Here is a 288,358-nt window from a genome sequence, read left to right as displayed (position 1 = left end):
CTAGCCTAACTCCTGCAACACATTTCCATTGTGAAACGCGTTTCTCTTCATTTTTCGTATGCGTGTGATACTGCTCACATAAATAGCCAATCTCGTGTGTCATATACATCCTATGTCATTATTGGATTACAATTTAATATCTCCAAGTGCATATTCATCAATAATTCAACTTACGATATATGTAGGAGTGTATTAACAAGGTTATAGTGACTGGGCGATAATCAAAATAGTCCGACCCACCCCCTCTAGAAGGAGTAGAAGAATACACTTGCGAAACGGCAATACAACAATCTAAACAACACATATTAATTTATTCATTCACACACCTATAGCACTTCAATGTAGGTTTTGAAAATCGATCCAGGCGGAACCACTATAACTCCAGTGACCAGTGGAAGCAGGAGTATAATGTTATAAGTAATGGTTATGACAGTACATTGTGTTATAACGCAATTTAAGAATAATCAAGAAACACTTTGATCGCGTCAATCGTATCAGCGGTAGGATTATGCAACAAACAGGGAACACTGGTAGGAAAAGGTGTTTGAGGCGTACAAGACTGCGGAAAATCTTCTGACGTGGACACATGGTTAAAGAACATTGAAAAATCAAGTGATCCGCATCTCCATCTCTGTCACCACATGAATAGTTAGGCAAATTAGCCAGATGAAAACGGAATTTGTACTGGGGAGTAACAGCATGATTAAAGTGCAAATTAATGATATTTGTGATATGTCGTCGTGAGTATGACTCTCTCGTGAACCAGGATTTCCGTGGTTGTAATTGATAATAAAAGTGACCCTTGACTTGAGCAGTATGTTGCCATTCCTCTTGCCAATCATTATAGGCAGTATCTTTTATCATGGGAATGCAATTTTTGGGGGAAGTCACTACATTAATATTGGAGAAGTCGAAAGCCGAGCAGCGTGTTTTGCTAAATAGTCGGCCTTTTCATTACCCGGTATACCACCATGTCCAGGCACCCAAACCAATGTTAAATAAACTCCTGACTCTTCCAGTATGTAAATGAGGTGTTTTACATTATATAGATACCAATTTGATGACAGGGAGAATGAAGACAAAGCTTGCAATATACTCAGGACATTCGTATACAGAGTAATTTTATTATAAGCGTGTTTTTTTTATAAAAAGGAGGGCCTGTCGTATGGCAAATATTTCAGCAGTAAGTATAGAAATTTCGGTTGGTAGGGTAATCTAAATTGTTCAGTAACATTTTAAGGTTGGAGCAAAATAGGCCGCTCCAGCTCCAAATTCAGTCTTTGAGCCATTCGTATATATATCGACTAGCTGATGTACCCGTGCTTCGCTACGGGATTCTCAGAAAGATTGACTTTGTGGTTTTCCTAACTTAAGTCAACATAGGTCAGTACGAAAGCGTCACTAGGAATGTAGCGAATAAAAGCAATGTTACCATATAAAATACTCGATCATATGAAAAACAGCACATTTTCTCACTTTATCGAACAGTACTAAGGTGACGATCTAACAGTCCAAAGTTCCAGAGCTGCAATGACCAGGCCAGAGACACCCGTGAACACTCATCTGCCATTATTCCGTTAAATATGCACACTTCTCATTCCAATCAGTGCCTCAGAGCAGGGATTGAATAGTTCGAATGCTATGATGCACCAGTGTGTTACGTACCAGTAGTATCGGAAAATTTATGAAACTGAGGAATGGCATGCTAAAGAAGAAAGTTATCTAACTCCCCAGCTAATTTTGGCAGTACAACAACTTAAACTTAAGAAGAAAAGAACTACCGCTATATCCCTGAAAGCATTTGGTGAACTGACATCCGAAGCTGATTCATCAGTGAACGTAGAAGTGCACTCGACGATCAGTGACTTTCATTTCAATATGGAATGTATAGTACTATCTAGGATAACTGGCAATATCCCTGCATCAAACATCGACCTCAAGGAATGGAATATCCCAAAGGATGTCATCCTCGCTGATCCAGATTTCTACCTCCCTCAGGGTACTCACTTATTAATCGGAGCTCAGTTCTTTTTGCATCTCATGAAGGAGGGGAGGAAATTTCTCTCAGGATATCCAACACTGAAGAACACTCAGCTAGGATGAATTCTAAGCGGGGAGTATCCACAGCAAATGAATGGAGGAAAAGACAATGGGCAAAGATCTAATTCATTCTTCATTAGGTCTGACCTCAGCCTTAAGAATCAAATACAACGATTCTGGTCCATAGAGGAAATAAGTCGTGAAATTCGTTCACCAGAGCATGCGGAATGTGAGAAAAAATTCATCGATACTACCTTAAGGGATGAGAGTGGAAGATATGTAGTAGAACTACCCATGTGAAAGAAATTAACCTATGAAGCTCAAAGGAGATTGCAAGACAACGCTTTCATTTCCTGGAAAGAAAATTGCAAGTGCAGAGCAACCTTCGTTAAGATTATATCGAGTTCATGAGAGAATATGAAGCACTTGGACACATGGTCGAACTGCAATCAAATTCCTCACTAAGGCAAACAGAATATTACATTCCTCATCACGCGGTTCACAAGTATTCGAGCAGTACTATCAGGACAAGGGTGGTTTTCGATGCCTCTACAAGAACCGACAATGGCGTGGCACTAAATGACATTTTAATGGTAGGGCCAACAGTACAAGACGACTTATGCTCACTGGTTATGAGGTTTCGTATGCATAGAGTAGCCTTTACAGCTGACGTAGGTAAAATTTACCGACAAGTAAGAGTGCATCCAAAACATCAACCCCTGCAATGCGTATTATGGCGAGAAAGCCCTCAGGACGAACTAAAACCCTACGCCCTCACTACCGTCACATATGGCACATCATCAGCAGCTTACTTAGCTACAAGATGCCTGGTACAGCTGGCTACGGATGAAGCAGCCAGATTCCCTCGAGCGGCTTCAGTCCTCCGCCACGATATTTATGTGGATGATTGCATCTCAGGAACAGAGACTTTGGATGATGCTTTAAGACTGCGAATCGAACTTCAAGACCTTCTTCAGCTTGGAGGATTTACGTTGAGAAAGTGGTGCACAAATAGCCCAAAACTCCTTGAATCAATCCCAGAGAACTTACGAGAATATAAACATTCATTGACTGACGGTGAGAGTAGCGTAGTAAAATCGTTGGGTTTAACTTGGCACCCTTCAACGGACCAATTTCAAATCAACTGTAGCCTGAAGCCACATCAATCGATCTCAAGGGAATCCAATTGCTCAAAACGTATGGTGCTGCCCATAATATCATTTATATTCGACCCACTATGGCTGATAACTCCCGTAGTTGTTCTCTTCAAAGTCTTCATGCAATGCCTGTGGCAAGAAGTTTCAGGATGGGATGATCAACTGCTCGGGAATTTGCTCGATACCTGGACTGACCTATGTCAACAAATATCACTAATTAATAATTTCAAAATTCCAAGACTGGCCCTCAGTGAAGGAATAGTGAAGAATATCGAGATACATGGCTTCTGCGATGCTTCAAAGACTGCTTACGGAGCTGCCGTGTACATAAGATCTGTCAATCACAAAGCCGAGGTTTTCACGAAACTTCTTTGTGCAAAATCATGGGTTACACCTCTAAAACAGATTTCAATCCCCCGTCTCGAATTATGTGGTGCCTTAATTTTGGCTCGCCTCATCAAGAAAACGCTTGAAACTCTACGCACTTCCCCCGATAGTGTACTACTTTGGACTGATTCAACAATCGTATTAGCTTGGTTACACGCATGTCCTACAGAACGGAAAACATTCGTGGCAAACAGGGTGGCAGAAATTCAAGACACTGTATCAGCCTCCCATTGGCGTCATGTTGGATCACTGGACAATCCTGCAGATCTTGCATCACGAGGAGTACAGCCACTGCTTCTTTAAGACAGTGCACTATGGTGGGAAGGCTCCAGCTGGCTGCGTCTAGACCCTGCATCATGGCCATCACAATCAGGATGCGACACCTCGAAGATCCCTGACCAAAGAATTATAACATCACTTCTTGTCATAAAACACGATGATACATTCCTGAATACATTTTCATCCTTAAACAGATTACTCAGAACAGTTGGTTAGTGTCTCAGATTCTCTTCCAACTACAAGAAAACTCGCAGTGAGCGCGATACATCACCACTGAAACCACAAGAGGTAAATAAGGCCTTTAGGGTCTGTATCAAAATCGTACAATCGGTCTCTTATCAACGAGAAATACTCTGCCTCAAACAAGATAAAGCTGTTGATACGTTCTATCAGCAAGTTGTGTATATTACCAGAAACGAGCTGGGACTGATCATCAAACTACAAATCGCTTGAACATTATCGACGTTATAAAAATCATGTTTGCCCTATTTTTGACTAGTGCATTTTTGTGTGCATATGTTTCATTTTATTATTTTTCTGCAAAAGGCTAATGCCTTTTGGTGGGGCGGTATGTTAGGTAAATTTAATCCCTATAGTAGTCTTTGTATTGTAGGTTGGCATGTGTATAAAATGTGTACATTATTAAAAATACAAGATGTCGGAAAGCTTAGTTCACATTTATTTCAATAATTATTTGGGAATTACGTTTTAGGCCTTCCCCTAAACTACCATTTCGGTCAGCGTGAATAAAATTATTTATGGCCTAGATTATCGCGAATTTGCATACCGATTATCAATAAATTATCTTCAGCCGTTTTCTCGTGATGCGTGGACAGACAGACAGACAGACAGACAGACAGACAGACAGACAGACAGACAGTACGGAAAAGTAAAAAGTGCACATCCTTGTTACTGTGGGCTCGACTGATACAGAAATACCATCCTTTTTAAATTCCGAACAATGTGCAGATAAAACTCTTATTATATATATTGTAACAGTAAATTTGGTACTTCGGTAGAGATGAGACGCAGGGCGTGTACCAGTCGCTGAAGTGCATACAGAGGGAGAGGGTTTGTTTAAAAGAAATCCGAAAAACCTTTTTTTCAGAGTTTATTAAAAAATTGAAATTAATATCACCTCTGTACAGCGTATACAGTCGAAAATGTTCCTCGTCCTATGGCTGGCGATGTCCTTGGATTCCGGCAGCTCCATTTTCCATAGCAGCGGACCACCATTCGTCCCCCGATGGAAGTTCTAGAAGATCTATTCGGTGTCTTGAAAATCCATGGCGTTGAGGTAGTCCTTGTAAATGGTGAACATGAATGAACATCGTTAAGCTCTGGGGCGAGTTAATGCAAAGGCTGCTTCTGCACAGATGAGAGAGTGTTTATAAATGCTTTTAACAAAGTCCAAACACAAATGTCTCGGTGAAATGTCACTTAATTTTGTCACGTGTCGAGTGAAGGAAATATTCATAAAATAAAGTCCACTCGGAACTGATTATCGAGTTTTACAGAATTACTTAAAGTTCGTTGCACCTAGTACAACGTAAATAATGTCACATGACTTAGTTCATTGAAGCACTGTTCAATATAATTTAAATGAAATAAAGATGTTCCGCTCGTGAATCAGAACTCATTCACGTATTGAAAATAACATGAAACCAAAGACGAAATTAATTGGGTACTGACAGTCCTTGGTTCGACTGTTCGTAAACTAAATGTTCGCAGAATTGAAATACACTGCTTATTAGAATAGAAATGCACTGTTCACACATGCACAGTTCACAGTTTATGACCTAAAATGTCGACACAGTTTATGGATTGGTAAATTAAATTTGGATTCAAACACAGTTTTATAACTCAAAGTATTTAGTATTCGGCAAGGAGCAATCAGTTCTAAGTCCTGTCCATAAAATTTCAATTTTGAGCACTCGAAAACGTTTGTGGGTCGTAGACACTCGTATAGGGTAACAGTCAATAGATAATGTCCAGACGATACACAATTCACCTCACGTCCTATCGGAGTAAAAGTTGTCACAATAGAAATCTGCGTAAGTCCATATCCAACACAATTAAGTTAAAGTCCACGAACTTGAAACTTAATCGCGGCTTCACGCTCGATCACGGTACCCGCGAACTGACTGTGCGAATACTACAGTCTAGTGTGCACATAGAAATTCCGGCCACACACTGGTATTACACTCAGGCAACATACTGTAACCTGCTGGAATAGACACTGATCTGCTGAGCGAAACAGTACGTATTTATATCTGGTCCGTCGAAACTCGTAGAACATTCTACATCGGTCCAGGCTCCGTAGTGCGGCGAGGCATGCTGTGACGTCACCCGCTCACTACGTCACGCGCGCACAGCTGTTGCTCGCTGTCGAGTCAGTCCTTCGTAAGCGGTCCGGAGCATAACACGTAAGTTTAAGATTTTTATGACGGGGACTTAGTTTGTACCGCCGTTACCGGTACATCTCCCCCTCCTCCTGGGGAAAAGAAAATTCGATAGGATTTTCTTTTAATGATATTCTCTCCTGAAATATTTCTTTAGGTTGGCTGCATTGTAAATGCCCTCGATGCTTCCATCCAGTTTATTAATTTTGTATGCTCCGTTCTCGAGAACCTCTGCAATTCTATATGGTCCTACATAAAGTGGGCAAAACTTTGCAGAAATGCGAAGTTCAGGATGTGAAACAGCTGGTTTTCTTATCAAAACATAATCATTGACCCTAAGTGGTTGTCGAAACGCGCGGTTTCGGTATCGGTTCTCTCTAATTCTAGCAGCGTGTCTGAGTTTCTCCCTCGTTGCGATTTTTTTTAATCTCATCGGACAATTGATTCTCAAGAGCTCTGATGAAAACTGCCCCTGAATTCTTGATCCCGAAAGGGAGACAGTTGAATGCATATGTAATGTTTTCGAAAATGAAGCCTGTAAATTTCCTGCTATCCTCTGCCAATAAGATGTGAAAGTAAGATGACGTCATGTCCATAGTAGAGAAGAGTTTCATGCCTCTAAATTTCCGTATGACATCCCTGAGTGAAGGTGGGTGGTCATGTTCCAATACAAGTCTGTCATTGAGCATGCGCGCGTCTAGGCACAAACGCAGACTGCCATTCGGTTTTTTACAATGGCCAGGGGGTTTAGATACGGAGTGACACATTTAGAAATGATACCATTATTTTCCATTTCCTTTATCACAGTCCTGGCTTCCTCTCGGTACTTCTCAGGAACTGGATAGGGCCGTTTTTTATAAGGAGAGGTGTCCTTAACATTCAATTGGTATTCAAAATCTCTAATAACGCCGGGTTTGTCATCAAAAACTTCAGGGAATTTCTCAAATATTTGTCGAGTTGCTTCTGCCACGCGGGAATCGAACTCTGGGCTTTCAGCCGCACTGGTGAGAAATATGAAGTGATCACGACCTTCGTCGAACACATCCTCAACAATGGGCACTTCCTGGCCCTCGACGGGTCCCTCTTGACCGGGTCTACCCTCTTCGCAATCTATTTCATCGGCAGGCAAAGCATCGCTCATCTTGCCTCCGGCTTCTATGAATGGGGTACCCAGACCTTGGCACTTCAAATTATTACAGTCTACCAGCTGCAACTCTACAGAGTCGATATTAAAAAATCGTATGACGTTGGCAGGATAATCAATGATTCCCCCATACTTGGCTAGGAAATCTGACCCTAGAATGACGTTGAATTTCATCGGCGAAATGACTAGGAATATATGCTCGAACTGAACACCTTCAATGTCAAATGTAACAAAAGCTTGAAATTTACATTTGATATGCTTGTCCGGTACTATCCCTTTAATTTTAATCTGTGCGACTGGTATCAATAATATGTCTTCTCCCCCCTTCAACATTTCAACTAACCTCTCAGACATTAATGAAGCCTGAGCTCCAGAATCGATTAAGGCAGTTACATAAAGGGTATCCAAAGTAATATTAATAACTGGAAGACTTCGCTGGACCTTCGGTGTTGTAGGAGTGGGATCTTCATACAAGAGATCTGAGTCATCCAAGTACCAGTAATTAATATTAGTGACACAAATTATTTCCCCTCTACTACGGTTTTCAGGCAATCTTATTGTTGTGTTGTTGAAGTTTTTTTTAATTGCGCCTGTCGATTCAAGGTTGGTCGCAGGCGTCGTGTTCTGTCTTCTGGCATGCTCTTGATATTCTAAAGAGGTAGCGCCAGGTAATCCTTCATCCCGGTTTCGATTCTGGATATATTCGCGAGTTTCTCTCCATCTTTTTTCGATCTCGGCTCTCGGCGAATCTCCATCTCGAGTAAGCGACTCGATAGGTTTCTTCCATGTTTGATTACGTCTGTAAGGCGTACTTTGCCTGTACGGACGTCTCCTAACTCGTCGGAAATGAGATAATGGATCTCTCCGTGATTCTACTTCCTCACGGGGTTCGGGATTCGATCTCGGCGGGTTGTTAACTTCGACATGGTTGGTTGCAACCTCTTTCGTCTTAGTAACCCTGGATGGATTTTGTGTATGGGCAGTGTCAAGTTTCCTTAATAAATCATCAAGTTGTTCTAGGTCTTGAACATTGGCTGCCACAAGAATTTCTTGTACATGCGCCGGAAATTGTAAAGTTACTACCTGTATTAACTCCTGTTCTGGCAAAGGAGGATCAAAGAATTGCATCTTCTTTAATTGGGAAATGAGAAAATCGGAATATCGTGAAGAATTAATAGCTGTGTTGTATCTCCTAGAGTACAACTGTAACTTAATCAAATGTTGAATTTCCGAATTCCAAAACCTCTTCAACAAGGCTTCCTTGAACTCATCATAGGTTTTAATGTTAAATTTAAATGCTGTGTACCAATTTAGTGCTTTCCCTTCCAATAATCTAGAAGCTATCCTCAATTGATGATCGGATCGTACTTTATTCTCTTGAAAGTACTCTTCAATATTAAGAAGAAATTCTTTCGCAGTGTACTCTTCCTTTCCGGAAAATTTTGCAGGTTTATCGTCTGATAATTTTAAGATAGTGGACATACTAGAAGTATCTCCGCTAGACCCTTGACACTGGTGTGTAGACACCTCCTTCTCCACCTGAGAGATTCTATTATCAATCGTCTCTATTTTTCCTTGCAATTCGACCTTGATAGTCTTAACTTGCCCACGGATGGAGTTTTCCACGCTCTGGACTTCCTTTTCGAGGTCCTGCTTCACTTCATTTACATCGCGGCCTATGCGAATGATTTGAGTATGTGCGCTATCTAATTGGTTTTTTACATGCTTATCTGTTTCCTCCTGCCTTGTTTTAAGTAAATTGACCTCATTACTTATTTTCTGAAAGTTAGTCTTAAAGGATTCATGGATGTTATCCTGAATAGAGGCTATTTTTGCTTGTGCCTGTGATAACTGACCATGAGATTCTTTAAATTCTGCCTTTAAGCTTTCAACTTCCTTAATCAATTGATGTGAGGTGGGAAATGAAGCTTTTAAGTCTTCAACTATTTGTAGTTTAAGGTCCTGTTTTACTGTTTCTAAGTCACGGGTGAGGCGTTCGTTTATTTCCGTAAACTTAGAATTAATCTTCGCATTCGTTTCTGAGAATCGTTTTTCAATCTCAGAACCAGCTTTAGTAAGCCTATTTTCCAAATTAGCATTAACTTCGGTAAACTTGGTATTAATTACTTTAGTTACTTGTGTGATACGACTTTCTAGGTTGGCTGTAGTTGCGGTACTGGTCTCATTGATACGAGTGTTAATCTCATTAATACGAGTGTTAATCTCAGTAATACGAGATTCTAAAGTAGTACCTAATTGAGCAGTTACGGCATTAGCCTCGTTAATACGAGCTTGTAAATCAGCACCTACTTGAGCAGTTGCGGCATTAGCCTCGGTAATACGAGCTTGTAAATCAGCACCTACTTGAGCATGCGATTTGGCGATACGTTCATTTAAGCTAATCTTAAGAGCTTCAATAGCAGCTAAAATATTTTCCATTTTGATGGTAATGTATTTAAACCAAGCCACAAGAAAATCATAAATCACTTGAAAAGAATTCAGGTATCACCATTATTGTCCAATGGTTAAAAGTTCATGTTCAAAGTCATTCAAAGAGAAAAATTTCCAAGACATTTAACACACAAAAATTATCCCATATCATTAATAACACTTCTTATAATAGAGAAGTTAAATCTTGTTAGAAAGTTCACTGTAATGTCAATAGTTATTCCACATAAAGCACTGGGAATGCATCTGAATTAAATTACTAAGTCACACGATTTTAGTGCGTTTCTATCTATTACTGCACTTCTAAATTTATTACCAGTACTTCAACATTGAGCCTAGAATGGTTAAGTGTCAATTTAATGTCTACTGCATTCATAATTAAGTTCTGATATTACTGAAGCACTAATTTCTAATTTTACTGCACTCCAAATTGGCCCTGACACGACTGGGGCGCAATTTCTCCCCCTCTCTTCTGTAACAGTAAATTTGGTACTTCGGTAGAGATGAGACGCAGGGCGTGTACCAGTCGCTGAAGTGCATACAGAGGGAGAGGGTTTGTTTAAAAGAAATCCGAAAAACCTTTTTTTCAGAGTTTATTAAAAAATTGAAATTAATATCACCTCTGTACAGCGTATACAGTCGAAAATGTTCCTCGTCCTATGGCTGGCGATGTCCTTGGATTCCGGCAGCTCCATTTTCCATAGCAGCGGACCACCATTCGTCCCCCGATGGAAGTTCTAGAAGATCTATTCGGTGTCTTGAAAATCCATGGCGTTGAGGTAGTCCTTGTAAATGGTGAACATGAATGAACATCGTTAAGCTCTGGGGCGAGTTAATGCAAAGGCTGCTTCTGCACAGATGAGAGAGTGTTTATAAATGCTTTTAACAAAGTCCAAACACAAATGTCTCGGTGAAATGTCACTTAATTTTGTCACGTGTCGAGTGAAGGAAATATTCATAAAATAAAGTCCACTCGGAACTGATTATCGAGTTTTACAGAATTACTTAAAGTTCGTTGCACCTAGTACAACGTAAATAATGTCACATGACTTAGTTCATTGAAGCACTGTTCAATATAATTTAAATGAAATAAAGATGTTCCGCTCGTGAATCAGAACTCATTCACGTATTGAAAATAACATGAAACCAAAGACGAAATTAATTGGGTACTGACAGTCCTTGGTTCGACTGTTCGTAAACTAAATGTTCGCAGAATTGAAATACACTGCTTATTAGAATAGAAATGCACTGTTCACACATGCACAGTTCACAGTTTATGACCTAAAATGTCGACACAGTTTATGGATTGGTAAATTAAATTTGGATTCAAACACAGTTTTATAACTCAGAGTATTTAGTATTCGGCAAGGAGCAATCAGTTCTAAGTCCTGTCCATAAAATTTCAATTTTGAGCACTCGAAAACGTTTGTGGGTCGTAGACACTCGTATAGGGTAACAGTCAATAGATAATGTCCAGACGATACACAATTCACCTCACGTCCTATCGGAGTAAAAGTTGTCACAATAGAAATCTGCGTAAGTCCATATCCAACAAAATTAAGTTAAAGTCCACGAACTTGAAACTTAATCGCGGCTTCACGCTCGATCACGGTACCCGCGAACTGACTGTGCGAATACTACAGTCTAGTGTGCACATAGAAATTCCGGCCACACACTGGTATTACACTCAGGCAACATACTGTAACCTGCTGGAATAGACACTGATCTGCTGAGCGAAACAGTACGTATTTATATCTGGTCCGTCGAAACTCGTAGAACATTCTACATCGGTCCAGGCTCCGTAGTGCGGCGAGGCATGCTGTGACGTCACCCGCTCACTACGTCACGCGCGCACAGCTGTTGCTCGCTGTCGAGTCAGTCCTTCGTAAGCGGTCCGGAGCATAACACGTAAGTTTAAGATTTTTATGACGGGGACTTAGTTTGTACCGCCGTTACCGGTACAATATATTAGATGCTATCTTTAGAAACGGCAAGCTTCAGCTTTTTTGAAGTCATCTGAGGGTGGTCTTGAGCACTTATTGCCCTGCTATAGTTACTGGTAGTCGGGATAATAATATGAGGCTTGTAAAATAAGATGGGATATTAAAAGTTATAGGGAGATACAGTTAGGCTTCAGTCCCGATACGAATTTAGTGCTTCATAAGCATAATACAGTATATCGCAGGCATTCAGCGGGTTGGAAGATTTCGTGTGGAGTGAAATTCATAGAGGAGTTGTAACTTACTGTAGATACCAGAGGGTGGCCAGCGAGTGCGAATTTTTAAATCAAATATTGTTTGGCAAGCATTTGGCGTCGGATAGTCATGGGAGGCTCACCGGATTCGACGAGTAGAGCGTGTGTGGGAGTGGTTTTAGGAGCGCCCAGACAAATACGTACGGTAAGGCTTGATACTGGCAGGTGTTGAGTTGCACCGGATTAGTACCGGAAGCGATATCAAATAAATGAGCTCCGTAGTCCAGATACGCCCGTATTGTAGACCTGTTCAACGATATAGCCACACACGGGTCTGCTCCCCAATGCCTACGAGTAACTGTTTTTAATACTTGAGTATAGACGTCGCCCTTTTTCCGAATGTATTGGAAGTGTTTCTTCCAATTGAGTTTGTTGTCTAAGATGAGCCCCAAATATTTATGTTGATTACCAATTGGTATTTCATAAGTGAGGCGTCCATTTCCAAAGGGTTCCTTGTCCAAGAAGTGAAATTGTTGAGAAAACGGAAAAATGTTTTTCAGACATACTGCTTATTGTATGCTCATAATATTTTGCACATCTTTTACTCTTGATAATGGAAGACTTTTGGAGGGATCACAGCTTATAGAACCCAACGATTCTTCGTAAAATAAAAAATATAACTTGGACAAGGTGCCATTTGGAACTGCAAGATGGACAAGGGCCATATTGGAACAGTATGAAGTGGACAAGGGAGACTTTGTTTCTGTATGAATTAAAATTACTGCTTTAACGATAAGAATAACAAATATTCTTGATGTAATGTTAGGTAATTTATTCATAAAACTTGAAAATAGATTATATTGCTGTTTAGAAACCAACATATCCACAATTATTCAGCTGAATCAACAACATCCTTCATCCGTCCTAGAGTGGAGTGGAGATCGTTGCGGTCCTTGTGTTGGCAATCTGGTAATTTCGGGAGGCACTTTGAAGAGTAAAGAGTTCTTTTATGCACATTCTTCTTCCATAACATTGGATTTCGTTCTTTTTTTCTGGCCTTTCCTTTAGGACACGGTGTCACTGTTCCTTCTCGCCTAACCTCATTTTCACTGCGTCTTGATTCTTGCATCTTGTCTGCAATTGATATTGACTTACATTGTAAAACCAGAATTCTCATTATTAACCCAATAAAGTACACTAAATAATGAATGAAGTATAAAACACATAAGCACATTGCAATTACTCACCTAATTCGAACCAATAATTCACAAAAACATTACAGGCTTCCTGTTCGTTGAAAATAGAATGATTTTATTTTATTTATCTACGAAAGCAATGCTGCCAACTGGAAAACACGTATTATTCATTGAAATAAAGCAAATAGTTAATAATTCCATTTATAATAAAGTATGGTAACAGGATATCAAACACATGGACAAGGGTCACTTTGGAACTCACTAGTGCAGCTTGCCTACCCTCGCAATGGGACAAGTGTAACCGTTTGTTACTGTATATTATTATGTCTGCCATATTGGATTTCTGGCATTGGACAAAGGTCACCTTGGAACTGCATATGATATTCAAATGCAATTTTCGAGGGTTTTGGGCCGTTTTGGTTCCGTAAGACAAGTATCAATCAGTAGATGATGCATAGACGAAACCATTAATACCATAACATGAATTTTTCATATAGGTGGACAAGGAACCCTTTGGAAATGGATGCCTCATAGTGTCAAATGAAATGGGGCAGCGGTTATAATTTCGGTGCTGGGTAAAAATCATGGCCTAAAATGGAAATTTGAAGGGCATAGGCATCCAGCCATAAAAGTGCTTCGCGAAGTTCCCATGATAAATTTAATATTTTTGTCACCGATTTTCTATTGGTGACGTATAGAAAATAAAGTATGATAGCTATTTTTCTTGATATCAAACGTGCATACAACTCTGTCCCGCAGCACATGCTCTGGGAAAAGCTTTCTTTGAAACATATTCCCGAAGGATTTATACGTATTCTACAGCAATTACTTACGCACTGTACGCTAATAGTTAAAACGACAAAACACTGCATACCAACCAACAAACGTCACACGGTTTACCCCAAGGAGATATGTTTAGTGGTATCCTGTTTGCACTATATATGAGTTCGAACAAGTCATTTTAAGTTCAGTGCGGTTACTTGCATATGTGGACGATTTCGTTCTGTATTATTCACATGATAAATTAGCCACCTGCAGACACGGCATTTGTAACACCACAAAGAAAGTACTATGCGGGTCACCTATCTCACAGGTGCTACTTCCAATTTACACCCATATTCTGAAATGTCCTCCCTCACTTATTGCATTTTCCTAATTTCTCACCCGGGCTCCTCTTACTTAGGATTTCTCTTATTTATATTGACTTTCATTTTCCGATGTTTCTTGCTTTTCTTCCAAGTCCTCACGTCTCCATTTGCAGTTTGCCATGACACCTTCCACGTGTCTCCGCTTGTCACATTCTATCTTGGACATTCGCTCTTCACACATATATTACACTAGCATGTAGGCCCTACCCGCGTTTATTAATTCAACTGTTTTATATAATAAAAAACTATTTTTTTCCTTATAGAGCTTCCGGTTTAACTATATTGGTGTCCTTCCAAATGGAGCTAAGATATAGTGCGTTTGCCTTTCCAACTCTTGAACAAACCACGTACAGTTGACAATGGGAGAAACAGCATTTTCGAAGATGAAGTCTTACAACTTTTTGGAGTCACCTGGAGTACCCTCGGACGAATGTGGCACCGAATATCCTTCTTAAGAATAAGAATCCTGCCCTCTGCAATGGACACGACTCTGAAAGTGATGACTAATTTCATTGAAGCCATTCTCATGACTGGGCATGCCGCGAGCGAAGTAATATTCATTCTTCGGATTCGAATAATTTCTTCAGATATGCAGTTTAAGTTTAGATGCCTGCAGTTCCCTGTTTGTTTCAGTTTTGCTATGAACATCAACAAGGCACAAGAACAATCTCTTTTTATAGTCTTTCAACCGCTCTGCCGTGTGGTCGATATACTTGTAACTTTGTAGAATATCGGGTAATTCTCGTAAAAGTTGCTTGCTGATGACGCTGACAGATTCACTTCTTGGAGCAAGAATTGCTCTTTGACATAGCCATGCGTTATTGGTGAAATGCTGTGGCCACGAATGTTAAAAAATTCAGATCTGTGCGTGTTTATTATAATTTAATCTTCTTTAATATAGCCTATGTTTTCTCTAAATTAAGTAATAAAACAAGACTGAGTTGTCTGTCTGTTAGGTCATCAGCCCAGAGGCTAGTTGGATCCTCAAATAGCACCACCAAAGGTTATGCAGTTATTAGGAAACCCCAAAAACCAATGGCAGTACCAAAATGAGGCGTACTAGGCAAGATGAGGAGTGAGGTAGTTTGCCATTGCTTTCCTCACTGGGTCAGAAAGTACTATTGCAGCATGACTTACCCTATAAGCAGCACCTTTCATAACACTCAGATGCACTATTCATGCTCTGAATGTCATTACTCAGCACTACCCATACTTCAGCAACTTCCACATTGTCACAGCCATGGATGTTGACTGGGACTTCGATGGAAGCTACACTTTACTCTGGCCTGTGCCAAAAGATGGATGCAAAAGTACCGTGAGACTGAGTTAGCTGAAAGAAACCATGGTAATCAGATAATTCTTGTGAGTGTTGCTTATTGATGATGCTGACAGCTTCTTGTCTTGGTGCAAGAACTGCTCTTAGACACAGCCATGCATCTTAAATATTTCCTCTAATTATACATGTCCAACTCTTGTCCCCTTTCTCTACGCGGTTTGGGTATGAAGTGAGATGAATCTTCGTAGCGAGTTTTTATGACTGGATATTTTTCATGACGTCAACCTAATCAGATGAGTTATTGATATGAAATGAATGACATTATATATGATAGTAAGAATGAAGAGGATGAAACCCGGCGCCGGCATATAGCCCACTCCTCTCGAATAGCTCAAGACTTTATGTCCCCATCCGACGGACGAATCACCATCAACAGCGTCATATGCCCTCACGCCATATAAAACCAAAAATGGCTTTTTACGCCATGGACGTAAAACGGCTCCTTGAATTGTGTTCTCTACCTACCTTATGTACGTTGCCTAGCGACAGTGACTCTATTCATATACGGTAATCTTGGGGACAGCACGTTGGGTTGTCATATTCCAATACACGTTTTCCGATGGTTTTTTGTTCATAACTCACCAACGAAAGCGAAAATGAAAATTCCGGCTTCGAGGTGCATTCGGACCCTCTTCCATCTACCTATGTTAAAAATTTCAGATCTCTGTGTGCTGTAGATTTTACTGGTCACCGCGCACAGACAGACAGACAGACAGACAGACAGACAGACAGACAGACAGACAGACAGACAGACAGACAGACAGACACACTTCCTTTTATTATTATAGATTATCTTCTTCCACTCGGTAAAATTTATTCTTCCTCCAGGATTCGAACTCCATTTCTCACAGTCTCTACACCAGCACCATATACGCTAGTGTACGGTATAAATAAAGGTATACAGTGAAAATAAACATGAATTAATGAGACACTTCCAGGCATCTTAGAAACTTAAAACTTGGTCCCAGAGAAACTTATTACCCCAGGATCACTAGAAAAATCGAAAATTCACAAAATTCCCTGAAGGGGCCATGTTTAGGGGGTTCAAAATTGAGGCTCAGCATAAGAATGCATATATTTATAGGTTTCATGGGCTTAAAAATCCAAGTCCTAATTTTTACTCTCCCTCCAAAACAAGATGCCGGCACAATCTGCCAGATGAGCTAGGAAATTGAAATTTGGCAAAATGATAGCTTTTAGCCTGTAACCGATGGAAAAATTCCAGGATGTTTACATTTTTCACTTTATAACCCCCAAAAATATCAAAATATGGAGGCAATTTTAATGATGGTGCAAACCTTAGTTTTGACGTATTTGGTGGCTAAACGGTAAGTCGTATCACAAAACGGATGGCACAATCTGAGTTCAATTTGGAATGGTCTACAACTTTGGTCCTATGACTTTTTGTCGTATCTCTATCCCTTATAGGTTAGATTTTGCAATATTTCTTCATTGTACTTAAATTTTGTACCTTTCACACGTATAATCAATAATTTTTCACACGTATAGCAAAGAATAATCAAATTCGGCATGTACATTGGCCCATCCAGTGGCCATATGTGAGCCAGATTCTATGTTTCTAGCTGTCACATTAGTATCCAAAAAGTAATGCACTGTGTGAAAAAATACCCAAATTTCGCCCTATTCAACATTACTAATTGAATCTAACTCATGATAGAGGAGATACGAGTAAATGCCTTAGGATCAGCCATTTAGACCGCTAAACGATGCGTCTTATGGGGCAGTCCAATTGTCGATATGACGTATCGTATAGCAGCAATTCATCTGTAAATAAAGACCCACAATATTGTAATGTGCATAATATATTTTCGTAAGATGATCAATATATATTCATTGAAGTCGATTTGTAGTGATCTAGAAATGGGTTATCTGGCATTATAAATAATACTTTACAAATCGATAGTGACTGTCAGTAGGAGGGCGTTTGCTATTTTAATCAATACTCCCCACATCGACTTTGACTAGCAGCAGGAATGGGGGCCTTCTCCACATCCTGTGTAACTGGCATTAGTACAGAGGACCTACCATTGTGATGAATAATTCCCTTCTTGATTTGATTGGCAGAAGGCAAGGGTGCATGCAATTTTTTTCAAAATTCCCCTATTCTATTGTGTCTGGCAGTAGGCAAGGGTGCCTGCCATTATAAACAAATTTACCCATCTAAAATGTGACTGGAATTAGGCAAAGTGGCCTGCTATTCTAATCGAAACTCACCAACTTGAGTGTAACTGGCAGTAAGTTAACTGGCATTAAGAAAAGGGGCCTGTCATTATAATATCAGCAAAACTTAATTTTGACTGGCAGTAGGGAAGGTGCCTGCCATTATAATAAAAACTCTTCAACTGGAATGTGTCCGGAAGTAGGAAAGAGGGCCTGCCATTGTAATGAAAATTCCTCAAACCAATTGTTACCATGAAGTAGGCAATGGGTCCTGCCATTGTAATGAATTCTTCCCAACTCAATTGTGAATACAGTAGGCAAATGAGCCTGCCGTTAACACTGCAACTCCGCAACTCGCACTTTACATGGGAAACAACGTATGGGGTCCTCCCCATGCTGTTTCTTGGATAACACTAGGGGAGATGCAATTTAAAAATTCTTATTCATTATGTGTACTGTTTCTTTGATATCCGTATACAATATAGAATATCGTAGCGAAGCAGGGGTACATTTGTTAGTTCAAACTAAAACCATTATAGAGAGCTTGTTTACGAATAAACGAAACTTCTTTTTCTCGCTCAGTTTTAAAAAGGGTGATCTTAAAAGCCCTATTGATGAAACTATAATAGGCAGATCTTTTTTGTTGCCTCTGGGTGCAGGGAAGTTTTTTAATAGTAGTTAGCGCGAAGGTAGGTTTTCTGTATATCTTATAAGGAGAAGCAATCTTTCTCTCACTTTATTATAATGTCTAAGAAGTTTAAGGAACCCTCTTTTTCGTTCTCCAAAGTGAATTTTATCTTAGGGTCTTAAGTGTTTAAGATATTTAGGATGTTGTTACTGTCATTATGTATATTCTTGCATAAATATCATCAACGTAGTATGTCCACAGATCTAATGCCTCTATTTTGCTGAAAATTTGAGTGTACTCGAGATGATCTCTATAAATGCCAGCCAAAATGTCTGAGGTTGGGGTTCCCATGGGAAGGTCTTTTTGACAATAAAATTTATTATTAAAAAATGTTCGAGTAGAAACTTGAGAATATTTATGAAGTCTTCAATTTCTAGTATACTAATTCAGTTATGTTCCATTAGATTCTTTTTGATGCTATTACTTGTCTCTTCTATAGGAATGTTGGTGTATATATCTTTTATATAAAAAAGAACATGTGGTGTGCAAAGGGGTTATTTTGTTATTTTACGAAAGTCTACAGAGTTCCTAATCAGTGTTTTGTTGTGAAATACATAGTTATGAGGCAAAAATCTATGTATAAACTGAGATGTTTTATCAATTGTGGTTCTATCTCAAAATATTTCACTGAAGCTCAACTTGTAGGATTCCAGCAAGATATAGCAGACATCCTGGATTCAGGAGGTCAAATGGACTGTATCATGATTGACCTATCTAAGGCATTTGATAAGGTAGATCATGGGAGACTACTGGCAAAAATGAGTGCAATTGGACCAGACAAAAGAGTGACTGAATGGGTGGCTATATTTCTAGAATATAGAACTCAGAGAATTAGAATAGGCAAATCTTTATCTGGTCCTGTAATAATTAAGAGGGTAATTCCTCAAGGCAGTATTATTGAACCTTTATGTTTTCTTATATATATAAATGATATGAGTAAAGAAGTGGAATTAGAGATAAGGCTTTTTTCAGTTGTAATCGAGCTAGCGAAGCGAGAGGTTGTATTGTGCAGTGAGTGCTGAGTGAGAAGTATGAATATTGCTTTAGAGCAATATCGCGCGGCCATAGGTCGATGGCACGGGCGAGTGAAGTGTGTGTGTACGCCAAGTGATAAGGTGCATTTAAGAAAATCTGGGCTTGAGGGAACTATGATGGTAGCAGCAGTGGTGGCAATTCTTCTGATAATAGGAGGCATAGAAATGAACCCTGGACCAACGGGTTCATTGAGCTGGGAGGACATAGATAAGATTAGGGAAATAGTCAGAGATGCTTGCCAGTTTGAGCAAACGAGGGAGTTAATTCGCGAGCTGAGAAATGACATGACAGAAATGAAAGACTGCATAAAAGAAGAGAGAAGAATTATGACAGAAAAGGTGGTGGAAAACTCTAGGGAAATAGAATTATTGAAGTCGAATATGAAGGAGATTGAAGGAGAAACTGATAAATTAAAGTGGCAACTGAAAATGACTATCCAGGACGCAAAGAGGAAAAATATTTTCATATACGGCATTCCAGAGAAGGAAAAGGAGGATTCGAATGATCTAACGAATAAAGTGTTGGATATTATAAATAACCATATCAAGATAAATTGTAAAGAAGAAGATATTGATGAAATATATAGGCTGGGGAGAGTCAAAGGGAAAAGACCTATTAAGGTTAAGTTGATTTCTGCTTTGAAGGCGAACAAAATTATCCTCAATGGGAAGAACTTGAAAGGAGAAAGGATTTGGGTAAGAAGAGATATGGATAAAGAGACAATCATGGAACAGAGAGTCTTGCGATTTCACCTAGTAAAAGCTAGGAACTATGGACTAAAAGCATACATAAGAGGCAAACGTCTTATAGTAGGTGACAGTAACTGGTCGCGTATCTGGTCAATTGCACAGCTACGAGAAATGGATAGACAGTTGAGTTCATCACACCAAGAAGTGCAACGGCCTGTAGAGGAAGGAATGTGGCAGTCAGCTGCCTGCACAGTGGCTGATAACGTACAATCTGATGACAACAGCGATCTGCATACTCTACAGAGGAACAGAAGACGGCAGAGGGACGAACACCTAGTGGAGGAGGATGGACAAACAGCTGACTGTCGAGTCGACACGAATCCAGGAAGTAGCGGCACACCTGATGACAGAACCAAGACTCTGGCTGGGAAAGATCTTCCAGCGGAGTTAAATAACAGTGGGAGGAACGACGAGGCGAGCCGGATGTCAACAGCGGCGCCGCGTGGAGGAGCTGAGGATACTTCCAGGCGTAGGTCAGTGAGTCTAAAAGACTTTTTTCAGAAGAAGGGGATGGGTTCAGGGAGTACCGGTAGATTAAAACTCACAGAAGAACTATCTGAGAAGGACGTTATTTGCTCTCCGGAGGGAAGTATAATGGAAGTGGAAAGAGCTAGAATAACTAGAAGTAAGTCAGGGAGTTTAGAACATAGAGGTAAAAAATAACTAGAGTTAAAGGTATCATGTGTTAACATTGAAGGAGTATGGAGCAAAATAGGTAACGAAGACTTTAAAGAGCTACTGGAAGAAATGGACATCCTTGGGCTTGTAGAAACTTGGGCTGATTACAAGAAAGACGTAAAGATAGAAGGGTGTATCGTAAGGAGTCAATATGGATCAAGGAGATCCAATAGAGGAAGGATATCGGGCTGAATTTCAGTGGTTATCAAAAACAACTTAAAAGTAGAATACAGCGGTTAGAATCTGAGTTTAAGGAATTAATCTGGATAAGAATATTAGATAGGGTTAATTGGAGGAATGAAATATGTATAGCTTTTATATATAATCCACCTTTGAGCTCTCTATTTGCGCAGAATGATTTTTTTGAGAATTTAGCGACAGAAATTAGACGAATGAGAAGTACGTATGATCAGGCAAGCATTATTATTATGGGCGATCTTAACGCGAGGATAGGGGACAAGAAACCAGTTTATAGTCAACTTGAGGACGGGGTATTACTAGTTCATAGAAATAGCCAGGATAAAGAATGTAACAGAAATGGAGAAAAACTACTAGAGTTATGTGCGGTAGAGGAGCTTTATATATTGAATGGGTGGTGGTTTGGAGATGAGAGTGGGAAAACTAACCTATATAGTAGAAAATGGGGGCAGTACAGTTGACCTAGTTGTATGCTGTAGGGATAGTTTGCAAATTATCAAAGAGATAAGCATTAAGGATTGGGCAGAGGCAAATCATATGCCAGTATCTATAAAATTAATTATTCAAGAGATAGGAGCGCAAGAGATCGTTTACGATAGCGTACAGGAGAGGAAAATAGCTAGGTATCGTTGGAGAGAAGAATTAGGAAATGAATTCAGAGAGTACTTCAATGGAGAAAATTTTGAGATTTGGAAAACAGGTATTGTAAAATTGATAAAAGAGAATAGAGTGGAGGAAGCCCTAACCAGGATAGAAAATTTAATAGGAATGGCAGGAAAAGGTATGAGGCAAAATCTAAGTAAAACGCAGATAAGAGGTGGATGGTATAATACAGAATGTGTAAAGAAAAAGTCACAAGTTATGAAGGCACTTAGGATATACAGGGTGGATGGTGGTCAAGTAGCTAGAAACGAATTTTGTAAAAAAAGGAAAGAATACAGAGAATTGTTAAGAAAAACGAAGTTGGAATGACAACAAAAGTTGGCTGCAGATATAAATAAAAAGTGCAAGGATAATGACAGTAGGAAAGTATGGGATAAAATAAATCAAATAACCAAGAAGAAGTCGGGCTCTGGGAGGACCAATATAAGTTATAGTACATGGGTCCAGTATTTCGAGAAATTATTGAATAAAGATGACACATGGAGAGCTCAGCATGAGGGGATTACTGTTTTGAGGGGTTTGAGTGTCACTCTGCCTGAATTAGATGAGGCTATTTCGACTCATGAAATAAGGAATCTGTTACAACGAGCCAAAAAGGGAAAATCAGGAGCAATTTCAGGTATCACATATGAATTTTGGAAAGAGGTAGGAGAACGAAGCGGCATGTTGGAAATTTTGACAAAGATATTCAATAAAATATTCGAGAAAGGGATATTTCCAAAAGCTTGGAAAGAGGGGATTATATGCCCTATATACAAAAATAAAGGGGATAGATTAAATCCAGGAAACTATAGGGGAATTACCTTATTAGACACATTGGGGAAAGTATATATGGGTATACTAGCAAATAGACTAAGGAACTGGGCAGAGAGACATTCAATCCTCTCGAAATTTCAAAGTGGCTTCAGAAGAGGGAGAACAACACCAGATAATGTTTTTATTGTGAGAACTCTTATTGACAAATATGTAAAGAAAAAACGTGGAAAGCTCTATATTACATCAATAAATTTAGAAAAAGCATTCGATACTGTGAACAGGGGGGCAGTCGTTACTAGATTGAGACAAGTAGGAGTGTCATGTAAAATGATAAGGGCTATAGAAAAGATATATGCTGAAGTAAAGTGTACTGTGAGAGTCAAAGAAGGAGTAGTAGTAGGAGATATTATTTCTAAAATGGGTTTGAAACAGGGATGTAAATTGTCACCGATTTTATTTTTATTGTTCATTAACGATATACTAGAATTTGAAGTTGAGGAAAGATTAGCACTGCCGTGTTTAGAAAATCAGGATATTCCTGGTCTTGTCTTTGCTGACGACATACTCCTGTTCACACTAACGCCAGTTGCAATGCAAAAAAGTATTGATGGTATCGAGAAGTACTGTAAAGAGTGGAATATGAAAATTAACGCACAGAAAACTAGAGTAATGGTGTGCAAAACGGGAACAAATTAGCAAAAAAGGAAAAATGGTATCTTGAAGGAGTAAATCTGGAAGTAGTTAATAAGTTAGAATATTTAGGAATTATCATATCAGGAAATGGAAATTGGTCTGAACACGTCAAGAGAGCAATTTCTCTAATTTCTTCTTTCTTGTGAAAGGGACCAGTGTCATCTTGCTCGGGTTGTCTGCGAGTTGTTCTTCCTGATAACAGTTCTCCACAAGGTTAAATGACCTTTGCATGAGGTCCTGGATGACACTCATCACATTACCTCACCTCTTACCACAATTAACCAGATCATCTGCATATCCTTGTGTATAAAATCCCTATTCATTGAGCATGACTATGATTTTGTTCACCACTAGGTTCCACAGAAGAGGATGATGATGATGATGATGATGATGATGATGATGATGATGCTTGTTGTTTAAAGGGGCCTAACATCTAGGTCATTGGCCTTTAATGGTACGAAATGAGACGAAATGTTATGACAATTTAAAAATCCATAAGCCTCCACTGACCAGAATTCGAAAACGTGAGGATGAAGAATGAACGGATGGATATGAAGTTAAAACAATTAGTGGATCCGACTTGCAATGCTCCACATTCCCAGAAACTAGCATTAAACAATAGTATTACTGACCAAGGGACTGGTTCTAAAACAATACTGAATCGATGATGCTTGTAGTCGAAACAGGTCCAAAATCCAGGTCATTGGCCCCTCATAATGGTACTTATCACTAGGAAAATAGAACCATGCTATTTGTCATGTTGCGGTACTAATCAAAAGTAGTGTAGACTTGCGGTATTCCACACATTATGGTACTACTCACAGGTAATGAAATTCGCACATGTAACACAGACCTATGGTGTTTCACACATTGTGGTGCTATTTACAGGCAACACAAATCTATACAGGCAACGCAAACCTATGGCGTTCCTCACAGAAGTGGACTAACCACAGGGACCTGCATTATCCCGTGGTGTTCCTCACATAGTGGGTACTAAGCATAGGCAAGGCAGAACCAAGGTGTTGCTCATGAATCACAGGTACTGTAAAATGCATCCTGAGCCATACACTGTTGCTAATAATCACAAACCTATTTTGTACTTAACATAGTGGTGCTACGCGCAAGTAAAAGCGACCCATGGTGTTCCCTGCATGACCGTACTAATTACATGTAGTCTCATGGTTCTAATTTGATCATCCCTTGGTCACCCCTTTTAGTCACCTCTTACAACAGGCAGGGGATACCATGGGTGTATTCTTTGTCTGCTTCCCCCAACCACAGCGGGTTGTGTGTTTGGTCTGTAAGAGGTGTTTTATTTCCCTCAAATCAGCCGGCTAGTTAGGACCCCCCCATCCGCCACCTGGGACGTGTCACGTGGGAGTATCACCTCTCTCCCCCTGCTACGCCAGCGTAGTATGTTCGTGGCACACAAGAGGAGAAAGGACTCCTCCTTGTGCACAACCTCAGATGGCTCTAACTATAGTATTAGCATCTCTTCAAACAGAGTTGCTTTTATTTTCCTCCAGTCTAACATGGATCTAATCCATTTTACATCAGTCTTGCTCACCCTACTCTATTCAACAACTTTAATCATTGATTTGTAGATTGTATTACTGAAGGTCCCTTCTATGTCTAAAAATGTGCCAGAGCTATTTCTTTGTATTCTAGGCTTTCCTCTAGTTTGCAAACCAAATGATGAAGTACTGTCTCGGTGGGTCAGCCAGGTCTGTATGCAAACTGATTTTCATGTAGGGTTGCGTTCAGTTGCACCATTTTCTGGATGTATTTATCCAGTATCTTCTCCATTGATTTTAGCATGAAGAAGTTTAAACATAGTGGTCTATAGGCTTTGGCTTGGGCATAGTTTGCCCTTCCAGGCTTTGGTATCAATACCGCTTTAGCCTTAGACCATGATTTTGGCAAGTACCCCAGAGTTAAACTTGCTCTAGAAAGGTCTGTCAGGGCCTTGATGATTATCTCCCGTCCTTCCTACAGGAGTATTGGGAGTATCTCATCTGGCCCCGGAGCCTTTATGGGCTGAAATGTGTTAATTGCCCACCTCACATGGTTAGGCTTAATTAATCTGTTGGCACAGTTCCAATCCACTCTTCATTGTCTGGTCTCTGTTTCAACCATATCATCCCCTTCTACTGCCTCAGCTTCAGGAAAATGACAAGCTAGCAACAGCTTCAGCATCTCCTTTCCTGTCTGAGTGTATGTTCCATCGGGTGTTTCCAGTGTTCCCACTTGATGTATATGTACCTTTTTAAGAACCTTCTGGAGCCTTGCTGCTTCAGTGTTTAATTCCACTTTCTCGCAGAACAGTCTCCAAGAGTTTCCTTTTGCTCTCCATATCTCTAGGTTATCCTCAGTGAGTTTCCTATGATATACGTCCCACATGCCATCTCTTGATGAATTTTTATACAATGTTCTAACCTCTTTCTCCATTTTGGTTAGGTTGTTATTCCATCACCTAACATTTTTGGTGGTTTTCTTTTCTCTAAGGAAACAGTTGTCATGGTACGAGGCTAAAATGGCCTCTTCTAATTGTTCCACTGCCTCATCCAATTCCCTCCGTCCCCTTACATTCTTTTGGATCTTTTGTACAGCCTGCCCTAGAACTTCCCTGTATTCATCTTAGTTCATTCTTTTAGGATCTCTGTACAATTCGATATCACATTGCCTTGCATCTATCACAAATTCGATATGCTGGTGGTCTGCCAAGGATGGCTCCTCCAGCACCTTCCGATCCTTAACGAAGTTTGTTATGTGCGTGGTGCTCAATGTGATATCTATTACCTCTCGACGATTCTTATTATCAAATCTGATCTAATAATAAACTCTAGTAAAGACTCACCTCTTGCATTGCAGTTGGTACTGCCCCATGCAGTGTGATGTGTATTTGCATTTGCTCTGAGTACTAGGTGTTCACCTTTTCTCTTTGCTTTGCAAATCAATTCTTCACTGTCTTCCGATGGAGATGGATCCGTTAAGTCTATTGTTATTTCTCTGGGATCTTCCCAATTTCCAAGTTTTATCTTGGCCGTCACTAAATCCCTTGAACAATGTTCCTAAAACAGAAGACATTTTAATTTTCTGCTCACAAGTAAACATGTTTTGGGCATATTTGATTTAGTATCATACATTAGCTTACCTCCAGATTCTGCCAGTCCTGCTACTCTGCCCTTAACTACCCATGGCTCTTGTATAAGAGCCATGTCTACAGCTTCGGACATGAACTTCCTGACGAAATTGGCAACAGCTCCTTTTTTATGTTGAAGGTTGGCCTGAAGAACTTTCAGCACCAACCTTGCCAATGCTGGGTTTTGTTTTTCCCTTGATTACTGTACTTGAAATTTGATCTGCCCAAGTCCAAGCTTGGCCTTAAGGCCTCTCTTCTTGAGCTCTTCAAAATCTCTTTCATTAAGGGCCTAAACAATTTTCCTCCCTGTGTCATCGGTAGTTGTCGCATTTAGCACTCTCCACTGTTTTGTTGGAAGTTTGGTGTCATGGTGATGTACTCTGACAAGAACATATTCAACCTTCATCTTGTCAAAAGGAGGTGGAAACTTGGTGATGACCTTCGTAATATTCAGCACCTTCTTGGCTTCTGCCACCTCTAAATTCTCCCCTTTCCAAGGATTGCAATTGGCTACTGTCTGTTCCAGCCAACTTATGGTTTCTGGATTTACACAGATCATTACTATTGCTCCACTTTCCAGCCTTGGAGACTCAAGGAAGCCTGGAAGACATCCGTCTGACAGCGGTTTCATCTACACTATCAGAACAGATGAGAGCTCTTTCACGCCCTCCTCTTCCAGTTTCCTATCTGGAAAGGTTTCAGGTATTATATCTACCTTGATTGAAGTAAATCTTTCCAAAAAGTACAGGACTGTTTCTTCTTTCTGTTTCTTGGTGGGTGGTTTTGTAGCCGAACTTGATGGTGTGCTATCCTCTGACCTTAGCCTTTTGAGTGTTGTCGGAGGGATAGCCTCTCGCTGATCCCTGTTCCTTGGCTTCTTCTCCGTCCAAGTTCCGGCAGCTATTTTGGCTTCTTCCATCACTCTCTTCCTTTCCTTATAGTATGCGCTGTTGCAAGGTGGTCTGTCGATATGTAATCTGTTGAATTTTGATGCAGAAATCTTCAGTTCTGTCTCTACGGATGTTTCTGATTTGCTTATGGTAGCAGTCTGCTCTACTGGAGCTTCTGTTGCCATTTCTTGATTTGTTTTGGTGACAGCCTGTCCTATTGGGACTTCTGTTACCATTTTTCTATCTTGGGCTTGCTCCTGAATCTACTCTACTGGACCTTCCGTGGCTTCCCTTGATGTCTGAGTTTTTGAAATTGGTTCTTTTTGAGCATCCATGTTTCAATCAATCATAGGGTTTTTGCCCCTTCTAGGGTCCTGAGCCTCGTTCTCACCATCTGCAATGAGGTATACAGTCAGACATTGTCCTCCTGCAACTCAGGCTCTCCGTAGCAGAATCCACGCTCTTCAGTCGTCCATCCAGCGGTCCGCCCCTGGCCCAAATCTGGCCAGGTTTGTTCCCCCTTCAGTAGACCTATTCACGTGGTTTCTACTTGGCATTCCCATGTCTGAGTTCACAGCCATGAGTTTCCCCCTAGGTTGGGTTTGCCCCTTTCCCAACCTGCGACTCGTCCAGGCTACGTAGAACAAAGTGATGCGTTGGTTCCAGCACCTCGCAGTGAGCCTTCAACTCAATCACCAGCACCACTTCACCTGAACCACCGCATCACCCATGTGGAGGAACCATGGATGCTTCTCTAGCATGTTTGGGCAAGGCTTTCACTTCCAAGCCTTGGGTTGGCCTAGTAACAATCATAATGCCTCAAGACATTTTCTGGCAATACCTGTTTTTGGTCCATGAGAGGGTATTTTATTTCTCTCAGACCCTCCAGACAAGTCCGGAGGGCCCCCTATCCACCATCTAGAATGCACCCGATAGGGGAACAGGTAAGAAAACCTCCACGGGATATATTAGGTTTAATAGAATTAAGTTGCAAATGATAAAGGAGAGAATAACATTCACATGTGTTTTGTTTTTATCCTAGTAAGAGACTATTCCTTTCATCTGATCCAGTATGTTCTAATATCAAGTTAGAAACAGTTTGTTCTTACAGTTTTTAATGCTGTTAGTTTACTTTCAGAAATGTCATATTCATTTGCTCATTCACAAGTAAGACTTCACACAAGCTACAGTAGGATTTTGTTACAAAAGACTTCCTAGGTTATAAGCATTCCTCTTACATATGTGAATGTTATTCTCTCCTTTATCACTTGAAACTTAATTCTATTAAACCTAATATATACAGTATCATTATTCACTGAATCTACTTACCAGTTAAATATAGCAAGGACTTACTGGCAGTTACATAATACTAGACTATTTAGATGTGTACTAGTCAATATCAGATCATTTCTTGCAGCAGTGCACAGAGTGATCATTCAAAATGTATGTGTGCCAATGCAAAGAAATTAAATATGACAGTGCAGAGTAATAATAACTGGGAAGCAGTTACAAAATTCTTGTAGGGGAGAAAAAGATCAAATAGTCACAATTTAGCTAGTTTAATTTATGTCTAATGGATCAGAACTCATATTTAACAGGGCACAGCTGATTTTTCTAAACCTCTTGCATACTATTTTATATAATGTTCTCAGTAATGAGGAACATTTTCCTACTTTGAGGTTGAAAGCACCACATACTCTACATATGCAATATTAGCAGCTAGTGTTGAAACCTCGATCATAGGAGAATGATGGAAAGTTTACCTTTGGGTAGAGTGACACCAGCCTTTGAAAAGGAAGATAGGAGTACGGTAGTCATCATCAGAATTCAAAAACTGACGAAAACAGACTTACGACCTGCACAATGAGCAGCAAATGAAAAACCAGTAATTGCACTGATCATGAATCCCTTCCTTCAGAGTTGTAAACTACACGGGATGATACTATTTATACAGCATGGTGATTCAATGTGTGTTCTTCAAGAGTACAACCTTCATAACAACTGAGCAGTCTAGATGTTGTACCACTGTTCTTATAAACACAATTTAATGCTTCCCAAGTTTTATTAACAAAAATGCTCTACATAAATTTTGTTTACATTTGTATATAGTAGATATCATATACAATATTTTTTATTTTGTACAACTTTGGAAGTGCACTTCTTTCTCCAAGTCTTCATTTATATATATATATACACACAGACGTACACACATATAAAAGGAACTCCAGTTTCAGTAAAGGAAGAAACATTATCATTCAAATATATGATTATGTAAATAAATCATTTATATAAAAAATTAAAGCTTGGTTTTTCTTTCTCAATGTTTTGTAAAGAATGTCAACAAAACACAAACGTAAACAGCACTAATTCCATGATAATTTCATTCTTCTTAATTGATGTGAACCATTACCAGTCACTGATGATACTTCTGAAAGTAAAGTGAGTAAATAAGCATTATATTTTTAGAAATGTTAGGTGAATGAACTAGAATGCTAACTGTAACATTTAAAGGTTGTGCAACCAGGGTTATAATATTATAACATTCTTTACTTGTACAGAACTGTACTCTAAAAATAGACAACAACATTAAAGGAATTCTTCTGTGCTCCCAAAATCTGTCACTAATTCTAATTGAATATATTTTAATGTCTGTAGGGAGTAAGGTCAGGTCAGGATCATCCTGGTACCATATGTAACAGTAGACGATACTACCTGTGACTGTCTGGCTAAGGGTCAAGGGGCCATTACCAAACTTAACACCCAAAGGGGGGACCAATGGCTACGGGTGGAGGAGCCCTCCCTTTGAAGGCCAGGTGAAGCCTTTGTGAAAGAAATGACACAAAAATTCTCCGGAACGGATAACATGGTCAACGTTTTAGATGGTGGAAGAGGACCCCATTCTTAGCTGCAGATAAAACGGAAGAACTTTCTCCTGTCAGCAATGTCTGTACTTCAGTGAAGCGGTTGCAAAAGACTTGCAAACGACATCTGTACTTTTGAGGGGTGGTCTGAAGTTACACTTGGCAGTAGGTAGAAAATCCCTGGGAGTGGTGGCCCCATCGTCCCTGGAAAGGCAAAGTATCATAAGCGACATTTTTTGTCAAAATTGAGGTTATCGATGTTTATACATCAATCGGACTCCACTGCATATACTGGCAAAGTATCACAAGTGTCAAATGAATCTAAAGGGTAAAAACAATGTAAACAAAGAAATTATCATAACCACCATAAGTAATATACAGAACACCAGGTTATCGTAAGCGCCAGTCATTACATCTTAAGCACCCGAGTTAGAATCTTGTAATTTGCGTACAGATTATCGTAAGCAACAAGTTTTAATTTTGGAGGGACCGTGAGATGTATCAGTTTCATTGTTCGTGACTGTTGTCGGTCATTGTTGTAGTACACATTTTATAACTGCCTCAAATCAATTTGACACTTGAAACATAAGGCAAAGCCTGCTGGTGGACCTATTGCATGTTGATTGACAGCTAGTATATTAGTGAAAGGGAAGAGAAGGATCTGCTTCTTGTGACAGAATTGACTTTACTGAGCAAATATGGTCAGTAGCTAAATAAATTGGTTCATTGTCAGTACATATTCCCACCGTTCGTGCATGAAATGAATTATGCCACTGAAAATTCTAAATCAAAGTTTGCGACAACAAGGGAACAAATGCAAGAGATTTTTCAGTGTTCGTAGTTTTATGAATAAGGAAGCTGAAGGCAGAAAGATTAAAACACAAGAACAGTACAGAAAGGAATTGTTGAAAGTACAACAAAATATAGCAGATGCAACAAGCTTGCATTTGGGAGGTAATGGGTTCGAATCCCACTGTCGGCAACCCTGAAGATGATTTTCTGTGGTTTACAATTTTCACACCAGGCAAAAGCTGGGGCTGTACCTTAATTAAGGCCATGGCCGCTACCTTCCCAATCCTAGCCCTTTTCCACCCCTACGTTGCCTAAAACCTTCAATGTATTAGTGTGACATTAAACAAGCTGCAAAAACAAAATAGTATAACAGAGACAGCATGAGACCGAAGAAATTTCATTTGGTAGTCTACAGCAGGAAAAACATGGAAATGGAAAAAAGCATGTAACACACTTTTAAGATTTCGATGAACAATCCATGAATTCTTCAGAAAACAACTCCATCAATATCTAAATTACGACCTGTGTCCGGAGAGAGGATTGGTTTCCAAGGAGGTTGTATCAGTTTGAGAAGTATTATAAAAGAGTTAGGCTTCAACTGGAAGAAGATAGAAATAATAAAAGGGTTTCAATTGAGGTCGCCTATACGGCAAAAGACCTGCACCAGGCCTCTCTGGAGGCCACATGCCAACACATGACAGTAGTTATCTGTTACATAAATTTGTGAGTTGCTGCAGAAACTGAGTGTACTTCTTATGACTGATGGGTGATATCCAATGAGGACATAAACAGGCGACACAAGACGAGTATCGAAACTTTACTTACGACTCCAAACACAGTGATCTATTACCACAAACAGATGAGGAGGACTGGCAGAAATGTTTTCTAAATATTGTACTGCAATCAATGTAATTTCCATTTTGATCCTCTTATTGTAGTGTAATAAGTTAATTTTCCTATTTTTACCTACATTTTAAAATACGATCATTTAAGAAAATCTCTCATTTTTCTCATGCCTTACACTCCTTCAAACCAATCCCTCCAAAATATCATATGCACTACAAAAGCTATCGTAAGAAGATCACTTTGTTAAACAATGCACTCGACAACTACCGGCAAGCAATTGTAAGCGGCATTCATAAGTTTAAAGCAAGTTCCTTTTCACTACAATTGAATAAATATGAAACCTATTATGACAATAAGGTGAAAAATTCATTTCTGGAGTAGGATAAACACCAAAACTGCCTAAAAAAGTATTAGACTCGCTAATAGTTTTTATCATCTCCTGTAAAATTAATATTTTGTCACTTACGATACTTTGCCCTTCCAGGGACGATATGATATAGTACTTCTGACTTTGCCTTGGAAAAGTTTAGGGCGTACCCTTTCCCAAGTGACACACAGTTCCTTGGGCACTGGGGGAGAATGTGAAAAATGGGCTACCAGTAGTCAACATCATCAACCTTATGACCCTGACGGGAAAGGCAGAAGAAGTGGTTGATTTTACGGACAAAGAGGGTATAGAAATGATGGGGTTGAGCAAAGTTAAATGAACAGAGAAAGGAAAGAAGAGAATGAAGAAAGGATATACACTATATGGGGAGGTGGCAGATATTGGAATTAATAATTTTTCTTGTGTATTTAGTGTCATTAAAAATTTGACATGATGAGAAAAATAGTTCATAGTGCGTGTAATATTTTCGTATCTATGGTAGTGTTTTTTTTATTATTCAATTGTTTTATCCAGAGATTGTGTCGGCAACCTTCTCACACCGAAACCGCGCAAAATTTATATTTACTCTATGACTAAAACTGTGATTTTTTTTTTTTTTTTTTTTTTGTGCTGGGTAATGGTGCAATGTGTTGTTGAGTGTACTGTAGAGTTGAGTTGAGACAGAAAGTTTTAATAAATTTTTCTCATCATCATCATCATCATCATCATCATCATTTCCCAACTCCAGTTTCTCGGGTGTGGTGTACAAGCGCTCGCCATCTCCTTCTGTCTTCATACATCTTCTGATCCAGTACATCCTCCCATTTGTATCCTCTTTCCTCCACATCTGATCTTACTGTCTCTATCCAACGTTTTCTTGGTCTTCCCTGTGGTCTTCTTCCTATGAGATTAAGGTCGAAATATTTTCTGGCAGGTCTTTCCCTGTTCATTCTCATTTTGTGCCCATACCACTGAGTCTGTGTTTCTTTATGACACTGATAATAGGAACCTCAATACCAGCTACTTTCCTATTCACTTCATTTCTGATCTTGTCCTTTCTGGTTGTTTGGTTCATGGTTCTAATGAATCTCATTTCAGTTGCTTGGATTCTACTGAAGTCTTTGTTTAGTATGGTACATGTCTCTAAACCGTATGTGAGGATTGGTATGAAGTAAGCGTGGTATATGATTGTTTTTGCTTTCTGTGGTATTTTGCAGTCCCAGAGAAGATGTCTGACTTGACTGTAGAATTTTGATGCTCTCTGTGTCCTGCTGAGTTGTGAGAGTTGTGCCCGAATTTATTTCTGATAGGTTATGGGCCCAGTGCATCAGTAAGTCGTGAGTAAAAATGGCATCAGTTGCGGATACGCCGAAGATTGAGAGACTTGGACCGAAAAAAACTAAGTGGTGTGGTGCAAGCGAGTGAAGGCTTTCCTAATAAGAAAGAAATGCTGAGCTGCTATCGATCCCGGTTACAATGATGATGAATATTTAACTGCAGACGAAGAGGACCTAAATGCCACTGCATTTAGTTACTTGACGGAGTTGGTAGAGGACTGTTACTTGAATGATGTAACTAGACATGAACAAGCAAAGCATGCCTGGAACAGACTTAAGGCAATCCATTTCAAGATTTCTCCTTTTCAATTTGTGAGTACCATGGACGAATTGGCAAGCTGCATCAAGAAACATGATGAACCCGTTTTGGAATATCTGAATCGAGTTGAACAATTAGTGGAAAAACTGAGAAATCATGGATCCAACATCAATGATCAAGACCCGGCGGCCTACATGCTGAGAGGTTTGAAGCAAGAAAATTACAAACACATTGCCCATGTGATGGAGTTAAATGAAGAAAAACTATCGTAAAAAAATGTGAAGAGTAAATTGCTGCTTGAAGAAGATAGACTAGAGAGAGAGAAGGATGAACGTGAGAAGAAAAATCAAGAATTGAGAAGCTATGTTATGAAGAACAAAGGAAAATTCCATGGTTTGAGAAGAAACACAATTTTTCTGTTGAAAAATTCAGCTCTTCTGATAGATCCTGTCACTGTTGTGGTCAACTTGGGCATTTTGCAAGAGAGTGTCCAAAAGTAAGAGAAGCCAAGTCAAGAGGAAATGTGATTTGTTACTCTTGTGGCATGGAGGGACATCCTTCGTTTAAGTGTAGAAACTCTGAAGCTAGTACAAGTGGCAATAGGGGCTCAGACGGAAATGCCCATGACAACAATAAGCCACAGAGAGAATTCAAGAATAAAGTTTCCACTTATGAAGAGAAGAAAGAACCGGAGACAGAAGAAAAGAAGATTGGAAATAGCACTGTGAAAGTGAAATATGCTGTGCATTTGATGAGAGGACCTGAAGAATGTAAACAGGACAAAAAGTCAAGTGTTGCAAACACTTGGATTGTGGACAATGGTTGTAACCATCATATTACACCTCACTGTGAGTTGTTGAACAACTTTACAAGAAATGTGTCAGGTTCAGTGCAGGTGGGAAAGAAAAGTGTCGTATGTGATGTGAAAGGCAGTGGGTCCATAGTACTGAAAATAAGTGATCAGTGTGGTGGATGGACTTTGAAACTAACCAAAGTGCTGTGGGTTCCAGATGTATCTGATAATATTTTGTCGGTGAGGCAACTTCAGAAAACTAATGTGCGTTTTGAGATAGACAATGGAAAGCTGACTACTTATGACAAAGGGAATGGAGATGAAGAATTGTTCAGTGCCTATGCAAGAGAAGAAGATGACATGTACATCATCAAATGTGATTGGTATGAACTAAAGAAATGTGACTGTCAAGATAGTGATGGTGAACAGAAATCTGTGTGTGCAGTTGCTTGCAAGATGGTAACAAGAGAAATATGGCATAGCCGTTTTGGGCATGCTTAAAATTTGCCTGACAGTGATTCGATTAGCAAGCAAAAAGGTAGTGAGAAGTGTGAAGTGTGCACGAAAGGCAAAGCTAAAAGGGCTCCTTTCCCAGATAGACTAGTGAAATCACCAGCTCCCTTAGAACTTGTTTACTCTGACATTTGTTATGTAAAGCCTGAAACCTTGGGGAGGGAGGAAATATTTCCTAACCTTGACAGATGAGTATTCCAGATACAGTGAAGTGAGTGTGTTGAAATGGCGTATGGCTTTTAGTGCCGGGTGTGTCCGAGGACATGTTCGACTCGCCAGGTGCAGGTCTTTCGATTTGACACCCGTAGGTGACCTGCGTGTCATGATGAGGATGAAATGATGATGAAGACGACACATACACCCAGCCCCAGTGCCCAGTGAAATTAACCAATGATGGTTAAAATTCCCGACCCTGCCAGGAATCGAACCCGGGACCCCTGTGACCAAAGACCAGCATGCTAACCATTTAGGCATGGAGCCGGACAGCGAGTGTGTTAAAGCACAAAAATGAGGCTTGTGAAAAAATAATTACATTCAAGAAAAAAGCTGAGAATATTCAAGATAAAAAAACTGAAAAGTGTTCAAACAGATAGGAGGGGAATATTGTAATAATGACTCAAAACAGTTCTTTGTTGACAATGGTAGTGTTCACAGGCTGTCTTTACCAGGGGAACACCAGCAAATGGGAGTGGGAGAGAGGCTGAATCAACAGCTTCTGACTTTAGTTCAGTGCATGCTATTGAATGCAGGTATGCCTTTGAATTTTTGGGGTGAGGCGATCTATACCGGCTGTTACATTAAGAATAGGTGTAAAGCATCTGCTATTGAAAACAGTGTACCCTATGAGTTATGGTTTAACAAAAAATTGTCTGATGAGGAAATTTGTAGAATGAGAGTATTTGGATGTCGTGCCTGGGCATATGAGGAACATAACAAAGCTGAGAAATTAGAGTCTAGAGCAAAGGAATGTGTCCTTTTGGGCTATCCTGACAACAGAAGAGGTTATAGGCTGTGGGACTTGGAAAACAAGTGTGTTGTTTTGTCCAGAAATGTAGTATTTGAGGAGAGAGTGTTTCCCATGAAAACTAAGGAAGGACCTGCTACTGTGTTACCTGTTAAGTTGTGAGAAACCATTGGTCATAGATTTAAGTTTGTTTAACTCTGATAATGAATCTGACTTGGTGTGCAGAACTGATGAGCAAGTAATAGATGAGCCAGAGATAGGTCCTGAAATCAGTGTGAATAACATCAATGCTGAAGTGCAGGATGAACCCATAATTCCTGAACTACATAGGTCACAAAGAATCAGAAACAGACGAAAGTGTGTGGGTTGCACCGGAAGAAATTTGCATGTTGTGTGCTGTAACTGACAGTTTACCAAAGAGTGCCAAGGAAGCTTTGACTGGTCCTGAATGTGAAAAATGGAAATTAGCAATGGAGAAGGAGCTAAGTAATTTTGAAAAAAATGAGTGTTGGGAATTAGTAGAGGGAAAGAAAGGGAAAGAATATTATTGGAACAAAATGGGTGTTCAGCATCAAAGAAGGACTTGATTGTAATAAGAACATTTACAGGGCTAGGCTTGTAGCTTTAGGTTATAAGCAGGTAGAAGGTGTTGATTATAATGATACTTATAGTCCTGTTTTGAGGCGTCAGACTGTCAGAATCTTGATTGCTCTTGCGGTTGTCAAAGGTTGGAATATTCAACATTATGATGTAGATGCGGCATTTCTAAAGAGTAACATTAAGGAGGAAGTGTTTGTGGAGCAACCAAGTGGTTTTGAAAGAAAGCCCAACTGTGTCTACAACTTAAAGAAAAGCATGTATGGTTTACACCAAAGTTCAAAGGACTGGAACATTTGTTTTGATGGTGTCTTGAAGTCAATCGGTCTTAAAAGATCTGTTTGTGAACCATGTGTGTACTTCAGTAAAAATATGCTAGTTGGAGTGTATGTTGATGGTATGGTAGCTATTGGTATTGTTGAAGTTTTGGAGTGGTTGTGTCGCTATCTAGACTTCAAGGATCTTGGGCAAATTAAGAGTTTTTAATCGATGTCTATGACTGTAACCAAAGATGCGATGTATGTTCATCAGTGCAAATACATTGATAATCTGATACATGAGCATAACTTAGAAAATGCCAAAGGATGTGTTGCTCCATTGGATGTAGGGGACAAGAGAATTTCAGGGGAGGCCGATACTTGTAATCAGACTTTGTATCAAAAAGCTGTAGGCAATCTACTTTATATAGCCAACCAGACATATCCTTTGCGGTCTGCAAGCTGAGCCAGTACTCTCAGAACCCTAGCGTAAAAGATTGGCAAAGAATAAAGAAGGTGTTTAGATATCTGAAGAAAACAAGAGGTGTGAAGTTATGCTACAAAGCTAGTGATGATTCAGTGAGTGTTTATTGTGATGCTGATTATGCTTACTCTGAGGACAGGAAATCTATTTCTGGGTATGTGTGCAAATTTAATAATACCGTAATAATAATAATGTTATTTGTTTTACGTCCCACTAACTACTCTTTTACGGTTTTCGGAGACGCCGAGGTGCCGGAATTTAGTCCCGCAGGAGTTCTTTTACGTGCCAGTAAATCTACCGACACGAGGCTGACGTATTTGAGCACCTTCTAATACCACCGGACTGAGCCAGGATCGAATCTGCCAGGTTGGGGTCAGAAGGCCAGCGCCTTAACCGTCTGAGCCACTCAGCCCGGCGTGTGCAAATTTGCTGGTTGTCCGGTTATATGGTCTAGTAAGAAACAACAGATTGTTGCTACTTCAACTGTGGAGGCTGAGTTTGTATCAGTGGTGGTGTGCACAAAGGAAATGTTGTGGTTGCACAATTTTTTCAATGAATTTGATGACTGTAATTACGTTAAAGTGCCAATTCAAATTCTTTGTGATAATCAAGGTGCTATTCATCTGAGCTCAACTCATGTTGTGTTTGAGAAAACTAAACATATGGGTGTTCGCTATTTGTTTGTAAAGGACATTGTGGCCAAGGGATTGGTAAAGTTTGTGTATGTACCATCAGATGAAAACGTTTTCACAAACGTATTGTCAGGGGAGGGAACTTCTAAATTTAGGAACTTGTTAGGACTTGCTGATTAGGGTGCACATATTTATCTACGTGTGTTGCTTTTTTTTTTTTTTAATTTTTTTTTATTACCGGGCGAGTTGGCCGTGCGCGTAGAGGCGCGCAGCTGTGAGCTTGCATCCGGGAGATCATGGGTTCGAGCCCCACTGTCGGCAGCCCTGAAGATGGTTTTCCGTGGTTTCCCATTTTCACACCAGGCAAATGCTGGGGCTGTACCTTAATTAAGGCCACGGCCGCTTCCTTCCAACTCCTAGGCCTTTCCCATCCCATCGTCGCCACAAGACCTATCTGTGTCGGTGCGACGTAAAGCAACTAGCAAAAAAAAAAAAAAAAAAAAATTATTATTTGTGTTTGTGGTCAAATTTTTATGACAAGGGAAGGTATTGGAATTAATAATTTTTCTTGTGTATTTAGTGTCATTAAAAATTTGACATAATGAGAAAAATAGATCGTACTGTGTGTAATATTTTCATATCTATGGTAGTGTTTTTTTGATTATTCAATTGTTTTATCCAGAGATTCCGTGGTGTAGGGGTAGCGTGCCTGCCTCTCACCCGGAGGCCCCGGGTTCGATTCCCGGCCAGGACAGGGATTTTTACCTGGACCTGAGGGCTGGTTCGAGGTCCACTCAGCCTACGTGATTAGAATTGAGGAGCTATCTGACGGTGAGATAGCGGCCCCGGTCTAGAAAGCCAAGAATAACGACCGAGAGGGTTCGTCGTGCTGACCACACGACACCTCGTAATCTGCAGGCCTCCGGGTTGAGCAGCGGTCGCTTGGTAGGCCAAGGCCCTTCAAGGGCTGTAGTGCCATGGGGTTTGGTTTTTTTTTTTTTTTTAATCCAGAGATTGTGTCGCCATCCTTCTCATACTGAAACCGTGCAAAATTTATATTTACTCTATGACTAAAACTGTTTTTTTTTTTTTTTTCTTCTTCTTTTTTTTTTTTCTGCTGAGTAATGGCGCAATGTGTTGTTGAGTTTAGAGTTGAGTTGAGACAGAAAGTTTTAATAAACTTTTCTAATCAATTATATTATTGAGAGTTGTGCCCGAATTTATTTCTGATAGCAGTGAGGCAAAAAATGGAGTGGGCTTGACAATTTCAAAACAGCTGGAAGAGTATGTGGATATGGTAGAGCACATCAGTGACAGGATAATGGAAAGTAGAATGATGAACAAAGTAAAGGACTTCATACAAATGTATTCTCCACAGACATGGAACAAAAAGGAGGATATTTAGAAATTACTGGAGAAAACAGAAACTAGAAAAGGAGATAACTGATGTGGAAGCGATTATAATGGGAGACTTAAATGCACAGGTCGGGAAAAGAAAGACAATGAAAAGAAGAAGTGATCGGACCATATGGATATGGGACAAGGAATGAAGGAGAGAAACTAGTTGAGTGATATGAGAGGAATGAAATGATAGTGGGTTTGGAAGAAAAACAGCAGGAAAATTACAAGATATGTCTGGGGTGACAGAAGAATAAAATCAGTAATCTATTACTTTCTGGTGGAAAGGACAAATTGTAGATAGTTGAGGAAAGCAACAGCTTTACCAGGAGAAGCACTTGATAGGATCATAGAATTGTGATAGCAAAAATGAGAGTACGGAAAATGAAAAAATTAAAAAAAAAAAAGTAAAATAAAAGTGGGGAAATTAAAAGATAAGATTGTGCAGGAAGAATTTCTGGAGAGATTGAAACAACAAATTCTACTTACTGAAGTAGGAACTGTAGAAGATGTCCAACTTCAAAAGGGCATTTGTAAGAGGGGCAGGGCATGCCTATGGTAGAACAATGATGAAAGTGAAAGAAAAGGAGACACTGTAATGGAATAAGGTGAGAGAAGCAGTGAAAGAAAAGCAGAAAGCATGGTAAGAATGGAATAGAGATAAAAAAGAAGAAAGCAGAAGGAAGTATCTTGATAATAAAAGAAAATGTTAGAAATTGGTAGAGAAGAATTTACACAGAAGATGGAAACAGATGGAACTGGCAGTAAGAGAATGCTGTATGGAATTATATGAAGTAATAGGAAAGAAAGAGTTTAAATAAAGCTGATAAAAGAGGGAGGTGAAGATTTGATACCACATACAGAAGAAATAAAGAGAAGATGGAAGGAGTATTTTGATAAACTGCTGAATGTGAGAAATTGTGCAGAGGAGACTGTAGTAATACGGTGTGATGACTCAACAGCAGAAGATAATGTAACCATATCAGAGGTGCAATTAGCAGTCCATAAAATGAAAATCACCAGGGATGGATGAAAGTAGTATGGAGATGGTAAAGGCTGCTGGACCTGTTGGTCTACAATGGGTGTACAGATTGTTAAAATGCATATGAAAACAGAAACATGTAGTATGTGATAACTATCGAGGAATCATACTCTTATCACAAGTGGCAAAAATTCTGGAAAGAATATTAGATGGACAATGAGAAGAAAGGTACTAGGAAAGTTGCAAGATAAACAGTATGGTTTGAGAAGTGGTGGATATACAGTGGACCCAATCTTGAGTAAGAAAAAACAAAAATTATACATAGAAAAAATCTGGTTATTTGACTTTTTTTTTTTTTTTTTTCAATATAGGTACAATGTCTCTTGAGACATTTCTCCCATTGTGACACCAAGTTGAATACTCATCGTATATAGAACTCCATTCCCCCGTGGTATAGTCATCTGCACATGACCGATTTCACTTCTTCATCTGAATTGAAGTGTTGACCTGCTAGGAATTTCTTTAGTGGTCCAAAGAGGCGAAACCCAGATGATGCAAGTTGTGAACTGTATGGATTTTAACTTTCATTGGTTAATTCCAGTGGCTTGGGGGCTGGGCGTGTGTGTGCTGTCCCCAACATCCCTGCAACTTACACACCACACATAACACTATCCTCCACCACAATAACACGCAGTAGCCTACACATGGCAGATGCCGCCCTCCCTCATCCGAGGGTCTGCCTTACAAGGTCTGAACCTGGCTAGAAATAGCCACACGAAATTATTATTATTATTATTATTATATTATTATTATTATTATTATTATTATTATTATTATTATTATTATTATTATTACATGAAGAGAAGCTGCAACTAGGGAATGACCACTGTCTCCTCTTTCAAACACTGAAAAAATTCTTAGGAGGTCAACGCTTTGGTTAAAATGAAGAAGTTAAATTGGTCATGCACAGGTGCCTTTATTTCCAAAGAATGGAGTTCTATAAACAAGGTATATTCAACTTGGTATCATGATAGAAGATGTGTCTTGAGAGACTTGATACATATGTTGAAAGTCAGGCAAAATGTATATTTTTGTCATGCATATTTTTTTTTTCTTACTCATTAAATATTTAGTAAAAGTGTGTTGTGTTCCTTTTCAATCCACCCTTGTACCATTGAGAACTGTTTTAAAATCTTTAGAATAATAAATTACCAACAATCCCCTTTGCTGACATTTTTTGTCTTACAAAATTCCATTGTATTAATAATTTCAAATTAAATAGTCCAATAATTTGGAGAAAGTTGCCAACTTTCATAGTGCAAAATGTACGCTAATGATTAGACCACAATTGTTGGTTAGATATTCATGGTTTGCAGAGAACAAGAGACAGCTAAGAGGAAAAGCTGTTGGTTTTTTTCATGAGACACAGAGTTAAGGGTCTATGTTATCAACTATGATTCAAGGATTTGATAGGTATTATGTTCAAGGATACTTGCTGAAGTTAATTGTGTATACAGTAAATGTATGAATACAAAGTAATAAAACAAGAAAAAATATGAACACCAGTAACTTACTTCTTAGTGCCACTCTCACAGGTTGTAGTTGATACATCCCGTGTATATCTGTTCAAAATACTTAATTTCTCAGGTGATAGCCGTGGAACAGTTGATTTACTGGAAGTGAGAGGTTTTATTTTACCTTCTGCTATATAAAGTCTGAGGAGTCGTTCACGGCTTAAAGCTTTCAGCATCTTCTTTTCCTTTTCCAATTTCTTTACCCTCTCCAGTGCTTGAAGCAACTCGTGTTCCTGTGGGAAGACCAAAATTACCTTTTATACTTTGACAACACAGAAGAATTTTTCTAAATAGTTTTCAGCACATAAAGGTGGTTGCTTTTCCCGAGTTCTATAAAACCACAACAGAACCATTAAAGTCTCCAAAATAAAGTAAAATCTATGTTAAATATTAGTGTTGACCATTAATTAAATAAAAATAACATTATCTCTCTTGTATTCTGCATGTCACCTAATTGTCCTTAATTATAAATGCAAACTTCAGAGTTACTGGTTATAATGTCTTTGTTTAGATATTGTACCCAGAACCATGTTTAGGTATGGCATTATAGACCCGGGACCAATGCAACAAAAATTAAAAGTTCTAATAGTTTGAAAATGAGTTTTTAGAATTTGCGCACTTTTGTAGTATTCAAAAGTGGAAGCTCCCGCATGATAACAGAATTTTTGTCCTGCTTATTTGAAAGCTGTCGGTAATTATAATATGGTAATAATACTGCCACAATGTTGAAACACAGCCTCTTCAGTTCTGTACGATGGGTATCAAGATGACTTCGGGTTGCAACTTAGTCAAATGGGTGGTGAATCAGCGCTGCCTGGAGACAATTGCTTGGTGTTGAGTGAATTGAGAAGGCTGCTAATTTCCCATAATACCAAGAGTTCTAGAGAAGTCTGTGAAAATGAAATCCATTTTTTATTCATTTTGTGAGAGCTTTATTATGCATGTTTTGTGTTATGTAGTACTCAATATGGATAGTTGAAAACAATTATGGTAAGTGGTGCAAATTAGGGCAAATTAGCACAAGAGGAGAAAGGAGGGAAAATGAACTGTAGTCTCAAACACCAAAATTAGACTTGTTTTTCCACAGGATCAAAACTGTGGCGGTGAAAAGGCAGCATTTTGAATGAAATGGGAATGTTCATTTATTTGGCTGTATGAAATTTCATTGTATAATTTGACAGGATAGAAAATTCATTTGTTGATATGCTATAAAAAGTTTATTCATTTGGATCGGACTTTTAGACATCCAGAACATTTAAAATAGACTGTTTACATAATTCTTATTCATTTGATTGTACAACAAAAATTAATTTTGATCTTGTAAATTATCTGTTGCTTCGGACCTTTTGGAATGTACTGTAGTTCGCCAAGAGTTGCTTCTGATTTCGTAAGCCAGGACCTCCAGAATATTTTAATTATAACAGCATTAGCAAGAAAGAAGAACAGTGTGATTGGTTAGAATAAAGCAAAATTATAATTGGTGAATGTTAGATCCAAGAGTGAATTCTGTCTTTTGATTGGTTTCCTTTTGTAATTGCACTATTTCCTGTTTCTAGAACTTGCCAGCTCTATCTGTGAGAGAGGCGAAGCGTCCATGTCTTTATCGTCTGACCAGGTTAGCGAGCAGTTGCGCTTGCGCCGAGCTCTCTCCTTCATGGATCCCGACTACCTCAGGGTAAGCACTGTTCATTCCTTCATGTTTGATTAATGCAGTTTAAATTTAAATGTAAAATTTTCTTCAACTATGCAGGAATTCACCCTTGGATCTAGCATTCATTGCTAATTTTATATCACAATGACTTAGCTGTTCAGCTAAGATCATTCTCATCTTGTTGGAGGCAAACATTTTAAAAATCCTTTTTGCTTGTGTTAATTTAATTTATTCATCTGGTTTGCCATCTTGTAATTCCATTTAACTTAACTCAAGTAATAGTTTCTTTGAGTCATCGACATTAAGTGTTTTAGCGATGACCCAGGTTTCATTTGCCACTGAGTTGGTGTAAAAATTCATTATAATTTTGGTTTGTGCAGAATGGGACTAGCCCTCAATGTCTTGGATGAGTGTCGTTAAAATAGGGGTTGACATTTTGAGTGCTGAGGCACATGTAACTTTAATTCTTCTCTTAATGCACTCCACACATGTTAAAGTGTTACCAACTTTTATTTCATTCTTTTAATTATGTTACCTGAATTGTTAAACCTCTTAAAATTTTGAATATGTTATTTATCTTAGAATAAATTTATTGTGAGACCCTAGGGAAAAAATTACCATCTTCAAATCTTTGGTATCTAATGTGTTAACCTGCCTGTACAAAGTTACAATAGGCATGGGTTACAATGTTTATTTATTTATTTATTTATTTATTTATTGTGCTTCAGACAGGTACAAACCTAATGATGTGAAACACATATACATATAATATTACATTAGATAAAAACAAATATTAAATAAAAATTATAATACCTCTTATGAAAGTCCTTGTAAAATAAAGTCATAAATGAAATAAAAAATACACTTTTCTTCAGTAACATAGTATTACAAATATTCAGTTACATACGCACATATTATAACAAGGTATTTAAAATATTACAATTAAAATGATTTACGAACTGCTTTAAAGCTGCATTAGTACTGTAATTATACATGATGGTAGTGATGTTATCGAAGATAATAATGATGTTCAGTGAGCGGTATTGATCACATTGATTTCTTAGGAATAGGTACAAAGTGTGATGGGATATATCTGGTGTTATACACCTCACAAACCAGACCAAATAGGGTTTTCTTCACATTGTCTCCAATGGCCTTTATCAACTCTGCAGATAAATCATCAATCCCAGATGCCTTTCTGCTTTTCAGATTTTCCAGTTGATTAAATTCATCAGGGAGTTTTTCATTTCCTCCTCCTCTTCTTCTTCTTCTTTTTCTACTAATTCTTCATTCTCTATTATTTCACAATGTATGTGCTTTCCTCCCTATAAACTTTCACTGTATTCTTTCCATTTCGTGGCAATCTCAGGATCTTTGTACAGCACTTCTCCATCATCTGCTTTCAGTCTGTTGCATCTAATCCTCCTGTCACCACAGAATCTTTTGACTAATTTATATGCTGTCTCAAATTTCCGATTGTTAACGATTTCTTCCACTTCCATGCATTGAGATCCCAGAAATATCTTTCTTATTGCCTTTGCTTTTCTATTTATTTCATTTCTCAATTTCCAACCGACCGACCGACCACTACTGATCTGCATTTAGGGCAGTTGCCGAGGTGGCAGATCCCCTATCTGTTGTTTTCCTAGCCTTTTCTTAAATGATCGCAAAGAAATTGGAAATTTATTGAACATCTCCTGTGGTAAGTTATTCCAGTGCCTAACTACCCTACCTATAAATGAAACTGTTGTTGTCCCAGTCGATTGGAAGCAGACGTGTGTACAGGAGTGCTGATTGATTGTTGCATAAGCGAAATGGGCATAGGCTTAGAACTCTACCAAGTGGTCATCAGCCGATGGAACAACTGCATAAATTACCAGATATGTGGTCTAAAATGTGATGTGAAGTACTTTGAAATGGTGTTGGCAGGGACAGTGATTGTGGTGCTATAAGTAATTGGAGGAGTGGAAAGCAATCATGGGCCACTGAATTGGAAGGATATTGAAAAGATAAAGGTAGTGATAAAAGAGGTCAACCAAATAGACAGAACGAGGGAGCTCATCATGGCGCAGATTAAGGACATTAAGGATATGAAAGATAGCCTAAGGGGTGACTTGGCAGGTATAAAAGAATCCCGGATAAATACCAGGAGGATGTGGAAATTGCAAAGGAACATCGCTTGGTGTTGGAGCAGCGCACACGGGAGCTGGAGAGGCAGGTCCGGAGGTCAATGCTTGCCCAACGTAGCAGATGCCTGTTCATATATGGGATTAAAGAGAATAGGAGTGAGGATAAATTGGCATTACTATCTTCTGTGTTGGAAGTGCTCACGGCAGGAGTAAAAGTAAATTGTATGGAATGTGATGTGGATTACGTGCAGAGAATGGAAAGGGCCCAAGGGAATAGGCCGATTAAGGTACAATTGGTATCCGGGATGAAAGCCTATTAAATCCTCCGAAATGTGCCAAGAATTAAAAAAGGGATGGAAGTTTGGATCCAGAGACCTAGGAATTGAAGAAAGGAGATAAGAGTTCTTCGATTCCACCTGGGGAGAGCAAGAAGAGAGGGCCTTACAGCATTCATAAGAGGCAAGATACTTTTCATCATAGGCAATGGTTGGAGAAAGGACTACTCGTCACTCCAGCTGGAAGCCTTGGTGCAAGAAGGAAGTGCAGTACCAGCACAACACGGAAGTAGGAAAGATGACACGCAAGAAACAGGAACGGAGCATGTGCCGGCGAGTTTACTGACAGCTAGTGAGAATGAAGGCACGTTCACCAGTGCCGAGGGGTGACCTGTGAGTAAATGCTTAACACCTGATGCTGAATCAGTGGCTAACACCTGTAGTACACGGGTAGCTGTAAAAAGCAGTAGCAAAATAGAAGATCATAAGAAAAAGAAACAAGGACAGAACTTGAAAGACATATGGGCTAAGAAGGGGGATCTCGCAGATGGAAAAGGAAATAAATGGGAAGGAAAGATGTTAGGGGGAATTTATAGCTCTCCTCATGGAAGTATAGTCCGAATTGATAAAACAATAAATGCACAAAGTAAAACAGGAAGTGTTACTGATAACAGAAAAGTTAAATAACTAATATTGAGAATTGGCTTTGTTATTATAGAAGGCTTATTAAGCAAACTGGGGAATGATGGGAGTGTTTGAGCTTGTGGAAACTTTTGAGATATTTGCCTTTTTAGAAACATGGATGCCCGAAGACAATATCCAATCGTGGAAGAGGTATGTTATGAGAAGGGTAATGAAAATAAAGAGAAGGGCACGAGGGAGAACTCCTGGAGGGATATCACTTTTGATAAAGGAGGAAATTATTAATCAGATAGAAGAATTACCTAACAATATGGAAGATGTAGTTTGGATAAGGCTCAAACTGGAAGGTAGTAGAGAAAAAAGGAATGGAGCCAATGAGAGGTAGCAGAAATAGTCGGGATAAAGAACGTAATGTATATGGGGATAAACTCTTAGAACTATGTGCCACAGTAAATCTATATATTCTAAATGGATGGTGGCGGGAGAGATGAAACAGGAAAGCTAACATATATCACAATGCACGGAGGCAGTGTAATTGATTTGGTTGTGTGTACAGGAGATATTTTAAAATGGCAAAGAAAATGGAGATAAAAGATGCGAGAATACCCCAAAAAGAATAGAGTCATATTTAAGAGGAGAAGAATTTCAGATAATTAAAAGTGGAAGAGAGGTAGTGTTATTGAATAGTAATGTGGGCCTAGTGATAGAACTAGTAGAGAAACCCTTCAAGACTATAGCTCACGTGAAAAGAAAGCAGAATAATAATAAAGATAAGGGAAAAGAATGGTATAGTGAAATGTGTAAAACTAAGAAATAGGAGGTGATTACAGCCCTAAAGGCATTCAGGAAAGAGGATGAGCCTAAGGTTCATGCACAGTATTGTAAACTAAGAAAGGAATACAAAGTGTTATTAGTAGAAGAAAAGAGGATATGGCAAGAGGAGCAGACGAAATTCATAAACATAGATTGTAAAAATCATAGTGATAAGGTATGGAATAGAATTAACAAAATAAGTAGAGGTGATAGAGGTTATGCTAATGTTAAATTGCTAATGGAGTTTTTATTCATTCATGCATGCATGACAGTTCAGACATGCAATCATTCATTAATCAATTAATTAATTCATTCATGTAGCCATTCAGTTATTTGGTCCATGCATAGTGTCTGTTGAATGTGGAGGAGAACTCTGAACAGGCTTATGATAGATACATACATACATACATACATACATACATACATACATACATACATACATACATACATACATACATACATACATACATACATACATACATACATACATACATACATACATACATACATACATACATACATACATACATACATACATACATACATACATACATACATACATACATACATACATACATAAATAAATAAATAAATAAATAAATAAATAAATAAATAAATAAATAAATAAATAAATAAATAAATAAATATTGTTGTTGTCATCTTTTTCTGGTAGGTTTAAAAAAATTCTTTCTCATGTTCATTTTCTCAATAAGTTCTTTAGTTATCCAGGTTTTCCTGTTCTGCACTTCCTGTTTTCTGCACAACATCTGCTGCTATTAGAACATTTCCCTTTCAAGCATTCCACTTATCCTCCATGTTAATTCTGTTGATGGTATTTCCACCAAAAGTTCAGTCTTCTTAAAATCTGTACCTAGGTTTTGTTCTTTGAGAGCTTCAATTTTCTACATGTGGCAATTCTTCTCTTTTATTATTATTATTATTATTATTATTATTATTATTATTATTATTATTATTATTATTATTATTATTGCACCAGAGGTACACCTACCCCATGCATTTAAAACTAGCGCCTTGTAGAAGGCCATCTAGAACAGGAAATCTGAAACTCATTTTGGAAATAGCTTGAACATTTCTCGACAGATATCGCTACTATCAACCTATGTTGTGTGCTCTGGGGTGAAGATGAACTATTAATTTTCAAAGTAATTTTGTATGTTAAGGTTTCCTAAACTGAATTGTTTATGGTTTGTTTTTGGTGTTCAAAAGTTATCAACACTTCTCTCTCTTCCCGCCAACTTAACACGTTGGCCAATTAGAAATTTTATACATTATACATTTATTAAATTAAGCAATAGGAATTGTCGGTGTGTCAGGGTTTCGACCCAGAGAAATCTGGTACCTTCCTCTTCGCTATAAAAGCTGGCACATTTCGGGCCATGTTGTCTTTGTGATCACTCCAGTCTAGAGTGTGTTCGTAACGGAGGCAGAGGCTGCCTTGTCATCTTTGGGAGTTCCACCAGCTCAAGGTAATGGCAGATTCTGCTTAACAATGTGATAGACTTTGAAAGCTAGCTCGAGAGGAAGGTTTTAAATTTTCAGTAATGTAACTTTTATTTTCTCAAATGTAAATTTCAAACTTTAAATGCAAATTTCAAACAAGTCTAAAGAACATAACCAAATTTAGGGAATAAAAAGTGTGGAAGCCTCTTGTACTCCCTCTCAACTTTATATTGAGGCGACTATGATTTTGTAACCTTTAAATCTCTTAATTTTGTAAACTTTCGCTCCATCTAGTCACCTCCGTAGTATTAGCTTATCCTCTGTAACGTCGGCCCATAAGCCCAAATAGGGTTTTAGTATTTTCATGGGAATTTCAAGGAGTGCAAGTGTTCGCCTCCTAACATGTTGATCTTTGGCCAGTAAATTTAACCTTTTCTTTTTACCAAAGGCCATATAGAATGGGTACTTGTTACCCCTGTTAAACTCAATTTCATTCATTTCATTTTGAGGAGATTTGACTGTTCAGCCATAAGGCAGTGGATACTGTTTGTTTTGTTAAATATAGGTTGTGCCTTTAATAGGGCTGGAACTTAAAAAATTGGAGAACAGTCTCTTAAAGTGTAAATTTGTAGAGCAAAGATGCTCCTCCTACTAATGTAAAAATTGGGAGTTTCGTCTCCTTGACGGTTGGTTGAAAGGAACAGTAGTGCTCATGTAAAATCTGTAATTAGGGAGCTTCAAGCTCATATTGTTAAATTATTATTACCTGATTATTCTACATTTTTATAATATTGTTGCCCAAGCTCATGAGCTAGATTGTGTACCTGATTTTGTTATTTGCTTAGCAAAGTGTAAAGTTTAAAAAAAAAAAAAAGAAATATAGCTCAAATTTTAAAGTTTTAATTACTCTTTTAACTTGTATATCCATCCATTCATGCCTGCAGCAATAATAATAATAATAATAATAATAATAATAATAATAATAATAATAATAATAATAATAATAATAATAATAATAATTTTTATTTATTATTTATTTACGGAGTTTACACCCACATTGGAGCACTTAAATCAGACTACAAAAAATTTGTCTTCCCTTTCTTCTCCCAAAAGGTCTTGAGTCTGGTTGACCTGGCTGCCCTCTCCGCATCCGTTATAACATATTGTTTCCTCTGTATAGTGGTCAGAGGAAGCCTGATGCATTTATTCTTCAAAATACTTTTCTCGCCTCTGTTTTCTATGGTTTGCATGGTAATATTCAACTCCTCCAAATCACTTTGGACTTCTTTAAACCAATTGTTTTTTGATTTACTATTCCAAAAGTAATTAAATAATTGTTTTAAAACTCTGTTATCACTTAGCCAAAATATATGACAAAAAAAGGCAATTCTTTTTCTCATCGTGTCTGTGATGGACTCACTTTCCCAATAGATAACCTCATTCGGCAACAATCTCCACTGTCCATCCACCTGATGTTTCTTGTTTATGATCGTCCTGAGTATCCTTCGATCAACTCGTTGTAAGCGTTCTGTTGTTGATCTAGTATTGAATTTAAATAATGTTTCACAAGCATAAGTTGCTCCTGGTTTAATAACAGAGTTATAATGCCTAAATTTAGCATTAATCGAAAGACATTTCTTTTTGTATGTAGGCCAAGTTATCTGTTGTGCCTGCTTCAGTTAATAATAATAATAATAATAATAATAATAATAATAATAATAATAATAATAATAATAAACAGTCTTATCAGCACACTATTTCATTCCGTAACTGGTTTTCGGACTGATGTGCTAATTTCAAACCTGGTTTGACTTTCGTCCTATCATGTATAGTTTCCTTTTTTTTTTTTTTTTTCATAATTTCCGCTTTGTTTATTTTCATGCGGCTGACTGCAAGACTTCCCTGCACCAATAGAGGACTTTTTTCAATGTATTCAAGATATTTTAACAGGAAGCATTAAGGGAACATTTTAACACGATGCAACACATCTAAGGATTTTAGAGCCTCATTTTAATTTAATCATATTTTAAGTGTTGTGCACCTAGTTCATTCCAGATGCTTTTAATACCTTTTAATGAATTTGTGTATATTTGTACATTTGTTTTTAGTCACTAGATGTGTTAGTATAGTTTTGTGTTATGGCTGAAACTAGTCCCTAAATTAAAAATGGAATGTAAACCTTGCATAATTATCATCGTCATAATAATTTCTTTGCTTCAGCAAGCCAGGTGCGGTTGTGTACGAGACTCCTTCAGTTTGTCTTATCTATCCACAGATGCTACTCATATATGAGACGCCAGTTCACATCTCTAATTTCAAGCTCCTTCAATACCTGTTTTTCCCAAACATCACAAGGTCTTCCTCTTGGTCTCTTCCCAGGAACGCTGTGGTCAAAGTACGTTCGAGGAGTCTGTGAGGGTCCATTCTTTTCATGTGACCATACCATTGCAATCTCTTCACTCCTAGAATCTCCAGCAAGCTTATTTCCAATCCAAGCTGTTGCCAGATATCCACATTCCTTATTTTATCTTTTTTTTTTAGACAAGAACAGAGGAACATCATTTCTGTTGCCTCAAGATGACTCTTTGTTGGTCCAGTAAGTGTTGCTGTTTCCAGGCCATACGTCAATGTAGGTACTAGACATATTTTGTACAAGCTGATCTTGGAAACTAACGGAAATGTTTCATCCCAAAGTGTTTGACGTATAGCGTGACAGAATTTGGAAACTTTCTGTATTCTGTTACTAATCTCATGATGTATGGTATTGTCCGATGACAGAACACTACCTAAATATGGGAAGTTGTCTACAATATCCATCTCCTCATCAGCAATTCTTAGAAGAACAGTTGGAGAGTTTCTACTCATCACCAAGCCAACAGTCTTCATTTTGCTGATTTTGAGACCCAAGGTTGTAAAAGGTTCATGGCAGAGATCTAGTCTAGATTGTACTTCTGCTTCTGTCTCACCCCTTACCATTACATCATCAGCAAAAACCAGGGCATTAGTTGTTGAATCCTTTTTTTTAACTGCTTTTAAAACATCCATTATGATTATGAAGACAAGTGGTAAAAGACAACTTCCTTGCTGGACTCTTCATTTTGAACCAACCTGACCTTCTATCCTGGACCTGGACATAACCTTGCATAATATAGTATTGAAAAGGTGGACCATGCATTTCACTCACAGGGAGCAGCCAAACACAGTTTGTTTCATGATAGTAAGGTGCAGTTTGGTCTGTTTAATACATTTACATAAAAATATAAAAATGGACGAAAAGTAACTTAGTTCCTTTCTTCACCGACCAATTCAGTCATAAGAAACAATAGTATTCTTCTGCTGTACAATAAAATGCCAATGTTACTAACCTACATACCACAATCACACAACCTATCATACATCAATCACACAAAACAATCAGCGATATTCATCAGGTAATCTCTTAAATTTTGATGTTGTCTTAAGAGTTCCTGACAGCAGCAGGTAGTGAATTCTAAAGTCGTGACCCAGCCACAATGAAGGATCTGTTATACATTGAAGAGTGGTTGATGGGAATGGTGAGGGAAGTGCCAGATCTAGTGTTACAATTATGAAATGAGGAGAGTAAATGGAATTTTGAAGAAATGTATTTGGGTACTTTTTCATTCAGAGTTTGATATATTAACATAAATAAGTATATGAAATTTCAGTGCTGGGCTGATTGGCTGAGGCGCTGACCTTCTGACCCCGAATTGGCAGGTTCGATTCTGACTCAGTCCAGTAATATTTGAAGGTGCTCAAATACGTCAGTATCATGTTGGTAGATTTACTGGCATGTAAGATAACTCCTGTGGGACTAAATTCCGGCACCTCAGCATCTTTGAAAACCGTAAAAGTAGTTAGTGGGACGTAAAGCAAATAACATTTAATATTAGTGAAACTTCCATCACATATCAGGTTTCAGCCAGGAAAGAGCTGTGTAGTTAAGGGTTGTGTGAGCATCCTAACTCAAGTTAAAAGTGAAACGAAGATCAGAGTTCAATGCTCATTGAAGTTTCGTAGTTTGTTCGTATCAACGAGGACAATGTTGCAATAGTCAAGTATTGGTAGTATCAAAGTTTGGGGTTGTGACAAAATGTCCTTATGTTGTTTTAGAGGGTGTAGCATCGCGTACATCTTTCTACATGTATTTCTTACATGTTCAGACCAATCAAGAGTTTCACTCAGGGTTGTACCTGGGTTCTTCACTTCCTTACTGAAGGGAATTATGGTTGCATTTAATGTCACTGGAGGAATAGTATAATTTTTATACATGGCATCTAATTATTTCTGAGAACCAATTATAATTGTTCAAGGAGAAAAGAGTTTTCATTGGCATACACACCGAGTTGTTGAACGTCGGAGTTCATATCTCTTATTGCGTTTTATATGTCTTTTATATTTACATGGCAGTAAATTTGGAGGTCATTGGCAAAAAGATGTATCTATTATACTGTATTTTAGAGGAGATATCATTAACACATTAAGGTCTTGCTCACTTTCATCCATTTTAATCCTCCAGACAAGCCATTTTTCACTAACTTCAAATTTTTAAATTAAGTACTAGTTTTGAACTTAGGTAATTTTTTTTATTACACTATATTTGAATTCATACTTTCTACTTCATATCTGAAAAACCGTAATATAGCTGACAAACCCCTTATCATTGAAATAGGGGATTGAAATGCATAAAATAATAAAATATGGCTGATATTGAGTTTATTTGGTATTTAGGCCATTCAGATTTGTTTGTATAAGAGATACACCTACATAAAAATTAGTACATGAATGTTATGTGTGATCTGTTAGGTCTGTTCAGTTGGTATAAATCACTGTTATTCAATCTATCTTCACACGTAGCCGCGATTACGTGCACATTGCTGTCGAGTTGACACAGCTCTGAAATGATTTAAAAGGAGTATGACTTGTAGAACTGTAGTTTCCTGCCATCTGTAATTTTTTTGAGAACTACACTGCTGTTTGGAGAAAGTGAAACACCAAGACCGAAAGCTGTGATCACAATGCAATTTATTCCACAGATTAGGGACATGACAAGACACAAATAAATACATTTACAGACCTGTACACGCACAGTGACTGTGGAACTTCAGTACGGTGCAGCGCCTCCACGCACTGCAAGCAGAGCCGCTAGACATCGTGGCATGGAAGAGCGTGTGAATATGCTGCTGGGAATACTTCGCTACGCAGTTTGTAGGCGCGTCCACAAATCATCAATAGTGGCTCCAGCAGTACTTGAATGAACAAGTTGTTGACCGACCATATCCCAGATATGTTTGATGGGCGACATGTCAGGCGAACGGGCAGACCAGGGAAGCAGTGGCACCCGTCGTTCTTTGAAGAAGGCTTGCACATTCCTCACCACATTTAGCCGGACAATGTCCTGCTGGAATATGGTGTGTGGAACGGCCTGCCGGAGGGGCAGTGCCTTGGGCTGTAAAACCTTTCTGATGTAGCAGTAGCTGCTCAGATTGCCCTCAAGGCGTAGGAGGCGAGATTGCATGTTACAAGCAATGGCACCCCAAACCATCACATCTAGCGTTTGTCCGCTATACCACTCAACAATACAGTCTGCCCGCTTGCATTCACCACAGCGGCGTCTAATGCGTATGTGGCCATCACTAGGACAAGTTGAAGCAGGACAAGTCTGAAATCACTAAATTTTGCCACTCAGCATGCCAGTGTTGGTGTTCACGTGCCCACTGCAGTCTACGGCGTTGGTGGTTGCTGCTCACTGGAAGCCGATGTAATGGCATGCATGCTACCAGTCCAGCCCTCAGAAGATGGCGCTGTACCGTCGATGCAGACATGTCCACACCCATTGCAGTGCTCCAAAGTAGAGCCAACACTGTGGATGGAGCTGTTCTGTCCGTTACGGCCAAGCGGACAAGATGGCGGTCATCTCGCACTGTGGTCACACTGTGTCGTCCAGTACACTGTTGGCGATGTGTACAGCCCTCTTATCTCCACTGGTTCCACATACGCCTCACTGTTGAAGCAGCGTGCCCTGTACGAGACACATTGTCACGAAACAACAGACTCTCCTCCCGGAGTCCAATCATTCTGCCCTGTTTGAACGCACTCACTTGCTGACATTCCAGCCTGTGATGGCAGCGAGGGATAGTGGCACTTGGGTACACGTTTCCACTTCGTATGGCAACTTCTCACCGACTGAGCATTGCGTAACACTGACCTGGCCGGTCACACACAGGTGGGCACTGCTGGGCCTATGTGAACGCCATCTCTCTACAATTTAAATCACTTATTATGGGTCCAATGTTCTACACGTCCTCTGATTTTGACGTGTTTCAGACCATTGCTTCTGACTGTTTCACTTTCTCCAAACAGCAGTGTATATGAACCAAATCTTATAATGCAGTGCCAATCAATGCACATAGTATGTTTGTTTTTTAGTAAGAATGATGAAAACCAGAGAATGTACACTGTGCAAGCTTCGTTCTCCGCAATAAATGGCACAGCTCATATGGCATACGGCCTTTGACCTCAATGTGTTAATATGGAGTACAAACAGGAGAGGACCACGGATAGAACCCTGTGGAGCTCCTGTCTTCCTAAGCCGCCACTGTGAAGTGATATCATGAGCTATGACACGCTGCTTACGATCTGTAAGGTAAGAGCAGAAAAATGTTGAAGCTTCAGTACCAAAAAATGATTCAAGTTTTTTTTAACAATATCTGGATACTGATTGTGTCAAAAGCACTGCTGAATTCGATGAGTGTCTTTCGGCCATTGCTTGTCTGATGTCGTCAATCAGTTTCAGTAAAGAAGTTGCATTATTATGGCCCTTCTTGCAGCCAGACTGCAGTGGATCCAGAAGGAAGTGAGAGTGTAGGTATTCCTGTATTTGAACATGTACCAACCATTCTAGTGCTTTAGAGAGGGCAGGGAGGATAGAAATTTGACAGTAGATAGAAGTTTCAAACCTGGATTTTTAGGAAGTGGGATTACATTAGCTAACTTCCAAATTGTTTGTAGTGTGCAATTCTTCAGACAATAATTGAAAATATGGTTGAGTGCTAGGAATATCATTAACCCTACTTGCCCTGGATTTAATAGAATACAGGACTTCCTTAACTTCATTAGTACTGACTGTACAAAAGGTAAAGCAGGGGCAATTTTGAGGGAGAAGTGAAGGGCCGTTATCTACATTCATCTATTAAGCGGATTAGACTGAATCCTGTCTTCCATGAAATACGTGTTCAGCTCATCAAGTGGAATGTTGAGTACCTGTTTCTCTTCTCTCGTTGTACCTATCCCCATAACTTGGAGATGCTTCCAAGCACTAGCTGTATTTAAGTTATTTATACTGATACATGAACACATTTAAATTTAAGATCATGTATCATTATGGGTATGTTGACATTAGTGAGAGCATATTGTTAATAACAATACATGTCCGACTCGTTGGCTGAACGGTCAGCATACTGGCCTTCGGTTTGTTGAGGGTCCTGGGTTCGATTCCCAGCCAGGTCGGGGATTTTAACCTTAAGTGGTTAATTCCAATGGCACGGGGGCTCGGTGTGCATGTTGTCTTCATCATCATTTCATCCTCATCACAACACGCAGGTCGCCTACAGGCATCAAATAGAAAGACCTGCACCTGGCGAGCCGAACCCGTCCTGGGATATCCCGGCACTAAAAGCCATACGACATTTCATTTCATAACAATACATAATAATAAAAGAATAAGAAGAATAAAACAAATGAGATAAAATAAAAGGAAAAAACAAATCAACAGTTACAACAATCTCAAGGTTCTGAGACACGAGTAGCTTGAAGTAAAAACAAACAGGTTGACCAAACACGACAGCTAGTGAAGGACATAGGATCCCGAAGAGAGTGGATGATTACTTGATGTTGTGAGGAAAGAAACATAGATGGCGATCATCCATGAATTCTACATTTACTAACAAAATGAAAATAAAGAGCTGAACAACATGAAAACAAATGGAATTATGAAATAAATTAATTTACAATGAGAATGAGTTGGCAGGTATGTGATACCAGCAAAAGTAATTTCGAAGTACATATTAAAAAAAATGAAAATTATACTTAAAGGCGTAAATACAAGCACCAAAGAAATTAAATTACAAGATGAAAATTGAAGGGGCTTATAGGTTTGTGTACTACATTATCAAATTAAGAAAAAAATGATAAAACTCGATGCGGTGCTAAGTTAACTTGCTTCCATACCAAAAACACTTCTAGTATGACACAGAGGATAAATTAGCATACTGGTACATCGAGGGATACATATCTACGGGAGGCAATCCTGGAGGAAATTTAAATTTACATGTTTCTTACAAAAACTTAGACCAAGAAAAGGAAGTACTAAATTTTAATTTTAATTACAATATTCTTGAACAAACAAAAAGGGAATTGCCTCCAAAAATAGAATGCCTATGACTAGTTGAAAAACTAAGTCATTTAGACAAACAAATTGGCAAATATGGGTACCGAGGGTAAAGTCCGCCACACTAAGTAAAATTTACATTTAAAGTCCAGAAACAGAAATAGCGCTTAACCCAGAGGCTGGCATCCCCATGACGGGACAGACAAAGAGCGTGTCTGCTTCCTAGGCTGGTCAGAAGTTAAAGATGCAGAAAACATGCTTTGATCTCACAACGGAGCCAGAAGCCGGAAATGGTCCGATCACCAGGTGACCAATGGGGCAATCGCATTACTCCTGACATCCACATTTACCAATTAAAACATTTTTTATCCCGACCAATAAGATCTCTTCATTCTTGATGAGGTATGTTCTTTATAAGTTCGAGAACATTTCTTCATGTAACACTTAGTCACAAAAAAAAAAAAAAAAAAAAGACACGTGGCAGTACACGCTTCCTCAAAACTTATATACAAGTTACAACAAAATTTCACATAATAATATTTCAATATAAATTGTTCATTAATGTTCATGATTTCTTTTCCTCACAGGTTCAAAATGGTTTTACAATAAAACAATAAATCAATAGTTTACAACTCCAAAATTAAATGAAGTATTACATAAATTTTTCAAAATACTGTACAATGACGAGATTTCGATGACTTCCCCTCTTGCTGTCCCAACTGGTCACAGCAACAGTGTGCTATGCATTGCTTTTTCATAGATCCTGCACTCTTTATGTATTCTTTTCACTGTCATGTCGTGACACTGGTATTTTCATGACGTGAAGTGATGTTAAGTCAGATTGCTCCCCGAGCAGTATGGGAGTTTAATTCTAAGGGCCTGGGAGATCCGCTACATGTGAAGAGAACTGAAGTCCACAGCTTCCCTTATACCACTTTTAATTGCAGACAGATGAGTTTATATACAGTATTTACAAGCTCCTCCACAACCTCGAATGATAATGAGATCGAAGACTTGGCGTGGTCGACTCTCAGTGGTATAATTTCTAAGTCCTAGCTTAGACATTATTATTATTATTATTATTATTATTATTATTATTATTATTATATTATTATTATTATTATTATTATTATTATTATTATTATTATTATTATTATTATTATTATTATTATTATTATTATTATCGAAGACCTGACTGACAGAGCTTCCGCTCGCAACTCCCGGTAGAAATGATAAAAAATAAAACCCTCCAGGGTGTAACCCCCTGGTTTTATACACTCTCCTCATCATGCCCGTATTTCTGGAACAGTATCTAAGTACTTTTTCCAATGGCAACTGACTTCAGCCAATCAGAACGAAAACTCCCCTTTTCGTTCAACATCTTTTCGCCTTTTCTAGAAAAGGGGTGCAGTTTCCTGCTGCATGACTAACCACTCCTCGACCATGCCATTTCTTCTGATTGCACAACTTGCTACCTTTCTATACTCAGTATGCTTTCATATTCCAAGACCCCTTTGTTTCTATTTACATTGAATCTTTTCCCTAATATTATTTTGGCTTCACTGCCATCACATAGATATAAATATATATTCATATTCTCCCCTTTAATTGTAGCTCACGTCTCTGTGACACCATCCTTCCTACGTTCCCGATCACAGGTTCGATCCTCGAAAGATTGATAGTCCTGAGCTCAAGACTGGGGCGGACACGACAGTCATTCATACGTAATTAATCTGTGTGAGGATTGTTTTAGGTTAAAAGTGTATTCTTTTAATGTGTGTCACTTTGAAGGAATTATGTCTTCAATGGCTATGACTCCCAGGAAGCATAGTGCAATTGCAGCATTATCTCTGAATACGTCCATGACACAAAGTAAGTTAGCTACTAAGTTTGATGTCTGTGCAGGCACTATAAATAGAATTATTCAACGGCACAGACCAGCTCAATTTCACAAAAGAAAAAGGGAAACTGTGGCAGGAAAAACAAAACAATGCCAACTAATGAAAGTTTTCAACTCAGAAGCAGCAAATCAAACCCCAGGCCTACTGCTGCAGACCTGGATCGTGAACTGGGGGAAAGGGGAATGAAATGTACACGTTTCTAATATTCATTGTAGAATACTAGCAGCTGGAAGGAAAGCCTGCAAAACCTGTAAAGAAATATCTTTTAGCAGGAGAAATGTGCAGGAAATGTCACTTGTGGGCACATAGTCATCAGGATTGTACTGTACAATGGAACACTGGAAGACAGTTCTTTACTCTCAAGAGACATGAGAGTCACTCTGAAGTGCAGGGGCAGAGGTTTCAATATATGTACTGAACAAAGAATGAGCCAACTTTAGCACATTTGCAACCAATTGTAAAACATCCTGTGAAGTTGTTTTGCAGGTGTTTCATGAATGAAGAACTGGGACGCTTGGTACCAGTTGACAGGTGATGAATTCTGACCAGTATATCCAAATACTGGAAAAAGAGAGTTGTTGGTGAGCTGTAGAAGAGGTTTCCAGATGGTGATGGAATTTTTCAGCAAGATTTGTCTCCTTGTCATACTTCAAAGAAAATAAATTCTTCAGAGAGAAAAATATTTATGTCTTAAAGTGACCAGGGAACTCCCCTGACATTAATCCAATAGAAAACATGTGGACTATTTGCAAAACTTGACTGTTCCAAAAAAAATAAGCATGATAGAGTTACAGCATGGTTTTATGATGATGAACTATGGCAAAGAATGTAAAGCAACTTATAAAACAGAAAGTAGGACATTAGCAATTAGCATATTCCAATTAACACACACACACACACACACACACACACACACACACACACACACACACACACACACACACACACACACACACACACACACACACACACACACACACACACACACACACACACACACACACACACACACACACACACACACACACACACACACACACACACACACACACACACACACACACACACACAAAAAAAAAAAAAAATCGCTATATATCAGTTATCGAGAGCTGGGCTGAGTGGCTCAGATGGTTGAGGCGCTGGCCTTTTGACCCCAACTTGGCAGGTTCGATCCTGGCTCAGTCCGCTGGTAGTTAAAGGTGCTCAAATACGTCAGCCTCATGCCGCTACATTTACTCGGACATTAAAGAACTCCTGTGGGACTAAATTCCGGCACCTCAGCGTCTCCAAAAACCATAACAGTAATTAGTAGGATGTAAAGCCAATAACATTAAATTATTATTCAATTATCAAGAGTACTAAAAAGGCTGTTCTATCACTGTCAAAAAACAATCCATAAACAGAATTTTCCATAAATGGATTAACATTGAAACTATAATAAATCTACTTGATAACCAGATATTTAAACTACTGTAAATAACTCAACTTCAAGGTCATCATTCAAAAGCATTCTATATGACTATACTGAGTGGAAGCCAGTTCACTTACAGAGACAATGCCACTTCCTTCAGAACATAATCTCTTGAGCACCAGAGACTCTTCATCTGTCTGAACTGTCTTGTCCTTCATTTTTTTCAGTGCCTGTATCAGGGTTGCACGGTGTTTCTTCCGAAGATTCTTAACTTCAGTACTCAACTCATTGATCTGATGAAGTAAAACAAATTTACTCAACCACAAAAGTTTATACCAGTACCTAATATATTGAACCTACTACAGTAAATTTTAAAGTATTTGCTAAGCCATTATATTTTCAAATATGATTCATATCATTATATAATGAGTGGTGGTGGTGGTGGTGGTGGTGGTGGTGATTATTGCTTTAAGAGGAAGTGAAACTGGGTAACCATCCTCTCTTATTACTAATCAGAAGGGATAAAAGGTTGAAACCTGACCCTGCGAAGAATGAAGGTATTGATAAAAGAAAGAGAAGGGTCACTAAGGGTGTGAAAATGGGAAGACTTATCCTTAGGCTACACAAACCTAATACCATCGGAGTTTGGGTAAGAAAGATGAAAGTGAGGATCCTGACACAAATAGATGGAAACAATGTCAGATTCAGCTAGGGGACCCATGGTCACCAACACATGCTCCCAAACCAAGAATCCCTGGTCCCCATTTTAGTCACATTTTATGACAAGCAGGGGTTAACATGGATGTATTATATTGCCACCACCAATGGGGGTATTTAACCAATAACTTGGTCCACTATCTTTCCAGTAGACTCACGCAAAGTGGAATGACGAAAGATTCATGAGTTATCAGGTAAGTTTGTTTTTTCTTTTCTTCCCAAATCTTTTGTGAATGAACTCATAAGAATGTTTATAGTGGTTTATCTGACTTTGTGTAGCTGTTCTCTACAAGATATGTATATTCATGGTAAGTTAATCTAGTTTACTGTAGCTGTCATCATTTACTGCAACACTCATGTATCAATACGGACATACGATTTAATGCATTGTGACTGGAGGAGTGGCACAGAAATAACTAGCTCCAACCCTATGTGCTCCAGCTAACAAGCTTACTGTAGTTTGATCAGGGTCTATTGAACAGGGTCATCTGTGGAAAAACCATGCTAATCCACTTGGGCAGCATTTCTCAACCTGTGGTTCGAAGCCAGACTTAAACATTTCATTCTAATCAAATTAACATTATCCAAGCAAAACAAAATCAAATTAAAGTGAGTAAAAATAAATGAAATAGAATGAAAATAGAGACTGCAAAAATCCAAACATTCTAAAATCCATGAAGATTTCAATGACTAGACAAAAATCAGGTATTTTTCCAAGTATGAGGGTATAACTGCATTGTCACTAATATGAGAGATTTATACAGTATAACCTTTATGCTTTCCAGTCTGTCAAAACTAATCCAAGATTACAAAATACCAGAAAATACCTGGAAAAGAAATATAATACTGTAGGCTACATAAGACTGTGAAGACTTTATGGTCTCAATGTTTGAACGATTCATTTGGTTTCTTCACTTATATTCGACTGGTTTGTAGTTTAGATTATATTTAAAAAATTATTTTTGCTGCTGAGTGTTGCTTTACAGTGTAATATGGTCATTTATTTGGAGGTATTGTCTTTCACTTGGTGCTTATGATCTTTGTTTATGGACTGATGAGCAAGAAAACATAATCTTATAAGAAGCTTTCTGTAACAGTACTTTTGATCAGTTTTTGTGTTTATTCATTGTTATTAAGCTAAGTTCCAAAGTGTTTACAGTATGTTCTGCTTTTTTAAAAATCTGTGACAGTGAAGTGCCAATACCTTTTTATAGTAACACCTTAAGGTTAGGGAATGCACATGGTCTCTACGCCTGATGGTTGTTTTACATAAATCTGTGCATAGTAACATCTATTTATTAATCTCCATTATCTCCGTAACATTGTATAGATTTGACAGTTAATAATTTATAAGAACATAACCTGATATGGAAAATCATAACCAAAAAATTGCTTTCCAGTCTGTCAAAAATAATCTAAGATTACAAAACATCACATCACATGTTATGATATGAGGATAGAATCTGTGAAAGCCAATAAAGAAACAGCAGACTTTTACAAGTGCTGTACTGTATGTCATATTGCAAGGAATAGCTTCGAGAATAACTCAAGTTCGAATGGAAAAACACAAATACTCTATGCCCACTGTGGCAAGCACTAAGTAAAACTCAATATGCAAATAAGCCGATCTCATTCTTGATATCCATTGCAAATTAACTGTACAAAGACAGTTTACCCCCAGACTATTCTTCCACTTTGCAAGATGACAAAACCTATGAAAATGATGAATTTATCTCTCAAAATGAGAATAGAAAACTGGTTTTAATTTACATCATGTCAGAAGCAAAGTTACATTATAAAGATGTACAAAAAATGTCTATAGGAAATAAATAAAAATAAATTGTGCACCAAAGGTTCATACTGTGGTGCACCAGAAATTAGCAACTTCGAGTACTTTCCTTGTTGCCTCAAGCAGCTCTTTCTCAGTACATGTGGCAGGACAAAGATGACAATCTAGTTGATGGGCTGTAGTCTGCACTTCACCACAGTCACACAAAACAGAATCCACACAATATCCCCACATGTGCAGATTGGTTTTGCACCTAGTAACACATGAGCGCAGCCTATTTAGAGATCTCCAAGTCATCCAGTACTCCATATGTCCAGCTGGTAATTCTTCACAAGGTGTTCTCCATCGCCTAAGATGGTCAACCCTAGGTTGCCACAAAGCGAGTCTTGCATGCTGTTGTGTTCCTTCAAGTTTCTGTGCGGTCTTCAAGAAACTTTTGTGTGATCTTAACCATGATGGTGCTGGTTGGAGTCCATACAGGGGATGAGCTTGGGATTTTAATGATGTGGTCTTCTCCTTATGGGCTGCTACCTCACGTCAGATATCAAGAGGTGCAATGCCAGCAAGATACTACAATTTTTCTCGCAGTGTAGGTCTTAGATAGCCTGTGATGATGCAACATGTTTCATTGATTGTCATGTCCACTTCTTTGGTATGGCAAGATCTGTACCATACTGGGCAAGCATACTCTGCTGCTGAGTAACATAATGCTAGTGCTGAGGCTCTCACTGTGTCTGGCTGTGCTCCCCAGGTTGTTCCAGTCAGCTTCCATACCACATTATTCCTGGCAGCCACTTTGTTTTTGGTGTTCATACAATGGTTTTCTATAAGAAAGTGTGAGATCCACAGTAACCCCAAGATATTTTGGGGTTTCACAATGTGCCAGCTTGAAGCAAAGAAGTTTTCATTATGAGAAAACAGGTGGGATCAATTTATGAATTAAAAAAAACTTGTATCAGTGGAACTGTAAGTTTTCTTATGAAATGAGTACATGAGTTTGACTAGTTTGTCAGTGTACACAACCAGCAAAGAAAAGCCATCAGGAATGCTCTGAATGATCAAAGGACTCAAAGTGTAAGGCTGGCATCGGGGATACTGAGGATAATTAGCAAATGTGCTATGTAAGACTAAATGTTTGACATAACAGTGCACAAAGATGAGGTAATCCTAGTTATGAAAAAAAGAAAAAAAAAAGCAGGCTGTGGATACATCAGCTGGACGCAAAAGAATTCTAGTCAGAGCTATTAATAATATGGCATCAACTATCATAGCAAAAATTGCTACAATAATGTTAAAGACCGGATATGTTACACCATTGTTCACACAGGCAGGCATTGTTTTTTGTTACCTAAAAATGGACATCTTATAAAATTGTCAGACTGAAGGCCAGTTACCGTATGTTCTGTCCTTTGTTGTATCACTGAGAAGGTCTTTGACACAAGATTAAGGAATTACATCAAGTTTAGTGAAAATCGAAATGGATTCAACAAATCACCTGGCACCATCATAAACACCACTTTATTCAGATCTGTATTAAACTTAGCTAAACACAATAAACAAAACATTACTCTGGTCTTCCTAGACATAAAGCCAGGCTTTCAACAATGTGGGCTACTCATACTTAAGAAAAACTTTAGCTATGTCAAATGCACTAAGTAAGCTGAGCAATATAATTTGTAGGCTTCAGGAGAATAATACAACTCAAATTCAGGCCAATTTAAAGAAAACTAAGTCCATTTAACTACACGTTGGTGTAATGCAAGGATTGTCACAAACTTTATACAATCTCACAACAGAACACATTTTTTTTTTGAGAAATCAGCGAAAGGGAACTATGCGACATGCATGATTATTCTTTTGCAAACACACTTCAACCTCTAACAATATCAGGCTTTGCAGATGACACAGTTACTGCAGGAAAAAAAATCAAAATTCAGCAGTAGAATTGACTAAACTACCTTTACAAAGATTTTATGAACTCAGTCTAACAGTAAACCCAGAAAAATCGGAAGTTATGTCAATAAAAGAGAAATAAACAAAGGGCTCAATACAGTCAAAGAAGGTACAGTGATTAAATGTATTTCATGGAACAAATGCCTCAAATATTTAGGGGTAAATTATGCAGATATGATGTTATGATTCTAAGAAAACAATGGCACTCCTTCAGCAGAAACTCGCCTCATTATCATCCTGCCCCTGGCTTCATTTGGATTAAAAAGTTTCAGTTCTAAATTATTCAGTTTGCCCTACATTGACTAACCAGTTCAAATGCATACCTACAGGAAAAATACCGTGGTGGTTCTGGGAAGATGCTAATAACTTGTTAACACTACATTGAAGATGACATCAAGAAACTCAGAATAAAATTATGAGAAGCTAAATTTGACAAATAGTGCCATTTGAGAAACAGAGGTAAGGGAGTATGTCTGTCAAGGAGTTCCCTTTCCTGCAAACTGCTAGGTTAGAAAACATGATGATCTTTCTAGCATGGAATGGAGAGACATGCTGAAAATGGCATGTAACATTGCACCTGTGAGAGCTGTACTGGGAAGGTCTCTTGATGGTAACCACTGCAGAAGTTTCTCACACATCTTGGGTTCTTGTGCCTTAAGTGAAGTTCTTCAAAACACAGACATCCCAACATCAGCTAGTCCATTGCGCAGTTGCTCCATGAGAAAGAATTTCAAGTTCATGGTGTCATAGCAAACAGCAGCAGGAGAAGGATAGACATGATCACTATTAAAGGGGAAAATGGATATATAATAGACCCCACAGTAAGATCTGAAACACACAGTGATCAACCAGAAAAGATAGACAGAGAACAGAAGTCCATCTATCTGGCTACAATGCTGTATTATAAGAAAAAAAAGAAAAAATGAGCTGGACGACATAGAATTGAGGGGCCTCATGATTGGTGTGAGAGGAACAGACCCTAAGAAGACCACATACCAAGAAGTACCATGGAGTTCATCGACTGGGGGCTGAAAATGGTCATGGGTTCTCTTCTGATCCTCAGACATTACTTGTATTCTCCAGACTGAGATCATGGACTTTTAATTTACTTTTAATTCTTTGTAATAAAATTGTTTTAGTGTATTCTTTGTCTCACGAGGAGGATCTTGAAAATAAAAAAAATAACATAAATAACATTTAAAAATTGAATTTATTTGAATTTATAAGAACATAACAAAAATATTTAACGAAATCTGCTTAGGTTCTTTCAGGAATGAAACATGATATTCAGGTATTAATTAAATATCTCCTTTTCCAGGTATTTCTAGTATTAATCTTTCAATCATTCTGTCAGACTGGAAAATCTAAATGTTATATTATATTTATTAACTACATCAAAACTGAATAGAAATTGGCTTCCACTTTATCATATTTAACAAAATAACTTCAGAGCGACAGTGTTTTGCAACAATAACAATTAATAGCTGCAGAAGAATGGATAATAAAAGAGGGGTGAAGTGTACAACAAAATGATTAATTATACTACTCATGCTATCCTTTGCTATTTTATTAGACTTCAAGTAAACATACACTGGCAGGATGTTTTATCTAAACACCATGAAATAAGGAATGTAGAATATGGAAATTTTGGTAATATATTTGTTGAAGTAACATATTTAATTGATTAAAGGTACACAACTGTAGGTTAATATCCGCGCAAGAAAAGCCATTGCAAATGTGCCAGACAGATCCATTAATAACCGGTGTAATCGCCTGACTGTTGAATGCAGGCATGCAAATATGCATGCATTGTGTCATACTGGTGCCAGATGTCAGCTTGTGGAATGGAGTTCCATGCCTCTTGCACTTGGTCGGTCAATACAGGGACGGTTAATGCCGGTTGTGGATGATGCTGGAGTTGTCGTCCAATGATGTCCCGTATGTGCTCGATTGGGGACAGATTGGAGGATCGAGCAGGCCAAGGCAACAAGTCAACACACTGTAGAGCACGTTGGATTACAACAGCGGCGTGCATTATCCTGTTGGAATGCTGTTCATGAATGGCAGCACAACAGGTTGAATCATCAGACGATCGTACACATCTGCAGTCAGGGTGCATGGGATAACCACAAGAGTGCTCCTGCTGTCATAGGAAATTGCTCCCCATACCAGAACTCCTGGTGTAGGTCCAGTGTGTCGACACAGCAGAAAGGAGGAATGCAGCGCTCCCCTGGCCTCCTCCTAACCAACACACGGCCATCACTGGCACCAAGTAAGAACCAGCTTTCATCAGAAAACATAACAGACCTCCACTACATCCTCCAATAAGCTCTCGCTTAACACCATTGAAGCCGCAGATGGAGGTGGTTTGGGGTAAGTGGAATGCACGCCGCAGAGCGTCTAGCTCAGAGCTGCCCTTCAAGTAACCGATTTTGAACAGTTCATTGCATCCCTGTGGTGCTAACTGGCGCTCGAATTGCTGCTGCAGATGCAGTCTGCTGCACCACAGCCATACACCGAATATGGCGGTCCTCCCTCTCGGTGATGCCACGGGGACGTCCGGAGCCCGGTCTTCTTGGAAGCAGACCTCCTCGTGACTACTACTGCTAGCATGCATGCACAGTGGAGACATTCCTGCCAAGTTGTTCTGCAATAGCGTGGAAGGAAAATCCACCTTTACATAGCCCTATTATAAGGCCTCGTTCAACCGCCGTGAGCTGTTGATACTGGCCTCTTTGTCGTCGTGAAGGCATTCTTGACCCACTCACAGTCACTCCGTCCAGTCTCACAGATAACTAATGGTTTCGCACAGTACAGACTATATTTAAAGCAAACCTGATGTGCAAAGTCATGGGACTGCTATTAGTGCCACGCTAATGTGATTTTTGGGAAATTTGAATCAATGTCATCTTTCAAATGTATAAACATGCCTATCAACTTTCGTTAATCTAGCATAACCCCTTCTTGGTGTTTGGATACTTTTTTCCACCAGTGTATGTTACCTACACTTCAAGCTGGTTACTGTTTGTGAGTTAACTCCTCTTTTAATATATTTTTAAAGCATTTTTAATGATGGAAAAATGATTTTGGAACAGGGACTTCAAAAAACAAAGAAAAGGATAAATCTATAACTGTGATAAGCATGTTGTAATGGCATATAAGTTGAAGAAGAAAGTATAGTTCAAAGATAATCTACAAAAGATAATAATAATAATAATAATAATAATAATAATAATAATAATAATAATAATAATAATAATGACACCACAATAGTATACATCTATATGCCTACCAGTTCAGCAGATGATGAATAAATCAAAAGAAAACATGAAGAGAGAGAGAGACGATATGTAAAAGGAGACGAGAATTTAATTTTAATGGGAAAATGGAATGCAGCGGTAGGCCAAGAAAGAGAAGGTGATGTAAAAGGAGAATTTGGACTTGGACAAAGGAATGAAAGAGAAAGTCAGCCGGTATAATTCTGCACTGCATAATTTAGTCCTTGCTAATACTTGGTTTAAATACCACAAACGGCTGCTGTATACATGGACAAGACCTGGAGATACTCAAACAGACTTCATTATGATTAAAAAGAGATTCAGAAAACAAGACCTTCCCAGGAACAGACGTGGACTCAGACCGCAACTTAGTGGTCAAGAAGTGTTGTATGAAACTGAAGAAAGGAAGGAATGTAAGGAGATGGGATCCAAACAAATTGAAGGAAAAGAGTGAGAGAGGGATTGTTTCAAGGAACAACTTGCACAAGGACTAAATGAAAAGACTGAAAGAAATATGATAGATGAAGAATGAGATCAGTAGGGCTACTGACGAAGGTTAGACCAAGTAAGAATCAATGGATAACTAGGGAGATATTAGACGGGATTAAAGAACAATGAAAATACAAGAATGCAAAAAGTGAGCAAGGCAGAAAAGAATGAGGGGCTGTTAAAGAATGAAGTAGAAAATGCAGACAGCTAAAGAAGAATGGCTGAAAGAGAAGTGCACGGACATTGAAGGCTGTATGGTTATAGGAATGGTAGATGCTGTATACAGGAAAACCAAGGAAACCTTTGGAGGAAGGAAAACTAGGTATAAGAATACTAAGAGCTCAGATGGATGGCCACTTCTAGGGAAAGAAGACAAGGCAGAAAGATGGCAGGAACATAGCCAACAACTGTATCAAGGAAAAGAATTTGATAAGGTTCTGAAACAAGAAGAAGCTGTTGATGATGATGAAATGAGAAACCTAAATAGGCATAATGAACTGGGAATTAATGACATACCCTCAAAATAATTCACTGCTTTAGGAGAAACCAGCATGGCAAGGTTATTCCATTTAGTATGTAAGATTTATGATTCAGGAGAAGTGCCATCCATTAGACAGAATGTTGTTGTTATTTATTCTAAAGAAAGCAAGTGCTGCTGACCAAGTCTGAAAACAACTGCACCATTAATTTTGTATCTCATGCTTGCAAAATTTTAACATGTATTATTTACAGAAGAATGAAAAGACAAGTTGAAGCTAAGTTGGGAGATGATCAGTTCAGCTTCAGAAGAAATGTAGGAACACATGAAGCAATCCTGACTTTGATATGATCCTAGAGGATTGAATTCAGAAGGACAAGAAAAGATCTAGAAAAGGTATTCAATAACACTGATTGGACCAAGCTGTTTGGGATTCTGAAGGTGATCGGGATCAGATACTGAGAAAGAAGAATCTGTAATCTGTACAAAAGTCAGTCTGCAGAGATAAGAAGCAAGGCCTATGAAAAAGAAGCAACAATCCATAAATGAGTAAGCAAGGCTGTTATTTGTTCCCTCTCCTTTTCAATGTTTATATAGAACAGGCAGTAAAGGAAATAAAAAGGAATTTGGAAAGGGAATTACAATCCAAGAAGAGGAAATCAAAACTTGGAGAGATATGCCGATGATATTTTTCTGAGTCTGCAGAAGATCTGGAGAGATTGCTGAATGGTATGGGCATTCTTGGAGAAGGAGTACAAGATGAATATAAATAAATTTAAAACAAAAGTAATGGACTGCAGTCGAACAAAGTCAGGTGATGCAGGCAATATTGGATTAGGAAATGAAGCCTAAAAGGAAGGAGATTAATATTGTTACTTGGGTAGCAGAATAACTAATGATGGCAGAAGAAAGGAGGACATAAAATCAAACTGCCACAAGCAAGGATGGTCTTTCTTAGGAAAATAAACTTGCTCACTTCGAGCATTGATATAGGAATTAGAAAGAAATCAAAATTTGTTTTCAGATTTGTCAGCAGCACCTGCTTTCTTTAGAATAAGTATAACAACATTCTGTCTAAGGGATGGCACTTCTCCTGTATCATAAATCTTACATACTAAATGGAATAACCTTGCCATGCTGGTTTCTCCTAAAGCAGTGAATTATTTTGAGGGTATGTCATTAATTCCCAGTTCATTATGCTTATTTAGGTTTCTCATTTCATCATCATCAACAGCTTCTTTTTGTTTCAACACTATTGGTGCAGAAGTGAACAAGAGTTGATCAAATATCAGATAGGTGAGGGGCTGGATATTAATAAGTGGAAGCAACGACAGAAGATATCTCTAGTTTAGCAACATACTGCAGCATTGTATGGAAGTGAAACATGGACAATAACTCAGAAAAAAGGAGAATACAAGATTTTGAAATGTGGTGTTGCAGGGGAATGCTGAAGGCAAAATGGGTAGATTGAATCATGAATGAAGAAATACGAATGAAGAAGCGATTAGGCAAAATTTGACCGAAAGAAGAGATAGAATTGTAGGACACATTTTAAGACACCCAGGACTTGTTCAGTTAGTTTTTGAGTACGGAAGTAAGAAGAGTAGAGGCAGAGCAAGGCACGAGTATGACAAACAGACTGGAGTAGATGTAGTAGGATGTAATAGTTACATAGAAATGAAAAAGTTAGCACATGATAGGGTGGCATGGAAAGTTGCATCAAACATGTGTATGGACTGATGACCCAAACAACAAGAATAATAATAATAATAATAATAACAATAATGTTTTTGATTTAACATCCCACTAACTATTTTTATAGTTTATGGAGGCACCAAGGTGTTGGTATTTTGGCCTGCAGAAGTTCGTTAACATACTGATAAATTTACTGACAAAAGATTGACCTATCTGAGCACCTTCAAAATCCACTGGACTGAGCCAGGACTGAACCTGCCAACTTGAGCTCAGATTGTAATGGTGATTATTGTTTTCAGAGGAAGTACAACCATCCTCTCTTAACACTAATCCAGATTTTTAAAAAATGGATGAGGTTTGGACGTTTGAAAAATGAAGGTACTGGTAAAAGAAAGGGAAGGTTCACAAATGGTGTGAAAATGAAAGATACACTAGACCTTGTAACCTAACACTATTGGTGCAGAAGAGAACAAGAGTTGATCAAATATCAGATAGGTGAGGGGCTGGATATTAATAAGTGGAAGCAACGACAGAAGATATCTCTAGTTGAGCAACATACTGAAGCAAGGAAAGACAATACTAAGCATTACTGATATGGAATTTGGAACACAAGATCTGGCAGGGGAAGTAACAGGGCTTCCCAGATCATCGTCCAGTAAACTCCCTGCAATAAGAAAGAGGACATGAAGGAAGGAGTCATGAAAATAGGGACATGGAATGTAAGATCCTTTATGTAAGGAGGAAAACTGGAAGAGGATAAAGTGCAAATGCACATCATTTTAGGGTCCGGCCCCATTGCTAAATGGTTAGCGTGCTGGACTTTGGTCACAGTAGTCCCAGGTTTGATTCCCGGCAGGATGTATGAGTCGTCTTCATCATCATTTCATCTTCATCATGATGCGCAGGTCGCCTATGGGAGTCAAATCAAAGGACCTGCATCTGGTGAGCCGAACTTGTCCTCGGACACTCCCAGAACTAAAAGCCATACGCCATTTCATTTGATCACCTTAGGGATATGTGAAATTTGATGGCAGTCAAATTATACCCAAAGTGGGAAAAGCAACTACAGTATATGGCTCATATACAGTGAATGACAGACGGATGATCATGAAAAATAATAGCATCCCTAATGACCTGATGATCATACAGACCTAATCCCCAACATTCAGCTCAAGAAAAGATGAAGTAGAAGAACTGTATGAGCAAACTGAATAGTTATTACAGCTGAACAAAAACAAAAACATTGCAATGATACTGGGAGATTTTAATGCAATAGTAGGTTCTCAAATGCAAAAGTAGATGGAATATTTTGGTTTGAAAGAGACAAATGAAAGAGAAGAACAGCTGATTGAATTCTGTGAGCAGCAGGGAATGTAATCAAGTACTTTGTTCAAAGTACCTTTTATACATTTCCATTTATTTAGGAACAACCTCCCATATGGATACACTGGGAGGCATTTGGGGGAAAAAAGGAGATCCCAAATTGTTATATTATAGCTAAACAACAGTTTAAAAATAAAATTTTGTCTAGCCATACTACCCAGGTTCTGACCTAGATAGTGATCATAAATTAATCCTGGCAATGTGTTATATTAAGTATTAAATTTAAGAGGGTGGAAAGAAATATGAAGAAAAGATGGAATATGGAATGCTTGAAGGATGAAGAAAGGAAGAAGCTGTTAAAGATCAAACGTGGTTAAAGAAGAGGGGGCGGGGAATTGGGATGACAGGAAGTGAAAAAATAGAGGATGTAGCTAGTTAAGTACTAGGAATGTGAAAACCAGGAAATCATGGATGACCAAAGAAATTCTAAACCTAATAGGAACTAGGAACAAACCATGAACAAGAAGAGATATGGAAGTGAAATCAGATGGCAAAGAAAAGGAGAATTCTACAGTGGCCATCAAAACCCAAAGTGGGAAAAGCAAGTAGAGAAACCAGATAGAAGAATAGTACAGTAGAAGAAAGATGGCCAAAAGCATGTATGAAAGAAATAGATTATACAAAAGTGGGAAGACAAGACCAAGTGTATTGTAAAATCAAAACCTTGAAATATCAGGCAATAGCAAAGTCTATGGTGATAAAGGGCAAAAGTGAAAAAGTGTTAATAGATACTCTATCCATTGACACAATACACTACAAGTATGGTGAAATTTCATAACAAGCATCGTGTTACTTGGTGCCATCTTATTAAATCTCTCTCAGAATTGTTCTGTCACCCTTTTCAAATTTGTTCGCCTCTGAATGTTCTATCACCTCCACTTGGTCCAAAGCGGATCCTGCGTCATGAGATTTGACCTAAGTTTTTTCGAAAACCAAAGTGTATTGACCCAAACCCTTATACACAAGTTACTGTCGTGTATTCCCCAAAAGGTACACTGAAGATCACTGAAACTGGTTGGACACAGAGTCTTGCCTTTCCTTGTAAGATGCTTGTTTCTCCTCATCTTTATAGTTGTTCCCAGGTATTCTGTAGCTGTTTGTACTACAGCAAGTTTGTATGACAACCATTCTCTTTCCACATCTTCAACCTGCTTAATGCTTACTGTTTGGAACTTTTTACTAATCATATCAATGTACTTCTAATTTACTCGTCCTGGAGATTTTCTACCCTTATTCATCTGCAGACAAATTTCACTTACTCTATCCTAGGCCTAGAGGTACTTAGTTCACTAGAGATCAGATAGTGCTATCCTAGAAAAATCCCTGGAATACCTGCACATTCCTAAGAGATTTCCTGAATTCGAAGTTCATTATGATATGGTCTATTATTGATCTGATGTAGCCTTAGACTTGGTGAATGTATTCCTATTGCTAATCCCATACTAGCACAGACGTCCTATCAGCTTCCATATCTTCTGCACATTTACCCATTGACTTTTTGCAACCTTCAGTTCTATTTCCCACTCTCCCACTGAAATTGCCCATTAGCACTATCCTGTCCTTGCTGTTGACCCAGACTACGATGTAATTCAGTGCTTCATAAAACTTGTCAACTTCAACCTCATCTGCACCCTCATGTGTTGACTGCAAACAGAAGTATTGTTACAAATTTGAATTCATCTAGTACCCAAGACATTTATGGTCTCTCCAACAATACAATCAAAGAAGTTATTGACATGATATTAATCCCATTGACATTTTTAATAAATTTAATGCTTAGACAAGGTGTTTTTCCTGAGTGTTTAAAGATGTCTAAAGTGATACCTATCTTTAAAAAGGGGGATAGAATGTGCCCATCAAATTACCGCCGTATAACAGTAGTACCCATTCCGAGCAAAATTATTGAATCCTGTATATTTATACAACTCGATGAGTACTTTTTCAAAAATAATTTGCGTTACAACAAACCGTTTGGATTTAGAAAGGGTCATTCAACGATAAAAGCAGTTGAATGTGTCATCAAAGACATATTAAATAATTTTGAGAATAAAACAGTCACAGGTGCCACATTAATTGACCTGACAAAAGCTTTTGATTGTGTCTCGCATGAAATCTTAATTCATAAACTCAGTTATTATGGAGTAAGGGGTCATGAACTGAAATTAATGGCATCCTATCTTCATCAAAGGAAACAGATGGTGGTAATAAGTGGTAAAATATCTGGTATGGAAACTGTTAAAGCAGGTGTCCCACAAGGGTCTGTTTTGGGACCTTTCCTATTTTTGGTCTATATCAATTACCTACCATGTTATTTTCCCTGCACATCAGTTCTATATGCTGATGATACAACTTTCCTAAATAGTAATGTTGATATCACAACACTACAAAACCAAGTCAACACATCTGTTAAAATTGCTGAAAACTGGTTTCATCACAATAAATTGACTATTAATGTCACTAAAACAGAAAATATCCTATTTACCTTGGATCACACTGTAAATAATGGCTGCCGTAATTCTGTTAAATTATTAGGCCTACATGTAGATACAAGACTTACCTGGGAAATACATAAATCAGAACTCTTAAGAGATTAGCCAGGGTGTGGTTTCTGTTGAGGAGATTGAAAACCTGCATCAGTCGAGATATGCTACTTGCATCATATCATGCTTTCTTTCAACCTCATATACTGTATGGGAGCAGGTTATGGGGCAATTGTCTTACATCAAATAATGTATTTATTTGGCAGAAAAAGGCTGGATTAGAATTTAGAGACTCCTGTAAAACTTCCTTTGTGAGCCTAAAAATTATGACAGTTCCCTGTTTATATATTCTTACAAATACTATGCATGTGAAAGAGAATCTTTCCGAATTTAAAGAAAGATCTACAGTTCATATGCATGATACAAGATACAAGAATGATCTGGATACTCCTCACTTCAGACTTAGTAAAAGCACAAACAGCCACTGTTATCAACAGCTTAAGATGTACAATAAGCTTCCACTACCAATTTGAACATTAGACAATAGTGCATTTATCAGGGTACTGCCACAATTTTTGGCATTTTATAGTGCAGAAGAGTATCTAGAATGTGGTATTTCAAAAACTGACCTAATATAGGTAGCTAAAATAATTTTTCTAATGACTCAGGCATTATGGCTGAGATATTAACTATAGATTATTTTTATTAATACTGACAATACCTAGTGTACATTTCCTGTATTTGATGGTGGAAGCAATAAACTATCTAAACTATCCTAATTCCACCAACAGCTAAATCTACCCACATTATTAACTCATTTATGTGCCTAGCAGAAACTATGTGGCATGCAATAGCATTCCTGATGAACGGTCTTACCCCACACTCTGCCATTCCCTTTTTCACAATTGCTAAGAACACTTTATAATCTCCTGTCTCTTCCTTGTTATCTCCTCTCACATGAAATTCATTAACTCCTAACACAAGCAGACGCATCTTCTTTGGTGACACAGACAGTTCTACTCTCTTTCTTCCATAAGCCCCATTAATACTAATAGTGCACCATCAAATTCAACAACAACAACAACAACAACAACAACAACAACAATTGTACCGGGAGGTAAACCCCATCGCCGCGCATTCAAATTCAGCGCCTAAATGAACTCCTTTATTAGTAAAAAAGGTGAAACTGAAACTACACCAATTTAGAACTTTACTCAGAAGATGTCACCACAGAAAAATGATGTAATTTTATTATTGTGCAGTTGCCTAAACTGAGTGAATTTCTCCTTGTTTTGTTTGCCATTCATCAAGAAGTTTGGACATTTTTCACAGATGACACCACTAAAAACTATGTTCATGCACCCTGGTGTGAAGTGAAAGAACTTTGTATTTCTAGGTTTTTGTAACTGAATGATGTTCATTTATTTTTGGGTTGGCAATATTTCCTTTTTATTTCCGCCAGTTTTGAATCTAGCCAATCCCAAATTTCTGTAATTAATTTTCAGCCTATCACAGGCTTCTTTCTCGATTATGAGTGTCACTTTTGTGTTTAACCAATAAAATCAAGAGGGCGTGTCCTGATTCATCTTGAATGATCTCGTACCTTCACTGAGGGTTTATAAACTGCGGCTTTTCTCATTTCTTGGCCAATTGATCATCATCAATCTTTGTGTGTGTGTGTGTGTGTGTGTGTGTGTGTGTGTGTGTTAAGCAGGAGGCGGGCGGCCTCTTTCTCCGGTCAGCAGAACATCTACAAGGTAATGGCCACATAACTTATTTCTTTCTTGCTACCTCCGCAGTTTAACTCGAGGGAAAGATCCAAATCTTTAACTATGTAACCAACTTTTCTAAAATGTAAATCTTCTTTCGGCTAATGTAAAAACTTTGTGAAATCTTTAACTGTAAATCGGGGATAGAGAGTGAATTACCCTCTTGAGCTCCCCTTCATCTTGGTTTGAGGTGACTACGTCTTTATAACTGTTTTCCGTTCTGTAATGTGGTAAAGTAATTTCTATATGAGTCACCTCAGTAGTTTGGGACTAGCACCTGTTTCATCAGCCTAGAGCCCCTTAGGTTGTTTTAGTGTTCATATCTACGAGTGCTAGTATACGCCTCCATTCACATTCAGTTTGTGTTTTGAGCCATTTACTTAACCTGTTCTTTTCCGCAAAGGCCCAGTAGGTTGGATACTAGATACACCTGTATAACATTATCCTTCAATCTGTAAGTTGTGCCTTGATGGGCAAGCGATTGTAATTTTCTGATATTGCCTTGAATAGGCTAGAAGATATTGAGAGCCTGTCTGCTCTTTTCCAAAGTTTTGTAAGATTAAAGAATGCCTCTGGAAGTCTAGATATTGTAATTTTGAGAGCAAATGCTCTTGATTTGGAAGTATTAAGGTTCTGAATCTTGGATTTTTCCCAATCTTGTTTAATGATTGCTAATTGCACCTGTAATATTGTCATTGAACAAATTGTTAAGTTTGAAGTTCTGAAAATATAACCTTCAGTTTTTTTAAATTCAATTCTTGACATTGTAGTTAGACCCATTCACCCCAGCACCTTCTTTCACCTCTGCATTCCACGTAAACCCCGGAATAATAATAATAATAATAATAATAATAATAATAATAATAATAATAATAATAATAATAATAATAATAATAATAATAATAATAATAATAACAACAACAACAACGACAACAACAACAGACTAAATATCCAAATTTTAGTTCAAGAAAATCACTTCGAGTTGGGCAACTACAAAATATACAAAGGTAAACCAGCAATTCCAGTCCGTAACACACCATTGCAATTTGGCACCGAGTTTGCAGTAAGAAAGAATATCATAAATTCAGTTAGGGGTTTCACATCTCCGTCTGAAAAAATTTCAGTGCTCGCAATCAAATCAGGAAACAAAGTCCATTCACTAATCAGTGCTCATGCACCTACAAATAATCACAACCAAAGATTCAGAAAAGGTGGAAGTATTCTGGGAACTTCTATAAGAAACAGTAATCCAAATTCCTGAACATCATGCACAAATAGGCAAAGACAAGAAGTACAAAGCCACTGTAGGACTCTATCTGCCCATAAACGTATCAATAAAAATGGAGAAAGATCAACTTCCATGAGACCTTTGATCTGAAACTAATGTCAACTCATTTTTTAGCACGCCCGCAGAAGAAAACAACCTGTAGGTCCCCGTACATCCATTTAGGAGAATTTCAGGTAGACCCATGTGGCTATTACAAAGAGAAACCAAAAGGAGATCATGAATGTAAAAGTCAAGAAGGGTATCAACTCTGGTCACCACATATTTCCAATTAAAGTGAAGTTTCAACCTAACAGACACAAATATAGATCACGGTAAAACCCTCAAATCAACCCAGAGATTCTGAAGCAAAACTCAAGCTCTTTCCTGGCTAATATCTCCGGGCAAAATGCTACTAGTTGGTCATAACTTAAAGACGAACATGTAAAAGCAGCCAAGTGCACTAACATTCCACCGAGGAAACGTAAACATAAGTGGTGGAATGATACCTGTTATAAGGCATTAGAACTCTGCATAAAAACATGACAAGACAGGAATTCACAGAAAACCACACAGAAGTGGCATGCCTTCATTAAAATCCATAAGAAGACATCAAAGATTACAAGATTCCAAAAACGTCACTACGGTCAGATCAGACTGGCAGAAATCTAGCAAGAGTTCAAGAAAAGCAATACTAGGAACTTGTACAGAACTTTTAAAGAAGAACTGATGGGTTATAGGGCACCCACTCTCCATTTTAAATGACCAGGTGGGACTTAAAGAAACAAATAAAGAAGAAAACTGTATACTTTTGGCAGATTATTTCAAAGATCTTCTAAATTGTAAACCTCCTACTGACCAACTCACTTTTGAAACATTAGAACCAAATCCAGATTCAGAGCCTCCAACACAAAAGAAGTTGAACAAATAATACAAGAGTTAAAACACAACAAAGCTCCCAGGAAAGATGGTAAAATTGCCAAAATGTGGAAACTAGTTGGCAGAAATCTTGCTTAGAAAATCCATAAAAATTTTACAGATATCTGGACCAGTGAAACAATTCCTGAAGACTGGAAGTGTGCAATAATTCACCCATTATGTAAGAAAGGGTATAAAACTGACATAAATAACGGCAGAGGTATTTCTCTACTAGCAGTCACCTACAAAATTATTTCAAAACTCCTACTCAAGAGACGTGAAATCAAAAATGATCATTTGATTAGAGAATATCAGGCAGGGACATGAAAAGCAGGTCATGCACAGAAAATATTTATAACCTTAAGACCATCCTACAAATTCGTAAAAGCAGGCAAACAGTGGTTACTTTCGTGGTCTTCAAAAAGCATATGACTCTATAGACAGACTGACACTTTTCCGTGTACTGGAAGAATTCAAAGTAGACAGGAAAACAAGAGAATTATTTATGCAAACACTAACAGACACCACTTCCAAAGTTAAATTCTTAGGGAAATTTTCTGACCCATTTAATGTTAAAACAGGAGTCCGCGAAGGAAATGGGTTGTCCCCGTTATTGTTTAATCTTGTTTTGAAAAAAGTGATTAGGACTTGGGTAAAATAAGTTTCAAGAATAACCCTTGGCAGATCATGTGAAAACAAAATTAATTTACAGCGTTTGGCCTTTGCTGAAGACTTAGCAGTGTTGGCTAATAACAGACAGGAAGCAATTGCATCCATTGAAAAACTCCATGAAATTGCATCCAGAACAGGACTCCAGATCTCATATCAGAAAATTCACTACATGGCGGAATTTCTTTGGTACCTAGATGGACAACCAACGAAAACCTAATACCGCAAAATAGCCCAAGTGTACAAAATTAAATACCTGGGAGAAATCATCCAATCTTCAGGACTGAATTGTGAGGCAAACAAATAAAGGGTCCCTAAAACTACAAAGAGCATTCAGACTCACTTGGAGCAGATATAATAAAAAAATCTATATCCTGAAATGCAAAATTAAGATATTATAACACTGTAATCAAGCCTGAAGCACTATATGCATCTGAAAAACTGATCATTGGGGCAGATAATTGATTAAAGATGTAGAAAAACACGAAAGAAAAATTTTAAGGAAAAGTTTTGGACCATCTGTACAGGGGGAATCTGGATGATATGGAAATCTCATGACCTGTACCAAAACTCAGAGAAAATCTCAGATACATTTAGGAAAAGATGTTTGAAATTTTATGGACATATTCTCAAAATGAGTAATGAGAGATTGACCAAAAAATTCTGAACTTTGCCCTATCAGTGAAAGTAAAAAACAACTGACTGCTCAAAAGATCTTCAGGAAATAGGCATCACAGATGACATTGTGTTAGACAGATCTAAGTTCAGAAAATTAGTCAACAATCACCGCTTTACACATCATCCAAGATCGCAAGAAAAGCCACAACGAGAAGATGAAGAGATTTTGGGAGAGGTAAAAGGCAACGGCATCAGCTAAATAAGTTCAATCGCACTCCATAGTTGGGTATAACGAAGAAAGAATAATAATACGGTTACATTTACCATTTTCATTTGACGCTATTTAGACTACCTGCAAGTCAATTTTGATGATCCATTTAACTCTACCAAATGGCAAAGAAATGGATATCTGTAGGGTAATCTATGGCTGAGATAGATGTTTCCTGTTAAGACAAGGAGCTACAGAGCAGAAAGCTACCTCCATAAAGTTGTGCACTCAGAAGATTACAAGAGACTGTGAATTTGAATTTATTGATTTACATGTCACTGAGGCTGAAAAGCCCCTTTATGAAGCATCTTCATAGGATACAATACAGGTTATTGAACACACTAACTACATTATTATAATATTAAAATATTAAATTAAACATTAAACTTCAGAAAATTAAAATACAGATACCAAATCCAATACAATTAAAACAAATTATATAAGAAGTAAGAAAGTATATCATTAAGCCTATTTATTATTTTAGACTACATGAATCTGAAGAATATAAAGCTAAAACAGAAAAAACAATTTTTTTAGAAATATACATATTTCTGATTGTTAGACACAAGAATGCCTGATCTCAGCCCCTTGTGTACTCCCCCAGGAAGATAGATATTAAGGACTGCTTTAGTTGGGTATAGTTAGTGTTATCTGCAAAACCAATCAATCAAGTAACAAGTAACTAATCTCATTTTGTTCCGTATTGAAGATACAATAAGTAAAACACTTTCAAGATTAAAATTATTGAAAAGGTGGACACAATAATTTTAATCTTGTAAGTGTTTCACCAACCGACCGACCGACCGACCGACCGACCGACCGACCGACCGACCGACCGATCGACCGACCAACCGATCACTACTGATCTGCATTTAGGGCAGTCACCCAGGTGGCAGATTCCCTATCTGTTAGTGATGTGCGCGAGTGATGCCTGGAATCGCGGAATCTTTCGAGTCCAGGCTCGGGCTCGTTTCGCTTGCGAAGACTCGATGACAGCATGACGTCACACGTTCGCTCTCTCGCCCGCTCTTGGATGGATGGAGCATTTGTACAAGTGGTCGCCGAGGTTTTATGGGATTGCGATGGACCGGTACGATATAAATATTCTTAACGAGTGAGCAAAATACATAATCTGAATTTGATGATGATTTGCGAAAGATAATACTACAACTATATACGCATAATAAAGTATGAAAATATCCATTCACGGCGTCTATCACCCACTCCACTGAATATGCCCTATATTCTAATAATGATAGCATAGCTTCTCTGGCCTTCAGCCCAACTTGGCATGTTCGATACTGGTTTAGTCCGGTGGTATTTGAAGGTACTCAGATACGTCAGCCTCGTGTCAGTAGAACTGCTGGCACATGAAAGAACTCCTGGATGACTAAATTCCGTCACCTCGGAATCTCCGAAAACCATACAAATTTACGTAGTTGGACGTAAAAGTGGTGGTGATGGTGATTACTGTTTAAAGAGGAAGTACAACTAGGCAACCATCCTCTATATAACACTAATCAGAGAGAAAAAAGGAAGGAATCCAACTCATAACATTATTATTATTATTATTATTATTATTATTATTATTATTATTATTATTATTATTATTATTATTATTATTTAAAATCACTGTCACAGTGTCCGGCTCCATAACTAAATGGTTGGAGTGTTGGATATGATCACAGGGGTCCTGGTTCGATTCCCGGCAGGGTCAGGAATTTTAACCATCATTGGTTAATTTCCCTGGCACGGGGGCTGGGTGTATGTGTTGCTTCATCATCATTTCATCCTCAGCACGACGCGCAGGTCACCTATGGATGTCAAATCAAACCTGTCTTGGGATCTCCCGGCACTAAAAGCCATACGCCATTTCATTTTCTTACTGTCACGGTATGCCTAAAATCGTCCGAGGGGACAGGTGAATAGTTTATACTTACATCATACTTTCGGCAGATATAATGTAGGGTATTAAGATTAGGCGCCCGGAATGTGATGTATGTACACGAAGCAAATCATCAGACAGAACGTCATTCTGTTCTAGCTAAACAATGAACACAATGAACAACATACACCCCCCGTTTTGAAATTTATAAATGCAACACATGACTGTGCAAAGGAACAAAACCGAGTGTAGTCTTTAGAAGTTGAGCGAAGGTCGAAGAATAGCGGCGGGATGTAAACAGTGCTTTTTTTTTTCTTTTGCTATTTGCTTTAAGTCGCACCGACACACCATCTTACGGCGACGATGATAGGAAATTCACAATGAAGTATTTATTTATTTTCCACCTAGTCGATACAATGATTGCTTAAGGCAATTTTTAATGGTCAAAAGTGGTACATGTTTCGTATATTATCAACATCTTCAGCCACATAACACTGTTTAGATGAAAAATATATAAAATTGACAAAGTAATGCTTTAGAGGAAGTGTCCTTGAAATTAACATAAGATTGACAAGATTAAAACAAACAAATAACTCAAGAGAAAATATATAAATTATTTCTACAATAGAAAGCAGTCGTCAAGGAAACACTTGTACAATATTCCATAGAGAAATTGTCCTAATAAATATTCTTTTCTTAATAATTCATGAAAAAAGATCAATTTATAAATTAAAAATTATACAATTTACAAGTAATTATCGAAATGAAGAAATCCTGATATCACAGTGCGGCTCTTATTATTAATGTAGATGAAAATATAACTAATTCCTAGTTGTCAAATCTTATTAAGCCTGCTTTCCTTTGGAACAGTAACCCCTGTCATTCTTTCACAGTTTTGCGCCGGGTGTAATATTGATGATGCGTTCTTCCTTGTTCTTGCACCTGAGGAGGTGGAGGAGCGGGGGATATAGGTGTGTCAAGAACTTCCTTGCTGTCACCTATAGCTTCAACTGAGGAGGAATAAGTTGTAGGGCTATCTGTAGGTGGAGAAATTCCAATTCTTTTTTCTTGATCCTTCTCAAGCATTTTCAAATATACTAGAATTTGACAATATAATGGATTCTTATATTCTACAGTCTCATTAAGGTTATCATTTTTCTTTACAAGTTGGTCTAGATGAATGTACAGGTCTTCATATGTGTTCATTAAGCTGCCCTTTTTTAACTTTTTTATGATGGTCAGGTCTTGTTCTATCACCACAGAAACACGCAGTTCGGTTAGGGGCGCACGGCTGTGAGCTTGCATCCGGGAGATAGTGGATTTGAATCCCACTGTCGGCAGCCCTGAAGATGGCTTTCCGTGAGTTCCCATTTGCACACCAGGCAAATGCCGGGGCTATACCTTAATTAAGGCCACAGCCACTCCACATAGAACAAGACCTGACCATCATAAAAAAGTTAAAAAAGGGCAGCTTAATGAACACATATGAAGACCTGTACATTCATCTAGACCAACTTGTAAAGAAAAATGATAACCTTAATGAGACTGTAGAATATAAGAATCCATTATATTGTCAAATTCTAGTATATTTGAAAATGCTTGAGAAGGATCAAGAAAAAAGAATTGGAATTTCTCCACCTACAGATAGCCCTACAACTTATTCCTCCTCAGTTGAAGCTATAGGTGACAGCAAGGAAGTTCTTGACACACCTATATCCCCCGCTCCTCCACCTCCTCAGGTGCAAGAACAAGGAAGAACGCATCATCAATATTACACCCGGCGCAAAACTGTGAAAGAATGACAGGGGTTACTGTTCCAAAGGAAAGCAGGCTTAATAAGATTTGACAACTAGGAATTAGTTATATTTTCATCTACATTAATAATAAGAGCCGCACTGTGATATCAGGATTTCTTCATTTCGATAATTACTTATAAATTGTATAATTTTTAATTTATAAATTGATCTTTTTTCATGAATTATTAAGAAAAGAATATTTATTAGGACAATTTCTCTATGGAATATTGTACAAGTGTTTCCTTGACGACTGCTTTCTATTGTAGAAATAATTTATATATTTTCTCTTGAGTTATTTGTTTGTTTTAATCTTGTCAATCTTATGTTAATTTCAAGGACACTTCCTCTAAAGCATTACTTTGTCAATTTTATATATTTTTCATCTAAACAGTGTTATGTGGCTGAAGATGTTGATAATATACGAAACATGTACCACTTTTGACCATTAAAAATTGCCTTAAGCAATCATTGTATCGACTAGGTGGAAAATAAATAAATACTTCATTGTGAATCTATTGAAGTGCGATACGGACCATGAAGCTGATTTTATGTAATGATGATAGGAAAGGCGTAGGAAGTGGAAGGGAGTGGCTGTGGCCTTAATTAAGGTATAGCCCCGGCATTTGCCTGGTGTGCAAATGGGAACTCACGGAAAGCCATCTTCAGGGCTGCCGACAGTGGGATTCAAATCCACTATCTCCCGGATGCAAGCTCACAGCCGTGCGCCCCTAACCAAACTGCGTGTTTCTGTGGTGATTTGTAGTGTAGTGTGTTGTGTGAATATGAAGAGCAGAGTGTTGGGACGGACACAAACATCAAGTCCCCGAGCCAGGAGAATTAATCAGAAGCGATTAAAACCCCCGAACCGGCCGGGAATCGAACCTGGGACCCTCTGATCCGAAGGCTAGTACTCTGACCATTCAGCCAACGAGTTGGACAATAACAATAAGTGATACTACAGCACATGTATGTTTCTGAACGCCCTACACATGTATCTTTGCAATAAATTACCTGGCAGTAATATTGTCATTATTTCGCGCAATATTATTACACGTTTTCCTACAAGGACGTCGTGGGAATAATATTTCATAGCTATCAACAAATCCCTGGTGGCTACTTCCAAGCTGCACAGTAATAAAGGTAGTAGTAGTAATAATAATAATAATAATAATAATAATAATAATAATAATAATAATAATAATAATAATAATAATAATAGGACGCTGCCGTTATCGACATTAGAAAAGGTCCCCACCACACGCTCATCTTTGGTCCTACGTGTCTATCTTTCAAGTTGACGGATTGTTAGTAAGTCATAAATATTTTGCCTATATTGATAATTATCGTAACAATCAAATTATTGACGACCGATGACTCAATGAAACCAATCATCAGCAGCAAACATATTGCAATCCACATCACAAAAATATTCTGAGAGTGACCCTGAATCCAGTACAGTAGATTATAGTTCTAAGACATGTTCACAGATAGCGACACTAGTAGCTTGGACTCGAGTCTGGAGTCGACGAGTATACCGATTCTAAGAGCACATTACTTGATTCTACTCGATTCCGTCGCTAGCCCATCACTACTATCTGTTGTTTTTCTAGCCTTTTCTTAAATGATTGCAAAGAAATTGGAAATTTATTGAACATCTCCCTTGGTAAGTTATTCCAATCCCTAACTCCCCTTCCTATAAAGGAGTATTTGCACCAGTTTGTCCTCTTGAATTCTAACTTTATCTTCATATTGTGATCTTTCCTACTTTTAAAGACACCACTCAAACTTATTCATCTACTGATGTCCTCCCACGCCATCTCTCCACTGACAGCTTGGAACATACCACTTAATGGAAAATTCTAAATTCCCATGGAGGGAATTAGATATTTTTCACCAATAGAGCATGTCAGAAATGTCAAAAACATATCAGATGTAAGGCTTTTCAGGCATTTGCTCTATTAACCACTGTTTTGTCTTAGGTCTGACACTAGACTCATCAGAGCAAACACCTGAAAAGCCTTACATCTGATATGTTTTTGACATTTTGACATGCTCTACTGGTGAAAATATCTAATTCCCTCCATGGGAATTTAGAATTTTCCATTCGGAATTGCTAGGCAGGCAATAATTCAATTGTGGAGATTTATCTCCCGTATGCAGTTATCAGACTGTGCCTCTTATAAGGGCTTCTGATAAGTTCACCTGCAAACACACCAGCGTCAGTGGGTAGGGTCTGAAACATCCCACTCTGATGAGTCTAGTGTCAGAACTAAGACGAAACGCTGGTTAATAGAGCAAACGCCTGAAAAGCCTTACATCTGATATGTTTTTGACATACTACTTAGTCGAGCAGCTCGTCTCCTTTCTCCCAAGTCTTCCCAGCCCAAACTTTGCAACATTTTTGTAACGCTACTCTTTCGTTGGAAATCACCCAGAACAAATCAAGCTGCTTTTCTTTGGATTTTTTCCAGTTCCTAAATCAAGTAATCCTGGTAAGGGTCCCATATACTGGAACCATACTCTAGTTGGGGTCTCACCAGAGACAAATATGCTCTCTCCTTTACATCCTTACTACAACCCCTAAATACTCTCATAACCGTGTACAGAGATCTGTACCGTTTATTTACAATTCCATTTATGTGATTACCCCAATGAAGATCTTTCCTTATATTAATACCTAGGTATTTACAATGATCCCCAAAGGGAACTTTCACCCCATCAACACAGTAATTAAAACTGAGAGGACTTTTCCTATTTGTGAAACTCATAACCTGACTTTTATCCCCGTTTATCATCATACCGTTACCTACTGTCCATCTCACAACATTATCGAGGTCATCTCACAATCTTGTAACTTATTTATTACACTGTACAGAATAACATCATCTGCGAAAAGCCTTATCTCTGATTCAACTTCTTTACACATATAATTGATGTATATAAGAAAACATAAAGGTCCAATAATACTGCCTTGAGAAATTCCCCTCTTAATTTTTACAGGGACAGATAAGACAGATAAAGCTTCACCTACTCTAATTCTCTGAGTTCTATTTTCTAGAAACAAAGCCACCCATTCAGTCACTCTTCTGTCAAGTCCAATTGCACTCATTTTGCCAGTAGTCACCCATGATCTCATCATCATCATCATCATCCTAAACCATCTCCAGTTTCCCGGGTGTGGTATATGAGCCTCCTCCATCTCATCCTGTCCTTGTACCATTCTTCCTCCACCAACTTGTCCTAATCATGACCTCTCAGCAGTACATCGCTCTTAACTAAATCTATCCATTTCCTTCGTGGCCTTCCCACGGGTCGTCTTCCTTCTACCTTTCTGTCAAATTCCTTCCTTGCAGTTCTGTTTACTGGTATCCTCTTCATGTGACCAAACCACTTCAGTCTTGATATCTGAATCTTATTGAGGAGAGAATCATCTATTCCTACTTCTTCTCTAATTTTCTCATTCCTAATCTTGTCTTTCCTGGTTTTCTGGATCATAGTGCATAGGAATTTCATTTCAGCTGCCTGAAGTTTGGAATTATCTCTATTGGTCAGTGTTGTGGTTTCGAGACTGTATGTAAGAACTGGTGTATAATAGCACTTGTACAATGTCATTTTTGTTTTCAAGGGTATTTGCTCATCCCACAGCAGGTGTCTTACCTGGTGGTAAAATTGTGTTGCCTTATTGATTCGATTGTTCACCTCATGTTTTGCTAGGTTGTCATTTGATATAACGCTACCCAAGTATTTGAAAACTGGAACGCTGTCCAGTTGAGCTTCATTTAACATGACTATTGGTTCTGCTCCTTCCCCATACACTTTCATCACCACCGTCTTGGTCTTGCTGATGTTTAAACCATATTTCTTAAACTCCTCATTCCAGCTTTGTATTCTCTCTCCCAATTCCTCTTCTGAGTCACTCCAGATAGCAACATCATCTGCAAATGTGAAGGCTTTGATATCTCCATGTTCTTTCCTTTTAATAGATTTCATTACTACATCCATTACAATAATAAATAGAAGTGGTGACAATGAGCTGCCCTGCTGCACTCCTCTCTTTGTTTCAAACCAGTCCGACAAACCACATCCTACTTGAATACAGCTTCTGTTCCCACTATACAACATTTTCACTTTGTCTATGAGGCTGTTTCGCACTTGAAGTTCTTTCATGCATTGCCAAATTCTTTCCCTTCGTACACTATCATATGCTTTCTCAATGTCCAAAAATATTAGAAATAAAGGCTTGTTCTTCTCCCAGTATTTTTTCCATTAGCATCCTAATTGCAAATATAAGGTCTGTAGTTGACCTTCCTGGTCTGAAACCATACTGCTCTTCTTCCAAAATTGGTTCAATAATATCTCTGATTCTGGTCTCTATTATTTTTTCCAATATTTTCAGAACATGAGACAATACTGTGATACCACGGTAATTATACATTTTCGTCGGCTTCCTTTCTTGAACTGAGGTACAATGATGCCCATCTTCCAGTCCTCAGGAATAGTATTTTCCTCCCATATCTTGTTGAGCAGTATATAGAGCCATTGCATTCCTGCAACTCCCGCTGCTTTCAGCATATCTGCACTTAGTTCATCTATGCCCACTGCCTTTCCTTTCTTCATGCTCTTGAGCGCATTTTCAACCTCAAGCCATGTAATTGGTGGTTCAGTTGTGGTTCCTCGACTTGGCTCTCCTCTATCCTTTGTTATGTTTTCTGTATCTGTGAGCTTGCATCCGGGAGATAGTAGGTTCGAATCCCACTATCGGCAGCCCTGAAAATGGTTTTCCGTGGTTTCCCATTTTCACACCAGGTAAATGCTGGGGCTGTACCTTAATTAAGGCCACGGCTGCTTCCTTCCAACTCCCAAGACTTTCCTATCCCATCGTCGCCATAAGACCTATCTGTGTCGGTGCGACGTAAAGCCCCTAGCAAAAAAAAAAAAAAAGTATCTCCATTCAGCAGCTTTTCGAAATAGATCTTGAGTTCTTGTTTAATTTCTCCCTCTTCTTGTGCCAGAGTTCCATCATCACGTTCTATTGCTTTTATGGTCTCTTGATCCCTTCGCTTGTTTTTCACTACTCTGTATAGCAATTTCAGATTTCCTCTACTGTCCTCTTCCAGTTTGTCTGCAAACTTATTCCATTTCTTCTCTTTTTCTTCCCTTACAATGTTCTTTACAGCAAGTTTCTTGTTCCTGTATACTCGTTGAAGTCTTTGTATTTCTTGTTCATTTCGTTCTTGTCCCTGTTTTTGTTTTTCCTTGTCCAGTGCCTTCTTTATTTGGTTTCTTTCTTTCACCGCTGTTTTCACTCTATCATTCCACCATGGTGTCTCCTTTTTTCTTTTGATAGAACTTGTAACTCCACATACGTTTTTGGCTTCTCCCACAAAGGTGTTTTTGAAGGCCTTCCATTCTTCATTAACGCTGGTTACTTCACACTTCGGCAAACTCTGTTGAATCCTTAGTTTGTATTCTTCCTTTATTTGGACTTCTTGCAACTTCCAAGTTTTAACCCTTGTTTTTTTCATAATAAGTTTCTGAGTTTCATTTGCTTTATGTTTGAAGTCTACTACCAACAATCTGTGGTCACTGTCCATGCTTTCACTAGGGATGACCTTTACATCTGTGATGTACCTGCCACCATCTTTATTTGTGATTATGTAGTCAATCAGTGTTCTATACTGGCCTTCCCAACTGTACCTTGTTATTCTGTGACTGTCTCTTTTTTTGAAGAATGTATTTTTGATAAGATCATTTCTTCTGCACAGATCTAATAGTTGTTCTCCTTCTGGTTTCCTTTGTCCAAATCCATGTGGACCAATGATGTTCTCATACCCAAGTCTGTCTACCCCAACTTGCGCATTTAGATCTCCAATAATAATTACATTTTCCTCATTAACTGTATCTTCCAGGTCTTGCCAAAATTTCTCTTTGTCTTCCTCACTGCAGCCTGCCTGTGGGGCATACACTTGTATGATGGTGTACTTAGTGTTCTCCAGTTTCATGAACATTTTAATGATTCTATCACTTTTGCAGATAACTTCAGCTGTAGCATCAGTCCTTTCGATAATTAAGAATCCAACACCATTTTTCGCTAATTTCTCCTGTCCACTCCAGTATAATTTATAACCTCCATGAAGTGTCTTACTTCCAATCCCTTTCCATTTGGTCTCACTTAATCCCAATATTGATATTTTTCTTCTATCCATCATGTCTAGGAGTTCTTCTAACTTTCCAGTTAATGATAGAATGTTCATAGTTTCAATTCGGTATTTGGGTCTCTTTTTTATTTGGGGTTTCCTTTCAGAACATTGTATATCATCAGCCTTACAGTCATCATACTTTACAATTGTCTGAGAGGATGTGTCAGTCCGGTCTATAATAATCTTTCCGAGGCTCTTTTTCTTATTGAAAGCAACTGTACTCAGTACTCTCCTGCTGACTTGCTAGGCCTAACGCATAAGAGGATTTTCTTTCAGGGTTTACTCCCTTAGCCTATGAGGATGCCTTGCTCGTCCTACAAGGCAGTAGGTTCCATCTGTACACCCCAGAAGGATGGGTTGCCTCTTCCGTCATCTCCGCCGTACCGAAGTCCATCTTCTCCGCTGTAGATGCCGTTGAGGTCTTCACCCTTAACCCAGGGCAAGGGCCCTCCATATTTATGACCCCTGGAGAGAGGGTGTCCCAGTATTTTAAAACCCCCAGGAATTGGGCTACCTGTTGGTCCGCGGGTTGTATTGGTTATTTCAACCAGCCCTACATGCTGTAGGGGCCTCCTATCCGCCACCTGGGGACGCGCTCTGTAGGGGTCAGGTTCCCCTGGTTACTTATTGGAAGTTAACCCCACCCACAAGGAGTAATGTTATTTGCACCCATGATCTACCCTATCAAATGCCTTAGTCAGGTCAATCGCGATACAGTCCAACTGACCTCCTGAATCCAGGATGTCTGCTATATCATGCTGGAATTATACAAGTTAGGCTTCAGTGGAATAACCTTTCCTAAACCCAAACTGCCTTCTATCAAACCAGTTATTAATTTAGCAAAGATGTCTAATATAATCAGAAAGAATGCTTTCCCAAAGTTTACATACAATGCATGTCAAACTGACTGGCCTGTAATTTTCACCTTTATGTCTATCACTCTTTCCTTTATATGCAGGGGCTACTATAGCAACTCTCCATTCTTTTGGTAAAGTTCTTTCATGCAAACAATAATCAAACAAGTACTTCAGATATGGTACTATATCCCAGCCCAATGTCTTTAGTATATCCCCAGAAACCTTATCAATTCCAGCTGCTTTTCTAGTTTTCAACTTTTGTATCTTACTGTAAATGTCATTGCTGTCATAGGAAAATTTTAATACTTCTTTAGTATTAGTCACCTCCTCTATCTGGACATTATCCTTGTAACCAACAATCTTTACATACTGCTGGCTGAATACTTCTGCCGTCTGAAGATCCTTGCATACACACTCCCTTTGTTCATTAATGATTCCTGGAATGTCCTTCTTGGAACCTGTTTCAGCCTTAAAGTACCTATACATACTCTTCCATTTTTCACTAAAATTAGTATGGCCACCAATTATGCTTGCCATTATGTTATCCTTAGCTGACTTCTTTGCTAGATTCAATTTCCTAGTAAGTTCCTTCAATTTCTCCTTACTTCCCCAGCCATTTCTAACTCTATTTCTTTCCAACCTGCACATCCTTGTTAGTCTCTTTACTTCCCTGTTATAATATAGTGGATCTTTACCATTCCTTACCACCTTTAAAGGTATAAACCTATTTTCACATTCCTCAACAATTGCTTTGAAGATTAAAGACGTTACAGATAAGGGATGCAGTGCAAACAAATGATTTGTTAAATTTAATGGTACGATGAAGGGGAATTTGAAGGGTAGTTTTTGTAAACCTATTATCTCTGATATGTACTGACTCCATAGGTTTAAATGAATTATAAAGGTTGGATGGGGTCTTCAGTTTGAGAATTTTTTGCATAGCAATGGCTACTGAGATGTCATGTCATTCATGGGGTTTCAACCATTGCAGCTGTATGTAATAGGGTGTTGTGTGTTCATCACGCCTGGCATTTGTCACATAACGAACACATGCGTTCTGTACCCTCTGTAGTTTTATGTTCAGAGTTTCAGATAAGTCATTGTATACGACTGATCCATAGTCAATTATTGGGAATATAAGACTTTGAACAATTAGTTTTCGCATGAAAGGTGGTGTGTATGACACGTTACATTTCAAAATATGCATGGATGAAACAACTTTTCTGATCACATTTGACGTATGATCAGACCAGGGTAGGGTTCTGTCGAAAATTAGTCCTAGATTGTTAACGGTGTCACTATAATGGATATCTGTATCTAGAATTTTTACTGCTGGGAGGCATTTGAGATCAAAAGTTTTCAGAAGTTTTGTGTAATCTACGAAAATAAGCTGGGTCTTAGCCACATTTAATTTGCGCTCCATTTGATCAATCGAGAGATGTCTTGGTTAAAACGCATTAAGCAAGAAGGTGCATTAGTGGAAGTAAGCTTGTAAGTCATCAGCATAAATGTGAAATGTACTGCTTTTAAAGACTTCAGAGATGTCATTAATATAAATAGAAAACTGTGCTGAGTGTTGAAGAGAGAAAACAAAGAAAGGCAAAGAGCAAAATTCTTTTCTCCAAAATCAGTTCAATAAAACTGGAACTTCATGGATGTGATCACTTCGAGACATGCTGCATTGAGAGTATACTCGTATAAAGAGCATACCAATGCATTTCCAGCATTCCAGTATTTTATTTAGTATGTGGTTAGTATTAAAACATTTAGGCTTATGAATATGTAGCAGTGCTCCCATACTTTCCCAGCAAAATGAAGTAGGGTTATACAACCAACTTATTCAACTGCCAAGATTTAATAAATTAAATCAACATAACTTAGTGAACCACAGAACTCTTTCAGACTTTTTTTTTTTTTTTTGCTAGGGGCTTTACATCGCACCGACGATGGGATAGGAAAGGCCTAGGAGTTGGAAGGAAGCGGCCGTGGCCTTAATTAAGGTACAGCCCCAGCATTTACCTGGTGTGAAAATGGGAAACCACGTAAAACCATCTTCAGGGCTGCCGATAATGGGATCAGACATTTTAATGATCCTTGGGTTTTAAAAAGGTTCAGGAATATTGCACTAGGGAATTCAATGAGCAGATAGAAAGCTCTCATAAATACAGTCACCCATCATCTGCAGTTGATGAGTAAGGCCTAAAAACTTGATACAAGGGTGTCATAGGCACCGAACAAAAGATTAACTCCAGTCTGCCACTCTGCCATTAGTTTGCATGTTCAACACTAGATAACTTGTGGACACAGACACACATTTCTGAATAGCAACATTTCAGATGATGAAAACTAGTATGTGTACACCAAGGTGAAGCAAAGGAAGAATGAGAAACTCTCAACATGTGACCAACACCATGAGTGAAGCCTGAGCTACAACGTATAAGACCATGATCAATGTTTAGTGCAAGAAGGGATGTATAATCCAGTATGAAATGCTAGAAAACAGTAACACAATCGTTTCAGTGTAGAATTTTACATTCAGTAAATGGACTGGCTTAACCAGGCAATTCAGGAGAAAACATTCAACCAGCAACAAAGCGCAATTCTGTAATGTTTGTTTGTTTAATAGTGTGTATTTTGATCCCCTGTTCAATAATGTTGTAGTCTAATGTTTATATTTACCTATGTATTCGACAGACTAAAGAGCTTTTAAGTTACATTCTGCAACACAATAATGCTTTTTCCAATGTCATTTGCCTGACCAAAAGTACTATTCAGGCACTCAGTTCAGAAATCCTTCTGCATCTACCTTATTCTTCTGACCTAACACCTCCTGCTTTTTAGTTTCTTCAGTCACTTATCAAACAGTTTTTGAGGTGTTTTATTCAATATTGTCATGTAGCTGAAAACATAGCTCAATGAATTCTTTCTGCCATGAACCAGTGATTTCTCCTACTGAGCCTTGACAAGCAAGTTGAACATTAACAGGTATAATAGTAACTCTCTTTTCCCTTCTTCCAGTAACAATATACTTCTCCCTTAGTTACAAGATTTACTGAGTTACAATGAGTTATGAGTGCAGTTACCTGTGATCTGGCCTCTTCAAGACACTTCTCTAAATTTTTGGATTCTGTTCCATTCATCAGTTCTCCACAGTCAACTTTATGCTTGCATATACTGGTTCTGATGTCTGAATCATCCATTTCAGAACCTGGATGATGTATATCATTTTCAATGAACTTGTACCTCTTATACTCAGCTAGAAGATATAACACAAAATTAAAGAAATACAAGAAAGAAAGAAAGAAAGAAAGAAAGAAAGAAAGAAAGAAAGAAAGAATAAATGAAAGACAAATTGAAATAAGCAAAATAAAAATAAAAACTTTTTTCACAACTGAATATATGATTGCTTCCAACTTATAATTTTAAAAAATTTGCTTTACGTCACACCAACACAGGTGACGATGGGCTAGGAGTGGGAAGGAATCAAACATAACCTTGGTTAACAGCCAGCCCCAGCATTTTCCTTGTGTGAAAATAGGAAGCAACGGAAAACCATCTTCATGGCTGCCAACAATGGGGTTCAAACCCACCATCTCCTGAATTCAAGCTGATAGTTACATGACCCAAATCACGCAGCCACTTGCTAGATTGAAAACTTGTAATTTAAAGCTGTTTTCAAGGGTTTACTTACATAAAAGGCACATTTAGATATAATTTTTCGCATGGAATACAAGCATTAAACACATGAAAAATTGTGAAAAAGATAACTGATATAACATATTTTATTCAAGGAATGTTTGCAAAAAGTAAACAATGATTTTTGATTCAATTGCCTTCATCTTAAGACATACCCAGACTCTCTCTCTCTCTCTCTCTCTCTCTATCTATATATATATATATATTTAATTACTCATACTTTATTTTTCAGTAACCTATTAAAAAAAAAAAAAAAAAAAAGGTATTCTTATAAACATCCTTAACATGACAATATTCGTTTCAAATGCCAGAGCAATGAATACATAATGAATGTTCCCTTCTTCATCTTTCACCTTGATGCATTTTTGAACACATTTCCAGAAGGTGGAATAGTTTTCTTCCTAAAATGATTAATGGTTTGAAAACCTGTTCCATGGTTTTTTCTTTTACATCAAATAATTTGAATCTGATTCTTTTCCTTCATAATTCAGGTTCATTTATATTGCTTTGGGAGTTTTTAAAAGGTATTTCAAAATTATAACTTTCAATTAAAAAATAATTCTAAAATAAAATATAAGGAATGTTTTTAAATGTATGTATTAAACCTGATGTATGCCCAACCCTTGTCCTGTTCCTCTACAGGGGTCGGGAATGAAGTGAGATGAATCTTCATAGGAAGTTTGTATGACCGGATGCCCTTCCTGATATTAACCTCATCAGAGGAGTTAATGAGATGAGATGAAATGAATGGTGTGATATATGATAGTAGGCAGGAAGAGGGTGAAACTCAGTGCCGGAACATAGTCTACTCCTGTCGAATAGCATCAAGGGGGTCTACTCAAAGCTTTATGTCCCTATCCTATGGACGAATCATCATCAACAGTGTCATATGCCCTCACACCATATGAGCACTGCGGAGAGTTTTGGAATTTAATCCAGGCTTTTGGCATGCAGTCTGTGATTAGAAATTGTATACCACCACCTCCCCTACCCTGCCAGCCAACATTCTGATGGTGAAAATTTTTTCAACCAATGGGACTTGAACTGGCTAACCACTGTGTCAGACCATATAGACTTTAACACCTTAATGATCAGGGCCACCAGGCAGGCTACGTATTATACCTAACATTTATTTATTGTTTCATTTTAAAAGCTATGGCCAATATAGCCATGCGTATATTGAATGTGTGTACATGCACTATCAGATCAGAAGTATCCAGATACTGACATGAAACACTAAGCATTCCTTGGATATACTGCTGAGTTATGGAGAGGCAGAAACTGTCTGAGATTCAAAGTAAAACAGTGAATTGCTCTCAGACACAAAATATATCAATATTACTATGTTTTCAGACATGCCAATCACGAAAGAAACAGTTTTTTCATATCACCTAACATTGTTGAGATATTTGTAACTCACCCTACAGAGGGACTGTTACACTCTTTGGGAGCAGAAGGTGCTATTGTCTCCCTGTCTGGGTAACTTTCTTATTATATCTCTTGGTTTTATTACTCCAAAGGAAAGTTACCACCCCCCCCCAGTTGCCTATTCCCTTAATATGAAAGAAACATGTGGTAGTATGGAAACAATTCTTAAGGCTTTGAACTATAGAGAACACAGGTGGCAAATTTGTGCAGATCTAAAAGTATTAGGTATACCAACAGGAATGCAGCCGGGATTCACAAAAATTCCGTTGTTTCCTCTGTGAGTGGGACAGTCGAGATAAGCATAATCATTATGAGATTAGAGTGTGGTCATCAAGAGAAAGTGTAGTATTAGGACAAAAATGTGTTAAAACTTGCCACTTGTTGATGTCACCAAAATAACTTTTCCCCCTTTGCATATAAACTGGGCTCGAGGTCTTGAGATTTCTCGGGATTTCTCGAAACTAGCGCAGGCACTATTTCTCGCAAGAAATTTCGAGAGATCTCGAGGGCGTTGTCCCCGCATTGCACTGCGAGCAGCGTGTCGTAGGCCTACAGGTAGTCGGAGCTGAATGTTGTTTGTGCCGAGTATGCGAATAGCCAACCATGGGCCTTCTCCATTTCGTAAATACGTGTGAACCAGGCCGTTCATTTCTACCAAGGTCTATTTTGAAGCAGTATAACATAATTATAAAGGATACCCATTCTGGCATTGTATGCACTGGTACCGGTAGGTACACGAATGAGTGGTATATGTACAGAACCTGACGGCTACTGTAGGTACACCTACCTGGATACTAGAGGCGTGCATTATTCAAACTCGAGATGAGCCTTGCTGCATATGCAACCCCTATTATGCATGAGTGGAATGTGTAATCTAAAATGCTTCAGTTTGCTCCAATTCTTTTGACAGTCAGTTGTACATCGTTATCAGACCCCACATTCAATATCATATTATGACCACTGCTTGTGTTTACCGATATTTTGGTGACGAAGGAAATAATTCCTTTCATTGTTAGAGTGTTCGCGTCATATGTAAAGTTAGCATAATTACCCAACAACAACAACAACAACAACAACAACAAGAGTACAACAAGCAATTTCATGGAAAGGAAATATTACAAGAAGTACTACTAATTTAACATTCTAAATCCAGCATCATCATACACAAATTCAGTATTTCCAGTGCTTAACACTACTGCTTACAATACTATAGGTTGAGATTTCTACTAGCTTAACATTACAAGTGAAAATAAAGTGAAATTAAACAATCATTATCCTACAACTATAACGACAAACAACAACGAAAAAAATATGACAAGAAATGCTACTACGGTAGTTTAACTTTCTAAATCCAGCATCATTATACACAAATTCACACACAACTCAAGTATTTTCATTACTTAACACTATGGCTTACAATACTATAGGTTGAACTTACTACTAGCTTAACACTACAAGTGATATTAAAGTTAAAACGTAACTACCCAACAACTACTGTACAACAACAAGTGTACAACAAGCAATTCCATGGAGAGAAAATATTAGAAGAAATACTACTAGTTCAACATTCTAAATCCAGCAGAAAATCACAAATTCAGTGTCCGTAGTCTTTAGCTTTTACTTTTCACTTTACACTAGCATTAATCACCTTCTTAAACGATGTGATACCGGAAAAGAATCTATCAAAGACCACTGCAGGTAATTTAATCCAATCCCTTGTGGTCCTGTTTACGAAGGAAAACTTGGCCACATCAGTATGCTGGTTATTATTACACTAGTGTAAGTGACCATTGCCACTGGGATATTTCCCATTTGTGATGTATTTGTTAATAATATTAATAATTAGGTACTTCGGTATATGGCAGTGCAATGTGTAATTGTGTCTAACGTAGTTGTACGCGACAATTTGAAGACGATGTCCGAAATGCAACGTAAGTCGTGGATGTCGGTTATTTTGAAAAGATGTTGCATAGCACAGCCTGCTGTGTTGTTTATTCAAAAGAAGTAAAATACGTCAGCAAATACTTCTGTGATGATCCGACACTTAAAAGAGGAATAATCACAGAACACCTCCAGCCCGGTCTTGATCACAAGAAGCTACCCTGCCGACAACGATTGTGAGACATCCAGGTAGGTTTACATCCTAATAACAGTTACTAACAAATTATACGGGTTATTCAGCTAATTTATTAACAAATTATACGGGTTATTCAACTAAGAAGTCCACCTGAAATAACTCATGAACAGTTTAATATACTGGCATTCTATCTTCACTTTTGTTAATGGTATTAAGGAGCTACAGGTTCAACATGCAGGCTTTTGACAAAATTTATCATCACACACGTTTCCATATAAGAGCTTCTGATGCTAAGTATCAAGCTTACACTTGTAGTTACTGGGATGTCGCACAGCTCGCAGCACACGAGAATTGGTCTCGAGAGCGATGCCGATCATCCCTGCTGAAAGAACTGGAGCAAAGTCGGGCATTTGAGATTACATGTTCCACTCATGTGTAATGGGGGTTGCATATGTAGCAAAGCACATCTTCCCCGTCTCGAGTTCAAATAATGCACGCCCCTAGTATCCAAGTAGGTGTACATCCTATCTAGAGTTATTCACAAATTATGCAGGGTTATTCAGCTAAGATGTCCACCCCAAATAAGTCATGAACAGTTTAAGATATTGAAATTCTGTTTTCACGTTCGTTAATGGTATTAAGGGGTTCATAGTTGAACATGCAGTACTTTTCCAGGCTTTTGACAAAATGTATTGGCTCACATGTTTTCATGAGAAAATTATTTCACACAATAACTGCCAATGGTATACTATCAAGTTTACAGTCGTAGTTACTGGTACATCGCACAGCTTGCACTACAGGAGGATTGGTCTCGAGGGTCTCGAGATTCTCGCGAGAGTCTCGAGATCTACGACGTCAGTCTCGAGAGTCCCGAGCGAGAGCTTTGCCCACCACTAGGGCTTAATGAACAACTTTTGTTAAGGCGATAGACATATAAGGAAGAGCATTCCAATATTTAAGGGGAAAATTTCAAAGGTTGAGTGAGGCAAAACTAAAGGAAGGTATCTTTATAGAGCTACAAATATGCAATCTCTTTCAAGATTCTGTATTCGAGGGGACTCTCATTCCTGTTGAGAAAAAGAAATAACACAGCCTAGCTTACTTTTAAATCGGTTTTTGTGAATTTTCTGGGGAACTATAGAGCAGATAATTGCAGTTTGTGTGAATTTTCTGGGAAACTATAGAGCAGATGATTACAAAGACATGGTGGAAGATTTGTTGAGGGCTTACAAGACACTGGGATGCAACATATCCCTTAAGATTCACTTCGTTCATTCACACTTGAATTCTTTCCACTGAACCTTGGTGAGGTCAGCGATGAGCATGAGGAAAGGCTCCATCAGGACTTATTAGAAATGAAAAGGTGATACAAAGAGAAATCAGTGTCCAACATGCTTGCTGATTACTGCTGGCAAATTATTACATATGTTTCTGAGCCATCTATCGGTGCAAGTCTTCAAAGAAAAGGTTTTAAGAAAGTAAGAAATTATACTGTACAAAGTTTTAATTGCAACATAAATACAATTTTAGAATACTTAATATACTTCTGTTGTTGTGTATTTTGGATTATATATGCTTTGGGTTGAAATTTACACAAATACACAGTTAAAAAAATTGGGGGAACATGTTTTTGAACGTATGCCATGCTCCACAAAACAATACACCACACCCAGGTATATTACCAACTAAACCTTTATTCTTTACCGTTCAAGTATACAAAAGAACATCGATGGATTTGCGTATATTTTCAGAACACAAAAGGAAATGTCCAAATAGGGGTGAAAACAAAGTGATAACAGTCCTCCAGAGTGGATTTTTATCAAAGTTGGAGTACTTCAGTATGGTGTATGTCCTTCAGGAGCATTTATCATAGCTTGGCACCTACGTGGCATGCTCCATATAAGTTGACGGAGGTCATGTTGCGGTATCAGGTCCCATTCTTCAATGAGAGCCTGTTTGAGGCCTTGGAGAGTGTGTGGTGGGACAGGACGCCCACGAACACTTCTGTCAAGCCTTTCCCACACACGCTCGACGGGATGTCCATTTCTCGCAAGACAGCTCTGGGGATGCGCGCTACATGAGACCTGGCATTGTCGTGCACGAGTACAAATTGAGGGCCAACACTGTATGCAGCAACTGACACATGCTGTAGCAGTATCTGCTCGATATACCCCGCAACGGTAAGGTTACCATGCACGACGACAAGATCCGTACGGTCATCAATGCTGATGCCACCCCACACCATCACAGAACCTTGTCCAAATCAATCACCTTCTTGGACAACATTTGGCATGTACTGCTCACCATAGCATCTCCATACATGTTGACGTCCATCACGCTGTGTCAGGGAAAATCTGGACTTGCCTGTGAACAACACAGGTCTCCACTGGCGAAGTTGCTAGTTGATGTGGGTGCGGGTAAACAGAAAGCCAGCTGCGCGATGTTGTTGCGTTAAACAGGGCACTCGAACAGGATCTCTGGGTCATAAGGACACTTCTCTTAACCTGTTCCTTACTGTCTGGTCAGATACCGTGACTCCAGTGACCCTCCTGAGGTCTTACTGCAGTTCTCTGGCAGTTGCTGAATGAAGCCACAACGCACAGATGGTCAGATATTGGTCATCCTGTGGGGTTGTCATGCGTCTACGACCTTGTCCAACCCTCCTTGTGAACTGGCCTGTCTCATTATAGTGATTCCACAAGCCTTGAATAACTGACGGAAAGACATTGAGATACAAAGCAACAAGAATAAAAGTCCATCCTTCCTGGATCAAAGTGACGACACTTGCAACTTGATTCTTTTTAAGATGTCTCACGGAATGTGCTGATTTACGTACAACATGCTCAAATGACCGCAGTAGTTTGTGTACCTCACGACAACACATGGAAGCACCGCTATTTGCTTTGTTTTGAGGGGTCACTCGAGAGTTTAATGCATGGCTACGCCTACAGATGGAGTATAAATTCAATTTGACTTACCCTGAGTAGCTAAGGTCTCAAGGTATGCTGTATGACCATTGAAACCCAATCTACCAAGTTAATGTTCACATATCAAATGTTACAACACATGTTCCCCTAATTTTTTTGAACTGTGTTTAATAATAGGAAATAATAGAAACCCGTAAATGAACAACAGTGAACTATATAGCCTGCGCAGTATATGTTACATACTATCCACTTCATATCCGTATCGACTATAAGATCCAATTAATTGAAGGAATAAGAATCCACCTGATCGATACTTTCACTTTTATTTAGCCTTAGGCTATTTCAATAGACATTAAATTAAAAGTTCAGAACATGTTTCAGATGCGTTGCATTCATCATCAGCTGCTTACATTTGGCAAAAGTAAAAATTAGCTAAAAACAGTCTCACAATTTTCTTAAAACCTTAAAAACAAGTGTTAGTAGTGCGTGTGTGAATGGAAGGGGGGGGGGGGGGGGCGAATGCACTGAAGGCGATTGTTAAAAACTATGACTTATTATAAAAAATCTTAATGTTAAAAACACTGATGGACTGAAATATAGTTCACTATAAGTCTTGTGAATTTTCCATAAGTTCGTTGATTGCTGAAGAACTTGTATGCACTATGTGAAGTATTTCTGTTGAGCTATTAGTAAAGAGTTTCCTTAAGAAGGCATCCGGTGTTTTCACGTCTCTTATCTCCTGTTGAATGGAGAGGTGTGGCTTGTTTCGAATATGAAGTTTGCTAATTTGTAGTTTGTATGAAAACAGTTGGATCGTTTGTATCACGATCTGTAACTGGCAGGAAAAATGCGGTTATTAGTTGGAGTTTGAAAAACGTAACGGGTAATAAGTCTTTGAGTGTAAGAAAGTATAAAAGTATGAACTTACCCTTGTCTTGCGTGTTAGTTTAACTTCCCGTACTACGGGAGTGGGTTTAATCCGGCTGCCTTCAACCTTGTATTGTAACTGTGTGCTGTAGTTCGTGAGTTAGCCTGGTTAGGAGGGAGAGAAAATGCGGATGCGTCGTCATTTGCTATATCGGGCGGGGAAGAGGTTTCTGCTTGTGACGTGTCGGCCTTGTGATTGCTTGAAGTGTGCGCTGGGCGTGTTTGCTTCCTTCGTAATAACTCAATATATCTCAATATGCATTCAAATAAGGGGTTTCTCTGTTCGTTTACTTCATTCAAATTCTTGTCCTTATTAAATGATTTGTCTAGAAGGATATGAATATTTTCTAGACTGTTCATTAACCTTCCCTTGTTTAGCCTATTGAGAATTACTAGGTCTTGTTTAATGTCTGTGAATCTATGGCCTGTTTCACTCATGTGTACTCCCATTGCTGAGAATCTTTTATGTTTCTCCGCATTGACGTGTTCTAAGTACCTTATTGTGAAGTTACGTCCAGATTGCCCTATGTATGTGGCCTTGCACTGATTGCATGTCAGTTTATAAACACCTGAATCCTGGAACCGCTCCTCGCTATTTTGATTGACCATATTGTGGTTGAAAATTTTTTGTCTTGTATTGTTATTCGTCGAGAACGCTATTTTGATGTCATGCTTCTTGAATAAATTGGTAATTGCATAAATGTTGGGATTGTTAAAGGTGAACCTTACGTACTTTTTTGTTTGCTCTGATTGTTTTGTTAAGTTTGTTTGTAGTTTATGCTTGCGTTTGGCAATTAATCCGTTAATGGTTTTTAAATTAAAACCATTAATAAGGGCCTGCTGTCGAATGAAGGCTAATTCTTTATTTCTCTCTTTGTTGTTTAACGGGATTTCAAAAGCTCTGTTGATAAAACTGTGGTACGCTGATTTTTTGTGTGAATCGGGGTGTAGGGAGTTACTATGAATGGTTGTTGGGGTGAATGTAGGTTTTCTATAAATACTAAAGTGAAATTGGTTGTCTTTTTTAGTTGTGGTCACGTCTAAAAAATTAATCGAACCATTTTCTTCTTCTTCAACCGTAAACTGTATATTGGGGTCTAAGGTGTTCAACATGTGTAAAATGCTAGAACTGTCATTATGATCCTTGTCAATTATGGCGTACGTATCATCAACGTAGCGTACCCATAAATCAAGTCCTTTGATATGGTCTATAATGTAGGAATGTTCCAAGTAATCCAAGTAAATGTTTGCTAGTATGCCCGAGGCTGGAGCGCCCATGGGGAGGCCATCCTGCCGATAAATCTTACCGTTAAACATAAAATAATGCTAAGTACGAATTCAAGGATAACCATAAATTCTTCTATTTCGGGTATGCTTACCTTTTTATGTTCTAAAAGGTTGGTTTTTATGATTTTAATAGCCTTCTCTATGGGGATATTGGTGTACATATCTTTTATATCGAAGGAACATACTGTGTGAGAGGATTTGAGTTTGAAGTCCTTAATTCTCTTGCAGAAATCGCTAGAATTTTTTTACGGCTGTGTTGGCATAGTAGACGTAATTTTGTGTTAAGAATCTATGAATGTATTGCGATGTTTTATATGTAGGGCTCTTACGAAAGTTGATTATCAGTCTAATAGGTATGTCTTTTTATGCAATTTGGGCAAAGCTCTTGCAGTAGGGAGTCCTGGGTTCATATTAATCAGCTTTTGTGATTCCTGCTCACTAAGAAGAAAGGTACTTTGTTTGAGTATACTTTTCAAATTTCAGAATTATTTTATGTTTAACGGTAAGATTTATCGGCAGGATGGCCTCCCCATGGGCGCTCCAGCCTCGGGCATACTAGCAAACATTTACTTGGATTACTTGGAACATTCCTACATTATAGACCATATCAAAGGACTTGATTTATGGGTACGCTACGTTGATGATATGTACGCCATAATTGACAAGGATCATAATGACAGTTCTAGCATTTTACACATGTTGAACACCTTAGACCCCAATATACAGTTTACGGTTGAAGAAGAAGAAAATGGTTCGATTAATTTTTTAGACGTGACCACAACTAAAAAAGACAACCAATTTCACTTTAGTATTTATAGAAAACCTACATTCACCCCAACAACCATTCATGGTAACTCCCTACACCCCGATTCACACAAAAAATCAGCGTACCAGAGAGAAATAAAGAATTAGCCTTCATTCGACAGCAGGCCCTTATTAATGGTTTTAATTTAAAAACCATTAACGGATTAATTGCCAAACGCAAGCATAAACTACAAACAAACTTAACAAAACAATCAGAGCAAACAAAAAAGTACGTAAGGTTCACCTTTAACAATCCCAACATTTATGCAATTACCAATTTATTCAAGAAGCATGACATCAAAATAGCGTTCTCGACGAATAACAATACAAGACAAAAAATTTTCAACCACAATATGGTCAATCAAAATAGCGAGGAGCGGTTCCAGGATTCAGGTGTTTATAAACTGACATGCAATCAGTGCAAGGCCACATACATAGGGCAATCTGGACGTAACTTCACAATAAGGTACTTAGAACACGTCAATGCGGAGAAACATAAAAGATTCTCAGCAATGGGAGTACACATGAGTGAAACAGGCCATAGATTCACAGACATTAAACAAGACCTAGTAATTCTCAATAGGCTAAACAAGGGAAGGTTAATGAACAGTCTAGAAAATATTCATATCCTTCTAGACAAGTCATTTAATAAGGACAAGAATTTGAATGAAGTAAACGAACAGAGAAACCCCTTATTTGAATGCATATTGAGATATATTGAGTTATTACGAAGGAAGCAAACACGCCCAGCGCACACTTCAAGCAATCACAAGGCCGACACGTCACAAGCAGAAACCTCCTCCCCGCCCGATATAGCAAATGACGACGGGTCCGCATTTCCCCTCCTTCCTAACCAGGCTAACTCACGAACTACAGCACACAGTTACAATACAAGGTTGAAGGCAGCCGGATTAAACCCACTCCCGTAGTACGGGAAGTTAAACTAACACGCAAGACAAGGGTAAGTTCATACTTTTATACTTTCTTACACTCAAAGACTTATTACCCGTTACGTTTTTCAAACTCCAACTAATAACCGCATTTTTCCTGCCAGTTACAGATCGTGATACAAACGATCCAACTGTTTTCATACAAACTACAAATTAGCAAACTTCATATTCGAAACAAGCCACACCTCTCCATTCAACAGGAGATAAGAGACGTGAAAACACCGGATGCCTTCTTAAGGAAACTCTTTACTAATAGCTCAACAGAAATACTTCACATAGTGCATACAAGTTCTTCAGCAATCAACGAACTTATGGAAAATTCACAAGACTTATAGTGAACTATATTTCAGTCCATCAGTGTTTTTAACATTAAGATTTTTTATAATAAGTCATAGTTTTTAACAATCGCCTTCAATGCATTCGCCCCCCCCCCCCCCCCCCCCTTCCATTCACACACGCACTACTAACACTTGTTTTTAAGGTTTTAAGAAAATTGTGAGACTGTTTTTAGCTAATTTTTACTTTTGCCAAATGTAAGCAGCTGATGATGAATGCAACGCATTTGAAACATGTTCTGAACTTTTAATTTAATGTCTATTGAAATAGCCTAAGGCTAAATAAAAGTGAAAGTATCGATCAGGTGGATTCTTGTTCCTTCAATTAATTGGGTGAGCAGTATATTGCGGGAAGGTCATGTTCTCTCAATTAACTGTTAGGTGATAGAGAAAAATGAGCTTTAGATTCAAAATCAGCATATGCAAATGAACTAAAATTGTATATTTTCATTTCTGAGAGCAAAAAGAAATTTAAATTTGTTGTATTGTGTTATCGGAGCATTTCTGGAGAAATGACAGACCATTCTTCCTGCAGTGCTGTAGCAATAGTAGTTAGTGACGTGAATTTCAGGGGTCTGGATCTCACCAAGGGAGAAAAGTCAATCCCTTCTCTTTGTATAGAAGGGGATTTATTGGCGACAACAGATATCGGTAAAGCAGAAGCATTAAATAAGCACTACAGAAAAGTTTTTAATCTGGCAGCACAGTTATTAAGGGACAATTTTCCGAAAACTAATGATTTCCAAATTAAAGCTTCATTATTGTGTAAAGGTCTTTCTAAACTCACAAAAAATATATCTTTTGGGCCAGATTCTATTTCCGAAGAGGCACTTAAACTCGGGGGTGAAGCGATTCTACCATACTTAATAAGAATCTTTAATCTATCACTGAACAATATGAAGGTTCCAGAAGATTGGAAATCGGCCATTGTAGTTCCTATTCACAAAGGGGGTGACAAGAGTTACTTGAATAACCACAGACCGATAAGTTTGACGTCAATCGTATGCAAACAAATGGAGCAATTGATAGTAGATTATTTAAGGTTAAAAGGGGACTCTTCTGAAGTTATATTTAAGGGGCAGTATGGTTTTAGGGAAGGCTTCTCCTGCGAAAGCCAGCTCTGTTCCGTATGTCAAGATATATCGGATAAGCTCGACAATGGGTCAAGAACTGATGCTGTAGTAAATGATTTTGCTAAGGCATTCGATCTTGTGCCACATGACATCCTCCTTAACATGCTAGCGCGTACGGACATTGACATCAGAGTTGTGAAATGGATACGAGAACTCCTCAGTGGAAGAACTCAGAGGGTGAGCGTGGGAGAAACGCTACCTTCTCCAATAAATGTTACGTCTGGTGTGGCTCAGGGTAACATTATTGGTCCAATTCTTTTCATACTTTTCATGAATGATATGTCTGATTCGATCAAATCAGAAGTGTGCCTCTTTGCTGATGTTAGCATCATATACCGGGGGATAAAGACAGAGGACAGACTATTGCTTCAGCAGGATGATGATGATGATGATGATGATGATGATGATGATGATTGTTGTTTAAAGGGGCCGAACATCGAGGTCATCGGCCCCTAATGGTACGAAATGAAATAACAAAAAATTCAAATTCATCCACTGACCAAAATAAAACAAAAAGTGTCATGAAGAATGAATGGATGGACATGAACCCTACAAAAAAAGCAAAAACAAACAAACAAACAAACAAACAAACAAAAACAGTGGATCAGACTCAAAAAGAAGGTAGTTAGAGTATTACTGACCAAGGGACCATTTATAAAGCACAATGATGCTTGATGTCTGAAGGGGGGCTTCAGTAGGATTTAGATATGATTGAAAAATGGATGCATAAAAATCAAATTAAAATCCACAGCAGAAAAAGCAAGAAATTGTGTCTCAGAAAAAAAAAAAAGGACAGCAAAAAAAACGATTATAAACTTGGAGGGGAAAGTGTTGTTGAAGTTGATAATGGTGGTGTTATTAGAAAAGACAAACGGGTCAGAGCAAGCGGAAAATGTAGTTAAGAAATCCTGGAGATCGTTACATTTTATTATGCGGAACCTCAAGAAAGCTAATTCTGGTGCCAAAAGTAAAGCTTATAAATGTTAAGACAGATTTTTGAATATAGATCAGCATGATGGAATCCATACAGGATAGGTTTAATAAATTCCCTAGAAAAAGTTCAAAGAAGAGTGATGCGTTTTGTAACCGGGAATAGGAGGAATACCATTAATTGGAAAAGTCTTGAACCTAGAAGAACTAGAGCTCACCTGTGTGGTCTTTTTAAGAGCTATATGGGAAGGACTGCCCGGAGAAGTATTAGGAATAGGTTGGAACCTCCCTAGTACTTATCGAGAAATGATCACAAGCATAAAATTAGGGCCAGAAACCAGCAAACCGTTATAGGCAAGTTTCTCTTAGTAAACACGACCATAAGGGATTGGAATAAATTGCCTCCAGCAGTCTTTGATACATTCCCTTCTGGTATCAAGTCATTTAAGAAGATCATTAGTGCTAGTGTAAAGTGAAAAATAAAAGTTGTAAATTAAGGACACTGGATTTGTGATTTTCTGCTTGATTTAGAATGTTAAACCAGTAGTATTTCTGGTAGTTTTCTCTCTCTGGGGAATTGTTTGTTGTACTCATGTAGTAGTAGTAGTATTAGTAGTAGTAGTAGTAGTAGTTGTTGTTGTTGGGTAATTACCTATGTTTTTAATTTGACTTTATCATCACTTGTAATGTTAAGCTAGTAGTAAGCTCACCGGGCGAGTTGGCCGTGTGGTTAGGGGCGCGCAGCTATGAGCTTGCATCCAGGAGAGAGCGAGTTCAAACCCCACTGTCGACAGCCCTGAAGATTATTTTCTGTGGTTTCCCATTTTCACACCAGGAAAATGCTGGGGCTGTACCATAATTAATGCCACGGCCACTTCCTTTCCATCCCTAGGCCTTTCCTATCCCACCGTCGCCGTAAAACCTATCTGTGTCGATGCAACAGTAAGAAAAATAAATTTTTTAAAAAATAGTGAGCTCAACCTATAATATTGTAAGCCGTAGTGTTAAGACCTGGAAACACTTAAGTTGTGTGTGAATTTGTTTATGATGTTACTGGATTTAGACTGTTAAACTAGTACTGTTTCTTGTTATATGTTCTTTCCATTGATTTGCTTGTTGTTGTTGGGTAATTATGTTTTTAACTTTTCTTTATTATCATTGTAATGTTAAGCTAGTTGTAAGATCAACGTATAGTATTGTAAGCCGTAGTGTTAAGCACTGGAAATACTTAAGTTGTCTGTTGTATTTTCTTTCCATGGAATTGCTTGTTGTACTCTAATTGTAGTGGTGTTGTTGGGTAGTTATTGTTTAAATTTACTTCATTTTCACTTGTAATGTCAAGCTAGTAGTAAGCTCAACCTACAGTATTGTAAGCCATAATGTTAAGCACTGGATATACTTAAGAATGTAAAACTAGTAATAACTTCTTGTAATATTTTCTTTCCATGGAATTAGTCCGACTCGTTGGCTGAATGGTCAGCGTACTGGCCTTCGGTTCAGAGAGTCCCGGGTTCGATTCCTGGCTGGGTCAGGGATTTTAACCTTCATTGGTTAATTCCAATGGCTCGGGGGCTGGGTGTTTGTGCTGTCCCCAACATTCCAGCAACTCACATACCACACATAACACTATCCTCCACCACAATAACACGCAGTTACCTACACATGGCAGATGCCGCCCACCCTCATCAGAGGGTCTGCCTTACAAGGGCTGCACCCGGCTAGAAATAGCCACACAAAATTATTATTATTATCCATGGAATTGCTTGTTGTACTTTTTGTTGTTGTTGGGTGATTATCTTTTAACTTTACCTTATTATCACACTATTGTAAGTGACCATTGCCACTGCGATATTTCCCAATTGCAATGTATTTGTTAATAATAAAAAATAAAAATTTCTAGTTCATCCCAGGGGTGTTCGATAGGATCAAGGTCAGGGCTCTGGACTGGCCACACATTTCCAGAACCTTATTGTCCACAAAACACTCAAGAACAGACCTTGCTTTATGGCAAGGAGCATTATCATGCTGAAACAGACAGTGATGGTCTATGGACAGTTCTTCTACTGTAGACCATACACAGCGAGTCAAAATGTCCTTATACTGTACTGTATTCTTCTGCCTTAAATGTGTTCTTTAGTATTATGAGAAGATCATGATCCATTCACGAAAAACATTCTCACACTGTCACCCCACCTATGACATATTTCACTATGGGCACTGTATTATTTGCCTGGGAGTTATCACACCCAAATACTCCCCCAATCCGTCTACCACGCAGTATAGCATGATTTATCATCAGAAATCACACATTTTCAGATGTCCATGGACTAGTAGCAGTGCTCTTTACGCAACCAAATATGGCACTTAGCTTTCCCTGGTCAAAAGTGCAGTTTATGGCTGGGTACCTGAGCCTCAGTACTCACATTTCCTGGTGTACAGGTCATGGTTCTTCTTTTGCTAGTAGTTCAACGTTGCATTAACACATTGAAGGTTTCAGTGATGCAAGGATGGGAAAGTGGTAGGACTGGGAAGGAAGCGGCTGTGGCCTTAAGGTACAGACCAAGCACTTGCCTGGTGTGAAAATGGTTCATGGTTCTAGCGGCACAATTAGTAGCACTGTAGAGTTCACAGGTGATGGTATTACACAATGTCATGCGATTCTTCAATATAACCTTTTCAATGCTTGTCGGTCCACATTAGTGAACACGTGTGGCCTACCTACTATTGTTTTGTTGTGGTTGTCTCTTCCTGTTTCAACTTCACAATCATGCCCTCAACAGTTGACTTTGATCACCTTGAGGAAGGGCAGAAATGGCACCGACTAATTGCTTATTGATACGGTAACAAAAGACCATTCTATGTTCAAAGTCACTAAGCTCCCTTGTTCCATCTATTCTGCAGGTACTCATAGCAATGAACAACAAGTTCTCAGCTGCCTTTTATAGCAGCAGCAGCAGCAGCAATTGTAGTGACATCTAGGCTCTAGTTTATGCGTACAGAGGGTTATCTGCATACTTTTGATCAGATAGCATGTATGTATATTAGTGTGGTCCTTATTTTTCAACTTTCAAATTTCTTTGCGCACACTCCCTATTTTCTTTCCTTTGGTTATAAGAAGAATTTTAATACCTATTTTTTTGAAACTGAAGCGGAGGAACCCGTGCCGCAGTGGGCGGGAAATTGCGTCATGTTCGCTTATTCTCGCATATGCGTGTGCTCAACTACTATCTATGTTTAGTTGTGTGTCGGTTTCTATCCAGTAATGTTGTGAATATTTATTAACATCACGGCAAATATTTTAAGAAGTAGCGACACAGTTATTTACTTAGTTGGTGAAGTTAAACACCAGATCAGTGGACATAAATTACCATCTAATCGACAGGTTTTGTCAGTCTTGTTTTATAACATATGCAAAGTGAAACTGACTATCAGTGAAAGTGCTAATTTAGTTGCACATGAATATGTAATATTTTGGGAGAAGACTAGGTTTCCCACAAGAGTTTTAGCTCACTGTACAAGAACAAATATAGATTTGCATTCAGAGTGGCATAATCTGCAAAAAAGTGCATGTAGGACAAATACTCATAAAGAAGAAGAGCATAAGTTTGTTGTAAATGTAAATAATCTTTTGGATATTGCCCATGCTACTGCTTTGAACACGATAAAAACAGAAGAGAATAAACTTTTTCTTATTACCTCAAAGATGTTATCACAGAAGTTCTCAGAGGGGTTGATTGGAAGTTAGCAGTGAAAGAGGAAATAACAAGATTTAGAGTTATGACTTCTTTTTTTTTGCTAGTGGCTTTACGTTGCACCGACACAGATAGGTCTTAGGGCGATGATGGGATAGTGTAAAAATGGGAAACCATGGAAAACCATCTTCAGGGCTGGGATTTGAACCCACTATCTCCCGGATGCAAGCTCAGAGCCGTGCGTCCCAAACTGCACGGCCAACTTGCCGTTGAGTTATGAAAGAAGAGTAGATGAAGGGTGATAACATTTCACAGTTTCTGGAGAATACTTATGATCCATCTGATGAAACAACTGAAGTGAGTGACTCTGATGGTAATCCCAATTTTACAGGACCCTCCAAGAGCTCAGTTTCAATTTCAATGGAAGGAAGGCAAATTCAGAAAAAGAGGACCAAAGTGCCTTATGACATCAAAACTAGTAGCCATTTTAGACAGGTGTCAGTTACGTCCAAGATACTGTGTTCATCCTTGAAGCTACAGCTGAGCCCTTAGGGCATGATGTTGATAAAATAGCATTTAATCGTAGTTCAATTCGAAGATATTAAGAACAATTCAGAGAGAAACATGCAGAAAATGTTAAATGTTCATTTGAAAAGAATCCAACTTTTGTGACTGTCCACTGGGATGGTAAGCTAGTACCAGTGTTGAATGTCGGGGATTCAAGAACTGAAAAACTACCCAACATTATAACTTATGAAAATCAAGAACAATTAATTGGTGTACCAGCATTACCAAATTCTAGTTTGAAAGAACAATCACGGGCAGTTTAAACTGCCATAAAAATTTGGGGACTGGACAAGAAAGTTCAAATCGTTTGTTGCGACACTACTGCATCCAACACAGGTTGTTTCAGTGGAGCTGTTACTTTGGTGGAACAGTTAGTAGGAAGAGAGATGTTATTCACTTGCCCTCATCACATGTACGAGCTAGTGTTATGGAGTGTATTTGAAAATGAGTTACTCCAAGTGGCAGCCAGTCCCAACATAACATTTTTCAAAAAAACTTAGAGAAAAGTTCAATCTCATGGAAAAAGCAAATTATGAGCATGAACATTTACAGGACGCTTTAAGTGGTGTTGAAATTAAAGAAGTATTTGTCTTTCTCCAAAAACTACTAAAAGAAGAACACCTGAAAACTGATAACTTGAATCTAAATGTAAAGCCACCTGAGGCTTGCATCATGCAAGACAGATAGCCAAAAGAATTTATTCTTAAGATGTTCCTCATTCGTTCTCAGTTGTCCCTCAGTTCAGTGAAATGGATGGCCTAAAGAACATTTGTTTGTTTGTTTGTGGTAAAACTATATGCAAAGTGGTGGTCTCTGAGTTCATCAGCAATTGGATTACCTTACAATGGCTTGTGCTGGTTGAAAGAGTTAAAACAGTATGAAAAAGTAAATGCAAGTGTATCTTCAAGTATTCTAAAGAAATTATGTCAGCACCTATGGTATTTAAACAAAGAGGTTTGTATAGCGTCACTGTTTGAAAACAAGGTTAGCAATGACACAAAAACAGATGTATAGTAAGAAATATAAAGCAGGAAACCTATGGAACCAAAAGGAGGTACACTTTTCTACCTGGTGCAGTTACAGGACTTTTGGGCAAGGTTATCATGTAGATAATTCTATACATTTAAATTTAGCAGTTTTGCACCAGCTATTCAGAATATATCAAAATCTATACTAATAGATTTTAAATCATTTATACAAGCAAGGGAAATGACTAGCTCATTTCAGTCAAGAGTCTGGACATTTTGAAGAAGTTAAGCATAGATTTAGATTTCTTAAATATAGATCCTACTTCTAGCCATGAAAAGATTTTCTACATTAATGTCAAAAAGACTATGAAAAATCTTTAGGTGTAAATGATACGGCAGAGAGAGATAGAGGAGTTAAGTTAATGCAAGATTTCATGGACTCTTAAGAGCCAACGAAGAATAAAGATAATTTATTTTGCGATGTGCACAATAACACCGGAGACAATACTCTGGTTGTAGAAAATACACACTGTAAAGAATATTTTACTAAAATTGGTATTTATGGTGCATTAACACGTTTTGTATTATTCTATTATATAGAAATACATTATTTACGTATATTTGCAAAATATATGTTAATTACAATTGTTTATGAGAATAGAAGAATACACACAATTTTTCAGTAGACCCTACTTTTGTCTTATTTAAATATTTAGGTCCAGTGCAGCAAGGGTTAACTAACTGTAATGAAATTTGGTGCATTATTAAAACATGCCAAAAGTAAAAGAAATAGGGAGTGTGCATTGAAATCACTGTACATTTTTGTGTAACCCCTATATAATGACCATCCTAATATATATATGTCCGAATCCTTGGCTTAAGGGTCAGTGTTGAGGCTATCAGTTCAGAGGGTCCCGGGTTCACTTCCAAGCTGGGTCGGAGATTTTAATTGCATTTGAATAAGTCTTCTGGCTCGGGGATTGGGTATTTGTGTTTTCCCCAACACTCTCCTCTTCATATTCACACAACACACCACACTACCAATCACTAAAAAAACACATACTAGTGATTACATCCCTTAACATAGGGTTGGCGTCAGGAAGGGCATCGGCCGTGAAACAAGGCCAAATTTACATATGCGACACGGTTCGCACTCATGACCTCATAGATAGATTGGTGGCGAAGTTAGGGCTCAAGGCCCTCTCTTACACTTAACCACTAGATGAGTATACATTTACGTAACTTATAATTTCGGATACAAATAAAACAAATAATAATAATAATAATAATAATAATAATAATAATAATAATAATAATAATAATAATAATAATAATAATAATAATAATAATAATAATAATAATAATAATAATAATATCCTGAACCTCAAAACCATCATCACTTACAAAAACCTAAGCGCCTCACCTTACGTGGCAACATTTGTTGACTTTCAGAAGGCCTACGACTCAGTAGATAGAGAGTAACTCTTCCAGGCACTTGCTGAACTGGGACTAGATAAGAAAACCTTGAATCTAGTGAAAGCAACTCTTACCAACACTACAGCCAGAATCAAATTCAGAGGGGAACTGTCCCAGAGCTTCAAGATCAAAACAGGTGTTAGACAAGGGGATGGCCTATCTCCAATCCTCTTTAACTTCCTACTTGAAAAAGTCATTCGTGAGTGGACGAAAATGCTAAAGGATGACTGTGGATTGAGAATAGGCTACAAGAAAGACAAGTTAACAGTCAAATGTTTAGCCTTTGCAGACGACCTTACACTCCTGGCATCCAATGTGGAGGAAGCTTTCCATCAACTATCCTCTCTCGACCACATAGGAGCTAAAGTAGGGTTGAAGATCGCCATCAACAAAACACAGTTAATGAGTCTATGAGGAAGAGGAGATTGAACTTCTACGGTCATGTCATGAGAATGGACAATCATAGGCTCACCTCCAGAATCTTCCACACCATCTCTAGAGGGAAAGCGACTAATGCCAAGTGGGCAAGACTCGTCAGAAAAGACCTTCAAGAATTGGACATTGCTCCTAGTGAAATTTATGACAGGAATAGGTACAGAACGTTGATCAGAACATCAAACTCTCTCCAGTCACTAACAGAAAAAACAGTACGTCCGGGAGGAGGTGTGAAATGGACTCAGGAGCGAAAAGACATTCACAGTGCAAGAATGAAGGAGTACTGGTCAAAGAAGAAAGCTGCTAGAGATAAGAACCATGTGGTCCATAGCAGGCCCAAATGGAACTAAATAATAATAATAATAATAATAATAATAATAATAATAATAATAATAATAATAATAATAATAATAATAATAATAATAATAATCATAATTTTTTGCTAGGGGCTTTACGTCGCACCGACACAGATAGGTCTTATGGCGACAAGACAATAATAATAATAATAATAATAATAATAATAATAATAATAATAATAATAATAATAATAATAATAATAATCATGAAAGAATCTTTAACTTTAAAATACACAAAATAAAGAACACTTAAATGATGTAACTACAGTAATCCATTCATTCATCTCATTCAATTCCTTCATTCGCTCAACAATTATCCAGCAAGTCAGCGGGATCTACCCAACAAATGCTCGCGGCAAGCCACTTTAAACTTGCGATGAGAAGGATTGTCTCTAATGTTCGCAGGTAGCGAATTACATGACCTAGACACAGACATTATGGAGGAGTGGTTGTACACAGCTGTGCGGTTTACAGGTATGGCAAGAGAGGAGCCAAATCTTCTATTGTATTCATGATAGGACAAGAGGTAAGAAAAATATGAAGATAGATAGTCGGGAGTATTAGTGGAAAGTACTTTGTGCAGAAGTGATAGCATGTGAAGTTCACGGCGCTAGTGCACACGAAGCCACGACAGCTCCTTATAATAAGGTGATATATGAGTATCATATCACAGATTAAAGATATATATTACACAGTTGTTCCAGCACCAGTCCAGTTTCTTGTTACTGTCGCAGGTTATCTCAGTGTCACAGTAGTCAAATACAGGTAATATCAGAGAGCGAATTATTTGTACTTTAAGTTGAACAGAGAATACCTTAGCGAACCGTTTCAGGGGATGTAAGCATTTATGTACTTTATTACAATGTGCTTATCACCTGCTGAGTCCAATTTAGGGTCTCAGTCATAATAATTCCTAAGTTAGTCACTGAAGTAGAGTAGGGTATGATTATATTGTTTAAAATTATTGGAGAGATGTCCTTTTGCTCATAGGTGTGGGAAAAGCAGAAAAAGAAGATATATAAAATCATTTACACCAAAAGATTTTTGCACCACAAACAAATTTTGCGAGTACAATGAAGGTTGCCTCATAGTTTCATCACAGGTCAACATGTGTTCCATATGTATTTAATGCTGACTGCTTGCGTGGAAGTGCCACTAAAGGGGTGTACATGTACCTCTCTTATTCAAAGATGCATGGCATTGGATAAGGCCTAAGTACCAGTGTGTGCCCCTGAACTAAATTTAGAAAACAAGCAGCATGCCTCAACGGCACATTCAATAAACCTTTGATCAATTACATGAGTTTGAAGAATGTCGCACCATTAGACTAAGAGAGACAGATTGGTTTCGTCGCACTGCTTGCCACTTAAACCATTCTGAATACAATGTGCATCGGTGTTGGATCCAGTAGGAATGTGAAAGTACCTACACGTCAGGAAGGCTGGGGTCAACTCTGGCATACCACCAGCAAGGAGAATCATTTCATTATGCGGCTGGCAGCATTTCACTTTGAAAGCCCTGTAAGTGTTGCCTGCTACAATGTCAGTAGTACCCAATTGTTGTCGCTGACTTTTGAACGAGACCAGCTTATTTATGCTTCAGAACATCAGACATGACATTTGGTGCAATTTGACGTGCTATGGACTGCTGCAAGTGGAAGGAGGAGGAGGGGAGTATGGAGTGCAAAGAAGGGAGTAGACATGAAATTGGTCTGCCAGTTATGTATTAGAGGTTAAATGTGACCTGTTGTATGCTTATGCTGTTACAAAATGAAAACAGTTGTGGTCATTATTAGTGGATTTCTTCAGTATTTCAGAGGAAAAGCCAACTATGGTAGATTGCATAGTTTTCAAAGGGATAAGAAAACAGCTACTTGATGAAGACGTTCTTGTTGAAGAGGATAGAACTCTTACGATAGATGAAGAAGTCACCAAAGAAGATGATACTGAAAGTGATTTTGGGAATGATCCAGCAATACAGTTAGAAAATGGGACGACTTCAGAGAGTGGCCCAGCTTTATGTGGCAGTGACTAGAGCAGTGGTTCATCGTATTATCCATCACCAAAGGTTAAGTTATGAGTAGGTTCCCACCTTCCAATACTTACCAATTTCTGTATAATAGGTTAATTAATTACATAATATAAACCATATAATCTCTAGTACATGTTTCGTTCTGATTATGGAACATCTTCAGCTAAAATTTGACAAAATGGCAAGACAATTAAAACACATTGATGTTATGATGATACAAAAGCTAAAAGATATGATAAAATGCTAAAAGATATGATAAAATGCTAAAAGATATGATAAAATGCCATCAATGTGTTTTAATTGTCTTGCCATTTTGTCAAATTTTAGCTGAAGATGTTCCATAATCGGAACGAAACATGTACTAGAGATTATATGGTTTATATTATGTAATTAATAAACCTATTATACAGAAATTGATAAGTATTGGAAGGTGGGAACCTACCTTAGTTGTGCTGAGCCAATACGGGATAAATATGAGATTTATAAGCTGTTATCCATCACCACCAAAGAAGAATAAAACAAATTTGCTGAAGGTTACTTGGCTGATGCTTACAAAATCTGGAACAAGCAGCCAAGAGGAAATGATCCTCCATAATGGTGTCCTCCTGGAGTAACCTTAGATATGTCTCCTAGAGTCAAATTCACTACCTAATGGCACAAAAAAAAAGACAAATAAAAAACAAGACAGTTTTGCAAAACTTAAAAAAAAAAAAAAAAAATGCCAAAATGACATGGCAGAAACAGAAAGGGGCTACATGAAATAACGAGGTACATGATCAATTCATTGCAATGTGAAAACAAAATGGAATTATACATGACTGAGTGCTATGAATCTGGGCGATGTCTTTTAAAGCACAAATTGATCCTTGATCCAAACAACACTTTAACATTCAAAGCTTCCAAATCACGGCTGCAGCGGTTCAAGAAAAAAACAAGATTATTTCTCACGAGATCACGCATAAAGATGGCAGTATATTTGTTGGCGATATCGCTGATATAGAAGAGAAAGCTGATGAGTTTGTTATGGAAGTAAGGCATGTCATTGAGTATAATTTTACACCAGAGCTGATAATTAATGCAGACAGTTAAGATTTTGTATTTGTAAAGAGTAACGTTCTGGGAGAACTCTTGCTGTTAAGGAAGCGAAGAGGCCTTTCTTATCCCATTGTCGCCATAAGACCAATCTGTGTCGGTGCGACGTAAATCAATTTTTTAAAAAACGGGGAGCAAAGGTGATTTATGGTACCATGGGTTCATTTGCAGCAACCATCCATTCATACATGATAATGCCTGTTATTGTAATTGATGGCACCCTTCTACCACACATGTATGTTCATTATACGACGTAATATATAAAGAATTATATTTAATAATGTTTCTTAAAGATTGTTATTAATAAGTTTTTTAACGACAAATCATATATACAAATTCTACATCAGTCACCAAGTACTGAATATAAGCTATAAATTTCATTTTTGTTCCATATTAAAGTGCAATGGAGCCTCCGTGGCTCAGATGGCAGTGCATTGGCCTCTCACCACTGGATATCGTGGTTCAAATCCCGGTCACTCCATGCGAGATTTGTGCTGGACAAAGCGAAGGCGGGACAGGTTTTTCTCGGGGTACTCCGGTTTTCCCTGTCATCATTCATTCCAGCAACACTCTCCATTCTCATTTCATTGCATCTATCAGTCATTAATAAATTACTTTGGGAGTGGCGACCCCATCGTACTAATAGCCTATATCTGCTTCATTCATTCCATCCCTGACCCGGTCAATGACTGGAAAACAGGTTGTAGGTTTTCATTTTTCATTGAAGTGCAGTTATAAGAAATAAATTGATTTCAATACAATATATCAAGTAAATAATATTACATCAGTCTCTGGACTAGTTTCAGCCACTTAGTAGCTATCTTCAGCCAAATAAAAATTGCACATTATGTGATAACTAAAACATATGTACACCAGAGAAAACAATGTTGCAACAATAATTATAACATTAAAATACATATAATAACAAAAATGATGGTTATAATCTTCTTGTCATAATATGTCATTAGCCTCTCAGTGTGGGAGGACTTTCACTACCTGGCTACCCTGTTCTGTGGGAGGAGTGTAGCACTAAGCATGCTATGAATGCAGGCTTTCAGTTAATTGAGCATAACTGAAAAACGGTTCAATGAATTTAATCAAAATTTTCAGTTTGTTGTTAATGCATAAACACACATACAGAGTAAGTTACCAGAATTATCTAAGGTCAGTGCAGTGGAAAAATCTTGTAATGCTTTCAAATCAAACAAGGAATATGGCTGAACCAAATATAGGAGTAGCTAATACCCAACCCAGTTTTTTGAGAAATAAGATCTCAATATAGGATTCTGTATTATTTTTTAAAATATATTTTTTATATTTAAAAATGCTATTTGTTCAGGGTGTCAACCTAGAAAGATCTTTTGCCCCTACTTGCACCATATGTTAGGAACCTGCATGTACTTGGAAATTGCGGAAGTGTAAAGTGTTGAATGTGAGGAAAGGAATGTTAAGGACAACACAAACACCCAGTCCCCAGGCTGGGATATTAATCATTTACAATTAAAAACTCCTGACCCGGCCAGGAATCGAACCCGGGGCCGCCGGGTGACAGGCGGACGCGTTGCCCCCTACACCGCGGGGACGGACTGTATTATGCTTGTATGTTGGGTAATCAGCCCGAAGGCTGGTTTGATCCTCTGCAGCTTCGCCAACAGCTGTCATAAATAGCCTAGGCGTCACTGAAGAGGCGTACTAGGGGAACGAGGAGTGAGGTAGTTTCCCGTTGCTTTCCTCACCGAGCCAGCAGTTGCTCTTACATATCAGTCTGCCAAGCCCACTGAAATGTATGCACCAACTGACCCTATGAGCGATATTTTCACACCATTCATAACAGGGACTGGCTGCATAAGGAATGGTATTACTAGCATCACTCATACCTCAGTCACTTTCATATTGTCAAAGCCAAGGATGAGACTTTGACAGGTCAATGAAAGTAACAAATTTGATATAGCCCATACCAGAAGACATAGTGCACTGTAAACACTACATCTCGCCAGCAAAGGCACGTATTATGCTTATTAACATATAAACTGTCCGCCTCTGTTGTGTAGTGGTTAGTGTGATTAGCTGCAACCCCCGGAGGCCCAGGTTCGATTCCTGGCTCTGCCACAAAATTTGAAAAGTGGTATGAGGGCTGGAACGGGGTCCACTCAGCTTCGGGAGGACAACTGAGTAGAGGTGGGTTCGATTCCCACCTCAGCCATCCTGGAAGTGGTTTCCCACTTCTCCTCCAGGCAAATGCTGGGATAGTACCTCATTTAAGGCCATGGCCGCTTCCTTCCCTCTTCCTTGTCTATCTCTTCCAATCTTCCCATCCCCCCCGCTAGGCCCCTGTTCAGCATAGCAGGTGAGGCTGCCTGGGTGATAAGATTTCTGGGGATATACTAAAGGTTATGCATTGGGATATAGTACCTTATATGTATATATTTGATTACTGTTTGCAAGAAGAAACTATGCCAAATGAATGGAAAATTGCTATAGTAGCCCCAATGTACAAAGGACAGGGTAATTACAGGCCAAACAGCTTGGCGTGTTGCTTGGGAAAGAAATTCTTTCTGATTATGTTAGACATATGTGGTAAATCGTCTGGTGTTGATGTAAGGTAGGTGTGAGCCAAATATGTCTTTAAGGAGGCAAAGAAGACAGTATCAACAGCTTACTGAGTTTGAATGAGGCCATGTAATAGGGCTACGAGAACGTGGATGCTCTTTCCTTGATACTGCAGAAAGAGTTTTGCTGGTATCATCTACAGTGTATTGGTGTTGGGAACAATGATCACAGGAAGGCACTGTCTCAAGAAGACCTGGGTTGGGCCACTACAGAGAAGGAAGACCGTCATATTGGTGGATAAAACTGCATCTGCAGAAGGCATTAGAGCTTCAACTGTACAAATCAATTACTTAAGGGACAGCTCCAAGCCAGAGGTCTTGTAGTGTTCTTGCCACAAACCCCAAATCACTGCCATCTGTGACTTCAGTGGTGTCAATCTAGAGCTTATTGGAAGGCAGAATGGCGATCTGTTGTATTCTCAAATGACAGCTATTTCTGTCTTGGTGCCAGTGCTGGCCGTAGGTGTGTAAGGGGGAGGCCAGGTGAGCGCTTGGAACCAAACTGTCTGCGGCATCAACACACTGGACCTACACCAAGAGTTATGGTCTGGGGAGCGACTTCCTTTGACAGCAAGAGCACTCTCGTCATTATCCCAAGAAACTTGACTGCAGATTTGTACGTGTGATTGGTGATTGGACAGGTTGTGCTGCCATTCATTCGCAGTATTCAAGCGGGTGTTTTCCAACAGGATAACGCTCATCCTCATATCCCTGCTATCACCCAACATGCTCTAAAGAGGGTCAACCAATTGCCTCGGCCTGCGAGATCACCAGACCTTTTGACCATTGAGCACATATCAGACATTATGAGACGACAAATCCAGCATCAACCAATACCAACATTAAATGTCGCTGATTTGACTGACTAAGTGCAACAGGTTTGGAACTCCATTCCACAAAATGACTGGCACCTGTATGAAACAATGCATGCATGTTTGCATTCTTGCATTCAAAACTGTGGTGACTACAGTGGTTATTAATGTACCACATCACATGTTTTCTCGTGTATGCTTGAACTTGAGACCTGGATACTTTAATCAAATAAATATGTTACCTAGACAATTGCTTAACCTAAATTACATTCCCCTAAAGTAATGTTTTCTTAGTGTTGGGATTTCATTTTTCACAGAGAGAGAGAGAGAGAGAGAGAGAGAGAGAGAGAGAGAGAGAGAGAGAAGGAAAACATAATAGGGCAAACACAATGGCAGGTCAGTGTGAGAAGAGGTGGCGACAGAAATAGGAGACTAGGACAAATATGGAAACACAAAAGGGCAGGAGGACAATCTCTATATCTTTGTACACTGCCGTCTTTAAATAGGCTCTCTCCTCATCAATCTCAATTCTTCTGCATCCATCTCTTCTCAGTCCCCGATGAGATTGTTTCTGCTTCCCAGCTTTATCAACTACCAATGGGAAATGAGAGTGCACGTCTCGAGAATCGGAAGAACTTATCAACGCTTTTCTCACAAAAGCGACAATGTTCGACAAGACTCTTGGGAACATAAGGATGCTTCTCATGTCACAGTTAGGCGGCACACTGGGTTTGGCCATTAAAATTTTTGTCGCAAGGGACCTTGAAAGATGTTTGTAATTTTTACAATTTTTACAAGAACAACGGGCTTTGACATCTTGCTCAACAGGACAACAGGCTGAGTCATGAATGGAAGTCTGCCTTTCTTGGACAAGCTAGCAGAAAGTCTGCAACATCACACTCAACCCACAAAGAAAAATCTGTCATTTTATTTAAGCCTAATCATTTAACTAGTGTGAATGCAATACAGCATTTTTAGTGTATATTGATGGCTACGAAGAGGAAATCATTGGCCTGGGAATATTTCACAAATGTCCCAGAAAATAAATTACAATGTTGCTTTTGTTCCCTTTGTCATTTTGTCGTTTCTGCAAATACGCTGTCATATGCACGTTAAATGTAAAGTTAAAAAATTATTTGTCTTTCTCTTTCTTTTTTTCCAGCTAAGTAGTTATAATTGTACATACTAAGTTTGTAAGAAAGACAAAATAAATCATAGGCTATTCAAAGGGAAGAGCAACAGATTATTTTTATTCAATGGAAAACAATAAAAGTATTTGTTGTTGTTGCTGTGCCAAATATATAAACACTCTGACATAGAATGATTTAGCATTGTGTTAATGCCCAGTGTCAAAATGATGCCAGTTTAAAGAACTGGAAGTGTAAGTTTTTTACATAAATCAAGTGATTACTTTCATATTTTCAAGACAAAGTGTTCAAAAGTTGTAAGTTTATGTTACTTTTATTATTATTTATTATCGTTCCGGCCATCTATGGACCACATTTTACTGTCTTTACATTATTTTTCACCAGTCCTGACTTCACATTCTGCCAGTACTTCTTCATCCTTGCACTGACTTCTTTCTTCTGTTCTTCTGTGTAGGTTCTCTTCTTCTTCTTCTTCTTCTTCTTCTTCTTCTTCTTCTTCTTCTTCTTCTTCTTCTTCTTCTTCTTCTTCTTCTTCTTCTTCTTCACAAGTTCTTCCCCAGTCTCCTGGAAACCCTTGAACTCCTTCACTTTTTGTCTAAATTTGTTTCTGTCCAGTACGTCCTCTTTTTCTACTCCTATCCTGGCCAGGTCGGTCCTTACTTCCCGAAACCATTTTGGTTCCGTTTTCCTTAGGCTGAAGAAGCTGAAAATCCTTTTTGTCAGTCTGTTGGTGTCCATTCTCTGTAGATGTCCATAAAATTGAAGCCTTCGCTTTTTCATCAATACGACGACTTCCTGTCTTCTGGTATAGCTCTTTGTTGGGTCTAAGTCTCCTCTCCCCACCTTTCATTTTCGGGCCCAAGATCTTCCGGAGCATTTTCCTCTCTTTTATTATGTAATGTATTTAAAAATACATTATTAACAATCTAAAAGTTTGATTCCAGTAGTCACTTATATAATACCTCAAAGTTCAATGACAGCAAGATCAGGTTACCCATAGTTACCCATAGTTTACTGTAGATATGTGTATAAATCTGCAAAATGTATTAGTTTCCATAAATGGGGGATAGTGGGAATCTGTGCGAGTGCGGAGTGGATATTAGAGTCTGTGACTTCTGCGCCAAAAACACACTATGCAATTCCCATTACATATGTACTACACATACGCACATCCTTAAAAATAATGTTTCAATATTCCACGGCCGAAGAACTACTTTGTTTAGCTGATGGCCCACCTAGTCCTCTACGAGGGTTAGGAATTAAATAATTGTTTGATTTGATTTTTATTGTGATTTTTTTTAAAGCAATCTAAAGTAAGTTTTGTTCTATGTCATTCGTTTCTGTAAATAAGCAATTGTGTTCATATGAACTTAAGGTCAAAGCAAGTATTCCGTATGTTCCATGGCAGATCAATAAAAAATGACGTCGTCTGAAATAACCCGAATGCCGTGCTTTGAGCAAGAAGTTCTAACACTAACATTTCATTGTAATTAGCAAACGCACTCAAGGGAGTGCAGCACTATTCACTTTCTTTCGAGATGCTTTACGAGATTCTTGAGATTTTGTCTGTTTGTCTCGAGACTCTTGAGCGAGGGAAATTTCCATCCCTAACATCGACACTCACTGAGCGGTCATCTTCACAGATCTTCATTCATGATGTGGGAAGTGTAGGATAAGAAGAAAGCCAGATAAGTACAGGGAAATGGAAGAAACTAAGACAAAGATAAATACAGGTGGTAAAAGTATTCACTGACCTGCCATTGTTCATCCTATTATGTGTTCTTGCCTTGTTCCTCCCTCTCATATACGTACTGTATATATATATATATATATACACTAGCTGATGTGCCCATGCTTTGCTACGGAACTCTACATTGCATACAGAATTAGAATTCTAGGTTACGTAGTGTACACGTTGCGAGTAAGATTGTTAACGTTCTTAACGTTACTCCATACATGCAACGCAGAAGCACCATACATCTTTTCTCATGTCAAGATTGGGTTAGGGAATTTTCCTTGTAATGGTAGGCCCTCTTGATTTCCATCGGTCACAATCAAGTTGGTAGTTTTTATTATAATGACTGACACTCTCCACCTGCCTTTTTATATCCTCAGAAAGACTGTCTCAGTCGTTTTCCCAACTGAAATCAACATAGGTCATTACAATGATGTCAGTAGAAATGTCATGATTGAAAGCAATGCCATCATATGAAGTACTCAATCAAATGAAAAACCACACATTTTCTCACTTTTAACGAATAGTACTACTCTGCCGATGTAACAGTCTAAAGTTTCAGAGCTGGAATGAACAGACCGCAGACAGCCGAGATGAATGACACTACCACCACTACTACTACTACTACTAAATGTTTTCATTCCTCCTGGCCATTATTTCATTAAGTGTGCACACCGCTCATTCCAATCGACGCCTCACAGCAGGGATCAGCAACTAGAATACTGTGATGAACCAGTGTGTTACGTACCAGCAGTATCAGAAAATGTATGAACCAGAGGAATGGCATGCTAAAGAAGAAAGTTATCTAATTCCCCAGCCTTTTCCTGCCAATATTTAGGCAGGTTGTTATACTCGGTACGCAGCAGTAATCCTATCTATCGGAGATTTAGTGGCACCATAAGACACAAAGCATGGCCGTGCACAAAGAACATCACAACAAACAACAGTCAATGTAATGTTATTGTTGATGAATTTTATCAGCTTTCCATATTGTAGGCCTTCACATTTAGTTTTATTCTGACTCTGAAATACCACTCTTATCATAGTCGGTACAGTAAAACTGAATAAAACATAAATGATTGGAAATTGTATTCTCCACAGCTTTGTACTTTTTGGTAGGACCAATAACATAGGTATTAATAAATGAAATTTTAGGCGCCTTCCCCTAAACTACCTTTTATTCCCAGGTGAATAAAATTAATTATAGCCCAGGCTATAGTTTCTTATTCCCCAACTCTACATACCGATTTTCATAAAATTTTGTTTACCCATTTTCTTGCGGCTTGGCATTGGTAGCAACAAAAATACAAATTTATGAATATCTCTGTTATCATAGCCGATATGGTAAAAATGTATAAGACATAAACAATAAGAAATTTATCAATAGCACCACTAATAACGAATATTTGAGAATTCAATTTTAGGTTTTCCCCTAAACTACCATTTCTCTCAGCGTGAATTAAATGATTTATAAGGTAGATTGTAGTGGCTCATTCCCCGACTTTACATACTGATTTTTATTAAATTCTCTTCAGCCATTTTCTCGTGATGCGTGTATGTACGTACGTACATACAGATTGACAAATGACAGAAAATTAAAAAGTGCATTTCCTTGTTACTGTGGACATGGCCGATACAGGAATAACACTATTTTTAAATTCTGAGCAATGTACAGACAAAACTCTTTATTTTACATGTAAGTATGTATGTTGTGTATGTTGGTATTCAGCCCGAAGGCTGGTTGGATCCTCAACAGGTTCACCATTAGCTGTCACAGATGGTCTAGGTGTCACTGCAGAGGCATACTAGGGAAATGAGGAGTGAGGTAGTTTCCCGTTGCTTTCCTCACTGAGCCAGAAGTTGCTATTGCACATCAGTCTGCCAAGCCCATTGAAATGTGTGCACCAACCGACCCTATGAGTGACATTTTCACACCATTCATAGCATGGACTGGCTGCATAAGGAATGGCATTACTAGCGTCACTCATACCTCAGCCACTTTCATATTGTCAAAGCCAAGTGTAAGACTGAGACAGGTCAATGGAAGTAACAATTTTATTCTAGCCCATACCAGAAGACACAGTGCACTGTAAACACTACATCTTGCCAACAAAGGCCTTTATTTTACATACATAGATAAAATGACTTGATTTGACAATGTTTGTTCATTTCGTATACTTAGAATTGTAAATAAAGTTTACAGATCTTGTCACAGGGTTATGAGGTTATTTAGTGGCTGTAGGGGCTACCTGGCCGAGGCGGTAAAGGCGTGCTCGGTTTGCCCGGAAGGACGTGGATTCGAATCCCCGTCAGGAAGTCGTAAAATTTAAGAAACGAGATTTCCACTTCCGGAGGTGCACATGGCCCTAAGGTTCACTCAGCCTACACCAAAAATGAGTACCAGGTTAATTCCTGGGGGCAAAGGCGGCCGGGCGTAGAGCTAACCACTCTACCACATCAGGTGCCGAGGTTACAAATAGTGGAAGCCTTTACCTTCCACCCCTCCAAGGGCCTTCATGGCCTGTACGGAGATGACTTTGCTTTGCTTTGCTAGTAATGATGTAAAGAAGAGGGTGTGCAAGCCATTAGTAAGACTTCAATTAGAGTATGGTTCTAGTATATGAGACCCTCACCAGGATTACTTGATTTCAGAAAAGATTCAAAGAAAAGCAGCACAATTTGTTCGGGTGATTTCTGACAAAAGAGTAGTATTACAAAAATGTTGGAAACTTTAGGCTGGGAAGACGTGGGAGTAAGGAGAAAAACAGCTCAACTAAACAGAATGTTCTGAGCTGTCAGTGGAGAGATGGCTTGGAGTGATATTAGTAAAGCTTGAGTTGAGTTTTTAAAAGTAGGGAAGATCATAATATGAAGACAGAGATGGTATTCAAGAGGACAAATTGGGACAAATACTCATTTATAGGAAGAGGAATTAGAGATTTGATAAATTTCCAACTTCTCTGATATTATTTAAGAAAACACTATGTAAACAATCGATAGGGAAATTGCCATGTGGGCAATAGCCCTAAATGCCAATCAGTGGTGAATGATTTGATTGATGAAGTACCACAAAATGAGTCTCATCTGCAAGGCATTGAGAAGTTATCCTGGGTTTCCTGAGACATGTGATCTCGCTTCCAATCCCTACTTAACAGTTATAACACTCCCTGACCAAGAAAGGATATGCATTATGTAAACCATTCTACTTTACATGAATGAAATTGCCACAAAGAAGTTTCTTCATTTTCTATAGAAACAGCTATCCCATATGAGGGGCATTTAATTTCCCTATTGTAAGATGCAACAATTTCATAATACCAAGCAAAATATATGCCTAGAAAATAAGACTAACCCATGTCACCTGAAGTGCATACCATCTACAAAAAAAGATTTTAATCTTAACAATGTAGATGTCAGGACGGTAAATTTATTTCTCACAGGAGTTCTCTTCAGTTATGGAAACAAATGTCATGGTGTTGTCAGACCCACTTAAATGCAATGATCTTAGCTGGGCCCTATTCCATAAAAGTTACAATTTTACAAGTGACAGGAAATTGTTAGATTGTTAGCATATTGACAATTTTCTGTTTCATATAAACTTACAACTTTACAAAATTTTAATCACAATTTTTCAGATTTGTATGACCATTTTGTACATTTCATAAAACTTTTGAACTAACAGGCAAAAGGCTGAAAAATTTGTGAAATCTTAGGCTACCTATAGTGTTATGAACAATTTGAAATTGACAGCCTGTAATGTGCGTATAATTTGACAGTTTATTTTTTGTGAATATTTTAGTAATTTCAATGCCCATGTGGATAACGAGCACTAGTAGCAGCATTTAGTGAGATTAATTAAGAAATAGAAACAAGACCTCACTGTATTTCTTTTTTTTAAAACAACAGATTAAACTAACCTTCAATTTCAGTGACTTTGTATTCAAAGAGGAACAGTGGAATGAATTTATAAATTCAACAGGATATAATAACAAGGCTCTGAAAGCATTTGCTTTCTCTCAAAAGAAAATCCACAAAAAGCACATCCATCTGCTCTTGAATCAGTTAAATGCACTCTTATCAAAACTACTTGACATTCTTCCAGAGTGAATAAAATTATGTACCGCAGGCTGAATTTCAGTCAGTCAGTCATAGTCATTTGTGTAACGCATTCAATGATCTGATATTGCACTTCAGAGCCATCTGGTGTGTAATATGGTACACTTTAGGTTTAATATAGAATTGCTGCATATATAAAAATGGTTCTTTGACTACTTCCAATATTTTGTCTGTCTCTTAAGGGAAACTTGTAACATTTATGAAACAGAAAATTGTTATGACATATTGACATTTTTGTTAGATTTGATACAATTGTTGAATATGTCATATCTTTATAATTTAAATCACACATATATACCATCAGCCTATTCAATACTTGAATAAGTAAAACAATAAATATGACAAGGCTGATGGTAAATGTATGTGTGATTTTAATAACATTGCAGTCTGTACAGACCAATTATAAATAATAAATATTTATGATGATGATGATGATGATCGTGATGATGCTTGTTTAAAGGGGCCTAACATTCTAGGTCATCGGCCCCAATAAATAATTAACCAACATGGTTAAGATAATAAACTTTGTCACAGGTGTCAAAGTTTCATGTAATAAGCCCCAGAGGAATAGAAGAACAGTGTACCGAGAATGGTGACCACACGGTTTCATTCACATAGCTGTGAGCTTGCATTTGGGAGATGGTGCATTAGAACCCAACTGTTAAAAGCCCTGAAGATGGTTTTTCGTGGTTTCCCATTTTCACACCAGGTAAATGCTTGGAATGTACCTTAATTAAGTCCATGGTTGCTTCTTTTCCAATCGTAATGCTTTCCTATCCCATCATCATAAGACCTGTCTGTGTTGGTGCGACGTAAAACAAATGACAATAAAACAGAGCAGCAGCTAAGCAACTCACTAAAGGTGGTCTTCAAGCCAAAAACTAATACAAAAACTTTTGATTTACTTAGAAAATGCAATATGAATAATATTTTTCATTTTAAATAGGAATCTTATGGATTCTTTATGGGTGTAAAACAGGTAATCATTACTCTACAATAGTTCTTGCAGTATGAGTTTCTGCCCATGTATTACAATGAGAAACAAAGCAAATAATTATTACACAACATGCTCTACCAAATTTCTGTTCATACAAGCAAGTACATACCTGCTTCATCTGTGTTGACTGCTACTGATACTAATGTATTTGAAGGCTTGTAGATATTTTTCATCATACCATTATTTGCAAAACAGTGCATTTGATTCTGCAGATTACGCATTTCAATCTGGATCTGACGATATTTAGTCTCATATTCACTTTTTGTTTTATCCAAATCAGTAGCAAGATTAAAGGCTCCTTCATTCTCAAAGTTCTTCTGTTTCAGCTCCATTTTCAGATCCAAAACTTCTTCCTCTAGTTCCTTGACACGAAGTTGTACAACTTTAACATCAGGCAGCATTGGTGGAGCACAATAGATTAGCAATTTGCCATCCCACTTATATCCAAGCTGAGTTAAATATCGCTCTGTAATTTGCAGTTTTTCTGAATAATGGTTTATTTTTCTCAAAAGGTTAATCTTATCTCCCTCAAGTTGATCAATAGCATTAGTTTTTTCTCTGAGCCTCATTTCCAAGGCTTTTTTGCACTCTTCCAAGCAGTCAACTTTATCTTCCAAATCTAAGCAAATGTTCTTAATCTTATCTAAATCTCTGACTTGTCGTTTAAGTCTGTTATACATTGTCTGAGTATTCTTTTCTATATTTGTATTGCTATCTTGCTTTTGAGATTTATTGCTATTTATTTTTTCACTAATTATATTGATTACTGATTCAAAATCACTATGAGAAGAATCTATTTCTGGAATGGATGCAAATAACTCCTTCATTTTCTTTTCTGCTGTTTCTAATTCTTTTAAATGTTGTACATTACATTTCAGTTTTCCATTCTCTACCTTGAGGCTTTCAATTTCATAATCATGCATTTCTCTTTCTCTTATTAATTTCTCAATTTCTTTTTTCATACGCGTTACTTCTTCCCTAAATTTCTCTCTGTCTGTCAACATGTTTTCACATTCCTTTTTCATTTGCAAATATTGTAACTCTAAATCTTTTCTCTCTTTTAAAACTTTTTCAATTTCCTGCCTTTGCTGTTCAATTGTTTCTTTAACTTCCTTCTGTTTCACTATGAAACTTTTAGACCTTTTCTTTAAACACTGCACTTCCAATTCAAATTTTTTCCTACCAGACTGAAGTATTTCAATTTCTTTGTCTTTCTGTCCCATTTGTAACTCAAGTTTCCTCCGATCAGCTATAACATTTTCAATTTCTTTTCTCATGAACTGTACCTGGTGCTGAAGGCGATTATTATTTGCTTGAAGAGTTGGGATTGTGTCATTCATTTCTTTAGCACCCTGTGGTATCTTGGAAGAAATATCATTTTCATGCCTGTTCATACTATGAACAGGTTTTGTTACCTTTTGATTCTTGCACTTCTTATCAGAAGTATGGCATTGAACATTATTTTCTCTGGCTTCAGCATTTTCAATGAGCATATTGTCAAGACTGGTAACATCACCATTAATATCTGTACGTGAAATTGAAGATATATTCCTAGCTGGACCATATATTACTTCCACACTTCCTGCTTTATTTGTTAAACCATTTTTGGAATCATTTAGTTCACTTTGTAAAACTTTAATTTGCTCTTCCATCACATGCATACAGTGTTGATTCTCAACTATCTGAAGTACATGCTTATCTTTTATACTTTGCAGATTATTGTTGATATTAGCTAGCTCTTTAATTTTAGTGTTCTTTTCCTGTATCTCCTGCTCCAAACATTTAATATGGTTCTTTAGTTTTTCACATTGAATTTCACTTTCTTTTAAATTATCTTTATATTGTATTGTATCTTCAGCAAGTATTTCAGCATGACCTATTTTCTGAATAAGCAGGTGAACAGTAGTCACTAAATCACAGTCTGGACTAACATTCCATTCAAGAGCAGAAGTGATAAGCTGTTGAATCTCAACATTGATAATTTCTAGTTTTTCTAATTGCTGTGACTTAGTTAGCAATTCATCCCTCAGATCTTTAATATCCATCTGATTAGATTTTGCTACATTCAGCTCTTGCCTCAATATTTCCAAACACTGAGTTTGATTTTTAATATTAAGCAATAGAGATTCTTTATCATTCTGAAGGGCTCTTAATGATTCTTTCATTTCATTGTTGTCATATGTCTTTCTTTGTATATCTAATTCTAAATTTTCAATCTCATTCTTCATTTTATAACATTCCTCTTTCAGCTCTGTTAGTTGCTCCTTGAAAATAACATTCTTTTCACTAATTTTTTGAAATGCACTAAGTTTTTGCTTTATTAATGGAATAACTGTTAATAAGCTACTGTCTTGGTGGGACTCTAATTCTGGTATAAAAATGGATAATTGCTTTATTTCTCCAATTATTAATTCTAGTTTCTCCAATCGTAGTGACTTACTATTAAAAGATTCTGCTTCTTCTTTCAGCTGCTTTGCTAGTGTTAGTTCTCCATGCACTAACTGAACTTCTTGTTCTAACCTTTCCACAGTTCTAACTTTCTCATTAAACTTTATTGTTAGCACTTCTTTATCATTCTGGAGTTTCTTAATATTGCACACAAATTCTTTGTTTTCTTCTTCTTTTTCTTGTAGATCCATTTCTAAACATTCAATGTGTTTTCTCAGAGAATTATTTTTCTGATTTAATTCATCATAGTTGTTTTTCAGCACTAACATCTCCTCATTTAATGTTTTGGCAAGATTAACTTTCTCTATTATTGTGTTTATTATGGTAGTTAAATCACTTTCAGAATCCAGTTCAGGAATCATATTAAACAGATGTTGAATTTCTGTGCTGAAAGTTTCAATTTTTCCCAGCTCTTCTATTTTAGCAGTCAGAAAATTAGCTTCTTCCTTAATTAGTTTCTTTTGTAGTTGTGCACTTCCCAGTTCTTCAGTATGAGTCCGATTTTCACCACTAACTAATTTCTCATTATCTGTTTGAAAGTTAATGACAGTATCTGTGAGAGATTTAATTTCTTTGTCTTTATCATGAATCTTCTTTTCTAAAACTTGTATGAGCTGAGTCATATTACTGTTATCATACGCCAATTCTTCGCATCGACTTTGGAGATCACTGAACACTTCTTCTTCTTTCTTCATGATACATTCATTGAAAGCACCTAATAGTTCCATTAACTCACATTCCTGCAATGACTGTTGATCACGACTAGGATCTAAATCAATAACTTCATTCACCAGACACTTGCGATAAGATCTTATCTCATCTAGGCTATCTTTGAGGGCTATATTTTGCTGTTTTAGGAGCTCTAAGCATACATCATACACTGAGAGAGAAGAATTATTGTTATTGGTTAACTGCAATTTCTGGAGTTCATTTCGAAGGGATTTAACTTCAGTGTTCATTTTCTCTCTTTCATCCATTGTTTGAGATAACTGCAATTGTTTCTTACGTATTTCAGTCAAGATTTGTAATAGAAGACTTTTAAGATAGCAATTTTCAGACTTTAAGCAGGTTTCCACTTCTGTATCAAATAAATGTTGCCTTGTACTCTCATGACTTTCGTTATATACATGTGCATTAATAGGTCCTTCCTCCAAAATCTTTTCAAGACCATCTGCATGAGCAATTTCTTTTGATAAGACTGTACACATCGTTCTATTGTTGGGAAACAATTCGTAAACCGAATCAAACTCCTCAGTCTTCTTCTTCAGTTCAAAAATGCGTTTCTGCATATTTCCAATTGCCTGCTCGATATCTGAAATGTTCAAATACCAAGAATGTTCACCTAGCTGGGGATTAAATCTTCTTCTTTCAATATTTTCACAACACTCCTCCAATGATAAATCATCTGTTACATGTTTCTCTGGTGAAACTGGTAAACATTTTTCTGAACAACTGGTATCCTCTTCAGGTGCATCCGTTTTAGCTTTATTCCCGAGTTCTTGAGCCATTGACATAATTGCTTCCATTGCAATCACCTTTTCAGCTAAATCTTGGATTCTGATATCTTTTTCTGAGTTGAGCTTTTGGTATTGCTGTAATTGTTCCTCTCCAGATGATAACAGATCTGCCAATTCTAATATTCTATTATTCTTCTCATCTATATCAGCAGCATTTTTACATAGTTTCTCTTTTAGTTCTTGTATTCTGTTATCCTTTTCTCTTAGATGAATGACATATCTGGACAGTTCCTCTTCCAGTACTTCTATTTTATTATCTTTTCCAGTAATATCACTAGCATATTTAGATAGTTCTTCTGTTAGTTTGTGTATTCTCTTATCCTTCTCAACTACATCAACAGAATATCTTGACAGTTGTTCTTCCAGTACCTGCATTCTGTTATCTTTTTCTCTTAGATGTGCAACATATCTGGACAGTTCCTCTTCCAGTACTTCTATTTTATTATTTTTTCCAGTAATATCACTATCATATTTAGACAGTTCTTCTGTTAGTTCTTGTATTCTATTATCCTTCTCATCTACATGAACAGCATATCTTGACAGTTGCTCTTCCAGAACTTTTATTCTATTATTTTTCCCCTCAATACTGTTTAGGCATTCACTGTGTAGTTCTTGAAAAGTAAGACATTTTTCATTTACATTATCAATTATATTATTTTTCTGTGAAAGACTCTCCAAAAGTTTACAGTTTGTCTCCAGAAGTGCTTGAAGTGCCTCCTTTGCTTGCCAAAGCTCAGAATGATTTGCTTGAAGTCTACACAACTGTTCCTGCAGATCAGTTATTAGTGCATTCTTTTTTGTAACTTCTTCCCTCAAATGAGTATTTTCTTCCATAATGATATTCGGCAGGGTCAGGTGCTGGTGTTGATCCTGAAATACAAAAATATATAATGATCACTACTTTCACTACATACTGGTGATTAGAGTAGCAAGAAACATTTTTCCTAAATATAGAGAGCGGAAAAATATTCATACAGATTTGAACCCAGTCAACAGAGAGAGCATTCACTATTGAGCCCAGAAGCATATACATTTTATTAACACTCAATTAGATGATGCAATATAAATGACCATTTGCTTTATGTGTTAAAATATAAACTTTTGTTGGGAAGGTATTCGACTTATCAGCATGCATTATTAATTGCATGGTATATTAGACAGACAGACAGACAGACAGACAGACAGACAGACAGACAGACAGACAGACAGACAGACAGACAGACAGACAGACAGACAGACAGACAGACATGGTTTGACTGCATGGCCCCTCAAGAAGTAAGCAGTATGACAGTGGAATGAAACTGCTTGAGATGTGCTGCTACAATGGACTTTGCATACCTAACACTTATTTCCAATGCAAAGACATCCACTAAGTATCATGGATACATCCTCGCTACCATTTGGCATCAGCTTGATCTTGTTCTCACTAGATGAACTGATCTGAGGAATGTCCTGTTGACTTGCAGCAATCGTGGTGCAAACTTCGACAAAGACCACTCCCTTGCGATTAACAACTGAGAAAATGCATGAGTACATTTACAACATCCAAAGTGCACTAGTGAATATAGCACAAGTTAATACGAACATTGGTCAAAAATTCATGCCATCTACAGCTCAGCCACTGCCACCTATGGGAAGAACGATAACAGAAATAGAGACTGATATGAAGTCAATACTGAGGAGGTAGAACAAGTAATAGTAAGTGAAAAACCCATCTTGCAAGCACAGCTGAGAAAAAAACTGCTTGGTGCTGAGGTAATAACTTCTGGCTGAACATTTGTAAGAGCATACAGCAGGCTGTGGAAACTGAAGATGTTCAAACCATATATGAGGGTATTAAGAAACCCGTAGACCCTGCAGCCAGTAAGGTTGCTCCTTTGCATACAAAGACAGGTGAGATCATCACAGAAATTGTCAAACAGCTGTAATGCCAGGTTGAACACTACCTAGAACTGCATGCAACCAAGAATGAAATAACTGCTACTGTGCTTGATGCTGCCACAGAAATATCAGTCATGAAAGAACTTGATGAACAACATATCACGTAAGATCTGAGTACAGCAACAGACTTTCTTGCCAGTGGTAAAGCTCTACGTAAAGATGGTATCCCTGCTGAGGTCCTAAAGAGTGGAGAGACCATTCTACTTTTTCATGAGCTCCTCTGCCTCTGCTGGGAGGAATGGTACTAAATTCTACAAGATGTGCACGACTCCTCCATTGTAACATTATGCAAGAAGAAAGGTGAGAGGAGTATCTGAAACAATGATTGTGGTATCTCACTGCTCAGCATAAGAAGAAAAGCCTTCACACAAGTTGTCCTAGTCTGCTTGCAAGGACTCGCCACTTGAATCTACCCAGTATCACAGTGCAGTTTCAGAGATGGTCAAACCACCAGCGATATAATTTTTTCACTACAGCAGTTGCAGGAGAAATGCCAGGGGCAGCATTTGCCAGTTTTTACTGCCTTCATTGATATGACAAAAACCTTTGACTTTGTCAGCTGAAACTGATTCTTTTAAGGTGCTTCACAAGATTGGCTGTCCATCCAGGCTACTCAAAACTATATCATTTTATCAGAATATAAAAGGATTTATTTGTTTCAGTAAATAGCGGGATGAAGCAAGGTTGTGTTCTCACTCTCATACTCTTTGTTGTTTTCTTCTCCCTACTTTTGCAGTACACTCTTGGTAATTATACTGACGGAATATACCTATGTAGTCAAGACAATGGAAACCTTTTCAGCATTCCCAGATTAAGATGAAAGACAAAAACCAGTAAACTACTCATCAGATAACAGCAATATGCTGATGATATAGCCTTGATTTCCCATACCGAAGCTCAGCTGCAATATAATATTGACAGTCTGTCTCAAGCTTGTAAAGAACTCTGGGTCACATGAAAAAGACAAATATTATGGTTCAAGGGAACAGACACTGTCATCAATGGGAATTTGAGGTGGTTGACAGATTCACTTACCTTAGATCCACGTGCAAGCAGAAGATACAAACTCAGAGTTAAGAGGTGGGTAGTTCAATAAACGGAACATGCTTGCACCGAGCTAGTAACTACTGGCTGAACCTTTGTAAGAGCATACAATAGGCTGCAGAGACCGGAGATGTTGAAACCCTGTATGAGGGCATTAAGAAAGCTATAGGGCCTACAGCCAGCAAGGTTACTCCTTTGCATCGATGAATAGCTGCAGTACTGGGTTGAATACTACCTAGAACTGTATGCAACTCAAAATGAAATAACTGCAACTGCAGTCGATGTTGTTACGCACTGTCATTGGATGCCAAAATTTCAGGCAGAATAGCCAAAGCAGCAGCTGTCATGGCACAACTGAAAATGAGCAAAGAACAATGGAAAAATGACAGGAAAAAGAAAACATTTATATCAGGCATGCGTCCTTAGCACGATACTCTATGGCACTGAAGCCTGGGCAATATATGCTAAGGATGAAAACTGCTGTGAACAGTTTTCATCTCTGTTATCTCAGGAGGATCTGTTTAGATCTCTTGGAAAGAAAGAGTTCCAAACATGATGGTTCTAGTACATGCAGGCAAACCCAGTGTTCATACTCCTCAGCCAAAGGTGGCTCAGATGGCTGGCTCATGTCAGGAGAATGGAAAGTAGTCTGATCCCCAAAGCTCTGATTATGGGAAACTAAGCAAAGTCTCAAAATTATTAGGTACACCTAAACAGAGTTTCAAGGAAATCTGAAGAAAGGATCTGAGGCAGGCTGCAATCAACATCAATGATTGTGAAAGCACTGCAACTGACAGATATGCCTAGAAGATAGCAGTTAAACATGGTGTCAAGACAGCAGAGAAGATCCGAAACAATGCACATCTCTCAAAAATAACTGGGCGGAAGCTCAGAGCAGCTTCTGGTTAGGGTCCCTCCTCCTTCACATGTCAAAACCTTGCCAAGCACTGTCACTCTAAAGTAAGACTTTTCAGTCATTCCTGATATTGTAAATGAACCAGGGTGTGACACCATCATCCTATGAGAATGGATGGCTGCCTACAAATATATTAGAGATACAGGAGCGTAGATACAAATAATGTATTAGATTTTAGTATTAAGAAAATAAAGCAAATATAGTTTGCAGGTAGTGATTGTGAGTTTCAGAAGATAAGCCTGCAATCACTGAGGCAGTGACAAGTTCAGCAGCAACAAGCGAAAGGAATGGAATGGAGAATAGTTAATAAGGAATGTGTTACTTTTATGCTACTCACGTATCAGTAAACAAAGGTTATTAAATGATAAGTCGCATTACACTTACAACAGATATTTATTCAATCTATGTGAACAACACATCACCACAGCAACATAAACATAGGAAGCCATAACTTACTCTCCAGCATCATGATGCGGCTTGGCCACTGCTGCCAACCCTGTGCATCCACACTTCTCCCACCATAGCATATTTTACATTGAAACAACACAACATCCTCCCACCTTGATTTGGTTGTTAACAAATAAAAGAAAAGTAATTTTTTAAATATACACACAAGTCAGAATACATAAAAAAAAATGAGGGATATATACAATACAATGAAAAATTACTGAACAATAAGATCAATTACAAATCTAATCTTTCAGACACCTTTATCTGCCTGCCACTCCTGGTAGTCCTTGGTATTCCTTCACTCTTAGAAAGATCCTGGGATTCATCAGTTTTATCTGATGTCCTAACTTCCTCTACCCAGTCAGACAAAGTTTCTAGAGGGGATACCCTTTGAATGGGCCTAAGTAAGACAGATGTTGCAGTCTGCAACCGAACTAAACGAGTGACATTATCTTTACCCAGCAAAATTCCAATAACTCGTCCCAAGCGCCAATCTATATGCTTGACATTATCACTCCCTACAAGGACTATGTCTCCTAGTTTGATTTTGCTCTCTTCTTTCTCCTAGCCTCAGGATTAAGAGATTGAAGTACTCTGATCTAAATCTTTTACGTAGATCTGCCTGTATTTTCTGTCGATATTTCAGCCTTCTGTTGAGAGACGTTTCTTCAATATAATCACAATCCGACATTTGAGTTTCTTTAACATCCTGCAAAAACAATGAGGGAAGAAGTTCACCAACATTCCCAGAAATATATGTTAGAAGTCTAGAATTCACAAGCAATTCTGTGTCGCAGAGAACCATAGACATTTCTTCATAAGAAAGCAGGGCTCTACTTAGGACTTTTCGGAGAATCTGTTTCATAACACCAATCAACTGCTCCCAAAATCCCCCCAACACCAGGTGGATGCAGGAGGAATAAACTTCCACTCAATTTTCCTAACACTAATGTACTGCACAATTCTATTCCAATCAACTGCCTTGAGCTAATTCGAAGTTCCAGTAAAGTTACGACCGTTATCGGAGTACATTACTGCGGATCTCCTTCGGTGTGCAATGAATCGTCTGAACCCCTCCATAAAGTTCTCTGTTGACAATGCAGACAATAATTCAACTTATTGAACATGCAGGCAAACCCAGTGTTCATGGACTCCTCAGCCAAAGGTGGCTCAGATGGCTGGGTCATGTCAGAAGATTGGAAAGTAGTCTGATCCCCATTCACAGACAACCAATTCCTTTAAAGTAGTGAGGCATTTGTCATCCTCCGAGATGAATGACTTTTTGTTTCAGATGTACTACTACTTTTTCCGCCATACAGATCTCTTCACATGATAATTTTCCCCTCCTCATTGTTCCTGATTTCTGTGAGTTATGGATGAACCTCCTCATCCATGCAATCATTCGTACAATTCTATCGTAGCTTGAAAAATATCTATAGTACCTACAGTGCATTAATTGTTGTGTGTCTCCTTGGGTGTATGACACCATTCACAGACAACCGATTCCTTCATAAGATAGCTCACCACCTGTGTCGACTCGTCTATTTCTTGACAAATCACCTGCTCGTTCGCAACTATCTCTCCCGAAGGCCAATTTCATGGAGGTTCTTCCAGCTAATCTGGTCCCTTCCACCATTTCAAACTTAACACTTTGTCTGCCCGGCACCCTCTCGAGACAAGATCTGCGGGATTCTGATGACCAGGCACGTTTCCAGGATTCGGGAAGAGTCAGACTTCGTATTTCCTGAACTTGGTTGTTTACGAACACTATCCAATTGTCTTGTTTTTGGATCCAGGTCAAAACCGTGGAAGAATCTGTCCAGAAATAAAAGTAAATATCCTCCAATGTTAGCTCATCTCGCAAAGATTTACATAATCTGACTCCTACCTCCACAGTAATCAACTCCAATCCAGGAACGGAGACAGCTTTAATAGGGGCTACTTGTGCTTTGGCACCTTCACTTCTTCATTACTCTGTAATCATATAAATACAACCACTCCGTAGGCTAGCCCACTGGCATCACAGAAGGTGTGGATACTTACTTTACTGTCCCTTTTTACATAAAAGAACCAACGTGGTATCTTTAACACGTTGAGTGCCAAGTGACCCCATATGGGTACGCGAGAGTAGTCAAGTTCTTGAATTTCATGTCCCCATATGGGATCGTACGTTCGTTCTAAATCGAGAACTGTGCGAACCCATTTGGGTGTGCATTAAGCATGCGTTTCGAAGCTATATAAAGTCTTTTCCCGCCATCTGCTGGTCGTCTATTTAAGTACACGCATAGTTCACCTTCCATTCCTCAATTCCTGTTCTGGTGCAACCCCATATGGGTTCGTCAAGTGTGTTTTGTAGGGTGACAAAGTCATTGTCTATCTCGTGCACGGATTGTTTATGTAAGTGTGCATGCTGTGAGTTTCCTTTTCTTTTTTAAGTCGTTACGATTAAATCTAGCAGCAAAAGACTTAGCGCAGGTAGTCTGGACGACATATTGAATAAGCCGGACAATAATGTTGTAGACGAAGTATATAGTTACAATGATTTTGAACCCAGTAAAGAGCAAATAGCGATCTCGCATGTTCATCCACATTGATGAATTACAGTCTTCAGCATACACTTCCCCACTGTACTTTGGGTTTCCAAGCCAGCTGTTGCAACAATTATGACCGTCTTCAACGATACAGACACTGGTTTCCCATGTTGCACAATCATCGCTGCTAGGTTATCTTACTCAAATTAAAAGTTATACAAACAAAATTACATACTTATTCAATGTTCTGTAACTACTAATTCTTCTTAAAATATTATTCTGTTACATTCTAATTACCATATTAACATGATTTTCACTACTTTATATAACTACATTTTATACGAAAATTTCCTAACCTAAAATCGGAAGATTGTCATTTACAAACATTTCCTGATCTAAAATTGGGGATCGTAGTTTTTACGGCTCCAGTATGAACAAGCTAACACATCTCTCATAATCAACAGCATATAACGCGTCCCTACAAAGGAAAATGTAAGTATGACCGAGCGTCGGGACAGTAACTACTGTATAAGTACGAACCCATATGGGGGTGCATGTATGTGTACAGTTTGTAATGACCAATATGACCCCATATGGGGTCGCAATATTTTACCTAATATACATAATAAGTACACCTAATACATCATAAATACATCCTCATTTCATCGATAATTTGCTTAGTTAAGCCTGTAAACATTTTGGCACCAGGGAGTAACTCGATGTTATTAGCTCACGGCACTAGACGGCAATCCTATGAAATTCGGTCTGGCACTCAACGTTTTAAATTCCTAAGAAGTGAAAGATGTTGGTACCATGTCAAAAATTCTATTCGAGTACCAGCATCGGTCTCCTCGTCCCATGGCAACCCATTCCTCCAAAGTTTCAGCTACCATAGCCTAGGAATTAGCAATACAGGACTAGCTATACCAACTGGGTCAAAGATCTTTTGAGCAACAGAAAGGATAGTACGTTTTGTCACCTCACCTACAACAAAATTTTTCATCCATTCTAAATTTAAAATCAGAGTATATGAAACAGTGTCTCAAAACATTCCTAACACCCCAACTTTTACAGTGGAATCAAAACAGTAGTGATTAAATTAAATTTCCCAAGTTTCATAGTATCACTGGCCTCACTGATGAACTGCTTTAATTTATACTCACATTCAACACTAGTGACCACATTGTCAACATACAAGCTTTGTTTCAGTTTCAACATGATTGCATTCTTGAAGTGAGGGCTTCACATTGTTTCATTAATGTGATAATTGAGAACCGCTCCCAAGAAGAATGGGCTACATCTTAATCCAAACACTGCCTGTTTGTGTTGAAAAACTAACCTTTTCTCGGCCTTCTTTATCCCACCAGAAGAAGCAGACATTATCTCTATCTTCTTTTCTAATACTAATTTGCATGAAAGCTTTTTCTATATCTGCTGTTACACCAAACTTTCTTTCTCAAAATTTGAGCAAGACAGAGGGAATGAGTTCAATGAGATTAGGTCCACTTTCTAAATACTGATTGAGGGAGGGCGAGGTTCCCTTTCTGGCAGAGGTATCAAATACAGGACACACCCTAGGGGTGCTGTTTTCCTTCACGCCAGCTCGGTGTGGCAAGTAGTGCTCATAAACCATAGATACCTGAGGAGGAACTTCTTCGATTATCTCAAGCTGTTCCCACTCACTTATGATATCATCGTAGGAATTAAATAAATCATGGTCATGCAGTTTTCGAGTTGTGGACTCAAGTCTCTTCAATGCCAAATCTCGGTTATTTGGAAGAGGTAAATGCTCCTCCTTCCAAAGCAAAGGTACGTTATAGTGTCCGTCGTCAGTTTTGTCAATGCACGTTTGAAACCTTGTTCGGATCTCAAATTCTCTCTCTTTGGACTTCTGAATGGCTGAATCTGAGACACTGATTGTTTCCAACTTCCAGAGATCCCTGACGTCATTGATAAGCAGCGAAGTAACCTCTACTGCTAAGTTGTTCACCGACTGGCATGGTACTTTACCCATCACCGTCCATCCTAATTTGGTTTTCATAGCCACTAGTCCTGAGTCTAACATTTAGAGTCTCTCTGTCATTAATTTACCTGCTACATTTGCTCCGATTAGTAAGTCAACAGGTCTATCCCTACCTTCCACATCAGTTAAAGAAATATTAGCTTCTGAAATCTGTCAACCAAGGCCCTTCTTTGGCTGAAGGAATACCATCACATATGACAGACTGATCCAGAGCTTCAAAATTACATTGAAATTCACCCTGCAAATTTTGTAATTCTACTTTATAACATAAATGTTCTTTCACGTTAGCTTTTACACCCCCAAAGAGGCTGTGTTTAATAGTTTCATTCCTGAGTGGTGTGTAACCCAATTTTTCCAAAATCTTTCCTGACATAGGATCTCTGTGATCCTGAATCAAACAGAGCTCATGCTGAGACAGAAAATCTAGGACCCTTAATAATTACAACTAAGGTCTGCAAAAGAACCTGGCGGTTTGTGGTACTGCTTAGGGAGGTTGTTTTCGATTGATCTTTATGTTTGTGGTCTGAACTATTTTTAAAATCTTTCTTTCCGTTACTAGGTACATCAGGGCACATTAGAACATTGTGATTCTTGCTACAAACCAAACATCTTACAGCAATTTTACATCTTTGTATGCAATGACCCTTCTTAAAACAATGAAAGCACCCACCCTTGTCTTTCAGTACCCTTTGTTTATCTGGTAGGCTGAGCTTCTGGGCCTTAAAACAATTTGAAGCCTCATGCCAACCATCACAAAAAATGCAACGCTGTCTTTTATCTTCTACCCTGTCCGGCTCCATGGCTAAATGGTTAGTGTGCTGGCGTTTGGCCACAGGGGTCCCGGGTTCGATTCCCGGCAGGGTCAGGAATTTTAACCATGATTGGTTAATTTCGCTGGCACGGGGGCTGGGTGTATGTGTCATTTTCATCATCATTTCATCCTCATCATGACGCGCAGGTCGCCTACAGGAGTCAAATCAAAAGACTTGCACCTGGCGAGCCGAACATGTCCTTAGACACTCCCGGCATTAAAAGCCCTACGCCATTTCATTCATTTTTCATCTTTTACCCTACTGTTTATTAGCAACTCAGTAGCAGTGGCAGGATTATTACATGACAATACCGTCTGAGTATTATTGTAACCATTATTATGAATACCAAAACCTGTTACTGCTAACCTGATTATTTCTTCAGATTCAACTTCGAGTTTCAGAAATTTCATAATGTTTTCTAACCTATCCTTACCATCACCAGTGACTACAAACGTGCTGCTTCTTTAGCATACCCTCAGCAGTTCCTCAGGTAAGCATGATTCAACCAGAGGATATAGCATAGCAGCACACTTATCAGAAACGACACGCAAAGTCTCAAGTGACTTAATTTGTGATTCTATACTGTCATAGAGACTACAAAATGAAGTGGAATCATCTACAGAGGAAGCATTCATCAAAACTAAAATCAACAATTCTCTAACATACACTTCTACAAGGAGATCATCTCTACCAAATCTATTTCTCAAGCTTTCTACAGCTTTAATATAATTTTCACCGGTAGGTGGAAAACTCTCCACCACTTCCCCTAGCACGAGAACCTTCAACAGTAGCTTGCACTAGATACTGGAATTTATCCTGTGGTACAATGTCTGGGGCCTTATCTATCTTTTCAAATTGTCCCCAGAACTGTAACCATTGTTTCACATCACCATTAAATTTCTGTAATTCCAGCTTTGGGAGTTTAAATTTTTGCCTACTTGCAATATCAGTACCACTGTTGATACACAAATCATCAAGTGTGTTCACCGGGCGAGTTAATATTTCATTCACACTTACCTCGGCGTCAAGTAACAGTCACTGGTAGTCATCGGCCACACGGCATTTATCTTCCAAGCCTTCATCACCTGCCTCCATCTTCAAACTTAAGATCTTACCCTTCAGCAAGAGAAGAACTTCATTCTTCTTTTGAAGCAAGGAAAAGGAGATTCTGACTTTCCTCCTTTCTTTGTGATCCAATTCTTTGTCGTTCAGTTCATCTTTGAGAGAATGTTCAATTGCTGTGTAAACCCTGAACGTTTCACCTTCCTCATTGTAATAGAGGATTCGAGAGTCATATTTCACAATGTTTTCCTTCCGTTCTGAATGCAATATTTAAATATCAGCACCAGTAAATCCTGTCACGGTTGCCACAATGTTACTTGTGTGCTACCCATGTATCAGTAAATGAAGATTATTTAATGATGTCGCATTGCACTTACAACAGATACACCACATCACCATAGCAACATAAACATAGGAAGCAATTACTCACTCTCCAGCATCATGATGCGGGTTGGCGCCTGCTGCCAAACCCATGCATCCACACTTCTCCCACCATAGCATATTTTACATTGAAAACACAACAGAAAGTGTTCACATTGCAAGTGGAAAATATGTTGTGTAGTTAGTTCTGAAGTTTATGTTACAGAAATGACATCTTCAAGCATCATATCCCGTCTACTTCTGGATAGTTTCTTCACTCGAAGATTGATGCTGACCAACAGGAATAGGAAAAGCATATTTGCTATAAATATCAAAATACCTTGTCTAGGAGAATTTCACTATCTGAACATCCAATTGAAATCAAATTCTGAACATTTCCGGCAGTATTTTACAATGAGTGTTACATTTTATTACATTTTTAATCACAGTGAATTATGTATACTGAAAATAAATACGAACTACATGAAATAAATCTTATTTAAAGTGAACTTGCTTGCTGAATTACATTCCATAGCAACTTCACACAGTTTTGAAGTTATGTCTATTACAATAATGATTATTCTTACTGCAGTCACATCCCTATGGCTTGGATTTCACCTTTAGAAAAAGGAGTTCCTGTGGTTATGATCTTGATATCAATAGCCAAGTAAAACCTACAAGATTGTTAGCTTCTTTTAATTCAATATAGTCAGACGAGAACTCACTAAATCAAAGAACATTTCTGTGTATGTGTCTATTACAGCCTGCCTCAGGTCCTTTCTTCAGATGTCCTTGAAACTCTGTTTAGGTGTACCTAACAATTTTGAGACTTTGCTTAGTTCTCCATAATCAAAGCTTTGGGTATTAGACTACTTTCCATTCTTCCGACATGACCCAGCTATCTGAGCCACCTTTGGCTGAGCAGTGCATGAAAACTGGGTTTGCCTGCATGTTCTAGAACTTAAAGATGAATTGAAATTCAGTGGTATTTCAAATGTACTGAAGTGGGGGAAAAAAAAAAGTGTTTGAGCTTTGGATGCCTCCTTGATTTGTATGGGCTCACTTTGGCAAGCAATGCCAACAGCTCCATCCAAATGTGTTGCCTTATGCCACTCCCATGAGTTGGCTCAGCTTAGCCCCAGGGATCAGGTGTGACAGTGCTTCCATTATTATTATTATTATTATGAGGGTTTGGTCTCCAGGATTTATCCATACACCTAAGTTTCATTTCCAGTTATCATGGAATCGAGCCCTAAAGATTCCTGCTGTTGGCAGTCTCTGTCTTTGCATGACCTTGAGGTAGAGTTTTGCATGACCTTAAGGTAGAGTTTGTTCCTATGAAATCACCCCATCTCGCGACTGAAAGGTAAAGAAAGTTTACCTAACTTAAAGGATGAGGGTATCAGGTACAGAAAAAAAAATGAAAGATTCCCTAGGTCTTAGAAACCCATTATTGTTGTGGTTGAAAGAGAGCAAGAGATGACCATAAAATGTTGAACAGGGAAATACAAAAGAAAGGAGTATGGTATAAGTAAGAGAATTGAATGTCATACTCAATGGGAGACCTGTAATTACTGTGCCCATCTACAAAGCTATGAGCTGGGTGGAGAGAAGAAGAGTAGCTATTCAAACTGTATACCTGAATATTAATAAGAGGGTAGAGGGGGAAAAAGTAAGGCAAACAGAAATGGCTATCTGACATTAAGGCAGGTGCCTTCCAGGACATCAGTAATAGCTGATTTTCTTGGAAAACGTCAAAGCTAAAGAGTGCAAGGATGGTAATAATAATACCAGTTTAAGATCTTCACTAAAACAGTCCTCAGATATGGTTTGATAGAACAGATGGAGATGGGAATAGTCAGATCCTTTCTTTTTGAAAATGGTGAAGTTATGGCCTCTATTAAGTTTAACTCCAAGTGATACAGTAAGATAATTTAAAATTGTACATCTCACAAGAACTCTCAGAATTGGCTACTCGCTCAATAACATCCGACGAGTCTTTAGAAAACCAGAAAACAAAGAAAAGGCCACCGTAGAAAACAATGGGAGGGAAGACCTGACCCGCCCGAAAACGGCGATACTTCCATACATTAGAAACACTACAGACAGCATCGGCAAGATACTGGATAAATACGACATAAAAACCATCTATAAACCACACTGGAAACTAGCTTGTTATCTATCATTAGTAAAAGACATAATAGAACTACAGGCTGTGCAGTACACCACATTGAATGTAGCTGCAGAACGTGCTATGTTGGTGAAACAATATGTCTGATCTCTACCCGCCTAAAAGAACACATCTGTCACGCCAAGAATCAAAACACAGATATTTCAGCTGAAGCCAAGCATTCCTACGAAACAAGACATGGAATCTCATTTGACAAGACCAAGATCCTAGCAGCTATCCCTTGGAATCTGGAAAGGAAAATCTGCGAGGCTATCAAATCAAGAAACACACAAACAATATGTATTTAGGAGAAGGATATAAAATCAGCAATTCTTGGATGCCTATCATACATAGATTAAGACATACAGACCACAACATGAACACGCAGGATGAACCTCTAATTACGTAACAGCGCGGCCAAGTCCCACTACCTGGCTGTGACACATACTTTCCAGAATTCTCACAAGACAGCCAGGGGGCTTACATCAGCCAGAAAGGGTAGGATATATAAGACCAAGGTCAGGAATCACTCTCTTAGTGTGATTGCTGCCTGGGAGACTGATTACCTCGGATCGAGTAGGGGTATTTCAGTCGCCTTAACAAAGAATACTGCAATGTATTCAAAACGTCGGCATACTGTACATAATGTACAGAAAATGATAACATGGTTCAACCTGGAAAAAGAACCATATAATTTTATCACGTATATTTGACAATGACCGGCAGGGAATTCGAAAGTCTGCAACTCTTCACAAGAAACTGACCGTTACACCTAGATGTACAATGGACACAGAAATAGTGAGACAGGAACAAGATTGTGTAATGTGTTATAGAAGCATTGAAGGAATTTCAAAGTAGAGAAAATATAAGGTGGAATGCCTCCGTCCGTAATCAACATACAGATATCAAAATATGACAATTGCAGCATATTTTCAACATCATTTAGGCGATTGCTTTATAGCAGGGGAAAATATTAGCACCATCGTGCAGGTTATCATTGAATCTGATAAAACAGTTCAGTGCTCAATGAAGTTTCAAGATTTACCCTTTTATCACATCCACAAGGATTAAGTCACAGTAGACAAGGACAGGACTATACAAGTCTGCTCTTCACACCAGTTTATAAAATTTTCCTATTTTATTCAAAGCTGTGTTTATGAAACAACTTGCTTCTAATAATAATAATAATAATAATAATAATAATAATAATAATAATAATAATAATAATAATAATAATAATAATGTTATTTGCTTAACGTCCCACTAACTACTTTTTCGGTCTTCGGAGATGCCGAGGTGCTGGAATTTAGTCCCGCGCGAGTTCTTTTATGTGCCAGTAAATCTACCGACACGAGGCCGACATATTTGAGCACCTTTAAATACCACCGGACTGAACAACTTACTTCTACTAGTGCTTTAACGTGTTAGTAGCTATAGGGTTTTCTGTATAAAACTTAACTGCTTGCACACGGCTGAGTCAAGGGTGGCCACACCTGCAGCGCACCTGGCCACAGCCAGCCTGGACTCTATCTCTGGTTCTTAAATCTGTAAATTTGCAAATACAGTATAAGAAAATAAACTAAATTTTGGTAGTGATTTTCATGGTGAATGTTGAAGTTTTGTGCCAATTTCATCTAATTTTCCTTCTGTCAACATTGTACATTTTCACATGTGTTTCTGGTTGATCACTGAACCAGTAGTATCAAACTTATTCACAATATCGTGAACTGAAGTTCTGGAAGCATGGGAAGTGAACGACAGGAAGCGAGCCAGACAGTCAGGTAGGCGGTGGATGTAGGGGAAGCCTTAGCTCAGCTGCACACAAGCAGTCAGGTTTTATACAAAAAATCCTGTAGCAATTGCTTTCGAGCTTGTTCTTCAATAGTTGACTAGATGTTAATCTAAGCGAGTTCTCAGTTCTTCAAACAAGCAGTGGAGTTCTCTAGATGAAGAGTTATTTTTATATGAAAAGAGTTATCTGAAATCTAGGTTTTAACACAGAAAAAGGTACTGGTGCACCCAATTTGTGAAAGTGACATTTAATGGGCAAATTCCATCATTTGCATAGAATTGTTAAAGACGACAAATACAGATTCTTTTAATATTATAGGATGAAGCCAGTTACAATTTCCTATATATTTAATATGATAAAAAGCAGTATTACAAGGAACAAAAACACACTCCATTTCATCACAAGAGATACTTGCAGTAATACTGAGGTGAGTGGATTGGTTGAAATTAAACTGCATCGTAATAATATGGATCTTAATTTTCTTTCATTATATACAGTACAAATAGAGCCTCCGTGGCTCAGGCAGCAGCAAGCAACCTCTCACTGCTGGGTTCCATGGTTCAAATCCCGGTCACTCCATGTGAGATTTGTGCCGTACAAAGCAGAAGTGGGACAGGTTTTTCTCCAGGTACTCCAGTTTTCCCTGTCATATTTCATTCCAGCAACACTCTCCAATATTATTTCATCTCATCTGTCATTCAGTAATTAATCATTGCCCCAGAGAGTGCGACAGGCTTCGGCAGCCGGCAGAATTCCTATCCTCGCTGCTAGATGGGGGCTTCATTCATTTCATTCCTGACCCGGTCAAATGACTGGAAACAACCTGTGTATTTTCATTTACAGTAAAAATATTTAATCATATTTCTTTTATATTTTATACAATATGTTTACTTTAAATGCCAAAATCTTAACACATCTTCATTATCATTATTATTTTCTTTCTGGTTATTATTCTGATAACTAGACATGCTAACTGGAGGAAATGGTGACTGAATTGATTGTTCATTACTAGTTACAGTACTGAAGTTGCCCAAGAAACTGGCTGTGATCGATTAATTATTTCCAAAGCCAATGCACTAATTTTCATCCTGAAATAACTTCTGAGTATCATTCGGTTGCTTCATTATGGACAGAAATATTATCAAGAAAGTGTGATCCCCATCGATACTCATTTTCCTTTTGCCTTTCAAAATTGACAATGTTTCCCTTTTCAATTACTAAAAATGAGTTCTCTTTTCTTCTTGTAATTTTTTTCTGAAGCAGGCAGAAGTAGAGTCTGACAAAGTGGTGGTTGGTATTATTTCCTCAAGTATACAGATGGTAATCATTCCCCTATTGCAATGCTCATTGTATCATACCACTAATGATGGGAGCTGTCTGCAGTGCAATTTGATATAGTTTACTCAATGTACACATGGCTATACCAAAGAAAAACTGTCATGAAGTAACAGTTAAAACTTTCTTCGAAAAATGGGACTTTCCGAATTCTACATGGGAAGTGGAATTTTTGAATCACTGAATTTAAGAAAGTTCATAGAAAGTGGTGATATTAATATTCCAGTGCCTTCTTTATTACCAAACATAAATGTTACGGCACCATAAATTATAAGAGATGAGGCAAACCCTTTGAAAACATATTTACTAAGAACTTTTCCAAAAATTCTGAATGAACAATCAGTATTATACAATGAAAATTGTCTACTGCAAGACAAAATGTGCATTTTGTTTATCTGTTAGCAAATACTGGAAAGGGCAATTGAAACAGAAGCTGAAACTGCTAAAATTATCACAAAATATGTGTATCCCCTTCACAATATCATTATTGACAAGGAAGGTCTTGTTAACTGATCACTACCAGTATCAGTGTTCTGCTTCCTCTAGTGCACATATCAACATCACAGATGATCATGGTGAATTTCAGAACATTTGTCCTAATTTTATACCTACAGAAGTTCATAAAGTATTTAAAGTATTTTTACTTCCAACACATAACACCATGAAATAAAGTGCTAAACAGTAATAGATTGCAATATGTTTAAAATACTCCAAAGGGTTAATACATTGTAACAACAGAGTAAGCACAATATCTTAATAAAATGTCATTGTTATAATCAAAATACTTACTTGTACAGTACTGCTCATTTCTTTAGCTATTTCTTCCCATAGGTCTGCGATTTTGTCCCCATAGTCTTTGTTCCTTATATTCCATAAAGAGCATTGTTTCTGCACTTCGCTTACTAACTTTTCTCAATCCATGATTGCCCCTCTGCTTGGCAAGCTTCAACTAGCGCTAGCAAACCAGTTCCGATAGTTCCACTCTCTTGTAGGATAAATTGTGAGTGTAAGATAGCACCAGCTTGTACGTTAAAAAATCATAATTCTAGACACACCAATTTAGAACAGTGTTTTACAAAATGTAGTGCAAATTGTTCCCTAACTGCAGCCTAAGTGCATGAAGGGTTGCAAATATATTTTTATGGACACTAATCATAGGTTCTGATCAATTAAGAGTTCCATTCATTGTCACACCAAGGTTTCTTACTGCTTTACTATAAGGAATGTTGTAGAGGGAATAAATGAGTTATATAACACACTCAGAAATTTTTGGGATCCAATAATAATATGTTTTAAGGGGATTTAGTTATGTGAATGTAGTGAGCCATCACAGGTCTGCCGAAATATTTTTTATTGTATACATGGTACGTCTGAAGGCCATGTGCATAAGTTTGATACATACACATACGTCATCATTATAGACCGTTATGCCTTTCAGCTTTCAGTCTGCAAGCCTCTGTGAATTTACTAAACATCGCCACAATCCTCTAATTGCAACTAGTGCTGTGGCCTCATTCAGTTCCATACTTGTTATCTTTAAATCGTTAAAAACTGAGTCTAACCATCGTCGTCTTGGTCTCCCTCTACTTTTTTTTACCCTCCATAACGTAGTCCATTATTCTCCTAGGTAACCTATCCTCCTCCATTCCCTTCACATGACTCCACTGCCGAAGTCGGTTTATGCGTACAGCTTCATCTGTTGAGTTAATTCCTAACTTAGCCGTTATCTCATCATCCTGAGTACCCTCCTGGCATTGTTCCCACCTGTTTGTACCAGGAATCATCCTGACTACTTTCATGTCTGTTACTTCTAACTTATTCATAAGATATCCTGAGTCCACCCAGCTTTCACTCCCGTAAAGCGAAGTTGGTCTGAAAACAGACCGATGTAAAGATAGTTTCGTCTCGAACCGGACTTCCTTCTTACAGAATACTGTTGATCGCAACTGCGAGCTTACTGCATTAGCTTTACTGCACTTTGATTCAATCTCGCTTACTATATTACCATCCTGGGAGAATACACAACCTAAATACTTGAAATAATCTACCTGTTCCAGCTACCAATCTGACATTCATTTCTCTTGGATTTCTTACCTACTGACATCAATTTAGTCTTCGAAAGGCTAATTTTCATACCATACTCATTGCACCTATTTTCAAGTTGCACGATATTAGACTGCAGGCTTTCAGCACAATCTGCCATTAAGACCAAGTCGTCGGCATAGGCCAGACTACTTACTACTTTTTCACTTACCTGAATCCCTCCCTGCCACTTTATACATTTCAGCAGATGATAGATTTAAACTACGAACAATAAGGGTGAAAGATTACAGCCTTGTCTCACCCCTGTAAGTACTCTGAACCAAGAATTAATTCTACCATCAATTCTCACTGCAGCCCAATTGTCAACATAAATGCCTTAGATTGATTTTAATAATCTACCCTTAATACCACAATCCCCCAGTATGACAAACATATTTTTCCTCTATACCCTGTCATATGCTTTCTCTAGATCTATGAAACAAGCATAACTGTCTATTCCTCTCGTAGTATTTTTCAATTACCCGGTGCATACTGAAAATCTGATCCTGACAGCCCCTCTGTGGTCAGAAACCACACTGGTTTTCATCCAACTTCCTCTCAATCACGGATCGCACCTTCCCTTCCGAGATGCCAGTGAATACTTTGCCTGGTATACTGATTAATGAGATACCTTGATAGTTGTTACAATCCTTCCTGTTTCCTTGCTTATAGATAGGTGCAATTACTGCTTTTGTCCAATCTGAAGGTACGTTGCCAACAGTGGCGGTGATGGTGATTTTTGTTTTAAGAGGAAGTACAACTAGGTAATCATCCCCTCTGAATAAATTAGTGGAAAAGAAATTTAAAATAAAAGATTATTATTTATTCAATGAAGGAATTTGGAAACACAGTAAAAAATAAAATATTGAATTAGACCGAAAAATTAGCAACGAATCAAAAGGGAATGTGCATTCCCTGAGTAACTGTACACTTGTAATTTACATACCCTTGATTAATCCACTGTCGCACATAAAGCGGATGAAGAGATCAGCAGTAGTCGCGTCATCGGCTAGTATGTGTTTGAGTGTTTCCTGCATGCTGAGGCTCCGACTCAGGCCAGAGAGATCAGACCACTCTGTGAGAATGTGGGCCATGGTGAAGTCAGCACCACAAGAACACTTTGGGGGGTCTTCCCTCTTTAGGAGATAAGAGTCCGTAGATTGTCCATGACCTATCCTCAGCCTACACAATCCTATCGCCTCTCCCTGTGAAGGCCGGAAAGAGGACTGCCACACGGTAGTTGTCTTCTAAATTGCTCTCAGCTTGTTGGGAGTTCGGATTCTGATTCCCAGAATGCCTAGATGGTTCGGCGTAGCTTAGAACGAGTATCTTTCTTGGAGGTAAAAGTACTGTTTCCTTTTCAGCTTCATCCACAAGTTCGTTTCCCACAATCCCAAAGTGGCTTGAAAGGGACGCGAAAGTGATTCTGGTGCTAGCATCACTTAACCTGGCTAGGAGGTCATAATCTGCTGCACCAATGGGTGTTGCGAGAAACAGATTTCAATAGACTGCAGGGAGCTTAACGAGTCGGTACAAATAAAGTGGTTTCTTTCGCCACCCTGTGCAAACTGCCGAACTTCTAAGATGGCGTAAAGCTCCACAGTATACACTCTAAATACACTAGGAAGCGAGATCTTCATGCTCTTATCATCGGTGACGAAAGAGCAACAAACATTTTCTCTGATTTTAGAACCATCCGTGAAGATATATCTCATGGCTGGATACTGGTGAACGAAGTCCTGGAAATACATCCGATAAATGGAGGAATCCATGTTCACCATGGTTCCACGGAGTAGATCTAGACGTATTTCCGGTCGCAGAACTAACCACAGAGGTACCTCGCTAAATGTCTGTTCAAGACAGCCACAAATATCTATATTTAAATCACCCAACTGACCGTGTGGCATTCAGCCGGTCTTGGTACCTCAGGTGATATTGGGTACTAAAGATGCATTGATAGCTTGGATGTAGCGGCATTTCACGAATTTTGGCAGAGTACGTGAGGAGTAACTGCTGCTTCCTTATTTGTAGAGATGGAACTCCCGCTTTCAGCGAGTAGGCTGGGAATGGGGCTAGTACAGAAAGCTCCCGTTGCCAGCCTAACTCCACTATGGTGAATACTGTCTAAAAGGTTCAACATAGATTTTGATGCTGAGCCATAAACCACACTACCATAGTCCATTCGGGAGAAGACCGTTGCCATGTAAAAATGTAGCAGTACCTCACGGTCAGCCCCCACGAAGTGCCACTAAGAAACTTAAGTCTCTTCATGCAGGGCAACCTTCAACTGACGGATGTGTGGCTGCCACGTTAGTCTCTTATCAAAATGGAGACCTAGGAATCTGCAGGTGTCTACCATTGGAAAGACACTGTTTCAGAAGCGGAGCTCTGGTTCTGATGCACAAGCTGACGTCGACAGATACGTGCAACTGAGGTTTTCGCTGCTGAAAATCAAAAACCATGTTGCAGGGCCCATCTGTCGACTCTGTTAATAGCTCTCAGCAAACGCCACCCTTCTGGAGCTGTAATGTAGAGCTTAACTGTCTACATACAGCGATGGAACGACTGCGGGCCCAGCAGCGACAACTGTGCCGTTGATGGTGATTGCCAACAGCATGACACTCAGTACCGATCCCTGAGGTACTCCATTTTCCTGAACATAATATGGAGAAAACGCATTCCCTACTCAGACTCGAAAGAGCCAGAGGGACATGAAGTTCTCAATAAGCATTCACAAATTTCCCTGAAATCCCCACTGGTATAGTGTGGAGAGAATCCTATGTCACCAGGTCAAAAAACACTGCGACTAGATATTCCTTCCAGAGAAAGGTCTCCTGGATGGTGCTCTCCAGTCTGATCAGATGATCAGTGGCAGACCGATGAGAGTGAAAACCACACTGGTAGTTAGACAAGAGACCTTGCTTTTCCATGGCCCACACAAGATGCTGGTTAACCATCCTTTCAAATGCCTTACATAGGCCATTTATAAGGCATATTGGCCTATAACTATCCAGAAGTTTTGGATCTTTACCTGGCTTAGGAATTGGTATCACAATTCCCTCACGCCATTGAGATGAAAACACACCCTCACTCCATATTTTGTTGAATAGGGTGAGGATATCCTTGAGACATCCGTCACTCAAATGCTTCAACATTTGATTGTGGATTTTGTCCGGTCCAGGAGCCATGTCTCTGCATAACACAAGTGCACTCCACAACTGCCACTCTGTGAAAGGCACGTTGTGGGATGCGAAGCACTAGAAGCGAAAGAGAGATGGTGTGCCTCTGCTTCGTGCTTAATTGGAAGATATGCAGAGTCGTACTTCCCAGAGCTGGACGTATCTGCAAAATGTGACACAATGTTGTCTCCAATGACTGAAGAAATCGTAACTACTCTCCATTAGTGGAGGATTGAGGGCACATTCTGTACTCCGACAATACGGCGGAGTTTTGTCCACATTTGTGATGACCGAGTATGTGCCGTCATGGAAGACATACTTTTCCACACATAGCTTTCTTACTTTCTCAAATCAAAAAACGGGCCTTCGCACGCAGACACTTAAATGTGATATGATTGGCCATCGTGGGATTCCAACGATAATGCTTAAAAGCCTGTCAGCGATCACGTATGGCTGTTGCGATTTCGTTGGTCCACCATATGACCTGTTTCCGGTGAGGATTACCGGACGAAGAAGGAATTGTTTCTTCTGCAGCAGCTAGAATTCCAGTAGTAATGGAAGAAACAACATGGTCGTCAACAGACTCCAGCATGTCATCTGCCATCACTGCGTGTTTGGAAAATTCTGGCCAATTTGCCCGCTGAAGTAACCAGCGCTTGGGTACTTCAGTCTGTCTTTGATTCAAGAGAGAGAGAGAATTATCGGGAAGTGGTCACTATCACTCCATGCTAATTTTATTACTCTATGAAGCCATTTCATCACTGCCTTCCCACTACAGTAAACACTATTTCAGGTCTAATTTTATCTATTCCTGCTGCTTTATGATAATGGAGTTTCTTTACCACTTTTTCCACTTCAAGCGTAATTTCACCATCAATTTCCTCCTCGCCATGAGCTTGGTTGTTCGCAGTACCACCAGGAAGATTTCCTTTTATGTTGAGAAGATTTTCAAAATATTACCTCCGCTTGTCCTGTGATTCCCTGGGATCTATTATGAGTTCACCTGAATTATTACACAATACAATAATATTACTCAACTTTGCTGTTAGTAATGCACCAAGCATTATATTATGTTCCTTTCAATACACTTCCATTAGAATTTTGTTCCATCTCAACTCCGTGAAAGGTACATGTATCCATCCTTTATCAAAATTTTAATATATCAAAATTAATGAGATACCTCGATAGTTGTAGCAATTCTTCTTGTTCCCTTGCTTACGAATAGGTGCAATTACTGCTTTTGTCCAATCTGAAGGTATCTTACCAACACTCCATGCTAATCATATTACTCTATGAAGCAAGTATTGTGAATACATTAACACACTTCTAGATGGAAAGGTAAGTATAAGCTGTATGACAGTAATAATGCATAATAACTGGAAAAACAGCTCTGATAATATTTCAATAAAATTTACAGGATAAGTTTGATAGGTGTTAGTTTTCAGTATGGATGATATATGTCAATGATATACAAGCTACACAGTACAAAATCAGAAACATTACCTTAAGGGGCATCTGCTCTCCAAGGTTGCCACTGAGATGTAGCATCTTGGATTATAATCCACTGCTGGCCATTTGTGACATAGAATATTTGATGTTTTGTAGGTTATGAACCAAAATTATTGAAAGGTGTCAGTATTATCACCAGTTGTTGGTCCACAGCATGCCAAGTAATTTTTTCTTTTCCTTTAGGTTTGGCGGTTGCAATTCAATATTCCTTCTTGAACCCAGGTTACAATGGGTACTCTATTCCCTATTCATGTATGAGATGGAGAGTGCCAGAAGGATGGTAGTCAGAATGGCAGTTGAGGATGTAATTTCTTAGGTACCAGTACTGTGAATACATTAACACACTTCCTGATGGAAAGGAAAGTAAGTTGTATAACAGTGATAATGCATAATGACTGAAAGAACAGCTCTGATAATATTTCAATAAAATTTACAGGAATGTCATCTACATCTCTTGGTTTCAATTTGATAGAATATATCAATTTCTTCATTTTGTCAGTAGTGAAGTTTTGAAGGGTAAAGTGCAGACAGTTGGATAATGGGATGGATGGACTGACTGAAGGTTGGCAGGCTGAGGGTTAACTTGAACATTCTCTTCTATGAAATAAGCATCAATTTCATCTAGAAAACTGTTTGGTATTTGGCTTCCAGGTCACAAAGTCCAAAGTAGAAAATCCAACACAGTGCAAGAATGTCCAAAGACAAAATATCTAATGCATGATGTCCAATACTAAAATGTCTACAATGTCCAACTGAAAAGGACCAGAAAGCAAACATGTTAAAAAATTATTGCCTTATTTATATAGTGCTTATGATATTCTGATGATTTATGATGGGTAGTAACAATTAGAGTGTAAGAATTGTTGCAAATGTTATGGAAACCACAGTTTTAAGTATACCATTTTTCAGTGAGTATAGCTCAAGCAATATCTCAATATATATATATATTGATAAAGGATGGTTACATATATCACTAGCATTCACAGAGTTGAGATGAGACAGCTAATGGAAGTGTATTGAAAGGAATATAATATCATGCTTGTTGCATTACTAACAGCAAAGTAGAGTAATATTATTGTAATGAAGGATGACAAACGACATACAATGAAAAGGGTATTTACAGGTGAGGAACAACAGAGAAGATCAGAACAAATGAAAAGCTACTGGGCAATTCAGAAAGAAAACTTACTGAAGATGACTAGAAAATGATTGACAGAAGTGGTCCAATGAGGCCGTAACAGAAAAACGTGATGATGATGCTGCTGCTTGTTGTTGAAAAGAGCCTAATATCTAAGTCATCGGCCCCTAATGATACAAAATGAGACGAATGTAATGACAATTTAAGAGTCCAAAATCCTCCAGTGACCAGAATTCAAAACGTGAGGATGAAGAATGAATGGATGGATACGAATTTAAAATAATCAGTGGATCCAACCCACAGTGCCCCACATTCCCAGAAATTAACATTAAACAGTAGTATTACTGACCAAGGGACTGCTTCTAAAGCACAATACTGAATCGATGATGCTTGTAGTCTAAAGGGGTCCAAAATCCAGGTCATCAGCCCCTCATAATGATACTTAACGCTAGGAAAGTAGAACCATGGTATTTGTCATATTGTGGTACTAATCAAAAGTAGCGTAGACTCGTGGTATTCCACACATTATGGTACTACTCACAGGTAATGTAATGCGCACATGTAACAGAGACTTAAGGTGTTTCTCACATTGCGGTGCATTCACAGGCAATTACAAACTATCCACTTCATTGCTGTATTGATAATATAATCTAATCAATATAAGAAAATATTTCCACCTAATCGATACCTTTCTTTTATTTTGCCTTTGGCAATTTATAAAATCATTAAGAATAACAGGACATGTTTCGATCACTCAGCTGCATACACATAAGCTTAGATAAAAAGCATAAAGTAATCACATAGTTAAATCTTTGTTGACTTTAAAACTAATGTTAGTAAAGGACGTATGGGTTGGAGGGTGGAGGGAGAGGTAGTATGCGACGGGTGGGGGGGACGGTTGTTACAAGAACGCTAACTTGTTGTTTGAGTCATCAGTCCATGGACTGTTTTGATGCAGCTCTCCATGCCACCCTATCCTGTGCTGACCTTTTCATTTCTACGTAACTATTGCATCCTACATCTGCTCTAATCTGCTTGTCATATTCATACCTTGGTCTACCCCTACCGTTCTTACCAGCTACACTTCCTTCAAAAACCAACTGAACAAGTCCTGGGTGTCTTAAGATGTGTCCTATCATTCTATCTCTTCTTCTCGTCAAATTTAGCCAAATCGATCTCCTCTCACCAATTCGATTCAGTAGCTCTTCATTCGTGATTCAATCTATCCATCTCACCTTCAGCATTCTTCTGTAACACCACATTTCAAAAGCTTCTATTCTCTTTCTTTCTGAGCTAGTTATCGTCCATGTTTCACTTCCATACAATGCCACGCTCCACATGAAAGTCTTCAAAAACATCTTTCTAATTCCGATACCAATGTTTGAAGTGAGCAAATTTCTTTTCTTAAGAAAGCTCTTCCTTCCTTGTGCTAGTCTGCACTTTATGTACTCCTTACTTCTGCCATCATTAGTTATTTTACTACCCAAGTAACAATATTCATCTATTTCATTTAGGACTTCATTTCCTAATCTAATATTTCCTGCATCACCTGCCTTCATTCGACTGCACTCCATTACTTTTGCTTTGGACTTATTTATTTTCATCTTGTACTCCTTACCCAAGACTTCATCCATACCATTCAGCAACTTCAAGATCTTCTGCAGTCTCAGATAAAATAACAATATCATCGGCAAATCTCAAGGTTTTGATTTCCTCTCCTTGGACTGTGATTCCCTTTCCAAATTTCTCTTTGATTTCCTTTACTGCCTGTTCTATGTAAACACTGAAGAGGAGAGGGGACAAACTGCAGCCTTGCCTCACTCCTTTCTGGATTGCTGCTTCTTTTTCAAAGCCCTCGATTCTTATCACTGCAGACTGATTTTTATACAGATTGTAGATAATTCTTCGTTCTCGGTATCCGATCCCTATCATCTTCAGAATCATAAATAGCTTGGTCCAACCAACATTATCGAATGCCTTTTCTAAATCTACGAATGCCATGTACGTGGGCTTGTCCTTCTTGATTCGATCCTCTAAGATCAGACGTAAAGTCAGGATTGCTTCACGTGTTCCCACATTTCTTCTGAAGCCAAATTGATCTTCCCCCAACTCAGCTTCAACTTGTTTTTCCATTCTTCTGTAAATAATACGTGTTAAAATTTTGCAGGCATGAGATACTAAACTAATGGTGTGGTAGTTTTCACACCTGTCAGCACCGGCTTTCTTGGGAGTAGGTATAACAACATTCTGCCGAAAATCGGATGGGACTTCTCCTGTCTCATACATCTTGCACACTAAATGAAATAACCTTGCCATGCTGGTTTCTCCTAAGGCAGTCAGTAATTCAGAAGGAATGTCATCAATTTCAGGTGCCTTGTTCTTATTTAGGTCACTCACAGCTCTGTCAAACTCTGACCTCAAAATTGGGTCTCCCATTTCATCAGCATCAACAGCCTCTTCATGTTCCAGAACCAAATTATCTACATCTTTACCTTGATACAACTGTTGGATATGCTCCTGCCATCTTTCTGCTTTGTCTTCTTTCCCTAGAAGTGGCTTTCCATCTGAGCTCTTAATATTCATACACCTAGATTTCCTTTCTCCAAAGGTTTCCTTGATTTTCCTGTATGCAGCGTCTACCTTTCCCAGGACCATACAGCCTTCGACATCCTGCACTTCTCCTTCAGCCATTCTTCCTTAGCTACCTTGCACTTTCTATCCACTTGATTCTTTAATCGCCTGTATTCTTTTCTGCCCTCTTCATTTCTAGCATTCTTGTATTTTCGTCGTTCATCAATCAGGTCTAGTATCTCCTGAGTTATCCACTGATTCTTAGTTGATCTTTTTTTCCTTCCTAACATTTCTTCAGCAGCCCTACTGACTTCATTTTTCATGACTCTCCACTCTTCCTCTATAGTGTTTCTTTCAGCCTTTTCATTTAGTCCATGTGCAACATGTTCCTTGAAACAATCCCTCACACTCTTTTCTTTCAACTTGTCTAGATCCCATCTTTTTGCATTCTTTCCTTTCTTCAATTTCTTCAACTTCAGATGGCATTTCATAACCAACAACTTGTGGTCAGAGTCCACGTCTGCTCCTGGGAAAGTTTTTAAAATGAATTAAAAATACTATCTATGAGCTAAAATGTCTTTGATATCATTTTAAGTCCCGAAGGCTTAATAAAAACACTTGTTTAAAAAACTAAAAAATTGGTCTTATGATCCTGAAGAAATGTCTTTTGCTGGAATGTGCTTCTTCTCTACTTGATTTCTAGTTTTCTTCCTCGTCTTTTTGTACTGTACTAAAAAGGTTGATCCTCTTGTTTATCCTTTTCTAAGTGGAAAGGGTGTATCCATTGTTGGTTGAATTAAGAACTGTATTCATAAACATATCAGGTTGGATAGCTTGTTGTACGATCTGTAACCGGCAGAAAGATATATGCATCTATTAGTTAAAATTGCCTGGGGAAGTGTTGTCAAAGGAAATTGTTTAAAATAATGGAAATTGATTGAGAAATTTTGAACTTACCCCTGTCCAATTCACGTCTTTTACTACCCGTAATTACGGGTTTGGGTCTGTTTCTACTGTCCTCGACCTTGTGTAATAGTGATGTGATGTGGTCTGTATTCTAGCCTGATTCAGAGGGGGGAGGGGAAGCGAGGACGTGTCGTCATTTGTTGTTTCTCACGAGGAGGTGGCTTCTGGCTGTGACATAGAGCTCTCGTGCTTGCTTGTTACAATTGCTGGGCGTGTTTGATTCCTACCTAATAAATCCATGTATCTCAGTATATGTTCGTATAAGGAATTTCTTTGTTCATTCATCTCATTTAAGTTCTTGTCCTTATTAACTCATCTAGAAAAACATGAATATTTTCTAAACTATTCATCAGTCTTCCTTTATTTATTCTATTAATAATTACAAGGTCTTGCTTGATATCTGTAAATTTATTATCCATCTCTTTCATATGTACTCCCATTGAAGAAAAACTATTTTTCCCGCATTGATGTGTTCTTGATACCTTATTGCAAAGTTCCGTCCATATTGTTCTACGTTTGTGGCCTTGCACTGGTTGCTAATCAACTTATAAATTCCTGAATCCTGGAAACATTCTTCTTTGTTCTTATTAACCATGCTGTGGTTGAAAAACCTGTGTCTAATATTATTGTTTGTTGAAAACGCTACCTTGATTTCGTATTAAATAAATTTGTAATTGCGTAAATGTTAGGATTGTTGTAGGTGAACCTCACGTACTTTTTTGTTTTCTCTGACTGTTTTATTAAATTTGTTTGTTGTTTACATTTATGTATAGTGATTAACCCGTTAACAATTTTAAGACTAAAGCCATTAATCAAGGCCTGTTGTCGGATGAAAGTAAGTTCTTTATTTCTCTCTTTGTTGGTAAACTGAACTTCGAAGGCCCTATTAATAAAGCTACAATACGCAGATTTTTTCTGCGAGTCGGGATGTAGAGTGTTATTATGAATCGTGGTTAAAGTAAATGTAGGCTTCCTATGCATTCCAAAGTAAAATTGGTTTCCTTTTCTAGTTGTTGTAACGTCTAGTACAGTATGTTTAGTACAGTACAAAGTGACGAGGAAGAAAACTAGAAGTCAAGTAAAGAAGAAGCAAATTCCAGCAAAAAACATTTCTTCAGGATCACAACACCAATTTTTTAGTTTTTTAAACAAGTGTTTTTATTAAGCCTTTGGGAATTAAATTAATGATACCAAAGACATTTTAGCTCATAGCCCGCCTGGTGGCCATGATCGTTAAGGCGCTGAAGTCTAAAACGGTCTAACACCGAGGTTAGCCGGTTCGAGTCCCGTTGGTCGAAAAAATTTTCACCATCAGAATGTTGGCCGGCAGGGTAGGGGAGGTGGTGGTATACAATTTCTAATCACTAGATTGCGTGCCAAAAGCCTGGATTAAATTCCAAACCTCTCCGCAGTGCTCATATGGAGTGAGGGCATATGACGCTGTTTGATGGTGATTCGTCCGTCGGATGGGGACGTTAAGCCTTGAGCAGACCCCTTGGTGCTATTCGACAGGAGTAGGCTATGTGCCGGCACCGGGTTTCACCCTCTCCCTACTATCATATATCACGTCATTCATTTCATCTCCCATTAACTCCTCTGATGAGGTTGACGTCAGGAAGGGCATCCGGTCATAAAAAACCGCCACGACAAATTCATCTCACCTCATACCCGACCCCGTAGGGAAACGGGACAAGGGTTGGACAAACACACAAAGACATTTTAGCTCATAGATAGTATTTTTAATTAATTTTAAGATTAACGTTCTTGTAACAATGTAATGTAAACTGCAATTTTCCTCTTTGGGGCTGTCTCGTATTCACATTTAAGGATGGGCACATTTCCTCAGAAGTGTTTGTGAGGGAGCTGCCTCCTAGATTAGCTCTGCACTAAGAAAATGATTTCAAATGTTGTGTTTTCCCTTCTTCCGTGTATATTCTTTCTGACAGTATAATGTTACTTAAAATTTATTCTTTCTAACAGTATAATGTGATTTAAATATTACGCCATGAAACTTGAACTTTCTGTGAGATGTTCCTTCCTAAAGTTAGGTAAAGTAGCGTCACTGAATTTGAACCTTCTGGGTAATTTTTTGTAATTATTGTTAGAATTATTTCCGGTTCTAAAAGTGTTATTTTGGTTTGGTCACATTTGCGTGTTATTTCCATCTAAATTATTAAGTACACTGTACATTGAATTTGAATCTGCTTCTTCAGCACTGCCAATACCTTTCACTGCCTGGATATGGTCCCACCGCTTTCCACGATCCGTTCCTTAGCCGTAATGTTGCTTAACCTGATCGTTACTGTTTGTTGTTTTCTTGTGAAAATGTGCATTTGTTTCTAATAACTTTGATTAGTCTAAACATTTTTAGCCTGCTTATAAGTATTATTATTATTATTATTATTATTATTATTATTATTATTATTATTATTATTATCATCTTATATTTATTAGGTAGGAATCAAACACACCCAGCAATTGTAACAAGCAAGCACGAGAGCTCTATGTCACAGCCAGAAGCCACCTCCTCGCAAGAAACAACAAATGACGACACGTCCTCGCTTCCCCTCCCCCCTCTGAATCAAGCTAGAATACAAACCACATCACATCACTATTACACAAGGTCGAGGACAGTAGAAACAGACCCACACCCGTAATTACGGGTAGTAAAGGACGTGAATTGGACAGGGGTAAGTTCAAAATTTCTCAATCAATTTCCATTATTTTAAACAATTTCCTTTGACAACACTTCCCCAGGCAATTTTATCTAATAGATGCATATATCTTTCTGCCGGTTACAAAAACTAAAAAAATGGTCTTGTGATCCTGAAGAAATGTCTTTTGCTGGAATGTGCTTCTTCTCTACTTGACTTCTAGTTTTCTTCCTCGTCTTTTTGTACTGTACTAAAAAGGTTGATCCTCTTGTTTATCCTTTTCTAAGTGGAAAGGGTGTATCCGCTGTTGGTTGAATTAAGGTTACATAATTGTACCAGAGCCTTGGGTTGTTGAAGAAGGGAAGTTGATGGTGATTATAATCTAATATTTAATTAAAGTATTTTCAAAATTTCGTTTCTTGTTGCTTGTTGTGTTTTATTTGGCATTATTCTACGTATGTGATCTTCTAAAATTAATTTTAATGTCGTATTTTAGCTCGGTATGTATTAAATTTCTTGTCATGTGGTGTTGATTTTGGTCTTTTACTGTATCTGGGTTTGTTTCTGAGTAGGTAAGGGACTATTTGGAGCGATTCCCAGCCAGTTGCTAAATTTGCCAATCAGATTAGTGAGTTTGGGGTCCCTTAGTCTGAGAGAAAATTGCCTAGTTTGTCTTATTGTGCTTTTCCATCATGTAAGTATCTGTTCCCTTGTCACATATATTTATTTACCCGTGTATTCCTATACTTGCTAGGAAAGGTGTACGTTGACTGTGATAGTCTCGTAGGGTGAAACATGCTCACCATATTCATAGACCAGCGTTGCTGAGGCCATTTTGGCAAATTTGATGGGTTATGGATCTGCACTTGTGCTTGTGACATGTTTGATATCTGGTGTATCTGATATGAGATTCTTCTGTGATCTTTGGCCCAGTATTAGGTGCCTAAATGGAAAATGATGTCCCTTGTTATTGTAAAAATTAATACTAGAAAGATTTTCTGCAAATGTTCATTTCGGTGTCATTATGCTGAGCTGTTTATGTTAAAAATTAAATAATTGAAAAAGAGGTTCAACCTATTCAATACATAAAAGAAAGAAATGTAGTGATTACATTCTTATTTAATAGCAACTATAAATGGGACCGGTTTCGACCCTAGTCCAGGTCATCGTCAGCCGTAAAAACATGTAAAACAATGCATATGAAAAAGAAAAAGATTAAGTGAATTCAGGATCGGTATAAGATGAAACATAAATTAACGATGGGGGTAGAAATTGTGAGTCACTTAGAAGAAAACAGTACGTAATATTAAGAATGGTAGTATGGCACACGCAATGATAGGCGAAGTCTCACAATGTTTATGAATATTGGAGAATGGTCAAATGGGTCAGTTTGCACACTCTGTCAGGCACAAAGTCACAACACTATCAAATAACATATGAAGATCATAATTAACTTGAAGTCGCAGACGAATAGATTTGTAGAAGCAAACTGCCAGCTCCCGGTGATCAGCGCGGCACATTCAAGGTCATGCGCTGCGGTCTCGAACGCCAAAGTAGAATGGAGAATATCCTGAAGGTCCAGTATTTGTCTCGGTAGCGGGAAGTTAAGTACGTATATATAGAAATATACAACGCAAATCAGGAGCACAAGTACTCATTCAATTATACTGATTTGCGTTGTATATTTCTATATATACGTACTTAACTTCCCGCTACCGAGACAAATACTGGACCTTCAGGATATTCTCCATTCTACTTTGGCGTTCGAGACCGCAGCGCATGACCTTGAATGTGCCGCGCTGATCACTGGGAGCTGGCAGTTTGCTTCTACAAATCTATTCGTCTGCGACTTCAAGTTAATTATGAACTTCATATATTATTTGATAGTGTTGTGACTTTGTGCCTGACAGAGTGTGCAAACTGACCCATTTGACCGTTCTCCAATATTCATAAACATTGTGAGACTTCGCCTATCATTGCGTGTGCCATACTACCATTCTTAATATTACGTACTGTTTTCTTCTAAGTGACTCACAATTTCTACCCCCATCGTTAATATATGTTTCATCTTATACCGATCCTGAATTCACTTAATCTTTTTCTTTTTCATATGCATTGTTTTACATGTTTTTACGGCTGACGATGACCTGGACTAGGGTCGAAACCGGTCCCATTTATAGTTACTATTAAATAAGAATGTAATCACTACATTTCTTTCTTTTATGTATTGAATAGGTTGAACCTCTTTTTCAATTATTTAATTTTTAATGTTAATACTTTCAATACAGAACAATGAAATTTTTATCTTTAAATCTGAGCTGTTTATTTCGGTTAAATTCATAGTAGGTCTGCAGGTTATCAAGATTTTCATTTCTGTTACCTTAAATTCATCTCTAGTGAAATTATGAAGGTGTCACAATTTTGCTAAGCCAGTCAATTTTCCTGCTTGTTTTGTCTTGTTCGATTTTCTCGATGATAATATTTCTTTCGTTATTGGAGTCGTGTCTTCTAAATGTATTTACTCAGTTTGCCAGGCTGTATCTGTCCTGTTTTGTAAATAATTGGGTGTCTGTCTTGGGTGCCTTGGGTAGGCATATGTGTACTGAGACTTACGGCTTAAGGTGCTGAGAGGCCATTCCTCTCCTGGGAATACGGTATTGGCCCTAAGAGTCTCATTGTCGTGTGACAAGTTCAAGTGTACTTGAGGTCAGATTCTGCCATTCGTGGTCATGTTTTGTCCTTTTACTTTCTGAGTACTTCTTGATGTATCATCACACGGGTGTTTTTGTGTGTGTGTGTACTGTGTTTGTGATGTCGTGTGATGGAGTCAGTGTTGAGGGTGTTCGAGCCTTTTACCATTGGTTGGTTATGCTGATTCAGGGATCGTCCCACTTGTGTTTTGGTGGCTTGGTGGTGTTGTCTGTGTGTGTGTGTGTGTGTGTCAAAGGACAGATGGCTCGGTAGTCTTGTGTGTCGTGCTGTTATCTGGAAATCGCTAGTATGAAGGTGTTGTTTATGCCTTTTTATTACATCAGTGAGTTGGATTTCTGTAAGTGCACTCTTGCATTGCTTTCCTTTCTTCATTTTGGAGTTTCTGTTGGTAAATGTAATGTGAATTCGATCTGGTATTGCTGGCTTAATTGCACCTTAATTTTAATGGTGTGCAACATAATACATAATGTGAGTTTCTCTGTCTTAATACATGGCATGGTAAATGAATAGTGACTTACTAACCTCAATTCATTGAAAAAGGTTGCAAGCTAGAGTAATTAAGTGCTTATTTCCCTGTTTTATGATCCTTTGCAACTTCCTGAATTTCTCCTTTATTTATTTTTTTCTTTTGTGGGGTGACTAAGTATGTACACTGTAATTTAATGTACCGCAGTTATTTTCTGGTAAAATTTTCTGGTGTAAAGGTAATGGTAGAATTTTCTTTAGTTTTTCATCATTTTCTAAATTTTATGTTGAAATTATCTATAGTGCTTGCCTCAAGGGGAGGGGGGCTAAGGTAGTCCCAAATCTGTGGGGGGGATCTCCCAAATGGAGGGCGTGGAGACACCGGTTGGGTGCCTCCAAGCTCTTGTCCACTGGGGTGGCTTTAGCTTGTGGAATTCCCTGTCTGCTGCGTATAAATTTATGTTGCAGTGGCCGGAGGGGGATGCAATCCCGTTTCTGCTGTTGTGGCTAGAGGAGAGGTACGTTATGTCTTGGGCTCTGCCGTTCTGCACCGCAGCCCAGTGACCAGATGTCCAAGTGATAACTACGTTCCTGCCTGACAACCAGACGTGCCTAGTTGAGGGGCACCGTCTACATTTTTGTGACCATCGTCCCAGACCAAATATCCAGTTAATGACTACATATTTACCAGACAGTACCTGACATGCCCATTGGTGGGGCACAACATAATCATATGTTTTGGACATGTCAATCGACATCGCAACACAGTAACCAGATGTTTTGATAACGCCAGTCGTGCTTTTTTTTTTTTGCTAGGGGCTTTACGTCGCACCGACACAGATAGGTCTTATGGCGACGATGGGATAGGAAAGGCCTAGGAGTTGGAAGGAAGCGGCCGTGGCCTTAATTAAGGTACAGCCCCAGCATTTGCCTGGTGTGAAAATGGGAAACCACGGAAAACCATCTTCAGGGCTGCCGATAGTGGGATTCGAACCTACTATCTCCCGGATGCAAGCTCACAGCCGCGCGCTTCTACGCGCACGGCCAACTCGCCCGGTACCAGTCGTGCTAGACTGTGCCCTGTTTCACTATTTCGTTGGTTCAAAGTATGGAGGAACCACATAACATCTTGTTTGTGAACCCAGTTTAAACTGTAAGAATGTGGAGGCTGGAGACATCGGCCGAGTCGTTAGTCACTTCAGAGAAAACTAGTGGTCCTACCGTGTAAATAAAGAACAAACTCAAAAAAAATTCAATGCAGAAGATACCTTCTTTGTTTTCCACAATATTTTTATTTTCAGGAGACATTTAATTTTTGTTTTAAATTCAGTGTTGTGCTTTTGTGGACATGAAAGTGACAATTTCATTTTCAAAATTCAATAATATTTCCAACACGGCTATATTTCATGTTATTTGTTTTTCAGTGGATACTAAGTTGTTTAATTGTTTTTAAAACCTAATGCAGAAACTGGACTGCTAAATAAAGTGTAACAAGATTATTCTTATTGGAGCTATGCTCCAAGTTAAAGAGGCGGAGTAATGTAGTGATTGTATTTTGACTTTGAAGACTGTTGGAAATTCTATATGTTTGTGTGTTAATTTTGCATGTTCATGTGTTCATTTATTATTTTGTGTGTAAAGACATCTAGAATTATTTGGTTGTGACACTACGTCAAAATTATCTAATTACTGTGAAAAATTTTATTTGGTCATCCCTAGTGAAAGCACGGACAGTGACCACAGATTGTTGGTAATAGACTTCAAGCATAAGACTAATGGAACACACAAAATAATTATGAAAAAACGAGGGTTAAAACTTGGAAGTTGCAAGAAGTCCAAATAAAGGAAGAATACAAACTAAGGATTCAACAGAGTTTGCCAAAGGGTGAAGTAACCAGCGTTAATGAAGAGTGGAAGGCCTTCAAAGACACCTTTGTGGGAGAACCCAAAAACCTATGTGAAGTTACAAGTTCTATCAAAAGAAAAAAAGGAGGCACCATGGTGGAACGATAGAGTGAAAACAGCGGTGAAAGAAAGAAACCAAATAAAGAAGGCACTGGACAAGGAAAAACAAAAAGAGGGACAAGAACAAAATGAACAAGAATTACAAAGACTTCAAGGAGTATACAGGAACAAGAAACTTGCTGTAAAGAACATTGTAAGGGAAGAAAAAGAGAAGAAATGGAATGAGTTTGCAGACAAACTGGAAGAGGACAGTAGAGGAAATATGAAATTGCTATACAGAGTAGTGAAAAACAAGCGAAGGGATCAAGAGACCATAAAAGCAATACAACATGATGGAACTCTGGCACAAGAAGAGGGAGAGATTAAACAAGAACTCAAGATCTATTTCGAAAAGCTGTTGAATTGAGATACAGAAAACATAACAACGGATAGAGGAGAGCCAAGTCAAGGAACCACAACTGAACCACCAATTACATGGCTTGAGGTTGAAAATGCGCTCAAGAGCATGAAGAAAGGAAAGGCAGTGGGCATAGATGAACTAAGTGCAGATATGCTGCAAGCAGCGGGAATTCCAGGAATCCAGTGGCTCTACAGACTGCTCAACAAGATATGGGAGGAAAATACTATTCCTGAGGACCGGAAGATGGGCATCATTGTACCTCTGTTCAAGAAAGGAAGCCGACGAAAATGTACTAATTACCGTGGTATCACACTACTTTCTCATGTCCTGAAAATATTGGAAAAAATAATAGAGACCACAATCAGAGATATTGTTGAACCAATTTTGGAAGAAGAGCAGTATGGTTTCAGACCAGGAAGGTCAACTACAGACCTTATATTTGCAATTAGGATGCTAATGGAAAAATACTGGGAGAAGAGCAAGCCTTTATTTCTAATATTTTTGGACATTGAGAAAGCATACGACAGTGTACCAAGGGAAAGAACTTGGCAATGCATGAAAGAACTTCAAGTGCGAGACAGCCTCGTAGACAAAGTAAAAATGTTGTATAGTGGGAATAGAAGCTGTATTCAAGTAGGATGTGGTTTGTCGGACTGGTTTGAAACAAAGAGAGGAGTGCAGCAGGGCACCTCATTGTTACCAATTCTATTTATTATTGTAATGAATGTAGTAATGAAATCTATTAAAAGGAAAGAACATGGAGATATCAAAGCCTTCACATTTGCATATGATGTTGTGATCTGGAGTGACTCAGATGAGGAATTGGGAGAGAGAATGCAAAGCTGGAATGAGGAGTTTAAGAAATATGGTTTAAATATCAGCAAGACCAAGACGGTGGTGATGAAAGTGTATGGGGAAGGAGCAGAACCAATAGTCATGTTAAATGAAGCCCACCTGGACAGCGTTCCAGTTTTCAAATACTTGGGTAGCGTTATATCAAATGACAATCTAGCAAAACATGAGGTGAACAATCGAATCAATAAGGCAACACAATTTTACCACCAGGTAAGACACCTGCTGTGGGATGAGCAAATACCCATGAAAACAAAAATGACATTGTACAAGTCCTATTATACACCAATTCTTATATACAGTCTTGAAACCACAACACTGACCAACAGAGATAATTCCAAACTTCAGGCAGCTGAAATGAAATTCCTATGCACTATGATCCAGAAAACCAGGAAAGACAAGATTAGGAATGAGAAAATTAGAGAAGAAGTAGGAATAGATGATTCTCTCCTCAACAAGATTCAGATTTCAAGACTGAAGTGGTTTGGTCACATGAAGAGGATGCCAGTAAACAGAACTGCAAGGAAGGAATTTGACAGAAAAGCAGAAGGAAGACGACCCGTGGGAAGGCCACGAAGGAAATGGATAGATTTAGTTAAGAACGATGTACTGCTGAGAGGTCATCAAGTTGATGGAGGAAGAATGGTACAAGGACAGGATGAGATGGAGGAGGCTCATATACCACACCCGGGAAACTGGAGATGGTTTAGGATGATGATGATGATGATGTATTACGTAATTATTGTGAAAAATTTTATTTGGTCTTAAGAACGTTTAAAGATAAGATTAAATATCTGTGGGACATACGGTGGCACACGTGCCAGATCGGGTAGGATGCTTCCAGGAGTTTCCGGTTGCATCATTTTGCATTAGTTTGGAAATTTCTCAATGCTACACGAGGTACTTGGTCAGCAATTTTTGCTGGGCCCTCATTGGCTATAATAAAACTATTTGTGATTGGCGAATGAAGGAAAATGAGGGACACTCATTGGTTGTTTCACGATTTCTCCATTTCCAGTAGAGGAGCTCTTGGCGAGAGCCAAGCTCTTCCAAGTCGTCTTGTAATTCTGACTGCTCAAGGGAGAGGTTGCCTTCTCCACGTGATGGGGCCTCTTGGCCCCCTCCGGTAAGGGAAGCACTTTGCTATTTCATTTCTCGGCTAGTTATCTTCAAATGTAGTGTTCAGTTTTATTTCTCTTTATTGCCGGAGCTTACCCGTTTTCCCTTCAGTCGCCAAATTTTTCTTAATAAGACTTAGCTTTTGCAGCAAGTCACATCATGTTTGCTAAGAGACAGTTCCCTTTCTTTTGTTTTCTTAAAGTGTGCTAAATGTAAAATGTTCAACTCCCTTCAGTAGTTAATGTAAATTGTAATTTTCCCCTTTGGGGCTGTCTCTTAGGTCTGCGTCATCTTAGCGTATTCACATTTAAGGATGGCACATTACCTCAGAAGTGTTTGTGCGGGAGCTGCCTCCTAAATGAGCTCTGCAAAGATAATGATTTCAAATGTTGTGTTTTCCCTTCTTCCGTGTATATTCTTTCTGACAGTATAATGTTACTTAAAATTTATTCTTTCCAACAGTATAATGTGATTTAAATATTACGCCATGAAACTTGAACTTTCTGTGAGATGTTCCTTCCTAAAGTTAGGTAAAGTAGCGTCACTGAATTTGAACCTACTGGGTAATTTTTTGTAAGTATTGTTAGAATTATTTCCGGTTCTAAGTGTTATTTTGGTTTGATCATATTTGCATGTTATTTACATCTAAATTATTAAGTAAACTGTATATTGAATTTGAATCTGCTTCTTCAGCACTGCCAATACCTTTCACTGCCTGGATATGGTCCCACCGCTTTCCACGATCCGTTCCTTAGCCGTAATGTTGCTTAACCTGATCGTTACTGTTTGTTGTTTTCTTGTGAAAATGTGCATTTGTTTCTAATAACTTTGATTGCATCTAAACATTTTTAGCCTGCCTATAAGTATTATTATTATTATTATTATTATTATTATTATTATTATTATTATTATTATTATTATTATTATTATTATCATTTATCTTTTAATTTGTGTTTCTGTATGAAAATTTGCAACCAAAGGTTACACTTTGTCCTAGACAGAAACGATTCTTATCATTGAACTCCACTACTCTTCATTCACCTTTCCAACACACTCTCCCCCGACACCACAGGAGACAATCACGACAATGGGTAGGCATCGGGTAAACGCACCAGAGGAACATGAGAACATAAACCTACCACCTATAATCTGTACCAATTTTATGAAAAATATGTTATTTCAATAAGTTACCCAAAATACATTGAGGTGCTGTATCTGTTGGAGTCTACTCCTTGAAACTAATACAAAACTAAAACTAAATTTAAAGACATTATTTTCTGAGAGACTACAGTATATTATGCTATTTAAACTCCCTGCTATTTAAAACTGTTGTGAGAGTGCTCTGTGTCATTCGGACTCATAGAACTTCTCCGCTCCCTCCGCAGCTGGCACTTCTTGCTTGCCAATTAACAAGGACAGTCACTAACGAGTGTAAAGCCACGGCGGGCGATGTGTATTTAAAGACAAGGCTCTTGCCAACCTTGCCCGGTAAAATGAAGAAAAAAATAAATTATTTGAAAGGTGTAATTCTGGCTAGTTTCACTAGCTAGGGATCTGTGGAAATAATATTAATTCTGTGGTATGAAGTAAGTTAACATTATTCTACTATCGTTGGGTACAGGTGAGTACAACTTAATATTTTCATCAAGGGACTACATCGCTTCACTAATCAATGACATTTACCTTCTAAGAAGTTCATCACTGATGTTTCAGGAGTTCACTAACTATTACACGTGTGGAAAAAGATACCACTAGCCTAGTGAAAATATATTCAGTTTCAACTATTATGCACGACTAATGACACCAGTTTCAAGACCTTGGAAAGTTACCTAACTTGTGTTCTCTTAAGGAAACAGTTTCTATCCCCTCCAATTACAAATTAATTTCTGTTACTTTATAAAATTTTAATGAATGGTTCAATTGTTTTTCAAATATGATTTCCCTCAAATGACATTATGCCAAATTTGTAGTTATTATTATTATTATTATTATTATTATTATTATTATTATTATTATTATTATTATTATTATTATTATTATTATTATTATTATTAATATATAGTATGTATGTGAATACACCCATTAGACTACACAAAACACGTAGAGGGATGCATTTGCCTTCCTTTGTGCCCATATTTCTTTCATTCTTTTACTGTGGATTTCCTTTCTGTCTTCAGACCAGGTTGTTACAGTCTTCTCCTTTGGTCTTTCCTCTTGGTCAACTTGCCATTTGGGAATTTTGGAACTGAAGATTACCCTGTTTTGGATATCTGCTGATGTAATTCCTGCCTCTTTAAAATTGATTTTGATTTTGCCAATCCATTTCACCGTGTCTGTTTTGGCTTTATTGCTGTTTCCATAGAATTCAACTATTTGCTTGGTTAGTCTGTCTGGATGCATTCTTTTAATATGTCCACAGAATCTTAGCCTGCATTTTCTAATGTCACTGAATATTTGTGTATTGTTTGATTTCCTGTCTACCTTTAAGTCGGTTTTGTCCGTCGGCCAGTTCTGGGCCTAGAATTTTTCTTACGATTTTGCGTTCCTTTTTCTCAGTGTTTTCAATGTCTGCTTTCTTGTTCAAAATTAGCATTTCTGATCCATAAAGACATTTGGATTTAATGAGTGTATTGTAATGCCTTAGTTTTCTGTGCTTGGAGATATTTTTGGTTAGTCGATATGCAGTTTCCATCTTTTGGCATCTAATTTCAATGGCTTTTGTTTCAAGTCCATTTTCCTGAACAGTTTCACAAACATACGTAAATCTTTATACTGTACCAGGAAAAGTTCTTGGGTAAAGGGCATGAGTAGGACCTCAGGGAGTGGTATTTGGTTTTGGAGCCGATACAGAGTAGGATAGACTCGCAGAGCGAATAATAGATGGTTATAAATTATTTTTTTAAAAACAATTTATTGATTCTTCACACTGCAATATGATTATTGGACTCAAATCTGGCATTGAAATTAAAAGTTTAAACGTAATCTTCTTGAATTTTGTTCATGAAAATTAAATGAATATCACTGATTCCAAAGTCTTTCGTATGTGAGGATACGAGGTATTAGATTTCCACCTAAAGTCTTTCTAAATATGAACACACACTTGTAATTGCAAATTGACATAGGAATTTAAATATCTGTTGAAAGTTTTTCAGTTTTTCAGTTTGTAAACCTTGATGTATAGCACACTTGAAAAGCCTAAAGTTCTTCTATGAGATATGAAAATTAAATTTGAAAATTAAATTAATCACATAAGATGAACTTCTGAGAAATTATGAGAACTCTGAAATATTTGTTCACACATGGCACTGAAATTTCCACTGTCCAAAATTAATGTGAACATTTTAGTCAGTTTGTTACTACTCACTTAATGAAAGAAATGTTGCTACAAATGTTGAAGGACGGACGTCTGGAATGTTCCGTGGAGAATCAGGATCGGCGATGTTCCATTAACACACCATGTTGATGTCCCTCGATGAGGTGATGATTGCTGGAACTGGATCGTGTAGAATTGCAGATCGTTAAGGTGATTTTTCGCACACGGAAAATTCACTTAGTGCGAGTAGTTATCACTGACACTGTCATTTACTGTCGAACACAGTTTATGGCGTAATTGAACTTTAAGACGTTAAATGAATAATCATAGTCCTTTCTGTATAAAATACTATTTAAACTCGTTACTGAGAAGTCCATAATTACACAGTTCACACTTGAAAAAGGCAAATCACAGTCTATAATCACAGTCCTTGAACACTGTCAATAAGTCACCAAGGATTATTTTCTGATTATCTGGTTATTATAACGTCATATTACCTCAGAAAAAGTTCTTAGTATTCACCCAGTTTACTACTGTAAGTCATATATTAATATGGTATAAACACAACGTGAATAAAGAAACACAGTTCAATACTCGAAAAGAAATGAGTCCTGGTAATTCTACACATTAGTTTCTGTTCATTGTAGAAGTTCAATATTATGTGAAGTAAACTAAGTCTACACATAATGATATACTCTGTGAACGTTAAATATTTGATATTTGCACTTCAATAAGTTCACTCGTATTATATTCTCAAATGTCTTTAGAATTAGACCGTAGTCGCGACGCGATATACTGAATACAGTGCGACGTCTTTTATAATTTTGTCGGCGATGTAACTTCATATTCCGGCAACGCGACGGCAAGTACTTTCACCGTGACTGCGCGGACATACTGTACGAGGGTCGGTCTCCCCTCTGTCTCACTCACACACACATCTGTGTACTCGTCCTTGCACTGCTCTACTCTGCTTGTTAGCCTTGACATATATACCGGCGCTGGGAGGGGTGATTCTCTTGGTCATGTGACCGTGAGTGCATAATCTTCTTAGACTTTAAATTATTATAACTCAACAACCATGGGATGGATTAATTCGAAATTCACAGGGATTAACTTTTATGATGTCCGCTACAATTCAGCGTTTGTCCCGTTGAAATTGATTAAGGCGTTGAAAAGTTTGCAAAAAGAAAAATTATTTTCGAGAAATATCTCTAGGGGAGGTGAGCTTTGAGCGGCAGGTGACAGCACTTGACTTCGCCTAGTGCACTCGTGGAGTCTGGCACATGCTGGAACATTCCTTTGCTCAGTTGTTCGTACATTGGACGGATATTTTATGCTGGAATAACGTTTCTTTCGATTGATATGGGCCAGGACCTAGGCTTTCATGGTACATCTTCCCCTTGGTTTGATGAAAAGAAAATACGCAGGATTTTCTTTTCCAGGCTTTACTCTTCCTGTGGTACATATTGTTTTAAACTGGCTGAGTTATAAATATCCTCAAAAGTGCCATCCAATCTTACAATTTCATAAGCTCCGTTTCTCAATACAGTGCGGACAAGTCATTTACATTAAGATGATATTCATAGCCAGCTATCTCTCCAGGCTTGTCATCGAACACACATGCAAATTTTTGTAGAACATCATTTTTAGCCTCCTCCAATTTTAATTTAATTTCCGGGTCTTCAACCACACTGGCTATTGACATTATATAATCCGGACCTATGATGGAGTTCTCATTGAATAGGAACTCTGCATTGTCCTCACTTTGGTCACCCTTTCTACATTCTGCTAAGGCTGGCGCAACCTCGCTTACAGCGGGCTTAATAATGTCACCACCGGCTTCTTCGAAACGGGCTCCATGCTCTTGAACTTCCAGGTCGCTTCGTCCTACCAGCTGTAGTCCTACGGAATTACTCTTTAATCTTAAGAGGTTGGCATCATAGTCAATGGTTCCTTTGTATTTGATCATAAAATCTGATCCAAGTATTTGATCATAAAATCTGATCCAAGTATTAAGTTGAAGTTAAGACGTGATACTACCAAAAATATGTGTTTGAATGACTGACTGTTAATTTCAAACTCTAAAAATGCCTGGGATTTACACTTAACAACTTTATCAGGAACTATCCCTCTTACTTTGATCTGAGCTGCAGGCAATAACAAAACATTGTTCTGATTTTTAAGTGAGTCCACAAGCCTATCAAAAATTAAAGAAGCTTGCGCTCCAGAATCGATGAGCGTAGTCACCTGTAGGTTGCCTGTGTGTACTGTTATGACAGGTAATGAACGGGTAATCTCCCTATTGTGAGATCGGCGGTTTTTTTAATAGCGCCTGTTGATTCAGGATCAGGTGATCTTTGTTCTCTTGGTCCGAATTGACATTGGTATTCCAGGGACGTGGCTCCAAGCTCATCAGGATTACGATTTCTCTCCCTGACGTATTCCCGTGTATCCTTCCATCTACTTTCGAGTTCTCGTCGTCTGGACTCACGATTTCCTTCAGGAGTGCTTTCACACTGTCTCCATGAATTCCTAGGTTGGTAAGGGTGTCTATCCTGATTCCTCTGACGTCTAAAATTCCGGAATCTGGTTGGGTTGGTAGGGCTTAATCTGCCTTCTTCACGTGTCCTGGGTTCCTCTCTCTCCAGCGGTTTTATTTCTGCAGAGTTCGTATTTATTTCTCGATTCCTGTTAGTTTTCGGACTAGATTGGATATTAGCCATATCTAACCTGCGCAAAGTAGCGTCGAAATGTTCCAATGTTTTAATGTTGGCAGCGACTAGTATCTCTTGAACATGAGGCGGATATTGAAGTGTCAGGATCTGAATGAGTTCGATATCTGGCAAAGAAGGATCTAAAAATTGTAATTTTTTTAATTGCATTAAACAATAATCTGAATATCGGGAAGTATTGACTGAAGTATTGTATTTACTAGAGTAGAGTTGCATCTTGACGAGGTGTTGTCTTTCAGAATCCCAAAAGCGTTTAAGAAGTGCCTTTTTAAAGTTGTCATAGTTTTTAAAGTTGCTCTTAAAAGCTATGAACCATGACAAGGCTCGTCCTTCTAGAAGCTTGGATACTACTCTAAGTTTTCTATCGTCATCTACCCTATTCTCTTCCAGGTAATCGTCGACATTCAACAAAAATTCTCGAGCAGTATACTCGTCACGTCCTGAAAATTTGACTTGTCATCTGGTACTTTAATGAGAGTTGTTGTGTTGTGTACTTTCCTCGACAAACCAGGGATTGTGACGTCAGTCGTATGTTCTTTGAGTTTAATTTGATTCACTTCTTCAGACAAGTTTTCAATTTTGGAATTAATTGAGGCATCTAAATCTTGTATTTCATTTCTCAAGTCAGTTTTAATGACTTGTACATCTTTACAGAAAGCAGCTATCTGGTTATGCGTGCTGTCTAGCTGTCCTGTAATATGCTTGTCGAGTTCTCCTTGCGTGCTCTTAATTAATCCTATCTCGCTTCGTAATTTGCCCACGTCATTCTTTAATACATCTCGCAAGTTTTCCTGCACCTGAGCTAGCTTTACTTGAGCTTGCGAGATGTTATCATGGGATTCTTGAAATTCAGTCCGAAAATCCCTAAGTTCAGTGGAAAATGCTTGAACGGAAGGAAGAACATTTCTAAGATCTTTGTCTAAAGACTTGACGACCTCTGTCTTTATTTCTTCCTTGATAGACTAAGTTTTCAACAAACTGATCCCTCATGTTTTTCAATGTGGCTTCGACTTGTGCACTAGAGTCAGTAAGTTTCTTTTCGAGGCGAGTTCCAGCTTCACGGAATCGTTGCTTGATAAGGGCACTGGATTCAGTGAGCCTTTTATTAATGACTTTATCGGCCTCTGCAAACTTAGTGTTCAAGGTCCTGTCAATTTTAGAAGTCTTCGACGTTGCTGCTTGACTCATTTAACTGCGTTTGCAGTTGAGTATTAGAATCTATTATTTGAGCCTGCAATTGGGAATTTGAGTCAACTATCTGTGACTGTAGTGCGGTTATTTGTGTGTTCATTTGGTTATTAGACTCTACCATTTGCGCCTGTATTTGTGTTATCTGGTTATTAGACCTATCGATCTTAGCATTCTGATCATTAATGCTAAACCTAAGAGCTTCGATTGCTGCAAGTAAATTATCCATGTTTCCAGAATATTCGAATAAGTCAAATACAACAAGTTCGTGTTCGTAATAGTTGCAGTCGAATCCTGTACTCAAATTGCAATTTATTATGGCTTGAATCAAACCCTGAATGTTGCGGTTATATCTATTATTACTGGCGCATGATCTATTATTATGGCACGGCTCCAAATCGAGCCCCTAAAGTTGCGGCGCCATCTATTATATATTCTATCCTCTCTGTACCAGGAACAGTTCTTGGGTAAAGGGCATGAGTAGGACCTCAGGGAGTGGTACTTGGTTTTGGAGCCGATACAGAGTAGGATAGACTCGCAGAGCGAATAATAGATGGTTATACATTTTTTTTAACAATTTATTGATTCTTCACCCTGCAATATGATTATGGGACTCAAATCTGGCTTTGAAATTAAAAGTTTAAACGTAATCTTCTTGAATTTTGTTCATGAAAATTAAATGAATATCACTGATTCCAAAATCTTTCATATGTGAGGATACGAGGTATTAGATTTCCACCTAAAGTCTTTCTAAATATGAGCACACACTTGTAATTGCAAATTGACATAGGAATTTAAATATCTGTTGAAAGTTTTTCAGTTTTTCAGTTTGTAAACCTTGATGTATAGCACACTTGAAAAGCCTAAAGTTCTTCTATGAGATATGAAAATTAAATTTGAAAATTAAATTAATCACAAACGATGAACTTCTGAGAAATTATGAGAACTCTGAAATATTTGTTCACACGTGGCACTGAAATTTCCACTGTTCAAAATTAATGAGAAAATTTTAGTCAGTTTGTTACTACTCATTTAATGAAAGAAATGTTGCTACAAATGTTGAAGGACGGACGTCTGGAATGTTCCGTGGAGAATCAGGATCGGCGATGTTCCATTAACACACCATGTTGACGTCCCTCGATGAGGTGATGATTGCTGGAACTGGATCGTGTAGAATTGCAGCTCGTTAAGGTGATTTTTCGCACACGGAAAATTCATTTAGTGCGAGTAGTTATCACTGACACTGTCATTTACTGTCGAACACAGTTTATGGCGTAATTGAACTTTAAGACGTTAAATGAATAATCACGGTCCTTCCTGTATGAAATACTATTTAAAGTCGTTACTGAAAACGTCCATAATTACACAGTTCACACTTGAAAAAGGCAAATCATAGTCTATAATCACAGTCTTTGAACACGGTCATTAAGTCATTAAGGATTATTTTCTGATTATCTGGTTATTATAACATCATATTACCTCAGAAAAAGTTCTTAGTATTCACCCAGTTTACTACTGTAAGTCGTATACTAATATGGCATAAACACTATGTGAATAAAGAAACACAGTTCAATACTCGAAAAGAAATGAGTCCTGGTAATTCTACACATTAGTTTCTGTTCATTGTAGAAGTTCAATATTATGTGAAGTAAACTAAGTCTACACGTAATGATATACTCTGTGAACGTTAAATATTTGATATTTGCACTTCAATAAGTTCACTCGTATTATATTCTCAAATGTCTTTAGAATTAGACCGTAGTTGCGACGCGATATACTGAATACAGTGCGACATCTTTTATAATTTTGTCGGCGATATAATGTCGTATTCCGGCAACGCGACGGCAAGTACTTTCACCATGACTGCACGGACATACTGTATGAGGGTCGGTCTCCCCTCTGTCTCACTCACACACACATCAGTGTACTTGTCCTTGTACTGCTCTGCTCTGCTTGTTAGCCTTGACATATATACCGGCGCTGGGAGGGGTGGTTCTCTTGGTCATGTGACCGTGAGTGCATAATCTTCTTAGACTTTAAATTATTATAACTCAACAACCATGGGATGGATTAATTCGAAATTCACAGGGATTAACTTTTATGATGTCCGCTACAATTCAGCGTTTGTCCCGTTGAAATTGATTAAGGTGTTGAAAAGCTTGCGAAAAGAAAAATTCTTTTCGAGAAATATCTCTAGGGGATGTGAGCTTTGAGCGACAGGTGACGTCACTTGACTTCGCCTAGTGCACTCGTGGAGTCTGGCACATGCTGGAACATTTCTTTGCTCAGTTGTTCGTACGTCGGATGGATATTTTATGCTAGAATAACGTTTCTTTCGATTGATATGGGCCAGGACCTAGGATTTCCTGGTACAATACTCATATAATTTTGGTGCTTGTTTGTTGAAGGTCATGTATTCTGCCTTTTCAAGAGATATCTGAAGGCAACTTTTTCCTTGATTTCTTTCAGGAGTTCACTCTGATTTTGGGCTGTTGAAAGGTTTTGGATTAAGATTGCTAAGTCGTCCGCTGAGCTAGGCAATCTATCACTAGTTTTACTCTGCCTACAGTGATTGGTTGATAACTTTGAGGACCAATTTCTTGCGCCATACTTATATCACCTTTTCAAGAATGCAGCTGAAGAGTAAAGGTGAGAGTCCATCTCCTTATCTTACTCCCATTTTGATTTCAAAGGGATCTGAGGTTTCCCCGATTGATTTAACCTTAGACTTTCTGTATATCAGTGTCTGTTTTATGATTGCAAGTGTTTTCATATCTAAACCTTGTTCTTTCCATATTCGGGAGAGTGATTCGCAATCAAATGAATCATAGGCTTTTTTGAAATCAACAAATGTGCAAACTAAATTTTTGCTACAAATTCTCTGATGTCGTTGGATTAGCTTTAGGTTCAAGATTTGCTCTGGATGTGATCGGCCTGGTCTGAATCCTGCCTGGTCTTCTCCAATTTGTGGTTCTAGTTGTTGTTGTACTCTATCAAGAAGATGCTGGGATTAGAATTTTGTATGAATCTGATACTAGTGAGATTCCTCTGTAGTAGTTTACATCTGTTCTTTCTCCCTTCCTGTGTAGCAGGTGAATTAATTCATTTTTCCAATCTTCTGGTATTTGTTCTGTTTGCCAAATGTCTTGCATGATTTTTGTGATTTCTTTTATGGTATTTAGGCCTGCTGATTTGAGTACTTCCACTATGATTCCATCTTCACCAGATGCTTTATTGTTTTGAAGTCTTTTGATCTGTCTTGTGATTTCTTCTTCATATGGTGGTAATGAATTTGGATTGGTATATTCAGATACTTGTGGAGAAAATATTTGTGTTGGTTTTGGACAGTTCAGTAGTTCTTTAAAATGTCTGGTGAGTTCCTTGCAGTTTTCTTGGTTGTTTAGTGCCAACTGTCCATTTTTTCCTTGAAGCAGAGACTTTGTTTTTGATATCTTGTAAGCTTGGTTTTGAAGTTCTTACAGAAATTTTGTATGTTGTTTCTTTTAAACTTTCTGGATTTCAAGTAGCTGATCTTTTTCAACTTTCCTTTTGGTCTGTCTGATCAACTGAGCTGACGCTTTCCTCACTGACATGAATGTTTTGTACTTTTTATCTGTTTTTTTTGCTGTTCCAGTTGTTGTTCGCCTTCTGTCGAGATTGGATTGCTTGTTCACATTCCTCATTCTGCCAAGGATGTCTCTTCCTTTTTTGTAGAGGAATTAGTGTTTGTGCTGTTGTAATCAGTTTACTTTTGAGTTGTTGCCTATTTTTTGCCTCCTTTCTAATTCTTCTGTGAGAGATGGTTGGAACCTACTGGAGACAAATTTTGGGATTAGTGGCTTCTTTTTTATGAATCTCTGAGGTTTCAATTCTAGTTCGATTCTTGTCACATAATGATCTGAGTCTATATTTGCACCCTTTCTGACTAGAACATTCATAATTTCTCTATGGTTTGGATAAGAGATTGCTATAGGGTCAAATGGAATTTGCCGATGAGTGTGTTTAGTGATCTCCATGTCATTTGTTTTGATGGCTTCTTTTTGAAGTGTGATGAAATGATTTTAAGGTTGAATTACATGCAGAGTTTGACTAATCTTTGTCCTTTTTGGTTGGTCTAATTATGGCTGGGAACTTTCCAATTGTTTTTCTGTGTTTTCTTTCTTTGCCTAATTGCACATTGAAATTGCCTAGTAGGATTTTGATGTTGCTTGGAGGAATTTTAGATCCTATTTCTTCTAACGTTTCCCAGGATTTTTCTACATTTCTGCAGTCTGTTTTATTGTCCTCATTGATTGGCATATGTGTATTAATTAGTGTGATTTGCACACTTTACGGTGATTGTCATTAGTCTATGATTTAGAGGCTTCACATTTGTTACAGAGTTCATTATGTTCTTCTTGATGGCAAAAGTGACTCCTCCCACCGAGCTCAATAGCTGCAGTCGCTTAAGTGCGGCCAGTATCCAGTAATCGGGAGATAGTGGGTTCGAGCCCCACTGTCGGCAGCACTGAAGATGGTTTTCCGTGGTTTCTCATTTTCACACAGGCAAATGCCGGGGCTGTACCTTAATTAAGGTCACGGCCGCTTCCTTCCACTTCCTAGGCCTCTCTTATCCCATCGTCGCCATAAGACCTATCTGTGTCGGTGCGATGTAAAGCAAATAGCAAAAAAAGTGACTCCTAGAAGTGTTTATCTGTTATACTTTTGAAGAGTCTGTGGTTCTCAAAATCCATTGTGTTTTAGTCAGTCAGTCTTGATTCCTGTAATGTCAGTATCTGTATTTCTTGTTCGTTTGAAGGTTTTCTCTAGTTTATACAATTTTCCTGCTCATATGAGAGCATTTATGTATAGTAGTTGTTTGAAACATCAGTCCATAGACTGATTTGATGGAGCTCTCCTGGCCACCCTATCCTGTGCTAACCTTTTCATTTCTACATAACCACTGGATCCTACTAGTAATGGGCAATGCTCTCACTCATGACTGACGTCACAGATCTCGAGACTCTTAAAAAAATCTTGAGATCGATTCTCCTGTGCTATGATCTGTGCGACATCCCAGCAACTATGAGTGCAAGCTTCATAGTATATCATAAGCAGTTATTGCGTGAATTGATGTTCTTGTATGGAAACACATGTACCAATAAATTTTGTCAAAAGCCTGGAAAAGTAGTGCATGTTGAACTATGAACCCCTTAATACCATTAATGAAAGTGAAAACAGAATGGCAGTATCTTAAACGGTTCACGAGTTATTTGAGGTGGACATCTTAACTGAATAATCCAGCATAATATGTGAATAACTGTAGACAGCATGCACCAGAGGTGTGCAATATTCGAACTTGAGACGATTAACCAAGACGGAGCAAGATGTGCCTTGCTGCATATTCAACCAACATTACGCATGAGTGGAACGTGTAATCTAAAATGTCCGGGTTTGCTCTAATTCGTACGACAGGACATGTTAGATGCAAAGTATGCTGACTAGGGAGGATGACCCTACTTGCTTTGCTGATGCTGCAACAATGTGGTACACCCAAAGAAAAACAAGCCCTTGTTTACCAAAGAGCAAAGGCCGAGAATTCGGAGGTATACAAGGATGATGGAATGGTTGAGTTAACCATTAGTTTTGAGGTGAAGTTCACCGTCCCACATTAATCAAAGGACAGCGTTATAGCTAACATTCAAAACGGTGAATATAAACTATCATTATGGTTCTGTATTGAAGATACTATACTTGTAGCATCCTACAAGAATATAAACTAATCAAGAGAGAAGGGCTCAGTTCTGATGTTTCTTTTTTTGTTATTTGTTTTACGTCGCACTGACACAGATAGGTCTTATGGCGACAATGGGATAGGAAAGGCCCATGAGAAGGAAGCGGTCATGGCCTTAATTAAGGAACAGCCCGGTGGTTTCCCATTTTCACACAAAGCTTATAAATGTTTTATGCAAATGTTTTAGCCAGCCATGTCTATTTCTGGAAAACTACTTCTTTTTATTGGGCTAGTTTACCTCTGAAAATTTTTCAATTGCACTGCAGTGATGGACTATTTAGTTGCTGGTTTAACATTTGGCAACCTTTTTCAATTTATTATCTCTCTGGTGGAGAATTTAGTGCTGTGAGATTCAAGCCTTGTAATCAAATATATAATCTTTATGGAGACCTCTTTAATATAAACTTTGTAAATTTTGATAGCTTTAATTTTCATTTATCTAGTCATGTTAACGTAATTATTTCAGATATTCATAATTAATGTTATTCAATTTAATATCAGTCTGATCTGGACCAGTCTTCAAAGTTAATGTAAATATTTCAGATATTCTGAATTTTTTCAGGCTTCATAAGACAATAGTCTTGTATATACATGTATATATATCTTGCGCACAGCCGGTGGCCATTTGGCTCAAGGATATGTGCCCAGTGTTTGATCTTAAAACTTAGTCATTGTTCATTTTCAAAACTATTTCAACTACTTATTGTTATTTCTTCAAATATTGTAATAAATGTTGTGACTGCTAATCCCTTACTTTTCTCATTCCCCATAAAACTCAGGAATCCTACTTTGGCCTATAGCGAGGAAGGATGTCTTCAGGACAAGTTGTATCACACTATGTGGTCCACGAATCAAAAAGCAGGGCATAGCTGCCCTTGGAGAAAAATAAAAAGGCTTTTCCAAACCATATTTTCAGTTCTGTTTTCCCAATTTTTCCTATTTTTGTGGCAGTGATAACGATGTTATCTGCTTTAAATAAATTTTTGAAACCAGGGGACCGAAGGTTCCGGTCAGCTCCTGCAGTACAATAAATAATTTAGGAAACAAAGAACCATCCCTACTGATTGTTGATATTATGATGTATGAATGTGTGAGTGAATAAACTGAGGTGTGTGTTTTTCTCACCTACAAAAGATACAGTCCATTCCGTTTGCATTTCGTGCTCGAACTCACTTTGATCAGTGTTGTAAATAGAGGACAGCATGTAATGGAGAAATCACTCTTGGACACTCTCCAGAAATTCTTCTGTAACCTTATTCATTTGTTTCTCATCCTAAATATGCAAACAGGATATAAATTCCATAATTTTCCTACTCCCAATTCTGTGTTGTTTCTTGAAATAGCTGACCTGGGCATGAGAGGCAGAGAAATTAAATACTTTAATAGATAGTTCATGTGCAATTTTCAAAGCCTACAGTTGTAAATCTTCATCATTTACATTTCACTTTCTTGCCTCCTGGAAACAGGAATAGAGTTTTTCGTACATAATTTTGTTATGTTCAATCAGACTTGCCAACAAACTTGTATTTCCCAACTGCTTCTTCCACAAGTAAAGATATTGCTCCGATTTCACTAGAGTATTTATGGATGTGTGAAAGTGATAAGTGCTTTTTAACACCTTCCTTAAGCCAGAATTTTACAGCCCTCCTCTTGTACTCCATACTAATGTTTTCTTGCACACTTTTGATGGTACTAGGAACAATAGCTAGAACTGGATGAATTGCATGGTGACAGACTCATAGCATCACTAGATTCTAGGGAGTCATATTCTAGTTTCAAACTTGGACCCAGAACTTCATTTGCGATTGGCAGAAGGTCTTGACAAACGGAATCATTTGAGTCACTTTCACTGTCTCTACTGTGTACATCAAGAGAAACCTCCTAAATATGCTGCACTCCTCTACGATTATTTTCCATCAAATCAGTCAGATATTGCCTCATTTCCTTTTGCCCCATTTCCTTTTCTTTTGAACTAATTTCTCTAGAAAGCAAAAAACCCTTTTCATGGAAATAACTCATTATACGTTAATAAGATTTAAAACTTCATCCTACGAGGAACTCATTTTCACTGTCTTGTTTTCTTTAAATCAACCATCAAAACTGTTATGTTATTGCTGTATGCAGTGAAACACCCCACAGCTGACTAACATGTGAGGCTCTGCTTACCAATGGCCTCGAGTACCCGGGACATCAGGGCTGTCCATTACAACCAACATGTACATATACAATACTCGCACAACATCCTGTTGATGACCAATGACATCATTTTGGAGACTTGTAGTTACATCTGGAAGCTGTTTTTCTGCACTTTGTCCTCTTATAGTACAACAATTGTGACAAAAAAGTTCAGAATAGGTTTCAACCTGTCTTACTTGTTACCTCCCTTGTGAGGAAAAGAATCCACTGGTTCTACCGTTGATATTCAGTTACAGACTGATATCAATTTGCCTGTGACTTTTCATGATGACTGAGGAAGAGCTTGGTAAGTCTACTACACTAATAAGTAATGCTTTAGATGAAATTCAGTTTATATTGTCTGCATTTAAAAGTACGGGGCCTTCTCTGTACCAAGTTAACTGACAAAAGGCTAGATCTCACATTGTATAGGCTGCATTCAGGATCTGTTCTTATTGTGCCTCGATGCACCTACCTTAAATTTGCGTAAGTTACTCGGTTTCTAAATCATGCAGGAACCTTGTCCAGTGAAACTGGATAACTATTAGTGTGTTATAAGCTAAAATCTGTTTCTTTTAAGGATGATGAAAAGCAAAAGGAAGATGACTTGTCTAATTGTTGTAGAAGCAAAGATCAAATTGAACAAGATGCATCTCATGTAAATTCCGAAGTGGTTCCCCTATTGATAAATGTCATTGATAATAATAGCCTGTCTAGATTAAGCATGTCTTCTAATTCAATCAATAATTTATTCAAGAGTGTAAATAATTTGTCCTTGGACTCAATTGACAAAACCACTAAATTCCTCTGATTCTTTATAGAACTGAAAGATAAAGCATTGTTTCCTTATTGCACTAAAATTTTAAAAGATGAGATATTAACCACTTTGTCTAGTAATTTATTACTTGATCATTTCCATGAAGTAATTTTTTAGAAATTCATTCCTGATCAAGCTCTCAAGGTTATGATTCAAAATGCTGTTACAGAGTTCAACTCCTTCAAGAAAATCTATCTGCATATATTAGGGATTTGTGGTTTTATAGTAGAGTCTTCAGGTTATTCCAGGGCAAGAAATAGTGAATAGCATTCTAAATGTAATATTACTGCAGTGGAAGTCGTACCTGTAATTTACCAAACTTCCTGAAACATTTTCCGAACTGCAAGTTGCTTGTATCACTGCTGAGGAAGTTTAAGTATGGAGATGCTGCTTCCAAACCTCTAGACGTTTCCCCCCATGTAGTAATAAATCATGGCAAGCAATGTCTAGTTCCATGGCTAAATGGTTAGCATGCTGGCCTTTGGTCATAGGGGTCCCGGGTTCAATTCCCGGCAGGGTCGGGAATTTTAATCATCAATGATTAATTTCGCTGGCTTGGGGGCTGGGTGTATGTGTCGTCTTCATCATTATTTCATCCTCATGACGTGCAGGTCGCCTACGGGCGTGAAATCAAAAGCCCTGCGCCTGGCAAACCGAACATGTCCTCAGATACTCCCGGCACAAAAAGCCATATACCATTTCACTTTTCATGGTAAGCAATTAGATAATATCATGCCTAAACAGATTGTTCCTAGGAAATGTTTCGCCTGCAGTGCCAAGGATCATCTTTGTTGGAGTAAGTGTCCTGCCGTTAAAAGAAATGATGTACTCTATGCAGATCCTAATAGAGGATGTTTTTAATGCGGATCTCCCAGCATTTTCAGAGATTTTGTTCTTCATCTCACCAGAATCAAGATAACGTCCATCGTAACCCACAGATATGACTAAAGCAGTGCAACGAGGCCAGTCACAGCACAATTTTTGCTATTTGCTTTACGTCACACCAACACAGATAGGTCTTATGGCGACGATAGGATAGGAAAAGCCTAGGAACGGGTAGGAAGCGGCCATGGCCTTAATTAAGGTACAACCCCAGCATTTGCCTGGTGTGACTTTGGAAACAGGTCGAAGTCACAAGGACTTATATCTGGTGAGTATGGAGGGTGTTCCAAGACCTCTCAATGCCCAATTCCAACCCACGTGAAATGCTTTGACCCATCATGCAACCGTCCTATACGGTAATGCATTCTTGCCACATACTTCACGTAATCCTCGACAATATTCTGATGCACTTTTGCCATGGGCAACCTTGATTTTAATCCACGAACGCTGAAAACATGCTTTAGAGTGGTGAAATCAACACTCTTCACTTCAAAGCCATACAGTAACATCACTTCCAACTGGATGACCATCAACTGCACACTACACATCGACTGCTCTCATATCCTATTTGCACCTGCCCAATCTCCTGCGAATGTCTGGACTACGTTGTCACTACTTTATGTACAGCCCTCATATAATGTTCAACATGAGTGGTATAAATAAGTTAATCACTTATCATTCACTGCTTACTCTTTTTTATCAGAGGTGATTTGGCGATAAAATATGTGCCTGATACTAGCAAATGAAATTTTTGAGGACAAGAAACTTCTTTTTTAAATTTTAGTGAAAATGATGCCAAAGTTCAGTTATTTCTCTATTTTCCAAAATGTTAGATTTATACTAGCTAATAGCCAAGCAATAAAATTAAATTTTAAAACCCACCAGCTGTGGATGATCACTCATGCAGTACTTCTCCCAGAGTGCGAACTGCTTCTCTTCTTCAAATTCAATTCTCTGCAACTCACACTCATTCTGCCAGAAACTAATTTGCTCTTGAAGCTCATGTTGTAGTGTGCTGTTGGCTTCAGATAAACTGAAACAGTATTGCAATTTGTATTATACTGTATTTAACAATATAACAAAACAAATTTAAGCTGGAAAATAATGCCATGTTTATGCTGCAAAGTTAAATACTGAGTAGAATAGTTACAATGAGCTCTAAGCAAACCTACAGTATATACTATTTCCTGGTTTTAGCTTTTTTTAATAATTTGGTTAAATATACCTCATTTTCCAGTAATTACTCCAAAGTGCTTAACATCCTTGTGGGAAATTAAGTTATCATGTGGTGGTGGCACTAGAAATTAACGTAACTACCACAATGGATTAACAGCCAGCCAATAGAAAATAAAATAACAAAAGAATGCAAAGTTTGAGACATATTTTCAGTATAAACCCAGTAGTTTTCTTTTGCCGATGGTAGAGTTCGAACCCACTATCTCCCGAATGCAAGCTGATAGCTACGCAACTCTAGTAGAGACAGGGTACAAATTAACATGAGGATGAAAAGAATCCCCACTAAATGAGTTGCGGTGTGATCAGGGTCACATTGCTGTGAGCTTACATTCAGCAGATTGTGGATTTGAATACTACTGTTGACAGCCCTGAAGATGGTTTTCTGTGGTTACCCATCTTCATATCAGGCAAACGCTGGAGCTGATCTCAGAGGCGGATCCAGGATTCCCTAAAGGGGGAGGCAGGGCTAAATTTTTCTTTTTAAACATACTACAAAGCAAAAACCTAGTTTACATTTTATAGTAAAGCAAGAAGAGAGAACTGTACTAAGAGGCTACATGTCCCCTTCAACAAATCAAACTTTTATAGTTCTATACATTTTCAAGAATATTAAAGCGTTTAGAGTTCTTATATTTATCTGACTAACAAAATTGCACGAAGCATTCAGTATTAAACATTTTCATACATAAATAATATCAAGGACAATTCTTCAAAGAATTTAGCAAGTTCCTAATATGTGTTATAGATTACCGGTGACACGGAAGATGCGCCAAGCATGCACCATCATGCAACCCACCACTTGCAACTATGTTATTGCCTTGTTTTTGTCATGTGTGCAGTTTGTTATGAAATAATAATAATAATAATAATAATAATAATAATAATAATAATAATAATAATAATAATAATAATAATTTAATAATTTATTAATTTTATAGCAAGGTTTCGCTCATCATTGACTAATCACTTGGCGCTAATTGAAAAGTTATTTACTAGTAAACGCATCGCCCCTGTTTAATTTTGCCTACCTGTTTTCATGTGACAATCTCAACATAATTTGAATTGGTAGAAATATTAGCTTTTTCCACTGAAGTACTAGGAGAACTTATCCTTATTTCATCATCTGCAGATCCTTTCTCTTTTTCTAGTAGTAAGCATTAACACCTCTAGAAGATGCCTTAACCGCAGAATTTTGATGTTATCTTTTGCTTCATATTTTTGGCTTTTAAAGAAATGATAAAATTGAAACACTAGAGAAATTACGTTTATTTCTCATTGCATAGAAAATAGTAAACTTTCAGCTGGTATTCTAAGTATTACTTTTGAAGTAGTACTACTTTTGAAACTCATTCACTGTAAGTGTTAAAGCAGTGCAATACGCAAGTTCCTCATAACTTACAGACCGAGTTGGACATGTGGTTAGGGGCGCGTAGCTGTGAGCTTGCATTCGGGAGATAGTGGGTTCGAACCCCACTATCAACAGCCCTGAAGATGTTTGCCAATGGTTTCCCAATTTCGCACCAGGCAAATTCTAGGGCTGTACCTTAATTAAGGCCACAGCCACTTCCTTTCCACTCCTAGCCTTTTCTTATCCCATCGCCACCATAAGACTTAATCTGTGTCGGTGTGATATAAAGCAAATTGTAAAAATAATAATAATACTACCTTCGTGCTATTATCTCTGCAATGAGCACAATGGGAAATCTTTTTTCCCAAAATGATGACCTAGAGTTTTAGTGGGCATAATAGGCTGCTTTAAGTCTAAATTACCTTTTAAGATCAAATCCAGCAAAAGTTTTTAAGAAAATTTCCAACATATTTACACAGCGCACGAACGTTTACTCCAGTACCACTTCTACTCCCGTGGCGTAGATACGATGATAATATACACAATGTTATTGTGGATTCATTATCGGTACTCACCTTCACCAAAAGCTTGTCATTAAATTTTATCCCATTCCTCAACCTTATGGTCCACTGCAGCCATCTCAGTTGTGGAGGTTCCGTCCCTTTACAGTTAATCACATATTTATCAGCCTTAATAATGTACGGTACTTGTAAAAAAATGAACATCACACACAAAACTTTGAGTGTAATTTTTGTCCTTCCAGTGAATGGCATTTTTCCACTTCAAAATCATGTGTGTCTGTATTTTGGGTGGTATAAAGAAAATGTTGTGCCTCGTCATTGCTCCTTGTAACCCGATGTACAGTGCATTACAATACAAGGCAAGTCTCTGTCACAGCGATATGAATGTACTCACAGAAATTAAAATTCCATGCCGACTTAACAACAAAAGAGCAAACTACACGAAATACCTAATCATTATGTTGCCAAAGCGTCAATGTGAGTGGTATCTTGCCACATGGACATTCACAAATTCACAAATGTTAGAAATAAACAACTTCTGTGCACAATATGAGGTACTTGCATTACCAACTAAATCAGCCAGCAACCGCCATGCCTCAGTTTCGACCAGACACGGTGCCACAGACAACGACAAGTGTACAGGCGTGTGGAGAAGTGATCACATTTTCTCATATATTTTATGTATTTATTTATTTATTTATTTATTTTTGACTTTAGCAAAGTTAGGTCTCATGGCCCTTTCTTACACTTAACCATATAAATTACCGGATGATACATATATAAAAGAAATATACTATTATATTATAAAATCAAAGATAACTAAGCTAAATAACTTATTTGAAGAACATTTAATGAAGAAAGAAAGCAAAGCTCAACAAATAGAACAAATCTGTAGCATAATACGTTATGCTGTTAGGTTTAATTTCATTAAACAAAAATAACTTTGTAAACTTTTTCATGTAACTAGGGAGGGACAGGGAGGAGGGGGCTAAAGCACCCCTTAGCCCCATACTGGATCTGCCTCTGGCTGAACCTTAAAGTCACAGCCACAACCTTCCCAATCCTAGTCCTTCCCCATTCTTGAATTGCTGAAAACCTCAGATGTATTAGTGCAACATTAAACCACTAGCCAAAAAGAAATCCCCTCATCACAGAGCTCATAATATGCAAGAGCCTTAACTGCAACTGACAATGCATAAATCATCTGTCATTTCTTCCCTCACCTCTGATAGAAATTACTGTTCCTCCCAATTAGCTCAGACACTGTACTGACAAATTAAAAATTTACAAGTTTGTTTATTTCTCTTGTTAACCCATTTGCATCATTTGACGAGCTGCAGTCACTGTGGTGTTCTGGCGCATGAATCAAATGACGAGCTCAGCTCGCAATGATGTGGTGTCGCCCTTATCTTCATATATTAGATTCTAATAATAATAATAACAATAATAATAATAACAATAATAATAATAATAATAATAATAATAATAATAATAATAATAATAATAATAATAATAATGTTATTTGCTTTACGTCCCACTAACTACTATTTAAGGTCTTCGGAGACGCCGAGGTGCCGGAATTTAGTCCCGCAGGAGTTCTTTTACGTGCCAGTAAATCTACCGACATGGGGCTGTCGTATTTGAGCACCTTCAAATACCACCGGACTGAGCCAGGATCGAACCTGCCAAGTTGGGGTTAGAAGGCCAGCGCCTTAACCATCTGAGCCACTCAGCCCGGCATTTCCTTTGCAATATAAGTTCTCACAGTACACACTATAAGGAACTAGAGGCATGTACTGTTAGTAAAAGATGCTGTCTGTATTTCTGTGACATTGGGATTGTCGAACAACAGTTTATTTTCATCGGTATTCAGTATTCATTCTGCAGTAGAACCGGCATCATGGTAATGATGACGGGAGTTTGAAAGCACTTGCAGAGAGTATTTTAGATGATGATTATGGCAATAATGACATTTTGGTAAACTAATCCAAATTTCAGAAATACTTACAGCTGCTCTTTTTGAAATTATTTCAAATAAAATATTTGTACCACAGCCAGAAGTCATTCAAGGAATGAAGTTTGGGTAAGTTATAACTTTCAATGACATGAATTTGAGTGAATTATCTTCATTAGTATTTTATGGATGATTTTATGTGACAGATACACTCAAACTACTGGCAAGCAAATTAAATCTGATTCCACAGTCAATCAAACCAAACCAAACCCCATGGCTCAACAGTCCCAAAGGGCCATGGTCTACCAAGCGACCGCTGCTCAGCCCGAAGGCCTGCAGATTGAGGTGTCATATGGTGAACACAATGAATCCTCTTGGCCGTTATTTTTGGCTTTCTAGACTGGGGCCGCTATCTCACCGTAAGATAGCTCCTAAATTGTAATCACGTACGCTGAGTGGACCTCGAACCAGCCTTCAGATCCCTGACCTGACCAAGAATTGAACCCAGAGCCTCGGGCAAGAGGAAGGCATGCTACCCCTACACCGCGAGGCCGGCTCCACAGTCACCAATGTGGCCATTTATTGTGACTTGAATGAGTTTCAAGCGCAGTTTCTAGCGTGGATTGCTCTCCTCTATGCTGTACAGTCTATTGTCATGATGCCTCTTATACCATCTACCATCACCACCTAGAATGTCCTCTGCTCCGTTTCCTTAGTGACTTCATCTCCAAACTCTTCCTTCCGACATAATCTTCACTTCAACATGTAACATTCCCATACCACCTGAGCCCAGCTTCTTTTACTTCATCTAAGATTTTACCCTACCTTAAAGCTTTCTTGCACCACTTCATTTCTCATTCTATCCATTCTTGTGTATCCACTGGCAAACCATAACATTATCATTTTGACCACATTCTTCTCACTTCCTTGTCAACTGCTATGTCTCTACTCTACAGGTCATTGCCGGTCTAACAACCATCTTGTGCATATTACCTTTTAGTTTATTCAGTACCCCTTTTATCTAACAACATGCCTGATACCTTTTCTCCAGTTCAGTTTGTACCCTGCTTTTTATCTCTTTCTCAAGCCTGCCATACTGCTGGATAATTGATTCAAAGTGCTTGAACTTACTTGATGTTTGTATATCTATTCCGGCCAGTTTCATGCCACTCTCTTTCCCACCCAAGCTCAGGAACTAAGATCTTCATTCCTTTAATTTCAGTTTCTTTTCTCTACTCCTCCAGTCAGTCCTCTGCCTCCTCCTTCATCTCTCTAGATAATACAATGTCCTGTGAACATCATACACCAAGACACATTCCTCCTCATGCTACCCCTAACACGTCCACGATAATTATAAATAATAGTGGACTCAAGATGGAGCTCCGTTGCACTCCAACTTCCACTGAAAAGTAATTTGCAATATCAACTGTGCATCTGATATCAGTTGTGCTATTCTTGTACATGCTTTTTACTAATTTTATGTACTTTTCTTCAACACCTTTCTTATGCAGACATCTCCATAACTCTGGTGTTGGTATTCTGTCATAGGCCTTCTCAAGGTCAAAGAAGACCCATGATAAGGGCTTGTTCTTTTCCCTATACTCCTCCAATAACTGCCTCATAACAAAAATGGCATCTGTAGTTTCTTTGCCAGACATGCACCAAACTGCTCTTTACTCATCATTTCCTTGCTTTCTGATCTTCTGTTCTATCATTCTCTTCCATAATTTCCATCCTTATTATGTTGTTGAGATCTGTGAACCAATCTATTGTTTCATACCCTAAACGTTTACACACCACTGGTATGTTATCAGGTCCCATAGCTTTACCAGCTTTCATTTTCCATAACACATTTCTTTTCTCTCCTTATATTCTGTATAGGCCCTATGCATGGTTTTCTTCTTTCTTTTATACTTTTGGATTTTCTCCATTCAAGAGTTTTTAAAAATATTCGTACCATCTTTGTAAAATTTTTATCATTCAATAATCTACCATACAGATGAACATATGCCTCTGCCTAAATCAGGGAAAGGAAAAAAGCACATCAAAACAGTGTTGGTACAAATCATGAATTTGGTATTGTAGAAACTCCTACATTTTTAATATGCTTTCCAAAGTACTACCATCATCCCTGGACCACTCGTATTTTATATCATTTACAGAATTTCAAATTATTATTATTATTATTATTATTCTTCTTCTTCTTCTTCTTCTTCTTCTTCTTCTTCTTCTTCTTCTTCTTCTTCTTCTTCTTCTTCTTCTTCTTCTTCTTCTTCTTCTTCTTCTTCTTCTTCTTCTTCTTCTTCTTCTTCTTCTTCTTCTTCTTCTTCTTCTTCTTCTTCTTCTTCTTCTTCTTCTTCTTCTTCTTCTTCTTCTTCTTCTTCTTCTTCTTCTTCTTCTTCTTCTTCTTCTTCTTCTTCTTCTTCTTCTTCTTCTTCTTCTTCTTCTTCTTCTTCTTCTTCTTCTTCTTCTTCTTCTTCTTCTTCTTCTTCTTCTTCTTCTTCTTCTTCTTCTTCTTCTTCTTCTTCTTCTTCTTCTTCTTCTTCTTCTTCTTCTTCTTCTTCTTCTTCTTCTTCTTCTTCTTCTTCTTCTTCTTCTTCTTCTTCTTCTTCTTCTTCTTCTTCTTCTTCTTCTTCTTCTTCTTCTTCTTCTTCTTCTTCTTCTTCTTCTTCTTCTTCTTCTTCTTCTTCTTCTTCTTCTTCTTCTTCTTCTTCTTCTTCTTCTTCTTCTTATTATTATTATTATTATTATTATTATTATTATTATTATTATTATTATTATTATTATTATTATTATTATTATTATTATTATTATTATTATTATTATTATTATTATTATTATTATAGCACAATTTTTTATTTATGCTCCCAGAGACCACAGGGGTCCTGAAAAAAAAAAAAAAAAAAATATCGATACTTCATTCAGTTAAAAGAAACAGCGATATTTTGCCTTGTAATGAGAGAGTCAAACTCATACAAACTCTAGTGCTTCTCATCCTTGACAACTGTGACATCATTCTTGTAGACGCAACAAAAGAGCAGACTTTGAAACTTCAGCGAGTGCTTAATTGTTGCCTTAGATTTATTTACAGTCTGAGTTATGAAATACGTATCACCCCCTACTATCACACTAGGGTATTGCATGGCTCAAACCTAATAAACGACAAGCGTATCACATACTGATACAGATATACCGACTGCTCTCTGAAGGCAGACCACTATACATTTAATTCCAGCTTGAGTATTTGTCCTCCTTTCATAGCAGTAATACCCGTTCTGGTTCCTCCCTTTCTATTCCTGCTCACCGATCCTCTATGTATAATAATTCTTTTGTTGTGATGGGTTCTAGACTTTGGAATTCCCTGCCTGTCACTGTCAGAAATACCACCTCATTACTTATATTTAAAACTGCTTGCCAAGACTACCTGCTGAATGCAGCTGACTAACTTGTATGACTGGATGATCGAATGAATGCGAGTTAGAAAAGTGTAATGTTTTATTGTGTAGATATCCACAGGCATTTTAGAAAAGAGAATGTGATAATTGTTTTGCTCTCATTCTTTCATCTATGTACAATTCCTCATACAGTGGTGGCAGGAATAATAAGAACAAAGACGTAAAGTCATTTTTTTAAACATTACAAGGAAATTTGGGAACAATTTCAGTAAGTCAATTTGCAGATTGATACAGCAACCACCATTACGATTTACTGAAAATAAGTTTACTTTGCTTTCATATTTCAGAACTACAAAATCATGGGTTTTTACAAAAAGTGCCTGGGAGAAAAAGAAAAGAACACTGTTGCAAATATGATGAAAAACAAAAGAATGACCACAACTGTTTAATTTGTTAGCACTTCCCTTGTTTTTTAGCACTTCATTGCACCTTCGATTTCTGGAGTCTACCAAATGCTTGCATATTTATTACCTTCTTTCTTTTATACTCTTGGATTTTCTTCATTCAAGAGTTTTTAAAAATATTCCTACCATCTTTGTAAAATTTTATCATTCAATAATCTACCATACAGATGAACATATGCCTCTGCCTAAATCAGGAAAAGGTAAAAAGCACATCAAAACAGTGTTGGTACAAATCATGAATTGCCTGGGAGAAAAAGAAAAGAACGCTGTCGCAAACATGATGAAAAACAAAAGAATGACCACAACTGTTTAATTTGTTAGCACTTCCCTTGTTTTTTAGCACTTCATTGCACCTTCGATTTCTGGAGTCCACCAAATGCTTACCACATCTGATTTTTATTGGTAACCTTCTCCACTGGTATAGCTTTTTCGCACCATGTCTGTCTCTTAGCCAGAGACACGGGTTTGATTCCCAGCTAGGTCAGGGAGTTTTACCCAGATCTGAGGGCTGGTTAAGGTCCACTCAACCTATGTGTTTACAATTGAGGAGCTATTTGATGGTGAGATAGCGGCCCCAGTCTACAAGGCCAAGAATAACGACGGATAGGATTTGTTGTGCTGACCACATGACACCTCATAATCTGCAGGCCTTTGGGCTGAGCAGTGGTCACTTGGTAGGCTATGGCCCTTCAGGGTGTTGCACCATGGGGGTTTGTTTTTATAGCTTTCTTCACTTTCCCCTATAGATTTTTCAATGGGGTTTAAGTCAGGCGAGTGTGCCGACCAAGACATAACAGACACTCGGCTGTCTTCAAACCATTTCTTTACCAGTTTTGAGGAGTGCTTCAGATCATTATCCTACTGAAAATCCCAACTGGCTGACATATTTTCCCTTGTATATGGTAGCACGGTATCATTTAGAATGTGACTATAATGTCATCACATCTTTAATCCAAAATATGGTGCCTACACCATTATAGGAAAAGTAACTCTAAACCATGATGTTTCCTCCTCCAAATTTAACTGTCTTCATCATATATTTGGGATCATTTTTGGCATTTTTAGGCCTTCTCACATATGTTTCCCCATCATATCCAAATAATTAAACTTGGAACTTTTCACTAATCATATCATGTTCTCCTAATTTCCTTATCAACAATTTCTTCCTTTCCCCCACCCCCTCTGCAGGCAAACTTCACTTTCTCTATCCTAGGCTTAGTGATAGTTTACTGCAGATCACATATGGTCTGAATAATAAAACAATTCCTGGAATACCCATGCATTCCTAATACACTTTTTGAAATATCAGTTATGATATAGTTTGTTATAGATCTGGTGTAACGAACAGCCTCGAGCATGAAGAAGGCAATTGTAACTGCTAAACCCATACTAGCCACAGCCAAGATTGGACGAACAAGAACTTCAGAGATAAGTATCAAAAGAGGAGCATGCCAAGGTTGCGTTCTTTCACCGCTCCTATTCAACCTCTATGCTGATAATATCTTCAAAGAAGCCTTGCATGATACTGAGCTAGGTGTGAAAGTAAATGGAGTTGATGTAAACAACATTAGATATGCAGATGACACCCTAATTATATGCGACACCATTGAAGGTCTTCAAACACTGCTCTTGTAGAATTCATCTCAGTGGATTAAGATAGGGTCTAAACATCAATACCACAGAAACCAAGTTAATGGTATTTAGCAGAAGCAACCATGAAGGTGTCTCCATTTCATTAAATAATCGAAACTTTGAATGAGTAAGCCAATTCACATACCTTGGGTTCACCATAACAGACAATCTGGACGCTGAAAAAGAGATCAGATGCTGTATTGAGATTTCCAGATCATCTTTCCAAAAGGTGAGGTCATTCCTTTGCAATGATAATCTGAACCTCAAACTCAGGCAAAAGATGTTGAGATATGTTTGGTCAACAATGCTTTATGGGGTAGAGACCTGGACTCTCAAAGGTTCCTCCATGAACAGATTAAAGGCCTTTGAAATATGGTTAGATAGGAGAATGCTCAGAATAGCCTGGACAGATTTTGTAACCAATATGAAGAGTTAAGAAGAGCTAGAGCTGAGTGTGAGCTAGCAAACATCATCAAAGCCAGGAAAACAGCTTAGTTAGGCCATGTTCTACAAGGTAGAAAGTAAGGGTTTCTACACCTCGTATTACATGGCAAGAAGGCAAGTGTGGAGCTGGTAGACTACCAATGTCATTGCTTTAAAACATCAAAGACTGGACTTGCATAACAACTCTTCAGGACAGCTAAAGAAAAGGGTGCTTTCTCCAGGGTAATCACCAACATCAGGGGTACAGGATATTGCACCTAAAGTATAAGAATAAGAAGAATCCCATACTAGCACAGAAGCTCAGGAAATTATTCTCATTCATATTAGCTACCTTATCTTCCCCACATTTACCTGTTGCCATCTCATATCCTGCAGTACTGTTTCCAATTCTTACATTGATAATGTCCATTAAACACTATCCTATCCTTGGTGTTGCCCCTGACCATGATGTTACTCAAGAGTTCATAAAACTTGTCTACTTCATTCTCACCTCAAATGTTGAATAAACTGAGACTATTTCTAATTCCTGCAACCACCAAATTACCAACATCATTTGTTCATATATATCTAACAGAACAATGCTACATGTTATAGTTTTCCTAATGAACAAACCCCTTCTCACTCTTTCCTTATGCTTCTAACACCTGTTAAGAAAAATAATCTTGAACCTCAATTATTCCTAACCCATCCACAAGTTTCTCAATGCTGGCTCAACCAGTTCTTTCTTAAGCCCTGGTGATATTAGTTCTGTTTTGTTCACTGAATTGTTCCCAAAGAGTCCCAGACCTGTCAATTGGAAGAGGGATTGCATCTCTCCCATAGGTCTGAGGCTTGCTAAAACATTGAGTATACTTAGCAAATTTCTGTAAAGGAGATTGCTAGTCTCACACACAACACCAGTCAGAATATTTACTCTGATGCTCCCAAGTTAAGAACCCCTGAAGCAAATTGTGCACGGGCAAGGAGCTCTTTAATGAAACAATAGATCTATTGACAAGGGTCTCTTACAATCTAGCACCCTAAATTGTCAAACAGATGTGATGGGATTTGATACTGCACCCTTAAAAGCATAAAAGGTAATCACATAATCAACTACACAGTCAAACATGGCTTTAAAAATCCAAAGAAAAAATGGGACAATGCAACTACTTTGAGAAGTTTTGATATTGAAACTCCTTTAAGGAAATAGTAACACACAAAAAATGTATCAAGGAACCTGAGGCCATATCATCATCATCATCATCATCATCATCATCATCATCATCATCATCATCATCATCATCATCATCATCATCACCACAATATGGAATCTGGTAATATGATTCAAAAGTACATTATGACAATGTATCAGGCACGATCTTGTTTACAGACTCATTCAGGGCAGGAACACCTTCTTTCAACATAAAGGGTACAGAATGACTAGAAGCACTAAAAGTAGAAAATTTTGCAAGCAAGTTAAAGTCCACCTTGAATATCAGTGTATGCCACAGAAATTTTGTTCCACAGGAGTTCTTTAAAATGCTGCATGTCAAGGACATAGAGTTGTTGCATTAAACATCCCCAAAATGACATTAATCTTAACCACAATCAATTGCATTTTTTTGGAAACAAGAGGGCAGCAACTGACTGACTGTATCACTGAGGTCACCACGGTAAGTAACCTCCTGGGCATTTTAACATATATTACTGCAATAGGAAATGTTCCGTTCGTTGCTGAGTTAGTCTTGTATGATGAACATAAAAGTGGAATGATATTGTGATTATTGTTTTAAGGTGAAGTATACAAGTAGGTAACCATCCCCGGAAATGACATTCACCTAACAATTAAATAATTTATACAGCGGATTCTCGATAATTCGCAGTAATTAATGCACAAACTTTCACAAATTATCTGCAGTTTTTCTTTTAAGCCTAGTAAAAACAGTGTCCAGTTAAAATATTGGTTAAAAAATCACAAAAAAGTAATTATAAAATTTTATGTTATATTGTAAGATACAGCAGAGGAAAATCAATATACAACAAAAAATACAGGAACTTTACAAAATGCATGTGGATTATGCCAACAATAACAAAAAATCTGTCATCATTTTTTGTCTCTTAGATAACACTAGCCTGCAAAAATACTTTTTGTGCGGTAAAAACGAAAATAGGTGAGTTTTATGAATTTCTTAATGCAGAATTCGAGAAAAAAAAACTAGTTTTGGCGTATCATGTCTAGTTTAGTGGCAATTTTACAAAATGTTATTTTGTTCTTACGTAAAATTGTTGATACTTAGTATTGATTAAATTTGATATATTAATGTAAATTTCAGCTTGCAAAACGTAATCATATTTTGCATGCATTAAATATATATAAATGCTGCTTTGTAAGCAAGTAGATGGTTTGTATTATATTTTTAATGTATATTGAAATTCGTGAAACTGAAGCATAAAGCGCCTATTTAGTTTCGGCTGTACAGTTGCTTTTAAATTAATATAACTGTATCTCGAATAAAAATTACGTGGTTAAACATATATAGTTTTGTTACTTACATTATGTGCACGTTAGATTCACACCTCCGTCTTTTCCCGTTTTCTGTGGAATTTCCGGGTTTTTGAAGTTCTTGAATGATCTCTAGAAGGGTCGTCTTGTGCAATCGACCAACAGTAATCGGCCATCATATTCACATCCCAACGTCCCTGATAGCGTCGTTCTGCATCTTTGAGATCCTGGTGAAACCTTTCACCTTGTTCTTCACTGACAGCTCCTAAATTTGGAGGGAAATAATCCAGATGCGAAGCTAAGAAATGAAGCTTAAGGCTCATATTACAACTGAGTTCCTTGAACTTTACGAACATTTTCCTTAGAATATCTTTGTATTGAGGGTTCTTAATGTTGCCAAGGAATTTAGTTTCATGACTCTTTCCCAATTTTGGTCATCGTGTCTGTGAAATTTTTATCCTTCATCAGTTAACGAATCTGTGGTCCATCAAATACGCCTTCTTTGATTTTTGCATCTGATAATGAGGGAAATTTAGTGGATAAATATTGGAAGCATAGGCTACTTTTATCTAATGCTTTGATATACTGTTTCATCAATCCTCATTTGATGTGCAAGGATGGAAGTAGAATTTTTTCACGGTCAATAAGACTTACATTCAAAACATTTTTGGATCCTGGTTGTAGATGTTTCCTTTCTGGCCAATTCACTGTACCCAGTGTTTATCCAGTGCCCTACTATCCCATTCGCATAGGAAACAGGGAAATTTTGTATAGCCTTTTTGTTGTCCCAGGAACAATCCAATGATCTTCAAATCACCACAAATTTGCCACCCATGCTCGTGATATTTAATTTTTTCAAGCACCAACTTTAAGGTCTCGTATGTTTCAGACATTTTTGTGGAGTGTGCAAGTGGTACGGATGCCAGAACATTTGTATTATGAAGCAAAGGGTCAATAAAAACATGCCAGTTATTAGGATCATACTCTTTCTCTTCCAATTGATGTAGAAGATTTGAAACATCCGTACAAAATACAAGTTCATCTTCGTGAGTATAATACTTTCGGACTGTTATCTTTGAAAGGAAACTGCTTTATCAGTCCATCATGAACATTGCATAAGGGCTGGGGCTTTTAACACATCTGTTTATTCACGTGGTCTAAGATGAAAGACAAACGCTCAACTGTTTTATCTTCAATCCTACATACCTCGCGGTCTATTGCGTATCTGGGGGAGTTTGTTATGAATTTACCAGGAAAACCCCAACTACAAAATAAAAATTTAGACAGTAATAAATCTATAATAAAATACAAACAGTAACAAATCAAATCACATAATTATATTCTAAAAGAGAGTTGCGCGAGAACATCTCTCAACATTACATCTTACGAATTCATGCAGATACTGAGACACCGAATTGCGTTAATACTAGACAAGATAGGAAAAAAATAGCATCATTTTCAGAATCAGGGCAGCGATTTCCATAAGAATTACATGTTTTCTATTTTACTGCAAAATCATGTTGGCTAGTGTAATCATTCATTCATTTTTCCTAATTTTGGATTGTATATTTCTCAAGAAAACAATATCTGAGATTGATAATTCATCTTGTCTTTCATATAAGAGATAAGTGTATCTCTAGAGACACTAGCTTGACTGTGGAAAACGTTCGAGACTTACGTCACATTACTCCCAGACCGCATTATCCGGATCCTCGTATTTCTCACTGACAGTCAAATTCCGCACAATATCTTACTCACTTTCGGGTTTGAAACCATCATCATCTTTATCGACATCTAACCACTTGATTATGTCACTTTCTTCTGCATCTTGACATTCATCCAGGTTTTGCAGTAATGTCGTCATTGTAGCGAGTCTATTTTGCCCATTGGAAATATCATCGTCACTGAAGCTGGCATACTCTTGTTCTTCACCTAGAATTGATTTCCATAATCATGCAAGTGTAGTAGCGGTAATTTTCCCCCATGACTTGTTGACTGCAATTAAGTTTAGAACAGGTCAGCGACCTTAGGGCATAAGATAGGTGGGCCAGGTTCTGAGTGAAAGTGCATTCCACTCATATTATCCCGGCTTCGAAGATGAGGAAATTCGAGCTATAACACTCATGACAAAATGATCTAATGTTCCCAAGTTTGCAGCATTCTTGTTGCAGTAAGCAAGTAGGCCTACAGTAAAACTGAAAAAAAAGTGTCCCCATGCATTGTATCGCAATAAAATTCCTTTAAACAATGCAGAGATATTATTTTACTACATATGATGATTAGTTGCCATAAAAGAATGTTTTAAAACCCGCAAATTAACCACAAAGCGAATGCAATGTGAACTACTGGGAGTCCACTGCAATTGTAAGATCTTATGTTAGGATACTAGCTATTTTTTACTAGCTCAGAGAGATCAGTTTGAGCATTAACGCTTCTATGTCTGTAGCCATCAGTGTATCTTAAGGTCAACTTCATGAAGGAGTGATCTTTAGCTACGATGGAGAATTAAAACAGTATTGAAAGACAAATCCATCAGATACCTAGAGTGAACTTCCGGAATGTGATCACATTTTAATATGCACAGTACAACGCAGAAATTATATATCGAACTGGAGTCACTAACATCATCTCCTCTTCTTCAGGCAGACCAGAAGTTTGCTGTCCTTAATTCTTTGGTATGTCTAACTTTAGTATATTCTTTCCAGATGGTGGCTCTGAGTAATGTCCCTCTCCAGTTTCTAGAAGAGAGCAACAAAATTATAATGCACTCAGAGAGAAATTCTGCACCTTCCCACCAATATACCTGACAGTATGATATATATGCACTGGAAGTTGAAAGGTATAGGACTCTTCTGATCACTGTGGAAAGCTATCTTGCAACATATTTGCAGCCTTGGGATCCTTCAATGGAATAAAAAATGGCAAGTAAGCACCTTTCTGAAGAGAGCAACAATTGGCTCTAAAACCTTAGCATAACATCTAAAAGTAGATTATTAAATGCCAAAGATTCAAAGAAATGTCAGATTCCTCAGAAAGGAAAAGGCATTGTCTTATTTAAGGATCATCATCCAGTGAACAGTTGGGTAATGTACAAGAAAGGATTATCACATGGTGAATGGTGAAACGCTTTACAGCAATTTGATTCACATCAGGCAGGTCCCAGGACAATAACTGCTGTTGGTATTTTGCCCTTCAATTTTGGTCATATTTTATTCAGAAGTAATATTTTATTATATCAGTGGGTAGAGGCAGTATTGCAACAGCCAGGACGGGAATTTTATCATTTCCGTGTCGTCGAGATGCGAGCTACTTGGAGCTGGATTTCCCGGTCGAGCAGGCAAGGTGTGAGTTGGGAATTTTTTGTGTGTCCTTCAGTCAACTGTGTACCATGTGACCAGTGGGGGAGAGCAGGAATGCCGATCGATAAACCCAAGGCCGATTCACGACTAACTGTATCAGCCAATGAAAAGATAACACCCGCCTGAATGCAGGTGATCAACCATTCAAAAATGATTAAGAAGGCACACCTCTGTCTCAAGACAATTATATTGCGGTATTTCCGAAAGAATTGATTATTCTGAACTTGGACTCTGACTGCTTCGTTTGCTGCTTTTTGACGTCTTCACTTCACTGGGGAACTTTACTTCGCCGACCTCCTTGAATATTAAATACTTGGCAGTTCAGACATGTTATAAAATCTGTCTACAAATTTTAGAAGAATATCAAAAAGTTACGTATTCCAACCAACTTATTAATCATCGAGTGTGGGTTCTGAACATATTCTAAGGCCTGTTTATCAGTTTCAGCTCATTTTACTGGAGAAATAGAAGAGGAAGACTACTTGGAGTTCGACAATATTTCGAGATGCCAGTACACCTGCAAGTTGAAATCCACCGCTGTTTCCTGTACGTCCTCGCAGCTCCAATGAGTTTCTAAACATGTGAGGCATCTTCAGACATGGAAAGGGACGCAGTTCGATGGTGGGTGACTTGACCAAGACCTAGGTCATCCGCCAAAATCCAGTCTTCAACATTCACTTGAGTATCATATTTAAAAATTACTTTCTATTTATTTCTGTACACTTACTGTAAACATAGTCCTTTCTTATTCATTTACAGTAACTTCTCGTAGTATTTCAGTAGTTAGAGATTTCATTCCTTTTTTCCGTGGTGCAAGGTAGCTTGTGATGTTGTGTAAATGTGTATTGGATTCTATTAGTTAGTTAATTTGAGTGAATATCTTCAAGATTATTCATGACTGTCCCAATTCAGCATAATGGGAGCATTAAAATTAATTTGACCTCTCCGATAATCAATATTTAATTTTAAATGATATTATAATTAATTTGAAGTCAGATGGGACAGTATACAAGTGCATTTCGTAACGTTAGATTTCCCTCAGTGGTACTGCGATATTTTGATGGGTTTATGACATGCTAGAGTCATCTAAAAATTTATCGTACAGTAACCTACATGGATGTGACCATGCACGGTCAATAATAATAATAATAAAAATAATTCAACCTTCATTACGGGTTAAAAATATTAGTAAGGTCATGAGTGTAAATATTATTTATTCTTGTCTAAGATTAATGTGTGCTCAGATTATGTAAATGTGAGCCTGGAACATGGCTGTATCTTGACGGATCGTTATTACATTTACTGCACTGTGATATTATTTTGGACTTGGAAATGGATCTATTATTTGAGGATTATTTTGTAAATCCATTAATTGAGTCTAGTGGGAAGAGAGTATGTTGCCCAACATAATTTTTTCAGATGGAGCACGTACTAATTGAGAGCCATAATATTTAGGGAGTAATAATAGTGTCGCAACTCACGGACCGTAAGCGTGTGTGCTTAATTTTGACCTGTGTTATAGGCATTTTTGGAGGATATTTTTCTGATGATATCTATCATCAACATTCTCTTGGACATCGTTGTGAACTCAATCTCATCTCTGAAGTCATAATCCTGACTCTATCACATTCCGATTCGTCGCAATGAAATTTAGCCGATACATCATCATAAAATTTTCCTCGACTTAGATTAAAATCTAAAATAAAAATCAAGGACCAGTATTCGTGATAAATATTTGTTTAATATTACCATGTATCCTTGTGTGAGTGTTGTGTGTGTGATTTATCCATATTTTGTGAATTGTAATATTTTTCTTGTCATTTGACGCGATATCCTTTCTGCTGCGTGCGTATTTTTGATCGATTTTGTGTCATTTTGCTGTGGTCATAATTTATTCAGTTATGAACCTTTAGTGAATTTTATTGAAAAATAAGCTAGAGTAGGATCTTATTTCTTAGAAAAAATGAATAAGTAAGGTCCATGTCCGTGGATGGGAATCACTAACTGAGTATTGTTAACCTTACACAACCATTAATTTTGGAGTCAATAAGCAACATTGTGATTGACGCAGCGTCAAATTACGCAAATATTGAGGAGAATTATTACAAAATAATTGTAAAAATATTTTGTTAATAATTTTAAAATCTGAGAAAGATGATTTGAAAATAATTTCATCGGTAAAATTTTTATTTTTCAATTACTGATAGAAAGTGATAATTCGATTATTAATAATAAATGAATTACAGAGGAAGCTAATTTAATTTTCAAAATAATGTTATTTAATTTGAGAAAGGTATTCTCAAAAATTTATTTGATTATTCTACCTAGTCAAAGTAGGCTAATACTTGTTCATGTATTTGCAGATTCGCATATCTGCTGTTTTTTCTGAAGAAAGGAAATTCCATTTAATGAGACCAAGGGAGAAGACAATGTTCGAAAAAGAGAAACCCCGAGATTTTGTAATATTTTAATTTATTTGTGGAGAGTGTTAGTTGTAATAAATGTTAAAAACCTACTTTTAGTGTTTCTTTCATTTGTCGCTAGTCCTTAAGCTATTCCTGCTCTTAAAAATCTTTGCACAGCCTGAAAGCGAACGGTCTACCTCTGAGACTTTCGCTCTCCGGCTGAGCTGCCTGGCAAAAAGGGGGCAGTATTGCCACAACAAGATTGAAGCCCTTTCTCATGTCCTGGGATATTGCTCCTATTGTGAAATCTCGCATCTAACTCAACACCACACAATATGGTCTATTATCACTAAGGGATTATGAGAAAATGGCTATATTGTACCTGAAGAACTCCATTAATTGTCAGAGAAGGAAACTATGTGCTGAATTGATATCATAGCCTTGAGAGATGAAGTTGAAGTAGGCCTATATATCACAGTTCCTACTGTTCAGTTTGAATTAGATGCTAACCTGCCAGGCAAGGTATATAAGAAAAAGAAGACAATATACTAACTGACTATCCCCTTCTACCAACAAGAATGTGGACTTCATTATAGCACTGTAATGGCTTGCTGATTGAAGAAAGGGGAACAGTTCCCAAGGTGTTCAAGATATTCCATGATAGGTTCAAATTCCCTTGTCATCTTGTCAGCCTTGAAAGGCTCTATTTCAATTATGAGCCACCATTTCTACAGCTAAGGACATAATGCATGGACATTAGTATATTTTGTCCTCATAGGCAGCCTCCTCATGAAAGAACTGTTTATTCATTATTGATAGAAACCTTATGAAAACACATGAAGGTTGTACTGAACAAAGAAGAAGAACTACAGATATTTCCAGTTACCTCTGTTTTTTCATTCTAGTAACATTTTACAGTCAGTCAATCGTCAGACTCTGAAAGAATGTAATAGCCTTCATAAGTCAGTATGTTCCTATAAACTGGTGCAAATTGGAGTATTCTGACATGACTTGGCACTTGTTTGAAATAAGATTAAGAAGAGTGATATTTTCCAGTGATGGTTGTTGTTACTATTTTAAAAGGATGTACAACTGGGCAACCATCCCCTCTTAACACTACATGAGAAAAGAAAATGGAAGAGGTCTGACCTGATGGCCATGAGCGTTAAGGTGTAAAGCCCACAGGATGAGACACTGTGGTTAGCTGGTTCAAGTCCTATTGGTGGAAGAAAATTTCATCATCAGAATGTTGGCCAGCAGGGTAAGAGAGGTGGTGGTATACAATTTCTAATCACTAGACTGAATACCAAAAGCCTGGATTACATTCCATACTTCTCCACAGTGTTCACATGGAGCAAGGGCATATAATGCTGCTGATGGTGATTAGTCTGTTGGATGGGGATATAAAGCCTTGAACAGCTCCCTTGATGTTATTCGACAGGAGTAGGCTACGTGCCGACACTGGGTTTCATCCTCCCCCTACCTCATTAGCATCACACACACACAAACACATGTGTAAGCTATATAAGCTATAAATTTCATTTTTGTTCCATATTGAAGTGCAATTATAAGAAATAATACAATATTGTATTATCTAAGTAACTAAGGGTAGCAATAATAGATAACATTACTTATTCATGAAAATAATCAATGTAAATAATCATACAAATAGTGCACAATTTAAGATGGTTTATCCTTTGAAACTTTCAACTGATCCATTAATTTTGCTGGTCATTGTATTTACAACACCTCATATCATATGAACACAAATATTTACTCACCTATCTACAAATTCTGTTTGACAAGATACATCACAACTATCTTCAACAGGCAGGCAAAAGGAGCAAACAGGTTTGTTTTTGTTATAATCAGGATGTGACATAAAAATAGGTTCTTCAATTAGCTCATCACTCAACACTGGAGATGACGTACAATCCAAATTCACTTTTGATCTCACAAGCTCCAGTTCAAATTCTTCCGAAGCCAATTGGAGATATACTGGAATGAAATAAAATAGGGCCTATTTTATTATTCTCTAATCTTGATTTTCATAAAACAATAAAGAAATTTCAAGGCTATTTCCAAAATATGAAAATTGCCCATCATTTTTTAATAGTGTTTTATTTTATTAAATGATATTTGTTCATGGCGTCGACCTCTAGAGATCTTTTGTCACTACTTGCACCATATGATATGAACCTGCATGTGATTGGAATTGCGGAAGTGTAGAGGGTTGAATGCGAGGAAAGGAATGTTAAGGTCGACACCCAGTCCCCAGGCCAGGGATATTAATCATTTACAATTAAAAAACCCTGAACCAGCTGGGAATTGAACCCAGGGCCGCCGGGTGACAGGCGGACGCGTTGCCCCCTACACCGCAGATTGCCCATCATAGGCTGCAGACATATTATACAGAACTGACTTGGAGTAAAGCAAAAAATACTTATTTGCTGGCATTTAGGTGGTTTATTAAATCAATTTTTTATTCCATGGTTGTGATGGTAATGGTGGTTACTGTTTTTAGATACAAAACAACAAGAGTCTCTCTTCTTCCATTCAGTTGAGTATGGCTGCTGGTCAGTTTACGGACCATGTGTCTCCATTTGGCTCTATTCAGGGCAGTTTCTTTTAGTTCAGTGATTGTCATTCTGATATCTCCTTTGATGCCATTTAACCAACACGGTCTTGCCTTCCTATTCCCCTTTTGCCACCCACCATTCCAAGCATGGCATCCTTCCCCAAAGAGGTCCTTCTCATTATGTGGCCAAAGTAAAGTGGCTATTGTCTCACTATACTATACAAGATTATCAAACTCTTAAACATTTAAGTGAAAAGCACAAAAAATAAGAACTAATACTACTCTTGAAATATACAAAAAAGAAGAGCAAAGAGCTTAATTTTGAATACTGTATATGAATGTACATCAAAAGGAAATTCATTCATCCCAAGTTAAAGGGAGTTGAGATTTACAATTCTGTATGTTGTATACTCAAAAGTACCTGTAAGAAATGGAAAGGAATAAACATATAGACAGATAAAAACAAGAAGAGGAACAAATAATAGGATAAACACAATGACAAGTCTATTTGGAAACAAGGAGAAACAGAACGCTAAGACAAATAGACAAACTTGAAAACACAAAAGAATAAAAAAATCTCTGCATCTTGATCTTTTTGATTCTTCCCTTTTCCTGTGTACATCAGGATTTCTTTTTATCCTACACTTCCTTCATCAAGAACTGTGAAGAGAAATCCTCAATGAGTGTTGAAGCCCATCCTGGTGAAGTTGGTAAGTAGAAATAAGCTTGTCAGAGGCTGAGAGGAAACAGATATAGAAGTATTATTATGATGAGGAGAGAACCTATCTACAGGGTTATACTAAATGATTGTCGGGGTTACAAAAATTCATAACTTACAGAGCAATTGATGTAGGAATATGTATCTTGTTTTATTGTGTACTCTAACTCAAAGTTATTTTGACATACATTACAAATGCTTGATATGTGCGCCTTGTGTCACTCTACACACATCTACTCGATAGTCTCTCTCTTCCCACACACAAGTCAACATGGCAGCGGTGACGCTTTCGAAGGCGGCTTGGATGCGCTGCTTCACTTCCTGAATATCCACCGGTAGAGGAGGAACAAATACTTGATCTTTAACATATCCCCACAGGAAGAAATCGCATGGTAAACATGGTGGAAAGGGTAAGAGCATCAGGTCACCTTCCGCTCCGCGTCCCATCCATCGTTGTGGAAGTTCTTTGTTTAAAAATGCTCTTACCTCCCTGTGGAAATGAGGTGGTGCACCACCCTTTTGCAGCAAGTAATCATCCCTGTCGTCACTCAATTGGGGTAACAGCCATTCTGTAAGCATGTCCAGGTAAGTCAGCTTTGTTACTGTCTGTTCATTGAAGAAGAACGGGCCATAGACCTTTGTGTTTGAAATGGCACAGAACACATTCACCTTAGGAGAGTCTCGCACATGTTCCACATAGCAAAGGGGGTTCGTTGCACCCCAAATCCGAATGTTTTGTTTGTTTACTTTTCCACTTCCATGAAAAGTAGCTTCGTCACTGAAAACTACTCTGTCAAGAAAACCATCTTCTTCAATCTGTTCCCGCAGTGCCATACAAAAGTTGAAACGTAGGGCTTTGTCATTAGCTGTTAGAGCTTGACGCAATTGTAGGTGATATGGCTTTACCTTTAGGCACCTTCGTAACACACGCTATAGTGTGGTTTGAGGAACTTTCAGTTCCCTGCTACATCTCGTAGTTGATTTCTTAGTACAACGGAGACAAACGCCCCTAATCCGATTCACATCCGCTTCTGACACAGCAGGATGCCCTATGCTTTTCCCTTTGCACAAACAACCTGTATCCATAAATTGTGCATACCATCTGCGAATAGAGTTGTCGGAAGGAGGCTTCTTCTCGTATTTTGTTCGGAAATGGTGCTGGACTCTGGTAACAGATCGGTGTTGATGAAATTCAGGAGTACAAAAAGCTTTCTCCTTATCGCTAACCGCCATTTTGTAAAACACTGCTATTACTGCCATCTGGTGGTAACTTATGTACTACAGTTGATGCAAAACAAAACTTTGAGAGTTTGTCTAACCGTTACTGCAACAATAAAAATGGTACGTTTTCTATGTTTTCAAAAAAAAAAAAGAATCACGAAACTCTGACAATCATTTAGAATAATCCTGTATTTGAAGATGGTAATATATGAAGATGGGGAGATTGCACATCTCTCTTTCTATTGCTCCCTCTTCTAATGTTGATTTGTCATGTTTATCCTATGAAGTGCTCCTGTTCGTTCCTAGCTTTTTATCTTCGATCTGATGTCAACCAATTGTTCATTTTCTGTACTGTCCCATATCAATATGCCCCAAATAGTAATTATATAATATGGTGTAATATTGAGTATTTAATACAAGAAGGAGTCATGGTGTAATATAGAAGTTGCGTAATGCAGTATTCCGGCAGCGCGTGGCGTCAGTAATAGCTTCTTATCTAAGCATAGCAACAGTGAATATCTCGGGTATTCCGTATGACTCAATCAGGGATTTACGAGAGTGTTTGAGAGCGGACGATTATAAAAAAGACGAATCACAGCCTGGAAGCGATATGGCAGAATGAAGGGATTTACAAAACAAATGAAGTCAGTCTTACCAACTTTGAGATTTACAGTGCTGCACTACTCTTTATTTTATTAGGCAATCTGTTATAAAGCCATACTCCACGTTTTTCATATGAAATAGAAGTCAGTTAAACATTTAAAAAAACTACCTGTAGACAACTGCAATACTTAATTTGAATTAATAAAGTAATTAACATATTTCTATTGAATCAGCACTTTTGCAGAGTAATGGGTGAGCAATAGCGTCATCGCATCAGTGGATTCCCTGATGATATGACTAATACCGGAAGTTTGGTGTATATAGCAGCTTCTGGAGATGGAAAGTCACTCTATCTTGAAACTGATAACTGTGCGGGTCGGTGTTCCTTATTTTCAGCCAGCGTTGTATGAAAGTGACTTTTACAGTAACGGTTTTTAATCGAACAAGTATATAAAGTTTGTGAAAGCTGAAACGTTATTGTTTTGAGAATATAATACCTATATGCAAGTGAATATAACTAAGATGATAATAACTGTCGATATTTCCGAACCCGTATTTGTAATTTGCATTTGAATTGTGCAAATACCGTGATCGATACGCGTCCGGTAATCGCGGTAAACGTGTGCGAATCGTCGTCATTGTTCCAGTACAATCTAATGGTGTGTGCGGGGCACCACATTTCAAGGATGATGGAAGAAGAAAGGACCTGCAGTGTATTTGATAACGCCATGCAGTTTGTTGCAAATATGGCGTAATTTTCCTGACACGGCGGCCTGGAACCATGAAGAAGCTGAGACAAACAGATAAGTTCATCTTAAAAACCTTCTAGGCATGCTTAGATAGAAGAAATTAGGCTAATTCGATCCTATAGTTAGCTATAAATGCCAGTCCTTGTGCGGCTGAGCTATGTTTCCTTTTTATAGTTTAATGTCATGTTTCAGGGAAGATGCATGTTTGAACCCTGATTTTTATATATTATTTTATTTCCTTTTTATTAGATGGGAAAGAGGGAAATGTTAGGTGTAGATGAGGATATATTTGTCAAGAGGTAACTGTGTATTCCATTTTTTTTGTAACAAGATCTAGACTCTTTTATTAAAAAGGCTGCACAGCCTAAAGCGTGTTTTGGGATAAATTTCAGTAGGGAACATTTTATTTAAAGGCATGTAGCATGTTTACAGGAGTGGAACCAGTGTGTACGTGCATCGTTGAACTAGTATCTTTTAGATCGGCAAAGAAGACTAGCTAATTGGTATTGTGTTATAAATTTACGAGAAAAAGACAAGATTAGCCAGATACTGAGATTACAATGTGTGTTTATACAGGACGTGGGTGCCTGGTATATATAAAGAGGGGAAATATAATGGTGTACGCTGCATGATAAGCGGAAGAGGCTTGATTTGCCTTGAATGTTCAGTGATAATATAAGAGTCGAACCCATGGTCTCCGAAGTGTTAGGCCAGATGTGCCGTATGTCGTATTATAGCCGTGCTAAATTGGAATATATATTTAAGGCCAAATGAATGTGTATTGAAGCCTTAAGTTGAGTTCGAGGCCTTGTGTTAGTTTAATAAACAGAGGTGAGTGGCAGCGTTAATTAAATTCCCAGATATATTAAAATCTCTCAGGCAGGAATTACCAATCCAATTAGTTTCTTTTCTTGCGAGGCAAAATGCTTCATAGCTGGCTCATTAGAAGTGTTACGTGAGTTATAATTCGGCGTGTCAAGTGAAGACCAACATATGGACAGCTGAGCCAGGAGTTCCGTGTTCTTTTAATATGAAGGAGTTTAGCATCTTATTGCTCGTATTTCAGATAACGGATACACAGATTTTCTTTGTTTATTTTATTTGCATGAATTTTACAGGTTTATTTGAAGTGTTTTGTTTTTATTGAATTGTGATATATGTTTATTGTTGATCATGTCATTGTCATCGTTGATAAAGACTTGTTTTTTTTTAACATGAGGCCGAGCTCATTTTACTGGGAAGTAGGCTTTCATGCCATCCAATTTGTAACAGAGCGGTCTGTTATTAGATTCTGTGTAGCTATAGTTAGGGCCCTGAAACATTGATTTGTTGATTAGTGTTGTATATATAATTTTTAATTATGGATCGGAGTTAGCATAATTTTATTCTATAATAGGTTAGGATCCACCTTTCAATACTCCGTAATAAGATGGTAAGAAGTAGTTACAACCTGTTTAATGGGACCGGTTTCAACACATTTTAAGTGTCATCATCAGCCAATTTTCGAAGATCTTAAAACAACTAGCACATTGAATACAGGCAAAAAATTAACAATGTATCATAACGTAGCAATTCAGTAAATGAACATTTACTGAATTGCTACGTTATGATACATTGTTAATTTTTTGCCTGTATTCAATGTGCTAGTTGTTTTAAGATCTTCGAAAATTGGCTGATGATGACACTTAAAATGTGTTGAAACCGGTCCCATTAAACAGGTTGTAACTACTTCTTACCATCTTATTACGGAGTATTGAAAGGTGGATCCTAACCTATTATATTGTACATCTTATTTCTCTATTCAATACGGAACAATAATGAAGTTTTTAACTTTAAATAATTTTATTCTGTCGCGGCATGTCCTAAAACCGTAAATGGAACGTTATCCGTCAGGATACGATAAGATGAACTTAACTGCGTTGAATCGAGGCGAAGTGTGTGTTTTTTCCCCAGGTCGTTTTTATTTTGTAAATATTTTTTTTTTTTTTTAAACGGGACATTGCCCGTCTTTCTGTAATAATCTTTGCATTAATTATGTGCACGGCACATATTAATTTTCTGGCATTTATTTGAGCCATATTATTTTGGTTTTTATATTAATTTGTTTATTTTCGGTTTTTAATAATGTTTTTCTTTGATAATAAATCCTTCTTACCCCTTAATTTGATTTTCATTTCGGAACTATGTTACTGTTTCCCGTTCACATACCCATGGTATAATTTTCATCCTGAGACCTTTAATTTATTTTTGCCCTGATCATATTTTTACGAACCGAACACGCAGCTCTCCGATTGGCGCCGGTAGACTGTATTTTAGACGGGAACGGTACAGTACTGACCCATTAGGTTCATTTCCTCCTTTTGTGTTTGTCTTGTATTTATAGTCTTTTACTACCTGTATTCATTCTGTTTGCTCTTTCTTTATTGCAATGTTTATCCAGTTTTCTTCTTATCCCACACTTCATACATCAGACTGCAGATCCATCAAGGTGGCCCCTCAGTGAGTGTTGAAGCTGGGAAGCAGAAATGAACTCGCCTGCGGCTGAGAAGAAAGGAATATAGAACTGGGATTGATGAGGAGAGTGCCTGTCTATTTTAAGATGGCAGTGCACAAAAATGTGGAGATAGCTGTTTTTCTTTTGTGTTTTCATTTTCTTCTGCACCCTCTTCTGATGTTGGCTTATATGTTCCAATTTATGCTCTTATATTTCTGTATGACTTAAGTTATCACTTCTTTCCATTTATTTTATTTAGTAACTTTGTATTTAATTTGAAATTTGTAATTTTTTTCCCACTTTCATTAAGGTAACATATGTTTTCACTCCATCTGCTAACTATAAGAAACAGGATTATTATTATTATTTTTTTACAATGTTGCTTTACATCGCACCAACACAGATAGGTCTTATGGCGACGATGGAATGGGTAAAGCCTAGGAGTGGGAAGGAAGTGGCTATGGCCTTAAGGTACAGCTCCTGCCTGCTTGGTGTGAAAATGGGAAACCATGGAAAACCATCTTCAGGGCTGCCGACAGTGGGGTTCGAACCCACTATCTCCCGGATGCAAGCTCACAGCTGTGCACCCCAACCGCACGGCCAAGTCGCCCGGTAAAAAAAATAACAGATTTTAAACCTAATACACCAAAATGTTTATTTATCCCCCACTTCAAAATTCTGACAACCACTTCCAGGTTGAATCCATAATCTTGGGATCCAGATGCTAATACTCTACTACTGATCCACAAAGGGAGCTGTTTATAGATAACACATTGAAACTGAGTCACCTAATCAGGGGAAAGATTATCTGTCACTTCTGCAACTAAATCAGTAAGATAACTTATATCAGGCACCGAAGTACACAAGTACTATACTAAAGCAAAGCCAGGTTTGTCCCACAGTCCTCCAAGCATGACCGTCTGTGCGTCGCATAACTACTCTGTGGAGTACATGTACCTTATGACTTCTATTTATTATTCAGTGAGTGCTGCTATCTTCTGAGCACTGTGAGAATGAATTTCACACAACTTCTTTTAGAATGCGAAGGCATATTACTGTACTCTGTTTCCTTGGTTATTTATATATAGTACGCAGAACTTTTAGTGATACCTGGTGTTATGGGGGTGAGGAGTAAGGAGGGAGCTCTTCCGGTTCCGGTAATACTGCCAACTGAATGGAAATGAAATCTGAATTGAATCGAATCGACAGTATATTTTCTAAACCTTTATTATCTTAAACCAACAACTGTGTCACACACACATATTATATAACATAAAACATTTCTCGATGCGAATCTTGTTCCTAGCATGAATTCATTAGTTTGGCTTTGCTGTGTAAACAACAGTACTAGTACGTAAAGTGTTCGCCAGATGTCTCACGGCAATGCATAAGCGATTCATAGTTTGTGTTTCAAAGGTTGCCAATATGAATCTCGAAGATAACCGAGGTCTACCCATTCTCTTTGGGTCTACCGATTCAGCACTAGGGAAAATGAAATGGCATATGGCTTTTGGTGTCGGGAGTATCCGAGGACACGTTCGGCTTGCCAGGTGCAGGTCTTTCGACTTCTTGACGACTGTCGGTGATCTGTGCATCATGATGAGGATGAAATGATGATGAAGACAAGCACATACACCCAGCCCCTGTGCCAGCAAAATTAACCAATGATAAAATTCCAGACCCTGCCAGGAATCGAACCCAGGACCCTTGTGACCAAAGGCCAGCATGCTAAACATTTAGCCATGGAGCCGGACAGCACTAGGGAGTCCAGGTATCACTAAAAGTTGCACATACGTTTTTAAATATATGATGCTCAATGGAAAGCAATTGCAGGTAAGCAGCGCCCAGCTTGATGGAGGATGAAATATTGGTGCCAATTTCGACTGAATTTATGGATAATGATGATGAAAGTGATGAACTTTTTCTAGGTAAGTGATGGAGGTGATGTTTCAGAAAGTGATCTGAGTGATAATGATGACAGCGATGCGTTTAATGTTGGGGAAGGTGATAATGTGTTGCTGCAACCCGGGCCTCATCGGGACGTACAAAATTCTAATACTACAGGTGATGTAGGCCAGCCTAAATTCCCTTTGAGGTCAATAAGTGGATTTGTAAGCCATGGCAATATACCTGTTAAAGAATTACAGTAGTGGTAATTATTTTTTACAGACCAGCTACTAATCTCCATTACGAATGAGACTAACGAATATGCGAAACTAAACATCCAAAGAAACACTCCACTTCAGAAGCAGTATATATGGTGTTCATGGAATAAAAATTCACAATAGAAGGACTGCAAGGTTTGCAGCAATAGGAAAGTTGAGTTGGGGAGGTGAGAAACGGTCCACTTCTGCAAAAACCTGCGAGAAGCAACCAGGACGTTCAAAAGTATCACACCCTCCAGAAATTCCAATTAAAATGTTGTAAAAAACCTATCTGTCTTAATTATGTCTTTGTGAACAATATTTTTTCATTTTGAACTGGTACAAATTTGTTGTAAATATGTAAATAAGTATTTCCTAATACATCTCCCAGTATGGCAAAAACTGATAAATAATTACAAGTTGGGAGACATTATGACTAGGAAAATATTCAAGGGCAAAGGGTTAAGAAGGAAGCCATACTTTCCAGTATTACTCGGTTACCAAGCTCGATAGCTGCAGTCGCTTAAGTGCGGCCAGATAGTAGGTTCGAACCCCACTGTTGGCAGCCCTGAAAATGGTTTTCCGTGGTTTCCCATTTTCACACCAGGCAAATGCTGGGGCTGTACCTTAATTAAGGCCACGGGCACTTCCTTCCCACTCCTAGCCCTTTCCTGTCGCCATAAGACCTATCTGTGTCGGTGCAACGTAAAGCAACTAGCAAAAAAAAATTACTCACTTATAAATAACTTAAAAGCTTTTCAGTCTGTCAAACACACAAGTTTAATATAAATATTACACTATAACATACCTGTAAAAACACGCTACTAAACACGTGTGTATTTTTATTCCTTGTTTAAGAGTGTGTTTTCTACTGTTATGTTATAGTGTAATGTTAAACTTGTATGCTTGACAGATTTTAAAGCTTTTAAGTTTCAGTTAAAATCTTTCTAAGCACTCATGATAGATTTCTATTACAGTCAAAGCTTGAAGAGGAATGCAGAAAAAGTTGCAAGATAATTTAATCTCTTTGCCAGCTGATGGATAATATTCACTCAATTTCTCTCTCTCATGATTAAATGCTACATTAAATCCTAGTATTCATGTAATATTCTTCTTGTCACGGATGTGAGATCTGTCTGCAGGTGCTGGATAACACAATCTGCAAGACTATGACCTTTTATTTAACCATTCCTTCATGTCATATTCAGCATCGAATCCTCTCACTGTAAGTGGAGGTCCAACTAATGATATAAATATCAAAACTAACTGCTGTTTTCAGAAGAAGTGAATTCCTAAGAGATAAAAAAATTATGTTCATTGCACTAAATGATCATTCACATTCTGCAGTTGATATTATAGGAATGTTTCCAGCTGCTGCAAGTGGTTTCATACTTTTGATGACTGGACAGACCAATCCTAGCATGGAACAAGTGTCCACACAGATTGCAGAGAACTGTTGGAAGAGGGTGTGGTTGTACTGCACAGAGTTTTCTTGCTTGTCTCCTGGCCTCTTCACGTCTGCGTTGTTCCCCTTCAAACAGAGTGACAGCAGCAGGGATGATCTGGTGCTAAAATGAATGGTCTTGAGCAAGTGTGTTCCAGGTTTGTGGATTGAAACCAGTCATCTTCATAGTGCGCTTAAAGCTGATCCTTGCAGCACCCTACAGGGGCTTCATGAGGATGGTGCCTAAACAAAGTTCACCATACAGGATTTGGTGAGGAGTCTGGCATCACTCGTCCAACAGACATGGCCAACCCATCTATGCTGATGACGAATGATGGACGATTCTATACTCTTGGCATGTGCCTTTTTAATAACAGCAATATTGTTGACATGATCTTTCCTTGTGATCCTAAGGATGAATCAAAGTTTCTATTGGTGGAAGCACTCAAGCTTTTTCAAGTTACATTGATAAAGGGTCCAAGTTTCACAACATTAAAGCGATGTTCTAATGACAACAGCGAGGTTCACCATAAGTTTTGTGTTCACAGTCATGTTTTTATTCGTGAACACCCACTGTGATAGTCGCTCAAATGCTGTATTGGCAGCACCAAATCTCTTCTTCACATCTTACAGTTACAGCACACAGATAGGATACTATCCAGGTACAAAAAATGGCCTACCTGCTCCAGTGGAGTATCTGAGATGGATATGTTGAAAAGTGGAAGCGTTGTGCCAGGACTTTGGTATTTTGAACATTGATGGCGAAACCAAAACTATTACATGCACTCTTGTAGCAGTTTCTCTGGTGTGAGTGTATGTGATGCAGCATCATCTGCATACAACATTTTGGTCCACTCATATAATATTCATGGAATCCATTAACTGAAGCTGTACTGCACACCTTCAACCAGTTAGCCAATTCCCAAAGGTTGTATTCACACCAAATGCAGATATGTTAATGACGACTTGAGTATTTTTTAAATCCTTAGCTTTGATTGGTCAATTTTGTCTTCGACAATGCTTCCTAATTGGCTGATGAACATACAGCCTGACATTGGTATAAATAACATGGTTTATTTCCATTGCTTATGTTACAGATGTTTACTTCTTCCTGGCCTTTTCCCAATTACCTGGAGTCAGTACTTTGATTCAATTTAGCTCATTTTCACAACTTGATGCCTTTTCTCCCGTCAACCCTAAATGGAGGATATATTCACTATTGCATGTTTCTGTGGTAAATGTAAATGAAGATTATTTTTTTAAAGTAAGGACCAGTTTGTAATAAGAGCAAAGTCTTCTATATACAGACCATGAAGGCCCTTGGAGGAGTGGAAGGTAAAGACTTCCACTTCCCGTTAGCTCGAGAGAGAGAGAGAGAGAGAGAGAGAGAATTGCTGTCAGCCAAACAATTTAATATGAGGTTGTGTTCGAACTGCAGAGTGAGATCTTTCACTCTCATAAAGCATCAACACTACAGCAGACAGAAGGCCGCAGTGTTTATTCTGGATTGTGCGGTGGAGTTTTGTCAAAGTCGCACAGTACACAACAGCATTGACTGTTGTCCCTGGCAGCATGAGGTCCACTAGCACAACACCATGTCTGTTCCAAAACAAGGTAGCCATAATCTTGAAAGTTGACAAAGTCTGCTGTCAGTGATTCAGACAGTTGAGGCACTGGCCTTCTGACACCAACTTGGCAGGTTCGATCTTGGTTCAGTCCGGTGGTACTTGAAGGTGCTCAAGTACGTCAAACTCGTGTCACTTCTTCTGAAAATAACAGCTAGTTTTGATGCTGAATATTACTTGAAGGAATGGTTAAATAAAATGTCATTGTTTGCAGATTATCAATATTATCCAGCACCTGTGGACAGATTTCACATCCATGACGAGAAAAGAATGACATTAACGCCAGAATTTAATATAATAGTTTATTAAGAGGGAGAATTTGAGTGAATATTATGTATCAACTAGGAAAGAGATTATACTATCCTGCCACTTTTTTGGTACTCAACTTCAAGCCTTGAGTATAACATAAATCTGTCATCAGTTCTGAGAAAGATATTGACGGTCATGCTCAGCAGACTGTGGGCCAAACCTCGCTTTGCTTTTCCTGAGCACTTGAGTGCCTAAATGTATTTTACTTACTGTAGTTGCAGAAGTAATAGACGATTTTCCCCCGATTAGGTGACTCATTTTCAAGCCGGAATAAAGACATCCCTATTAGACCGAATTGGCACATCCAGACTACGGTGGTACGGGTATGTGATGAGGATTGAGCCTACAAGAACAGCCAGAATAAATTTGGAAAGACAGGTGGAGGGAAAAAGACCTGCAGGAAGACCTAAAACCCGATGGATGGACATGATCGAGGTTGATCTAGTTACCATAGGATGGACAGTGGATGATGTTCTCCATGACAAGTTGTATATGGACAGGAAGAAGTATAAGAGGCTCATTAACAGTACCCGAGAAACTGGAACTGTACAATGATGATGATTTTCAATGTGTTATCTATAAATAGCTCCCTTTGTGGATCAGTAGTAAAGTACTGGCATGTGGATCCCAAGATTATGGGTTCAAACCTGATGTGTGAGAGTGAACTAGGCTTCTCACAAATGAACTATGAACTTGACTGTGATGCCAAAAAAGAGTAATATTACAACTAAGCACAGGTAAAAACTTATGTTTATCAAGTAGGCTGGCCGTCCTTTAAGAATTTTTAATTCTATGGATTGTATGAACTATGGTTCCTTAAAGCACAACATCAGACAACTGACACCAAAAACTAGGAGAGAAAGCATGAAGATGTTAATGATCTATGTTGTTGTTGGTTTTTTTTTTTTTTTTCAAACTCTTGGTTCATTACCACTTTACTGTCCATTGTCAAACATTTCTCAATAATCAAATACAGTCTTAATTTTGATGCAAGAGATTAGATATATTTGGAGCCATTTTTCAGTATATCCACTTTACATACCAGACTAAACAAAATGTGATGATGTGTTATTTTTACCCCATTTTATAACATGCAAATACAAATATATAACACATTCTTTGCTTTGTTGTGTGTCTTAAGATTTCCTGGGGAGAGAATTTTTTTTATTCTACATATAATTTTTTTTTGACACCTGACCCAAATCCCTCATTAATAGTCTGCTTTCAATCTGTAACAAGGTTAAATGGCTGGTCATCCTAGTTTCTGAAAATGGATTACTTCTAATATATAGAGTTGAGGCACTAGGAACTAGTGTATTCTACAGACAAAGGATTGGAATTCTCACTTTTAAAAGAATTTTCTTAAGGCAACTTCACCACAGGAAATAATTTCTATATGAAGGTAAATTTGTCAATTACGTTCTGAAAAATGAAACTAACAGACCCAAATATTTTTAAAATTTTGTATGATTGCCTAGATATGTACAAAAATGTTACATTCTTTACATAATGGGTTAAATATGTGTTATTACTGCAAATATGTAAAAATACATCAAATGAAACCTAAGTATAACAATATCAAAATCACAAAGCATCAACATTTTTCATTTTCAATAACCTGCAAGTAAAGGAATGGAATATGCAATTACTGTACATAAGAACCTAGGCCCTAGTTATGAGGGTATTTAGGATTTGTAGTATGGATGCAAAGAAGAGGGTATATAAGTCACTGGTAAGACCTCCATAGAGTATGGTACCAGTGTATGGGACCCTCACTAGGATTACTTAATTAGAGAACTAGAGAAGATTCAAAGGAAAGCAGCACGATTTAGTCTGGGTGATTTTTAATAAAAGAGTAGTGCTACAAAAATATTGCTAAACTAGCAGTTATCCGTGGCTTTGCTCGCGTGGATTTCATAATTTGATAAAAGTAATCGTTCCTCGGCACTGTACCAAGACATTACCTGAAAATCTCTAAAGTATAAAAACTCACCGAAAAATAGAGTTTCATTTACCCCAGAAAGTCTTTGTAAACCATGTTCGTGGTATTGCCTTTTGGGCTAAGATGATCATGCAACATAGAACTGCACATGTGAGAAACAGTCTTCTCTCAAGTTGAAAAAAACAAAAACAAACATGTTTCTTTATCTTTAAAGGAGATTCCGAATACCTATTTCCATGTCTGTAACATCTTCAGTTTTTGAGATAAAAGCATCCCCATAAAAATAATTCAACCTCTTTATCAGCCCTTCCCCCACCCCCACCCCCACCTAAGTGGATTTAAAAACAATACATGTATGTTTATTTTTAAAGGAGATTCCAAATACCAATTTTCACGTCTGTAACATCTTCAGTTTTTGAGATATAAGTATCCTCATAAAAAATAATTCAACCCTTTTTTCACTGCTTTTCACCCCCCTCATTAAGTGCCTTTTCCGAAAACAAAAAAAAATACATGTTCCTGTAATTTTAAAAAGACTTTCCGAAAACCAAGTTTCATGTCTGTAGCATGTTAAGTTTTGACATATACTGCAGATATAACAGTTCTCATTTTAAAAATTCACCTGCTTCTTCAATTCATTTCAGCCTCTTAAGTGGATTTTCCGAAAACAAAAACATGTTTCTTTATTTTTTAAAGAAGATTCCAAATATCAGTTTTCACATCTGTAATATCTTCACTTTTTGAGATATAATTATCCTCATAAAAAGAATTCAACTTCTTCACTTTTTACCACGCCCCTCCCCCTTTAAGTGGACTTACTTTATTTTTAAAGGCGATTCCAAATACTATTTTTCACATCAGTAACATCTTTCACTTTTTAGATATAAGCACCCTCATACAAAAAATCTACTAATTTTTCAATTCTTTCACCCCACTTAAGTGATTTTTTTGGAAACAAAAAAATACTTATTTCTTTATTTTTAAAGGAGACTCCAAATACCAGAGAGCTTCCGTGGCTCAGATGGCAGCGTGTTGGCCTCATTGCTGGATACCGTGGTTCAAATCCCGGTCCCTCCATGTGAGATTTGTGCTGGACAAAGCAGAGGCGGGACAGGTTTTTCTCTGGGTACTCCGGTTTTCCCTGTCATCTTTCATTCCAGCAACATTCTCCATTATCATTTCACAACATTTATCAGTCATTAATATCACCTTGGGAGTGGCGACCCCATTGTAATAATAGCCTATATATGGTTCATTCAGTCCATCCCTGACCTGGTCAATGACTGGAAAGCAGGTTGGAGGTTTTCATTTTCATTCCAAATACCAATTTTCACATCTGTAGCCTGCTTTTCAGTCCTTTTTAACCCCTTAAGTGTTTTTTTCCAAAAACAAAAAATACATGTTCCTTTATTTTAAAAAGAGATTAAAGATACAAATTTAATTTTTAATGTCTATAATGTGTTTTTTTTTAGATATACTGTAGATATGCTCAATTTAAAAATTCCTCCCTCCCCTCCCTTTTTCAGTTCCCCTTAAGTGGATTTTCTGAACACAAATTATCTGTTTCTTTACTTTTACAGGAAATTCCAAACACCGATTTTCAACTTTGTAACATGATACGTTTCTGAGATATACTGTAGATACATTCTTTTTAAAATTTCACCCCTCTTTGTCACTCCTATTCACCCCCCATTAATTGGATTTTCTAAAAACAATAAATATACATGTTTATTTTTAAAGGAGACTACAAATACCAATTTTCAGGTTTGTACCATCTTCAACTTTTGAGATATAAGTATCCTCATAAAAGGTATCCAACCCCTTTTTCATCTTTTTTCACCCCCCTCCCCCCCAATGGGATTTTCTAAAAACAAAACAATACATGTTTATTTTTAAAATAGATTCCAAATACCAATTTTTACATCTGTAAACCTTAAAGTTTTGAGATACAGATATACTCATTTAAACAATTCACCCCCTTTTCAGCCCCTTAGCGAGGGAATATTGAAAAATCCTCCCTTAACAAGCACCTACACTCTAGTATAAATGTATCCCCAAAATTTCATTTCTTTATGTCCAGTAGTTTTGGTTCGGCGATGATAAGTCAGTCGGTCGGTCAGGTCAGGTTAGTCAGTGTTATTTTATATTTATAGATTTGGGTTGAGAAGACTTCGGAGTAAGGAAACAAGCTGCTTGACTAGGTGTTACGTTCCGAGCTGTCAGTGGAGAGCATGGAATGACAGTAGAGGAATAAGCTTGAATGGAGTGTTTAAAAGTAGGGAAGTTGCAATTCAGGAGGACAAAGCAGGAAAAATATTTGTTTACAAGGAGAAACTGTTTAAGAGAAGACCTGGGTGAAAGCCCTAAATGCAGATCAGTGGTGATTGATGATATAGTTAGGATAGCATAGACCAAAACTATATGCACCTCTCGAAAGACTTCTTTAGAAAAAATTGTCTTGATGAGAAATGTCTTCCTAAATGGGCATCCCACCAAATTTATAAAGCGCACTTCAATAATTGCTAACTATAGGTACAAAATTATTCCCCTATGGTTACATATTCTTTGTGCGACCGTACTTCATCACATGCCAAAAGAGCTTGATGCTCAAGACGAATACTCAACTCGCCAAATGTTTCTGTGCAACCGACATATTCTTCCAACTTAGTTATGTTTGATCATCAGACAGTCACCAATGATCTGTATTTACAGTTTTTGCACAGGTGGCAGATTCCCTATCAACAATTTACTTAGTCTTTTCTTAAATTATAAAGTACCGTACTAAAACAGGAAATTTATCTAAAAACTCATTTAGTAAAGTATTCCAATCCCTAATTCCTCTTCCTATAAACAAATATTTGGCTCAATTTGTCCTCTTGAATTCCAACTTTATCTTCACATTATGATTTTTCCTACTTTTGTCTACCAAGCTTATTTGTCTACCAATGTCATTCCACTCCATCTTCCCACTGACAGATCGGAACATACCGCTCAGTCGAGCAGCACTTCTTCTTACTCCCAAGTTTTCCTAGGCTAGAGTTTCTCATAACACAACTCTTTTGTCGGAAATCATTCACCACAAATTGTGCTGCTTTCCTCTGGATCTTTCCCAGTTCTTGAATCAAGTAAACCTGATGAGGATCTCATACACTGGAACCATACAGTATTGCAAGCTAGGCCATTAGGGCAAAATTAAAAGGGTAGAAGTACCTTTTCAATGGTATGCATCACTGGTTCAGATACAAAAATATTCATTTCATTGTGTATAGACATAGTTCTAATGGACTTAATTTTACGTTAGACACTGGTATTTGACCTGCTTTCTTAGACCTTCAGTCGTTAGGTGTATTGATATTAGACATTAAATCGTTAGACATACTGACCGCTAACCACACTGAGTATATTGTGTGAAATAGTGCGAGTATGTGGAGCCTTGTGGAACACACAGATGTCGGTCAGATTGGAAGGAAGGGTCAATTAAACTACAGTCCATCCTGCTCTTCTGTATGGTGAATGAAACATGATCAACAACTGCATGTGACAGAGATACGAATGCTGCGGTGGCCTGCTGGCAATACTCTGAAGTATTGGCTCTGTAATGAACACCTACAGAGAACATTTAAAGTCATCCTTATCAGCAAGAAGCTTCAAGAGATGTGGTTTTGCTGGAATGGTCATGTAATGAGATGAGATGAATCCCGTCTTGTACATCAATCGCTCCTTGGACATAGAGAAACTAAGCAAAGGAAGAGGTAGGCCAAATATGATTTGGAGAACTATTGAATCTGCCTCATAGAAAGAAAGGGGAAGGGGGGGAGGGGAGTTCTGGTGATAGAAAAGAATACAGTCTCATGACTAGACTTGCTGACCCCCAGTAAATTTGGGTGCACCTAACTGAAGGCACAGATACAGCCAGGAAAGAAGTACAAGAAGAGTATATTGTGTACTTGAGGGATTCTCAGAAATCTAACAAGTAAGATTTTACTAATAGTGCATATTTGCGTTCAATTTGTTACTTGAATGGTCATACATGTAATTTTTCTTTTGTTCATCAAATTATCTGATTCAGTAATTATAATACCATTTAACAAATTGCCTTCTAATTATCTTCTTTTACACTCAAAGAGAGAGAGAGGTATGATTTTTATGACCGATTGTTTAACAGGACCAATATTCTGGGTTCAGATGTGGTCTAATTATCCAGAATGCACATATATTCACATGTAAATCTTCACAATATGTGGATAAATAAAGAACAATCCTATTTCAATAGCTAAAAATACTCCACATTACCATTTGGCAGGCCTAAAAGTTGTTAGGTTTCAAGACCAAGGTGAACGATACATTAATAAATTTACTTACATTCATTACAGAAAAGATCAAGATCGCTTTCTGAGAAGCTGTGAGGAAGAGAAGGTTCTTCTTCAATTGTTTCCAAATGCATTCCTGATAAAACTGAACTGAATGCCCGATGGCATGTTCTAGAGATGTATCGGACTCTTCGTTGACTCTGCCGTTTTTTAGACTCCTAAAAAAATAAAGATACTGAGTCATTATGGAAGGTCATATACGATGGTGTTATTGTCCAGTAAAATCAGATAGTTACATAGGTTCTCTCACTTACATTATGATCACTTCTACCATGAAAAATGAGTTTACTCTTCGGCAAGCTTAGGTGATGTGGCAGTAGTTTATCGCGACTATACTTCTTCCACAATTCACTCTCCATAGATACCATATCTTGACAGAAATTGCTCATTTTCATATCCTAGTAGGAAAAGAGCAGGTATGTTACAACAATATCTATATCTTAAAATTGATTAATTTATTATAGAAAAAAGATTACTTATAGTGAAATCCAGCACATTTTTTCAGAGAGGGTGCATTTAACATTTGAAAACTTCATAGCAAGAAAACATAAATCACTGCCACACAAATCACTAGTTCCACTAGTTCACAGTTATGTAAAATTAGGAACTTCAGTGTTGTATGATGACTATACCGGTAATATAATTCACATTGGTGCATTCATGAGCACTTGCTCTCATCTAAATTCATTCCTCTTTTCTGAAGTTGGACATTGGTGTCATGAAGTAGAACATATTCTCTGTATGGATTTCAAATCTGTTGTAATGAAAACTTAAAGGTACTGTGTTGAGATTTTGAAGACTTTCACAAGAGAACTGATGTGACACTAAAAAGCTAGCATAGACATAAACAAAATCAATAAAATGAAGAGAGTCCTTTATCTTGTATATTATGCTTATTCGCACATGGTGTTTGATACTGAGGTGGTTATTTTGTGTGTGTGTGTGTGAGAGAGAGAGAGAGAGAGAGAGAGAGATATGGAAATAAACTACTTTACATCCTCCCTTGCAGGGAAAAAGCAAGAAGTAAATGAAGATGATACAAGCATAAGAAACAACAAAGAAAGGGCATCAGTGCCATGTGATGATAATGCAAGAATGACTACAGTCAACTAATAACCCCTCGTAACAATAACAATGAGACTGAGGACATTCCTGAATGCTGGAATTTGGAAATTTAAAAAAAAAAAAAAAAAAAAAAAAACAGGAATTTTGTAGTACTGTATATGCGTGAATAATTTTTTCAAAATTTGGTGGTGAAAAATTGAGGTGAGGGTATTATTTTCATCAAGGTTGGAATAATGCTCCCGACATACAGAAATCTGGGTGATAGTATAATTTCATCCACTGTGTAGGTAATTCTGTTGCTGCCCCAAGTGATAAGCGTGTGGTGTACATATTGTGTCATTAGCATGGTAGCACAGCTTTTAAGGCTTTTCTATGCAAGATGATTTCAACAAATCTGTTATATTTAAGGTGGTTCAATTTGTTTCTGCTAATGTTCCCCATCTTATTCTCAAAGAGTTTTAAAATAATGAACATATTAAGGTGCGTTTATATACATTGAACATGATCGTTACGTCAAATCTATAAATGATCTGACATTGTGGTTAGCTGGTTCGAGTCCCATTAATCCGAAAAATAAATCTCCATCAGAATGTTGGCCAGCATAGTAGGAAATGTGGTGGTATACAATTTATAATCACATTGTGTGTCAAAAGCCTGGATTCAATTCCAAACCTCTCTGGCGTGTTCCTATGGAGTGAGGGCATATGATGCTGCTGATGGAGATTTGTTCATAAGATGGAAATGTTAAGCATGAGCAAACCCATTGGTGCTATTCAACAGGAGTAGGCTATGAGCCACCACCAGGTTTCACCTTCTCCCTTTGTAATATATGTCTTTCATTTCACTGCATTAACTCCTCTGAGGAGGCTGACATCAAGAAGGGCATCTGGTTGTAAAAAATTGCCACAAAGATTCAAAACTGTCTGGCCGGTCCAGAGACTGTACAGCCAGTGACTATGTGCCGAATGTCGGACAGCGAGAAATAACTCGACTACCTAAGAGAACCAACGGCTTTGGGCAGATGAGTTTTCTTCGGTGGGGAGATGGTCTCCTCAATATATGAAATGACACTGGAACCCATCAAGCAGCATCTGTTCCCAGGTTAGGGGTGGCTGCAGACAGCATCTGTACTCAGTGTTAGGAACGACCTGATCACCTGCTGGCAGCAGCTCTTAAATGCCTTTTTGAGCAGTGAACCCATCATAATAAAAGCCTATAATGAATACAGATATGGTGAAGACTCGGAAATTGCTAGGCATACCCTGCAGATGACACGCAGTCTCCAGGTACTAGGAGAGCTGTGAGATGTGGACCACCAGTATAGAACAATATATCCAAATCGGGACAGTCAACATCTTTACCCTGACAGGTAACTTCAAAGAACTGATACAATTAAAATTAAGAAATAAATGTGTGCTAACTGGATTAAAGCCACGTACATATATTTATTTAACAAAGCCGAGCTTTCCATCAAATTGCATTGGCCTTCATCAGGGCATGTGAAGGTCCGCCTCCAACAGTGAGCAATGAAATTCTTCAAAGGAATGTGGAAGTCACGACAGTACTATCCACGACCTCCCCACTAACTGGACTCAGAAACTGCCGCGCTGTGCTGTGGTGGTTGGGAGGGAAGTTACTGATTCACCGCCCTCTGTCAGAAGTTTCTCAAGTGCGTCGCACTATACCATTGTGGTGTTATTCATGTATTTCTGGAGAACAGGTCTCCATGTATTTGGTAACTTGAAGCAGTCTTCCCTGTTGATGTTATTTGGGCGCAGCTTTATCTCTATGGCTTCCCTCACAAGTTGAGCATAGAAGTCTTTTACAGGCGCGATGACCTTTGCCTGGTCAAAGAGGATTTCATGGTCTGTACTGTACAAATGTTCTGCTATGGCAGACCGGTTTATAGCATTTTCCATGGAGGATGATGAAAGAGTGACATTCTTGACTGATCTGATGTGTTCTATCTACCTTTCTGTTTTTATAGGCTAAGATATTTTGCACCCCTGCCTATGTGAGTCCCAATGCAAGCTGATCTAGAGTGTAATATATAGTAAGAGTCCCAGCTCAGGGATACGAGTGAAGACCTTAACAACATCTACGGCAGAGAAGATGGACTTTGGTATGGGGGAGTTGGTGGAAGAGGCAACTCGGTACTCAGGGGTTTAATATGAGTACATTTTTAAATCCATAAGTGTCTGTTTAATATTGAGCGGCTCCCTCGTCAGCGTCAGTTCACCACGGGAGGTGCGGCTGCTTCCTATACATCTTACCTTCAAAAGTAAGAGGTGAATCCGATTGGCTTAGGCCAATCATCAAACCCATAATCAATATTAATACGAAGGCTTTATGTAAACAAACTACTCCAGAGGGACAATCCCCCATCATACCCAATGGTACAGTGTCAAGTGGTCATTCGGACTCTGGGGGACCACAGCGTAAAGTTTGGGGAAGTTGGAGCACCCTGAGGATCACGCATGTAAAATTAAACTCAAACATCTAAATTATATAGCAACATTAAATGTTCAATCTCTGATTAAACTAGGGAAGTTGAAAAACGATAACAGATTTCATAGACAAAAAGAACATAATGATTACAGCAATATAGGAAACTCGATATGTAGACAATGAACCCTTCGAGTCAAATGGAAAATCAATGTCAGTTTTAAAATCTACAAATATCAAATCTGACTATTACATCTCTGTAGCTAAATTTAAGATTAAACCTGAAGTATGATAATATAACAGACAAATTAAGATCCCAAAATATGACACTAATAAACTGAAGGGGGATAAATTAAAAGCAGAATTTCAAAAGCAAGATTTTCAAACTTGGGACAATCGGAAAAACGGCATCATCAAAGCAGCAATCAAAATGACACCACCAACTAAACATAAAAAATAGACATGGTGAAACAATCAATGCGATAAGTTTCTACAAGAAAGACAGAAGGTATGGAAAAAAAATGGAATGCAAATAAGTCAGAAAGAGACAATCTAACACAAAAAAGAAGAGAAGCAACTAGTTTTGAGAGAGTGAGAGAGAGCGAGAGAGTGTGTGTGTGTTGTTCATTGTGAATGAACTGCATCATCTCAATGAAGACTTTAAAAAGAATAAGACGAATCGACATTATAGCCTTCAAACCCAGGAGCAAAAAGATTTCATTCTTGACCCAACTGTCAGATTTGAAGCAGATGCACAACAGCCCATTGATGTCGATGAAGAAAAAAGAAGATATATTCACCAACTATTCCATATTACCTCAATAAGTACAACCTTAAGGACATTGAGGTCATAGGGCTCATACTGGGTGTAAGGGGTACCATTCCTAAATTACTGGTCACCTACTTACGACGCTTTGGTGTACTGAATGAGACCATCGTGAGCTGGGGCATACAAACTTTGAAAGCCTCGGTAACGATCTTGAGTCATCACCTCTATGCTCCATCCACTTAATTAAATCAATTAAAGTAATTTATCTGCTGCTGCTTTGTTTTCTACACATTATCAATAGAATGATTGTTTTTTACTCTGTACTAAATTTATATTGTATGATATTCTTTGTTGGTTTGGCAGCCTCAGCCAATTGAGGAAGAATAAATATCACATTTTTATTATGACAGAATTTTTTGAACATTTACACAAGTGTCAAAACCTGGGAACCAAATTTACCTTTAGTAAAAATTATACAAAAAAAAAAAAAAAACATCAACAACCTACAGCCCAAGAAATTATATGCTCTTTAAAGAATAATAAGGCTACAGGTGAGGATGGAATTAAGGCAGGATTATGGAAAGTCCTAGATGATGGTAATAGATCAAATCTGGGGAAAAGAAGAAATTTCAGATTGGAAAACAGCCAACATAATTATACCCTCTGCATAAGAATGGACCTAAAACTGATCCAAATAATTATAGGGTCGTATAACTTGTGCCAGTGACATAAAATTCTATCTACAGCACCACTCAATCATGCAGAATCCCAACTAGATCCACAAATAAGGGAATATCAAGGTGGATTTTGGAAAAATAGATCATGGATTGAACAAATCTGGAATCTAAAATCTACTCTGCAAATGAGACAACTAAGGAACAAAGAAACAACAGTTACTTTTATAGACTTCAAGAAAGCATATGATTCCATTGATAGGGAATCCCTAATCAATGTTTTGAAAGAATTCAACTTAAGATTCCACAACTTCAAACATTATACAAGATACACAAATACTTCACCTAAAGTTAGTTTCTGAGGAGAATTCTACAAAAATATTTTGCAATAACAACTGGAGTCAGGCAGGGAGATAGGTTGTCACCTTTACTTTTTAATTGTGTTCTGGAGAAGGTGACTAGAGAGTGGAGAAAAATCAGACATGAAAAGCATTAAATTGGGAAATCAAACAGATTATATAGATAGATTGTTTGACTTTTGTGGATGACATTGCCTTGATTACAGACACGCCAGAGAATGCCAAAATCCAAACCGAAAACTTCATAGAGCAAGTAAGAAAAATAGGTTTAAAAATCTCCTTCCCAAAGACAGAATTTATAACAAACATTAAAGACTGTCCCAATTCCGACTCCATGGCTGAATGGTCAGCATTGAGGCGTTCGGTTCAGAGGGTACTGGGTTCAATTCCTATCTGGGCTGGGGATTTAAATCATGTCTGATTAATTCTTCTGGCTTGGGGACTGGGTGTTTGTGTTTGTCCCAACACTTCTCTCATCATATTCAGACAACACACTAAACTACCAACCACTACAGAAATGCACAATAGTGATTACATCCCACCATATAAGATTGGCATCAGGAAAGACATCTGGTCATAAAAATGGCCAAATCCACATGTGCTACATAGTTTGCACCCGCAACCTCACAGGTATGGGAAGAGCAGTAGAAGAAGAAGATTATCCTGATAAAATAATATTAAATCAAAACAAAATCAAAAAGTCAGCTCCTTTAAATATTTAGGTGAATGGATAAATATAAAAATTAATGAAGAAAGAAAAACAGCTTAGAGGTAAGAGTAAAGAAATTGAATATAGCATTCCAGATCACTAGAAATGTATACAAAAGAAAGGCATATCACAGGACATCAGAATTAAACATTACAATACTATAGTCGTCTGACGAGAAGTCGTGTGGATGCAGGGTAAGAGGTGAGAGGGGTAACCATGGCTGGCGGCCATGCGCCTGATCTCAAGTTTTGAGAATAAATATCAGGTCCAACCATGGTGACTGTTGCACATTGAGCTGGTGCCGTGAAGTTTCAAAGTAGTAGAGCAATTGCGCTTTAGTTACTCAAATTGATGAATATTGCATAATGAACGATTTACTAAGGAATATGCCGGAGTTCGCATTATCTGGCATGACTAATGTATGTAGCTAAGAGTGAATTATCTGTTACTCATGCAGTATCTACAAGCTGCCACAACTTCTCGTCAGTCACAGATAGTAGTGTGGTGAGACCTGAGGTTCTTCGTGGAGCCAAAACACTAAAACGGATATGGAAAGTTGACATGAACAAATTCATGAACTAAGAAAGAAGACTACCGAGCTCAATAGCTGCAGTCGCTTAAGTGCGGCCAGTATCCAGTATTCGGGAGATAGTAGGTTCGAACCCCACTGTCGGCAGCCCTGAAAATGGTTTTCTGTGGTTTCCCATTTTCACACCAGGCAAATGCTGGGGCTGTACCTTAATTAAGGCCACGGCTGCTTCCTTTCCACTCCTAGCCCTTTCCTGTCCCATCGTCGCCGTAAGACCTATCTGTAATACCAATATAAATGGTCCGTTATTGGACATTATAAATTTTCCAGCTAGCTCATTCTTGGTTGCCAGCGTTTCGCCCTCGTGTGCTAGGGTGGGCTCATCAGTTGGTACCTAGCACACCTACCAATACGCTGGCTAGTGCATACCGTGGAGGCCACTGCGTAGGCTAACTGGAGCCACCGGCAGTGCCAATGCACTAAGAGACTTTGTCTCATCACTAAAAATTGATGCCTGCTTGGCCATCAGATGATATAGATGTTGATTCCCATAGGGAATCTGAAATATTTGTCCTGAATGAGCAAATTTATAATACCAATATAAATGGTCCGTTATTGGACATTATAAATTTTCCAGCTAGCTCATTCTTGGTTGCCAGCGTTTCGCCCTCGTGTGCTAGGGTGGGCTCATCAGTTGGTACCTAGCACACCTACCAATACGCTGGCTAGTGCATACCGTGGAGGCCACTGCGTAGGCTAACTGGAGCCACCGGCAGTGCCAATGCACTAAGAGACTTTGTCTCATCACTAAAAATTGATGCCTGCTTGGCCATCAGATGATATAGATGTTGATTCCCATAGGGAATCTGAAATATTTGTCCTGAATGAGCAAATTTATAATACCAATATAAATGGTCCGTTATTGGACATTATAAATTTTCCAGCTAGCTCATTCTTGGTTGCCAGCGTTTCGCCCTCGTGTGCTAGGGTGGGCTCATCAGTTGGTACCTAGCACACCTACCAATACGCTGGCTAGTGCATACCGTGGAGGCCACTGCGTAGGCTAACTGGAGCCACCGGCAGTGCCAGTGCACTAAGAGACTTTGTCTCATCACTAAAAATTGATGCCTGCTTGGCCATCAGATGATATAGATGTTGATTCCCATAGGGAATCTGAAATATTTGTCCTGAATGGGCAAATTTATAATACCAATATAAATGGTCCGTTATTGGACATTATAAATTTCCCAGCTAGCTCATTCTTGGTTGCCAGCGTTTCGCCCTCGTGTGCTAGGGTGGGTTCATCAGTTGGTACCTAGCACACCTACCAATACGCTGGCTAGTGCATACCGTGGAGGCCACTGCGTAGGCTAACTGGAGCCACCGGCAGTGCCAATGCACTAAGAGACTTTGTCTCATCACTAAAAATTGATGCCTGCTTGGCCATCAGATGATATAGATGTTGATTCCCATAGGGAATCTGAAATATTTGTCCTGAATGAGCAAATTTATAATACCAATATAAATGGTCCGTTATTGGACATTATAAATTTTCCAGCTAGCTCATTCTTGGTTGCCAGCGTTTCGCCCACCCTAGCACACGAGGGCGAAACGCTGGCAACCAAGAATGAGCTAGCTGGAAAATTTATAATGTCCAATAACGGACCATTTATATTGGTATTATAAATTTGCTCATTCAGGACAAATATTTCAGATTCCCTATGGGAATCAACATCTATATCATCTGATGGCCAAGCAGGCATCAATTTTTAGTGATGAGACAAAGTCTCTTAGTGCATTGGCACTGCCGGTGGCTCCAGTTAGCCTACGCAGTGGCCTCCACGGTATGCACTAGCCAGCGTATTGGTAGGTGTGCTAGGTACCAACTGATGAGCCCACCCTAGCACAGGAGGGCGAAATGCTGGCAACCAAGAATGAGCTAGCTGGAAAATTTATAATGTCCAATAACGGACCATTTATATTGGTATTATAAATTTGCTCATTCAGGACAAATATTTCAGATTCCCTATGGGAATCAACATCTATATCATCTGATGGCCAAGCAGGCATCAATTTTTAGTGATGAGACAAAGTCTCTTAGTGCATTGGCACTGCCGGTGGCTCCAGTTAGCCTACGCAGTGGCCTCCACGGTATGCACTAGCCAGCATATTGGTAGGTGTGCTAGGTACCAACTGATGAGCCCACCCTAGCACACGAGGGCGAAACGCTGGCAACCAAGAATGAGCTAGCTGGAAAATTTATAATGTCCAATAACGGACCATTTATATTGGTATTATAAATTTGCTCATTCAGGACTAATATTTCAGATTCCCTATGGGAATCAACATCTATATCATCTGATGGCCAAGCAGGCATCAATTTTTAGTGATGAGACAAAGTCTCTTAGTGCATTGGCACTGCCGGTGGCTCCAGTTAGCCTACGCAGTGGCCTCCACGGTATGCACTAGCCAGCGTATTGGTAGGTGTGCTAGGTACCAACTGATGAGCCCACCCTAGCACACGAGGGCGAAACGCTGGCAACCAAGAATGAGCTAGCTGGAAAATTTATAATGTCCAATAACGGACCATTTATATTGGTATTATAAATTTGCTCATTCAGTACAAATATTTCAGATTCCCTATGGGAATCAACATCTATATCATCTGATGGCCAAGCAGGCATCAATTTTTAGTGATGAGACAAAGTCTCTTAGTGCATTGGCACTGCCGGTGGCTCCAGTTAGCCTACGCAGTGGCCTCCACGGTATGCACTAGCCAGCGTATTGGTAGGTGTGCTAGGTACCAACTGATGAGCCCACCCTAGCACACGAGGGCGAAACGCTGGCAACCAAGAATGAGCTAGCTGGAAAATTTATAATGTCCAATAACGGACCATTTATATTGGTATTATAAATTTGCTCATTCAGGACAAATATTTCAGATTCCCTATGGGAATCAACATCTATATCAGACCTATCTGTGTCGGTGCGACGTAAAACAACTAGCAAAAAGAAAGAAGACTGGTTAGAAGCATACTTGGACCAAGGACAACAGAAGCAGAATAAAACAGGCCATGATCTAACGAAGAAATCTAAATACATTTAGAGAATATAGTACACACTATGCAATGAGCCTCCGTGACACAGGTGGCAGTGCACCGGCCTCTCACCTCTGGGTTCCGTGGTTCAAATCCCGGTCAATCCATGTGAGATTTGTGCTGGACAAAGCAGAAGTGGGACAGGTTTTTCTCCAGGTACTCCAGTTTTCCCTGTCATCTTTCTTTAAAGCAACACTCTCCAATATAATTTCATTTCATCTTTCAGTCATTAATCATCGCCCCAGAGGAGTGAGACAGGCTTCGGCACCCGGCAAAATTCCTATCCTCGCCGCTAGAGGCGGCTTCACTCATTCCATTCCTGACCCAGTCAAATGACTGGAAACAGGTTCAGGATTTTCATTTCAGTACAAACTATGCATAAAAGAGATTATAGTTTTTTTGGACATTTGAACAAAATGAATAATGACAGACTGACAAAACAAATTTTTAATAAAATTATAAAGCTTAAAGTGCAACCAGCATGGTTTACACAGCCATTAAATTAAGGATACATGTAATAGAAAGTTATTTAGGAGCAAAAATCAACAAGTGATCATTAGGGATGAACAAGAAATAAAAAGAAAGCTGCCGCATAACATAGAACAGCTCCGAAAACAAAGATCAGAAGGGACTGCAAATGTGGGTAGAGAGAAAGAAGGCACATACCAAGAACTGAAGTATTGATTTAACGTGTTCTGTAAAAGTGCTATTTGATTAAATTAAGTTGAATAAAGTATTAATACTGTTTTGGTAGAGAAATGCACCAGATTTAGAATTAAAAGATGTAAGAGTATAACAGACAGTATTGATGGCAGAAGTGTTAAAAAGAATGTTAGGTGTTGTTATATTGTATTAATTGGGGTAGCATTCCTCACTTTACCGGAGCAGAAGGTTTTAGGATATATTCAGATTCGTTAAGGACCAAATAAAGTAGGGTTTACTGGACTTCCAAAGCCATTTCTTGATGCAATTCAGTTATTTATTATAATAATAATAATAATAATAATAATAATAATAATAATAATAATAATAATAATAATAATAATAATAATAATAATATACTGTATTTGCTTTACGACCCACTAACTACTTTTACGGTTTGCAAAGAAGCTGAGGTGCTGCAAGTTAGTCCCGGAGGAGCTCTTTTACATGCCAGTACACCACTACAGATACGAGGCTGATGTATTTGAGCACCTTCAAATACCACCGGACTGAGCCAGGATCGAACCTGTTATGTTGGGGTCAGAAGGCCAGTGCCTCAACCATCTGAGCCAATCAGCCCGGCAAGTTGTTCTCTAAGAATGAGACATATCCTATGTTATTGAACTATTTAATATATTATTTTTTCCCTATTTTGAGATTGTTCTTGGCTTTATTGACATGATTCCGGAGGTGCATACGGCCCTGAGGTTCACTCAGCCTACACCAAAAATGAGTACCAGGTTAATTCCTGGGGGCAAAGGCGGCCGGGCGTAGAGCTAACCACTCTACCCCATCACATGCCGAGGTTAACAATGGTGGAAGCCTTTACCTTCAACTCCTCCAAGGGCCTTCATGGCCTGTACGGAGGTGACTTTGCTTTGCTTTTTATTGACATGAATGATTTGATACAGATGTTGATTCCCATAGGGAACCTGAAATATTTGTTCCGATTGAATAAATTTGTAATACCAATATAGTTTGTCCGTTATTGGACATTATAAATTTTTCAGCTAACTCATTCCTGGTTGACAGTGTTTCACCCTAGTGTGCTAAGTTGGGCTCATCAGTTGGAAAATAGCACACCTACCAAGACGCATGGCTAGTGCATACCGTGAAAGCCACTGCACAGGCTACTTGGAGCCACCAGCAGTGCCAATGCACTATGAGAGACTGTCTCATTTCCAAAAATTGATGCCTGCCTGGCCATCAGATGATATAGATGTTTGGGCGAAACATTGGCAACTGGGAATGAGTTAGCTGAAAAATTTATAATGTCCACTAATGGACCAACTATATTGGTATTATAAATTTACACATTCGGGACAAATATTTCAGGTTCCCTATGGGAATCAACATCTATATCTTCTGATGGCCATGCAGGCATCAATTTTTGGTAACGAGACAAAGTTTCTCATAGTGCATTGGCACTGCCGGTGGTTCCAAGTAGCCTACGCAGTGGCCTTCACGGTACGCACTAGCCATGCGTCTTGGTAGGTGTGATAGTTAACTGATGAGCCTAACTTAGCACACTGGGGCGAAACTCTGGCAACCAGGAATGAGTAGCTGAAAAATTTATAATGTCCAATAACGGACCAACTATATTGGTATTGTGAATGATTTATCCTTTTATGATACCGTAACGTTATTTACTTTGAACTTGGTTTTTTTCTTTAGGGTGCCTAAGTATCAGGTTTTATACTATGAAGGTTGCAGACTAGTCATATAATTTAAATGATGCTTTATTAGGAGGCCTTCGAGCAGTAGCACAAACAATTTCTTACAAGGTAAGATTGGTGTTGATTCTGTAGAAATTTTTTTTGTCCTATGAGATTTGCGAGTTTTCAAGGTTATGTGTGGTTTATGTTTTTGAATTTTCCTCTTACATAGCATGGTTTTCTTCTTGTTTAGCCAAAACTAGTCAAATACCTTTTGATTTTGCGGAAGGCGAGTCGGAGTTGGTTTCAGGGTTTAATGTGGAATACATAAGAGGTGGGTTTGCCTTAATTATTCTGGCAAAGTATACTAGAATTTTATTTATGAGAATATTGTTTTGTATGATGTTCTTGATGTTTTTATGACTTTTTTTAAAGTTGACTTTATTAGCTTTCATATTTGAGTTTGTAGGACTCTACCACGGTTTTGCTATGATAAGTTAATGTACTTAGCATAAGGGCCTATTTGCCATTATCACGTTGATGTATGTATGTTCAGTCCGTCAGTGATGCCGCTGGTGGGATCCTCAACAGCTCTGCCATCAGCTGTCATAGATGGCCTAGGCATCACTGAAGAGGCGTACTAGTGAGGTAGTTTCCCGTTGCTTTCCTCACCGAGCCAGAATTGCTATTACATATCAGTCCGCCAAGCCCACTGAAATGCATACACCAACCGACCCTATGAGCAACATTTTCACACCATTCATAGCAGGGACTGGCTGCATACAGATTGGCATTACTAGCATCGCTCATACCTGGGTCACTTTCATATTGTCAAAGCCAAGGATAAGACAGACAGATCTATGAAAGTAACAAAAGTGCTTTAGCCTATACCAGAAGACATAGTGCACTGTAAACACTAGGTCCTGCCAGCAAAGGCATATCACGTTGATACTGTATTGATATTATATGGTAGAAAAGAAGAATCTTGCTTTCTATATTACTGTAATATACTGATGCTGTAAAACATTATTTTATGTAGGCCTATTAGAAACCTTCAATGAAATTGAAAATAATATTGATCATGTTAAAACTTAGTCACACTTTCTTACAAAAATCTGATCAATTAGTAATACCAAATGAAATTCCTCTGATGAAGTTGATGACAGGAAAGGCATCTAGTCGCAAAATCTCACTAGCAAGATTCATCTTGCTTCATACTGGACCCTGTACAGAAACAGGATAAGGTTTGGACATACAGTATCTTTTAAATTTATCAAATGTTTTATACACGTTTTAGTGTTTTTAATGTGTTTAATGTGTACATACAATTAGTTTTTAAGCTTAGGTTAAGTTTTCACAATCATATTTAAACTTCAAAAACAATTTTACTTTCACAGATTTACAAATGAAATGACAACATACATCCAACTCATACCTCCATTAGACATCCAGATGTGCTAATGGATGATAACATCTTTTTAGATAAGTAATGTAAACCAATGCCTAACAAATGTAATATCATGATTTGCCAGCTGATGACGACCAAATAGGGTTGAAACCAGTACTGATTTAAGTATATATTTACAATAAACAGTATTGATGAGGTGGAATTTCTTTCTTATCCATATACATATAATAGGCAGTCTACGAAGAAAAAAACAAAACGCACCAGGCCTCTCCGGAGACCATTTGCCATTATTTATTATTATTATTATTATTATTATTATTATTATTATTATTACTATTGTTATCATTAAAATAAATTATACTGATAAAATTCAACTAATGTCCTGTTAAGACAAATACTGTACTGCTGGGTTAAGTGGCTCAGGCAGTTAGGGCGCTGGCCTTCTGACCCCAATTTGGCAGGTTCGATCCTGGCTCAGTCTGGTGGTATTTGAAGGTGCTCAAATACAACAGCCTCGTGTCGGTAGATTTACTGGCACATAAAAGAACTCCTGTGGGACTAAATTCTGGCACCTCGGCATCTCCATAAACCGCAAAAGTAGTTAATGGGACATAAAGCCAATAACATTATTATTATTATTATTATTATTATTATTATTATTATTATTATTATTATTATTATTAAGATAGATACTTGTAATAGGAACACTGTTCACAGTTAATCATCATCATCATCATCATCATCATCATCATCATCAATGAATACACTTTTTGGCACAAAATAATGTTTTTTTGCAACAAATAAACATCAAGGTCAACAGGCATAAAAAATAAAAGTTAGGGTTCGCAGAGTGTTTATCACAAAAGTTATATGCAGAAAACAATGTTCACTTGCTGTACCTTTCTTACTAGTTAGGAAGGGTAACAATAACATACAAGAGCAAGACAATACCATGACATATCATCTAACGATACAATAACTGTGTATGATACATTTGAAAACATTTTACAGGATGTAAACCAGGTTTGCATGTACACGTGTTGCAGTAAAATACAGTCTCTTGTCTGCCACCCTTTACTTTCTAATCAGAACACACTGCACAATCTTTGGAATTGTTGTTTCCATTTGCAAAGATGAAATAAGAACGTCCACTGAGATGTTCTTTAGAATCTGCAGTTGATGGACGACCACGTTTATGTGAAGAAACATTTCTCACGTCAGTCACCAGCTGCTTGATGAGGTTCTGCCTGTACTGCTTGTGGCTTATGTTGACTTTCCCTTCTTTGCTTCTTTGTTCATTGAATAACAGAAAACTACTCACCACACACACTTCCAGCATTTAGAAAAGTATCCTTCGCCACCATCTGACCGATTTCCCTATGATTGAATATGTAGATGTGTAATGGTCATGTTTGTCCACATCACCCATATACTGATTATAATTGCATATCACTGTTGGTTTTTCCACTTTCTCAATAATTCCCTTCAATTTTTTTTCATTTGTTTGTACATTTGTGTCGATACACTACACCAGATACTAAACATTATCACCAACCTCTTTCTGGCAGAGAATGACAAGTCTGTATCAGGTAGGGAAGCAGTTGTAGGTGCTCCAAAGTTAAGGTTCTATAGCAATAATATATCCTGATGCATAATCTGCTATTACAAATATTCTAAGACCCCATTTAGTGGGCTTCTGTGGGTTATACCATGTGAACATTACCCTACTTGGCCCAAGTTTTGTAGATGTTTGGCCCTGAAAAGGGCTTTTTGCTTAGTGTTGAGTCATTCCTTCTCAAAAAAAGACATAAAACCTGGCAAAGCTCCAGGTTTTGATGGTATTCTGCCAGAATTTCTCAACAAGTCTGGTAAATATATGAAGACATGGCTAGCAAAATTCTTCACCTCAACAGTTTAAACGTGCCAAGATAATTGCTTTCCTAAAAATAGGGGAACCTGGAGATCTACCGCAAAGTTATTATCCCATTGCATTTAGAAACTTCTGGAATGGGTAATACATAATAGGATTGGACAAACAATACTTTCGGCAGTCCATGTAGAACAAGCCGGCTTTCATCCCAATCGAAGCTGTGTAGTCTAAGTCCTGGCACTCACATCACACATTGAAGCGGGCTTTCAGAAGAAGTTGAAAACATCTGTGGCTTTCATAGATCTATCAGCAGCCTACAATACTGCATGGAGACGAGGCCTACTCTATAAAATGATGAAGATCATTCCATGCCAAAAAATTGCAAAGCTTATTGACAACATGATTGGTAACAGAGGATTCCAAATCACTATAGGAAACAATGTTAGCAGACAGAAGTTCTTCCAGACTGGCCTACCTCAAGGATCAGTATTATCCCCTCTGCTATGCCAAACAAACAACCTGTAAGAAATTTGGATATGCTGATGACTGGGCCATAGCAACAAGGCACACTCTGTTTGAAACCATGGAAGAAGTTCTGATAACTGATCTGTCTGTACTAGCAGAATACTTCCAAAAATGCGGACTCGGACCTAATGCGGCTAAAACTGAAGTTTCTTTTCCCATCTTAATAATAGAGAACCCAATAGAACACTGGAAGTGTATGTGGATGGTACACACCTTACCCACTGTTACGGAGATATCCGTGGTAGGTAGAGGTGAAAGAAGGTGCGGGTGTGAATGGGTTTCAAGCTACGGAATTAACGTGCAATGTAAAATTAATCTAAAATTTAACTAGGTTATATTTTCTTTTCCAAAAACAAGAGATAACAATCATAACAGGTACAGAGTAGCAAAAATGTAGGTACAATATTACTGGATTCGGGCTCAGTGCCCTTACTTCATAACTCTTGGGCAATCAGCCCCGCCTTACTCCAAAAAAAATTTTAGCCAAGGGGCAGAAAACCCCATTCATGCCCAGGAGCACTGGCTCCAAACATTACACATAAAGCCTACGCGAGGCATACAGAAACAAATTTCAAAGAGCGATCCGCTCTCAAAATTGTAAGCCTATCACAAGGCCACACCAAACTCTACCTTCAAGCTGTCCTCAAAGGACGTATTCACAGGGGTAAAATACCCAACCTACTGAGGTCTATTACATGAAAAGAAGGTTGATTACATGACCTCTAAAATAACAATTTGAGAGGAGGCGAACTTGCACTCCTAATACACTTTGTTTTTAAAACCTAATCTGGCTCTGGGCCACTAACGCAAGGGCTAATCCCATACTACAGAGGTGACTTAGAGAAGAACTACTTTACATTACACAAACGAAGAATAGTTTGAGAAGATAAGTTCACCTCAAAACAAATGTGAGTGGGAGCTCGAGAGGGTTAGCACTCTCTATCTCAATATGTAGCTTTACAAGAAAAAGATGAAAAGAGTAATTACATTTTAGGAGAAGGTTACATGATGGAAATGCTTCGAACCCGCCGCGAGTGTTAAACTGCCGACCTAGCAAGAAAGGAAGTTATTAATAGGCCATTACCTGGTGTTGAACGGCTGAAGAAGAAAGAGGCGCTTCCCGCCTCCTGCTATGTACTTAATACACTGAAAGATGGAACAGAAGTGGCCCGGAGACCCCAAAATCAGCAGTTTAAATACTCTCGCGGAAGTTTCTAGGCGTTAGGGGAATGAAAACACCCGCCCACAATGTTTTTATTGGATAGGACCCCGCAACAGATACAAGTTGGGGGAAGATACACCAGATTGGTCAGAAATTACTAAAAGAAATTCGGGATTGGATAAATCTAAAACAAGGGGAAAAAGAGGGGTATACAGCCAACTTAAACAATAACAGAAAGAAATTTAACAAGAAACAAACTTTTGAAATAAAAATTACTCCAACAAAATAGTTCTTTGACTCCGCACTAGGGTGCGCTATTGTTGATCTTCAGTAGTGTCCTCTAGAAGAGAAAGTTCACACTTCTTACTTCAAGCGAAACAAAAACACATCAAAAGTGACACAGTTCAAAAACTCAAAATTTTCCACGTGGTGATATCTTCTGAGAAAGTAGAGAATTAATAGAATAGATAAAGTTCAACCTTCCTCCAGAAAAGGAGTTTCAACTGGCGCAACTTTTAAATAAACGGTGTAGAGGTGTACCGCCCGGTACAGACCTCCCCCCCCAAAAGTTCCTCCAGGGGTGACACATGAAATCAGTTTGAAACAAAGTCCAAGTAATGATGTTGATACGAAGATAGATAGCAGAAGCATTTACAAGATTTCTTAATTCAGTTTCAAAATGTTGTTGTTGCAGGTGAATGAAAGTCTTTATGTTTGTAGAATTTGAATTTCTGAAGATAAACTTTTAATACTTAAAGGTGAAGAAACATTTTGCAATGTCCACCAAATATTGTTGTTGAATTCCCAAGTGTAGTTATTGCTTATGGTGACTGTCCATGTAGTTGATGTAGATTGAGTCGGATGGCCAGACCGGCCGTTGCAGCTTGCGTCCAACGGAGGCCGCTCGGACCCCTCAAGTACCCTGAGATACCGCTCGCCCGCACTATGAGGGGAGCAGAGGTGTTGAAGTACGCCGCGCCCGCGGTGAACAGATACAGGCTGCGGGCATGTAGCAGGTCGTGCGCCGCACATCAGCCTTGGCCGGGAGGAGAGCTCCGGCTCGCCGTGCACATGTCGTCCTCGCTGGAGAGGAGGGGGCCCATCCCCCTCCCCAGTCGCTGCACGGCGCTGCGCGGCTGCGGGGGCGCTGAAACATTAAAGCTAGGCGGCAGAATTGTGTTGGACTATCATCTTCTTTGAGGGTACAGACTTGTGGAGAGGTTGAGGGGCCAGCGGCGTGTAGATATCCATTGCATTTACTATTATGAAGCCACAGTGTAAGGTGGAGCAGGAGACGGGAGCGTGGTAATGGCCGTGGCAAGAACAGGATGGCAGTTTAACGGGTCGGGGCAGGTTTTACACAAGGCTTACATCTAAAACCAAAATATTACAGAAGGGGCAGAATGCCTTAAAAGTGAAACTCAAAAAAAATATAACCTTCATATCCTTTCAAAATAATATGAAGCAAGTTAACACAGAAATTACACCGGTTTCACCTGGGACAGGTGAACTCTAAATATCCTCTCGGTGGCTGGATTACTTAGCAATAAGGTAACCGGCGTAAGAAAATCGAGAATGATACAAGGCCCATGAAATCTGGGGGCAAGCTTGCCCGCGGGAACAAAATTTTTGACCATAACCTGGTCACCTACCTTCAAAGTGGTGGGTCTCCGTCCACGATCATACCTTTCCCTAACCTTTTCATGAGACACTTTAAGATTGGCTTTAGCCTTCTTCCAAAGATCTTTAATGTTATCCGGATCTATTGTCTCGGGTAGAATGTCATTCAAAGACCAGAGGTTAGAGAGCGGCGAGTTGGGAACAAACTTGAACATCAAAGAAGCTGGAGTAAACTTGTGAGATTCATGAACCGCCGAATTCAAAGCAAAAGCTATCCAATGCAGGGACGTGTCCCACCTGGAAGGATCTTCATGATGATAGGCAATGAGTGCGGACCTGAGATTACGGTTAACCCGTTCCGCCAGAGATGGTTGAGGGTAATAAGCAGAAGTAGTTACATGAGAGATGGACAAGTCAAAACAGAATTTACGAAATAAATTTGATGTGAACGCCTTAGCATTATCAGATACAATATATTGACACGGACCAAAAGAAGCAAAAATAGAATTTAAGCAAGTAATGGTTGACTGAGTGGTAGCCAGCTTAGTCGGAAATAACCAGGAAAATCTTGTAAAACCATCTACACACACAAAGATGAACTTGTTGGCATTGCCCTTTGACTGGGGGAAGGGTCCCACATAATCAATATACAGGCGTTCCATGGGGCGCGACGCTTGATGAGAAGACAAAAGGCCTACTTTAGTGGACATGGTGGGTTTACTGATCAAACAAGATTTACAAGCTTTTACGAGTTCCCGAATTTCACCGTCCATACCTTTCCATATGAACATTTCACGAATCTTTTCACGAGTTTTAAAGATTCCAAGATGCCCCCCCAATGGGGTCTCATGATAGTATTTGAAGATCATAGGTACAAGAACCGCTGGAACAACAACTTTCATCAACTCATCATGCCTCGAAGGGCAACATAGAACACCATTCCTCAGAACATAAGGGACAGCATGTTCCCCAGAAGAAAGGGTTTCCATTATCGGAGCCAGCGTAGGATCTTCACGTTGGTATTTCTCGATATCCCTAAAGAGCATGGGAGCATCGGTTAGGATGGCATTAACCTCGGATAGTATGGACTCGGAAGGTGATGAACTGTCGACCGGTTCATGGGTCTCGACCTCGTTTGAAAACATACGGCTGAGTCCATCAGCCACAACATTTTCGGTACCTCTGATATGCCTGACATCGAATTGGAAGGCGGAAATACGGATGGCCCAACGGGCTATACGACCAGTACGACGCGGTCTACCTAAGACCCAGCTTAAGGCTTGGTTATCTGTCTCCAGGTCGAATTTGACATGTTCCAGATAGAGACGGAACTTTTCTAAGGCGAATAAGACTGCCAACCCTTCGAGCTCATAGATGGAATACTTGGCTTCTTGAGCCGATAGAGTCCTAGATGCATAGGCGATGGGACGCCTCCCTAGTTCAGTCTCTTGAAGAAGGACTGCAGCTACAGCTGACGACGACGCGTCCGTTTGGACGATGAATTTCTTCGAGAAATCAGGCATAGCAAGTACAGGGGCATTACAGAGAGCTAATTTAAGATCTTCGAAAGCGGCTTGTTGAGAAGGTCCCCACTCGAATTTGATGCCTTTCCTACGAAGAAGGTTTAAGGGCGCCGCTCTATTAGCGAAGTTAGGAATAAACTTCCTGAAGAAATTCACCATACCAATGAATCTAGCGATACCTTTGATGTCCTTAGGAGGTTTAAAATCACGGATGGCCTGTGTTCTAGAATGATCGACAGCTACCCCATCGGGTGACACAATATGCCCTAGGAATGACATAGAGGGCTTAGCAAAGGCAACCTTGGACAACTTGACAGTTAACCCAGCCTTACGAAGGCGATTCAGAACTTCTCGCAGATGATCTAGATGTTCTTCAAAAGTCTCGGAAAATACGACGACATCATCCAAGTAGTGATATAAGTACTCAAATTTGATGTCGGAAAAGACCCTATCTAGTAGGATAGTGAGCACAGCTGCCCCCGTGGGGAGCCCGAAAGGCACGCGGTTGTATTCGTATAAGTTCCAGTCCGTGGCAAACGCTGTAAGATGTTTAGACTCTTCGGCAAGGGGAATTTGATTATAGGCCTGATTCAAGTCCAAGATGGTGAAGAACTTGGCCTTACGAAACCATGAAAAGCAAGAATGAAGGTCGGGAAGGGGCACAGATTGCAACACCACCTTCCGATTGAGAGCTCTGTAATCAATGACAGGCCTGAAGCCTCCTTGGGGTTTCGGGACTAGAAAAATAGGCGAAGAATACGCTGACTTAGAGGGCCTAATAATACCATCCTTCAACATCTGATCGATGATTTCTTTCAGAGCCTTCATTTTAGGTGGAGGTAGCCTATACGGTGGAAAACGGACAGGAATCGAATCCGTGACCTCAATTTTGTATTCAATAAGGTCAGTAACACCAAGAGTATCAGAGAACACCTCGGGAAACGACTGACACAGTTTCCGAATACTATCAGCCTGCTCCTCAGGTAGATGTCTAAGGTCTAACAACATCTCATCCTGGGTAGGCGAAATAGATGAACATGATACAGAATTACACTTTAACAAGGGAATTCTACAATTGGACGCAAAATTGAATGTGCACGACCTACTCTGGAGATCGAGCACAAGACCAGTGTGAGAAATGAAGTCCGCTCCCAATATGATGGGGCAAGACAAGTGCTTAGCCACAAACAGTTTGATTTTCCATGTAAATTTAAAAATACGAATTTTGACCAGTACGGAACCTAGAATTTCTAATGGCGATGAATTAGCCGAAACATATTGAATAAGAGCTGAGACATGGTCAGGTAGTTTACAAACAGATTTCAATTTAGAATACCATTCAGCCGAAATAATCGAACAAACACTGCCTGAATCTAAGAGAGCTGTTATAGGCTCGTTATTTAACTCAATCTTAAGAAAAGGAACAGGTGCGGGGGTATCCGCCGCAATCCTAAGACATTCTTTAGGGCATTCAAAAGATGAATTTGAAGGCTGATTGTTCTCTGCATTTACAACCTGTTTACTAGGGGCTGAGTCTCGGGAAGATGGATTAGTCGACTCAGCCGATGCCACTAGTCACTTTTTATTATTGGCATAGGTGGAATTTGCACCAGAAGTTGAGCAGGAGGGGGTGCTATTTGAGTTTGGGCAATTTTTGGCGATATGTGAGAAGGCCCCACACTTAAAACAGCCTTGTGATGAACCAGCTCCATTATTTGCCCTACTAGACTTGATCAGAGGACACTTATTGCGCAGATGGTCAGGCGACCCGCAAGCATAACATTTACGAGGGGTGACTGATCGGCGAGGTGGAAGCCGAGTATTACTAAAAGAAGGCGGGGGTTCTTTTGCCACACGCAAGGAATCGGCATACCTAACTCCTTCCGCAGAGACGGCTAATGCTTCCAGTTCAGAGAAGGTTTGCGGGCACGCCGCGAAACACAAATATGACCTGTAGGGTGGTGAAATCCCTTCGATAATAGCTTGCACGATCTGATCCTCAGGGAAGTGGAGAGCAAACACCCTAGTATAAAACTTAATATCTTGGATGAAGTCTGCCAGGTTTTCATCCAAGCGCTGTACCCGATAATAGTATTTCTGAATAAGAGATGACCTCGCGCGGGCAGGAATAAAATTTGCAAGCAGATGTGCATGGAAATCTTCGATAGATGACTGTTCAGCTATGGCTCTTACTATTTTATCTGAGAGAACCCCAATAGCATAAGGATAGATAATTTGCAAAATTTGACATGGGGAAAGAGAAAACACAAGGGCATGATCCTGAAATTCCACTAGAAATCTTAAAAATGAAATTACGTCACTGGTGGTATTAACGGAAAACTTGGATATACCTCTGAGCAACATTGCCAATGGATGAGGCAAGCTGCTAAACCCGGGCGACATAGTAGGTAAAGGTTTCAATGGCAAGGAAGTTAATTCAGCACGTACATTGTTCAACGATGTGCGGCGTTCAGACTCGTTGTCCAATGGGGCAGAGATAGTTTGAGCAGCAACGGTTATCCTATTGCCTTCTCCCTTAGCAGGTTCTTCCTCACTACTTACATTCACTATGGTGGGCTGATCAGATTTGGGAGGAACTTCCCCAGTTAACAATTGAGTGACTTTACTAGACAATTCAGAGATAGTTTCAAGGAGCGTATTAGCTTGCTTCCTCTGAACGTCATTCACCTTCAGAGACAACAGATCATTAACTCTATTTGAAAAGTGATATAATCTGCCTTGCACACGCTTAATTTGGTTAGGAGACGGATCATTTTCATCAAAAAAACTAACTACGGAAGCTAGCCCAGTAATATTCTCCGTGATCGTGGAAAGAGAGTCGTCAATTTCTTTCTCTCCCAAATTGGGGATGGAAATGGGCAAATCAAGGGACTCTCTAAGCTTGTTAGTGTCTATTGCAACCGTGCCTCCAGATTGAACGTTTCTGATAGTTAACTCGTATATCAACTCCTCTTTGCGCAAATAGTTAAGGAGGAGAACATCGCGAGGGCCGGACATGATGACAGAACAATTTTAAAAAAAACTCAAAAAATTCCAGCAACTGAGAAAATTGTTAGAGTTCGAATTAAAGCAATGTTTAGCCGTCAAAAGGGGCTAAATTGAGACCCATTCAACCACGCTCTGCTACCACTTGTTACGGAGATATCCGTGGTAGGTAGAGGTGAAAGAAGGTGCGGGTGTGAATGGGTTTCAAGCTACGGAATTAACGTGCAATGTAAAATTAATCTAAAATTTAACTAGGTTATATTTTCTTTTCCAAAAACAAGAGATAACAATCATAACAGGTACAGAGTAGCAAAAATGTAGGTACAATATTACTGGATTCGGGCTCAGTGCCCTTACTTCATAACTCTTGGGCAATCAGCCCCGCCTTACTCCAAAAAAAATTTTAGCCAAGGGGCAGAAAACCCCATTCATGCCCAGGAGCACTGGCTCCAAACATTACACATAAAGCCTACGCGAGGCATACAGAAACAAATTTCAAAGAGCGATCCGCTCTCAAAATTGTAAGCCTATCACAAGGCCACACCAAACTCTACCTTCAAGCTGTCCTCTAAGGACGTATTCACAGGGGTAAAATACCCAACCTACTGAGGTCTATTACATGAAAAGAAGGTTGATTACATGACCTCTAAAATAACAATTTGAGAGGAGGCGAACTTGCACTCCTAATACACTTTGTTTTTAAAACCTAATCTGGCTCTGGGCCACTAACGCAAGGGCTAATCCCATACTACAGAGGTGACTTAGAGAAGAACACTTTACATTACACAAACGAAGAATAGTTTGAGAAGATAAGTTCACCTCAAAACAAATGTGAGTGGGAGCTCGAGAGGGTTAGCACTCTCTATCTCAATATGTAGCTTTACAAGAAAAAGATGAAAAGAGTAATTACATTTTAGGAGAAGGTTACATGATGGAAATGCTTCGAACCCGCCGCGAGTGTTAAACTGCCGACCTAGCAAGAAAGGAAGTTATTAATAGGCCATTACCTGGTGTTGAACGGCTGAAGAAGAAAGAGGCGCTTCCCGCCTCCTGCTATGTACTTAATACACTGAAAGATGGAACAGAAGTGGCCCGGAGACCCCAAAATCAGCAGTTTAAATACTCTCGCGGAAGTTTCTAGGCGTTAGGGGAATGAAAACACCCGCCCACAATGTTTTTATTGGATAGGACCCCGCAACAGATACAAGTTGGGGGAAGATACACCAGATTGGTCAGAAATTACTAAAAGAAATTCGGGATTGGATAAATCTAAAACAAGGGGAAAAAGAGGGGTATACAGCCAACTTAAACAATAACAGAAAGAAATTTAACAAGAAACAAACTTTTGAAATAAAAATTACTCCAACAAAATAGTTCTTTGACTCCGCACTAGGGTGCGCTATTGTTGATCTTCAGTAGTGTCCTCTAGAAGAGAAAGTTCACACTTCTTACTTCAAGCGAAACAAAAACACATCAAAAGTGACACAGTTCAAAAACTCAAAATTTTCCACGTGGTGACATCTTCTGAGAAAGTAGAGAATTAATAGAATAGATAAAGTTCAACCTTCCTCCAGAAAAGGAGTTTCAACTGGCGCAACTTTTAAATAAACGGTGTAGAGGTGTACCGCCCGGTACACCCACAATAAAGAACTGCCATTTCTGGGTGTCTCACTAGATAGAACTCTATCTTATAAATCACACCTCACAAAAACAGCCACTAAACTGAGAACAAGAAATACTATTATTAAAAATCTTTGTGGAACCATGTAGTGATCATCTGCGACAACTCTGTGGACATCTACATTGAGCCTGGTATACTCTGCGGCAGAATATTGTGCACCAGTATGGTTGAACAGTGCCCACGTAAACAAAACTTACGTCCTATTTAATAATACTATGCGTATTATTTCAGGAACAATCAGGTCTACATTCACCATCTGGCTGCCTGTCTGAAATCACATACCACTCCCAAATCTTTGAAGGAAAAAAAAAAAAAAAAAAAAAAAAAAAAAAAAAAAAAAAAAAAAAAAAAAAAAAAAAACCATTGATTAGGGAATACAATAAGACCTTTCTTTTTACAAGTTATTTTCATGTCGCACTGACACAGATAGGGCTTATGGCGACGATGGGATAGGAAAGGGCTAAGAGTGGAAAGGAAGTGTCCGTGGCCTTAATTTAGGTACAGTCCCAGCATTTTCCTGGTGTGAAAATGGGAAACCACGGAAAACTATCTTCAGGACTGCCGACAGTGGGGTTCAAACCCACTATCTCCCAAATACTGGATACTGGTTGCACATAAGCTACTACAGCTATCGAGCTCGGTGAATAAGATCTTAGCAAACCCTGGATTACCACTGCATTCTAATATTCCTGACCTCAGAATCAACAGACTTCGTTCAAGACATCCTCCTCTCACACTTGGAAATAATCCCACTAGATTTAACACCATTGATTGCTGGGGAAGAAAATGGCTTCAAAATGCTCCAGAAACATGTCAGCTGTTACCCTGCATCTCTGAGACAGTCCCCAGTCTACCTCGCAAGGTATGGACAACACTCAATCGACTGAGAACAGGGCATGGAAGATATGGAGACTCACTCTTCAAGTGGGGAGTGCAATCCTCACCTGCATGTGATTGCGACGCACCATGGCAGACCATAACATATTAAGGCAGATGTTTGTTTATAGAGATAAATGTAATTATGTTTCTCAGAATGTATCCCAAAAGCCACACGCTAAAGAAAAATAAACATTATCCTACTTTTGAAACCAACAGTACTCTAATCTATGCACACACTCTGTCCCATTCCGAACTTCAAATCTAGATATTTAACAACATTCTGAATTTTTGAACTTCTCCCACTCATCCCTACAGGAACATTTAACAGGTGGTGGAGAAACATGCAGAATCCAAAAAAAATTTGTTAGAAACGTTCATGACCAAATATATTCTTGTAAAATTAACATTTAACCAGGCAGTCTTGCAAAAAATAATCTTGCAGTTCAGGTCCACGTGTAAATAGTCCTCAATGTGTTGAAAGGCATTCAGGAACCTTTCGATTATATGTGCGTATTAACTCAAGGAAAATTAGGTTAAGGTTACATCATGTTTATCAAGCTGTAAATAATCGTCCGTGTTTTCCCAACTGCACAGGAAAACTCTCAATGATATGTGTGTTAATGTGAGTGAGCCCTAGTACCTTCATGTACTAAGGACAAATTGTATAATACTCTAGATGTTAGCAGATATCTTTAGGTTATGTGCCATAGTGACAAACTTATCTCAAGACAATTCTAAAACAGATACTTACAAAGGAATTTCCAATGCTGTTATAGAATCTTTTAAGCATCTTGTAGTAATACTATGTTGTAAGAAAGCAGAATTATCTAGAATCCTAGCCAGTACATATATGAGTCGAGTTGTACAGGAATGTAAGTCAGTCGGTGTTGTTATTATAACCTGGCTTCATTGCTACTGTAAGGTAGTGGATCAGCAGTGAGTTGTTATGGAGTTGTGTTGTTGATAGTGTCAGCAGATCGATCACGTTTTGACAGAGTGATGTGTTGATAGTCAGTTATTAATGTAGTGAGCTATCAAAGATCAGTCGTACCATATTGATACTACATTGCAGATCAATTGTAAATTATTGGGTATATATTTCAAGGGTTAATGTATTTGTGTTGAGTGTAAATATGTATATAAGTGTAGTCTGTGGTAGTGGTGTTATACTTAATAACATCACTGCATTCTATGTCAATACTGATCTATAATTGAACAAATTGTCACTCAGTAAACTGTTAAAATTGAATTTAAACAATCATTGTTGCTCCAGTAATAGAATAGGGAAGCAGTAAAACAACAGGAATATAAAATAAAGAAAAATTAGTTTACACCACCTTAAGTTATATTAGTGAGTTGAATATAGCACACTGTGTCCTATATATTGCAGGTTATTTTCTGTTGATAATAAATCAAGGTTTCAAAACAGTTCAGCTAGAATAAAACAAAATAAATACTATATAACAAGAGTGTGTCTTATAAAGGGTATCCATTGTACAAGATAAAATTTACATAAACATACACTTTCCAGATATGGATACATTATTATGATAAGCCATGTGTTTAAATGAAAACTTTCACTACACAGCATAAAATTTGTCTGCCTACCTGGAAATCATTCCTGAGGTGGACCAATTGGTGAGCATATCTCTGTAGCAGAATTCCATCCAATTCAAATTCGTTAACATGAGGTTCAATTCTTATAATTTTTGCTTGTGATGCAAACCTGAACATTGGAATACACAAACATAATAGATTTTACAGTATTCTCAAAAGCTGATTAACATTATATAAAGTAGTGATCTAATAGTATCCCAGTTTTGAATTTACAGTTTTTCACCCATAACATCTTCATAAAATACACCTGCATAATCTTACTCACACAAAGAATTAACATACTAGAGCTGAGAACTGTCGCTGCGTGGTATTTTTAAATACTTCTTTAAAGTGACTAATAATTTCTACATGTTCAAAACTTTCTAAAAGGTATTTTATTATGATGAACTATCTTCAACTGTGTTAATGAACAAATAATACTACCATGGAGCTGATGATACTGTAGTTGGAATAAAATGGAAGAGAAGCCATATGTGCCATTCTTGGAAGTGCAAAGAACAAAGAACAAATTAGGGCAAATATTAATTTAAAGGATGGAGAGTAAGGGATTGAAATAAATTATCTAAATGTTTAAGAAAAAAGCTAGGTAATAATTGATAGGGAATATGCCACCTGGGCGATAGCCCTAAATGCAGATCATTGATGACTGTATTGAATTGAAATTGAAAATGATAAGTTAAAAGAATCAGATAAAATCAGGAATGAGGAATGAGCCAGGAAGGACAAAATAGTAAGATTATTATATAACATGTTCAGGTGTCTATGATAACGTTATTAAGGTGAGAACTCAGCAAAGTTCATTTTAAAGCTATTAAACAATTGTTGATAGCACAAAAAGGCCATCTCAAGACTCAAGTCAGTTAGGGAGTGTCAAGTCAAAGAATCACAATCACCTGTTCGCATTGGGTCAAGTTAGGTATTATATCTTTAGTGGAAGGAGACATTGTTGGTTGTGAGAGTGAACCAACTCACAATAATTGAAGCTCATAGGCCAGAGATGTCAAACAGTGCCCGCAGTGAAACATAACACAGCCTGGAAATGACCTTGCACGCATGCGAGCAGAACTTCTCTCTAGGTGGGAAGGAGGGAGTTGAACTGACAGTACGTTCACTGCCAGCAGGGATGAGTAAACCAGATCTCTTCGTGCCACGTGAAATAAAAGGACTATGCAAGATGAAAGTTGTAAGAGGAAAAGGTATGATAGATCTGACTCTCTTAGTTCGGGCCTCTCCCTTCTGGTCTATTACAACACTTAACCTTCAGTTCACTGTCTGCCAGCTCTGGGGATATTTCAGTTACTGTACAGTCCTTTCCAACGCATGCTTGTAGTAGTGTGCTCCGTTTGACTGTCAGCTGGGTTATGCACTTTAAACTTTCAGTGACTTTTGTACTCTTATCTATATAAATAAAAAATAACATGTCCTTAACTGACTGATTCATCATCGCCGAGCCAAATCTACTGCACATAAAGAAATTAAATTTTGGGGATAAATTTATATTACAATGTAGGTGCTCGCTAAAGGAGGATTTTTGCATATTCAGTCGCTAAGGGATTGAAAAGGGGGGTTTAAAATGAGTGTATCTATATCTCAAAATCTTAACAGTTTAAAGACGTAAAAATTGGTATTTTGAATCTCCTTTAGAAATAAGAGTATGGGCTGTCTGGCCGAGGCGGTAAAGGCGTGGTCGGTTTGCCTGGAAGGACATGGGTTTGAATCTCCGTCAGGAAGTCTTAAAATTTAAGAAACGAGATTTCCACTTCTGGAGGTGCACATGGCCCTGAGGTTCATTCCGCCTACACCAAAAATGAGTACCAGGTTAATTCCTGGGGACAAGGGCGGCCAGGCGTAGAGCTAACCACTTTACCCCATCAAATGCCGAGGTTACAGATAGCGGAAGCCTTTACCTTACACCCCTCCAAAGGCCTTCGTGGCCTGTATGGAGATTGCTTTGCTCTGCTTTGCTTTAGAAATAAGAAAACATGTATTTTTTTGTTTTGGAAAATCCACTTAAGGGGAGTGAAAGGACTGAAAAATTAGTTGAATTCTTTGTACAAGGTTACTTATATTTCAAAAACTAAAGATGTTGCAGATGTCAAAATTGGTATTTGGAAGGATCTCCTTTAAAAATAAAGAACCACGTATTTTTTGTTTTGGGAAATTCACTTAAGGGGGGAGGGTAAAACGAAGTGAAAAAAAAAAATTCATTTTATGGGGATACTTATATCTCAAAAACTAAAGATTACAGATGTGAAAATTGGAATTTGTAATCTCCTTTAAAAATAAAGGAACACACAATTTTGGGAGGGAGGTGTGTGGGGGGGAAATCAGCTTGGGAGGGAGGTGTGTGGGGGGGGGGAAATCAGCTTGGTAGGGGGGTGAAAAAGGAGTTGAATACATTTTATGAAGATACATATATCTCAAAACAGAAGATAATTCGTATTTGGGGGCTCCCTTTAGAAATAAACGTGAATTTTTTGTTTTAGGAAAATTCACTTGAGTGGAAAGGTGAAAGGAAGTGAAAAAACTGTATTCTTTTTATGGGGATACTTATATCTCAAAGACTGAAGGATAGAGACATGAAAATTGCTATTTAGAATCTCTTTAAAAATAAAGAAACATGCTCTTTTTTTGGGGGAAATCAACTTAACGGTGGGGGCGGGGGCTGAAAAAGGACTTGAATTATTTTTATGAGGATGCTTATATCTCAAAAACTGAAGATGTTACAAACGTAAAACTTGGTATTTGGAAAGTCTTTTAAAAATACAGGAACATGAATTTTTTTTGTTTTCAGAAAAGTCTTTTAACGGGGGTGAAAAGAAGAAAAAAAAAGTTGAATTATTTTTATGAAGATACTTATATCTCAAAAACTGAAGATGTTACAGACATGAAAATTGGTATTTTGAATCTCCTTTATAAATAAAAAGAAACATGTATTTTTTAGTCTTTAGAAAATCCACTTAGGTGGGGATGGTGGAAGTTGAATTATTTTTATGGGGATGCTTTTGTCTCAAAAACTGAAGATGTTACAGACATGGAAATAGGTATTTGAATCTCATTAAAAAATTAAGAAACATGGATTTTTTTTTTGATTTGACAGAAGACTGTTTCTCACATGTGCAGTTCTATGTTGCATCGTCATCTTAGCCCCATACGGCAACTCTATTTTTCGGTGAGTTTTTATACTTTAGGGATTTTCAGATTATGTCTTAGTACAGTACCAAGGAATGATTACTTTTACCAAATTACAAAATCCACGCGAGCGAAGCCACGGGTAACTGCTAGTATTACATATGATTGTGCCCTGAAATGGATCCAGAAGAAGTGAAAAGGATAAATAATTTGCTCGTTAGTGTTGAAAAGGAATATATACAGAATGAAGCATTACTGAGAGACCAATGTGCTGCCAGAAAGAGACTTTTTCATGAAGACAAAGAAGTTGAGAGAAGAGGAGGAAGACAATGCCAGCAACGACACAGAAGAGAGTGAACACGATACGGACACTGAAGTTTCAACTGATACTGAAGAAGAAAATGGAACAGAGGATAACAGTGTCAGACTTGAACTCCCTCCTTGTCCACCTCATTATACTGGAAGAGACTTGCAATCTAAATGAAACATACACTGTAGGGCCGAGTGAGGAGACAACATCGTAACAAACATCCTTGGCTCGAAAGGTATGTCTCAAGATGTTGCACCTCCTATAGAAGCATGAAAATTATTTTTTCCTGACAGTATACTGGATAAAATTGTAAATTATATGAATATTTGGATCGAAAAACAACAGGGAAATTAAAGTAGACCATGTGATGCTTCAAGCACAAATATCATTGAATTCAAAGCAATAGTGGCAAGGATGTGGTTGAAAGGCTTATTCAGCCAATTTCTGGATCTGGTCACAATGTAACTGTGGATAATTGGTATACGACTGTATCATTAGCCCATAGCATGCTAGCTAATCATAGGTAAACTATGGTAGGAACTCTAAAAAAATATTTAAAAAAAAGGGAAATTCTTCCTGTCTTTGTACAAGCCAAAGACAGGCAACCTCAAAGCAGTTTGGTTTTGGAAATGTTGCAACTCTATCATATGTGCCCAGGAAGTACAAGGTGGTTTTGGTGTTGTTAACTATGCACAATAGTGATGAGATTGACGAAGAATCTGGTGATGCTCGAAAAGCAGAAACGCTCGCTTTTTATAATCTCACAAAGGGAGGAATGGACGTGGTTGATAAGCTAAAAAGTGCATATTCTGTTTCACGCTTAAGTCGCGGATGGCCTCTAGCCCTGTTCTACACACTTCTAAATGTAGGAGGGATTAACAGCTACAAAACTCTGCAAGCTAAGAGTGATATTAGTAGATGTACATTTCTGAAAAGCCTTTCAACTGAACTGTGCAATGAATATTTGCAGTATCACCTGAATCTAGACTGTATCCCCCCAGGGAATGAAGCAGAGACTGCAGGACTTACTTCAACTGCAGCTGGTTCAGAAGTGACTTGAAAAAAGGCCCCAATACCCTGGAAGATGTAACTTGTGACAGGACCAAGAACCGGAAAACAGACTACTTGCGCAACATGTTCACATTTTGTCTGCCGGGAACGTACTGTCTTCTCTAGTAAAGACTGCAGTTTGGGAAGAGAAGAAAATGGTGAAGATGACTTATAACTAGTATGAACCGAGAAGCTGTCACTGCTATGAAACAGACTTGAAGTGATTATAAAATGTATAAACAGAAAGTATTTGTTACAATATATTGGATATTTGCATTTTGTAGCTGAAGAAACTGAATGGACCAGGACATACCTTCCTAAGCTTTACTGTACATATCTACTTTTAGTATCTAGTTTTCTGAGTTTTATGTAATTACACCACCTATATTCATGCTTTCTTTAGTAAAAAGGAATATATATAACTGTAACTACAGATGTGATAACTTTTGTGATATTAGTGTTTCATTGGTGATATGTAAATTAATATAAATAAATGGCTACATACCTTACTTCCAGGAAAATAAATGTAGAAACAACAAAATAAAACATTAATATCATTAAAAGAACTTCTATCATAATAATACTGCAAAACGTAAATTGCGGTCCTTTCCGCCGGGCACAGGTACTGGCGTAATACTACCCCACGCGTGTTCTGGAGGGTTAAACTATCACTTTATTCCATGCAAATAAAATTGTGTGTAGCCTAAAGTGTAGTGCCTTATTCTCAGACTTTACATACCGATTTTTATTAAATTCTGTTCAGCCATTTTCTTGTGATACACGTATGTACATACATACATACATTACATAGATGGCGGACAATTAAAAATTGAATTTTCTTCTTGCTGTGGACATGGCCAATACAGAAATACCATTTTTTAAATTCTGAGCAATGTACAGACAAAATTCTTATTTTATGTGAACACTTCAGGATTAAAAATAAAATAAAAAAAAAGATAGGAACGAGAATAAGATAAATGCAATGACAGGTCAGTGCACGAGGAGGGAGCAACAGGGAGGAGGGACATAAAAGGACGAGGACAATCTCCTATCCTTCATATACTGCTGTCTTCACGTAGATAGGCTCTCTCTTCGTCAATTCTAGTTCTTCTACATAAACTACTTTTCAGCCCCTTATGAGCTTGTTTATACCACCCAGCTTCATCTGGAGGGTAAGCATATTGACAGATCATTTATCTTGATGTGGGAAGTAAAGGATCAAAGAAATCCAGGTAAAAACAGGAAAAGGGAATAGACAGAAACATTGTCTTTATCTTATTGTGTGTTTCTATATATGTTTCTAAATTATGACTTGATTTGTCACTAGTTTGTTCCTTTCCATCTCTCTCTCTCTCTCTCTCTCTCTCTCTCTCTCTCTCTCTCTCTCCCCCTATTGTTTATCCTAAAGTATGGGTTCCACTGTTTTGCTACATCTTCTCCATTTCATTTTATTGCTGACATCTTCAGGTTTTACACCAATGTCGTGCATGTCAGTCTTGATATTGTCAGTCCACCGCTTTAAAGGCCTTCCACGTGGTTGTATTCCTCCCGGATCAACTTGGAGAGCTATTTTAGCAACTGAGCCATCCTGCCTTCTCATAACATGACCATACCAGCAGAGACACGCTTCCCTCGCTTTCTCCACAATTGGAGCAACACCAAGCCTTTGTCGAACATCTTCATTTCTTATGTGGTCACATCGAGAGAGTCCAAGAGTCCAGCGAAGCATCTTCATTTCCAGTGTATGAAAGTCTACTCATGCTTTTTTTGCCATTGGATGACATTCTGCCCCGTAAATATCTGCTGAGCGTACCACATCTTCTAAATTTTTGCCTTTAGATGGTGAGGCATCTTTTTACCACACAGGACTCCGGTGATTTGTCTCCACTTGAGCCTAGCTGCATTTACCCATGCTCAGGTATCAAAAGTGGCATAACAGTTCGAAGTGACAACTGACCCTAGGTATTTAAAATGCATGGTTTTCTGCAAGTCTTGATTACTGATCCTTATGGTCCCACTATTTCGGGGGCCACATTCTAGGTATTCGGTTTTCTGGGTGTTGAGGCGCAGGCCATTCTCAGCTAATTTGTCGCTCCAAGTTTTTGTCTGGCATTGGAGTCCAAGGCGTGTTTGTTGGGCAAGTACCACATCATCCGCATAAAGAAGGGTCCAGAGATGCAATGTCTATATGTCAGCTGTTGCTGTATCCAAGCAGAGGATAAATAATAATGGTGACAGAACTGAGCTCTATGGTAACAACATTTTGCAGGATGCATTTTGTACATTGTACCATTATACACCAACACTATAAAAAACAAACAAACAAACAAACCCCATGGCACTACAGCCCTTGAAGGGCCATGGCCTACCAAGCGACCGCTGCTCAGCCCGAAGGCCTGCAGATTACGAGGTGTCGTGGGGTCAGCACGACGAATCCTCTCGGCCGGTATTCTTGGTTTTCTAGACCGGGGCCGCTATCTCACCGTCAGATAGCTCCTCAATTCTAATCACGTAGGCTGAGTGGACCTCGAACCAGCCCTCAGGTCCAGGTAAAAATCCCTGACCTGGCCGGGAATCGAACCCGGGGCCTCCGGGTGAGAGGCAGGCACGCTACCCCTATACCACGGGGCCGGCTTACACCAACACTATATCAGGAAGAAATCATCCCAGACAGTAAAATGACCACGGACATGTTTCACATCTTTCCAACTATACTGGAGATAGATTTCTTCATTCAGTGGCTTCTGTATAAATCTTTTTTGATCAGAGGAAATTAGTTCTGCTACTCACAGTACATTATGCCACAACACACCAGGCAAATGGCTGTACCGTAATTAAGGCCATGGTTGCTTCCTTCATATTCCTAGTTCTGTCCTATCCAGTGGCATATGCTGGGATCAAGACATGGTCTACCACTAGACTTAGTTTACCCCTTAGTTGGTTTAGTGAACGTCAAGCCCTAAGCATCCTGAGCTGCAGCCAATAGCCAACGGAGAAGCCTGCTGTGTTGTCAGTGCTGTTTTACAAGCTACTGCCCTGGCCTCTGCTTCTGTCAATAACACCTGATCAGTGGAGATGGTAGCCTAAGATTTAGCAAATTAAAGTCGGGCTTTGTGGCAAAATGGATAGGGTGCTTGCCTTTGGTTTGATGGACCTGGTTTAATTCTCAGAATCAATTCCCTTGTAGTCGTAATTCCTCTGGCTTGGGGACTGGGTGTTTATCACATCTTCGCCATTCATTTTATCCTCATTAGGTCACCACCAAACCTATACAGATGCCATGCACCATTATTTTTATTATTATTTTTATTAAAATTTTGAATTTTATTATTATTATTATTATTATTATTATTATTATTATTATTATTATTATTATTATTATTATTATTATTATTATTATTAACATTTTGAATTTTACAGCATTATCAGCAGTCATACCCATCGTTCACTGCTTCATTAGTTTCCTCGGGAGATCAGTGGTGGTGTCTGACTCATGATCACAGATTCGATTCCAAGCAACCAAAGAGAACACTAAATCTGAAAGAGTGCATTTCATTTTAGCAGATCTACCTATAAAAAGAAACCTACATTACTCCTATAATAGTATCCCTGCACTGCCTTTCTACAAGGATGTAGAAGAAAAAGGGAGTGAAGTACCAGCACTCTGTTATCTGTATAATTAACTCAGAAGTATGAGGCGAGGAAGTACATACAATGAGGAACACGTGTCAATTCAGAAACTTCTGGAGAACTTCGAGTCATGAGCTATCTCTCCTTTGCTAGCAGTGGCAATCTGACGGACCAAAGCCTAGCACACCTATCCCTCCCCCAGTCCCCGTACCTATCGTGCGTTCAGCAGCGTGCCATGAGAGGCGAGGCGAGGGGAGAGGGACGCAGTGCCTGGGCTGCAACATCTCTTTCCGATGCTTTGCACTCAGATATGCGAGTGACATTTTATCTTATTGTGTTCAAGTTTTGTAAATGGAGCAATGTGCCAGATGCTTACAATATAATGTGCTTTAGATTTCCATCGTTCTCATTACCATTAAATTCGAGTTTGTAGGTAACCCCCTTTTTTTTAAACAGATTAATATCATCTGCTCATTGGGCTTACTAAATGTCTACTCTGACCTTAGGAAGTTGAGTAATGTATCAAGAAATAATATATTTGAATTTACACCTATTAAATATTTTATTTATTTGAACCCAAGTAGAATACTTGTATACTAGTTTATTTTATTTTCATGTAAATGTTGCATCACTGGTAATAAAAATAATGAAAAATTTGTTGAGAAATTCCTTATAAAATGTATAATTCAATTTTATGGTACAAGAGTTTAGAAATAAAAGTTTTGCTTTGATCTAAAATTCTGCTTTAAAAAAATTAAAGATTCAAGTCTGTGGGAATTCCACATAAAATAAAATCCAAGATACTCACCCTAAAGTACAGAGAATCTCCTCTTCAATAGCAGGAGTCACTGTGCAGGTAATGAGGATTAGAGCTTTTCCTCCCAAGGAAGGCTGTAGAATTCGAGTCCGCTTGCTGTCATGAAAGTTTATATGTTGCCTACAACCAAAACAAGATTAACTTCCTACTGTAATACTTTAACTTGAAAGATTAATTTTTATTTTATTCCATTTTATGAACTTTACACATAATGCACAACAGCTCTATACATGTAATATATGTGATGTCATCCTGATAACCTTGCGAGTGGGGTGTCCATGCTAGCATGCGTGTTTGGCATCAATTTGGAATAGGATCAAGAATGAATATTTCTTGAAAAAACATTCTCAATTGTAGTAGATCACCATATCCCTGATGAAGCTGGGAAGCATAAACAAGATTTTCAGAAACTGAGAAGAAATATATGTGGGAGAATGCCCATCATTAGGGATGGTTGTTGTGGGTAAAGATGTGAAATCTGCCTGTTATGGTGTGGGCTCATGTTTGTCCCCATCTCTCCTTTCTGTTGCTTCCTCACTGCACAATCTCTGTCTTTTGCAGTGTATTCTTATCTTTCTTTTTACCTTCCTGTCATTGATGATGATCATGATGATGTGCCTGTATTTCTACAAATTTCTTACCTTTCCATAATATATATTTGTGAACTAATACATGCTATTTATATTTAAATGAATTGTTCCTATATATACAAGGGTAAAGGGACTGTGCAGAATTGCAAAATTATAAGGGAATAAAGCTTATGTAACACACCATAAAGATGGGAAAAGACTATCAATGGGCAACTGCAAGAGGAGGTCTGTATCACAAGGAGCAGTTTGGCTATTTTGCTGGTTGGGCAACAACCTTTGGGCTGAGGTAACTGATGAAACAGTTCTGGAAGAAACAACATGAGTTACATCTGGTTTTCACAGACTTAGTGAAAGCTTATGATAGGGTACCCTGACAAGAAGTTTGGAGGTGTGAAAGGGAAAGGATGTTGTCAGAAAAGTACAATGCATCCACTTGACTCAAGAAATGTATACAAATCCTAAAACTAGAGACAGAAGTTGTTTGGGAGAGTCAGATGGTCTTGGGTTAAAAGTTGGGCTCCATCAAGTGTCAAGCCTAACTCTCTTCCTGTTTAATGTCATCATGGAATTGTTGACCAAAGAGGTGAGAGAGGAAGCACCCTGGACCATATTATATGCAGATGCCATCATGCAGTGTGCTAAATCAAGAAAAGAGGTAGGAAACAAACTGGAACAGTGTAAAATGGTTCCAAAATAAAGAGGCATGAAGTTGAGACAAAGAAAAACAGAGTAGCTATGCTGTAAGGCAGAAGAAGGACAAGTGCCAGCTTGGGAACTGCAAGGTGATTCCACCAAGTCAGTTACTAAGATTTTACTAGAGAGTGATTATAGAACAGAGTGGAAATGTTGCAATGGAAGTGTCTTTCAGAATCCAAGCAGGATAGAGAAACTGGGGAAAAAAGTCAGGTATGCTCTGCAAAAGGAATGTGCCAATAAAACTTAAAGGAAAAATTTACATGACAACTGCAAGACCAGCTATGCTGTACGCCATTTAAATGGTGCCTCTACAAAGAATGGTGTGAGCAGGTTACAGGTAACAGAGATGAGGATACTTTGATGTATGTGTGGTGTTACCAGAAAGGATCGTTTCTGAAATGGCCATGTACAGGGCACTCTGACAACTACCAACATCGGGGCAAAGATTCAGGAGGCAAGATTAAGGTGGTTTGACCATCTAATACAGAGGGATAATGACTATGTCGACTAAAAGATTACATGCAGGCAAGTTGAGAGAAAGAGAAAATCCAAAGAAGAGATGGATAGATCTGGTGCGAGAAGCCCTGATGGAAACATTAGAGCATCTTGTCACGAGTGTTAAACTCTAATTTCCTCGTCTTCGAAGCCGATATAATATGAGAGACTGCACTTTCACTTGCAGCTTAGCCTACCTACCTTACGCCCCAAGGTTGCTGACCTGTTCTAAACTTAGTTGTGAAAGGTGTATGCTCAGACAATACAGTCTACTCATACAATAGTTGAGAAGTATGAAATTAGATATGAACATGTAGAAGTTTTTTAAAATTTTCAAATAATATAGTTGCGAGAGTTTTCAACTGTGATTTGTGATCGTGTACTTTTTTAATATGATCGGACGTAACCGTAAGTGAAAAACTGAAAATAAGAGAAAGACTGGATAACAGTGAGTCGACATCCAAACTAGCTGGCAATTATGGTGTAGATGAAACAAAAATGAGAGACATAAAGAAACAAAAGGAAACCCTGATCAAATTTTCTGCAGGTGTGATCATTCATCGTCCCATCGGACTATGAAAATCTAGATGAAGCCATGTTATGGTGATTTAATCAAAAATGAGTGGAAGGTTTTCCTGTGTCTAGTCCAATGTGTACTGAGCAGGCAAAATGTTTTCACTTTGCCCTTGGTTTAGGAGATTTTAAAGCATCTCCTGGCTGGTAGTTTAAGAAATGTTTTGGAATTTGAGAAATTACAATTCACAGAGAACGTGTTAGTGCAGAAAAGGATGCTGCTAAGAAGTTCACTAATGGATTTCAATCGTTCATTGAAAAAGAAAAGCTTGACCTGATGCAAATTTAACAATGCAGATGAGACAGGACTGTATTGGAAATGTTTAAAATTATGCAACAACAACAGCAAGCCACAAGCCGTAAAACATCCAAGGAAAGAATAACCGTTATGATGTGTGCTAACAAAAGTGATCATAAATTTAAAATACAGTAGAAGACCGTTATAGCGAGAATTTATAATAGCGAAAAATGTACTCGCTATAACGGATTGTCGTTATATCCGATTTTTGTATTAAAGTTGGAAAAACCCCCATGCACATTAAAATCGGTATGAAACGGCAATCAGTTTGTTCAAAACTTGCGTTTCGGCAGATGATATCCACACTACGGCTTACTTGTTTGTTATTTTTCGTAATCCGATACTACGTGAAAGTATGTTTAATTTCATTCTGAAAAAAAAAAATAGTACCATATTTCTCCGAATCCAAGATGAACCCCACTTTTTCCTTCAAGAAATTTAAATCAGGCTCAAAAAGAACTTTGTAAAATCATATGAATGCCTTGTTGTACAGTAGGTCTACGCATTTTTAGATGCCAAGCATTGACTTTCGTGACGCCGTTTTTTTGGTTTTTTTTTTTTTTGTTTTTTGTGCGGGTGCACAATTATTCTTCATTTCCGCGGGTTTAAGGACCATTAACTTAACATTGGCATCATAATACCGAAGAGAACCCGCTGAGAATTTTCCGGCAAAACCTATTCCATGCGTCTCTACAATACAATGATCCATCAGGAAATTATTCTTGCTGTCTATAAAACTGTTACTTTTACGCAGCGTCAGATATAGATATAACCGGCTACCGCTACACGCACGTCTCGCTTGCCGGGTTCGGCCAAATTCAGCGGCTAGCGATATATAGGCGTAATCGCGGACGTTGAAAGTCAACGAACGAGTTTATATCGCCACGGTATGGCCATTTCGCCCTTGCGTTTTTCGTGCACACACCTCACAATTTCATCTTCGACTTCTTTAAAGCGTCCTTGTTGCAGATAACTGAATGCATTTTTTGTACAGTACCGTACACATTTTTTTAGCTCTTTGTATTCACACTAACATCAAATATTGGCTTTAGTTAGGCCTATGCCGTATTTTCTTGCGGCTGCACAATTATTCTACATTTCCGAGTGTTTAATAATCATTAACTTAAAATTGGCATCATAATATCGACTAGAACCCGTTAAAAACTTGGCGGCAATACCTTTTTCACGTATCTTTACAATACGACTATCCATCACGAAAATATTCCTGCCGTCTATAAACATTAATTTTACTATGCGTCCAGTACAATAGACGCGTTATAACTCTGGCACTGAGTAGCCATGACTTTTCTAAGAATTCGAAGGGTCGCATGTTTTGATGCCATTCTGCAGATTTGAGAAACACTCAGGCACTGTACAACCGGTTGTCGCGGCTAGCGATGTATAGTAAAGAGGCGGTCGTTTATTGTCAACGAGTTCTATGCGCGTGTGAAAAGAAGCAGCATGGATACCGCGGTAGTTGTCAGTGGTATCCATTAACTTACTGTTAGACCGCGAATGCAACAACCCTTGAGTTGTCGCATGAGATTCTGAGGAAGAAAGTCTTGGATTCGGAGAAATACGGTATCACTCCAGAGATTTCTGTGGCAAACACCTCAGCTTTCTTCTTCAACCGTATATGTATCATGAAAACATATTTGAAACGCATGTAGAGAAATAACCTCCTCGCGAAAAATGTACATGGAAATAGCCGTAACTAGACGCGAGAGATATGAAAAATCCTCTGAAATCAGTGATGTACTCTGCCATATCTTGAGGTGTATTCTTACTTAATTTCCGTAATAACATTAAAATTAAGACATCGTTTACTTCAGTCTTTACTTTTAACGAGTTAACAGCCGCTATCGGCCACGTTATTTACGCATTTATTACGAAAACGTGTTATCCTCTTTCATTTCGAATTTTCTTTAGAGAACAGCAGTCTATGGGTATTATTAATCAACTCCAACATCACCTTTGAATGTCAACGAGAGAGCTCGCAAATGCACAAAGTGAGAAAACTATACCGTACCGAAGATTATCAATCGCATTTTGTTGCATTCAGTTTTCTTATTCAAACAGCGTCACGTATCCTAACTTAACCGTACTATACATATGATGAAAACACACTTCAAGCGCCAGTAGAGAAATGATAACTTTCTCGATATAAATTTTCATAATAGCCTTTACGTAATTTAACCAGACGCGACAAAATATAAACTAACCTCTGAAATCAATTAAGCACTCTGCCATATCTTGAGGTACCGGTATATCCCATTCTTACTTAATTGCAGTATTTGGCCTCAAAAGTAAGCGGTCGTTTAGTCAGTCCTAATTTTTAACGAGTTAACAACCGTTATCGGACACGTTATTTACGCATTTATTACGAAAATACTTTCTCTTTCATTTCGAATTTTCTTTACGGAACAGCTGTCGATGGGTATTACTAATCGACTCCGATATCGCCTTCGAATGTTGACGAGAGAAATCGCTAGTGCACACAGTGAGGAAAGGATGCCCAGGTAATCGATCGCATGCAATATCATCGCTGGGGTGCATAAATATCGGTAACGGAAAAATCGCCCGCGCTTTATCGCTCGTGATAACGGATGCGTCACTGACAGGGTTCTCGCTGTAACCGAAGGACGATACACAGTTATATATAGGAATTTCGAAGGGACAGAAAAAGTCGTCGCTATAACGGAGTTCTTGTTATATGTCGTAGTCGCTATAGCGGACTTCTACTGTATTAGCGATAGGGAAATCCAAAAAACTTTGTTGCTTTAAAGGAGAAAATGTCCCTTTGCAGTAATATTATCAAAAGTCAGTATGGATTGACACAAATATATTCAACGACTGGTTTCACAATCATTTTATGAAACAAGTGACAGCCTACCTAATTAATTACTCGCTGCCAATCAAAGCAGTGCTCTTAATTGACAATGCCCCTTGCCACCCACATGAAGGTTAACTTAAAGAAGACAATATCTTTGTCAAATTCCTTCCTCCTAATGTAACTTCTGTTCTGCAACTTATGGACCAAGGTGTTATTGCTGCTTTAAAGAGGAACTACAGATCAACACTGATATTTCAACATTTAGGAAGGAATTTAGTGTTAAAATAATGTATTATTAATGTCCACGTTCTCAATACAAACTGTACAGAGTTTAAATTACATATATGTTTAGGGACTAGTTTCAACCTAACAGTAGGTCATCGTCAGCCTAAAGCAAATTATATACATAATGAGAATTCTGATATCATGCTTAATAACAGTAAATTTATGATTGTAATCGTCCATGTGTTGCCCAACTGCTGAAAATTTATTGTATTTCAGGACCCCTCCTTAACATAGCAGAGAACTGCTTTATACATCTAGACCAATATTTTAATCGAAATTACAATCTTAATGACATTTCCGAAAAACCGAATTTTCTTTTTGACCTGCTCATTTACCTTTTCAGAATCTCAAAATCAAATAATCAAGATCCGATTTTTAATTCTATTTACTGTACTTTACTTAGGCAATCTTCCATATTCCCTCATCCCCGCCTTAATACCCCCCCCCGCTCCTTCCGCTTCCCTTCTCTTCTCCCCGCATCTCCTACACAAGACTTCCTTTGAACCTCGCCTACTCCACCCCCCATTCTCACTTCATTTCTAGCTCTGCTCAGCTTATTACAACACGAAGTAATTTCCCATATAACATATTTCATTTAGGTATTTTCTTCCCCCTAACTTATCTCTTTCTTTCATTTATTCAATGTCAACTGTACGGTCCGCATTGAACTGCGAATTTCTAACCACCTTTATTTAATTCTATATATATTAAGCCTCCACGCACAACAACCATCGTCCTTCAAGATTCTAGAAACAGAAGAGCTTATTTCTAGCATCATGCTTCACATCCATGTGTACTAAATTTATGAACATCTTGTGAAGACAACGTAACTACAACTCATTTAATCTTTGAATGGAAAGGAGCATCATTTATGAGCCAGCCTATATTGATTTCCGTGACCAGCAATTTTAAGGATTACTTTTACAACTTTTTAATATTATACAGTGCACTGGACTTTTTTATGAATCTCTATTTTTTAATATAGTGTAGCACATCTCTCGATTCTTAAGCCTCCACATGCAACAATTGCCTTCCTTCATGTTCCAAAAAACACAAGAGCCTTTCTATCATCGATGTGTTATCACATTTACGAATATCTTAGGAAAACGACGTGACTTCAGCTCAGTTGTTCGTTGAATGGATAACAGTGTCTTTAAGGAGCCAGCATATATTGAATTCCTTGAACAGCAACTTAAGGATTTCTATCTTTAACATTTTTAATGTTGTACGGCGCACTGAACTTTTTTTATGTATCTCTATCATAGAGATATTTTTTAACATAGTGCAGCATGTCTCTCAAATCTTATCTCAGTTTCTCACATGGTATGTACAATTTTGAGACCTTATGTGTCTTTACATTGTTTAATTTCTTCGATACTTAAGTATTTAATTTGCTTTAGGCTGATGATGACCTACTGTTAAGTTGAAACTAGTCCCTAAAATATATATGTAATTTTAACTCTGTACAGTTTGTATTGAAAAGGTGGACCTTAATAATACATTATTTTAACTCTATTGTAATCACAGTTCAATACGGATCTATCATAATGAAATTTATTTCTTTTAATTAAGGAATTTAGTGTGTTGGATGCTCTTCAGGCAGTCAACAAGTCATGGGAGAAAATTACTACTACTATGCTTGCACAATCATGGAAATCAATTCTAGGTGAAGAAAAAGCGCATGCCAGCTTCAGTGCTGATAAACTTAACCATGATAGGTTGAACTGACCACTGATGAAGGGGATGGTTGACTTTCCAAAACATGTATGGTTAAATAAATAGTTTACTTCCATTAATAAGTGTATTGACAAGGCAGATTCAAATAAAACTATTTTCAATAGTTCTGTAATACATTCAGCTTCAGTGACGATGATATTTCCAATGGGCAAGATAGGCTCGCTACAATGACATCATCATTGCAAAATCTGAATGAATGTCAAGATGCAGAAAGTGACATAATGGAGTGATCAGACGTTGATAAAGACGATGATTTCGGATATGAAAACGAGGAGAATATCATGCAGAATTTGACTGTTGGTGAGGAAGACGAGGATTCGGATAATGTCGAGTGTGGGAGTGATGCAACGGAAGTCTCAAATGTTTCCCACAGTCAAGCTAGTGTCTCTATAGACATACTTATCTCTTATATGGAAAACCAAGATGAATTTTCGTTCCCAGATTGTTTTCTTGAGAAATGTATGATCCAAAATTAGGAAAAATTAGTGATAATCTAAAAAACAAACTGATGACAGATTTTTTCGTTAGTTATTGTTGGCAAAATCAAAATATTGTCGCACTCGATCGATAATTCTGCTGGCGACTCTGTAGTTCACTGCATGCTCCCAGATGGCAGGACAGTGTAGTTCAGATGGGAGAGACAGTGCGATAATCAGCGCCCAGCGCTCGTCAACCGTACTGTTAATAGAAAGCTAGCCCCTCATGAATCGTCTACAATGCAACTGGATGTTGAACAGCGTTTTAATAATTTCAAGTTACACATACTCCAAAATACGTAATATATAAGCCATAGCCTCACCCTACAAAGGCTCAACACGGGTGAGGCCAACAGCTCACCAGGGGACAGTTTTTTAAACAGAAGGATATCACATGGAAAATCTTCTTTAGAACATTTAACTTAATTTGACACTCTTGCTTGACACATAGTAGCAGTAACAGATACGGTTGACACAATATGGGAGAGATCTAGTAGGTTACCAGTAGTTTGTCCTCCATTTAGTCCATGATGTATCACTGTCGATTCGTGGCAACATCTCCAACTAATTACCTTACCACAGTTATGCAACAGTTAATTTTCATACCGGTAGCACATCAATGAAAACGTTCTCAAAATTTACGTTGCACCAAGCTTCAAGAGAAACCAACATACTGATAATCGAGGCTCAATAGTAATAATCTAAGCCAATCTTTACACTATAGACACAGGTTTGGGACTCCAAGCTAGAGAAGGCAGGGTTACCTCACTTCATAACACACCAGGTAAGAAAATTATATAAACCTCAGGGGGGAAAAATAAGGGGAAGGGAAAGAAGGCAGGCGAAAAATAATTAAATGAGTCAGTGCACCAATGTTCATAACCAAATAAATAAATAAATAAATAAATAAATAAATAAATAAATAAATAAATAAATAAATAAATAAATAAATAAATAAATAAATAAATAAATAAATAAATAAATAAATAAATAAATAAATAAATAAATAAATAAATAAATAAATAAATAAATAAATAAATAAATAAATAAATAAATAAATAAATAAATAAATAAATAAATAAATAAATAAATAAATAAATAAATAAATAAATAAATAAATAAATAAATAAATAAATAAATAAATAAATAAATAAATAAATAAATAAATAAATAAATAAATAAATAAATAAATAAATAAATAAATAAATAAATAAATAAATAAATAAATAAATAAATAAATAAATAAATAAATAAATAAATAAATAAATAAATAAATAAATAAATAAATAAATAAATAAATAAATAAATAAATAAATAAATAAATAAATAAATAAATAAATAAATAAATAAATAAATAAATAAATAAATAAATAAATAAATAAATAAATAAATAAATAAATAAATAAATAAATAAATAAATAAATAAATAAATAAATAAATAAATAAATAAATAAATAAATAAATAAATAAATAAATAAATAAATAAATAAATAAATAAATAAATAAATAAATAAATAAATAAATAAATAAATAAATAAATAAATAAATAAATAAATAAATAAATAAATAAATAAATAAATAAATAAATAAATAAATAAATAAATAAATAAATAAATAAATAAATAAATAAATAAATAAATAAATAAATAAATAAATAAATAAATAAATAAATAAATAAATAAATAAATAAATAAATAAATAAATAAATAAATAAATAAATAAATAAATAAATAAATAAATAAATAAATAAATAAATAAATAAATAAATAAATAAATAAATAAATAAATAAATAAATAAATAATAATATTACATTATAATCTCTTCATCAACAGATATCAGGCAACATCGCCATCAATCATCCAGAATAATGAGTAAACGTATCTAGGTATGACTTGAGAAAGCATACCATTTAAATAACATAACAGACTCAGAACATAAGAAACCAAAATTACATTAGACCATTTCAGCATCAGAACTACCAAACAGTGAGTAATAAATCTTCAAAATTTCCAAAATCACAATTAAGGTCATTAAATAAATTTAACTTACACAAGTTCAACCTTCTATATTAAACTAAGCATAACCTCTTTGACAAGGATAAGGATAGGGTCAGTTGCAGTAATTAAACAATAACACACACCAATAACAAGGTTTAGTAAAAGAAAATATCCTAGGGTTAGAAGAAACAATATTCAAGACAAAGGCAACATTGGCAGCTACAGTTGGAGACCTTGAGTTCAATCAGATGTTGGGTACACATTTAAGTTTGTCATTGACAACTGAACTATCAACAATACCAGGCCAAGAATAATATCAGGATGGAGAATAATAATTTCATAGCAACACCTTCACTAACACCATAGAAGTAACGGAAAAGACAATGAGAAAAAGGAAATTGAGGAGGGTAAACAAATCTGAAATCACATGATTCCCCCAACTACACAGAATCATTCAACATATGCATCCACAATGGACCACCAAATTAAATGAAAGGTTATGAAATGCACCTCAATTAAGTGACCAACAGGAAAAATACAGGAGCAAAGACCTAGCACGATTCTCTATCGGTTATCCCAATGGGATCTTGGCCCAAACATCCGGTCTAATAATATGTGATGTCTGCAAACTCACACTGTAGCCTCACAGCAAACAGGTACCTCTCCAAATACATAGGAAACGAGGTAAATAAAATATAAATGGCAGGTCACGAGCCAGATCGTTAGTCAAAGCTCAAGGTAACTATGAAAGTAGAGGGGGGGGGGGGGGTGGTAACCCCACTACAAGGCCCCATAACCAATTAGAAGGTCAATGACTTCAATACCAACCGAGAGGAGCAAAATAATCCCATACTTATTCAGCCACATCACAGAATGTTAAGGTATAATAATAACGATATTAACCGATATCAAGTTCCACTGATAAATATTATTTATTTCTATTTGCTTTACGTCGCACCGACAAAGATAGGTCTTATGGCGACGATGGGATGTGAAAGGCCTAGGAAGTGGAAGGAAGCAGCCGTGGCCTTAATTAAGGTACAGCCCCGGCGTTTGCCTGGTGTGAAAATGGGAAACCACGGAAAACCATCTTCAGGGCTGCCGACAGTGGGGCTCGAACCCACTGATAAATACCATAGATAGATAGGTTGATTCAAAATGAACATTACAGCACCACAAATCAAATTGAAGATGACATCTAAAGAACAGGTTATGCTAAAGAACATGAGAAGTACAACCAAAACCACACATGGAATGAGTAAGTACATTTAGCTAAACAATATCGATGATGATGATGATGCTTGTTGTTTAAAGGGGCCTAACATCGAGGTCATCGGCCCCTAATGGTACGAAATGAAATAACAAAAATTTCAATTTCATCCACTGACCAAAATAAAATTAAAAATGTCATGAAGAATGAAGGGATGGACATGAACCCAACAAAAAACAAAACAAAAAAAACAAACAAAAACAGTGGATCAGACTCAAAAAAGGATCGCAAATAATATTATTACTGACCAAGGGACCACTCATAAAGCACAATGATGCTTGATGTCTACACGTCTAAGGCCCCACAGAATGGTACATGTCGCGAGTAAAGTAGAAGCATGGTATTTGTCATGTTGGGGTACTAATCAAAAGTAGCGAAGACTCACGGTGTTACACACAATATTATACTACTCACAAGTACTGTACTTCGTACAGGTAACGCAGACCTATGGTGTTTCTCAGATAATGGCGCCACTCAGAGCCAACACAAACCAATGAGCTTCCTCACCTAGGTGTACTAGTCACGGGTGCTGGTCCCATGGGCCCCGTGGTTTTCCTCACATAGTGGATACTAATCACAGACAACGCAGACCTACGGTGTCGCTCATATAGTGGTACAACTCACAGGCAACGCCCAGACCCACGGTGTTGCTCACATGGGTACGACGCGCAGGTACTGGAAACCCCCCGGCCAAGCTGCTACTAATTACAAACCCATTTCGTACCGAATATAGTGGTACAACTCACAAGTACAGGCAACCCATGCTGTTCCCCGTGTGATGGTATGAATCAAAAGTGGTTTCATGGTTCTAATTCAATCATCCCTTGGTCACCCCTTTTAGTCGCCTCTCACGACAGGCAGAGGATACCATGGGTGTATTATTCGTCTGCGTCCCCCCGCCCACAGGGGGTACTAAACAATATCTCCCAAAATGAGTTTCAGATACATTTAAATGAGTATTCGCCAAATCAACTCTGACACTAAGGAAACAGATGAAAGGCGATATAAAACCTCTTTAGTGTCGATATTGCACCACTAACATAACCCACACTATACCAACAACAATACACCACCACACAAATGACCACTAGTGTACATGTGTCAGCCCATGAAGGTAAAGGATATAACATACTCCTTGACAACATAACAAACCATAGTGTGCCCACCCCAATATAATCCAGACAACAACCACCATAATGGCTCCAGAGGAACCCAGTTACCTCATAGCAAAACCATTATGCCACCCAAAATAATCCCCAAAATCAACCCCCACAGTACCGCAACAGACATCAAAAAAACAGAGGATCAGAAACCATACCATTAAGGCTAGAAGGCTCCTCAGATCATGAATCCTTTCACCATTCCACATTGAACCAAACATCAATGGACAGATGTACTTCCTGTACATCACATGTAATCTACAACTCCAATTGAACAAGACAAAATAACAATAGTTTAGCAGAATTTTACACAAGGGAAATTTTCAGGTTCACAATAACTATGGCAGAGCACAATACCAACAATGCAGAGAACAATCAGGCGTAAGAAATATCAATGCAACAAGTAACCTTTACACCAGGATGAAAACAAGATCAACAGTTCAGAAGAGAGAAGTTAGACTAATTAATGCACAACAGAAATTTCACGAGCAGGAAAATTTGATGTAAGCCACTTGCCAGATGAATACTTTACAATCAGATGACAAATTGAACTAAGAAAAGGGCACACGACATATTGGAAATAGTAAACACATGCAACCAACACTCAGGAAGGAAAACCCAGTAAAGATTCAAAATCCAAGCACAAGGCTAACAGGAGATCCTCACTAATATTGATGAACAGTGTTCCCCCATAACCAATAACCCTTCAATAACTAGATGCCATAGGTGAAGTAACTCAACCCACTGCCTAGCAACTCACCAACCCACACTAATTCAGAAAACAGGTTAAAAATGATAAATGATTCATGTAATACACATATACCAGTCTCCAATCAGCATGGATCAGCAGTCACACAGCAGAAATAGAAATACATCACCAGCGATAGGTCATAGACACTAGTATTAGGCTCTTACAGGTTGATATTAGTTCACACCATCTCAAGATATCACACCAATGAATAATGCAAGTCACTAACAAGTTACTGAAGAAGGCTTAATAAACTTTAACAGTTCAGGAATAGATACAAATCACAGGTTACTAAAAGATCACGGTCACTGAATCTCGGTAGAAATATTAGAAGAAAATTATATAGAATTACTAGATTCGTCACTACACTTAACATCTTCGGCAAAGGAACACGCCTCCTCCAACTCAGCAAAAGTAGAGGGAATCTTAGTTAACGACAAGAAGGATCTGTACTGTGGAGCAATTCCCTTAAGAATTCTAGGCAACATTTCATCTTCAGAGACAACAATTTTGAAAACTTCACAAAAAACTTCAGGTCTAGAACATATGCTAACAAGCTCTCATGAAGAAATTGAGTCTTGAAACAATATTCAGGAATCAAACTCTGTAATGCAAGAGATGGGATAAATTTAGACAAAATCAGCTCATGAAATTCAGTTATACTTAGATTGCTACTAATGGCCTTAGAAATTTCCTTCTTTAATATTCCCTCGCAGTAAGGAAATAGAACCCTAAAGATACCTAGGGAGTCCATAGAGAATACATTGGCAGATTCCGTAAACTCCACTAGAAAGCGCATAAATCTAATAGTTTCATCAAGAGAGTTAACCAAAAATATTTTTACATTTTTTAATAACTCTTTGATAGAATTAGGAGAAGCATTAGGTTTAGCTAACAAGCCTTCCAAAACAGGAGCAAGAGCGCATCAATGAGCTGCCTCGTTACACGACGATTCAGGGGAAGCAGTAGCGTTATTCAATTCCTGACTGTCACTTTCATCTTTTCTAGATCCACTACTTAAGGAAAGTTCATCGACATTTCTAATACTCATGATTATATCTAATTCAGCAGAAAGATTCGTTCCCAAAGTTAGCAATGAGGTACACCGAGCAAGCAATTCGGGATCGGGTGACAATGATATTAAATCCTGAACCCTATTGATGTAGTGACTAGTTCTGGATTTTGACCTTTTTACTTGATACGCCGAAGGTTCCATATTGCTTAATTCCTTAACAACGGTATTAATTTCAGATAATACATTACTAATAAGCTGCACTGAATCACCCAATTCGTAGCTCTATTTCTAGGCTCTACCGGACAATCCAGGGCATCCATAAGTAATGCAACATCACCCAGAACCGACCCAGACGAAGTCACCCCGCACTCTTCCAATTCATATAGAAGTTCACTTTTCCTTAACATGCGTGGCAGTAAGACAGACCAGGCAGACATTTTGGACATGAAACAAAATTTCAATCAAATTAAAGGTAACCTTGCCTTTCTCCTCACACCTTTCTTCTACACTTTCACTTATAGACCTATCTCCTTTTCCAGTCAGTATATTCTCTGGTGAGAGCAACACCACTTATTGATTAGAAATAAATCAGTCCATAAGGTAGCCAGTAATAATACTTCAAAACCATGCGATGCTACCAAATACTGTAACAACACCACAGTATAAGGCCCAACTCTACCTTGGTGTCTCCAGAATTTTACCAATAGCAGCTGGACAACACTGGACCATCCAAGTAAACAACAGGGATGAGTTACTTACCCATAGGTCCAAAAGAAGGAGCGTGAAAAACAAACAACTGGGTGTAGAGGCTATGTGAATCAAAACAAGAGAATGTATCGACTCTAAAGGAAAAGATCGATTAAAATTTAAAATAATTTTAATGAATCAAGATGTCGATTTAAGTGAACAATAATAATGTTTTGGATACTATACGATGATTAAGCAAATAGAGGGAAATGATTATTACATAAAAAAACAGAAATGATAATATAAGTTGGGTCGACCCTTTGAAAATATAGAAAACAATGTTTTGGATCACAACTTATTTGGTGTATTGAAAACAGGAAAAATTATCAATCATAAAATTAGTTGAGTCGCAGTGAATTAACCAACAGTAAGTTGAGACATGTTTCTCCAACACTTCTAATACAAGTTCACTAAAATAAACAAACCGTAAATTAATGTAACCAACGGTTTAGGTGAAATTAGAAGAAAATAATAAAATTAGGTCATAAGAAAAGGAGGAGGTATTTCAATTTAGGAGGTAGAATACAGTCGAGATCAACTTAAATCAGACCACAATACGTCTTGTTGTACCGAGCCTACATGATACAATCATCAGCAATCATCTGTTTTCCGTCAACAACAGGAAACTCGCATTTGTTTAAAACTGTCACCCATGGAAACGGGTCACGTGACATGATAAAAAAAAAAAGATGGCTTCCTAATTCTTATTAGATAGTCATTGTTGAAACAACTAACTGATTTTCACCAGTGATCCATAAAATAACACTTAACTTGGTGTTACAAGAACAGTTTTGAAATTAAAAATTTACAATGTACATAAGAAATCCGAGTCCCATTTAAAATATAAACAACCAATTAACGTTAGATAAACAGCTACCGAGTGATCTCAAAAATTTCCTCTTGATAACAGTAAATTGAAACATTTTCCAAATTTAAATCTTTTAAATTATTCAGTTGAATTGAAGTATCGTTGGCATGCTGAAGATATCTCTGTAGGAAAAGGCAGTCGTGCAGAGATCATGAACCGTACTTACAATTTTCCCAGGTAAAGATAAAATATTAAGCAATCCACAATCCAAGTAGAATTTGTGGCCGGTTGGCGACAAACTTAACCAGGGTCAAATGTGTACATCTCACCTCTCCTTTCTCCTTATTGATTGAGTTCTTAAATAAAAATCTGCGACCAGGTACAGGAGTCTTCTTCCACAGATCTCAAACAACTACCAAAAACAAAAACATCAAAATATTGTTGCACTCGATCGATAATTGTGCTGGCGACTCTGTAGTTCACTGCATGCTCCCAGATGGCAGGACAGTGTAGTTTAGATGGGGGACACAGAGCGATAATCAGCGCCCAGCACTCGTCAACCGTACTGCTGATAGGAAGCTAGCCCCTCATGAATTGTCTACATTGCAATTGGATGTTGAACGGCGTTTTGATAATTTCATGTTACACATACTCCAAAATACATAATATATACACCATACAAGAAGTCATGACCTAATATGATGTCAGGTATTAGGTTCTGCATCACTGCAAAGTTAATTACAATAGGCAGGTTCATGTATTTAGCAGTTAGGTTAGTTTGCCCTTGGATGGAATAGGTTACACCATCCACTGCTCCCACTATCCTTTTGAAATTGTTAGACCTCATAGGCAGTAGTAATCTGGTAACAGTCCCATTCACGAATGAGTGGCTTGCTTGGCTGTCGAGTATGACTGAAAAATTATAGTTGCCTATCCTCAAGATGATAGCTGGGTGAGTTTGGTCTGTTCTGCTCACAATCTGACCAGTCCCTTTCCTACCTGTCTAGGGCTGCTTGTCTGTCGGGTCTTGAGGCGCATTTCTGTTCCTGGTCCCATCCCCCTTAATGCAGAATGGGCCAGACCTAGTTTTTCCGATGGCAAAGTTGGGCGTTTGTTCTTCAGGTGTCCCCTTCTTCCACATCGGTAGCACTTCCTTACCGAGCTGGTCTCTTCCGTGGCTTTACTTTGAGTTCTTCTTCCAACTGGGTGATGATTCTATGCAGATCATCAAAGGATCTCAGTTGCGATACTTCACTAGGGGTCTAATCTTATCGTGGAGTAGCTCTACGATGTCTGGTAAGATCTTGTTCTCGCTTCCTTCAGGGTGCAGCTGCTTGAAGTGTTGTTACTTCTGGAGGACAAACACGCTAGCGCTCATGCCAGTGGGTTGAGCATCAGTCAGTAGCTTCCTTATCACAGAGCTCTTCACCCCTTCGGAATTAAATCTAGCAAGGAATTCCCTCTTGAAATCAGTCCAGTTTAAGTTTAAGTCCTTCAAGTTATTCCACCAAGTAGGGGCTTGCCCCTTTAACTGCAGTGTGATGAGTTGAACGAAGATGTCCTCCAGTAAATTAGTCCTTCCTAGCAGACTGACCGTTCCCTCAATGAAGTTAGTTGGATTCTCTTCCAGTCGCCCATGGAATTCCGGAAGGCTCTCTATAATCACCTTCAGGTCAAGGTGTCCTGTATTGCCGATTAGGTTTGAGAAGGTTGAAGGTGTGGTGATAGGTCCTGTTCGAGTTAATCTATAACGTGAAGGATGCTCTCTTTCATATTCTGCACATCTCCCTTGATGGTCGAAATCCGGCTTTCTAACCTTCCTTAAATGGCAGAAATACGACTCCCGAAATTTCCCTCAATAGCAGAAATACGGCTTCCAAAATTTCCTTTGATGGTAGAAATTTTCTCCTCAATCTGTTGTTTTATGGCAGAAACTAGGATTTCCACCCCCTCCTTGAGGTTCGGGATGTCCCCTTCCAGCTGGTTTACCCTACTATCGATCTGCTCCACCTGTCTCAGTTTTGACCTGATGTCCAATATCTGCTGTGTTAATTGATTGCCGATGTCACTAATTTGGGGATTCATCTGCGAAATTTTATTATCTATGGTTGAAATTTTCGATTCTAGGCACTGTTCTACTTTGTAAACCTGCACGTACACTTGAGATATTTGTCCGGTTAAAACTGTATTACCTTGAGAAATTTCGTTAAATTTTGTCTGAAAGTTTGTCGTTCTGTTTTGTTAAGGCCGAATTAACATTTGAAAGTTTGTCAATTACTTTTGAAATTAGTTCTGCTAAGGTGGAATTGAGTGTCTGTATCATGCTCATTAGGTTGGAACACATTGCAGTCATATTTACCTGATTTTCCGATAACGAGTCCAGTTGTTTGTCCACCTCGATAAAAAACCTTTTGGGATCTTCACCGTTTTAAACAGGTCTTCTCGTAGCCATGTCTTCAAGGATTTCTTATTGCCATTCGTTGGAAGATTTCTTTTTGCGCGTTCGTTTTGAAGTTGTTTTACAGACATTTTTTTAGTATCACTTGAATTTTTTTCTGATTTCCACTTACACTCTTATTCACTACCAAAAGTTATTCTCAGATCCTGTCACGGTCGCCACTGTCATAACAACAAAGATGCACACACAAGACGCTGTCAATTGTGTGCACTATATTATTTACAAATTATATACACATTACACACACATCTTGACAAACATTTGACTGCTACATTAGCATGTCAACCGATTAGCAATACAACAAAATCACAACATGAGTTCACACACTTGATGAATAACTTTAACTTGCAACTCTACACCGTCTCTTTATATACCTTGCCTGGCCAGGCTTCTAGAAAAGTATGACACAACATGTTTTCTCGAGTCTTCTTGAGTCTCCAATAACCTACGTACAAGTGGATCGAACATTCTATAAACCTGTAGTGAGAAAGGTATGTTGTTCCGGAACCTTACCCTGCGTTGCACATTGCATTGGATTTATACATCATATTTACAGGTAATAATAAATTATATACTATTAATTGTGTGTTCTTACATTAAATAAAGTCATATTAAAGTCATATTAATATACATACCTACAGCAGACGTGTCGTGACATAACCTCACGTTTTGTTACACAAGACAGATCATACAACAGACAAATAATAAATGATACGACCATGATTTTTAAAAATTAAATCCGTATATAACTATGTAAATAATAATAATAATAATAATAATAATAATAATAATAATAATAATAATAATAATAATAATAATAATAATAATAATAATAATAATAATAATAATAATAATAATACCTACTAATCAAGCTCAATATTTCCAATATTTACCCATGGGTTTAGAGAATTGTTTCCAAGTTATACTAGTCCATTACACTTGCATCAACAGGTACAAAGTTACTGAAGGGTAACGAACAATTTCCTAAGCAGGTGCCAGAAATGCTTGAACAATGAAGGGAGACAGTTTCAACATCTCCTGGTTGATATATGTGAGTACTTTTATTTTTTGTGTTGTTTGTTTGTTTGTTTGTTTGTTTTTTTGTTATAAATAGGTTATGTGACAATATATTTACAGTGGACTTCCTGTCACGCATGCACCTCCCGTGTGCAGGCTGCACTGCCGGGTTGCGGGACTGGTTCCGCTTTATGTTGCTCACCCTGTATATATAGAAAGAACACTTAGGATTACTAGAACAGTTGACCCTTAACTTGAGAAAATAAAGCAAAGGTCTTCAAAAAAAAAAAAAAATTAAAAAAAGAGACTTTCCAGGCAGTTTGCCTCATTTTACGTGGTGGCGGCGGCAATGGTGGTGGTGGCGGCGGCGGCAGCAGCAGTGGTGGTTTTAAAGGAAAGTATAACAAGGTAATCATCCCCCTTAACTCTAATCAGATTCAGCTCCCGAGTTGAGAACCCCTAAGGAATCATTCCTTTTAGCAGTGTTTTACAACTAGCAAAGGATACCGAAGGTGTACTGAATATCCCCACTTGCAGTTTTCCATAGTTAAATTTAGCCATGGAAATAAGTGACAAGTGTTGATATGAATTTAAATTTTCTGAAACTTAATCCGTAAGTCCAACTGCTCTAGAAACGAACATACTCTCTACAGTTCTGATCTTGTGTCATTAGATTATAGCACCAGTAGCCCATTGGAAGAGCTATAAAGACACTAATTTTTCAGTGGACTAGAAGGCTAACAAGCAGTACAGGACCAAATGAATCACAAATTTTATGCAGTTCTCTCAACTTTCTAGATGTAATAGTATCAGTATACAGTCTAACACTTTGTAATACCTACTTGTGTCCCTCACAGAGTTTTGAGATGACATGGCCAAGCATGAATAGGGAACGATTGATAGCACAGCCTTCTTTAAGTCTGTCTCCAGGTGCACCACTTTGGTCTGCTCGTTCTGATCCTGCGAGGTCGACCAGATTGAGATGGGATACCTGAACTGCTCCTTTGTCCCTGGGCTTGCTCGACTGGCTCGCAATGATCTAACAAATAGGCAAATATGAAAACTTGAACACCACATGCTATTATTTCCTCATAAAATATATTACTAGACAGCAGTCAGACTGAACTCAAAAAATTTCACCTGTCCTCCAGTTTATACACCATATTTTTTTTACATGAAAATATGTACTTTGATATAACAACTATGTCCACATGAATACATAAAAACAATACCACCAACTGTTAGTGGGCATTTAGTAAGATCTTCTATAATTACTTTGTGTTAACTTTAATTTCTTGTGCAGGTTTATTATGAACATTGGTAGTGACCATGTATGACCTTGATGTGCTCAGTAACTTCATGTGGTGGGGAGTAGGTGGCTTGTTGATGCCAAGTAAGATTTTCCGTGTAGACCTAAGATAAGACCTGGAAGGCACCATGTGAGAAGTCTTCATTACAGACTGTCATGCCTTTCACTGCTCAGTCTGCAAGCATCTGTAAATTAAGTCAATATCACCATAATCCTCTATTTGTAACTAACTCTGTAACCTAGTTTAGCCCCATACCTCACACCTTTAAAATCATTAGAAACCGAGTCTAACCAGCATTGTCTTGGTCTTCCATTTCTTACCATCCATGACTGAGCATTATTCTCCTACCTAACCTAACCTCCTCCATTCAATACGTATGACCCCGCCACCGAAGCCAGTTTATGAGTACAGCTTCTTCAATCAAGTTAATTCCTAACTTAGCCTTATCTCCTCACTCTGAGTACCCTCCTGCCATTGTTTCCAGCTGTTTGTACCCACAATCATTTTCGCTACTGTCCTGTCTGTTACTTCTAACTTATGAATAAGATATCCCGAGTTCACCCAGCTTTCACTCCAGTAAAGCAAAGTTGGTCTGAAAACAGACCAGTGTGAAGATATTGTCCAGGAGGTAACTTCCTTCTTACAGAATAAAGTTGATCACCACTGCCAACTCACTGTATTAGCAGGATGCCTACTAGAAACCTAAATTTGTTTTCCCTGCATTTTCCCTGGGATATTCCCGTTTTCCCTGCATTGAATTTAGAGGGACGTGGTATATAAAAGTTTTGGTCGAGTATGTTTATCATACTCTGGAATAATCATCTTAAAACATATTATGCATAAATACTTACAAAGGCATAAAGAACTTGAAATAAATTTATCATAAGTCAAAAATCACCTTATAAAGTACCAATCTGTGAAGTGGGTTTTCAGTAATGCCTTAGTAAACAGCACACTACAAACAACAAAAATGAACTACATTGCTCACAGGAAGCCATCAGTCAATTACTCTTCAAACCAATGCCCGTGTTCATCAGAGACCTCATTCTTGTAATTGGCGTGAGTAAACATGCCATTTTCTAAACACACTCATAACAGAAAAATATGGATACGTATTCTTTTGAATTTATAATATTATAATTTAAGTTTTGGGCTAAAGAGAACAAAATACTTACAAATTAATGGGAGGAGTGATTATCTACAAACATTTCATTTTACTACAGTAGAACCTCTTATCAGAAACACTTTTAACCGGAATACCGTCTAACCGAAAACTTTTATTTTTGGTTAAAACTAATTAAAGGAGCATAGTTTTTATGTAATTTTATGACAAAAGTGATGAGTAACGAAATGCATGGACTCTGACCTTCATTGCCTCCTTCCCTTCTTTTTTTTCTGCTTTACGTCGCACCGACAGAGATATGTCTTATGGCGACGATGGGATAGGAAATGCCTAGGAAGTGGAAGGAAGCGGCCGTGGCCTTAATTAAGGTACAGCCCCAGCATTTGCCTGGTGTGAAAATGGGAAACCACGGAAAATCATCTTCAGGGCTGCCGACAGTGGGGCTCGAACCCACTATCTCCCGATTACTGGATACTGGCCGCACTTAAGCCCTTCTCTTCTCTATTGCTAGCTCAGTTTGTTCTGGCACTTCCATTAGTGAGCTAGTAACTGTTCATGCAGTGGTGATTGTACCTTTTTTGACTTTTTTTAAAAATTGTGCATCATGTCAACAAAGTGTTGTGGTAATGATAGAAGAAAAATTAGTATCAGTTAAAAAAAAATTAACACTGGTTAAATTTTTCATACTGCAGCATACTGTGGTGTTTTCATTGTTTCTGATTGGGTCAGTAGGAAAAATAAGTGTGAAGAGCAAGCTTCAAAAAATGCCTAACAAGAAAATAATGAAAGCCTGTCAAAATATGTCTTCAGTGATGTTTATTTTGTTTGTGTTGTATCTCATCATTTTAGGTGGGTCTCTCTTTTGTCCTACTGGGAGAAAACAGATTTTACCTTTGGAGAGATAGTGGTCTGAATCGAATTTGCCATTCCTAATCACTTTGACGTTCATCACCTCCTTTGAGTTTTTCCTTGTTATCGCTATATGATCCATTTGGAATTTCCCTAGTTCAGGATTCAGAATTACCCAAGTCTTTGATTTTCTCTGGAGTTTCTTGAAGTGTGTTGACTTGACCTCCTCCTCCTCCTCCTCCTCACTACTTTCCTGTCTGTTACTTCTAACTTATGAATAAGATATCCTGAGTCCCCTCAGCTTTCACTCCTGTAAAGCATAGTTGGTCTGAAAACAGACCAGTGTGAAGATAGTTTTGTCCAGGAGCTAACTCCTCCTCCTCCTCCTCCTCCTCCTCTTCCTCCTCCATGGGGCCTCCAAATATTAGTTCCTAATTAGCATCGACCTCTAAGATGTTTTGCTACCATGTTTTTCCTTCATTCCCACCTAGATATACCTGCTCCCTTCACAAAGCTGCAGGTTGTTCTTATTGGGTCTTCTTGGATTTTTTCTCTCTCTTCACCTGGTAGTCCTAGAGTGGAGAGTCTGATTTTACCCAGTGCCTCACATTCAAAAAGTATGTGTTCAGCTGATTCCTCTGCTTCATTGCATTTCCTACATATGTTGTCTCTTATTACTCCAATTCTATGTAGGTGTTTTTTGGCAGTGTCCTGTCAGCAGTCCTACTACCCATCTTATATTTTCTCTGCTGAGTTTCAACAGTTCTTTAGTATACTTCTTGTTTGGTACTTTTGTCAGTTCCTTTGCAAGCCTGCATCCTGGAGTATCTTTCCAGTTTTCCATTTGTTTCTTTTGTACCCATTTTCCTATGCACTGTCGGGCTTGTCCATAGGAAATCCCGTATACAGGTTCTGGGCCTACAAAATGTATTTCTGTCACTTTCCTGGCCAGTTTATCTGCCTTTTCATTTCCTTCTATACCTGCATACCCTGGTATCCATATTATTTTGACAATGTTGTACTTTGAGAGCTTCAGGAGAAGTGAGTGGCAATACCAGACAATTCTGAATATTATCTGGACTGCCTCTAGTGCCTTAATGGCCACTTTGTTGTCCATAAAAATGAAAATGTTTTTATTCCTATAGTTCATTTTCAGATTTTCTTCAAGATATGTTGTGATAGCTATCATTTCAGCTTGAAAGACTGTATTGTGTTTGCCCAGGCTCATCTGGATTGATCTCTCAGGTCTTCCCCCGTTGATACCTCCTCCTGTGCCATCCCCAGTCTTTGAGCCATCAGTCCACCACACTATATCTTTTTCAGTATTCCATTTGTTGATATCCCAGTCTTTTTTTGTAATATGGGTCTCAAATGGTTTTTCAAAGTTGTACTTTGGTATCATATGATCAGAAAGCATGTGTAGAACTACTTCTGTTATTACTCTGTTAACTCCTTCGGTGGGCGAAGTGGCGAGATCTGCGGCTACACGTCGCTTGTTCGGTGGGGAACGCAGATATATCCGC

Source organism: Anabrus simplex, chromosome 1 (assembly GCF_040414725.1).
Source record: "Anabrus simplex isolate iqAnaSimp1 chromosome 1, ASM4041472v1, whole genome shotgun sequence".
In the NCBI taxonomy this organism is placed as follows: Eukaryota; Metazoa; Arthropoda; class Insecta; order Orthoptera; family Tettigoniidae; genus Anabrus; species Anabrus simplex.
Note: the sequence above shows the minus strand (reverse complement) of the source record.